At 36.7% G+C, this 267216-nt stretch overlaps 2 protein-coding genes across 4 annotated transcripts; both read right to left on the bottom strand.

Annotated features, from left to right (window-relative positions):
• Nucleotides 1-55117: 55117 nt before the first annotated feature.
• SERPINI2 (serpin family I member 2) lies at nt 55118-91484 on the bottom strand. Its single transcript, XM_037841365.1, has 9 exons — nt 90257-91484; nt 88231-88485; nt 83434-83664; nt 81850-82044; nt 81576-81768; nt 65328-65425; nt 61364-61450; nt 58732-58821; nt 55118-55341 (listed from the first exon to the last, which is right to left on the bottom strand). Exons 2-9 carry the CDS (start codon nt 88475-88477, stop codon nt 55265-55267), a joined length of 1218 nt encoding a protein of 405 aa, XP_037697293.1. The 5' UTR covers nt 88478-88485; nt 90257-91484; the 3' UTR covers nt 55118-55264.
• A 251-nt stretch (nt 91485-91735) lies between these two features.
• WDR49 (WD repeat domain 49) lies at nt 91736-241656 on the bottom strand. Of its 3 annotated transcripts, XM_037841343.1 has the most exons (19): nt 241526-241656; nt 240984-241192; nt 205783-206223; nt 199186-199362; nt 198159-198339; nt 178841-179008; nt 177004-177152; nt 164063-164296; nt 151151-151315; nt 146572-146687; nt 137138-137268; nt 134892-134990; nt 133338-133496; nt 121960-122147; nt 121096-121293; nt 117382-117563; nt 108440-108549; nt 106404-106550; nt 91736-95195 (listed from the first exon to the last, which is right to left on the bottom strand). In XM_037841343.1, the coding sequence occupies exons 2-19, from the start codon at nt 241125-241127 to the stop codon at nt 95065-95067; spliced, it is 3120 nt and encodes a 1039-aa protein (XP_037697271.1). In that variant the 5' UTR covers nt 241128-241192; nt 241526-241656; the 3' UTR covers nt 91736-95064. The 3 variants fall into 3 exon arrangements, with proteins under 3 accessions (XP_037697271.1, XP_037697279.1, XP_037697282.1); XM_037841351.1 differs by lacking the exons at nt 240984-241192; nt 241526-241656 and adding an exon at nt 203845-204017 and having other exon boundaries at nt 205783-205882; XM_037841354.1 differs by lacking the exons at nt 198159-198339; nt 199186-199362; nt 205783-206223; nt 240984-241192; nt 241526-241656 and adding an exon at nt 194775-195446.
• Between the last annotated feature and the right edge of the window lie 25560 nt (nt 241657-267216).

Genomic DNA, 267216 nt, shown 5'->3' with positions numbered 1-267216 from the left:
TTGCCTATACATGATGTGGTAGTTTGAAGCTATGTACCCAAGAAAAGATCATGATCTTTTAATCCATTCCTGTGGGTGCAGACCTATTGTGGGTGGACCCCTTTTGATTAGGTTATTTCAATTGAGATGTGACCCACCTCATTCCAGATGGGTTTGATCCTCTTACTGGAGTCCTTTATAGGAGGATAAAAGACAGAACAAGCCCCAGAGAAGTTTAGAGAAAAGCACCAGAGAAGCTAAGAGAGGACCCACAGAAAACAGAGAGATAAAATTGAGAGAAGCACACAGAAAAAGACACAAATACTGAGAAAGGAAGCCATAGAGAAGCCAGAAACTGAAACCCAGGAAAGAAGGACCAGCAGACGTTGCCATGTGCCTGGCCATGTGACAGAGGAGTCCCAGATGCCAGCAGCCTTTCTTCAGGAAGGAGGTATCATCCTGTTGATGCCTTAATTTGCACATTTTTCATAACCTAAGAACTGTAAGCTTGTAAGTTAATAAACCCCCATTGTAAAATCCAACCCATTACTGGTATATTGCATTTTGTCAACTTTAGCAAACTAGAACACATGGTGTAGTATAGAAGAGTAAATGAATCAATGTATGTTGTCATTTGCACCATGTGAGGCCCACAGGATGTCCATAATAACTGGTAAAGGTTGGTAGTGTCAACATAGCCATGATAGTGGTTATCATAGTGGTCACCAAGTCCTTCCTTTAAATCTAATACAGTAACAAATTTCAAATGGATCTGTAATACTATTGGAGTTTTCCTGTGCAGGAATATGTCTCCAAGATGGGTATACTCTTCAAACTACTAGAAAAGGTATTTTTGGCATCCATCCATTCATCCATCCATTCCTTCATTTTTCAACAAATATTTATTGAAAGTCCATCACTTTAGGTTCCTAAAATAATGCAGTGAAGAAGAAAAAGCTCTTCCTGTGGTCAAATATATTTATTCGGGTAGAAGGACAATAAACAAATACAAATATTTGTCAGCCACCATGAAGAAAAATAAAATGTAATAAGAGAATGGAAAATAAATAAGAGTTTAATTTAGGTAAGGAGGTCAGAGAAGTCTCTGAATGTAGGGAGGGAGAATGACCTGGCACAATCCAGGCAAGGAACATTCCAGATGAAGAAACAGTAAACAAACTTCAAATCTGCCCCAATAGAGAGCAATTATTTTGCCTGAAACCTTTCATCACTTCCATAAGGCACATTTTTACTTCAAAAAAATAATTCTTACAATGAATTTGCAAGTGCAGTAGCAAAACTGAACTCATAAAAATAATGTATGCAATTTTTCTGGCACTTTTCAAAAGCATTAAGTTAACATTATCTTACTTATATTTAGAAAACATCTTAGTTACATGGTTATGTAAAACAAAAAGAAACAAAAGCACAGGCAAAAAAAAAAAAGAAAAGGCCCTGTCAAGTTACATAGCAAAATGAAAAGTATGAAGTGCCTATTTTTCAGAACCATGATTAGTGACAAAATGAAATGAAACATGTAAAAGCAATGACACCTCTAGAGAAATGATATTCTCTCTGCTGAAGCAGAGTGCATTTAACAGACTCACCAGCAGTTCTGCAAATAGTTTACTGTGTCTGTATCAAGAGCAAAGTATTCCCGAGGGTTTTTCCAAAATCGTACTTCAGTGTGCCAATGTGAAGACAAGGTTTGAAGTCTAGTTTTCTGATCTAGGGGTAGTCAATTTAAAGATAAAAATTACCCACAATGCTTAAATTAGGAGCATAGATTTACTGAATTTGGAGGATAACTGCAAGGTCATGCTTAAAAAGACACACACATTTCCATTAAGCAAACACAACTCACTAAGCAACTTTATTCTGCTTCCCATGAACATGTCCTTCAAATGTCCCTTCAAATTTGATGAGACTGCCTGGAGGGAAATTAGGGTAGACCCCATGAAGTTTCTGGTCACACACACACATAATAAAGGTTCTTAGGTAAGCAATAAAAATGATCAGTCCCACACAACTGTCCAAACTTTGCCATCCATTTAGCACTAAGGCTTTTCCCCTTCCCAGTGCCTGAGCCTACTGAATGCAAAGAAGCCTGAAGTCAAGTACCTGTTGAGAAAGGCTTGTGTTTCTATTTTTCATCATCCATTCCTCCTCTAGCCTTATTAGTGACCTACACTGAGATCACAAAAAGAGATAAGAACAAATGCAGCAAAGTTTTCATTTGACTGGCACTGGGCCTGCCAGTTGTTTAAAGCAGTCTATATTCCACAGACCATCCCTTCCCCATTTGCTGGGGCCCTTTTACCTGCATTTCCCTAGATGGCAAGTGATGCATTCTCCTCAGACTCAGTTACTCAGCCCCTAGACATCAGGTCATAATTCTTTCACTTCTCTCTGCTGGGTATTGGTGGCCCTCCTGACAGAACTTAAGATTGTCCTCTGGTTTTCCCTCATGCTGTTGAATGTGTTCCATGTCTGACCTACAGAAAACCCTCTTATACAATTGCCCCTCCATGCTGCAGAAGTGCAGGTCACCCAACACCTCCGCCTGTCTTTGGCTTATACAGTAGCACCTGTTTCTTGCCCTTCTTGCTCCTCAGATGGATGTCAGAAGCCAGTCCACTGTGTCCTCAACTGCAGGGACCCATCAACAGCCATCTTACATGAAATGAGGGCCTCGGGTTGTTAAGCAACATTATCCAAAACTAATATGGCAAAGGAACAATTGCCTGTCCTTGCAATGCCATGCTAGAATGCTGTCTAAAAGCCCACCCAAAGATTATCTTATATTCTAGGGAAATGTACTTTTGTATATTTATTATTAACTATTGATAACGGGACTGATTCTATAACATTATATATATTAATTTGCAGATTCTTTTCATCTGGTAGATATGCAGATAATTTCTGTCCTTTATATAGAATAAAACAATCTCAAACATTTTGGTTTTATTGCCCTGTAGAACGTGCACCAGTTGTGTATCTAACCTAGAAATCTTATACCAACATTTTTTTCTCAACCCTGTAATATAGTCAGTCCATCAAACTCTTTGAAAACTTTACCATTCTGATGCTTCCTGCCTTAATGAATGAAATAAACTTTGACAAATGTGCATTCTATATTTATAGTACATCATGTTTTTAATTATTGAAAATTACATTTTGATGGTACTAAGCCCTCCACCTTTGGAGGCAGATAGGACACATAGCATTCCAGAAGTCTTCCAAAAGTTTTCTTTCAATCTCAACTCCACTTCTTGGCTCTCCAAGCTATTTTATTAGTGAAGTTGGTGGTTAGCTCAGGATTGCTAAACCAGTTTTCTACCATCTCCTTTTACGAGTCCTACAAGGTGGCCTTACTTTCAAATGGAGCATCTATTTTTTTCATGTCTTGGGAAATACTGATTATAAAATCCTATTGCATATGTATGAAGTTTATCAATTTGTCCAGGATAGCTGAGCCTTAGAGACAACATAAAATCCCAAAAAGAATTCTCAAAACCTAAATTAGTATGATATAAATAGATTTATATATATCTGAAGGGCTAAACTTAAAGAAGGAAAAAAAAATTAACCAATAGTTAAGAGATGATATTGTACTTTTATAACTTTTCTCAGCATTGTAATTTCTGGCTGACATCTATGACACAGAATTCTTCAGCAAATAAATTTCCATAACTCAGGCAATTATTATTGATGTTTCAGAAGTCGAGGAAAGTCACCTGGGCATATGATGAATTTCCAATTCCTGCAACGTGTAGTTTCTTCCCAGTTGAAAATTAAATGTATAGTCTTGTTGAATGGGCATAGCTTCATTTAACTGACATTTATTCAACACCTGCTATATTCCAGGCACTGCCTTGGGAAGGATTAAAAAGTGAACAAAGACTTCCTCTCTGCCCTTGAGAATCTCACTATTGAAGGAAAAGGGAATTTACAAATAATTAATATCTGATGTATCAAGTCCTATGTTCAAAAATTGTGAGGAGATGGGATGTTTGTGGCATGACCAGTATTTATCGGAGGTTCAAACATAGTATATAGGGCAGGGAAATAAGGATGGAAAGGTGTTCTGGGATTAAATAAAAAAAGCACCTCACATTTTACCCTTTTGACAATGGTAAACCAAGAATTTTTTTTGAAGCAGAAGAATGATAATCCCAGTATGCTGCAGCAGCATCTTTAAAGGATAATTCTGGTGGCAAGGTGAAGATAGAGCAAAAGGAGAAAATGGAGGTAAAAGGATAGATTAAAAATATGATTCCATTAGTCCAAGATAGAAATCAGTGGAGGGAACACAGGCAGGCCAGGTAGAATGGATTCAATGGAATTTTATAAACTCCAAACAGACCTTGGAGACCAAAGAACTGTAGTTGGTGAGGAACAGGTAGCAGAGATATGGGCTTCTAGATCTGACAGTTTGGATAACTAAGCAGGTAATACCGATAACCAACCCAGAGATAGACACAGGCTAAACAGTTTCATGGGCAGTGGGTGTGGGATGAGAAAGGGGAAACGGAAATGAGTTCAGTTTTGAATTCTTACTTTTGAGATACTTGTGGCATATACAAGTGGAAAGAAGTAGGAAATAAGAAGCAATAAAAATATAGATTTAGTTATTGTAAGAGTGGTGGGGGCTCACCACATATATTAGGGTGTTGTCATCATATAGGTGGTAACAAAAGCTAAAGGAATAGATGAAATTGTCTAGAAAATCTTGACAAAATTATGGAGCAGATGGTTTTGAGAGGGACATTCATCCAACATTCCTAAAATACATTTAACATGAAACCTGTACTTGGCCTTTTTTATCCACCACTGTTTATTGTGGGGTTCTCCATAAATAAGGTTGACAACTTAAATAAATATATTAATGTGATCTCCCAATTGTTCTCTATGTCTTTCACACTTTTACTCTTTTACTACAGACAAGCATGATGCTCCCCCATCTCCGCATCGAGTAGTTAAAAAAAAAAAAAAAAAAAAAAAACTGACACTGGTCCCCTAAAACTTGAGTTACTAATACCAAGACATCATTTAAATTTTTCATGAAATGGGGTCCAGAGAAAGTGAAAATGAACTCATGTGATGAGGTCTTTAGAAAGTCAATTGGAATAAGGGAATAATTTGTTTGAAAAGAAATACGCTGTTTTCTTTCAGTTTCCATCATAGCCTTTAATTTAATATAAGGTTAGCATTTCTTGGTTCCATCCTAGGACTGATAAAGAACCATGGGAATCACCCATAACCTGCCCTTCATCCCCCTAGCTTTGCCTGACAACAATTGCTGAGCCTGGGCAGCCATGTCTTACTGCATGACTCAGCCCACCCTTGCAGTGGTTTTTTGGACAGGAGTCCACACAGGACCAATCAGAATCTCTCTTGTGAAAATGTGGAACTGAGACTGAGAGAGACCCATTTGGTGGGAAGGATATTCTGTCATTTGGGAAAAGAAGGAAGGAGGAAAGAAAAAAAAGAAAAGGAGAAAGGAAGAGGGAAGGCGGTAAGCATAGGTGAGAGAGATTTTCTGAAAGATTTTCTGAAAGCTTTCCCTTTTGAAGATTAAATATCTCAGCCCTTGGGTTCCATGATACACCCTTGTACCATTAAAATGAATAACCTATTGCATTGTTATTTGAATAAGTATGGATTGACTTCTGGTGGGTGGAACAAAGAACTTTGACTGAGATGATTAACAAAAGAATCACAATATTAGGTAACTTTGTTTATAAGGCAGATCTAATATATAGATTCCCAGAGAATGCATTTTAAAACAACAGTAGAGCATTAATCTATGTCTGACATAATTTTATATTAATATTCCTACATAGGCATATGTAAGAAAGTCATTCTGGCATGATCTGAAGTTATTTCCTAAAACATAATAAGCCAAATCTCTTGTTTATTTTTTAATCAGTTTAATTTCTTAGTTTATTTGCTTTAAGTTTAGCTCTGCCAATTTTACTAGCAAACAATTATTTATAATTGATGTAGCTTTAGGGAAAAGTGAATCTTAAAAAGAAAAAAATCTGACATTTCAGAGAAAAAGTCATTCATTTCTGATCCTTGCCAAGTTTTATTAAGTGTATCCTACTGTCTTCTTGAGATTTATGCACTGTTAGCTGTACTTCATTTGGAAAATTTGCATTTTTCTGTTATGCACTCAAGCTGGGAGGCACAAAACAAGAGTTACAAGGTTTGTTTGACATGAGATGTCTAAGAGTAATTTTCTTTCATCAACTTTATTCTCCTACATTTCTGATCCCCAAGGGCAGATTTTTCATCAAGTTTCTGGAAACGTTTTATAATAACAGACTTACCTTTGCAAGAGTTGCTCCAAAAATATTCCACAGGAGCTGTCACAACTCTCTCTACTATAGAAAAAACTACATATACTGTTCTCATGCCCACTGTGAGTTACTATTACCCTTTCACATTAATTCAGAAAACCACAATGCATCGAATGTAGCTAGCTTTGGTGAAGGTAGTGCATCCTTCAGTCATTCACCAAATACTTCTTGAGTACTTGCTATGTTCCAGGTACTCTGATAGCTAATGGTTACAACCATGAGCATGACAGACTTGTGCTCTGTCCTTGTGGGAAAAAAAAATATTCCAGAGGGATGATTCAGGGTAGATGACTAAAACTGTATGACTGCATGATTGTATGGGAACACAGAGGGAGGATACTAACCTAACAGTTGGGACTCAGGAAAGGCTTCCCAGCATATATGATGTCTTATCTAGGTTTGGCCAGGGGAACTCCAGACTGTTTGGTTGAGATTGCAACTTGGAAGTGTTCTGGGTAGGAGAAAAGTATGTACAAACTTCTCTGCAAAGAGTTAGAATATGGTGAGTTTAGAGACTCTAAAGATTTCTAGCATTGTTCAAATATGCATGGGGCTTAAGACAGATGAAGGTAGGAGGGAGAGAAAGAGGTGGGAATCATACAGCTGTGGCAAAGGAGAGACCAATTCAGAGGCTATTGCTATAGTCTAGAAGACACTAGTGTCCTAGGCCATGGTAGAGGAAGCAAGGCTGAAGAAAAGTGAAAGAATCCAATACGTACATTGAAAAATTCATCAGTGGACCTGGAACCAATTAAATAAGAGGTTGAGGAATGAAGGATGACCTCCAGGATTTGGTCTGAAAATAGGTTAAAGTTATAAATTCATTCATTCATTCAACACATATTAACGAGTGCTTCCCATATACCATATTGTACCAGATATTGTTTTGGGGGTAGAACATTGAACAAAACAGACAAGCTCTTTGTCCCCATTGAGCTTGTATTTTATTGGAGAGAAAATATAATATACCCATTAACCTCGTTTGCTTTATTCTATGAAGAGAATAAAACAGGCCAAGGGGAACAACAATTTCCTGGGGTTGAATCCTATTTTAGTTAGCATAGTCGGAGAGAACCTCTCTGAGAAAGTGATATTTGCAATGAGCAAATGATGGTGATAAGGAACTAGCCATGGGAAATGTTTCTGCAATAAGAGTATCAAAGTCCAGGAATGGAAAGAATGAGTGTGTGGTTTAAATATGGTGAATAAGAGGAGAGAGTTAAGATAAGATTACACAGAGAGGTAGGCTGGAAGGTAGAAGATAAAAGTCAAAGTAAAGAGCTTGGATTTTATTCCAATGAATATAGGAAGTCATGAAAGAACTTTAAGCAGGGGCATAGCAAACGATTTACATTTTTAAGAAATTACATTGAATGTCAGAGGAGGTTGGACAGAGGGGCTAAAATGCAAACAGAAAAACCAGTGAGAAGGCTAATGCAATACTCTGGGCAAGACAATCACCAAGTGAATGTATTGAGATGCAGGTTGGCTGTTACAACAATACCCAACTAAATGTAGCTTAAACAAGATAAGTATTGATTTCTTTCTCACTTAACACTTAAGGGTAGGCACCCAAGAATGTAATGGTGTCTAAACAGTAAAAGAGGCCCAGTTTCCTTCTATCGTGTTGCTCTGCCTTGCTCAATACATGACTTTCATTGAATGGTCTAAGCTGATTGTCCCAGCTCCTGCCATCAAGCTGGAATACAAGCCAGTGTATTGATGATGATAAAATAAAGGCACAACTCTTTCTCTTTCTTTTAAGAATTGATAAGTGATAAATCTTATCCTCTTTAAATTTTCACCTTTTTCATAGTGAGCTTGAACATATTTTCTAGTGGCCATTTGAAGTTCTACTTCTAAAAAGTGCCTATTTTCTTGTCTGTTGCTACCCCTTCCTCTAGTTTAATCACTTTCCCGATCTTCAGGGATGTCTGGGCAGTGACCAAGGAAATAACTGTAACTATGGGACTGTAACCCATAACATTCTTGGAAATTTCCTGTATAACTACTTGTTAAATTGTACTTTGAAAATTATCACCTTTTTTGCATATATGTTATACTTCACAATAAGGAAATAACAAACTGTGCAACTGTAACCAATAACAGTCTTTGAAATTTGCTCTCTACTTGTTAAATTGCAATTGGTAAGTTACCACTTCTATGTAAATACATTACATGCCACAATTTTTTTAAAAAAGGTGCCTATTTTCAACGTTTTAAATATAACTGTTACCACTTTATTTCTTGTGCAAAGAAAGCCATATTTTCTTTTAATCAGTTTTGTCAGACAGAATTTACAAACCATAAACCACACCCATTTTAAGTTTACAGTTCAATGAGTTTTACAAATGTACATATTTTTGTATCCACCATTAGAATCAAGATATAGAACATATGCATCATTCAAAAACAGTTTCTGCCTACCCCTTACCCCCATCTACCTGCAGTCCCAGGCAGCTACTGATCTGCTTTCTGCCACTATGGAGTAATTTTGCCTTTTCTAGAATCCTAATAAGTGGCATTATACAGTACATACTCTTTTGTGTAAGGCTTCTTTCACTAAGCCTAATGTTTTTGAGACTTATTCATGTTGATATGCGTATCAACAGTTTGTTCCCTTTTGTTACTGAGGGCTATTCCATTGCATAGATACACACAAATTATTTATACATATACCTGTTAATGGACATTTTACTGTGTCCAGTCTTTGTCTATTATGAATAAAAATGCCATAAACATTTGTGTGCCAGTCTTTGTGTGGACATATTTTTTCCATTTTTCTTAGATAAATATTTTCATTTCTCTGGAGTAAATATCTAGAAATGAGATTGCTGGATTATATGGCAAGTTTATGCTTAACTTCATAAGAAAGTGCCAAACTATTTTTCAAAGTAGTTGTAACATTTTACTTTCCCACCAGCAATGAATGAGAGTTGCAGTTACCACTCTTCTTTTATGGGCATGACTTGGAAGTTGTGTGTATGGCTTCAACCAATATTCTGTTAGGCAGCTTTTAGTCATGCATCAACACCTGCCTGCAAAGGAGGCTGGAAATATAGTCTGTAGCTGAGCTGCCAGGTACCCAGCTAAAACTCAGGGTTTCTATTTAAAAAGGAAGAGAGAGAAAATGGAAATATTGGGAATTGACTCTGCATGAAGGGGAAGAATCAAAGACAGCTTTCCGATTTGGAGTGGATGTTGGTGCCATTAACTAATTGGGGAAGGCTGGAGGAAGAGGGGATATAAGCGAGAATTCTATTTTGATATTTTAAATTTGAGTTGTTACATGTAGACATCTAAGTGGATGGCTGAGTAGCCTGTTCAATATACCGAGCAGGAGTTCAAGACAGGGATCAAGGTAGAAATATAAATTGGGGAATCATCAGCATATGAATAGAATTTAAAGCCAATGGATTGTAATGAGATAAACCAGGGAGTAAAAGTGGGTTCAGTTTCATCCCATTGTGGAATGATTTCAAAAACTGTTTTCAGAGACCAAGCTATAGGTATAATTTATGGCAGAATCAAAACAAAACAAAACAAAAAACCATTTGATCCTCCCAGCCTCTTCTGCATCTAGGTGTGACCATATGACTAAACTCTTACTAATGGAATTTGAGTTTAGACTGCCCACCTCCAGAAAGACTGTTATTTGAAAGGAAAAATTAACTTATTTAAGCCACTGTATTTGGATGTTTCTGGTAACTTAAACCTTACCTGATTCATGAAGCATATCCAATTTCCCATGCTAACCTAAACAAATCTCTATTGTTACTTATTTTATTCATTTTTGTTGATTTTATCCCACTTGTTTATTTTTTAGCATTACTTACTTATTTGACTTTGTTTTTCAAAAAGTATTAGGTTGCTAATATTTCTAAAGTGCTTCAAGAAATAAAAAATAATGATCTTATCTTGCAGAATATTAATGAATATTTTCTTCATGTACTTGCAAGTCTTTCCAGTGATTGCTTCAATTAATTCTTGATGCTAGAGTTAAAAAAAAAAAAGAAAAAGAAAAAGCTAATGTGGTTGTCCTCATTTCACTGAAGATGAAACTGAAATAGAGATATTAAATTATTTTCCTGTAATAACAAACCAAGTTAATGGAAAAGGAGGAAGTAAAATGCAATTATCTCACTTCTGTTTTTATTGAACGATTGGATTACAAGTCACAGCCAATTAAAACCATGATACAAGAGCTAAGCGACATAGCCTTTTTATCATGTAGACAATCCATAAAACTGCCCTTCAGCACTTTATAAAAAAATTTTAATGAAGTTCATTGATCTTTTTCACTATAAATTATATATACATGGAAATATTTTAAGTAGAAAACATTCAAGTTTTCCACACAATATCAAAAGCTGTTTATCTCTGAATGTATTTTTTTCCAGTCCTTTCTCTAACTAAATTGTGATTTAATTTGCACATAATTGTGGTCAACTAAATATAAATTCAGATGATATTAAGTATATCTAGTGTTTCAACATAAGTGAAATTCAACAGAAATCCATTGGGTGGAGTTGTACTATAACTTAACATTTCATAGTGTTTCTCAACATTCCCATTTGTACTTTTCCCCAATCTACAGAGCTAATGGGTAAGCAACATTTACTGTTTGAAGACTTTAAAAATGTTTTATTCCCACTGGAAATTATTTGGAAATTGTTAGGTTAGTTGTTGTTTCCTTTTTTAATTGTATCAAATGCAAATCCAATGCTCACAGACGTAATTTAGGACTTAATAATCTTGTCAGAGAATATAGTTTATTTTTCCAAAAATTTGCAGATTAAAGAGACTGTATAGAAAATAACATTTGATTTATTTTAAAAGTGCTTCTCCATCTTGTAATCCATTCATCTCTCAACCTCATTTTTTTACTGCCATGAAGAAGAAAGGAATGTAACTGATAATCCAATTCCTCCAGGATAAAACATTATTAATTTAGAGCCATTCTTACAGGTGATATAGAAAGCTCCCCACATTTTGACATGTACTTGACGAACTGGCTCCTCACAAAAGGAGGGTATGTATTTGCACACACAATCAGGCTCATCTCTTATTACTAATATTTCTGACTTATGTGTGCATAAATATCAAGGACCCAATCCTAGAAATGCTATTTCATCCTATCTGAAATGGATCTCAAACCTCTGCACATTTTGCAAGCATCTGCAATGGTTCATGCAAGAAACACCATCTTGAAGGAAGGATGAAGAAGATGGGTTTTTTGCCATTGGTTACTTGTCAGTCTCAGTCATGAAAAGAAATAGAAGTATATTAAATCTAACCTCTGATTCAACATTCCCTCTGATTCATCCTCTCAGAGAAGCCCTAAAAATTTCTGCCTTATTACCTAGGGCACATCCTTCAACTCTCAGAAACCCACCAGTTACTTATACCATTTAGAAGAAGGAAGGCCAAAGTTGCAGTGAAAAATGAGATATGTACAGTAACTGATGGGACTAGATGGTAGTTTCTTTGGCTCACCGGAGATTACTAAAGTTCTTTAGAAGACAATGCCCTTAAATGTTCCTTGGTTTTGAACTCAAGTTTCGGATTGAGTAGTTAACATGTTTGGTGCTAGCTGTTTCACCTGCCCTGAGATGCTGGTCTTTTTATGGAGGAATGAGGTAGTGAATTGTCTTCTGCTGAGTGTAAATCTGGAGTACAATAACAACAGACAGGAAGTCCCAGTCTGAGAAAGGCAGCCTGGTACTATGGTGAGATCAAAGAGCAAAGAGTCCCAAGATCTGAATTTGAATCTTACCTCCACATGTAGTAGTTGAGTCAATAGGGACAGATTCTTAACATCTATGAGTTTATCATTTGTAAAATTTCAAACATAGTGCTTTAACACCTTCCTGAGATTGTGATGAGTCTCACAAGAGAACATATAATAAAAATACCTTGTAAACCATGAAAAGTTTTGAAAATCACAATCCCCTTGTTTCTTATGATAACACTCCCAAGTCACTAGAGGGGCTGAAAACTGCATTCTAATTGGAAGTCAAGAGTTTGTCAAAATGCCCACTGTCTTAGTTTACCAGGGTTGCTATAACAAGGTACTTGCAGACCAATTGGCTGAAACAACGAGAATTTATTGTCTCATAGTTTTGGAGGCTAGATGTTCAACATCAAGTTGTCAGCAGGGTTATGCTTTCTCTGAAGTCCACAGGTTCTGGTGGTGGCGTGTCAGAAGTCCCTAACTCAATCTCTATGTCTGTCCAGTGTCCATCTGCCTTCTTCTGTCCTCTGCCCTGTTTCTAAATTTCCTCTGATTATAAGGACTCCAGTCATATTGCATTAAGGCCCACCCTGATTCATTTTGGCCCCATTTTAATTTACAGTATCTTCAAAGATCCTATTTACAAGCAAGTTCAAATCCACAGGCCCAGCAAGGAATAAGACTTAAACCTATCTTTAAGGGGGATATGATTCAATCCGTAACACCCACCATCGATCAATTAAATCAGTATTGGACACCCTTTCTGTTTTTAGTGCAATGCTAACTCATGATACAGCATTAAAGATATGGTCCTTGAAGGACTCCATAGGGGTGGGGCACAGTCGGAGGACTTAGGCACCGGCTCCTGCGGCGGCGGCAGCTACGCGGGAGACAGGGCAAGATGGGTGGGCAAGAGTGCGACACGGCCACCGCGCTGGATCCCCTAGCCTGCGGCTGCCTGGCTGCCTGGAGGGGCATAGTAGTGCCGAACCTGTGATTTTTTTTTTTCCCCACTCCTGTTCAGCACTCAGAAGAAAAATTGTCGCTCTGTATGACGCTTTACTAGTAAATCATTGCAGGAACACATTTTTCCTCCTCTGATGGATGTTTTATTGTTATTATTATATTTATTTATTTATATTCATATTTATATTTATTTATTTATTTATTTATTTTTACAAAGCACCATTCTTGCAAATTTAAAGAAACCGGAGTCAAATATTTATCATACAGTGAACTTCTAGATCAAAATGGAAACTGGGGTGATATTGGGAATTTGGCACACAGTCTCCAGCTGCCGGGATGAAGATGCTAAGGGGAAGGACCATTGCTGGTAAGAAGCACCCTTCACAAAGGCAAACCAATTATTGTTTATCTTCATAGCAATGCAGAGCACAAGGCAGCTCCTCACAGACTTAAGCTGGTGGAGATGCCGAGTAATGGTGGCTTTCATGTCTTGTCCATTGACGACAGAGGGTTTGGGGACTCAATGGGTAAGCCCACGAAGGAGGGACTGACCACAGGTGCTATTTGTGTTTGTGAGTGGACCAAGGCAAGAAGTGGCACTACCCCCATGTGTCTCTCAGGCCACTCACTGGGAACAGGGGTTGCAACAAATGCTGCAAAAGTACTAGAAGAGAAATGATGCCCAGTTGATGCTATTATCCTGGAAGCTCCATTTACCAACATATGGGAAGCAAGTATCATTTATCCCTTGTTAAAGATTTACGGCAAACTTCCAGAATTTTTAGGCCTGCTATGGATGCCTCAAGAAAAGACAAAATAATTTTCCCTAATGATGAAAACGTTTAAAGTCCTTTCTTCTCTCCTTCTCATCATACATGGAGAGGATGACAAAACAGTGCCTTTGGAGTTTGGGAAAAAGCTCTGTGAAAGTGCCTACAATGGATACAAGGGTAAAGAGAAGGTCAAGATGGTTATCTTTCCTCCTGGCTTCCAACACAACTTCCTTTGTAAAAGCACAACATTGCTGATAATGGCAAAAGCTGTCCTGAGCAAGGCAACAGGCATGAGACTATGGTCTGAGAACAGCAGAAATCTTCAACAAAGACTTGATCCAAATTTCACCTATGATGTGTATTTTTTGATGTGAAATTTTATGGGGCTGCTAGGATGAGATGAAGTCACTGACATTTTTACAGGCCACTTGCCATTTTAATAAGAGAAAGCCTAGATGCTGGGCAGGAAGGGAGGTTCTCTTTTAGCCTATCATAGTTTACTTTGTGAAAAAAAGCTGAAATCTCACTGTGAGGAATCAGAATTTGGTAAGATTTGGATCCCACCTAAAACACATCCTGGTGATAACTCTGAATAAGGTGGTCTCTGATTGCATTTAGCATGTAAGAAAGGTGTGCCAATATAGTTAAATCACTTGTATTTTACTTAGTTTAGTTAATTTAAATGACTTTTAAAAGTTTCTAGCTTTCTGATTAGCTTTAGAGGAAGTATTGGTGTGCCACCCAATCTACTATAAAATAATAAGTTTTGGTACTCATGTAGCCCTTGAAAATTGACTCTTTATTTTGAACCCTTAATATAGTCATACATTTTCCCTCCCTTTTCCCAGAGATATTAAGCTAGATTATTAGTTAAGAAAACAAAATCAAGGAATGTCATAAAAATGTTCAATTCCAGTTACAAGCTATTTTTTCCAGAGACATTTTACGATTCAGTTTCCATTGGCTTTGTTCACTTCATTGCTAGATTCATTGGATAGGGAAATCTTTAGATCTGAAGGCTCCATGTTCCAGATGTCCCTGGCATTTTCCTTAATTGTTTGATCACTGGAGAATTTCCCTGAAGCAGCCATATTTTTGAGTATCATTGTGTTCTAGGCCGTTGGTTTCGGTAAAACAATACAATACATGCATGTGAGCTTTATGACAATTATCAAGACAAGCACTTTTCACGGGGTAAACGACAGGAGGAAATTCTAGTGATTTATAAATACTCTTGTTTCGCAGTTGAGAGCTAGGTAAGGCAGATTCTGCTTTTCTCGCATTTGGAGTAGATTTCTCTTAAGAATGAAAAAAGGTATTTTCCACTTTAAGAAAAACCATGGGTGTGAATTTCCTAATTGGTAATTCCCACCATGGTTACAGTGGTAACCATATTAGACCATATTTCCCACACTTCATTACAAATTAAGATACCTCCTTTCTGAACTACAGGAGGAAAGAAGAGACTAACATTCATTGTCTGCCAGGTGCCAGGCTCCATGTCAAGAGCTTTAACCTACAGCTCACAAAGTTTGAAATCGCTCTTCAAAAATGTTAGCTATAATGCAGGCAAACAACTCAATTGACGTTATTGAACTTCTTAGCTTTTCTTTCTTTCTGGAGGTAGATAAGCCAGTAGGTTTACACTGTATCTTAAATACTCTATTGAGGTTTCAAAATAGGCTCAATTAAGGAGTTCCCATAATAAAAAATATCACATTGAAAACTCATGGTTTTACAATCTCATGAATTTGTAAGGAAACTTAAAAGTTTGTTGGAAATGATCAGAACTTTATTCAAAGACTTCAGCGGTAAGCATTTAAAAGAAAAACTCAAAACAACTACCTTCATTCCTTCAGGTACTGCAAAACAAAGTCTGAAAATAGTTTATTCATATTTTGGAAACTTAATAAATTAAGAAGAGAATAAGGGCTTTCTCTCCACTTTCTTCAACTATTTTAATAGATAATGAATAGGCTGGGAATAAAGCACTGGACGTTTTCTACGCCTCAACAATGCAATGATTGTTAAAGAGTAAAACTTGGAATTACACATTAATCCCTTTTGCACCAATAAACAAGAATGACTGATTTTTTTTAAATTAAAAAAAAAGATATGTTCCTTGTGGTCTGGGTTATTTCAATAGAATCATAGAATATTAGAGTTGAAAGATACATTATAGTAGTTTTCCTGATCATAAGACTCATTTGGGGTACTTGTTAAAAACTCCAATTTCTAGCCCCACATCAGATATACTGAGTCAGAGCCTCCAGGAGAGGGGCCTGAGAATCTGTATTCTATAACAAATACTCAGGAGTTTCTTACGATCAGAAAAAATAGGAAATTGCATCTTAGACACTTTTTCCCAAACTCCTACACAGTGTAATACCCTTTAAAGTTGGCCAAGCCCACTTCTTCAAAGGGTAATATATTCCCTTGTTGGTATTCTAGTCAATAAACAGTTGGGAAAACAAGATTGCATACATGAAACAGCAGTAAGTACAGTAATTGATGATTTTTTATAATGATATACATTGATAATAGGTGTGCCACACCTTTAGTTAAGGTAATGTTGACAAATAAATACCTAAAAAATTAAAAGTATCCCATTCCAGGTTGTTATTTGGACTAGATCATGTAACATATGAATGTGCTTTCATAAGAATAAACAATGGTAATTAGAAAATATTATACTTTCTTGCTTTTCATGACAACATCAATTAACCTATGCACAACATTGTTTGAACCATACCACACCCATGCCAGACACTGCCTCAGTTTAAAGAATAACATGTTGGTTTCCTCCATTCACATATGTCCTTGAGCATCCTCAGGGAAGGCACCAGGACTCATGTTTCCTTGTACTCTCTGCACCCCTTTTCCTACTCGTGAGTGTAGGAGACTGACGTAGACCATGTTTTAAGAGTTTTTAAAAGGGTTAGAAAGACAACTCCTTGCTGTGTGTGGTCCCACCTACCCCCTCCTCTTCCCTCAGAGTGAGGGGTGCTTCCTTAAAAATAGCTGTCATCTCTCTCATCTTTCCTTTCCCCACAGCATTAGGAAGCCTAGATACAGTGATCTGATCTCAGACTCATTGAGAAGACAAGTCTAAGCCAGCATAACCATACGAGGGCAAACAATTTTCTACTGCTATCTGTCTCTGAATCCTTTTCCTTTGATTCAGGCTCATTTGGCCTTTTTGCCCAAACATGTAAGTTGCAAATTTGGAGGTGCTAATGATGAGAGTAAGTAATTTAAAGAAAAAACCGTATGACCTGCTTTAATTTGGGAATTTGGCCTACTTCTGCCTGGTTCACCCTAGCATATGGAGTAATACTTTATGATCTGGGCCCAAACCTCAGTTAAAATAAAGTATTCATTCATTTTGCTTTGCATCCTTTGTGTCTTGCTCAAGGATTGCTTGAGTAAGAAGAGTTACTATGACATGATTTTGGAATTCTTGTTCTCTTGGCAAAATTTCTCCTTAATAGAGCCCAGTCTAATACATGCAAAAGCACATCAAAGCTAATGTGCTGATCCTGGGCCTGTTTGCTGTCACATCCATTCTTTGCTCTTCCTCTGTTCCATGCAAGTCTTGCAGTGGAGCTGGCTGTTGCAGGATGCATTTCCCTGGCTCTCTATCAGCTGCTCCCAGCTGGGTTTTGTTGTTGAATGAAAAAAATGAATGATGTTAGAATTGAGGTCTCTCTGCCTGTGTGGGTGATTGAGAGAACTGGAATTGCTATGACACACAACTCCAGGGACAAGATTCACTTTGAAGTCTACATGAAGGGTTCCCAATGGAGTTTTACAGAATGTAGCTTGTGTGGCCATTTTCAATGAAGGAGGCAGAAGGCTGTTGGTACTGGTAGAGACAGAAATATGAGAAGCAAAACTGTTTTAAGGATGATAGTTTATAAGCAGACTGGAGTAGTGGAAAGAACACTGAATAAAAATTAGAACATTGGAATTATTAATATAGAGGTAAGAAGCCATCTCAGAGGATAAAATAACTGAGGAAGAAAGTATATATCAAAATGTAATGGTAATAAGGTTGAACTTGCAGTAAGGCTAATGGCCAGAATTAGCAGGCAAAAAAAAAAAAAGTAAAAGAAATGCAGAATTGGGAAAGAAGAATCACCTGGTGCAAAACTTTAAGTCAAGGAAGGAAGAAAGAAGGTCAAATGCATCTGATGGGCAGACAGAATAGGGGACTCAGATGATGAGAGATGAACATGGTGTCTGTACAGTCAACTATTAGGAAGTTAAAATGACTGGGGGGAAAAGGCCTTCCCCTTTTACAGATCAGATCCCTTTGTTCCATGAAATATTAAAATTGCTAATTAGTTCCATATATTTTTGATTGAGAGAAATGCCAATGTTTAGATTTATCTGAAGGCAATGGTTTTTAAGCTTTAGGGTGCATAAATATACCCAGCCCAGGGATTCTGACTGTTTAGAACCTTCCGAAACCTGCTAATTCAGTACTACTCAAACTGTAGTTTGAGGATAAGTACAAGTCTGTGAACTGTTTGTTACCAATCTAAGAAGATAATTGAGAGTAAGCAATTAGATACTTTCTGAGCAATCTGACATTGCTGCAACATCCAACCCACAATCACTGGGCAGAGTATAGAACAAAAATTTCAGTCCTCCACAGATTTAAGGGATTGGGAACTGGTCTTTCATCACACATAGTTTAAGGAACTTTGATCTAGATAATTCTGATGAACCACATTTCAGAGAAAATGCTATTAAGTTCCATGAAAAGCTTAGTTCTGTCACGTTTGAAACACATTTTATTTGTGTAGCAAATAAATATTATTATATTTTAGATACAATATATTTATTTATATATTAAAGTGCTATCAGAATTTTTTTGGCATTAGAATTTCATGGACTTACATACAACTTAAAATAATATGTGGGTAAATGATTAGGGTTCACAAATCTAAACACTTTTGTTATAATTTTGTGCCCAGATTTGACTTCTTTTTAAGAGGTTTTGCTTTGTTATATTGAAACTAGCCATGAAAGCCTGACGTTATAAATATTTATGCTTTAAAAATGATAGTCTGCAATTAACAAAAGTCTTTTCAAAATAAACACAATGTTTATGATCCACTGAGGTCTTTAAAATGTTGTCAGTTGCGCTGGTTAGAAGCTGTTATGTACCCCAGAAAATGCCATGCTCTTTTAACCCATAGTGGAGGCAGAACTAATATGAGTGGTACCTTTTGATTAGGTTGTTTCAATTCAGATGTGACCCACCCAATTCAAGGTGGGTCTTAATCCTTTTTACTGGAGTTCTTTATGAAAAGATAAAGGACAGAGAAAGCCAGAGAGCTCAGAGAGAAACACCCCTAGAGTTGGAGAGAAAAACCCTGGAGAGGCTAAGAGCTCAGAGAGGAGGCTACTGGAACCAGAAGATGAAAACAGTGAGACCTGGAAGCAAAGGAGCAGCAGACACAGGCCATGTGCTTTGCTATCTGACAGAGGAAACCTGGATGCCAGCAGCCTGTCCTCAGAGTACAGGTATCATCCTGTTGATGCCTTAATTTGGACATTTTCATGGCCTTAGAACGTAAATTCGTAAACTAATAAATCCTTATTGTAAAAGCCAACCCATTTCTGGTATATTACATTCTGGTAGCTTTAGCAAACCAAACACTGATGAACAATTTAATTAGAAAAATTATATTAGTAATTTTTCTTGCCATTTTCTTCCTAAGAGCAAAGGGTGATGACGATGAGATACAGCAAAATTACCTCAGGAAATTTAAACTATAACTGTTTGCCTTGCTTTCCATAGGGCTTAAATTAAATAAAATATTGCTACAATGTCAGTTCTGCTTGTTTTTGTTGGAAAGAAGAGCAGGGAGAGAAGTGTTATGCCTTTGACTGATGATAGGAAGCATGAGACCACATACCTTTTCCCCCTTTCCTAATCATAGAATCCTTGAGTATCTCATTTATAAACATGAAAGACTTGACTACTCACCTGCAGAATTGATAAGATATTAGTTAAGAGCAAGAGATTTGGTGGTAGAAACCCAGCACTTTTCCACAAATGCCATCTCCTACATCTCACTTATCTTTCCAGCTCCAGTTCCTTTACATAGTTCCTCTTTTTTGCTATATCCACCAATTGAATTAACCTTTGGATGTAGAAGACAACCTCCTTAGGTTTGCAAAGGAAAACAGGTCATCTCATACACTGTTTGGTGGGCCAATGGTGCTCTTTAAAATTAAAAAAACAGAACAAGTTATTCACAATTCCATTCAAGCATATGCACACACACAAAAGCACGCTTCTTTTTATTTTCCATGTTATGAGAAAATGATCAGATATGTGTTATTTTCTAACTTTATCTTCTTAGAAAGATTGACTAGCCTCTTATGTTAATATTTCATTCCCAAATGTAACATGTCAAAGTGTAGAGTTGTTCTGACCAGCATGAAGTCAGAGGGTTACAATTTACCTGCTTCTAGGAAAACTGTTGTTAGTACACTAGCCAGTAAATAAAAGAGAAAGGCAGGAGGGAGCTTTTATGTTGAGAGAAATGCAGACTATGACAAAACTTATAAGGCTAAGGAAAAACAAATCATCTTTAGGAGAACTTTCACTTGAAATGGCTTTTACTTTCAGAAAAGAAAAATCCCTTGCTGAATCAGCAGTGTTTGGGGGAAAAAAAATCTAATGTGGTTTTTGAAATACTAAACTTTAACTCTCAGACAATAAAGAAGGTTGTGTTTGCATGTAAAATGAGTTTAAGCTCATCAAAATGATGAGAGTAGGGGATGACACTCAAGCAGCGGGTCTGGGGAAAAAAGAAACAAGCATGTTTGGGCTGGTAGCAACCCGAGATGTAAGAGAAAAATCCACATAGCTGATAGTGTGCCCATTTCAGCTTGGTGCTTTGTTTCATGAATGTGCTAGAAGAAGAAAAAAAAATGAATGAGCACTAATTCTTGTTCTGTTGTAGAACTGTTCAGTCAAGCAAGATAACAGATAATGAATATCTACAACAGAAAATTGATTTGTGGGCTCTCAAATTCTTCATTTTGTTTATGTTTCAGAAATGTGTAGATGTGTCAAGAAGTCTTACTGGTTTTTTTTTTTCCTTTTCAATACTTATTCACATAAAAAGTGATGATGATTCTGTGAAATGCAAATTTATTTTATCTTGAAATGTCAGATATATTACTGTCATTCTACAATGAACATAAAAAGGAATAAAATTCTCTGAAGGACCAGATAACACAGTCAATAATATGCTTTTACTATGGAAGATAAAAAATCCCCAGTTCTTGAAAAATATTCAGTCTGGATTTTTATGAACTTTAGAATTGCAGGCCATAAATTATGATGTGTATGTTCCATTAGCTAGCAAATATTTTCTATACTTAATAAATTTCATCATATTATATGTATAAATCAACTGTATAAAGATTTAATGAACATTTCTCATCACTATTGGTTAGTATTAACCTCAAATTCTTTTTTTTTTTTTTTGTCTAAAGAATTATGATAGTATACAAAAGAAAGTTTAGTTTTTGATATCTGATGTTTACAACTGCTTAGCAAAATTTGTGGAAGTGTGAGTGTGGTAGATTAAATCATGTGCCCCAGTGTAAACATGTTCTTAATCTTAATCCACATTCCTGTAGATGTGAACTCATGGTAAATAGCATTTTGAAAACATTATTCTTAGTTAACATGTAGTCCAACTGAATGAGGTTAGGTGTTAGGATTACTGGAGGCCTTATAAAGAGAAAGAAACCAGAAGCAAGAGTTGAGACAAAGCCACAGTAAGAGCCAGAAGCTGTCAGTCAATGGAACCAGAAGAGAAGGAGAGTACATCACCATGAGAGGTGTGGCAAAGACACCATTCAAGGAAACCCCAATAATCGCAAGCAGCCGGCACCAGAATGTTACAGACTTTGGGGGAAAGTATTGCCTTGCTGGCACCTTGAATTTGGACTTCTAGGCTCAAACCTGCGAGCCAGTTAATTCCCAACCCATTGTGTGGTATTTCTCATAACAGCCTGGAAAACTGAGACAGTGGGATGCCAGAAATAAATTGCTTTAAATAGGCAAGGTATTATCACAGGAAAACTTTGCTTCATTCAAAACCTTGTACAGTAGTAATTAATTGAGAGTCATTGTTAAACTGATGTGAATAAGCAAATCTTAAACACAAAAGAGTAGTTTACAAAGGTGAACCAGGTAAAGGCTAAATCTCTTGAGAGTTTAGTTGAATCACTACAGCTATTTCTCACTCACTCATCCACGCAAATATTTCATGAATATTTTGTAACAACAAATATTTTGTTAATACCATATAGCAGTAATAATAACTGCTATTTAAAGAGTTTCAGTACATTTGTAGTTTCAGAAAAGTTAAGAAACTTGACAAAGATTTCAGAATTATTAAGTATAATCCCAGCCCATCTAAACCCTAGTCAATCTGAAACTGAAGTCCATCTTCTTTCAGCTGCTCTAAGCTGCTTCCCTTCTACTGCCTTCTGCAGCTTGCACTCTAGAACTAGGGATGGGACATAATAAAAGTTACCATACTTTTATTATGAGATACGAGACCTCTTCTCCTGCTCTTTTGGACTTTTGTGCTGTGTAAATAATAAAGTGATCATTTGCTGAAAGTCTTTGCTGTGCCTGAGCCTGTGTTCCCACTAGGCACCACGTAGCAACTTGCTGTACATGTGGTAAGTGCTCTGAAAGACAATGAGGAAAGTCTGGCTAAAAAGAGGTTGACTGGGCCAGATGTTAAAGTAGAAGCAGGAACTTCCCAGGTAAAGGAAGGGAGAGAACGCCGTGCATGTACAAGGTCATGGTGACATGAGAAAATATAGTATGGTTGACAAACATTTATTAAGTATCCCTAGTGAACCAGAATCTACACATTTCATTAGTGTTAAATGGATGAATGAAACTTGGTTTCTGGTCTCAAATATCTTGTCTTATACTAGAACAAATCCTATAAACAGCCAGGTACTCTTAAATATCACAGCAATATTATAAGATTTATACAGGGCCATAATGGAAGAATTAGTTTTGAATGAGTTCAGGAAAGACTTCTAAGAAGTATCATTTGATCTGCATCTCAGAAGTGTATCATAGTCACTGGGAAGACTCTGTTTTCCAGTTAAGACACAGAAAATCTTAGCTGCCAGGGGAAACTAAAAATGTATGAATTTTTAAAATCATACTCATATATGGGAATATCAAAGAACAATGGGGGCATGAAAGCCTTGATGAACTGATTTCCAAAGAAAGGAGCCTTTCATATGTGAGCAGAGAGCCCTGGAAAGTCTAGGTGCAGAAAGAGCAGAATGTGATCCAAGATCCCAAAGCACAGGAGAGTGAGAATAGGACAGAAAAATAAATACCTGAAGAAATAATGCCTGAAAATTTTCATTATTTGGTTAAAAATATATAAATCTACAAATCAAAGAAGCTCAGTGAGTCCCAAGTGTTCTAACTTCACAGAAAATGCACTTAGCATACCATTGTCAAACAACTGAAATCATAAAGATTTTACAAAGAGCCAGAGCAAAAAGTACATCATATATCAGGGAGCAACAATCTCACTAAAAAGAATGCAAGCCAGAATACAATAGACTGGCATCTTTATAGCCCTGAAGAAAACAACCAAAAAATATTATCAACCACACACAAAAAATAGCCTTCAAAAATGAAGGTGAAATAAACTCATTTTTAGGTAAATGAGTACATAAGGAGAGCTGAGAGAATTTATTTTCATCAGGTCTGCACTACAAGAAATGCTAAAAGAAGTTCTTCATTATGAAAAGAAATGAATACAAATTGGAAATTTGGACCTAAAGGAAGAACTGTACAATTCTGAAAATGGTAAATAAAGAGGTAAATATGAAAGTTTTTTATTTCATTTTCCTAATTTTGTTGAAAGACATAACTATTTAAAGCAAAATCAAAAACATTTGTACTGTGTAGTTTATAATGTAGGTACTGGTGAAATACATAAGAATAATTTTTAAAAGACGTAAATGGAGATCAATAGAATTATAATTTGGTAAATTTCCTATATTGTATATCAAGTGTTAATATAACACTTAATTATATTAATTCAAAATAGAATGTGCTAGGTTAAGGAAACATTATAGTCCTTGGAGCAACTATTTGAAAATAAAATGAAAAGATAGAAATAAAAACAGGTTAGATGAAATGGAAACTAAAAAATATCTTATTGATTAAAAAAAAAAAACAGCAATTTCCAAAAGATGGAGGCAACTCCTCAGCAGATGAATGGATAAACAAATTGTGGTATATACACACAATGGAATATTATAAAGCTTTAAAAAGGAATGAAGTTCTGCTACATGCCACAACATGAACTTTGAAGACATAATGTTGAGTGAAATAAGCCAGACACAAAAGAACAAATAGTGTATGTTCTCACTGATTTGAAATAATTAGAGTAAGCAAATTCATAGAGTCAGAAACTAGAGCACGGGTTACCAGGGGCTGGAGTGGGGATAGGAAATGGGGACTTAATGCTTAATTGGTTCAGAGTTTCTGTTCGGGATGATGTAAAGTTTTGGTAATGGATGGCAGTGATGATAGCACAACATTGTGAATGTAATTAACATGACCGAATTATGTATTTGAATGTGGTTAAAAGGGGACATTTTAAGTTGTGTATATGTTACTAGGATAAAATTTTAAAAAAACAAACAAACCCTAAGGCTGTACAACACAAAGAGTGAATGCTAATATAAACTATGGGCTGTACTTAATAGTATAATTATAGTAATAGTGTTTCATCAATTGTAACCAGGGTACCATACTAATGCAAAGTGTAAATGATAGGGAAAACTGAGTGTGTGAGTCGATATTCTGGTTTGCTAATGCTGCTGTTATGCAAAATACCAGAAACGGATTGACTTTTATAAAAGGGATTTATTTGGTTACAAATTTACAGTCCTAAGGCCATGAAAGTATCCAAATTAAGGCATCAACAAGAGGGTACCTTCACTGAAGAAAGGCCAATGGTGTCTGAACACCTCTGTCAATTGGGGAGGCATGTGGCTGGTGTCTGCTGTTCCTTTGCTCCTAGATTGTGTTTCAAAATGCCTTTCTCCAAAATGTCTATGGGCTGTGTCTCTTAGCTCTTCTGGAGCAAACTCTGGGCTAGCATCTCGAAGCATCAGCAAGTGTCAGGGTCTGGAGTGCTCTTAAGTAGTTCAGGGAATTAATCAAAACCTACCCTGCATGGTCAGGGTCAAATCTCCATGGAAACATTAAAATCAAAAGTTATCACCCACAGTTGGGTGAGTCACATCTCCATGGAAACAACCTAATCCACATATCCCATATTAAAACATAGCTTTTGGGGGGACGTAATATAACCAAACTGGCACGAGGGTACATGGGAAATTTCTGTAAACCTACAACATCTCTAATAAAATAAAATAAAATAAGAAAAAAGAAAAAAGAAAGCAGAAAAGTAGGATCAAAGGAACAAAAAACAGAAGTGACAAATGGAATAAAAACAAAATGGTAGACTTCAAGCAAACCGTATCGAAAATTACTTTAAATAAAAATGGACTAAGCACTCCAAAAAGTACAATATTGTCAGTTGGATTAAAAACAAGCCAGAACAAATAGTGTGCTCTCTACATGAGTTGCACTTTAATTGCAACATAGGTCAAAGTAGAAGGAAGAAAAAGATATACCATGCAATCATGAGACTTGGTGTGCCGGTTTGAATGTATTATGTCCCCCAGAAAAAGCCATATTCTTTGATGCAATCTTATGGGGCAGACATAATAGTGGGGATTAAGTTGGAACTTTGGATTAGGTTGTTTGCATGGAGATGTGCCCCACCCAGCTGTGGGTGGTGACTCTGGTGGGATACTCCCATGGAGGTGTGGCCCCACCCATTCAGGGTGGGACTTGATCAGTGGAGCCATATAAATGAGCTGACTTAAAGAGATGGAACAGAGTGCAGCTGTGAGTGATGTTTTGAAGAGGAGCAAGCTTGCTAGAGAGGAACGTCCTGGGAGAAAGCCGTTTTGAGGCCGGAGCTTTGGAGCAGACGCCAGCTGCCTTCCCAGCTAACAGAGGTTTTCCGGACGCCATTGGCCATCCTCCGGTGAAGGTACCCGATTGCTGAGGTGTTATCTTGGACGCTTTGTGGCCTTAAGACTGTAACTGTGTAGTGAAATAAACCCCCGTTTTATAAAAGCCTATCCATCTCTGGTGTTTTGCATTCTGCAGCATTAGCAAACTAGGACACTTGGTATGACTAAATTAGTATTTGACAAAGTAGAATCCAAAACAAGGAGAATTACCAGAGACAAAGAGTGGTATTTCATAGTGATAATTAGGTCAATTCACCAAAAATTCATAATATTTTTAAATGTATATGCTTCTAATAATAGCGGCTTAAAAGTATGTGAAGAGAAATTTACAGAAAAGAAACAAAAAACAAATCCACAGGTGACTTTAACATTCTTGCAAGAATAAATGGGCAAATCTATAATTATGGTAAGAGATTTCAATAACCTTCTCTCAATAATTGGTAGAATAATCTCTTAATATGGAAATAAAATGATCAGATTTGCACTTCAACACTCTGGTGGCATTGTCAAGAAGGTGTTGGAGGAAGGCAAGAGGGAGAGACAGAGAGAGAGAGACTTTCATTTGCAGTAATCCAGTGAGAAATGATGATGGACTATATTGATGTAACAAATGTGAATATAGAGAGAAGATAATAAACTGGAAATATATTTGGTATATAAAATTAATAAGAACTGGTCACTGCTTGGATGTTTGGAGCAGGTGGGAGGTAGCAAGAGGGAGGCATAAGAATCTTCATGGTCTCTTACTAGGAGACTAGATGGATGTTTTTCACCAAACAGTGTGATGAATGAGAATCAAATATGAAAAGAATGCAAACAGGTTCACTTTGGGACAAGTTGAGCTTGTGAGACACTGTTGGAAATATCCTGTAAGCAACTGAATATTTGGATCTGGAGTTCAAGAAAAGGTCAGGTTAGAGATAGTTGCAGTTGGTTGAAGTCATTGGAATGAATGAAATCATACAATGAGAACAGGTAGAAGGCCAAATACAGAACCTAACTCTGACATAGAATAGGCATACAGTGGAAGGGGAAACTGCAATGAAAACAAAGAAGGAAAGTGTTAGATGATAACCAAAATAAAGTGTGTCATCAAGTCAGAGAGTTTCCAACAGAGCTAAATGCTCAGAGAGGTTATATTGGTGAAGACTGAAACATAGCCTTTGAACTTGGTGAATAGAGAGTTGCTTCTGGCTCTGACTGAGTATTTTGGTGATAGTGGTGGGATGCAATCTTGATTGCATTGTATTGAAGACTAAATGAAAGATTTAGCACAGAAAAATTTAGTGTAGATTTTTCCTTCAGGAAGCTTCACTTAAACTGAATAGGAACTTCTGACCTGAAATTTGTAATTGATTGAGGTATTTCTGGTGAGTTGACGTCAACAAAAATTTAAAACCCCAATATAAGGTGTGAGAAAGATGTATTAGGCAGTTTTCTCAACTTAAGCAACTAACAGATTCTTCCCAACTGGAGAGATTATCATAGCTCCTTCAATTTCAGGTTGATTTTCAACCTAAGTGACCAACTTCAGAGATCATTAGCCCTTAATACTATGTTTTTATGAACCCCACTGTCTGTGTGAATGGTCTAGGAAAAGCGTCCATTTATAAAGAATGTAATAAACACTTAAAGGCAATTTGGGCAAGAGCCTACTTATTATTTTTTTTTTTTTCACAACAAACAGTGGTAAGGTTTAACAGGTGTTTCTTAATAATTTATGCAATTGGAAGACACTCTCTAGAGAACTCATGAGATTGAAGGGGTGTGGAAAAGATGTATATTTTAAGGAAATCCGAACCATAGTCACAGAAATAAAATGCTTCTCCTAAGGATAATCCCCGATTTGAGCACTATGGACATAGCTAGGTGAGTGGAATTGTGAACTGGTAAACTTTCTCAGTGCTCCACTGTGATTTCCAGAAATGAAGGTGAAGGGCTTGGGAAGGACCATCGGGAGGGCAAACAAAAAGCTACACCGTGACTCATTTTGGAAAAAGAGGAAGGAATGAAAAGTATTTAAATTTTGTGCCTAGGATTACACATTTGAAAACAATAACCTAACTCAAAAGATCAGTTTTCTACTGGTTCCTGGATGGTCTGACGGCACCACAAAACTAGGGGCAGGTTACTGTTTAGGAACCCTGACTCAGCCCACCCCTGCGATTGCCTTCCTGCTACTTTTCTCCACTCTCAGAGCCCTGTGTTTTACAAGTGGCCAGAGTCGATGTTCCTTCGGTCTGCTGGGTGGCGCCAGATCATCACACAACTACAGGATCCCAGCAGCATCAAGCATTTTAAAAACCTCAAATAAATATAAATATATGCTCATAGTCCTCACTGATAGTTTAATTTTCTCAAATGAAATCCAAATTAGGGCACCAAAAAGAGGAAAAAATAGTCTGAAATCTCTCAAAAGTAAATACATTCATTTAAAATGATTTTTGTGATATTAATACTAAAACATTTTTATATGTAGAAGTATCCAAATGTAATGTCTGTATCTATAAGAGTTTTCCACTTTAGCAAAAATAGGTGCAATATTGCTTGCAAAAACCACATCTGAGTATAATAATAATTGATGTCCTTTCAGAAACCTCTGTGAAGACATTGACCTTGCCATACCACCAGCTCAGTATAGCATTTCCATAGTGCCCCAAGGTGAAACCCTACAGTATCTCCAAGTTTATCTTCAGCTCCAAGCTTATCTTAGGCAACAATAGTCTTGTCTGAAAAGTTCTATCTACACTCTCTCCATTAAAAGTATTCTGTTTCACAACCCATAACTTCAAGATTTTACTAGAGCAATAGCTACCTTACTGAACAAACTCTGCTAAATATGCAGAAGTTTGAATAATTCTGGTGGATGCTTCAGTAGTCTATCAAAACCCATGTTCCTACTATTCCATAGTAATAGAGTTTATGCTGGGCCAGTGGCCACCCAGCTAGAGCCTACATTTTCTAGACTCCTTTGCAGCTATCTCTGGTGATATGACTTTGTTACCACCAAGAGAATATGATTGCAAATATGTGCAATTTATGCCCCATGCATTTAAAAGAAAATTTCTTGCTGTCAACATCTGTCATATTCCCTTGCTCAGAAGCAGAACATGGACATGTCTGAAATTCAGCTTTGATCAAGCAGATAAGGACATTTTCTACAAATGGCAGATCTCTGTAAGCCACTATTTTTGGATTGAATCTATTATGTACTGCAGAACAGCCTACTATGTTCTTTTAATTCAGTCTTCTGGGGGCAGACCTACTGTGTCTGGAACCTTTAGATCAGGTTTGCTTCCATGAAGATGTGACCCCACCCATTCAAGGTTGGTCTTAATCGCCTTGCTGGAGTCCTCTATGAGAGAATAAAAGGCAGAGACATTTTTGGAAAGAGCTCAGAGAAGCTAAGACAGAAGCCTAGAGATATTTTAGAAAAAGCCACAGTAATCAGAAGTTAAACCCAAGAGAGAAGGACCAGCAGACTACAGCCATGTGCCTTCCCATGTGACAGAGGAACCCCAGATGCCATCGGTCTTTCTTCAGAGAAGGTTTTGTCCCATTGATACCTTAATTGGACATTTTCATGGCCTTAGAACTGTGAATGTATAATCTAATAAAATCCCATGAAAGAGCCAACCCATTGCTGGTATGTTGAATCTCTGCAGGTTTAGCAAACAAAAACAGGGACCTACTTTTTTTAAATCAGCTGCTCAGTCTTTACCTAACTAATACAGATGTTAATAGACCGGTGAGTTTCATTTCCCATGCTTGCATCTTTAACACAGGAAGCATGGAGACCTAGTTACTTAACGACAAGGAGGACCTCTACTACCAGCATTCTCTAAATTTTGGCAAACTTGCCATGCCTGCTATTCTCAAAGTGATAATGACCTAGGAAGGCAGACATTCTAGCTCTATCATCAGTGTAGGAGTTAGTGCCATGGTAGGTGCAGAACAGATGTCTGGCAATACTAGGGACAGGAAGGGTTTGGGACCTCTAAAATCATGCCACAGAGGCAGCCACCTAACCTGTTTACACACAGGATGAACCCTGGAAATGTTAAACTTTATGAGCACTAACACTGCTGAATAAACTAGCTCTAATATTAAGTTGAAAACAGACCACACGGCTAATGCTTAAACTCAGCTTCCATTTTGACCTGTCAGAAAAAAATGGTGGCAATTCATCAGAAAATCAGCAGTGAGTAATATCAACATAGTTAGCTTTATTGACACGTGGACTGTGCTTTAATATTAGGTGCCACAAAATTGCACAGAACTATGAGGTATCTAAAGTCTTAATTTAAAAAAAAAATACTGAGACTATTTATCAGATGAAGCATAAATAATTAGAAATTTGAATCTTTAGAATTCATGTTGCCACTTGGATGTTATGTAATACCTACCCTGGCTTTCCCTGTTGTATCATCTAAGGCTGTGTTTGTGGATCTTAGGGCACACCTGGGCAGACACTGACCTCATTTAAGCATCATTTGCTAAAAGGCACCACTGGAGAGTCTTTCTTGACTCACTATGTGCATGATAATCTTAGCTGCAGTAGTCTGTTTGGTCTGCCAAGTCTAGGTATTATCTATAACACTTGAAAGTGATTTTTATTCTGAACTTGATCATCACCACAAATGACTCAAGGGAGAAGGAACTCAAACCACATACAATTATTTACATCCACATCTTTTTTAATGTAATTATATAGATTAGCCTAATATATATCCAAGAAATATAAATAATACCTAGATGGTAATTTTCAATGCCTCTTCACCAAGAAATCATAGCCAACTATAGATAGAGAAAATGTCAGTTGGGAACCAGGAAAGTTCTCAGAGAAAGGAATCTGCTTTTCTTTAAATCTAAAATGAAACTCTTTCTCCTCCACTCTTCTTTGGTGGGCATTTCCTTAGATTTACCCTTCAATGCTTTTGAACACCAAATATATAAAGAGATGAAATGTAGGTCTGGGCTCAGGAGAAACGTGAACAAAGCTGCTCTGTCTAATTTGATTCCAGTTTAAGTTGTCTTGTCTTAACCAGAGAATTTGTTTTGTTTTGTTTTGTTTTGGCTCTTACTGCCCAGCTTAGCCTATGAGGTCAGTGACTGAGTAATATCTACATACTCTAGGGTTAGGGCAAAAAGCTAAATATTAATAAAACATTTGCATTGTTCTGGGTTTTTGGGTTGGATTATGTCCCCCCAAAAGATAGGTTCAAGTTTTAACTCCCAGTACCTGTGAATGTGAACTTATTTAGAAATAAGGTTTGTGCAGATATATAAACACATTAATAAAATGAGGTCATACTGGATTAGGGAGGGCCCTAAACCCAATATGTCTCTGTTTGGTCACAGAGACAAGGAACCAGGGCAAAAGTCATATAAAGACAGAGGGAGAGATTGGAGAGATGCATCTACAAGCCAAGGACTGTCAAGGAATTCAGGCAAACACAAGAAGCTAGAAAAGGCAAGAGCAGTTTCTCCCCTTCGGGTTTTGAGGGAGAATAGCCCCGCTGACACTTTGATTTAAGATGTCTACCTTCCAGAATTGTGAGAGTAAATTTTTATTGTTTTAAGCCTCCCACTTTGTGGTAATCTGATATGGCAGCTCTGGGAAACTAGTACACTGGGCATGTTGACCTCTAAATTTTGTGGATACCTGGGAAAGAGTTCAAATGTAGGCGTATATAACTTATGTCTAAGTATCACAGATCATAAATCAAGATAAAAACAGTTCAAGGAAATATGTCTATTCGCCTATTCTGACACATAAACCTTCATAATAACCTGGAAGTCCAGGTTTGAATTTAGAATTCTTGGATTTCTTGGGTCTCTATATCAAAACATAGCAGAATAAGGAAAACCAATCCCTAGTCCACAGACTGAGACCTACCCCCTTGTCTTCCAACCCTGACTCCATCCCACACTGTGAGGGGCCTGGTGTCCATGCATATCCCAACGTGCAAATCCAAAGTCTGTCTATACCCCTAGCAAACACCTTGATCTCCTCTTGGGTCTAAGGTTGGGTCTTCTAGCAATGCAATATTTCCTATGTAGTTCATACTCCAGGAAGTGTCCTAACACAAAGCCTACAAGCAGGTTGGGGGCCATTGGAGAGAGAATTCTAGAGTTTGGATATGTGAAACATCATCAAAGAAAGGAGGGTCCCAAGCTCCTAATTCACACAACCCCTTGGTTTGGCAGATTTTTTGCTCCTTGGAGAGAAAGCAGGCTAGTGGGGGGCCAGAAGAGGTTTATAACATGGACCCTGAACTCTCTTGCCTGGGTCTAAGGGTGATAGTGAAATTAGGGCAGTAGTTGGAATCCAAGGGAACATTGAGAACTGAGTTCTGGTCCTGTTTCCCAATACCACCACCTGATTTCATCATGAAGTACATTTGGGAAAGTATCATTTTGAGTACACCAATTGTTAGCTAAATCATACAATGGAGTGGAAAGTACTTTAAATCAGGTCCCTAGGATCTGTGAAAAACTAGAAGAAATAATTTCTGGGCACAGCCATGATAAGCAGAGAATGAGTTTTAAGTAGTTTATTTTTAGAAGAACTAACACTGCAGTATATGTCATATTCTGCAGTATATGTCCAAGTTATTGACTTAGTCTGATTAAAGTCTAACTTTCTGGTCACAAGCATGGAGCTATAGAAATTATTATTTTTTCTTTAAGTGAGTGGGTATTTACATAAAAACACATATTAGTAAGACACAGGCAAGCTTTAATGCTACTTCCAATTTCTTCCATGATTTAGGGAGATGAAAGGCATGGTATATGGCTAAAGAAGGGGGTTAGGAGTTATATTTTATCAGCATTAGACAGGATCAAAGGGGAATGGATCACATCCCCCCCAAAAAACAGAACCTTAGCTCCAAGAAAGACCCATCATTGCATGTCAAACCAGGTGGCATATGTCCCATTACCTCAGGCTGTTTAGGAGGGATAGCATTTAGGCATTCCATTTTATGTGTGCAATTGGGTATAGTTCTGACATCACAAGGCATTCCAATAGAGCACTCTGGGCATAGTACTTTAAAATTCGATCGCAACTCTAAAAGAAAACTGCATACTCCACTGCAGACAGGCATACATCCATACTGCTATTTTCTCAGGTTGCATGAGCCCCCATTTATCTATAGGTTTTGATTAATTTAGGTGACAGTCTGGTTCACAAAGAAAGAAATTTCATTACAATGTAGCAATTGCCTAGGGAGCCTCACACTTCATAAGGAGAATTATCCAGGGGACTTCTACCAAAATAGTTACCTACAATGATATGCAGAGACTGTTAACATCAGTCTAAAGCTGCAGGGATTTGGTGCTGAAATCAATACTGGCTGAGACATGATGCAGGGTAACTAAGTTACCCAGAGATAAGTGGAAATTTGTTGTGTATATTTACATATCTCTTGCTTCTGACAGGCATTGTCCAGCTCATAAGTTCCTTCTGAGAAGTAAGTTATATTCCTTCATGAGGATCCTTCCCCAAACACCTTTAGACAATAACTATCTTGATAATGGCTGGATAAATACCCCAAGTTGGGCCAATCAGATTATTTTAAGAATTTGAAATTGGAATTCAAAGATGCTAGCCAGCCTCAGCTGGCTGCTTGGCTTGTAAACTTGGTATGTGACATGGCATTTAGCCATTTGCATGAAGCAGCAAAAGAGCTAATCAATAGAAACAAATTAATTTATCAGGATCCCAGAGAGAAGTCAAGATGAGAAACGATGTCCCATAAAGAAAGAGAATAATTTAATAACAGTCTGGTTCTGATGCCCCCTAAAGCTTGTCTGTACTTTCTCATTTAATAATGAGATATCCCTATATCCTGAAATAAATTCCTCTTTCCTGTTTAAACACAGGTGGGTTTCTGTAGTCAAAGACCCTTGACTAAACATTACTTGAATTTCTAATTTATCCTGTAACAATCTCTGCAAACACTGGAAAAATAAAAAATGAGTCATGCTTATCTCCAAGGCATGTTTTCTGCAAAAACAATTTCTATGATTGTATATTCCTCCAGGAAAATATATATATATATATAAATTTGCATTGATTCTCTGTGGCCCTCCCTGTGGCTATGTTCTGTTCTCCCCCATCTGTCCTGTAGTTATATAAAGGCTTTTATAGCCACTTTGCCTTCTTTTCTGGTGTGAGAAAACAATTTTTGTCACTGTAGCGCCTGAAATAGTCATCCACATTGTTCAGTTATCTTTGACTCCGTGATTTTGCCTATTTTGCAGTGTCATAGACTTCTGTTTTCCCAGACTCATCCTTTCACTTCTCCTACCCACTACCATCAGCTAGATTTAAAAAAAGAAAGTTTATCTGTCTATTATCAATGTGACCTCTATAAATACACACCAGGAGGGTCTCAAACTTTTTGGTCTCAGTATACCTTTCCACTCCTAAAAATTATTGAGCACATCAAAGAGCTAGATAGTTTTCATATTAGAAAATAAAACTGAGAAAATTAAAAAATATTTATATGAATTCATTTAAAATAGCAATAAGAATCATGTTAACATAAGTAATGTATTTTTAAGAGCCTATGTTCTGCAAAACAAAACCAAAAATCACTGAGGAGAATAGCATTGCTTTATATTTTTCATATCTCTTTAATACCTTTTTAAATAGATGTCAGTTTTCTAGGAATGCTGTAACAAATTACCACAAACTGGATGGCTCACAACAATAGAAATTTGTTGTCTCTCAGTTCTGCAGGCTAGAAGTCTGAAATCAAGGTATCAGCTGGGTGGTTCCTCCTGGAAACTCTGAGGGGTAATCTGTTGTATGCCCTTCTCCTAGCTTCTGGTGGTTGTTGACAGTCCTTGGTGTTCCTTGATTTGTAGACATATCAGTCCACTTTCTGCCCTTGTGTTCACAGGGCATTCTCCCTTCTGTGTCTTCTCTGTGTTTCTGTGTGCAAATCTCCCTCTTCTTTCTCTTATAAAAACACAAGTCACTGGACTAGGGCCCACCCTAATCCAGTAAATCTCATTTTAACTTGATTACATCTGCAAAATCCTATTTCCAAATAAGGGCTCAGTCAGGTACCGGGGTTGAGGAATTTAACCTGTCTTCTATGGGGCACACAATTCAGCTTACAACAATAAAAGAAAGCTGGATTCTCCTATCTGTCTCTGCATTTAACCTATTGCAGCCTCACACATCTTGGGGCCCATGGATATTCCACTGTACACCAGTGAGAGAATGAGGGTAAAAAGGACAAATACCTTCTTAACATTATTATGAAAATAGTTTGATCTCAATATCAGGCATCCCTAGAAGTCCTCAAACAATACATTGAGAACTGCTGCTGTACAGTATACAATCACAATGTCAACTAACAGTTAAAATAAAAAACTTAATTTAAAATATATATGTGTATATATATATATATGTTTGTTAAGGTTTTTAACTGAATAGCCAAATTGACAAATTTAATTTATCTTGTACTAATAAACTTGGAAGGGGAAATCACATTCCTATTTTAAATTCACTAATGCATAAAATTCTGTGATGAAATTTAAACTGAATATGAAAAAGTCTATGTATCAATCCATATAGTGGAAGGGTTTGTTAAATTTTCATCACCATGTAGATTCAATGAATAAATTAGTAACTGACTTAAATGTTTTAGATAACTACATTATTTTTCCTTTGAATGCCCCATATAGAATTGGAATATTCTACATTTTTCAATTTAGACCTCTATTTTTTTTTTCTTAAACTATTGGTATAATAACATCAAGGCAAAATCATATTAGAGAAGTCTATAGAAAGTTTTACAAAGTTTTCAGAAGGAGGAATCATAATGTCATATTGGAGAAAGCTCAAACATCCCAACTTCCAAATAATCTTTCCTCAAGAATCCCTAGAAAATTGGATCAAATAAAAATTTCCTCTCTTCCAAGCTTTTGAAAATGCACCAGAGTAGAACTCATATAATAAAATTATATTTGCTCTTGGAAGAGTAGTTCCATGCCAAATTCAATATTTACAATGATATCTAAAGTTATCTCCTAGATTTTCCTTTACTGTGGGTGCTAAGGGTAAGGAAAACAACTAAAAAGGAGGCTATCTGGACTGCAGTGAAGCTTTGCATGGGGTCCTGGGGTCAAATAAGCATCTATCTTGTCCTTATTGAGCTCTAGATTCCTTTTTCCTCCCAGGGAATGATGCCAACATGGAGACAAGGTGAGACATGGTGGATATGAAACTAAATAAGAAACTATTCATATCAACTTTAACAATCATCAGGAAAAACAACAGGTCAGCAGTTTTCAAGACTTAACCCTTATATGTACGAATCATACCCTTCCCTTTCATATTACCATTTTCTCTATATAGCTGAATTTTCTGTCTTTGGCCTTGAAAAAGATCAAGCTAATTTGCATGTAATTTTAATGGCTGCTAAAACAAAACTCAACTCTCTTTAGAGGCAGACAACCAAAGCCAAAATCACAACAACATAAAAATAACAGTAACAATGCCCAGTATCCAATCAAAATTGCTACACAGGTAAAGAAGCAGAACATGCAATCCATAACTGAAAGAAAAACCAGTTAATAGAAATACAGATCTCAAAATGACAGTAATGATGAATTATGCTGACAAGGAATTAAAATAGCTATTATAAATATGCTCAAACATATAAAGTAAAACCTGAACATAATGTAGAGAAATGGAAGATATTTTTAAAAATTAAATTTCTAGAGCTAAAAATGCAATATCTAAAATGAAAATTTCACTGAATGGAATTAAAAGCAGATTAAGCACAACAGAAGAAATAATCAATGAATTTGAAGACATTACAATAGAATCTATTCAAACAGATGCACAGAGAAAAATATGAACAAAGCTACAGTGTCCTATGGAGCAATATCATGCAGTCTACCACATATCTAATTGAAGACTAAATGTGGTAGGTGAAGAAAAATGGTTGAAAAAATAATGGTTAAAAATTTCCAAAGTTGATGTTCACTATTAACCTACAGGTCCAATAAGGACAACAAATCCCAAGCAATACAAACACAGTGAAAATAACACCATGGAACATCATAATCAAATTGCTGAAAAGCAGAGAATAAGGCCACATTAATGAAAGAGGAACAAAAAATAGTACAGTGCAGAAGACAGCACAATAATATCCTTAAAGTGCTGAACTATCAACCAAGAATTCCATATTTAGCAAAAATATCCTTCAAAATTTAAGGCAAAATAAAGATTTTTCAGAAAAACAAAAGCTGAGAGAATGTGTCCCAAGAAGACCTGAAATATAAGGAACAGTTAAAAAAAAATTTCTAATTTTTTGTGGAAGGAAAATGATACCATATGGAAATACAGTTCTAAATGGATCTAAAGAAAGAAATGAAGACCTCTGGAAATGATAAAGATGATGGTTGTACCAGTTTGGATATATTATGTCCCCCAGAAAAAGCCATGTTCTTTGATGCAATCTTATGGGGGCAGACGTATTAGTGTTGATTAAGTTGGAACCCTTGGATTAGCATTGGCAAATGGGTTATCAGGGAAGCTTGTGTTGGTTTGAAGCTGTTATGTACTCCAGAAAAGGCCATGTTCTTTTAATCCATTCCTGTGGGTGCAGACCTGTTGTGGGTGGGACCTTTGGTTAGGTTATTTCAATTGAGATGTGATCCACTTCATTCAAGACGGTTCTTAATCCTTTTTACTGGAGTCTTTCATGAAAGGCTCAAAGACAGGAAAGGTCAAGAAAGCTTAAAGAGAAGAGCCCTTTAGGAGCTAAGAGAGGACCCACAGAGGAAGCCACTGGAACCAGAGCTCAAGGCAATGAAACCTGGGAGAGAAGGACCAGCAGACACTGGCCCTGTGCCTTCCCATGTGACTGACAGAAGTGTCCCAGATGCCAGCAGCCTTTCTTCAGAACCAGGTATCATCCTGTTGATGCCTTAATTTGGACATTTTCTCATGGCCTTAGAACTGTAAATTGTAAACTAATAAATCCCCATTGTAAAAGCCAACCAATTTCTGACATATTTCTTTCTGGCAGCTTTAGCAAACCAAAATAGGACTTTTTAAAAGTCTCCTTAAAAGGAGGGCATATATACTTCTCCCTTTCTGCTTCCATCCTGTTCCTTAGAATGTGGATTTGATGATGATGACTGGAGTTCCAGCAGCCATATCAGACCATAGGGATGAGCAACACTATAGGGATCGAGTTATTGAGGGAGACTGATTCCCTGACAACTGTTTTTGAGTCACTTTTATTCACAGTTGAAATGCACTCTACCTTATGCAATTATCTACAGATTTTGGCCCTTGATACAGACAAATAAGGCAAACATGAACCTGAATTAGTAACTCTAACAACCTCCCTTATTCACTTCAATTCAGTGACCCTTCAATAAGCAGCTACCAGTCCTCATGCAAAAAAAAAAAAGAAAAGAAAAGAAAAAAGTTAATCCTTCATTCTAGAGCAGTTAACAAATACATAATTCATCCTGGGACCCACTGTGATATGAGCAGCAGAAAGAACTATTATGATATGTAGGGGGAAGGGGTAGGACTGAGAGCACCTTGGGATGCTTTTCTAGGGGAGGAGATATTTGAACTAGGTCTTGAAGCCAAAGCAGAGTTTTGACAGACAGATTTTGTAGGAGAAAAGAGAAAGGCATTCCCAAGCAGAAGACGCAGCTTAAAACACTCATTGAAGGTGGGGGATTCGGAGTGGGCTGGATGACCAAGCATAGATGAGTGAAGACTTGTCTAGAAATGAAGTATTAAATTGCGGAGGACTTTGAAAATTAGCAGAAGAGTCTTGCTTTTATTCACGCAATGAGGTGTCATCATTTCCATTCTCTCTCTCTCTCTCTCTCTCTCTCTCGTTTTGTTTTTACCTTTATTTTAACCCTCTTTCATTTGGAATTTTAATGTAATCTTTTCTCATTGCCCTTTTTTTAAATGCAATTTATTGAGATATAATCACATAACATACAGTCATTCAAAGTGTACAATCAGTTGTTCATAGTATCATCATATAGTTGTGCATTCATCCCCACGATCAATTTTTGAACATTTTCATTGCTCTGAAAAATAAAATAAAAATTAAAATAAAAAAGAACATCTAAAACATCCCATTCCCCTCCTCCTCCCATTGTTCATTTGCTTTTTTTTTTTAATACAGTTTGAAATATATTCACACACCCTACAGTCATCCATAGTGTACAATCAGTTGTTCACAGCACCATCATACATTTGTGCATTCATCACCAGAATCAATTTTTGAACCTTTTTCTTACTACAAAATAAAAATAAAAGCAAAAAAGAACACCTAAATCTTTCCATCCCCTCCATTCCACCCTATTCTTCATCTAATTTTTATCCACATTTTTCCACTTATCTGTTCATACACTGGATAAAGGGAGTTCATTGGCCTCTTTTTTCATTGAATCTTGAACTGTGGTGGCTACTGATTCTATGAGGATTATATAAAATAATGCACATGTATTACCAAGTGATATTAAGAGCTCTATAAATATAAGCTATTAATTATAAAATAGCAGTTTTGACTAATGCCAGTAATTTTGCTTTATATATCTTTGTGAATAAAAGAATATGATTACTACCATACAAAGCATGACAAACCAAATAATCCAACTCTAATATGTATATATAATCCAAAAGGAGATCTGTTTTTGTCTCCAGAAACATCTCTTGGGAATTTCCTTGTACTAAACCAGCTTTTCTTCTGTAATTTTCTGTAAAGCAAGCATGATTTTTTATATTACTAAAAAATCTGTTCAAAACAAATCTTTAAAGAAGGTGCCCTTCACTCCGTGCACCTGTACACACACAAACATACACACATGTACACACAACAAATAACTATGAGGTAATGGCAGGTTTTTTTTGGTTGTTGTTGTTATTGTTATAGAAAGGTCTTAACCAATAGAGCTGAGTGATAGCCAGGAAAGTCCCTGACTGGTGGATTCTCTGTGTTCTATGTCCTTTCTTTTAGTGAAGATACATTATTACCATGAGGCTGGCCAATTTTCATGGGGGCATACAGTGGAATGTCATTCCTGAGCTTCTTTCACAGAAGTAGAACAGTTGGAATAGCAATAAAACCTGTGTTTTATCAGGTGAAGCATAAACTACACCCAATTACAATGCAATAATTAAAAACATGGTTGTATTATTTAGGGTAGCACTAGCTGCTGTAATGACTTAAAAAAAAACATAGTTCCAGTGGTCTATCATACAATGCATTTCTTGCTTGCAGAATCCAATGGGGCAATCCCTGTTTAGCGGTGGGAGTATGGAAGATAGGATAGATGTGATCCATACAATCATTCAAGGAGCCAGACTGATGGAACCTCTGCCATCTTCATACAAGCCTTCCATGGACACCCTGAGTGTTGATATCCAGCCAGTGGAGTGGACAAAAGAGAGAGAATAGAAGGCAAAACCTGCTTCCTAACCACCTCAGCACTGAAGTAGCACATATTTCTGCTAACATTCCATTGGTAAGAACTGGTCAAGTAGTCTACCAGATTCAAGGGAGATGTGAAATGTAGTCTCTAGCTGGATACTGGGTTAGTAGGCACATAGTTCACTTTCCAAGTTATCAGAGACAACAATTAAACAAGGCATCCTGTCTGCCAGACTGCTATGACTATTTTCTTGCTGTCCATCTTCAAATTATGCCAGATATTCTGGGTTTTTGTTACAGAAGCATTCCATTTAAGGTACCAAATTAACTCTATTGTCATAAGCAGCATTGCCCAAGTTACAGTCCAACGCAGCTATTCCAGGTTGGCTTAGCCAGGGTTGCAGAGGGACTCTGTTCCCCATAGTCAGAGAGGAACCCAAACTAATAGAGCCTCTGTCATCTTCTAAATATGGCTTCCAGGTTCAACTGCACATTGACATCCAGTTAGTACAAGAGAAGAAAGCAGTTAGAAAGATAACACTAGTTTCTTCATCATTTGGGCTCCCAAGTGATGCACTCACCTGCATTCACTTTCCATTGGTGAGAAAAAAAAAAAATGTTCCACTTGTGTAAATGCTAGGGTGGGTTAAATGTAGTCCTTGGCTAGGCAGCCACTAACCTGAGTTGGGGAAATAACTTTTAAAACAAATCTCCCAACCCAAAAAACTTTCCCACAAAGGTAGAAGAGAAAGAAAAGAAAAACCATTTTAATATTGAGTAAGCGTTAAACCAGAATGTGATGCATAACAGGCAATCCACTAAACAGATTGCAAGGAAAAAAAAAAAAAAGAAAAACCACCCTTTAATGCAGCCAAGCAGATATAATACATTACATACATGTTCTCAAGATAAAGTATAACTAGTCCTCCAGTAAGAGGACCTGACAACATCAATGTCCAACATAATTCATCTTAAATTCACCTGAAAATTGGCATGGTCTTTGTGTCTGCTAATTGCCTCTATCCAAAGGAATAATAAAACTTCTTGTATCTCTACAGCAGATAGATAGTTACAACTGGGAGCCACATACCTAAACTAAACTCCCATAGAAATAGGGAGAAGGGTGCTATATTAGTTAGGGTTCTCTAGGGAAACAGAATCAATGAGAGGTATCTATGACTATAAAATTTATAAAAGTGACTCACGCAACTGTGGGTATGCACGAGTCCAAATTCTGTAGGGCAGTCAGCAAACTGTCAACTCCAAGGAAGATGTCCAATGAACTCCTCAGGAAACGAACCAGCAACTTTGACGAAATCCTCAGGAAACGCTTCACTGGACAGCCGAAGAAGTGAAGGTCCTCTATCTGTCTCGCTTATAAGTCTTCAACTGATTTATTGGATTAAATCCAGCCAATTGCATTCTCTCATTGCAGAAGATACACTCTTTGGTGAGTCATCAGTCACAGCTGCAGCCAATTGACTGATAATTTAATAAACCAGCCTGTTGGTTTATTAGCCAGCCACAAATGTCCTCGCAGCAATTGTTAGGCCAGTTCTTGCTTGACCAGACAGCTGGGTACTATCACCTGGCCAAGTTGACACATGAACCTAACCATCACAGGTGCTAACTTCTTTTATGTTTTCATTTCAAACAGATGGCTTCCAGGTCTTTGAGAATGAAATTTCTGGATTGTAAAGCTGCCAATAAGTTTATTTAGCTTTATAGAAGATTTACATACATCTCAAAGGGGCTGGGAAAGGACTTACAAATATTCTAAAGAATTTTCTAGGAGGAGGGAAGGGTGGGGGCTCTTTTTCTTTTTGCACCAAATTAAATGAATATACACATGTTTTAGTTTGCTAATGCTGCAGAATGCAAAACACCAGAGATGGACTGGCTTTTATAAAAAAAGCAGTTACAGTTACAGTCTTAAGACCATAAAGTGTCCAAGGTAACACATCAGTAATCAAGTACCTTCACTGGAGGATGGCAAATAGCATCCGGAAAACCTCTGTTAGCTGGGAAGGCACGTGGCTGGCATCTGCTCCAAAGTTCTGGTTTCAAAATGGCTTTCTCCCAGGACATTCCTCTCTAGCAAGCTTGCTCTTCTTCAAAATGTCACTCACAGCTGCACTCCGTTCAGTCTCTTTGAGTCAGCACGTTTATATGGCTCCCCAGATCAAGGCCCACCCTGAATGGGCAGGGCCATGCCTCCATGGGAGTATCCCACCAGAGTCACCACCCACAGCTGGGTGGGGCACATTCCAAGCAAATCTAATCAGCACCAAAAGTCTGTCCCACAAGACTACAAAGATAATGGCATTTGGGGGACACAATACATTCAAACCGGCACAACATATTTTTTTATTTTTCACTTTATTTTTACTCTTACACCAGCAACAGCTCTTCGATACAGAAACCATAGTCAAAGTTCTTTATTGGACAGATAGAGGGCTCTCCCATAGTAGTAAAGTAATTTTTCGTATGTTTTTAAAAACAAAATCTCATAGCTACAAGAGAACAACTTTAAATAATCAAGGGTACTTTTCATGGGCCAAGATCATAGTGAGAAATGCATTCTGTAATTTGTTTTCTTTTCTAAAAAGAACACCACTGATACACAGTAATTACTCAAAAGACATTCTTCCTCATCAAGATGTGTCTTTGTTGAGAAATCAAAAGTTTAAAAACAGGACTTTGGAATAGAGGCTTTAAATAGTATTTGTTTAACTCTTCACTGTATAGATGAGGAAATTGAAGCCCCAGAGAATTGAGGAGACCAGCCCCAAATTACAATGCTATATAATGAAAAATATCTCATCTTTCATTTTCTTTACAATGTGCTGTTATGGTGGTCATCGAGGCATCAAAAATAGGGAAAAAAAATGGGTTTTGACCTCTTGAAATTTGGACCTCCAATTTTAAGATTATCACATGAAAAGCAGAAAAAAAGAAGGAGACAGTCAGAAAAAAGTGCTCTGACAAGCAAACAGATTTAAGTGGGCCCACCTTTCCATTGTTAGCATAGAGTCAAGTTGGTCTTAGGCTGATCCATCACCCAGAAATGTCTCCCTTGAGTGTGTTTCAGTAATTTAAGACCATGCTATAAAGATTTACCTTTTTATTTCCAGAGGTTCAAAGCACTGACTTCTTATGAAACCAACCTAAATTTTTAACTGTTATTATTCAAGGTTTTCAGATCTTTATTATCTAATTTGGGAGAATTTTACAAATCTTACTGAAAAAAAAAAAAGAAATTCATTGTCTCAAACTTTTTGTCTTCCCAGTTCCCACCACATTTTAAAGATTTAACAGATGCTTCTGTAGCATCTGCTACAAAGTTAGGTTTTAACAAATGATTATGAGTACTGAATCATTATATAGTTGTTTCTTTTTGCTTTCTAGTATATTAGAATAGTCAGAAGGAAATTCTTGAAATTGCTAGACTGTAGTCCAGTTGCCTTGATCTTTGATAATGATGTTATAACTATATAGCCTTTATCTTGTGATGTAGTGATTGTAAAAACCTTCTGACTGACCTCACTTGTACCCCCTTTATCTGTTTTTTAAAAACTTTAGAGTCTTATAATCACTAAAGACAGCCCCTAATGTTTATTAATAAAGGGCCTTGAGTCAGGCCAGAACTAACGCACCCCACTTCCTAAACTATCTTGATAGATGAAGCTGGATCTAACCAAAATGAGCCCACCTGATATGCACAGTAGCTTAAACAGTAACCTATAACTGACCTATACCTCATTATAATACTAAAAATCATGACCATCATCATATTAAGGCTGCCATTTTCTTACATGGCCACCATTTTCTTACATTCTGTGACTAAGTATGTAATCAATCTGTGCATGCTTAAAAATGAGATCATCTCTATCTTCATCTTGAGCCATTGTGCTCATTATCCAAAAACCTGTCCATCTTTTTTTTAATATTAAGTTTTATTGATAAATATTTACATATGCTACAATCATCCAAAGTATGCAATCAACAGTTCACAGTACCATCATATAGTTGTGCATTCATCACCAAAATGAATTTTTGAATATTTTCATTACTCCAAAAAATAAAATTAAGTAAAATAAATAAAAAATTAACAAAAGAATAAAAATACAAGAACATCCAAAACATCCTATACCCCATCCCCCCTAGTATTCATTTACTTTTTGTTCCCATTTTTCTACAAGGTTCTCACAATCACACAGTTACACCATGTAAGCTAGTTATACAATTGTCTTCAAAAAATTTTGGTCCAAAAATCAAGGCCAGTGGGTTGCAGTTCAACAGTTTCAGGCATTTCCTTCTAGTTATTCCAATACACTAAAAAACTAAAAAGGGATTTCTACATAATGCATAAGAATAACCTCCAGAATGACCTCTTGACTCTATTTGAAACCTCTCAGCCACTGAAACTTTATTTTTTTTCATTTCTCTTCCCCCTTTTGGTCCAAGAAGGCTTTCTCAATCCCACGATACTGGGTCCAGGTTCATCTCTAGGAGTCATGTCCCATGTTGCCAGGGAGATTTACATCCCTGGGAGTCATGTCCCACGTAGGAGGTAGCCTGGCCATCTTTTGATACTATAAAACTAACAGAGTTACAACAGTTCAGGGAGACAGATTTTTAGGCTGATATGCCATCTGATCTCCTGCTTGGTACCTAGCAATAAACACTTTCTCTCATTGAAATCCCAGTATGTCAGGAATTGGTCATTTGACTGCATCAGGCAGTGAACCCACTGCTTTTGATCAGTATCAATTTGGTGACCCCCAGAAAGGACCAATGTTCCTAAGAAGGAGTCCAATGCCTGAAGTTCCGGAGCCCCAATGGGACAGGTAAACTGGTAATTGAGCCTCTGGCAGCTACTAGTCTCTTTTTTCATCTAGAGGCTCAGCCATCAGGTTTTTCTGTGTTTCGGCAGAACTCCAGACCCTCAGTGCCTTAAAAACTTCAAAGAGAGAAACTATTTCCAGTTCCAAGTCTGGATATCAGATTGCATGAGTGGATCATGAAGGTAAAAGTTGGTTGGGAAGTCAGTTTGGAGGTTTGAGTCCCCTAGACCTGGGCTTGAGGCCCTGGGTCCTGCTTTCAGAATGTTCCCCCTTGCTCTGCCCTCTACACCTTCTGGTTTTAGGTACCATTCTGTACATGGTTCCAGGCCCTGACCTAAGTTTGTTTGTTGAATAGAGTCCAGGAACATAAGTAATTCAACTATTAATTGGTATTTAATGAAATTAAGTAAGTGTATGATGTCTAACTGTTGGCTGTTGTGTTACTTAGATATAGTTAAGTGTGTAATGCCTGTTTACTTGTTAATTGGTGTGTTTGGTCTAGTTATTAATTGATGTGTTACTTAAATACAGTAAGTGTTAACTGACTGTTTAAATTTGTTACTTTGTGTGTTATTGCATTTGTATTGTTCAGGTGTTCCTAATTGGAACCGATTGCAAAAAGTCTTTAAAATGGGAAATTCTAATTCCAATAGCATTCCCTTAGGGCTGTATCTTGAAAAATTGGAAAAATTTTAGTTATACATCTATGAAAAGAACAAAAATAGTCTGGTCTCAATATGGTTTAGAATCAGGAGAGAAGTGGCCTGAGAAAGGCTCCATAGAGAAGAACACTACATTAAAGCTGGAGATGTTCTGCAAGAGACAGCAGAAATGGGATAAGATTATATATGTTTAATCCTTTATTTGTCTCTCCCAGCAATCAATGTTGATAAGAAAGTATAAAATTTTACCTGTAAAGATTAGTGGAGAAAAGAAAAGTGTCCTCCCTAATTCAAATCTGGAGGATCTGATAGAACCATTGTTAACTCCTTCATCTGCTTCACCTCCACCCTGTAACCAAAGGGCCAATAGATCAGGAAAGGAGGAAGCTCCCCTAACTTCTCCTCAACCTCCTCAGTACCCCTCTTTATTAGGGGTAAATAACCAGAGATAGAAATGGTCTCCCCCTCCCATACTTCAAGGGTACTCAATTCAGGCAGGGCTGCTTTCTAAAACCAGCAGCAGAGCCACTGGCACAACTTCTACCCCTCCAGCAAGTGTTTATAGGAGCAGATGAACAGGGAGGCCCAAGAAGATTTGTATATGCACATACTTATTCTCCACATCAGATTTTTATAACTGGAAAAATAATACCCCACTCTATAGAAAGGACACAAAGAAAATGGAAAGCTTAATTGCTTTGATCTTTGCAACATATAACCCAAATTGGGCTGATATTCAGGCCATATTAAATGCCCTGATAACAGGAGAATAGAGAATGGTAATAGAAAAGGCAAAGCAGGAAGCAGATAAGAAGCAAGGAGAAAATCCTGACAATCCAATATATGTTGGAGCAAATTTATCAGTACCAGCAAAAGGTCCTGAATGGAATCTGAAGGATGCAGGCAACTGGGCTAAATTAGGGCATTATAGAGTGTATTGTTGTGAGTCTGAGAAAAAGGGACCCAAAGCCCATAAACTTCCAAAAGATAAAGTAAGACGGGACCAAAAGTCCCTCAACTTTCCTTAAAAAAATTTATACTACCTACTGGCAGTACACAGATATAGATCCAGAAAGTCCAGAGAATGCCAGAAATTTAAATATGACTTTTGTTACTCAGAGGTTTCCTAATACAAGGAGAAAGCTACAGAAAATTGATGGAGGACCAGAATTGCCTATCTCCAGATTGGTTGAAACCACTTTTAAAGTTTATAACAACAGGGACCAAGTTAAAGAAGACTGGTACTTCCAAAAGCAAGCTCAGGAATCAATACCTTAAGAGGCAAATGGCACTTCTTGGGGCTCTAATGAACCAAGGACAACTAGGATGAGACAATAGCAGGAAGGTAAGACCCCACAGACCTCCCTCGAGAGATGGGAGGAATTCCTAAGGAATTGCAGAAAGAAGGGCACAGGAATGGATTGCCTGAGTCACTCCCAGGGAAAAACCCTAAGGGAAAATAGATGACCCAAATTCCAGATGCCCCAACAAGATGATGAAACGACAATAACTTGGAATGAAGCGGTCCAGGGGCTCTATTGGAAGAAACACCACTTCTCTCAATCTCCCACCAAGAGCTTCAGATAACAATACAGGTGAGAAAACAATTAAGTGACTTTCTTGTTGATACAGGAGCCACATACTCAGTGCGGAATAAAAACATAATGCAATTTCCAACCAATAAGTCACTATAACAGGAGTATCTGGTAAAAGAGCAAATAAACCATTTTTTGCAGCCACTAGACTGCCTAATTGGGACAAAAAATTTAAAGCATAGTTTACTGTATGCACCAGAATTTCCAGTTCTCTTGCTGTGAAGAGAACTGTTAACCAAGTTAAATACCCAGATAAACTTTTCTCCAGATTGTATGTCAATAGAAGTGTCTCCAGGACAAGTTTATGCATTGCAAGCTGTGCTGCTGTTTGCTGAAGGATATAAGCAGACCATGCCTATCCAAAGAAATCTTGAATGCTATTAAACCAGAGGCATGGGCTGATAGAAAGCTAGATGTGCAAAAACAGTAAGAACAGTTCAAGTGAACCATCATGTTAAAGAATATCCACTTAAACTAGAATCCAGAGAAGGCACTGCTCCATTAATAGAGACATTTTTGAAATGTCAATTAATATGACCCATCAATCTCCATATAACTTTCCAATATTGCCATGTGAAAGCCAGTCACCCTAAATGAATACCGGTTTGTGCAAGATCTCAGGGCTATTCATCAGAATGTAGAAGATATTTATCCTGTAATTTCAAATCCAGAAACTCTGCTTACTACATTATCTGGAGTTCTCTGTCAGTTAACCATTTTAGGTTTGAAAGATGCCTTTTACTGCATATTCCTTGATCCAGAATCTCAAGAACTTTTTGCTTTTGAGTGGGAAGACCCTATTACTAACAAAAATCAACAATATTGTTGGACTGTTCTTCCACAAGGATTTTAAATGCCCCCACGATACTTGGAGAAACTTTAATTAGATTTTAAGAGAATTGCACTTATAAGTACTGTTACAGTATGTAGATGATATCTTAATCACAATTCATACCAGAAAAGCATCAGATAAGAACACTATTCAAACTTTAAATTTCTTAGCAGATGGGGGGGTACAAACTCTCAGAGAGAGAAACCCAAATTTCACAAGAATCAGTAAAATATTTAGGTTTTGAATTATCCAGAGGGCAGAGAAATCTGTTGCCAGACTGGAGAGAAGCTTTAGCCTGAGTAGCTGAGCCATGTACCAGAAGGCAGCTTCAAGGAGTCTTAGGAATGACAGGATTCTATAGACTTTGGATACCTAATTTTGACTCATACCAAAACGCTTGTATAAAGCCTTGACAGGATCTGAGCAAAAAACTTTAAATTGAACTACTGAATGTAAAAATGCCTTCCAGAAAATAAAAAGAGAACTTTTAACAGCCCCAGATCTAGGCCTCCAGACCTAAGAGAACATTTTGACTTTTTCATACATGAAAAACAAGGGATTGGATTAGGAGTGCTTACTCTAAAGTTAGGAAATGCCAGATGTCCTGTGACCTATTTTTGTAAACAGTTGGACAATACTCCCCAAGGATGGCCAGTATGCCTCAGAGCTGTAGCAGTCACCTGTGGCATTCTCAAAGAAGCTGAAAAATTCACTTTAGGACAACCCACCACTGTGTATATGCCACACTATATACAGCCACTTTAGAACAGAAAGGAGGATATTGGCTCACTGCTGGATAGTTAGGTAAATTTCAAGCTATTCTATTAGATAATCCTAATAGCACTCTAAGAGCTTCTTCTAGCTTAAACCCAGCTACCTTACTTCCAAATGGGGAAAAGGAACCTTGCATGACTATATATAGATAATTGATGAAGTCTATCCCAGCTGTCCAGATTTAGTCAGCCAACCTTTAGAACATCCAGATATTGAGAGTACAGTGATGGAAGCAGCTTCATGGATCAATGACTTTGGAAAGCCAGTTATGCAGTGGTAATTCCACAAACAGCACTGGAGAGTGGGGCCTTTTAACCAGGTATGTCCACACAATGGGCAGAACTTATTACACTCACCAGAGCTTTATATCTGGGAAAGGGACAGTGAATAAACATATATACAGACTCTAAGTGTGCTTTTAATACAGTTCATGCTCATGGAGCCATGTGGAAGGAAAGAAGACTCTTAACATCCAGTAAAAAAATAATAATTAAACATGCAGACATGCTCGTATTCTTATTATAAGCAGTAATGTTGCCTAAAGAAGTTGCCACAATACATTGCAACAGTCATCAGAAAGGAGAGATTGATTCTACAAAAGACAATTGAATAGCAGATCTAGAAGCAAGAGCAGCAGCAAAATTAAAACTTCCATCCCCTTGTCATTGGTACTTTCTCTGATACCATATATAAGACCAAAAAATTTTTCTCCTCAGTATTCAGCCCACAATTTGTTGAGAGCAAAAGAGTGGGGCTCTGACTTGAAAGAAACAGATGTTAGTTCTCAATCAAACATTCCAGACAAACAAACAAACAAACAAAAAACAAACAAACAAACAAAAAAAAAAAACAGAAGTAGGATGGATTTATAATAAAGATGGAATAATTCTTATTCCTGGACATTTAATGAAAAGAGTTCTTCCTTATTTATATCAAAGCACTCATTATGGAAGACATTCCATGTATCAGTGGCTGAAAAATTATGTTATAGTACCTAAGATGCAAAATACCATTCAGAAAATAACACTGAACTGTTTACTTTGCACTAAAAACAACCCAAGATCCAAGCCTCCACCCTCGATAAAAGGAATGCAAGCCAGAGAGGCACAACACCAGGAAAGGACTGGAAAATAGTCTATAGACTGCTATGCTAAAAATCTGTGGAAATTATAAATCCCTTCTTGTTTTTATAGATACATTTACAGGATGGGTTGAGGCCTTTCCATGCACAACAGAGTGGGCCTCACAAGTAACTAAGGCTCTCCTGAAGGAAATAATCCCATGGTTTGGACTCCCATTTTCAATACAAGGTGATAACGGGGTAGGGGTGGGGGGCTTTTACATCAAAAATTTCACAGGAACTGTCAGGAACACTGAACATACGTTGGAAATTACATGCATCTTGGAGACCATGATCTATGGGAAAACAGAGAAAATGAATCATACCTTGAAGGAAATGGTAGCTAAACTCTGCCAAGAGACTAATCTCTCATGGGACAAGGTAGTCCCAGTGGTTCTGTTGTTTAGGAATGGTCTCCCATATACCATTTCAAATGGGCTCAAAGGGAGCCTGCTTCTTAAAGTATAACAGTAGAGAAAGCCATTCAACAGGCAAAATGCTAAGACGGAAAGGCTGAACATTTAACTATTAGAGACAATGAGGGGCATTTACAACTTTGGGATGGCATGTTATGGCTAACACCTAGGTATGGTAGATTAAGCCAGACTAGTCCCTCCGTGTTGGAAACAATGGAATTACAACCAACAACATAATCCCTTCAATCAAGGAAAATGGGATGGCAGCCTCCAGAGCAATGTCTCCAAATCTTAATATTACAGGAATGTGACTGGTTTGGGACAGATTGGGTTAATAGACCTGATGTTTGCTGGGAAGCTCTGAATGGAACTCAGTGGTTATGTGGCACCAATTTATGCCCTGGTTACCCCCAGGTTGGATAGGCAGATGCACTTTGGGATTATCCTGGTTTCAAGAAAGTACTCGTAAAACTTTACCATCAGGAGCAAATCTGCCATTGTTAAAAGCTTGGTGGGCCCGATCAGTATTTCATTGGTAGGATCACCTAGTTGCTATATTTCTGCCTTCACCAGGCACAGAAGATGTTATACTTAAGACAGAAGCTTGGAAAAGTTTTACACAACAAAGTTTAAATGATAGCCTCAACAATATAGCTCTTTTAAATACTGAAGTGACTCTAATGTGTAGAGCAGTACTACAAAATTGAATGGCTTTAGATGTCTTGACAGCTTCACAGGGAGGGACATGTGCTATAATAAAAACTGAATGTTGTACCCATATACGCATTGAATGTGATAATATAACTAAAATGTTAGGACATATGAGAAATCAAATTAATGCAACAGATACTGGCCCCCTCTCCTTAAGCATATCTGATTTATTTAGCTGGCTTCCCACAAGAATAACATCTTGGTTTCATTCAGTATTACAAGTAGTATTTATGGTATTACCACTAATTGCAAGCATACTTATTTTTAAAACATATCTCTGTCTCTTATCCCAAACCTGCCATAACCAAATTACTGGAAAAGACTTAAGACTCCAGCCAAAACCTGAAGTTAAATAATATGTACAACTACAATCTAAGAAGTTCCACTCCCCCAACCCCTAGGATTGGCACCCCTTTTCAGCAAGAAGAAATCAGTGGTTGTTGTCCAGATATCCCTCAAGTATGGGGAATGATCAAAAAAAAAGGGAGGAGTTGTAACCGAGAAATTAGAATTTAACAAGTGATTATGACTACTGAATCATTATATAGCTGTTTCTTTTTACTTTCTAGTGTATCAGAATAGCCAGAAGGAAATACCTGAAACTGCTGAACTGTAATCCAGTTGCCTTGACCTTTGATAATGAATGTATAACTATATAGCCTTTATCTGGTGACCCTGTGATTGTACAAACCTTGTGACTGGCCCTCAATTGAACTGCCTTTTTCCATTTTGTTTTTTTTTTTAAACTTTAGAGTCTTATGTTCACTAAAGACAGCACCTAATGTTTATTAATAAAGGTCCTTGAGTCAGCCCAGAACTAACCCCCCCAATTCCTAAACTATCTTGATAAACGGAGCTGGATCTAACCAAAATGGGCCTGCCTGACAGGTGCAGTAGCGTAAGCTTTAACCTGTAAGTGACCTATACCTCATTATAATACTGAAAATTATACCCATCATATTAAAGCTGCTATTTTCTTACATATGTTCTGTGACTAAGCATGTAGTCAAACTGCACATGCTCAATAATTAGATCATCTCTAACCTTGTCACTCCGAGCCTTTGTGCTCATTATCCAAAAACGTGCCATCTTTTGATGTGCTATAAAACTAACAGAATGACTGCAATTTGGAGAGACAGATTTTTAGGCTGATAGGCTGTTTAATCTCCTGCGCCATGCCTAGCAATAAACTCTTTCTCCTTTGAAACCCCAGCATCTCAGTAATTGGTCATGTGAGCACAATGGGCAGAGAACTCACTGCTTTTGCAATCAGTTATCACTTTTAAAATATACCATGAATTAAAGTATGTGAAGTCAATAAAACCCAATTCTAATGTTTCCAAAAGAAATACCACTACTCTAATGACCTTTTTAATTCTAGTAGGAAATACATGTATATATGCATACACACACACACACAATATGTATCTGATATATTAGACTTTTACGTGATATTAATTTGACAATATTTTTATTCCACATAGATTACGTACTGTTGTGAATTCTGAAGATTTCATACAGCTTGGAAAAGGTAATTATCTCATACTTATTTTTTTTCATAAATCAATACATGTTTTATAAATATATTGCAGACATTTGTAACCGTTATGATATGGAACCACTATGTCTCCTGAGTTATCACAAGTGAAGGTGGAGAGGTATAAAGGTTTAATCTTGGAGGTGCATTGGCAACTATATTTCTAGAATAGCGTGAAAGAGGGGTTAAATTTTCAGCTTGAGTTCATGCCAGAAGGCTACTCTCTTGACCACTCTCAAACCTTCTCCTTTTATTAGGCAAATAATGCCAACTGGATGCATCTCATGAAATCAGAGAAAAGAAACAGGCAAAATTCGGTACAATGAAAAGTCAGATCCCATAGTGAGGAGTCCCAGGCAGACATTTAGCAGATCTTATTGAAGAGAAGCAAGGACATTAGGAACACATTTTTAAAGCCTATATTTAAAGTGAAATTTGGGCAGACATCTTATGACATTGTCTCATTTTACTGAAACCCCCAGTATTTCCTTACCCTATTTTATTAATGTCAGTATGCGTTATCTTGACCATATGAAATTCTCTTGTTTTTGTATTTGTTCACTTGATTTACAGTCTTTCTGCCACCAGTAATATGTCAGCTCCATAACGGCAGGGAGTTTTGCTTACTGGCATATCCCCAGTGCCTAGAACAGAGCCAGGTACATTGTGGAAGCTCAGTATTTGTAGAATGAATGAATAAATGAACACCCAGAGTAGATCAACATGGAAGAGGATCAGAAGAATTTAGAAAAATCAAAGGGAAAAAACAAAAACAAAAATAGGAATTTAGATCAGACCAAAACAAAACTATTATCCACTTAACTGAACTTATTATTCTCTTCTTCCTGAATTGAGGAAGCATAATTTTAAGCTAGTTCCAGGATGAGAAAGAACTAAAAGTTTGTGCCACAACCTTGCGGTGTGTCATTTACATATAGATTACCATTACTGTGTTATATTTAAGTAAGCTACAGTTGACAGCATTGGAAAATGTACATTGCTCTCAATTATGTTATGGTTTCAAGCAATCACAATTAATCCTCAAGTTGTCTTCATAAAGTCTTGAATATTGCTCTACGTTTTGATATTGATGGATATCTAGAATTTGGAGACTAGACAGCACAATGTTTCAGAGGAAGACGAGCCCTACTTTAAAGGACTTAAATCTACTTAAGTAGTGTAAAGTAGTGTAACTCATTGATTAATTTCACAGGTTTCAGGCTTGAGTTGAAATACCCAACACCACTGTATTTATTTGTTACATGTTCTTGACTAATTCATATTTAGTTTCAGTTTCTTCATCAGGAATAGGTAGGGATAATTATCTCACAGGATTTTTAGTACATTTAACTGAGATAATGTAAATAAAGTGCTTACTCAATGGCTGCCACATAATTAAGGCTTAAAAACAAATAATTATTTTGGCTATTTAGACCTGACATTTCAGAGTATTCAGAGGAAGGGTTCCACATTTACTCCTCAAAGATTACGATTGTGGCTTCAACACTTTCTTAGCTCAGTGGTAGAGAATTGTGGAAGGTCAGCCTCCAGAATCACACTAACTTGGCTGCAAAAGTTCTCAGCATTTCTACTTTCCTTACAAGTTTAAAGCATAAATCAGAAAAAATAGCACTGATATATCCCAAAAGGTATTGAAACAGGGCAAACATTAAATGCAACACATGGAACGCCAAGTTAATATCAGAGAAATATTCAAAGCTCATTCACTCTCGTAGATATTGAATCTGTGTTTCAAGAGCACCTTGAGTCTGCATCACACTCACCCTCTCTTGACCTTACTTCCCCATGGTCTGGATAATGGTGCCTTACTCTGCTATGCTAGCAAGTGTATGGGCAAAGAAATAAAGATTTCTGCTTCCACACGGCACAGTGATCTTTTTAGAGGTTCTTGTGGAACACAAGTAACATGTTTTCTGCCTAGTAAATAACCCATATATCTGCGAGCCTGATAGACCAGTCTTGAAAACACAACTATATAAACCCAATCCGGAAGACTGCATTTATAACAGTTCACAATAGTGTTGACAATTTCTTTTCAAGGAGTCATTTGGGAATATAGGGAATTTGCTATCTAAGAAAGGATTTTTTATCTAACATGTTACTAGCAATGTTTTATGTAAGCTCACTGCTTTTGATTTGTATGGACTTTATAAAATATACAGAAAGAACACAAACCAATACATGTCTAATTTCATTCATTCTTTAATACATGTCTATATTAATACAGATTAATATGGATGAAGCTTAAAACAGGAAGAAAAAGATATTAGAAAATATTTTCATATATTCTGCTGATTATCAACCATTTTTCAGGAATTGGCTTATACTATGAAGCTGTGCATTTTGTTCACAGTGAATTTAAATCTCTTCCCTTCATCTTCTGTGTTTCAGGAGTTGTCACCCTTCCCATAAACAAAATTGATTCTAGTAAAAGAAAAAACAACATACTTTAGGAATTTCTGGAGACAAAAACTGACAACAATTAGTTTATCTTAATATTTTAATAAATCATTTAATATTTTTTCTTTATAAGATAAATATGCAATGTCTAACAGCAAAGCCCTCTCCTTTGTCTAAAATATATACTTTTATTATTATTAATCATTTTCTGGTAATTTAGGAAGTAAATTAACACCCACAACAGCTTTTCATGGAGAATATATTAGTCCTGTTTTTCATATGTGAAAGCCAAAATAAAGTGACAGAGAGGTCTTCTAAATATAGAGACCCAGCCAGGGAAACATAGCATAATAATATGGTGACGAGCATGGTAAAGTTTTAAATTTAAGGCATTAGCAGTCATTTTTTTATGCAGGTAAGGTAAGCCCTCAGGGTTAAAAGTATAGCTTCCTAGATCTCTTCCTTCAGTTCTGAATAAAGTTTACCACTAAAGGAAATATTGTCTTATAGTTAGTGCTTTCAAATCCTCACACTAGGGGAAAAAGCATACCACATAAATGTGAACACCTGTTCCAGTCATTCTGTGTTTGCAAATGAAAAGAAACCAAGAACTGGAGGACAAAACAGAAATAAATGATGTGTCAAAATCCATTCACCTTTCTTTTCAACTTGGGTAACTGAGGTGACTTGAATGGATCAATGTCAAGTGTTGCTTTGACTTAAAGTTTTCACAATCAGATGAAATAAAGGTTAATTTCAAAAGGGATAAAATTAATTTTACATACATTTTAAACTAATGAAAATTATATTTAAATGTATTTGAAATAACAGTGGGAGAGCTCTTTTTCACTGAGTCTTTACTATTCAGTTCAGTCACAGACACACTCTTGGAAGAGCCAACAATATTGAAATAGACAATCTCCAGTAGATAATTTTTTTTCTTTTTATGAGTAATTATAATCAATAGAACCTTGATTCAAAAGTCTCAAAATTCTGTGAAAATGAAAGAAAAACACAAACCCCTATTTTTCAAATAGACAGGGATGCCTAAATAACTAACTTATCCAGGACAAATACTGCATTCAGTCACAATAGGAATCAGCAGTTATTCTCTTATCTTCATAATGCTATGGCATTAAAATGATTATCAGAATTGTTTGTTATTCAAAATTTTTAAAGTGACATTTAGAGAAAACTAACTTCATAAATGAGGACAACAGTTTAGAATTTTAAATATCCAGAAGTGCAGGACATTAAATAAAAGCCATTTGACCCAGCCTTTTCAATCTGTTTCCTTGACCAAGGAGAACCACATTTTGAATTGAATCCTCATGCCATCACAGATAGTGAAATTTCCTTTGACATAGTAGCAATGGAGTTTAGAAGCAGACTGAAACAGAAATTATTCTTTCCATTTTTCTCTTCATGCCCTTTTCTTAAAGAGGGTGTCCCACATGTTTAATCAATATATTTATACAAAGCCTTGGTCAGATAGAAACAAATTTTTAACTATAGTAGCATACTCAAAGCTAATGGCCTAGAAAAAAGATTACTTGAATACTTTGCAGTTCCTCCTTCTTCCCTCAACTTGATACCTGAAAGAATTCTAAATGCATTTCTTTCATTACGTGTGAAGTATTGTCATTTCAACATTATGATTCGCTGCTTTTTCGTAAATGGCACATTTTATGTAGCATCTTTCACAATTTTCTTTTGAAAGTCTATAAAGCTGGCCTATACCCTCAGCATAAAAAAAGAAAAAAAAAAGTCTTCATTGTCCTGGAAGTTTGACTTAATAGGAATTCAGGTGATTAGACTGCAATATAAAACTTGCCTGAGAGGACAATCAAAGTAATGTATAGACTTTTGCACAAGAGAACTGTTTTGAACAAAAGACAATTTTTAATCTAGATAAAAAGTGGTTAGATTAAACCTAAAATTATTCATCCTCATAACTTCAAAAATGCCAAATATATATATTTTATATAAAACATTAAGCCATTTAATAGTCCACTGTGACTATGCTAAATTACTATGTCTGTTAATCTCAAAGATTTTTTTAGTTCATTTGTGAGAGAAAAAAATAAAACTTTGAATGTGTATTGTCCTAAGATAACAGCCCATTCTACTTTTTATATGGCAACAATTTATAGCCTCTGACAAATGAGTGTCCATTCATTTTAAATAATACTTTTATAGGAGTAACCCTAGTTTAGAAAGTCTCATTACAATAAATATCATAAAACAGTGGAAATTGTCATTAAGATCTGATAGTTAGGCATCATCACAAATAAATAAGCGGATTATTTTGGATTTTGAATTTCCACTGTTTTTTACTGACAGCTATTAGATGGCCTTGGAATATAAGAAGTCATCAACTTGGAAAACAGAAAGTCAAACATAATTATTCCAAATGCCATTCTTTCCTTGTGAATTGATGCCCAATGTGGCTTCATTTCTTTCTGTTCTCCATACCCAATAATCACATACTAATTGTAAGAAATTAGAGTTATCCAAAGGTTAATGATGTATAGATCAAATGACATATTCAAACACTGACCTACCCATTATTGGAATTGAAATTGTGTTAATAAAATCTCAGCAATTCTAAAACTGCTCCATTGTTTCCAAGATAAAACTTTCAGAAAGGTCACCCAGCACTGGTTTCATAGAGCCCAGAAAAAGAGACTGGTATACCTCTCAGGGGGCCAATAATATCAGCATCCCTAGTTAATCTAACAGATTCAGATTCTGTGATTAACAATATCTCTTTTACATGTAAACCAGTTTGTACAGAGAAACTCTCCAATTTTCTTTCCTTCATCTATTGATTCATTCATAATGAACACTTACTATGTGCCAGGCACAGTGTTACGGGCACAGTGTTATAAGCTTTATATATATATATATATATAATGTTTGACCTGTCCCTACCCCGAGACCCTCTACCCAGTCACATCTTCTTGAATCTACTTCTGGAATCTTTCACAAGTCTACAACCTCCAATTTCATTCCCATTGTGACATCATAGAAAGAGAGCTGACTTCAGGGACAAACCTGGGTCTGATTCCCACTCTGCCACTTTCTAGTTGAGTGACCTTGGCAAAGCACAGAACTCTCTCTGAGATTTTATGTATTTATTAGTAAAAGAGCTAACTAGTGGGATGGTGTTAGCTTTAGAGATAGGCAAATAAAATGGCCTGCACATGTAATAGGTATGGGGCAGCTATTATTACCACTGCCCTATTTAGGCCCCTGTCATCTCTTAAAATACAATCTCTGGTACAAAGTAGGCACTCAACAAATATCTGTTGAAAGAATAAATTATTTCAGATATGTAGATCGCAATTAGCAGCTAGGACTAGGAGTGCATTAACTTAAGCAGTTCCCCCAAGGAGTTCCCAATAAAGATACCTGTTGGGTTATTCTTCATAATAAACAGAAACGGATGATTTGCTATAAATTGGTTTTGAGCCAGACTCATGATCACAGGGACTTGTATGCCTATGAAATAGAGACGATAGTTATTTAGATGTTCACATTACAAGATCAGTAAAGAAAATATATTCATAATACTTTGTAGACGGGAAAGGTCATATTGTTTGAGGCGTTAGCGTCTGGAAAAATAACCGTTTTCTAAATTCAGAGAAATATGAAATAAATTTAAAAACCAAAGAGCAGAAGAATAAATATTGGATCATTCATGGAATAATTTTAACTTCACATTTATGCTCAATGAAGAAGAAAGCTAGATACTGTATTCAATTCAGTGGAAGCAATTGAAAATGTTCATCCTTTAAACAATAATTTTATATTCTCTTTTTATTTACAATATGTGATTTATTCTTACAATCTTTTTAACTCTTAACTTCTATCCAGATATGTTTGTATTTTATTTCTGTTCTTCAGGCTTGTAGTAATCACATCTGAGTTCAAATTTATTTTTTACTTACTTTTCCAAAATTATTCTGTGAGCTCAAAGCTTTTAGGATTTGTCCTGTGAATATGCCCAGAATTTTTATTCCCAGATTAGAGATTTGCTACCTTAACAATTATTTACTTTGAAAATTTTATATCATGCTGCTCCACTGTGTCATTTGTCACTGTGTAGAGTGGGAAAATTTAAATGTTTTTTTTTCTTTCTAGATTAAATATTTATATGCCCAATTCAGATATTTTCTTGGCCAATAGTGCGATGATTTTATACAATTTTTAAAGCAAAGAAAAATACTTTAAAAAATGCAACATGTGTGATCCAAAATGAAAAATGATCAAACAACTTTAGTAACATAATATGCATGGAATATCCAGAATATTAGGTCTATGCTACCCAAATTACCAGTGAATATAGCTCATGTCTGAATTAAGATAAATCAGAAAAGCAAAAACAGTATCTTATATACTCAGTCAAGCCTTCTATTCTTATATTTATTGCATACTTGGACTTTTTTGTTGTTTTCAAACAATCCCTAAGCAGATCCCTGAATATCAAAATACACAGGCTGACAATTCTGAGGTGTAGGTAACAGGTAGGTTACATCAGTGTCACTGCGGATTCAGCCTGTCTCCCCTGAATGGTTGTTACATCCCCCTAGAAAACTCGAGACTATCAGGGAGAGGCAATGGGCTACACTGGAAAGAGCTATGAACTTGAAGTCAAGTCAGGGTACACGATGTACATGATTTCAGTTCCAACTCTGCCATCAAATTGTTAAGAACTTAATCAAGTCTCCTCTGGTCCTGTTTCTTCACCAATAAAATGTGAGACTCAGACAATGATCTTTAAGGACTCTTCTAGTTCTATGTAACAGCAGCTGGAAAAAAAAAAAATATCTACATGGGGCAGCAACCTCATCAAATGTAACCTTTTGATTTCTCCCAGGATTGAAATAACGTTTCAACTCCCATCAAAGTTCTTTGAGGCCAGCAATGCATGTCCTTTAGGAGAAGATGGAATGGCAACCAGAGTCAAGAGTGTCCCATCCAGATGTCAAAGGCCATTGGTATTACATAATATTACAAATTAAGAAATTGATAATGTGGATATAAATTTATAGACATTTATTAATAACACATTTTAAATGATGCATTTCTTTTAAATACTGGTTAAAATCCAAATACCTCGAGAAATTTAAATAGACATATTAGGATTAACTAAAGTTGCTTTTCCATTTCTAATTGATTTTAAGACTTTTTTCCAATTATTTTTTGTCTTAAATACTTACATGCAATACAGTTACTATTCAAAATGTCATTAGTTCAAGGAAATGCAGCACAGAAGAGAGGCTCTCAAACCGTGGAGTACATACAAATCAGCTAGGGATCTTGGAAAATGCAGATTCTGATAGGGTAGGTCTGGGGTTGGGCCTGAGATTCTGCCTTTCTAAAATTCCCAAGTGCTGCTGCTGATTTATGCAGTATCAAGGGCAGGCTGCGAGACCCAGTAGAGCACTAGTTCTCAAACTCTCAATACTTAGGGAATCTTAAGAAAATCCTGGAACTTAGGTCTTACCCACAAAGATACAGATTTAATATTTTCGGGATGTGGCCTAGGCAAAGCATTTTTAAAAGCTTCTTAGGTGACTCTAATATTCAGTAAGTTTGAGATACACAGCCCTGGAGATAATAAGAATTCTAATTAGAAAATTGAAGACAAACTTGGAATAATGGAAGAATGAAATTAATGAAATTAATGCAATTGATCAAAAGTGAGCATTCCAAATCAATTATGATTTCTTATCTGAGCCCTAAAGTTTTCTCGACAACTGCTTAGGTCCTGTTGCTAATTGGGAAGTAATCCAGTTTGCAAATGAGCAAGTATCAGTAGATAGATCTCAGTTCCTAATCTCTTCCCTTCCCGTTTGTATTATACTACAGCTACAGAGAAATGGAAAAAGCTTATGCAAACATTTTCTTTTTTCTTCCTGCAGCAAAATAGATTAAAGGAGGGAAAAAGGAGATTAGGGTACTGGAAAACAGCCAACACCCTAATGCTCATTTTCTCCCAATCTTTCCTGCTAGCTTGTTGAGAAATTATTTGTCCTACCAGATGAGGCTGCAGCTTCACTGCCATCTTCATTTATCTCAAAGAAAACCTTTTGCAAGACGTGGGAAACATACACCTCAGATGAATCTGGTAGAAAATATGAAAGTGAATTTAATGGTTAAAATCAAAAGCTATTACCTATTAGGTCACAGATTAATTGCATTCAAATGAACAAAAGAAAAATGAAGGAAAAAAAAAACCCCAAAAACCTCTTTCTAAGATAGTCAGTTAGGCAGAGAAAAAGGTGATTTAGATTTAGCCTTTGCACAGATGAAATAGGTTTAGCTCTGATAAGAAGGTAAAGATGGAAGGGTATAAGGCTCAAATCAGGAACTCCACTAAAGGACAGAAGGCTTTGCCACCTGAGCAATGGCCTACAGACGAGATGAAAGAGGCTTTCCCAGCTGTGAATTAATCCCACCCTGTGTCTTCAACCTCAAGGGCAGCTTGCCTTTTAAATTCTGTATGCAGTTTTATTCTGAGTTTAAACAAAATTTACTTTCTTCAAGACTGGTAAGGTTATGCAAGTCTAAAGAGCTTTTGTGTCATCTGTTACAAAATCACTTCAAAGCTTTGCTTTAAAACCTGTTAAATTTTTCAGTGTAAAACAGTGTTTCACAACATGATGTTCGATGTGGATGCAAGCTGAGAGAGAATGCCCCTCTTCTCTCCTTGGTGGAACTGACATATGTGTAAAGCATTTCTGATTTAGTGACCTACAAGGATAGTCTCCTTGAGAAAGGGGAAGTGAAATCATGAGTTCAGAACCTGTCAGCCATCTCAGCTGTGTCAAGATTAGAATATTCTGATAGTGTTTCTCAGAGAGGAATGTAATCATGATTGTGGGTTCAATGGCAGCAGGAGGGTGGAGAAGAAGAAGATGGGTCTTGAAACGTGAAGCAAAACAAGCTTCAGCACTTGAGAAAGGAAGCTGATGTGATGCAGGCAAGCGCCACCAAAGCCACCTGATTTAGAGCTATCTGTGAAGAAATACCTTAGCAAAGTGGAACAAATTCTGACAGCTTACTGAAAAATAAATCCCCTTTGGGCAAGATATAGAGAAACGAATTGGCACAATCCCTTCTCCTCCAAGTCATCAAAGAGACTTCTGCACAAAAACAATGTCTTCCCATCCTACTAAAAATAAACCTGCAAATTGATTACGATGACATGATCTGGGCCTCTGATTACTTCTTTTCCTCATCTCCTACCCTTCTCTGCCTCAGTTAGAATGTCAAGCCTCAGGGCCTTTACACACATTCACTCTCCCCTCTGTCTGGAATCTATCCATTCAGAATTTTACCTGATTGGTTCCTTTGTCATTTAGGTCACAGCTAAATGTCACTTCCCAAGAGCAGCATTCCCTCACCCTAATTCTGCCCCTATCTGACCTAATCACCATTTATTCCTTTGCTTTATTTAAATCACAGCACTTAGCACCATTTAATTAATTCATTAATTGTCAATTATCTGTCATTTCCAACAGAAGATAAGTTTCAGGAGAAGGACTTTGACAATTTTTTTCACTGTTATATGCCTAGTAAACTGCCTGGCACATAATTGGTACAATAAATTTTTTTTAATTGAAATAAATCAATGGATATGAATATGTCTAGGGAGAGAAACATGTAAGATGGAGAAAAATTGGCATCCATACCGTTAGTGTAGCTTAAATGAAATGCAAGAGAATGGCTTCTGAGGGTCAGGTAAATAAGCACCTTCTTTTCCCAGGGTTGTATGGAATAAGATAGGACAACAAATAAAGGACAGTGTGGGCCCAGAGTAGGTGACCTAAGGGCCAACACCAAGAGTAAAGATTAAAACTCAAGTTGAGGAGAGGGAGAGTTTTACCAAGCTTAGCCATGGCACCACCTCAATGACTCTCAGGCCATTAGATTGACAACTTGGTCTTATATATTACATCTCACTGCAGACAGAGCCCAGTTTTGGGAGAAGAACAGGAGCTGAGAGACAAAAGTTTAGAATAAGGAATCTGGACTCAAAACATTTGTAATCATTCTGCCCTTTAATTTTCTATGAAAATTCCAAAAAGTTTTTGCTGAATTAAGAGGATAAGAAACCTCCATAACTTTGCTAGAATATGTGCAGATAATTATTAATAAGCCCACTTGCTCACTTTCTTTTTTGTATTTAATATTTACTGAGCATATACTATGTGCCAGGTGCTAAATTAGAGTATTTATATATATTCTTTCATTTATTCACCTTGAAGCCACTTGAATAGTTAATCTCAGGTACAGATTAAAAAGTTGAAGCTCAGCAAAGTTAAGTATTTTACTAAAGGTGAAACAAGGCACTCTAACAGAGTTAGAATTCAAATGTTCATTTCAAAGGCTCTAAAATAACTCTCTATGAACATTTCATTCAAAGCTTGAAAACTACATGAGTACACGGTAATGTTTCTTTCATGTAGATATCCTGTGGCAGTAGTGTTGGATGGGTTCACAATAGACTTTAATGAATGTTTGCTACAAAAATGATAAATAGAAGTGAGGGGATTCACTGTAATCATAATGACCAGTTATAGTATCAGCACTGATTGTTCTGTTTCAGGCATTAAGATAGAACCAAAGTAGATAAAGCAACACAAAGAGGGAACCCAGGAGGGAAAGAATAGAATATGCTGGAAAGGAATTTTTTCTGCTTGATTCTTTTATGAGGCATTTTGGAGGCATTTTCTTGATAAATCTGCCTGTACAAGGAGAGTTTAAAGAAGTCACAAATAGCTGGGAATTTGCAGAATGGGTGACTGTTAGAAATATTTAAGAGTATCTAGCAAGCTTCCTAAGACCAGAAAGAAGTGTAAGAGGAAGTGATATTTGAAATTGGTTTGTTTTATTGCAGGTTAGTGAGCTGGCTGAGTTCCACAGCACGCTTAATAGCATCCTGTTATGGGACTTAACATTGACTGTCTCATACCTGATGTTGATGAAATTGTCAAAGTCAGATCTATCTGTCAGTGTTAGGAGAAGTAGCAAAATCATGTGTGAAGGTGAAAATAAACATCTATGATACTGTGTAAACTCACCTACCTCTTCCACCAGGAAAACTCATTTATTGTATCATTTACCCACATAATTGATGATTGAATGAATTAATGAATGTATCTCCAAAGTCCTGTATATTTATATAGGAATACACAAGACATTTCCACAATATTTCCATGTTATGATACAAAAACGCATCAACAGACACACTTGTATTGTTAGGCCCCTTTGTATAAAAAAGAAGACAGTTTAAAAGAGGCTATGTAACTTGAAACAAATTGGCCATCTTCATCCAATTTTTTTTTCTCATTAGTTAGTTGTTGTTGAACTAGTGGGTCCTAGCAAGGTAAGAAGAATTAAAAGACTGTATTTGGCTTTGTTGTGCAAGAATCTTTAACCATGCATGATTTCCCAGGTGCAAGTTAATATATGAGCTATCGCTGTCTTCTCAAATTTGTTGTCAATCCAAAGGATTGTGCTGCTAAATCTGCAAGCTGTAGCATTACAATTTCTAGATCATGTTCATCATCCAACAGCTTATGGATACCTATTGTAAGGGCTTTAATATTACTGAATTAACATTTGCAAATTGGTTTATAAGAGTTTTAATGGCTTTGCTTAGATGAGAGTCTCAAATTTGTATTTTCCATTCTTTAGGAAAGGAAATCCAAACAGGATTATATAATACTTTTACCTGCATAATCTTATTACAAGCATGGTTAGAAGGCTTATGTAACATTCCAAAATGTGCTCTGACTTTCATTAAAGAAAACTACTTAAATGCAAAATAGAGTTCTTGTTTATAGACAGCTCAACATGATCATGGCATTTATTGACTGTGTATGTGTTTATGCGCTTCCTGTGGCCAAATACTTTTAGATTTAAGATCAGACAGTTAATATAGTCACTAAGAAAACATATTAACATGATAATATAAGAATTATTCATCATCCTACCTGTTATTCCAGAAAGGTCACAGCCACCGCTAAATATCTCAGTTACATTCAAAGCATACAAAGCTTTTTTGAAGTCTAATTTTTGGTCTATTTTAAATCTGTTAAAAAGGAAAAGAAGAAATCTTGAAACATTGTACACATTAGCTATCAAAACTTTTTTTTTTTAATAACATGACTGATTTAGAAGAAATTATACTGTGAAATCTTTTGTTTTCATTATCATATTTCCTCACATTTCACACCATCTCCCCCCAGCTCCACCGATCAGTTCTGGGTTGCTAATAACTTGCTTCCGAGGTAAAAGTTGGTGGGATGGGGGAAGAATATATCCTAGTTTTTGATGTTAAAATTACCCAACGAAACAGAGTGAGAGTTCTATCTAAATTTCCAATTGATTGGCTCCTTTCTAAGAAACTTAGAGTTTCCCTCCAGCAACTCTGTCAAGTTCTTTATAACATCAAAGGTGTCTTCTGGCAGATAGCCAAGATATTCTGAGAAGGGAGCAGAAGCCAACAGTTCTTGGAGAAAACTGTGGGCTTACTGAGGTATGGGGAGGCATTAACAACCTATCACCCATTGTTGATATAATGGGGATCACAGTTGCTGTAGCTTCCTTTAGTTTAAGGACACATTAAATCTTAAATCACAGTAGTCCCTGTAAAGGGATTAAAGAGATGTTACCGAATATTGAATAGGAGCTAGAGTTCTTTAGAATTACAGGACAGAAATTATAGGGATTTAAAAAAAGGTACTGGCCAGTGCTTCCTACAGCAGAGTCATAAATGAGGACTCCAGTGTTAGGCTGGCCTCCCCGGGCCTCCATTTGTCTCATTTGTAAAGAGGGAATTTCACCAGAGAATCACAAAGCTTCTCTCAGACACTGATCTTCCGTGATTCCTAGTCAACAGCATTCACTGACAATCACTCTCTCATTTAATTAAAAGAAAAAAAAAAAAGCACCAGCTAGTCTTATTAACTTTATAGATGCTTAATGCATCAATTTGTATTTTAAAACTAGGTTAGAAACTTTGCTTACAAAAGAAAAGTGTAAGATCCTCAGATAGAAAGCTGTATGTATTTTTCACATCAATTCTGGAGCAAATCCTTCCTCAGGGACTCTGGTTATGTCCTGATGGGCATTCACCCCTGTCCTCTGCTCCCACTTTGGATACTTCACTACTGCTCAAGCACATGATTCCTGCATATCCAACAGGTAGGCCTGCACCTGGGACTAGGAATTAGCTTGGGGAATCAGTCTAATTAGATCATTGTTTTAATTGCCAAATACCAAACAAGCTTCTTAATCATGATTCTTCAAAACAAGGAACATGCTGTGGCAGAAATTTCCTGGGTCTAAATGATTTCTTGGCAAAATATTATTTACTTTTAAGAGATGTTAACCATTCAGAACTCTGGCTAACTGGGGATGAGTGCAAAATGAACATTAAAATCTACTGAAAATGAAAATAACATTTTACACCAACTGTTTTCAACTTCCTTCCTTGTAACTTCTTGCAAACATATGCAGCAAAATGACTTTGAGGGCCTTCATTCCTTCATTTCTTCCTCCTTGCATCCTCAGCCAAGACTTGCTTGTGTTACAGCAAGACCTAGGGGGATTCTGCCAAGATTAAGTGCAATTACAGAAATATGTGTTGGGTTCCTATTCTGTACAGAGGCAGGATGAACTAAATAGACTTCTGCCCTTAAAAAAGTTAATGGGCTTCCAGGTAAGATGGTGGAGTAGTGAGCTGCAGCACTCACTCCTCCTCCAAACACAGTGAAGAGGTAGAAATTGTCTGAAAAAACTGTTCTGGGATATCAGAGGCCATGGAAGCATTGTACAGCATCTGGGGAAGAGCAGGATGAAGAGACTGAGACACTGCAGTAAAAACTGTGAGTAAATCACTCAGAGGCGATTGCTGGTGCCCATCCCCCACTCTCAAGGCTCAGTCTGGTTCCTGGCTGGTACCGTGGACAGAGAAGAACATGGAAGCCCTCTTCCCCAAGAACAGGGGGATACATGGCAAGTACTGATCATGGCTTTTGATAGGGAAATTGGGATTGCTGGGCCCTAGCTTTGAGTCACAGTTTTGACCCACCCTGGACAGGGAACACTGGCCATTCATACAACCCTGCCCTCAACAGAGGCAAAGGTGGTGAAATTCAAAGATGCAGGGCCCCCCTAAGGTTGCTGGGAAAAGTTTGCTGAAGAGTGCCACTTGCTGGGCAGGCCAGGAAAGCAGAGCTTTGGGGAGCTGTCAAAAAGGATTTGGGGGCATCTTTCTGGACCCTCTCCACAGAGCTCTTTGCACTCATCTCTGCCCCTTTCGTGGATCCCTTGCCCTGTTTTTTTTTTTTGGGGGGGGGGCATGGTGGAAGAAATACTGACTTGGGAAAGCCATCTCTGGGCTGACCCTCCTCCCAGAATTTGGCCTCTAGGCAAAAGCAACTAGAGGCAATGAAAGGAAAATAAAAAAAAATTCATAGAGGCAAAACAAAAACAGAACAGAGAAAGATTTCTGGGGAAGGGAAAAAGGAAAGGAAGCTTTCCCCTTGGGGTAAAAGAATTGCACAAATAGTGTAATTATAAAAATTGCATCTCATACATAGAGCAAGAATCAGATGATGACTGGCTGAAAAAAAAATCTGATCAGTTAAACACAGGCAATTCTAAAGGTCTAGAATAAGTTGAACCAAGTATCAAAGAGAGCCTCAAAACAAAGCTAAATAACAATAAAACCTTAGGTAAGAGAGATAAACTGATCTTCAGAGTAAACTCATGAAAATAATCAGATGCCTAGACAGCAAAGAATTACAAGCCATACAAAGAAACACACCCAGTCAAGGAAACAAATTAAAACTTCTGATGAGACACAGAATTTGGAAAAACTTATCAAAGAAGTTCAAACAAATCACCAAAATGAATTCAAGGAGATGAAGAAAAATATGGCTAAAGAGATAAGGGATATTGGAAGACATTATGTAAGCATAAAGAAGAATTTGAAAGTAAAAACAGAAAAATAACAGAAATTATGGGGATAAAAGTCACAGTAGAAGAAATTAAAAATATACTACAGGCATACAAAAGCAGATTTGAACAAGTAGAAGAAAAAAAAATAAATGAATTAGGAGATAAGACAAAGTCTTACCAACAGAAGAACAGATAGAGAAATAATGGAAAAAACTGAGCAGAGTCTCAGGGAATTGAATGACAGCATGAAGCATACAAAAATACATGTCATGGGTGTCTCAGAAGGAGAAGAGAAGGGAAAAGGGGAAGAAAGAATACCTAAGGAAATAACGGCCCCAAATTTCCCAACTTTTATCAAATACATGAATATGCATGTCCAAGAAGCACAACGTACTCCAAACAGAATAAATACTAATAGACCCACTCCAAAATATGCATTAATCAGAATATCAAATCCCAAAGATAAACAGAGAATCCTGAAAGCAGCAAGAGAAAAGTAATTTATCACTTACAAGGGATCCTCAATAAGATTAAAAACCAATTTATCACCAGAAACCATGGAGGTGAGAAGGTAATGTATGATATATTTAAGGTACTGAAAGAGAAAAAATGCCAGTCAAGAATTCTTTATCCAGCAAAACTGTCCTTCAAAAATGAGGGACAGTTTAAAATATTCACAGATAAACAGAAATTGAGAGAGTTTGTCAACAAGAGACCAGCCCTACAAGAAATACTAAAGGAGGTTCTGTGGACTAAAGGAAAAAGGAGAGAGACAATTGAAAAAGAGTGTAGAAATGAAGATTATGAATAAGGGTAACTAAAAGGGTAAAAAAAGAGAAAAAAAATAAGGTATGACATATAAAAACCAAAGGATGAGATGGTTGAAGTAAGTACTGTCTTTACAGTAATAACATTGAATGTTAATGGATAAAACACCCCAATCAAAGGACACAGGCTGACAGAATGGCTGAAAACGGACGATCCATCCATATGCTATCTACAAGACACTCACTTTAGACCCAAGGACACAAATAGGTTGAAGGTGAAAGGCTGAAAAAAGATACCCATGCAAACAGTAACCAAAAAAGAGTTGGGGTAGCTATACTAATATCAGACAAAATAAATTTTAAATGCAAAACTATTATAAGAGACAAAGAATGACACTATATGTTAATAAAAGAGGCAATCCACCAAAAAGAAATAACAATAATAAATATCTACACATCTATCCATGGTGCCCCAAAATACATGATGCAAACACCAGCAAAACTAAACAGAGAAATAGACGTCTCTACAATAATAGTTGGAGGCTTCAATACACCACTCTCATCAATAGATAGAACATCTAGACAGAGGATCAATAAGGAAAGACAGAACTTGAATGATAGGATAAATGAACTAGTTCTAATCAACATTTACAGAACATTGCACCCCAAAACAGCAGGATCAAGTGCTCATTGATCATTTTCAAAGATAGACCACATGTTGGGTCACAAAATAGGTCTCAATAAATTTAAAAAGACTGAAATTATACAAAGCACTTAATATGGCCATAATGGAATAAAGCTGGAAATGAATAATAGGTGCATAACTGGAAAATCCACAAATACATGAAGGCTAAACAACAAACTCTTAAAAAATCAGTGGGTCAAAGAAGAAATTGCAAGAGAAATCAGTAAATACCTTGAGATGAAGGAAAATGACAGCACAACATATCAAAACTTATGGGATGCAGTGCAGGGCTGAGAAGAAAATTTATAGCCCTAAAAGCTTACATTAAAAAAGAAGAAAAGCAAAATCAAAGCCCTAACTGCACACCTGGAAGAACTAGAAAAAGAACAGGAAACTACCAAAGCAAGCAGAAGTAAAGAAATATCAAATATTAGAACAGAAATAAATGAAATTGAGAATAAAAATAGAGAAAAATAACAAAGTCCAAAGTTGGTTCTTCAAAAAGATCAATAAAATTGACAAACCTTAGCTAGAATGACAATAAAAAGAGAAACAATGCAAACAAAATAAAAAATGAAAAGGGAGATATTACTACTCACCCCATAGAAATAAAAAGGCACATAGAGGATACTAAGAAAAACTGTATGCCAACAAATTAGACAACCTAGATGAAATGGAAAAATACATAGAAACACATGAATAACCTACACTGACTCTAGAAAAATAGGAAAAGGAGATCTCAAAAGACCAATTACAAGTAGAGATTGAATCAGTTATCAGAAACCTCCCAACAAAGACAATCCCAGGACCAGATGACTTCATGGGTGAATTCTACCAATCATTACAAGGATTGCATTAATACCAATCCTGTTCAAACTCTTCCAAAAATCTGAAGAGGAGGGAACATTACCTAACTCATTCAATAAAGCCAACATCACCCTAATAGCAAAGCCAAACAAAGATACTAGATGAAAAGAAAATTACAGACCGATTTCTCTAATGAATATAGTTGCAAAAATCCTCAACAAAATATTTGCAAATCAAATCCAACAGCATCTTAAAAGAATTATACACCATGATCAAGTGGGTTTATCCCAAGTATATGAGTATAATTCAACACAAGAAAATCAATTAATGTAGCACACCATATTAACAAATTGAAGTTATTTGTTATATGAAACACACCATATAACAAAATGTAAAAAAAACCACACATGATCTCGACCAAAGCAGAAAAGGCATTTGACAAAATCCAGCATCTTTTCTGATAAAAAACTTTGAAAGATAGGAGTAGAAGGAGACTTCTGCAACATGATAAAGGGCATATATGAAAACCCCACAGCTAACATCACACTCAATGGTGAAAGACTGAACACTTTCCCTCTAAGATCTGGAACAAGACAAGGATGCCCACTGTCACCACTGTTATTCAACATTGTGCTGGAAGTTATAACCAGAGCAGTTAGGCAAGAAGAAGAAATAAAAGGTGCCCAAGTTAGAAAGGAAGAAATAAAACCTTCACTATTTGCAGATGACATGATTCTATATATAGAATGTCTTGAAAAATCTACAACAAAGCTACTAGAGCTAATAAGTTCAGCAATATGGTGGGACACAAAATCAACATGCAAAAATCAGTGATGTTTTTATACATTAGTAATGAGCAATCTGAGGAGGAAATCAAGAAAACAAATTCCATTTACTATAGCATATAATAGAATCAAATATCTAGGAGGAATAGATTTAACCAAAGATGTAAAGGACCTGTAGAAAGAAAACTACAAAACATTGCTAAAAGAAATCAAAGAAGACCAATATAAATGAAGGACATTCCATGTTCATGGACTGGAAGACTAAATATCATTAATATGTCAATTCTACCCCCCAAAATTTTACAGATTCGATATAATCCCAATCAAAATTCCAACAGTCTTCTTTGCAGAAATGGAAAAGCCAATTATCAAATTTATTTAGAAGGGTAAGGGGCCCGAATAGCCAAAAATGTCTTGAATAAGAAGAATGAAATTGGAGGACTCAGGCTTCCTGATTTTAAAACTTATTACAAGGCTACATGGTCAAAACAGCATGGCCCTGGCATAAGGATAGATGTATAGACCAATGGGAGTGAATTGAGAGTTCAGAAATAGACTCTCACATCTACTCATTTGGCAAACCGATTTTTGACAAGGTTGCCAAGTCCACTCAGTTGGGAAAGAATAGGCTCTCTAACAAATGGTGCTAGGAGAACTGGATATCTATACGATAAAGAATGAAAGAGGACCCCTGTCTCATACCTTAAACAAAAATTAACTCAAAATAGATCAAAGACCTAAATATAAAAACAGGACCATAAAAATCCTAGAAGAAATTGTAGGAAAGCATCTTCAAGAGCTTGTTGTAGGCAATGGTTTCTTAGACTCTACACACAAAGCACAAGCAACAGAAGAAGGAATAGATAAATGGGACCTTCCCAAAATTAAAATTTTTGTGCTGCAAAAGGCTTTATCAAGAAAGTGGAAAGGAAGCCTACTCAATGGGAGAAAATATTTGGAAGCCATATAAACCAATAGCTGGTTTAATATCCAGAATATATATAGAAATCCTGCAACTGAACAATAGAAAGACAAAAACACAATTTAAAAAATGGGGAAAAGATTTGAATAGATGTTATTCCAAAGAGGAAATATACAAATGGTTTAAAAGCACATGAAAACATGCTCAACATCACTAGTTATCAGGGAATTGCTTATCAAAACCACAATGAGATATCATTTCACACCCAGTAGAAGTAGAAAAAAACAGAAAACTACAAGTGTTGGAGACGATGTGGAGAAATAGGAACACTCATTTACTGCTGGTGGGTATGTTAAATGGTACACCTGCTGATGAACACAGTTTGGTGGTTCCTTAGGAAGCTAAGTATACAATTGTCATTTGATCCAGCCATTCCACTGCTGGGTATATACCCAGAAGCACTGAAAGCAGGGACTCAGACAATTGAGCATTGATGTTCATAGCAGCATTACTCACAAAAGCCAAAAGATGGAAGCAACTAAAAGGTCCATTAACCGATGAATGGATAAACAAAATGTGTATATACCTATGATGGAATATTATTCAGCTATAAAAAGGAATGGAGTCCTGATGCACATGACAACATGGATGAACCCTGAGCACAGTATGTTCAGTGAAACAAACCAGATACAAAAGACAAATATTGTACGATCTCATTGATATGAAATAATTATAATAAGCAAACTCATAGAGTTAGAATCTAGAATGTAGGTTACCAAAAGATAGAATAGGGGCAGAGAAAGGGGAGTGGAAGCTTAATTTGTGCAAATTTTCTAATTAGGTTGATTGTAAATGTTTGAAAATGTATAGTGGTGATAGTAGCACATTATTATGAGTATAATTAACAGTACCTTATTATGTTGGTGAATGTGATTGAAAGGGGAAGTTTTGAGTCATGTATATTACTAGAAAGATAAAAGATAAAACATGGAACTGTATGTGGATGATGGACTGTGGCTAATAGTACAAATATAAGAATGTTCTTTCATGAATTATCAGAAATGCATGACTGTCACAAGGTGTTAATAATTGAGTGGTGCATGTGAAAAATATACCCAATGTAAACTATGGATTAAAAAAAAAATGATTCTGAGGGATTTTTTTCCTGTTTTTATTATCATACCAATGCACTTTTTAAAAACTAAATGGATTACAGAACTTCAAAAGGTGGAGGATAAATGTTCTAATCTCTCTATAAACATTTTTAGTATAATCATTGAATAATTTCAGAACAATGACAAGAACACTGCGAGACATAATATGATCACCTGAACGTAATTTGAGTAACAGTCCACTGAAACTTACAGCAATAGAAATCCATTGTCACGTAATAAAATTGTGATATATATATATATATAATTTCTAATTAGCCATAATTATTGGGGCCGAGAATAGCCAGGTGTGAATTTGCACTTACAGTGTGTATTTTGTATAGATTATATGGCTTTTCATAAACCCTAGAAAGTTGGTGCTATTATTTCCATTTACATTAAGAAAACTGAGGCTTGAGGGGGTTGATTTCCATACTTAAGGTCACAGTGGGTGCCAGAGCTGGGATTTAAACTCAGGTACCTTAGAAGCAAAGCTAGTGTGCTAATTCCAACTGCCTTCTATTCAAAATATAATTCAAAAACATGATCTCAGTCATTAAGCAGTGTAAATTATGTACCAATTCCAAATCTGTAAGTTTTAATATTTATCACAATTGAGGTTCATTTCCACTTTGCCTTGAACCTCCTCTAAAACTGTGAAAAGAAAGGCAGCCAAAGATAAAAGAATGAGCAGTTAAAGGCTGGATAGACAATTAGCAACTAAATAATCATGAAATGAATGTTTTAACACATGCAAACATTATCTATTTGCTTAAAAGATGGCGATTTCCTCCCAAACACAGCCAGTGTGCTTAAATAGGTCTCACACAGGTAAAAGCTGCAGAAAATGAAAAAAAAAAAAACAATTCAGAATTTCTGTTTAAAAGGGACTCTCTCCTGGTCTCGAGGCCCCACTATGGTTTGATATCATTCCTTCTCTCCCCCTTTATATGCAAGGCTCTTGTTTAATGAAAGGTCTTGAGTGGGTCTCCCTCTAAGATCCTATCTTTATTTGAATCCCAGCTTTAATACAGTGGGCTTTAAGTCATCCCTGGAATTTTCAGGGCTGGAACCAACCACACCAAGTCTTGGAGTTTCCCATTAGTATAAAAATATAACTCTATTCTTGACAGTGGTGAACCTGGACTGTTAGGTGAGTACATAGGACCTTTTGGTCTCTTTCCAACCAATTATCTCATGGATTCTGTGCCTGTTTTTTGGGAGGTGGAAGTTTATTTGTGTATAGGTGTATTTTTGTATCTGTGTGTGTGTGTATGAAATGCCCTGTTATACTCATGGGCATTAAAGACTGAATTAAAAAGACTTTGTCACATGCAAAACATCTTGACAGTGTTTAATAAAAACTTGGTATTCCAAGTTTTATTTATAAAATAAAAATTTGTATCAGTGTCCAACAGATTAAGATAAATGAGTATTTTGTAATCATTACTGAAGCTGTTCATGATGTATCTATTCTCATGTCCAATTCCATTTTCTATGACTTCATTTTCTCTCACCCATACATAGTTTGCACTCAGATACTTACCTATCCAAGGCTGGTCAAGACCTGAGGTTGGTTTCCAGCCCAGCAAGAATATGACACTTCCTGCCCTATGGTAGATGCTGCCTCTTTTGAAAATTCTCCTTAGCACTGATGCTCCAGATCTTTTTTCTTGCTGCTCATTCTATCACTGATCTTTTGCTCTGTTCTGTGTTCTCCCTCATGTTGGCTCCACATTGCACCTGTTTGCAAACTTCTGGCTGTTCTCCTGCAATGCTTTCCCCATGTATTTATTAGTTGTGTGACCACAAGCAAGGTAGCCCCTGTATGTACCTGAATGTAAAAATATATCACTATCAAATTTGTTGTGGGAATTAAATGAGATATTATAAGATATTATAAATAGTACAGCATCAGACACGATAATGGGTACTTAAGAATTGTTAGCATTGAATGAGAATAATAATAAAAAGAATAACAAGAGACAACATTAATTGACCACTAAATGTTTTACACACATTGTCTCATGTAATCCTCACAATAGCTCTAAGAGGTATGTATTATCTTTATCCTATTAAAAAATTAAATGATACTCTTAGACACGTAAGGTAATTTGCTTAAAGTTACAAAGTAAGAAAGTTGCAGAGCTCTTGGTCTTAAATATTATGTTCTATTTTCCATGACCTGGTCTTAACAGTTGATAAAAGATACCATACTTTTTGACATTTTAGAAGAATTATACCTCTCAGAAAGATTATGGCTATTATCTAGATAAAATATTACTATACTTTTCTGTAGAACTATAGTATTTAAGAATTTTAAAGACATGGATCTCTGAAAATTCAACAACAAATATAAAGCCTCTCCCAGAGGAAATATATATATAATCATACAACCATAAAACTGCAAGTAATTTCAGGGGCTTCAAGGACTCTCTGAAGTTCACCCCTGAACTCTTCTGAAGTCCTCGGTGCCCAGTTAAGAACTGCTAATAGAGAACAAGAAATCACAATCCTCTCATTTTCCTAGTAAACCAAGGAAAATTGATTTAGAACCTAAAAACAATTAACTAAATCTTTTCCTTCTTAACCCATATCTAGTTAGTCACACTCCAGAAATGTGTTTCTACTCCACCACTTCCTTACCATTCCCAATGAAGCTGCTCCCGTTAAACACTCATTACTTAATGCCTGAATTGTTGCAGTGGTTTCTTAACTGATCTCTTGGGCTTCACTCTTTCCCTCTTTGGCAAATCCTGAACATCACTACTATTCATTGCAAAGCAGCAAACATCCAATGAACAGCAACTATTTTCCAGATGCTTGCTTTGTGCTGGAGTCACAGAGAGAAAACATGCATGACTCCTAACCTCGAGTGGTTTACAGGCTAGTGGAGAACACAAACAAATAATTTTAATACAACTACTCTGCAGAAATAAACACAAGACACCAGGAGAACTGTTCTCAGCAGGGAGAAGGGAAAATGATAGTGGGACTTTGCATGGAGAGATCAGAAATGCTTTCTGAAGCCCAGCCTTGGTTTTAGACTGGCAGGAGTTATCTAGAAAAATAAGGATGGGATTGCATTTCAGACAAGTTATCCAGCATGAATAAAGGCATTGCAACTGATAAACTTATCTTTCTAAACACTGCCTAATCATGCCACTCTCCTATTTGGAAATTTTCAAAAATCCCCTATTGCATGTGGGATTTAACAGTTCTGGTTCTTCTTCTAAAGCCAAGTTCAAGTCCTTCCTCTTCCATGAAGGCTTTGTTTACAATTCCAGTTTATTATGCTCTCTCTCTCCTCTCTCCTCATTACCCCCACCTTCTCCCCTCTGCCTTCTCTTATCCTAGTGCTTATTGATTGTACCATTCATTTGTTATTTCCTGTACACTGCTATATATGGGTAGTACATTTCTTGTGCAAATCTTATACCACACTATCTAGGTGGTAATCATCTTATCAATAGGCATCATCTCTATCACTTTGCCTCTGTCCCAGCTCCTTGCCCAGAGTGGGGTCCCCATCAATCTGTGCTTCTGAACAGGAAATTAATTTGCTAACAAGTAGCAACATAATCAAAACCCAAAGGCTGGGAGCCAATAGGCATGACAGCTAATCCTGTTTCTTCCGTAACTACTTGAATAGCAATCAGTTTCCCTTTTGAGTGCCTCAGTTTCCTTATCTATGAAATGTTGGATATAACCAAGTCATACTGTAGAATCACGGCACTTAGTATTAAAATATAAATATTAGGTGCTTTAAAAATTAAAAGTGCTATACAGATTAAAGTCACTTTTTTTTTTACCTTTTTTGCATGCATTATATAATCACTTTGCTCATAGATAATCAAAGGTATATTCTCAGAATAATTTCTTGCACAGAGAGGAATAGGGTATATAGCAAGTATGTGTTAGACTCTTCACCCTGGAAAATTTTATTAAGATATTTATAGGTTCCTATATTACCTTGAGACAAAGTAGTATGATTATTTTAGCTCATATCTAACTGCAGGATAATGTCCAGAAGTAGATATCCTCTATATTACAGACACTAAACACTAAAAAGTACCCTAGTATTTCTAGAAAATACTCTATCTTACTGGCCTTGATTCTAAACTAGTCACACATCAAAGAAAGAAAAGTGTTTCTTAAATGGTAACTAAGTAAAGTTACTCATATGCTTCTTCCTACGGTGGCTTGTATGCAAGCATTCTTACAATTAATTTCTCTCTCTCTGGGGTTTACTAAATTTTGCTGTCAAAGTGGTTTTTATTTTGTTTTATGATAATCTAGAATTTAGCATACCTGGTTAAACAGTGCCAATTTTACAAAAATCTTCAGGTGTCAGTTTGAAAACCATTATGCATTGATTCAGATATAAAAGAACCACATCATTGAGTAATAATTATATAGAATTATGTAAAACTGTCAAGCTACTCATAAGTACTAATTAAACCCATATAGTTTTCCCTCTTCTGTCCTGAACACAGATGTTTTGTTGTGGAGGAAAATGTATTTCAGAACTTTTCATTCTGATTTTAGTACTCAGGCAACAATTCAATAAATGTGTCCTGTTGGACTAAAAATGCTAAGGAACACAACAAATAAGCAAACATTCCTTAAGAAATCACAAGACTCATCCTTTTTAATGAAGAGGGAATATACTTTTAATGTAATGTTGTATTAATGTGCTTGAATAGTCAATAAAAAAAAAGTTCAGTCCTGTAAATCCAAAACAATTCTCTTTTCTCTCTCTCTTGAGAGTTTTCAAGCAAATTGGTAATGTCCTATTTTTCATTATGCTGCATGTATGGGGAAGAGGGACAATTTTATCAGGAGCCTCACAAGTAATAAATTAGAGTGATGGGTAGTTCAAATCTGGTTTTCCATATATTTAAAATTAGATAATGGGAAATAATATAAAATACTTTTCCAGAAAAAATTTATGTAATTTCATTTAACCATCTTCATTTAGCACATACTATGTATTATGCGATGTGCTATGGACTAAGGAAACAAAAATAAATGAGGCATAAACTCCTGTCTTATTTTAATAGGATAGAAAAGAATGAGAGCAAGAAAAATGAAAATGCAATATAGTAAGTGCTAAAATGTAAATTTGCATGAAGTGCTTTAGAGATAAAGATGAAGAATGGTTAATTCTACCTGCACATGATTGGAAAAGCCACAAAGCAGAGATAATTTTGAACTAGACCTTGAAGGATGAAAGGGAAGTTACTGGTTAGACACCATGGACCTCCTGGACAGAGAGGAAAAGAGTAAAGAAGATTGAAAAATCAGAGAAGATTTAATGTTTCTAGTTTGGTATAGCTGGGCAGAGATCTTCTTAAAGAAAAACAATAGCTATCATTTTTTTAGCACCTCTATTTTCCAGACATTATTCTATGAATAGAAGTATGTAATGAAGTACTATAAATAAGACTGTACCCAAACATTTTTTAAATCTTTGCTGGCTGGAATGTGTTTGGAAGGAAGAGCACAACAGGCAACAAAAGTTTATGTTCTATGTAGTTGAAGATTCAAATTCACTTTTAAGGCAGATTGTTCACTTGTTTGGGAAAAGCTTTTCCATTATGCAAATAGAACAGGTAGGGTGGAGATGGAGAAGTCAGAGATGATGACAGGCTAATCTGTTCTACATGACATAAAAAAATTGTTTTCTCAGAGAGTTGAGATGTACTGCCATGAATTCTTACAAAGACTGGAAAGTTGGCCTTAGAGGTGATGGGAGGAAATCTGAGTTACCGTTACTCTGTGCCTGTGAAAATTTGGAGGACTCTGGAATCTCTGAAGGAGGGAGATAGTGAACAAACTCTTTTACGTGTGGACAAGTCCTTGTGTCTTGGCAATGGCAGGCTAAGGATAACAGCAGCCAAGAGGAGAATCCCTGATGCGGGAAATGGCCTACACTCCAGGAGCAGTCATGCCTGGTACCTGGTTTTAAATTCTTTTCCACCTTATGTCTTTTTAATCAAGCTTTAAACAAGCTTTCATTAGAGTTTGATTAAACACTACAGTTGTTCTTAGTTGTGCTTGGAGGAATTAAGAAAGAAGTCTATGTCCATATTTTGGTAGTTGTATGAAAAATATGACCACAGTCTGGAAAAGGTGATAATAAGGCCAAATGGTTTAGAGACGCTGTCAAGACTAGAGTAACCTGGACAGATCTGTGGGCTTTGTAACTTTCCTGTGACTGCTTCTAAAAGTATTAGAAAGGGAACTCTGGGAAAAGCCTGTGTTTCCTGTTTGGGGCTCAGGCATTATTATTTAGGCATTTGTTATTTAAGCTGAAGAAGCTAGGGACATCTTGGTTACAGGTATCATTACCCCGGTTTATGTTGATAAAAACCACAGCACAGAATGGTCACGTGATCAAATGACTCTCCTAAGACCCTGCTGCTAGTACATCACACAGTTTTCAAACTGAGTATTTGTTGGTTTCAAAATAGTGCTCTTTCCAAAAAGAAGGAGAAGTAAATTTGATGATAAGTTATTTCCAAAAATTATTATTTCCGTTACAAGAAGTTAAGGTTATCTGTACATTCAGCATTATATCACACATGTAGAAACTAAAGAAAAATACTCTTTGAAAGAATGAATAACATCCAGGTAAAGAAAGATACACAGATGACAGGGAATTGGAAGAGAGATTGATCATAAATTTTAGAGACACGAATAACAGGGGCAAAGAAAATTTCTCAGAGAGAGTAAGAAGAGGAAAATGAAACTCTGATAAACATTATTACTTGGGAACAGAAAGAGAAAGAAAAGTAAGTCAAGGAACATGGAAAATGGTCAGAGAGAGAAAAAAATAGAACTATAAATGACATAGTGGCTAAAGGAAGAAAAACTTTCAAGACAAATACGGTTAACAATATTTGAACCAAGAGCCCAGGGTGAGGATAAAAACATTGGCTACCAGGATAGCAAGAAAGGTAGGGGAAGAGATTAGAAAATATTTATAGAAATTTTGAGGTAAAGGTTAGAAAATTCAGAGGGTTTTCTTGATGGCATGTTTTCTTAAAAAAATAGGAGGTTGTGAAATATGTAGAGAATAAGAAAAACTGAATAAAGTAGTGGATTGAGGATAGAAGTAAAGTTTTGGTGTAGTGTGGGTATTAGAAAAGAAACATCTGTAAAGCTCAATAAGGAGTCCCAAGCGTCAGCCTCCAAGAGGCTGGAAACAACTGCTTTCTGTGGTTTTGCTCCAGCAAAATCAGCAGTTGAGGAGCAGAAGTGGCTTTTAGACTACGCTCAGAATTGAAGGTAGTTGGGGAAATCATAATAAAGGGACAAAGCCCAGGAGACAAAAACATTAAAAGTGTTGGTGAGAGTATGACTGAAATGACTGACGACTGGATCCTGGCTAAGCGGAAAAGGAAGTGAAAGCCGAGCAGTAGATGAGACCAAGGATCAGGAACAGAGGAACACAAAACATGTAGCCCTTGACAGGTTTGAAGAGAAAGAGAAAAAGAGAAATCTGTCCCTTTATAAAGTTCATGTGGAGTATGGATTAAGTTCTTTGGGCACACATTACTCTCAAGTTTCTCCTGTCTCCTAGAAGTATGATATTAACAAATCAGCATTTATAATTATTGCTTTCTGTAATATATTTTTGAAATTTCCATTTTGCTCTATATCTAAAATTGACCACAGAACTCTGTAATTCAATAACAGTAGAGCACTATCTGCCAAAGGAGATTTAACATATCTTTTAATCATATAATTAAACAACTATCGTAAGTGTTTGGTGGGTTTCATTTTCCTTAAACATAATGGAAGAAAAATATTTTAAATTCTAATCATTTTTTTAAAAGCTAGAGAAGCTAATTTACTATATAAAAAAAAAAGACAGATATTCCTTTTAATCCCAGAATTCTAGTTTCAAGATTTATATTTCTTCATCCCTTTAAGAAAAACTTAGCACTTCAGTCCAATCCTCCTCGTGACAAATTAATGCTGCCACAGGTTAAATCTGCCTTTGTATCATAAAGTAGAGTAACCCTTCCAAATGAATTTTTCTATTCATTTGTGCCAATTGGCTTCTAAAGCATTTATCTTTCAGTCAGCTATTCAAATGCCTCCATAAGTGGAAACATAGGACCAGAATAAGAAAATGGCATTACCTACCTAGGGAGGCTTATTTCTACTTCCTCTTCTTGCATTTCAGAGAGCCATTTCAGGATTTGATGAGCAGTAATTAATTTTTCCACTTCTTCTATGGGCACGTCTTTGGCAGGAAGTATGATGATTAAACTAAACTCATCACCTTTATAAGGTAATTCCAAAACCTGGTAATTCATAGCGGATCCAGAAAAATAACCTGGAAAAAAGAAAATTAAATATTAAATATTTTGGCAATTCCCAAAGCCATGCTTTAGAGTGTGGTTTCTTGCAATATTACCATATTTCGTTCTCAGCAGAGCCTTCATCATTGGAATCTTGACTGCTGAACCATCTTTCTTAGTAAAATTCATCAACTGTGTGTCTTCCTTTCTGAATTTCTGTTTCCAGTCCCCCTTGAAATAAACAGCATTCACCAGGACAAGTCGAGTCAGGGGGCCAAATTCTTCCCCTGAAAACATGTCTTTAATTTTTCCTGTGAAGTGGGTAGAGGAGGCAGGAAAAAAACGCACAATAGTGGTTCAATGGAACTGCTTTAAATAGAATTTAGAGCAAAAATTTCTTTTGTAGATCAGTTATTGACAGGGTGACTATATAACTCATCACCTAAATTTGGGAATTTTGATAGAAAAGGGAGTGCTATTAAATATTTCACTAGAGAACAGGTGCAAGCCAAAACTGGCAGGCAAATTTGGACATACGGTCATCTTAGTAAAAAGGCACTCTCTTCAGTAAGATTATTTGTGTCAATCATCTGTTCAAAAGAACAAAAACAAAGTATCTCTTCCAGCATATTTAGTGGTTTTATTCACACTTCATTTCAAGTTTCTTCAACAAGACACAATTAGCAAGTCAAGGCTAGACCCAAACTTCCAATTCTCACAGCTATAGCCTTTGACCACTGAAAAGGGACAAGAATGGAGGTTGCCAGTATGATTTCCCTCCTCCAAACCACTGATTTCCTATTTTTGTGCCCAATGAGTATTTCCAAGTTATTAGTGATGAGGTTAACTGGGTGCCATGGAGCCAGCTAGTGATATCCCCGTTTTGTATCCCATTATAAGATTTTCCTGTGAACATAATTCGCCACATCCATCTCACCTTTCCTAATTAGTGCTTCCCATTATGAAGTTTCCCATAAAGAATACAGTAGCTTCTTACACCATCCAAATTTGTTGTAACTGAATAGGTGAACAGAGACTCAAACTACTGTCAATTAAGCGTCTGCAATATGCTTGTCGTCTCTCAAACATTATTAAATCTTCTAATAACCTTGAAATAGTATCCCTATTTAATAGTATCCTCATTTTAATTGAGTAATAGCTTAAAACTTTCTAGGATTTGAACCCAGATCAGTATAGCTTTAAGCTTGTATTCTTTCTACTATGTCACTCAGTAAGCTGTTTGGAATTTTTGCTAGCTTGTATTTGAATAGAAATTTAGATTACCATAGTTATGTCAGGACTATCAATATTAATTATTAAACATCAACACATTCAACTGAAATGTATTAATTATTTACAGTATATGTGGGAAAGGGGCATTTGGAATTGACAGTTCTAATGTTTACCTGGCCAAAGAGATTATTCCTGCCATACTTGCAAAAACTTATGCGTGAATAAAAATTATTATTCAAAATTCTTCCATTAAGAATTCTAGAAGAATCTGTATGCTTTTCAAAGGAGCTTAACAATTTTTCTGTTTTCTGATCTAGTATTAATTTGAATAACAGTAAAATGAAATAGGAGATTTGATCCCTCCGAGCATAGTTTAGTCAGAAAATATTCCTGTTCTTTACTTTAGGATATTAAAAAACCATGAATACAATGGCAAATAATGATTTTATGAAAATGGGAAACTTTACCTTCTGTTTTGCTTTCTACCCAGGTATTTATTGTCTCTGCACAAGCTTTTGCATCCTGAAAATCCACCAGTTTTATAGCACTCTGAAAAAATTCCTCGTTGCCATGGAGATATTGTTCTTTCACAGCGAATCCTTCTTGAAGGTAGAGGGCATTTGCAAGATTAAACGTAAATTTTTGTTTTTTCTCTGAGATGGCAGAGAAAAATGGCTTCAGCACAGAAAATTCCTCTCCTAAAAAATAATTATAATATGTACTGACATACTGAACAACATAAAAACAACAGCTTTTCAGCTTTGCTATCTAAGCACTCTGATTCATATCACCATTTTTTGCACCCTTAGGTATAACTAACAGCCCTTTCTAAGTTAGTATAAATACTTTAAGCATTTCTCTCCTGTAGAAAAAAAATGCATTTTCTGAGAAATCAGCTTCTATATAGGAAGAAGAACGATTTGAAATTTGTCAAAAGAATATGTTTTTATATAGGCTGAGGGAAATTTTCTTTATAGCCAAATTAAGCTCATTTTTAGTTGTTGGAAATTTAACTTCAAGATCTCATTTTTTGCATGAAATGATCATGCAATATTCGTCAAAGGGAAATACTAATAAACGCTGATGGGGGGTTGGCCATGATGAGCAATCTTTTCCAGTATTACTTTTATCTCAGCTTAAGAAGAAATTGTTCTCTTATGAGTAAGAGCAGCTGTCCAGGTTTTGAAATTTACAAGGTAACACCAACAATCATCTCTACAAATGTGTAAGAATCAGAATTGCCTATTTCTTCAGGTTCATGAATCTATATACTTTGGCTGTCTACATGAACAATAAGTCTTCAACCATTGCAACTATAACCACTAGCTAAATGAGTCCTCAGAGTCAACTAAGAGTCACCATAGGCTTATTATTTATTGTTGGATAAAAAGCTGAACATGCCTATAAGAGAATTCTACTCTGATCCTTCACTCAGTGGCTTCCTATTCATTACCAAAGGGTACAGATATTTTTTCATTCCCTTATGTCTTAGTTCTAGAACTCAATCATTAAGTCTGGGAACTCTATTTTAAATAATAGGCTTTACCAAAACCTTTGCTATATTTTCAGTTAAATACTAAAAATGCTAATTTCATAACTTAAAAGTTTATTATTTTGAATTAATCTATATTGAAGAAAACATAAATGTTTCATCATTGGTATATACCCAAAGAGTAGTTTTTTTTAAAAAAAAAAGCATTACTGAGAGGAACTTATAACTAGATATCAATTGGAAAGTGTGTGGGGGGGGGGTAGGTGGGTGGGTGTGAATACATTATTTAACATAGAACTAGCAGGGCCACCACCAGCCCATGTGCAAATAAGTAAAGGTGCCCTCTCCAGAAGGTATAGCCCTATGGCCTCACATCTCACCCAACTGAATGGAGGCACCTTTCTGTCTCGACTTTCCTCCTTGGCCTCTTCTTTTGTGCAGAGTACTACTTGCACAACCTACAGGAGGCTGTGCTAGGTATATTGCATTGTATTTCAAACTCTAGGTTTCTCCATTCACCAGGATATAGACATAGACATAAAAGATTTTAGATACAAAACACAACTTCCATATGACTGGATCTGAAGACTTTCAGCAATTCTTTAGAGCCCTGAAGTTCCTTATATAAGGAAGGGAAGATAATTTATCTATTTTGCTTGTTTATACATTGATTTCACATACAAACATTTATGGTCATTTAAAGTTCCAAAGAAATATCTCCATGGCTAGGAGGCTACAGAAGGAGACTTCCTGACTGAAAGGCACAAAAGCTTCTCCAAAGAATTAATTAAGGTCAGAAGTGAAGTGGTGGAATTTGAAACCAATTTTCTGGAATTTATAATTTATGAACATCTTTAAAGGAATGAGGAAAAAAAAGGAGAGGGGAGAGAAAATAGTTCCAAATCATTTGGGAGAGCAAACAGATTTATGTCATGAACTTAAGTTCTAAGACTATGTGACAGTCAGATGTCCTTTGATAAATCACTAGATTTGGAAGTCAGTGAAAAAAATATCACCAAGTAACACAAGTTTGGAGGAGAATATAAAGTTATCTACCTTATGGATTTGATTTGATTTACAGATTAATGACTTCTTTTAGCACAGATCAAAATGAATACATATGCATGACTCATAATAACCAATAGGAACAAATTTATTTCATTTTCTAAAATAGAGCCATGGAGAAACTACAGGTCACGGGGCAAATGTGATTCTTGGTTTGATTATTTCAGACCCCCAGAAAATGTTCTAAAATTAAGTATATGTTCGTATCTCCTGCTATTAAGATTCCAAAGGCAACTGCTGTATGCAATACAAGGATCCAAAGATGAAAACAAAGGTAGTCATTGAATTATACATTATTATCTTGGCTGAAAGGTCCATATGAATCATTTAATCCAAACTCTTCTTTTTACAGTGAAGAATCTGAAGGCCCAAACAGAGTTAAGTCATTTGAGAGTTGAGGTAACTTGTACCAAATCACAAGGTCATTTAGTGGCAGAACTGAGGCAGGAATTCATGCCGTTTTCTTTCCATCATCTTCTGGGGACAAAGAAGCACCTTTCACTTAGCCTTTTGATTAGTAAGCCACACTATGAGAGGGCAAGAAAGATGTTCATCAAAATGGAGAAGGTAAATTCTGAGTAGGTGTCTTGACAATTGGGAAAAGAAGAACTGAAGACACAAAGCCCCAATGGTGTCTAAGATGCCAGGAGTTGTACAGCCATCCAAAATCCCCATAGGATACTTTAATGTGGAACAGTGAAGCATGGACCCAGGGGATTGGTAGCAGGATAAGTAAAGACTGATTCAACATTGAGTACTTTTGAGAATCAGTGGGGATTGAAGTCAGGGCCAGAACTGGAGGGAGCCAGTGAGACACTTGCCTCCTGCACAAAGTTTAGGGAGGCATCAAAAACAGTAATCAAGATAAAAAATTTTTAATTAAATAGTTTCAAAATTTAAATTAATGTCAAATTTCATGAATAATAACACATAAAAATCTTAAATAAAGACAGGGTCAGTTTTAGTCATTTTTCCTTTTGTTTGGGTTTCTAATATGCTCTGCTGACACTGCCTTCTGATCCCCTTACCTTTTCTACTATCCTTAACTCCTTACAACTCTCCCTTTCTCCAGACCCCCTATGCCTTTTCTCCATCCCCTTCAGTTCATTCTTTTACACTCCTCCCTTCCTTACCTGGGTCTCTCCATTTCCTTTATTCCTTCTTTCCCTCCCCATTTTTTTCTCTCCAGAATTTTTTTCATATAATCTTTCCCTTTTGGGCTGGTCTTTCTCTTCCTTTGGCAGTTATTCTCCATCTGTGTTTTTCTCTTTTCTTTAATGAGTCATAATGCAAAACTCGTTTTTCAGATTTTGTTACATGTATCAAACATTTTAATGGTTAATTGTTTATATACACTCTTCAATAAAATAGAAAAATTTTTTGTAATTGGTCTTATTGTCTATAACCTTCAACATTGCTCACCTATGACAAGAAATAGCCCCAGGCAAGTTATTTAACCTTTTTTCATTTCAGATTCCTCATCTCTAACACAGGGTTATATCTACCTCACAGGGTAACTGTGAGGATTAAATGAGAAAATATATGCCAAGCACATAAAACAGTGGCTGGTACACAAAATATATACATTTGATAATTTCATCATTATTTTTAGTATTATGTTCACAATCTATCTTCTGTGTTTCTCTACAAGCTCTACAAGCTGTATACATTTAACGTAACTTAGATGTCAGAAGCTCTAATTTTGGTAGTTTATTGTGAAATCAACTTTACATGAGTCCATAAATGTTCTATTACTTTCAAAGCAGTATCATGACTTAAATGTTTCTGGGATTGGATAGCAGGATTTTCTGAAATTAATATAGAAAATCAAGACTAAATATTGGCTTCACTTTACATTTACAGTACATTACATTTCACTATTCACAAAGGAGAACTCTTGTAATCACTAACTAAATCTTCTTTTCTATCCAAAATTGCCTTTATTTAAAATGAACCAATTAAAACTGTGTAAATAGCATTGTTTAGTAAAACAAATTCCCAAATATAGCTATTCTGAGCTAAGGCACACATAGTGAAATGAGTTATTAGTTATAGTTATTATATTCCCAAATTTAAAATCTGGGTATCTCTTAAAATTAGGACCATTTTAAACTGAAAGCATAGGATGGCCATGGAGGTGGGCAACCATCCTTTCAAATGGGATGCAACATTATTAGAAACAATCTATCGAAGAAGGGTAAAATAAGCAATGGTATTTCTGTAAGAGGTAATAAAATGCGACAATTGAAAATTATGTTTTGAAGGAGCCACATGACATGGGACAATGATCACAATACAGAAAGTGATAGTGAAAGTATATCTATGTGTATATGCATATGAATGTGTATGTGTGTATGTCTGTATGTATCTATCTACATATATGTACACTTACACGTGTGCACACACACTATATAATCTAAATTAATTAAAACTGGCCAAAATAAATGACTTAAAAGAAAATATACCAAAATATTCACAAATTCACATCCATAGAGACTTTGTAAATTTTTTCATGTATTATTTCTGTAATTACGTTTTCACTAAGAAACAATTTTAAATGAATGAATATTATTTATAATTCTCCATTTTATTACAATTTTTTACTTTTCATGACATTCTTTTCATTTTCTATGAGCCAGAGCTCCTAATATTGAAAAAATAAATTTGGTCATATCTTATCTATTATAAATATATGTAAGAATCTTACCAGTTGAATTTTCCTGAAGTTTTAAAGTTTGTCTTATCTGCTGTTGTGCTTTTCCTTTTGCTCCCAGGTGTATCATTCCAAGAATCAAAGTTGTTCCAAGAGGGGAAAATATAATGTTGTTTTTGTGAGATAAACAAATAGCTTGATAAAGATCCATTGCAAATTCAGCATTTCTTTGAGCCAAGGGTCTTGAGGCTTGACTTCCAGAAAAAGTCAGTAAGAGAGTCCACAACAAGACTTTATCCATTCTGACTTCTGTATAATGTTTAATTTTAAATTTATTGGATTTTAAAATAATCAAAGTTTACCCTACTATGATCAAAAGGAATCTTTATTAGAAGTTTCTATCTTATTAGAACTAACTTCCACAAAAAGTCTATGCTGTTTTCTGACTATACATCATTTATTAGGAGAAACTGGTCATGCTAATGGTAATTTTTATGTTCCTTCAAGAACCAGTAAGAAATATATTTGAAGTTTCTTAAACAAAATAAAAGGAGAAATTGTAATTCTGGAATGTTTTCAGTGGCAAAACTGTCTCTGAATAACTATATGATTCTTTTCCTTATCTTTTCCCATGGTTTTTAAAGGGATATCTTGAATTCTGATATCAAGGGAACCCTTGATCCAGACTACTCTAAAACGGTTAATAGGTCAAGAACAGAAATTGAATAAAAGCTAACATACTCCAGTAGGGGTTTGAACCTATAATGTTAGGAAGCTAATGTATTCTAAACCAATTGAGTAACCTGCCTAACCTTTTCTCACACTTTCTGGAATCCCACTTCTGTAGGGCAAAACACCCCAATCCTACCTTCTACTTTTCCAAAGGGAGGGAAAAAAACAAAACTCCGAGAAAATAGTAAGGAAACAAAATGACGATCAAATATAAACAGTACAATAATAGCAAAAGAGTAATGCAATTAAAAATCAAACAATATATTGAAAAATAAATTAACACAATACGAGAAAAGCAGCAATTGAAAATCATAACCAATTCAAGACAACACTAATGACACATTATTAAAGTGCTCTCCACTAAAACTGCAGGAAATTCAATCATCTGACTACATCTAGAGCAGAATAAGTTTTGCAATATTACCACATACTTGGTAGGAGATTACTGGCTCCAAAGGCTTCATAAATTTTATAACACTAGTTACAAATAATACATTTTAGTAACCCTAAATAATTCATTTAGGAGGTTACTAGGAAGTAGCCCTTAATTGGGGTAAAGATGAAATCCTCCATAATAGTGTGTTGCTAGCCTTAAAGAAATGAAGAACTGCATTTCTAGATCATTTTGCAGACTATCAGGAGAGATTTCATGGTCCATGAATGGGTTATGGGTCATTGAGAGGCACTATTACATACAAAGATTACCAATAGTCAAGTGACCTCCCAAACTAAGCTGTGGAGTCATCATCTAGATATTTCAAAATCTTTTCTAATATATGTAGTCAAATTCTATTTGTTTAGATACACATTTTGCAAAGGAAGAAAATCTCGAAATGCAATTCCAAGCAATTATTAGAGGAACATGTGTTGGGAAATGCAAATGCATATATATACTAGCAAGCAAATGTCTTACTGAGCAATTAATTGTACAGAAAGCTGTAAATGGCAGTGTCTTGATAGTAAAAGCCAGTGGGTCAGAGAAGTGGGACATGCAAAATAAATTTCTGTGCATCACTATATTCTGATATATTGAATTTCTCAGGAGATTTCTGACCAAATTATGTGGAAACATAATTAGCCAAAATGCTTTTAGAACTTTTAAGACATGAAGCATCAGTTCATCTGGTATATCTTTAAAAATGTGGGTTATTTTAGAATAATAAAAAATATTATGAAGGATATAATTTTTCCCTTAATAGAATCTGAGCATTAGAGTTATCTTCTCATTATTATAAACAACGTTAATAATCAGAATTTATATTCTTTGAGCATCCATTTTCTCCAGAAAAATTCTAGGCACTTATAAATTACAACTCACAAAAGTATTTTCTTTTTTAATTTCACTTACCTTATTGGGTTTTGGATCATATCTCAGCAGAAAGCACAAGGTACTGGTAAACTAAACAAATCCAATTAATAGTTCCACAAGAATCTGACTTCTAAATTATAGTAACATCCTCTACTCTACTAAACATCCACAGTCAACATTATTGTATATATACTTCATTCAAAAGCTATTTAAATTTAGGTACTTACCCCAGTTGCCTTCTGATTATTCACTGTAATGTTACAACTAAAATGTGCTCGCTGAGGAACACTAGTACCTGATCAGTCAAGGCCAACTCTATTTATCTTGAATGTTGCGTGATTAATTCCTCTAAAACCAGAGCAGGTGTTCATTACATTTGTGTAAAAAGATTAGCATGGTCAAGTTAATGAATAATTTTGCAATATGCAAGAACAAAGATAGAAAAAATAATAGCATCATTTTAAATCATTACGTTTGTATTATTCCATTCATTATTCCACCTCTTTTACAAGTAGAAACAGAATTTGAAAGAATGTGCCTATGGTTGTAAATTTGCTGGTAATTAGTTCTTTTTGTTTCTCACAGGACTTCCACATCAGATTACCAACATACTCCATCATAAATATTTTAGAATGCCTATGAGAAAAAGAATAAAGCTAAATCAAGTCCAGAATGCAGAGACAAATTACTGCTGTGTTTACAGAGTTCTCAACAATCCATCAAATCATACAATCATCAGAGCAGTTTCCTGAGGATAAAAGGCCCAGTTGAATCCTTAGGAAGAAGAGTGGATATTGAAGAAATACATTCTTTATGTTGAACAAAAAGACCAGTTTAAGATTATTGATTTAGTAAGTTATATCAATATAAAACTATTAAACATAGGCAATTTGATAATAAACATTGGTGTTACTTTTATATGTTGTTAAAATTCTACATGATTTTCTCTCCAAACAAGTTATTATTAAAAATGGATGCATAATTGAGTGGGTTTTGATTTCATTCTTCTATTTCAAATCAATCACTTCAATGACAATTACATATTAAAACACACTGTATTATTCATCAATGGAATCTGAGAAGAGCAGCAGAATATTGGTCTAGTTACAATTAAACAAATTTGCCACTATTGATTACCAAGTGTAATATTACTTCTGATAAAGTCACCAAAAAAATAAAATAAATAAAATGAACATTGTTTTAGTTTCCTAGGCTGCTCTAAACAAATACCATGAAATGGGTTGGCTTAAACAATGGCGATTTATTTGCTTACAGTTCTGAAGCCACGGAAATGTCCAAATCAAGGCATCATCAATGCAATGCTTTCTTCCCAAAGACTGACTGCCAGGGATCCCTGGCTCCTCTGCCACATGACAAGGCACATGGCCGGTCTGCTGGTCTCTCTCTTCTCTCCCAGGTTTCGCTGATTTCAGTTTCTTCCTTCTTTTTTTCTTTCTTTTTCTCTCCCTGTATTCATTCCGTTTATAAAGGACTCCAGTAATAGGATTAAGAGTCATCTTGAGTGAGGTGGGCCACACCTTAACTGAAGTAGCTTCATCTAAAGATCATACTTACAATGGGTTCACACCCATCAGAATGGATCTTACATTAGTAAGAATGTTTTTCTGGAGTACATACAGCCTCCAACCACCACAAGCAAAGACAGCTTAAAAAGTATTCATTTAAAAAACTTTTTCAAGAATTCTGTTAACCTCTCTCAGTGTCCTAATAGAGCTATCAATGGTGACAACAGGCCTGAGAAGCCTGATGATTATTATAGGCCATCATCTCTTAGTTTACTAAAATTCAAATTACCAATCTAGGCATCTCCAGATGTTTCCTAAATCTTGGGGTTTATTCTGTTAAGTTACTGTAGCATGGGCAAATTCCACTTCAGCTTTAACTTAACACTGCTAGAGATAATATTCCAAAAAGAGTTGTGAAACACAAGAACACTTATCATTCTTGTTCCACTCTTTAATACATAAATAATAAGTTGCAATATCCAAGACTATCATTCAGTCAATACTGTTCTGCCCATGTAGTGACACCAGGAAACATCCATTACAGGTAACCTTGACTATCATATTATTATGTCTGTAATCAGATAATAAAGTGATTTTTCTGTGAAAAGGCCATTACTTTTCTGTCCAATGACAGAATTAGTTACTGTCTTATTAAGGCTATTTAATGAAGTTGTTCTGTAAGAACCGTATGTTAGAGCAGTTTAAGTTGAATGTACATTGTTCTGTCTCTTGAGGAATAAAAACAATAACCATGAGTTCCTCCTCCCTGGCTTAAGCTCTTTTAATACACAATAAAGGTACCACAATACCATAAAATATTACTGCACACATTTTAAATATTTTCACAACTCTTTTCCTTCTGCAATTCTATGCCCCTAGAGCATCAGAGAAAAAAAAATTCATTAGTGAGAGCCAAAATATCTTGATATAAATTTCTTGAGCACTATCACCATTCTACTGTAAAAAAGAAAAGTGGGAATGCATACAAAAATACTAGCAAGATGTTACAGTTAGAATTTCATTACCTTTCTTAGCATTTTGTAGTTTTTTTTAAAGTAAAATGTATTTAATTCCAAATACTCTAATTAGTAAAGGACTTAAAAGTTATTTCTTCTATTTGAGCACAGGTTAAGTTCAGGCAATTTTTCTCTGTCAGTTTACCCTATGCATTTTAAGTGATAAAATGAAAAGGATCTGAAAAGAGAACAGGCTAAATTACCTTCAATGTAAATCTACGTATTGCAAAAAAAGGTAGCCTACTGAAAATTATGGCATAAACTATTTTAATGTGACAAGTTCCTTTCACTGTGGAAAAACTGATCTTAAATAACTGAAAATAATTGTAACTTCAGAAGTGGCTTTTGATGTCTTCAGTTCTATTAATAGTTGATGGATGAGACCCTGCTACCTGCCTAAAAGAATTGGATGCTGTAAGTTATAAAAGAAGAGTGATATGTAAGAGCTAAATTCCTTTTAATTTTTTTTTCTTTTTTACATGATTTTGTCCCAAACTATTAGAAGTGGTAACATTAAAAGAAATTCTCATATCTTTAAAAGCTCTATTCTCATTAAATATGCTTGTACATCTTTCACAAAAGAAGTCTTGACATTAAGTAAGCATGAAGCTAAAGTTACACTCAGCACAGTGCCTTGCAAACATAGTAGATGCTTGACAAATACTTTTCCTATAAATGAATAAATTCCACCCACATTGCCCTTTATCCATTACCTCTCTAGGATTATTAGAGAAACTCTGTCTATAAACCAGACAGTTTCTGAGTAATCACTTCAAATGAAGTTATCTCCAGGGGTAAAAATTAAAATATGTCTAGTGAAAGATTTCCAAATTATAAAATCTAGTGGGGCAATTCAATCTTTGTTTAATAAAACAGTGCAGTTTATGTGCCTTTACTCTAGAAGGCTGAGGACAGGAGAAGTATATCCTACTCATATTTGTGTCTCTCTTATCTAAAATAATCCCTTGCATGTGCCAGATGGATGGACGGACGGATGGAAGGATGGATGGATGGATGGATGAGTAGATGGATGGAGTAAAGGGTCTTCAAAAAGCATTTGGTGCTCATCTTACATCTCTTTAACAACTTAATATATATTTTTTTAATTTCTGGGAATGTGGCTCAGATTTCACTCCACTTCTCTGTCACCAATCTAAGATTTATAAATCATAGGCACTGAGTTTGTAATGATGGATTGCCCAATCAAAGTTGCAAGTACAGTACAAAGAACTACCATCCCCCCTTCCATTTTCCCCATCTGTGAACACATACCACATTTGTTCTCTCTATATATGTGTGCGTGTGTTTGTGTGATTGTGTCTGGGTGGGTCTGCCTCTTTTCCACATGTGACTGTCATTCAGTAGGGAGGAAAATCACTACGTATAGAACTCACAATGCCTGACTCAAAGATGGATTTAAATGTAGATGGAATAGCTAATTCTAGAAACCATTCCTTCACCAACCACTCTATCCAACCAAATGCACATTTCCCATGGGTGCTGGAAATTCTAATATTAGAATTCATTCCATTGAATGTACTAATATGTGAATGAACAAAATGGTAAACAACAAAAACTATGGTCTTTGGAGTAAAACAGTCCTTGGCTCCAATACCAGCTCTGTCATGGTTATGGGTCACTCACCTAATGACACCAAATCTTACATTTTAACCTTAAAATAGATATAACAATATTTACCTCATATGGTTATTGTGAAATTTAAACAAGATGAAGCTTCACAGTCTTAGGAGAAAGGAGCCCCCTAATTTTGTAAATTCCTTCATTGATTAGCATATGTTGTTTTAAAATATCTTATTAGAATACAGATATTCTTGAAAACACTCTAAAATTCAAATACATAGCAACCAAAGTTATGCAAATGAACTTATTAACTCTTTTCTACAAGACATAGTAAATAAAATAGCATAAAAATATTGGTTACCTCATGGATAGTCATGTTTATGAAGACAAATGGGTCAAAAAAGCTAGGCAGTGAATTTCAGAGCCCATTGTTTCCTACTTGACCTTCCACTTAGAGTATGTCCTTTTTAGCCTCAGGCCCTTTGGTTATTCCTTCCTCTCAATTTTAAAGCATAGCATATCAAAGAATAGAAGAGGAACATCTCCATAATTTCTCAATAAACCTTAACAGGAAACACTGATATTGGCAAGTCTAATTGCCAATTTTACAATTAAATCATTAAAATTACTAGAAGTATATAAAAAAAGAAAGGGGCAAGATTCTTTATTATTTTGCTTCCTTTTCTGTGCGCACTTTTGTGACAATGAAATATTTTTCTTTCAGTTATAATTGCTTCTTGTTTCTTTTTGTCTTCGCTTCACTACTTGTTTCCTGACACAATTGTTTGGCTCTTCGTTCACGATCCAGAATTTCTTTGGGGAACAGGTTTTTCTCAACAAATACAGCTTTCAAAGCTACAAAATGATTAAGAAAATGGCATAAAAATTATATTTGGTAAGAGACTCAAATAAATAGTGGGAAGCAAATTCTTAAGTTTTACTTTACCTAAAAATCTGTATATTTCTAAAAACAAGTGCGTATTTGGGGAAATTGACTTTAAGCTTCTGTCTTTGCTTTTACTTCAATTTAAATTTAAAAACTAAATTGTATTAGACCACTTTATTAATGCATTTATATCACAAGAGAGATTCACCATCTAAAGGCAGAGGACTAAAAAGCTTGTGTTTCCATTTTTATTCTTTAATCTACTTAACAGCTATCAAGGACTCATAAAAAGCCAAGAACAAATTATTCTGTATTGAAATAAGACAATTAAAATAATCAAAACACAGTTTGACTGTCTGCATGACTAAACAAGTACATCTGCAATCACATCCTTATAAAATACTTTGATCTAGAGGGATCAGTGGTTTCAGGAAAAAAAAAAAAACAAATTATCTCCATGGGTGGTTATATTGTGCATCAGTGAGAGGCAGAAGGAAATTATACTATGCATTCAAGAAGATCATCTTGGCCTTTTGCTTAATTTTAACATTTTGCCAAATGTTTATTGAATGTATATCATGCAAAATGTTCTGGGTTGAGGCAAAAATGGGACATAAATATGACTAAGTCACAGGCTTTCTTCCAGCTGGTAGAAAGTAAGAGAAGTACCCAAGTAACCAAAACACATATTTAGGATGATGCAGTTCTAAAAGAATATGAGCAACGTAAACTGTGCTTAAGCATATAAAAAGATTATATGGATATTCAGGGATCAGAAGAAAAGCTTTAAGAATTGTCACTATTTGATGTAGCCCTTGATGTCCAGATAGGATATTAATTGGTAATAAGGAACTTGGAGGTTGGGAATAGTTGGCAGAGGGAAAAAGAAATGTCAACTAGCAGGAATAAAATAAATAAACGTATAAAGAATCAAGAGCTACAGAAACATAAAATATGTCAAGGAAAATAAAGCAGAATTTGAGACTGGAGCTGAACTGAAGAGGACTGTACATTTCAACCAAAGGAATGTGAAATAAAGAAACTGAAATAAACAGTGAATGATTTCACAGTACAGTGGCATCTTTGTAAATTTTTATTAAAAACAAAACAAAACTCTCCACCTTCAGGACAAATGTGACTGCATAAGTGAACATCTTTCCCCCCTTATCCCTGGAAATTATATAAAAATGACGAGAACACTTTGGGGAAATTACCCTGCAACAAAATCTCACCTTTAGCAGTACCCCAAAATACTTGTAATCTGCTGCCTACAAAACATGAAGAAGGACAGCCAAGCTGCAGAGATTGGGCAGAAGTTATAAGATGAAAAGTAAGTACTAGAGAGTGCTAAGAAGCCCAGCCTCCAGAGCATCTCAGAGAGTGCTAGCAGATTGACACTTACTGAAGGCTTTATAAGTAGCCATGGATACAAAATTGAGGTGAACAGAGCTAGAAGTGCAAGCTGTCCTTGACCTAGTTTGTTTCAGAGAAATATCTGAGGCAGGGCTACATAAATAATTGTAAACACAAACCATTTTTGCAAGAAGCAGTCTGTTCCTGTGTGTTGTACAATATTGAAGGCCACCATGATTCCACATCCCAAGCTCTCACACAGGAATTCATTGCAAATTTCAGATCTAAGAAAACCCAATTCCTTAAAGCTAATTAATTAAAAGAGGAATTAAAGGAACAGGCACTGCATGGACAAAAATATAAGCAAAACAAAAATGAAAACAAAACAATGGATAAGCACAGCAAGACTAATCAAAAGATGGACCATCAACAGAAGAATGTTGCCATTTGGACATAAATATTGTTTACCAAGCATTTTGCTATAAACTAACCAAGAATAACTGTGAAGGACGATCACAAAGCAGAATTAAAAGAACTCAGGGAAGAGATGTAGACACAATAAGAAGTGATAAAATGTGATCTGGCGGAACTCAGGGAAAAAAAATAGAAAAAAAATTTGAAGGGAGAGTAGACTGTGTGGTAGCCCAAGAGGAAACAGTATAGAAATGAAAAAAAAAAAAACAAATACGATAAGATGAAAATTAAAAAGAGAAAGCCTTAGAGAGAAAGGATAGATATTAAAGACAGAAAAAAATAGATCCAAGAAACTCATGATTGGCATGAGTCCTTAAGAAAGAAAATCAAAGCAGAGTAATTATTTAAAGATACCTTCTAATAAAACTCCTCAAATGAAAGACAACTTAATGCATTTTGACAGGACACACTGTGTGCTGGTGATATTTGACTGAAAATAGTCAAAACCAAGGCATATTCCAGCAAAGTTACTAGATTTTAAAGGTAAAGAGAATAATCTGGCAGACAAAATGAACAAGTCACTTAAAAGGAGAAAAATACCTATCTTACATTAGCTATCTTCACAGAAATGATCAATACTAAAAGACAGTAGATTAACACCATGAGATAATCAAGTAAAGAACATTTGTGCTAAGAATACTATATATATTCAAGCTGTCCCTCAAATCTAATATCTACAAATAGTTTAAAATGTGCAGGTAATTCAGGAACCACTGCCCCAAGTATGGTCCTTTGTGAGGAAATTACTAAAAGATAAACTGAGAAATGACCAAGGAAAATTTGGGAAATACCTAGTGGTGCACACTGAAAATATTTAAATATAGAACTAAGATTAAAACAATGTGTTCAGGATAATAGAATAGAAGGAAAACACTATATCACTGACAATGTAGAAATTATACAATTAACAAAAATTGGGAGAAGAGAGAAAGAAGCTTCATTTGTGATGAATCCATTCAAGTGAACAACAAAGAGACAAAGGTCAAATAATAGCAGAAGAGGAAATTTAACAACGTAAAAGTAAGCACAAGATCATATTATTGAGTAAAATTGTGTGGTATAAGAGGAAGGCAGAAATGAGGAAACATTCTAATTTTATCATCATTCATAGCATCAATCTAACAGTCATTGTCTTAAATAAAAGATTTGGGTAATCATATGAACATATATGAACATATAAACTAAACATACAACTACCCCCCCAAAATAAAAAAAAGCAAAAGCAAGGAAACAAAGCAGACCAGACAGTGATAACTTATACACACACACACACACACACACACACAAACACACAGAGAGACAGAGAGAGAGAAATAGCATAAAATATGAAGAATGCAAAACCAGATATGTCTATTGTATCAATAAACTTACATACGCTCAAATTTCCTGATTTAAAAAAATTAGTTTTAATTGGATCAAAAAGCAAAATTCAATGCACATCTATAAAAAATTGATTTGTATAATTTGAAATCAAGTGATGAGAAAAGGATACCGGGCAAATGAAAACCGGAAGAAAGCAGGGGGTCACAATCTAAGGACCTAAATGCCTGCATAAACCTTGAAATGATATGCTAGAGACTAGTAAGACTGGTTACCAGAAATGGTTGAAAGTGGGAACTGGGCAGATAACATTTTATATATAATATTTGACCTTTCTGAATGTTTTCTGTACTTTAGCAATAAGGTAAAAAATGAATAAACCTGGAGCTAGCTTACAAGTGAAGCTACAAATGAAAAATGACTTTCCTTTTCCCTGAAACCAGCTGAACAAGACAATGTGGATTTCTGTATATTAGCAGATGATCCTATCCCACAGGACTGCAGATTAGCATATCAGAATCACAAGGAATTCTGAATGCTTAAAGATCTCCAGAGAGACTGCAGAAGCCAGAATGTTGCTTTTGAAATAAACTCTAGCTGTTCTACTGAGATTTGTTTCTCAACTTGATGAGGAATTTTCATTGTAATTAACTAGGTTTCAGGGCATTTAAACCAATAACTAACTGACAGGTTCTTGTAAGAGCTTGAGAGGGACTATCTCTGGTGGATGGCTGGTTGTTTTTAAGTTAAAACCAGGAATTAAAAAGTTCATATATGCACCAGTGGATCCCTGTTTCCTGGGCCTGAAGCTTACAATTTGGGGCACACTCTTGAAAGAGAACATTGGGTTACAAATATAATGTTAGTTATAAAAGTGACTATTTACTTAGAATGGGGAAATGAATCTCAACAAATAACTGGAGCCAATAGAGTCAGTTCTTTTTCTTCTGAGGTCTTGTTTAGGAAAAGCACCCAAAATGATTCCTGCTTGCAAGCTGGGTCTCCCTCCTCACCTAGAACACTAACTCTTAATAGTCAAAGGAGCCTTTGCAGGTAAGGAGCTGTAAAACTGAACTGTCATTGACTTCATCTCACATCTCAATCTTGTGGAAAAAACTATCATTAACCTAACACCTTCTAAATGGATAATGGTAATCAATCTCTTTTACGATTCATAGTAACCTGTCTTAGATTAATGGCATGAAGTTTTCGTATTATGATAGGACTACATCTGGCATGGATTATTATACACATAAGAAAGCATTAACCATGTATTGAGCTTTGTAAAGATTATATAAGAACATCTGTAACTTTGACAGATGCCGCATTTTTCATGTATTAATTTGGGTAGGTTATGGTTCTCAGTTATTTTAATCAAACGCTAATCTAGGTATTGCAGTTGAAAGGATTGAAGGGATTTTGCAGATGTAAATAAAGCTCCTAATCAGTTGACATTCAGTAGGGAGATTATCCTGGATAATCTTGGTGGGCCAGACTTAATTAGTTGGGAGGTCTTAAAAGCCAGGCTGGGGCTTCCCTCCGAATGAAAAGCAATTCCAACTATGGACAACAGCTTCTGCCTGTGCCTTTATTCTATCTTGCCCATGATCTTCCCTTCCTAACTCCGTCCTATGGATTTTGGACCTCCTCACAGTCGCATAAGCCAATTCCTTATAATAAATCTCTTAATATATGGTCCTGTTTGCCCTCCTTACCTGTTTGAACCTTAACTGAACCACTTGCCATGATGTATACTGTTGACCACAAAACAAACAAGAGTGATGTGTTCTTTTTAGTACAATCAGACTGACCTGACAAGGTTCCCATGGTTTGTGGCTACAGTCTGTTGGATACTCCAATCCTTGTAAAGAAAATGTATGTTTATTTAAATAATAGTTTATCCTAAAGCATCTTCAAGCGCCCACATAAGCACTACCTAGGGAATCTCAAGCCTCAAATTTCTTGCTTTCTGTGCCTCACAATTTACTTGGAATCTTGGAGAGTTGTTCCCACAGGAGGGTTAGCAACAGCCACTGGATATGGATTCATAGGATCACATCTCTTCTTAAAACTCTCCAAAGACTTCCTTTAACACTTAGAATAAACTCAAATTCCTTGCAAGGTGATATGGCCCCATAAGATCTGACCCTTTTTACCCTCCAACCTCACTTCATACCAATCTCTTCTCTGACCCTTGTGTCCCTGGAACACCACAATTTGGCTCCCACTTCAGTGGCTTTACTTTTCTGTTCCCTCTCCCTGGAATAGGCTGCCGTAAAATCTTTGTGGGACTGCTTCTTTCTTTCAGGATTCAGTTCAAATGTCAGAGAGAGCTTCACTGATACAAGCCCTTAGTCATGCCCTATCACATTATCTTTCTTTTTTTTCTTCAGAGCTCTTATTAATATCACTATCAAAATGTATCTTGTTCTTTTACTTATTAATGATTTATTGTCTCTCTCTCCCCCTATGTAATAAATTAACTGAGAGCAAAGACCTCGTCCGCCTTTGCATACCAGGCACCTTGTGTCTGGTACATAAAAGGTGCTGAAAAAATATACTTGTTGAATGAATGAACAAATTAATGAAGGAACTTCTGGGCATGCCAAGGGACAAGCTCACTCCTTAAGCTTTGTAATTCCTGCATTCTAGAAACCTCAGGGCTCTGTAATGGTGATAAAGGGGTGGTTCTCCATGTTCTTTATTGACTACACCTCTAACCCTGATCCCAGCTCTTAAAAATCAAACACCTAGTATTATTGGTAACCATTTACATGCACTATTTTCTACCTGGGAAAGCATGACATTTAAACATTTGTCACTTCACTTTGTGGTTGGTTGCCTGAGAAGATTTGTTATAATGAGAACCACAAAGGTTTGTTTTAAAGGCAATGAAAATGAAAGATGCGGTGGTCATGAAGCAATCCAACATACTTTTACTAAATATAATGACACCGTGATTTTAACATAGCAGAGTTGGTTAATCCTTTGTCTTCTGATCTTTCCCTTGGACCCTGATTGGCAACTAACCATATCGGATGAACAAAGAAGAAATGCTCACAATGACAGCCCAGCAAGAAGGCACTTGGCAGCTATGTAAATACAGCACTGCAATGACCAGCTGTTAGTCTTTGAGTGTACAGTATTCTAAAAACCTTTTCTCTGGTTCCCATCCTCCATTCTATTCTGAGTCCTCTGAATCAGTACTTTTTAAACTTTAATATCCATAAGAATCAGCTGGGAATCTTGTTTAAAATGCAGATATTGACCCAGTAGGTCTGGAAGTGTGGGGTGGGGTAGAGATGTTGCATTTCTAACAAACTCCCAGGTAATGCCCATGGTATTAGCCACTGATTACTTTCTGATGTCAAGATTCTAATTGCTAAATCTAGAGTTTAGACTGGCATTGCCAATCTCTGTCATTAATTTTCAGCTACCAGTCGGGTCACAATCAGGTAATAAAGACAGCAAATTGGTGAGAGAGTGGTGAGGATTGACCAAAATACTTGACCAAAATGATGGTATTTTTGGACCTGTTGAATCTTATAAAAATGTTTTTCATATATTAACTACTTCCCAAATTTGGGGAGGTGCATGCATGCATGTGTGATTTTCAGGATGACTTGGTGCTATCTTGGTAAAAAAAGAAATGGAATAAAAGGAATGATTTCTACTCTTAAATGCCTCTGAGTTTGGTAATTATTCTGGATGTTTATTTATCTTAAAATCTTCTGTTGTATGCCATGTGTAGCAATCTTTCATTTCTTACTTGAAAGGAATATATCTAAAGATGCTTTCTTCCTGTGTTTTAATTATTTGTTCAACTGAGAACTTTTACATAATATGTGATTTTTTTCTTTACTATTACTAGATTTAAGACTATATTCTAAAGCAAAAATACACTAAATTGGATTTTACTAAAAGCCCATATGTATATTTTACATCCGTAGTTTAAGAACTATGGAGAAAAATTTTGTATTTCAATGGAAAATCATGCATTGTCCCTAGCTCATCCTTCTGGATGGTCAGATGCTGGCTGAGCACATTGTTTTTGAACTACATTGTCTCTTTTCATAAATTGCAGGTTACTGATGAATATGTAAACTCTCTTGCCTAGTAGAGTTTGAATTGACTTCCCACCCTTTGTGGAGAAACCTGTTTAGATACCTATCTGTAAATAGAACTGAAACCTGTTACCTTGTACAAATTGCCAACCCTTACCAAATTTTCAATTCTTTCGGTCTCCTTCAATTTCTAGCTACAACCCTCCAAACTAACTTTTCTAGTTTTTCTCCCTCCCTCCTGACACTGTCACCAAGAACTGAAACCTGACTGTCCAGATCCCTAACTGGATGGACTCTACAATTGACCTTTGCCATCACCTCTCAATGCAGGTTTGATTTTGCAACACCAAGAATCCCCCAAAGACTCTGCTTCCTCGAGACCAGGAGGTTTCGAAACAAGTCTGAGTTGTTCAAGATGAAAGACACTCATTTATTTTTAACAAAAAGGGGCTCTAGTAATGTTGAAATTTACCTGAGCCCTGTGCTCCCTGAAAGCAGAGCCAGTTAGGAAATCCCTCCACCCTTTCAGATTCTGGAAACAGCTAATCCCAAAAGACCTGCTCTGTTCTTCCTCAGGAGGCCTATAAGACTTGAAGATGACTTCTTTGTGTACCTGCCTCTTTAAAAGATCAGATCTCCTCCTTTTCTTTGAGAGGTTCCTCATTAGTGATGTTCTCCCTATGAAATAGCCTGAATAGAATCATCTTCTTAATTATCTGGTGCATTTTGTCTTTGAAAGAGAAAAAAAGAAAAAACACAATTCACCCATGTCTCACTATTGCAGCATTTTCTCTAACCTGGAAGTTTTACAGATTTTACAGATATAATGCAAATGAATTCTGAGGAATTTATTGGCAAAACCTGACCCAGAGCCAGTTCTAAGCAGTTTCCAGGTTTTTTAATAAGGCATATCAAAGAGGAGTTTCAAGCTGTTTGAGAACCCATTGGGAACAACTTGGAAGCAAAGAAAAAGATGTTTCAAGTTGTATGGAAAAGAAAGAGAATACAAAAGGACATTAAAAACCCAGTAGGTAAGACTAAAAAGTCACCTAGGGATTATAAAGTGTTTGAAAACTGTCCCAAGTTCCAATGTGATACTTTAGAACCTTGAAAGTAAGTCTGGCAAATTGCCTCTCATTGTACAATTGCCAATAACCTTCTGTATACTTAATTATGGAGATTGTAAGAATGTGTGTAAAAGGCAGTGCAAATTTAAGGTAGATTCTGTAATGATAGCATAGAGGAGGAATATATTGGTAATTGAGTAATATATTGGTAATTGGGTTTACAGAGAAATTGCACATAAAAAACAGGATTCCCATATGCAATCTATTATTAACACTTCCATTGGTGTGGTAAATTTCTCACAATGGGTGAAAGCACATTTTTATAATTGTACTATTAACTATAGTCCACAGTTTAACCTAGGGTTCACTGTGTTATGCAGTTCCACGGATTTTTTTTTTGAAGTTTCATTCTACTACCATATATACAACCTAACATTCCCCCTTTTAATCATATTCAAATTTGTGATTCATTTATTTTTATCTATTAACAACTGACTATGGTGAGTGTTATACACTATAGCATAAGTTAAAGATCAAGTATACACATATATCCAAGACTTGGCTGGAAAAAAAAATTTACTCAAAGTGCACTAGTAAGGATGAATGGTGCTCAACAGTGGTTCTAGGAGGAGAAAAATAGGAAAGAAAGAACAAAGATCTTCTACGAAAGTCTTCAAAGTAATTAACAGCATTGAATAAAAGTGTTCTTTTATAACAATTTTAAATTCAGCAGGATCCTCCTGAAAAGGAGATAACCAATTTAAAATGAAAGTGATAAAAATAGGTAATATTGTAAAATGGCAGGTTTTAGAAATCAGCACAAGAATAGGCTGCAGAGTAAACACAATTTGAACAGGGACGACCTCACCAAACTCCTTAGCATAGTATACAAGGCACTCCCTGTTCTGGCCCCATCTACCCAGCTAGCCTAAATTCTCATCCTGCCCCTTACAGAACCCAGCCATTGGGAACTACAATAGCTCCCTTTGCACACCATGTTACTCATATCACCCTACACTTGCATGTATGTTACACGTTTGCCAGAAATACTATCCCCCTCTTTTCTTGCCTACCTAATATCAACTTGACTTTTAATTTTCTGCTCAGGTATAATCTAGCTTCCCTGAAAAACCATCTCTGAATTTCCATGTGCTCCCACAATACCCAGTGCTAATCTTTATCACAGACCTTAATTTAAAACATTATAATTATTTTTTCTCCTTATCTGTCTATTTCCCCTGTTGTACTACAAGATCTGTGAAGGCTGGGCCTGTCCACTTTATCTCTGAATCCCCAGCATCCAGCACAGGGACTAGCACAGAGCAAGCATTCAACATCTACCTTAGGAAATGCTGCATCCATAAATAAGCAAACATTATTTCAGAATCTGCTAGTCAAAGACTCTATGATATGAAGCAGAATATGCTACAATCCCTTCCCATTCTCCAGAACTTTGCTTCCAAATGGCACACCCACTTTCCATAGGGAACTTTGCACTGGGAAGAAGGCTAAATCTCCATAATCTCCATAAGGAAACACCTCCCAACTGCGAGCGTTACCATTCCTCAAGGGATGGTGTTGAATCTCTTTCTCAGAGGATTTGAAAAGTTTAGAAACTATATATTTCAGATGGCTTGAGTGTATTTCTGATTGTGCCGGTTTGAATGTATTGTGTCCCCCAAATGCCATTATCTTTGTAATCTTGTGGGGCAGATGTTGCTTGGAATGTGCCCCACCCAGCTGTGGGTGATGATTTTGATGAGATGTTCCCATGGAGGCGTGGCCCCGCCCATTCAGGGTGGGCCTTGATCAGTGGAGCCATATAAATGAGCTGACTCGGAGAGCGGGAACTCAGAGAGTGCAGCTGTGAGTGATGTTTTGAAGAGGAGCAAGCTTGCTAGAGAGAAACGTCCTGGGAGAAAGCCGTTTTGAGGCCAGAGCTTTGGAGCAGACGCCGGCTGCCTTCCCAGCTAGCAGAGGTTTTCCAGACGCCATTGGCCATCCTCCGGTGAAGGTACCCGATTGCTGATGTGTTACCTTGGACGCTTTGTGGGCTTAAGACTGTAACTGTGTAGCGAAATAAACCCCCGTTTTATAAAAGCCTATCCATCTCTGGTGTTTTGCATTCTGCAGCAGTAGCAAACTAGAACACTGATCTTCTGTTATAAGCATTGTTCACTGATAATTTTAAATGAGTTCCCCTGCAGTGTCCATATGTTTTCTGAGCGCTTCACCAACAATCAGGTTGTGCTTTGTGTTCCCATAACGCCCCTATTTGCAGGTGGGATTTTTATCCAGAAATTATTCAAATACTTAGAAACTCAGAATCCATAACAGTCTGAAAAATAAAACATACCTTTTGCACATCTTCTTTCCAAAGCCCCAGAGATCATTCACTAATATTTTCTAAGTTAAGCTTTCTTGTCTGTCCTACCATCATATTAGCCTAGCATTGCAGCTGGAAGCCTCCAAGACAATACACTTTAAGTAGCCTCTATTTATAGTATTTCATATGAAAAGAAAAAATTCAGTTTGTCAGAGATTCTGTTCTAAAGCAGTCTTATGATGTTTCTTTCTCTGGCATCGGTTTTGAAAATTAAGGTTATTTGAGGGCAGAGGTTCTCATCCATGGCAGATCCATGATACATGTTCATGACATTCTGATTTCAGAAAAGCTACAGAATAAAAAGACCTTTCATGTGTTCCAGCCCATTGACTGTCCTTTCTGAAAGCACAGAGCTGCAGCTGAGCAATAAATCTTAACAGTCATACCACACTTCATTTCACCACAACCTACGACGCACACACTCACTACTTTCATGCTTTTCTACTTTATTTTTGCAATTAGTTGAGTTTCATGGGGAGAGATGATGGAAGTATATGACGGCTGCAGACTTACTGTCAGAAAGTGATGGAGGCTCTGGAATTGGGGGACATTCCTCCTCTGGCTCTTCTCTAAAGTATCTCTCAGGGTCAAGAAGAAAAGCAGGTTTGTTCACTTCAGGCAGCTTCTTCAGGGCTCTGATGCTTAACAACCTAAATGCACCTTCACAACAGCAGGTTTCAGGGGAGGACAGGAGGAAAATACAATATCATTCATTCCTTGGAAGAAGCTAGCACATTTCCAAGCAAAGTTAACATTTTAAAATTTAACCTTCCTGTTTCTCAGCTGGTACAGCTGCAGTGATCAGCAAACCCTATAAACACAGCTGTTCAAGATAAACCCATGGTCCTTTTTATTCAAAGGGACCAAAAGGAACTCAAGGCTTCCCATTTATTTATTTTTTATCTTATACTCTTCTGCTATTTGAATACTTGAAAATGAGTATTCTGCAGTTTTGGAAAAGCTCCAGTCTCTCTTTTATCTAGAAGAAAATTGTATCCTTTGTGAAATGGAATCTTTTTTTTTTTTTTTAATGTTTAGTTTAACAAAACATCTAAAATTTTGAATTTTCAGGTGCTTTTTCCATCTCACTAAAATGTGAACCAAAGATGTGTTATTGTATTTATGTGCACAATGGGACGCTGGGAAGCTATTTTAATCATGCTCTTAGAGGCAAAGTCCTAGACAATATGAACACGTTTTCATTTTGCTTCATGAGATAAATGGATAATGAAATAGAAATCTACAAAAGCTTACTTCAAGATGTGGATTTATATCTATGTTTGATTGTTGGCTTTGTGAAGGGAGGAACTGTGCTTTTGTCATCTCAGTGGTCTCAGTACGTAGGAAAAGGAAGCATACATATTCAGCACCTGCTACAGAACAATCATCTGCTGTATCAGTGGTTCTCAAACTTCAGCCTGCACCAGAATCCCACACAGAGTTTATGGAAACCTGGATTGCTAGATACCACTCCCAGTTTCTCTCTTAGTTTGACTGGAGAGGGGCACGAGAATGTACATTTCTAACAAGTTCCAGGTGATGCTGATGCTGTTAGATCAAGGACAACACTTCGAGAACCAATCAACGTGCTATGTCATTAAAAAAGAAATCTTCACAACCCGAGGGTGTCATTATACCCATATGACAGATGAGGAAATAGAGGCTCAGAATGCTTTAGTAATCTGCCTGAGTTTATATAGAGGGTAAAGAACAGATTATGGATTTAAACTCAAGTATATTTAACTCCAGGGGTTGTGCTTCAAGGTAAGTAATAATAACAATAATAATAACAATGATATTAATAATAATAATGTCACTTTGTGTTTCTATAATATGGCAGACACTGTTCAAAGTACATCACATATAATATCTCAGGAACACTATGAAACACATGTGTTTATAAATGTGCATTGACTGGCAGCAAATAATTGTGCACATTTTTATAGCAAATTTTTTCAGAAATTCTGAAATCAACATATCTGCTCTATGGGAATGCAGTTTCCCCTTGGATATAAGTTGAAAACAATTTGTAGTGAGTGACATAGTCTCATGATATGATGGAAATTTGAGAATGATTCTCACGTAAGTTTCTAAATGATACACTTCAGTATGATAGCATATCCTTTGTTTCAATTACGTTTTTCATAGTTGTTTTCTGGTCAGTCAAAAACTAAACTGATACATTGTTCTGAGTAGTTTTGGGCTTCTTAAGAACAAATTTAGTTTTTATTCATCCTCTTCTCTTAAACACTTAGGAGAAAGAATTAATATTGTGGTGCCAACTCTATTTTTGGGAACTATAGTTAGCACTTTACACATGCTTTCTGGCTTAGACCTTAAATTTCCACCCTGACAGCCACTTCTGTGCTGTGCAGCCTTGGACAAGTCATTTAATGTATCTGAGCCTAACTTTCCTACTTTGTAAAATGGAAATCATGATCTTAATGCCAGGTTGTTAAAAAATAGTGTAGCATATAAAGTATTTGTCTTAAACATACAAGTTTATACAATAATATCATTATAAAAATGTATCAACAATGATTACTTACTGGATGATTTTTGTATAACTTCAGCATTGTAAAGTTTATGTGTTTTTTTCTTATGGACAGTTCTTTCTTTATAGTTCATATCCAAATGTATATCTTCTGATGGTATGACACTGGAAGACAATAATTCATGATGGAATAAATATTAACTACATAGCTTAAACAGACATTTTCTGGCTATAAGTATGTATCTTTGGCAAAACAAAAAACACTTACTTTCCTGTGTACCTCAGTAGTGAAAGTTTTCACAATAATCAAGCCATATCTTATTGGCCAGGTGATGATATAGAAAAGGGTGAGAAGCTGAGAGGGTACTTAAGCAAAGACCCCATCCCTATAACAACTGGAAGGTCAGAGAAAAACTACATAGAAAAGTTTCACAGAAACACATATACATCATCTTTGCCATGTGTGTGAATTACATGGGCTACTGTGAAGTATGCATCTGTGGTTTGTGTCAAAGGTCTATTATCTAATGTAAGCTTGGATCTTCACTTATGGGATCCAAAAAGCAAAAAAGTTCAGTGCTTCTGAAGTTTGTTATATGGATCTATAAGAAAACTTGACATCAGCCTGATTCCACAGAAAAGGTTTTTGTCAATCAAACGTAAAGAGTAGTCATTATATAGCTGAATATAATTCCAGTCAAAAACCAGAGAATGGTCTTAAATGCATTCAAAGTTCACTGTCACAGACCTTAACCTTGTTAGCTGTAAGGAATGCTGCCAAAAATAACTATTAATCTCTTGAGAGAACTAGGCTAGAAAATACTCCCATTGTCAACAGAATTCTGAGTGCCATGGGGATCTTCGCCTGCCCTCCCCGTTTTGCCTCTGTTCCTTGCATTCTTTACCTGTTTATGGTTACCACACACCATCCTCTAATTTTTATCCCCAATTCTGCTACATATTTATTAATTGTGGGATCTTGAGATGTTTCGCAAACTCTCAGCCTCAGTTTCCTCCTCTATAAAATGGATTTTTGGTATTTTAAAGGATATAACAGTTGAAAGTTCCATGAGGTGCCTAATAAATAATAGTTTTCAATAAATGTTAATTTACCAAATTTACCATTTTCCTTTTCCTCCATTCCATTTTGACAGAATTTTCCAAACTCAAAAAATATATAAAATATCAATACAGAAGATGTTACATGATGGATCTCTCTTAAAGTCAATATTGGGTATTATTTGTATACCTTTAAGTAGCATTTTATTTATTGCTTTTTTATATTTAAATAAACTTTCTATTTTAGACAGAAAAGTAATGGGCATAGTACAAAGTTCTCACACATCACCCACTCAATTTTCCCTATTGTTAACATCCTTTACTAATTTTTCTCATAACTTACAAACCAAATTTGTAAATAATTATTCACTAAACTCTGTATTTTATTCATATTTTATTAGTTTTTCCTAAAGTCCTTTTTCTGTCCCAGGATCCCCCTCCAGAATATCACATTACATTTAGTCACTATGTCTCCTCATCCTCCTCTGAATATGACAATTGCTTGGAATTTTCCTCGTTTTCCATGACTATGACAGTTTTGGGGAATACTGGGCAGATTTTATAGAATATCCATCAATTTGGGTTTGTCTGATGTTTTTCTCATGATTAGCCTGAGGTGATGGGTTATTGGAGGAAAGACAGAAGAGGTAAATTGCAATTCTCATCACATCCTATCAAAGGTAACTGCTATCAAACTGACTTATCACTGTTGATACTAACCTTATCACCTGGCGAAGGTTGTGTTCGCCAGTGTTCTAGTTTGCTAACACTGCCAGAATGCAAAACACCAGAAATGGATCAGCTTTTATAAAGGGGGTTTATTTGGTTACACAGTTACAGTCTTAAGGCCATAAAGTGTCCAAGGTAACTCATCAACAATCGAGTACCTTCAATGGAGGATGGCCAATGTTGTCCAGAAAACCTCTGTTAGCTGGGAAGGCATGTGGCTGGCATCTGCTCCAAGTTCTGATTTCAAAATGACTTTCTCCCAGGAGGTTCCTCTCTAGGATGCAGCTCCTCTTCAAAATGTCATTCTCAGTTGCTCTTGGGGCGTTTTTCCTCCCTTAGCTTCTCTGGAGCAAGAGTCTGCTTTCAAAGGCAGTCTTCAAATTGTCTCTCATCTGCAGCTCCTCTCTCAGCTCCTGGGTGTCCTTCAGAGTGTACCTCCTGGCTGTAGTAGCTCTCTCCTTCTCTCTGAGCTTATATAGTGCTCCAGTAAACTCATCAAGGCCCATGCTGAATGGGCAGGGCCACACCTCCATGGAAACTATCCAATCAGAGTCATCACCCACAGTTGGATGGAGCGCATTTCCATGGAAACAACCTAATCCAAACTTTCCAACTTAATCCCCACTAATATGTCTGCCCCTACAAGACTGCATCAAAGAACATGGCTTTTTCTGGGGGTCATCTGGTACAGCCAGGTTTCTCCACCATGGGTTAATTTCCCCCCTTCCTTTCCATACTCTGGTCTCTGGAAGCAAGTAATGAAGAGCTTTCCATGCTTAAGTTAAGCTGCTTCTCCTTGAGGGTGGGAGTATTATATAAACTATTTGGAATTACAGATTGCTTTTTTTTGGGGGGGGGGCGCTTTGCCGTCCAAAAGACTTAGGGCAGGTGGGCAGTTTTTCTTCACATTATGCTTGAATGGCCTCCCTCACAATACCCCATCTTCTTTGTTAAGAATATAGTATTTAGTCACTAATTGGCTTTGAAGATAAAAATGATGGCATCTTAGAAAGACCTTAATGATAGTAAGGGAATCCGGGCATCTGTAACCATAACAGGTTTCTGGTGGTACTGGAAGAGTAGAGTCTGGTGAGGTTAATTCTTGTAGCTATTAGGTTAAAAATATATTTTTCCCCCAAGAAAGTATTGTTGATATAAACTGAAGTGAAAAGGTTGAGAGAGGCCTAGAAGAAGAGAGGTTCCTTTCTTAGCTGGTTATCAACAGACCCTGATTTTTCCTGAAATGCCCTGAACTCTGGTTCATGGGGCCCTGTCTTGGGGAGACTGTCACTGCTTCTGGACCATTTGCTTTCTGGCTATCTCATCCAATGGTATTTAAATCAAGTATCACTTGTATAGAACAAAAGACGTCACCCATCCCCACTAAAGAATTATGGTTATGAAAGGAGCAACTTAGGTAGAAGGTAGGAGATGATCTTTTGGGAACTGTAACAAATTGCCCCACTCAGATGGCTGCCTATGAAACATGGTTACATTGATAATGCTCCAAGGCAGGGAGAAGTTCTATGTACAGCTAGACTGTAGAATCAACCTCATGTTCAAAGGCCAACCAATTGCTTCCTTTCCATGGATGTCTGTGACTATGAAAATGTAGAGGGAACTGGAAAAAGGGAATATTCCTAAAAGGAGAAGCTATGGAAGAAGATATGGAAGAAAAAGAATGTAATGAAAAGCTTAAATGGTGTTTAACAACAATTTACAAGATGTCTCATATCGTGATGCAGGAAGTAGGTTTTCTATGGGCTCCAGCAACTTCAGCCTCAATTCTATGAGAAGGAAAGGCTCTAAGTAGTCTCCTATCCCTCAGCTCTGGCTGTAGAAGGGAGGACTGGTGACTGTCTTTAGCAATCTTCTAGGCATGAAAGGAAAGTGAAAGTGCCTAGTGTAGTGGCTTACATATAGTAAGTACTTGACAAATATCTGACAACTTAATTCAGGGACCAGTTACAGGTTTGTTTGGGTTTTTATATTTTCACATGTCACTTGCTAATTGGGCAGGCAGCACAGAGTAATGGTAAAGTGTACTGACTCTGGTACCAGACTGCCTGGATCCCAGGTTCAGAACTCTTGCTGCTTGGTTGACCTTGGGTGAATCACTTAACTACTCTCTGTCTCAGTTCCCCAGCTGTGAAATGGAGATGATAATTGTAGCTATCTCTTAGAGTCGCAATGAGAATTTAGTAAGTCAGTTCACAGACAGCTTTTAGAATTGTGCCTGGAATATAGTAAAAGCTCCATAAGTGTTGGCTACTAACTCTTTAAGCAAGAAAAACTTTTCACTCAAAGCAGGGAGTTTCAACATCCTACTAGAGCCATTTCTAATACTGGGAACTATCAGAATGATGAAACAAAAAAAAAAAAGATGTGGCACTCTCAAAAACATTAATTTGCTGCACAAGTATTTTAAGACTTAAATTTTAAAAATTGAATGTGACTTCATTTGTCATATATGATTTCATTGGTCATAAATTGCCACAGATTCTTGGTGAAAGTAGACTGTTAATCCTTCAAGTAATTTGCATCATATAAGTCCTGATTTAAAATGGAATTTTAATGTTTTGTGTATTTTTTCTCACAGCTGACCATCAATTTTCTAATTTAATTTCTCACATGAGATCTGCTAGTAGAATCATCATGTAATTAATGTCATAAAAATAATGTTAAATATCAGTTCCCTTCTAACAATTAGAGCATTGTAATTATTTCATATATCTTAAGGAGCATTAACTTGAAGTTACCTTCTGCCTTATGTAAACTAACTGTGAAACTAATGGAAATTTCAGTTTCATTCTCACCTGACTATTTTATTCTGGTTTCTAATAATGAACTCTTCTCCCCATAAACAATTATTTTTAATGGTAGTTAATGAGAAATGTCAGGTTAAATGAGAATAGATGTGCTCTTTGTTGCCCTAGAATAAGAATGAAGATCAACGGATGAGGATTTTACAAATGGATAGATTTTGACTTAATGTTAGAACCCATCTGAAATAAAAAGTGGTTCAATAATGGAGAAGCTACATATAAGACATTAAGGGTATTGTCACATAGGAATTATTCAAGAACAGGTTAGAATTTGTTTCTCTTAAGGCTGCTGTAGGAGCTTAGTCAAATTGACCTCTAATACCTCTTTCAACTTCATTATTCTGATTATGTAGCTCCCTGGAAATGTTAAACATTAATAAACATGAAAAAAATATTCACCCTTCCAAATAATCAAAAAATTGGATATTTTGAGGAGTTATCATGGGAACACTTCTAAAATAATGATAACATCTGTCATTGGTTCGGGGATCGGGAAGCAGCCATTTTCATATAGTGGGAGAGGCCACTTGGGGGACCTCAACTTAGCAAGACAGCCCAAACGCCTTTAAGCCATTTGACTCAACAATTGCACATCAAATAATTAATTCTAATGTTGAATTGCACCAGGTACTCTAACATGTGCACATAAAGATATTTAAAGAAATATTTTCCAGGTTAAAATTTGTAAATAGTCTAAATGTTCAAAAAGAACATTCCTAGGGAATTCATTATAAATGTTGATGTCCCTGGACATTCATATTGATTAAAGTGGAAATGCACTTACTGTATATTTTTGGGTGAAAAAAAAACAAGTCATAAATTGTGTATTCTAAGTCCCCATTTGAATAAAATGGATATATATGTATTTGTGTAAGCATTTCCAGAACAAGACTGGGAGAGTGAAATGCCTAGATGTTAGTAATGGTTTTGCTACAGGTGATTTCATTTCATATTTTTCCTCTTGCTTCTTTGTACTTCCAAAATTTCCCATAATGAACATGTATTATTTTTGCAGTAAGGAAATATTCTAAGATTATACTGTCCAAATTATTCCTCTTACCTATGATTTTTCTAGCTTAGCATAATTTTGTATGTGTCCAGAGGCCAATATTGATATATATTAAGAAAAATCCATATCCATTCTGGTTTTTGTTCCTTATTTTGTCCTTTCATTTATTGCTTCAGTTTTTTTGTTTGTTTGTTTTTTAATAGTAGTGTAATTTTTGCAGAATCTAAAGAAAAGAAAATTCTATTTCTCTGTTTCAATTGTTAACTTAGCATTTTGAATTCCTATTAGTTTCTTAAATTCTATTTTAACCTTCATTTTCTCAGTACTCGAAATGAAGATAACTTTACCACCTACATACTTCTCACACATAATACTATAAAATACATTAAACATTATGGAAACCAGGAGTTTGTGCATAAGCCAAAAGGCTATATTCACCAAGATTGTTATCTAGAAAAGAGAATCTTGGGGACTAAAAAGAGAACATAGTTATAAATCATTTAATTTGTTTCTTTCTCACTCCTGCTTCTTCTATTTTCTATTGCCTTTTTCTTTCTGCTTTTCCATCTTTCTTAATGTGCTTTCACCTTCCATGAAAACATACCCCACCTACATACACACACCCAAACTTGCTTTTTCCCCTTTAGTCTCTATAAATTCTTCCACACATTTACTTTTCTTTCATATTATTCATATGGACAAAAATTGTATGATTCTTTACTTGTATTTACTAATCTGATTAACTAAAGGGCACATTTTTCAGAACCATATTTTCTTAGGCAGAAATGATCTTTAATCTCCTCAGCATTGGAGGAAAGCCATGAAGGACATTTACAGCTGAAATTTTATTGAGCTTATGTGTTTTCCACATAGAATTCCTGGTCACGTTCCTGAGAGAAGTGACAGATGCACCTGACAAGCCAATTCCGAGGATATATTTTTAGCCATTTTCTTTCAATTAGTTCAATAATTCTTAAGCAACATTATTCTACACTATCCTGTTACTACAAATCTTAAAATTATTTTAATCCAGGCATCTCTATTTGATAAAAGCAAGCATTTTAAAGATCACAGATACTTTTTGATGTGTTATTTTGTCATTTGAAAATGCCGTAAAGGAGAGATAACTGTGTGTTTTTCTACCCCTGGAAATCTCCCAAGGCCCACTGAAACTTATATTCAAGGTGAGATCACTCTGCTATACTTCTATTTAATTTAGTATAATGCAAGGCTCCAGTTTTAAGAGAAATATTTGAAAGTAAAAGCCCTACATATCAGCACTTATTTAGTAACAAAAACTGTCAAGTAACAATAGGAAATGAAATAAGATAGAAGTCAGGAACAATGTAAAACTAAGTTCAAATTGTCAGGTTTTTAAGTCTAAGGAAAGGCTGATAAAAGAACCCAAGGAAAAATAACCAAGTTTGTCATAAGGAACAGTAGTCATTGGCTGAACTAGTCTGAAACAGAAATCTGTAACACTTGTCTTCACTCTTCTAGGAGTGTGACAGGAAGAACAGCCCTAATTCATCTATATTACCCTTGGGAATGTGAACACTCCAGACATTATTTCCTCACCTGTAAAACTGAGTTGGGTAGGGGTGAGGTTTATTTTGTCATATGTAAAGTCTTTCCATTCTCAGCATTCTCTGATTGTACCGTAATGGTCATGCTATATGTCTTAAACCAGAAAGATCCTTCTGCCTGAAAGTAAAATGCCACTTGACATTTCAGCAAACCATAATTCCAGGAAACAGAAGAGCAAATACCAAGGCGTTATGTAGTATAATAGGATGTTTAAAGGGGATTTTTTTCTATCTCCCTGTCAGCAGGGGTCTGAAAAATCTGAAAGCAAATTAATTAATTAGGAATTGAAAACTATTCCCATATTCCAAAATGAGGAGCTAGACTCCTTTTTCAGGTCTGCTTTGCCAAGATGGTAGCTCCAAAGCTGATCTTGTGATTTTTAGGTCAATGCCCACACTCAAGGGTATAAAGGGAATAAGAATGCAGAAATCAGAAGAGAGGACTGTATTAGAGAGAGTTATAGGTATGTACTGAGTCCCACTCTTGTGGGAGAAAAAGGAAGCTTCCCTCTCATTTTAAGCCTAGATTCACAGAGACTAGTCAAACACCTTAATTAGAGGGACACAGTGGACCAGTGTCTCATTAATACCTGAAAAGGTCTACAAGCAGAAAGCTGTGGTTAGGGTGCTACCAAATAGGGGAGAAAGAAAAGGTATAACAGTGGAGCAGTTGGTGTGACAAGGACCTGTGAGTTTCCAGGGGCAAAGCAGAAGTTAATTCAGAGGGAGTTGTCCACAGGGGGATGCCTCCCAGTTTCAGAAAAATACCGTGGGGGGTATTGTCAGAGGCACAAGTTGGTGGGGTGAACCACAAGAGATTAGCCAAAGAGTGCATTCCCCCAGTCTGAAGAGTCTACAAAAGCCACGGGAACTAAGTTTCCATGAAAAGGGTAGAGGATGTCAGTTCCACAGGGTGAGTTTTAAAGGCCATTGAGAATGGAGCAAGAAGTTGGTGTATGATTGCCCTCTATATAGTCCCACCAATTCAACACAAAAGGTTAAAGTAACATTGAATTTAGGCATGATGGGAATTAAATAAAACTATTTTCTTGTCAGTTCTCAGTAAGCCTTATTTCTTTCCTTACTTGGAATAGAAAATAAATCAAAAGTACTAAAATAATTTTCCTATTCTCTAAGTTGTAGATTAAAATATGTCTATAAGAAATCCTACTTTATAATGGTGTGTGCATATTGGGAGGAGTGAATCATTTTAAAAACATTTAAAAGTTATTTAGGATGAAAGGTGAGATTATGAGAGCAGGAGTAAAGGAAACAAAAGAAAGTAATTTCCTAGTGTTAGGGAGGTAAGAGGAACATAAGAGGGGACCTGGCGAATTGCTGTGTAGAGAAGAAATGGCTGAACACCATAGAGGAATGGCTAGAAGCCTTAAAGGAGAGTGCCATCTAACATTCAATTAAATTCTTTGAATTTCTGTGATAAAAATCCCTGTCCACCTTACCAAAACCAGAAGTAAAATCTTCCACACATGTATTTTCAGGAAGGAGCTAATTTCCAAAATTAGGTTGATGATGGAGCAGAAATCAAAGACTAGAAGACACTGAATAGAAATCAAGAATTCAGTGGAGGCAAGAAATAAGAACCAGATAAGACCTTGAGAACATAAGCCCCGGTCTCCAACACACACTCACCAATACTAACAATTTGATAGAAATAGGCAGTCACTGGACATTCCAGAAAGCACAGAAGGGAGTCCAGGCCAATCTGAGGGAGATCTCACAGACCAGGAAGACTCCTGTTGACATCTGGGTAACACTTAAAATGACTTACTTGTATATTAAGTCTTCTTTGCTTTTCTCACCAAGTGGAGAATGTTCTGCTGCATCTAAGCATGATTCTTCCTTAGAAAATATAGGCATCGCCCTTACACATTCCTCTTGAATTTCATTTTCCACAAAATTAGCATTTCTTTTAGGAAGGGAAACCCCGTTTTCAATTTGCCAATGCTTTGCCTTAAAAAAAATAGAGATCTTTTTATTTTTATAAAATTTATCACTATCAAATGTTTATTGTCTACCATGTACTAGAGTACTAACAAATTCTAGGAACACAAAAAAATGTTTATAACATGGTTCCTGTCCTCAAGGACATAATTCTCTGAAAGGGTAATAATGAACTACTAAATAAACAGATAAGCAAATAAATTGCCTTTCCCACTTAAAATTTCTAAATAGCAAGATTTTTATTTACTAAAAACAGAAATTAAACTTTCATTGAAAAATTACCAGGATTAATTTTTCCTACAGCTACTTTCTTTGCATCTTAACTCCTAAAATTCAAAGGGAAAATTCATTCTTCAAAACTCAGGCCAGATATTGAGTATTTTTTCTCAGAAAATATATATGCTATATGATTGTTTTCACAGTTCTTGGCTACAATTCTTAACATGCATCCATCTAGCAAAAGCTCACCAATGACAATCAATTGTATATTTTAAATACAGAGCCCATTCCCCTGCCTTATATCAATTCACACCATCCATATAGAAATGCACTAGAGAAGGCAGCCTGTGTGATATGAGGGTACATTAGGCACCCCAAGGATAACTGATGACAGTGATCAGCATTTTTTATCAGGGTTTGCAAAGTAAAATGCCCACAAAGACCAGGCAGATGGTGTAAATGAATGAATTGAGTCATAGAAGATGACAAAAAGCAAATGAAATTCAGCTTCAGGTGTTGCTAGGTAAAAGGAAAAGATGACTTCAGTGAATTAGAGAGAACCTATTTTACATAAAGGCAGCCATAGTTACTCTCAGGAAATGACATATATTCTTTTTCAAGAGAAGCCAGAAATCTGGATCTTTATATGAAATCTCTCAATGTTTAAATGTGGAAAACTAAATCAAATTTTAAAAATCGGGTGGATAGGCATAATCAAAGGCACCAACCGGAAAATCAACCTGATAAATGGGGGGTGGCAGGTACACAAACTCTGCCAGCACAGTGATTAGTACTCGAAGAGGGGTCAGATAGCACAGGCTTCGTCTAATTTCTTTTTAATCCTACAACAGTCTGATTGTTTCCTGGAATAAATGTGTATCAAAGGATAATCAACGCCACCTCTATTTCCCCAACTCTAGAGATAAATATGCTACGCCCCTTACATTTAAAAATCTAACTTGAAACCCAACTAAGATCAATAGCTATATTGTAAAAGTGATTCACAGTTCTTTAAAAAAGTAACACTTCTTTCAAGAAGTATATAGAATCACATTGCACTAAATTTTAAGTACTTTCAACAGACTGCAGGCAATTTCTAAGGAAATTAATATACATTGATGCTATTTCTCCTGTTTTTTCCCGTTTTTATAACTGCTAGACCAGTATTATTTTAACCAAAAGACACATACAACATTGAAATGTAGGGAAGAGTCATTACTCTGTACAAATCGAATTTGTTCAGTAAAACTTGCTCTGATCCTAGTTATATTTACTAATAGGGCCCCTTCTCCTCCTTATCTATGTGTTTCCTTCTACTTCCCATAACTTCCTGTTCATTCTATAAAAGTGTCTTCTTAAACACCATGAAAAGGGCATTCACTTCCCCTCTATTTTCCAATGTCTTCTAATTTATCTCCCTCCCCTTCCTTTCCCTTCCCTTCTTCTCTCTCTTTCCTAATACTGATTAGAACTGGCAGCACCAATTTCAAGACAGCTTGATAAAAGTGAATGCTAAAATAAAAGCTCGACCAGAAGAGACTACACATTCCAGCTGTCTCCAGCTTTACCCAGACTTTCTTTTCCAAACTGCCCCACCTCTGAAGACTCTTTTCCTTTTTTGAGCAGAAATAACAAAAACACAAAAGCCTATTTTCGTACAGACTTATTGGGGTTAAAGTTCTTCAAAAAATGAAGATTTAAAAAAAACAAATATAAAATAACAAAAGCATAAAAATGAAAAACTTTACTATCACACACTTCTTAGTTAAACTTTAGCCACAGTTTGTGTTTTGTGGGCACAGTTAATATGGCACCCACTCCTAGAACGGCTGTATTTCTTTCTTCAACCTCATCAAAGAGACTTTTATTGCAGACATCACCTGCATGATGATGCTTTCTTTCTGTACCTGTGATCCAAACCTCCTCTTCATCTCTCCAGAGGTCCCTGGCCTTATAACACTGTTAGCATTGCATCGGCTTCTTCAACTGCCAGGCACAGGCTTTCAAGTCTTTTTCTGTTGAGAATGCCCGCCCTATCCCAGCCTGTCTCATGCACTCACATTTACCCACACATCCACTTGAGTTCCCACTCAGCTGCTGTTCCTCTGACTGAGAAAAGTCTAGCAGTTGAGTTATTTACAGGCTAGAAGTGACTGATATAGCTCTTTTGAATGTTATATGGAGATCTGAGGGTTGACTAGTTAAACATGGGCCCACCTCCCCAGATTTTTTTCTGAGTTACCAGCACCCTCTAAGTCCTGAAAGGATGCACAGAATTCTTCCAGCTCAGGTTGACATCATCTGACTTCACAAATACAGCAACGGACCTTGTCTTCCAACACTCAGGAAAGAGTTGTGTTCTCACAGGATGAGAGGGGCACCTGAGGCTACTAAGTAGAACCAAGTCAGGAGCCAGAGAGAAACTGATCCAGCCTTAACCTCACACCACCATGTTTGGACAAGTCCTAAAAGTGATGGGACATATTTTGTCTCCATAGTACAAAGGGCGCAGGGGCAGTGTTCCCATGAAAGCAAAGGGAAAAAAGAATAGAGATGTGAGACAATGACTATTTCTTTATTCCAGTGCCCCTCACTTCCATTTCATGTATCTATGTGTAAATCAAGCTTAGTTTCATAGGAGGGAGAGGTTAAAAGTATGAGATCTAAAGTGAGTCACCCTGAGTTAAAAGCCTAACACTACCATGTGTTATCCTCTATGAGCTCAGGCAATTTGCCCTCTCTGTGCTCTGTTTCCTCATTTGTAAAATGAGAATAATGAGAGTTCTTCCCTCATGGGGCAATTATGAAGATTAAATGACATAATTCATATAAAGACCCAACAGGCCCACAAGAACAAGTCAGCAAATGTTAGCTATTATTATTTCAGCAGAAGTGAACCAGACGATGAATAAATAGTAAGGCTTGTTCTGCAATTTTTTATATTTGATTACTACCATGATTATTACAGTCATACTCATCTTTTTGTTTAATGATAACATGGTAATTTCATCAACACCATATTTTTACTAAAATTTGAAATGGAAGTAATTCACTTATTTTAGAGGAGGAATTTTTCTCAGAAACCCTGGGATATTTTGAGCTGCACAGAGCCACCATCCTGCCCTTCTCCAGTCCTGCTCTTGATGGAACTGCCATGGCCAGCAGTCAACAGGACAGGATGACTGGAGCTACAGCTTCAGAAATGCACGTCAGTTCTTTCATGACTAATGAACATTAAACAGCCAAGTTCAAGTGGAAACCAGCCCATGTTCTCACTAAATGTCAAGTAAATATGAGAATAATAAGGAAGCAATATTTCTACCTGACCAAAGATCCAGATGGAAGCACTGCAGATATCAGACAGAGAAATACTGCAGTCTGCAGAGGACGAGATAATCAGCAAACGGCCACCCAGCTCACACATCTCCAGGGAGCTGATTCGGTCCTCATGGGGTTGGAATGATCTTATCAGTGTTGGGGGCTGTGTGACTTTACTCTTAATGGAATCAAGACAGTACTCCTGAATGAAAAGAAATACCAGAATTATAAAAAATCACAGATAATAAACAATCATGGTGACATATGCTTAAAAAAAAATCTGTTATGGAAATGAAAAAAAGCTAAAATTGGAAACAATATTTTGAGATCCAAATGCAAAAGAAAAGTTCATGATAACAGAGGTAAAAACAGTATCAACAAAAACTTTTTTGAAACTTTTTTAACTGATTTGGCTGACATGAGAAGTGAAAAGAGAAGGGGAAGGAGAGAAGGAAAATGGAGAGGAAAAAAATGAATAGTCAGTTATTTGATAGAGATAAACTTTACCATGTACAGATAGTCACATATTGAACAATTTTATAATATTAGAAAATTGAGCTGGTAATCAGTGATTCAAAAAATTCTGAATTCTCATTTCAGATCAGGTATATCCTAATGATTTATGCTCAAATAATGCTGCAGCACCTTACTGACAATATTGCATTTCTAAATTGGATGGTTGACTTAACTAAATGTATAAGAAGTTTCTTCTCATTTGTATGTTAATATACTTTTTTAAAACATTTAGACTGAACATTTCATCTAGGAAATATTTGATCTAGGAAACTGACAAGACCTGATTCATAGCTATCTGCAACAAAATGCAATCAAAAATAATAAATACAATGGAAGAAAATTTTCTATTTACCTCTATATTCCAGATTTTCAACCATCCATTAATATCTCCTGTGACAAGGTATTGATTCAGCTTATCGGTAGACATGATAATGGATCCAACTCCACTATGAGCTAAAAATTCAGCCAAAAGTTCCTTCTTAATCGTATCCCAGAATCTGACATAACCAGATCCTCCACATGATACCAGGTTAGCTCCTCCTGACATGTAAGGAAAAACCTAATTAGAAAACTGTAACAACAAATACCAGAAACAACTTCTTTGAGGGTTTGCCCTATGGAAAACAAAGGGACATTGGAGAGATGGGAAGAACTGGGGTCACTTCCCAGCATAGCCATTTCAATTCTCTCACAAGTCAAATGGAGATAACCCTATGATGACCTCACTGGGTTGTGTTGAGTATTAAATGAGACAGAATATGTAAGATGTTCCATTAAATTGAGCTTCTTTCCCTTTCCTTCATTCATTACTTTGATATCATTTGGGCTTTTAAAGTTAGATAGAATTAATTTGTTACTTTAAATAAATGTTTAAAATATTAATTTTGACATTATGATAATATTCCAGTTACATAAAACCCATCTTCCTTAAAAACCCATTAGACACATACACCAAAGAAGTAAAACTCCTTCCTAATGCTTAAATTTGGATACATATATGTAGTTTTAGCAGCATAGCTAGCAATTTCTCTATATAGCAGTATGCTTAGAATTGTATTTATGAGACTGTTTTAAAAGTTTTCATCAAGAATTCATTGTAAGTCCTTGTGGAACTTGTTTTTTGTTGTTGTTGTTGTTCACAGGCCTAAAATTATCATTTTCATTTTAAATTTTTACATGCTTTGTGGAAGCACTTTACCTAAATTATTCTTTTCCTTAATTTTTTGTTAACAGAGAAGTTGTAGGTTTACAGAAAAAGCGTACAGAAAATACAGTTCCCATATATCCCCCCTATTTAAACTTTGCATTAGTGTGGTATCTTTGTTATAATTGATGGGAAGATATTATTATATATTATAATATATAATAATAATACAATAATAAATAATATAATATTAATATATATTATACAATAATAATATATTATTATTATTGTCCTATTAACTATGGTCAAGAGTTTACATTAGGGTTTACTGTTTGGGATGTACAAATTTATGCTGGTTTTCTAAAAAACTATTTTATTCCAGTAACATACATAAAACCTAAAATTTCCCCCTTTTAACCACTTTCAAATATATAATTCAATGGTGTTAATTACATTCACAATGTTGTGCTACCATCACCACTGTCCATTACCAAAACTTACCCATTACCAAAAACAGAAATTATGTACCCATTAGTATTAATTCCCCATTCCTTACCCAAACCCCAATACTTGGTAACCTGTATTCTGGTTTCTGAATCTATGAGTTTGCTTATTCTAATTATTTCATATGAGTGAGATCATACAGTATTTGTCCTTTTGTACCTGGTTTATTTCACTAATCTTGGTGTCTGCAAGGTTCATTAATAGTGTTGCATGTATCAGAACTTCATTCCTGTACATAACGAAGTAATATTACATTGTATGTATATACCATATTTTATTTATCCATTCAGTCATTGATGGACACTTGAATTGCTTCCATCTTATGGTAATTTTGGATAATGCTGCTATAATCATCAGTGTTCAAACAGCTATTCCAATATTTGCTTTCAATTCTATTGGGTATACACCTAGAAGCGGGATTGCTGAATCATATGGTAATTCTATTCTTATTATACTTTGGAACCACCAAACCATTTTCCACAAAGCTGCATCATTTTACATTCCCAGAAACAATGAACTAGTGTTCCTATTTCTCTGCATCATTTGCAAAACTTGTTATTTTCTACTTTTTAAAAAATACTAGCCATTCTCATGGATATGAAATGCTATCTCATTGTAATTTTGATTTACATTGACCTAATGGCTAATGATGTTGAGCATCTTTTCATGTGTTTTTTGTCCATTTGTATACCCTCTTTGTAGAAACACCTATTCAAATCTTTTGTCCATTTTTTAATTGGGTTGTTTGTCTTTTTGTTGTTGAGTTGTAGGATTTCTTAAACCCATATCAGATGTGGTTTACAATTATTTTCTCCTATCATTAGGTAGTCTTTATTTTCATGATGAAGCCCTCTGATGTGCAACTTGTTTTAATTTTGATGAAATTACATTTATCTATTTTTTTCTTTTGTTACTTATGCTTTTGGTGTGAAGTCTAAGGAAATTTTTTTGCCTAATGCAAGGTCCTGAAGATCCTTCCCTACTTTCTTCTGGGAGTTTTACAGTCTGGTTCTTATATTTAGGCCTTTGATACATTTTTGAATTGATTTTTCTATATTGTGTGTGAGAGAGGTCAATCTTCATTCTTTTACATATGGAAATCCAGTTTTCCCAACACTATTTGTTGAAGAGATTATTCCTTCCCAATTGAATGAACTTGGCACCCTTGAAAAGAATCAATTGGTCATAGATATGAGGCTTTATTTCTTAAATCTAGTTTTGTTCATTGTTCTAGATATCTGTCCTTGTGCCGGTACCATGCTTATTTAATTGCTTGAACTTTGCTTTGTAATAAGTTTTAAAATTGGGAAGCATGAGCCCTCCAACTTTGATCTTTTTTAAGATGATTCTGTCTATTCAAGTACCCTTGCACTTCCATATAAATTTGATTATTGACTTTTCCATTTCTGCAAAAAGACTGTTGGAATTTTTATTGGGATTGCATTGAATGTGTAAATTGCTTTGGGTAGAATTGACAGCTTAACAAACAATATGTAGTCTTCCAATCTGTGAACATGGAATTTCCTTCCAATTACTTAGATCTTCTTTGATGTCTTTTAGCAATATATTGTAGTGTTCTGTGCATAAGTCCTTTACATCCTTGAATACATTTTTACTAGGCATTTGATTCTTCTAGTTTCTGCTGTAAATGTTTTTTTTTTTCTTGATTTCTTCTTCAGATTGTTCATTACTGTAAGTGTACAGAAACACTACTGGTTTTTGCATGTTGATCTTGTAACCTGCCATTCTGCTGAATTTGCATATTAGTTCTAGTAGCTTTTTGAGGGTTTTTCAGGATTTTCTATTTGTAGGATTATATCATCTGCAAATATGGATTTGAATTCCTTTTATTTCTTTTTCTTGCCTAATTGCTCTGGCTATAACAGCTAGCACAATACTGAATAACAGCAGTGACAGTAGCAACCTTGTCTTCTTCCTGACTTTAGAGGGAAATCATTTAGCCCTTCACCATTGAGTATGCTAGCTGTGGATTTTAGTATATGCCCTTTATCATGTTGAGGAAGTTTCTTTCTATCTCTAGTTTTCTATGTGTTTGTTTTTTTTTAAATCAAGAATGGGTGCTGGCTGAACAAAGATGTCTGTGAGTAAAGCTGAAAGAGGTGGGATAGGAGAATGTATGACACCACAGGTAAAGATAGATGATAAAGACTGGGACTGTATAATGTGGCAAAAACTGGAGTGGCCAATGACTGTTACTAAATATACAAATATAAAAATGATTTTGCATGTGGGAAAGCAAATGAATGTCAACCATGTAGGAATTTGAAAAGGGGATGGTATTCAGGAAAAAACATAATCAAAGCCAACTGGAGTCTATGGTCAACAGTAACATTGTAATATACCTCCATTAAATGTAGCAAAGGCAATGTGCCAATGCTAAATGTATATGGGAGGCAGATTTAGGGGAGGAATATGGGATTCTTGGTAGCGGTGTTATTTGCTGTTCTTACTAGTATATTGTATTGTATGACATGTTATTTTTCTTTTTATCATTTTTTTCTTATTGCTAAAAAAAAAATTTTTTTCTTGTAGTAATCAGAATGTTCAAGTGCTGATTGTGGTGATAAATGTACAACTTTATGATGATACCATAAAAAACTGATTGTACACTGTGGATAAATGTATGGTATGTGAATATAACTCTATAAAATTGTAGGAAAAAATATATATAGGAGTAAAAGTGTTGGAGAAAACATGGTGAGAGGGATGATGCCTCACCAATATAGACTAACTACAATGTGTAAACTCAGAATTGAATCTTAGAACATAGCCTAACGTGGACATAATAATTGTAATAGTCCCTAGATTGTAAGCTCTTACAGCAGTTAACTCTATCCTTGAATTGTAATGCCTACCTCTAAACTTTGAGATGCTGATCCCCTAGCGTATAACCTGATTGGTCTCGGGACAATGCATATCTCTGAGACACCTGAAACTCAGAGCTAGAGCTAGGCAGATATGAATGTCAGTATTAGTGCATACAGCCACTGTCAAAAAAAAAAAAAAAAAAAGCTGAAAAAGAGCCCAGACTTCAATTAGTGATATGAATGAAGCAGGTCTGGTTAAGACCAGGGCAAGCCAGGCCAAAGGGTAAAGGTTGAAACTGATTGTGTTTTAAAACTTCAACTTCCATATGAGACCAAGGGAATAGATATCTATTTGGTACAGGATCTAAATTTTCTAAATGCTACAACTCTACAGTCGATTTGTTCAAACACCACAATTGCATGGAAGTTTGAATAGGAAGTGAGACACAGTAGGTTAGTATAGGCTGGAGTGAAATAGTGACACATCCCAGAGTAATTTGGGCAGATAATAAAAAATATATTTACAGCCTCCCCCTCCCCAGCCCCGAGGATCTGGGGGAAGGTGCGGATGTGTTGGACATCCTCACCTGGACTGGTGTTAATGTTGTCACAAACATTGGGACTGGTGGTTTGATGTGCTGAGCCCTCGAGCATGGGACTTGCCCTTATGAAGCTCATTACCACAAAGGAGAGTCTAAAATTGCATATAATGGTGCCTAAGAGTCTCCCCCTGAGTACCTCTTTGTTGCTCAAATGTGGCCCTCTCTCTCTCTAACTGAGCCATCTCAACAGGTGAACTCGCTGCCCTCCCCCCTACGTGGGACCCGACTCCCAGGGGTGTAAATCTCCCTGGCAATGCAGAATATGACTCCCAGGGATGAACGTGGACCTGGCATTGTGGGACTGAGAGTCTCTTCTTGACCAAAAGGGGGATGCAAAATGAGACGAAATAGTTTCAGTGGCTGAGAGATTTCAAATGGAGTCGAGAGGTCACTCTGGTGGACATTCTTATGCATTATATAGATAACATCTCTTAGGTTTTAATGTGCTGGAATAGCTAGAAGTAAATACCTGAAACTACCAAACCCCAACCCAGCAGTCTGGACTCCTGAAGACAATTATATAATAATGTAGATTACAAGGGGTGACAGTGTGATTGTGAAGACCTTGTGGATCACACCCCCTTTATCTAGTATATGGATGAGTAGAAAAATGGGGATAAAAACTAAAGGACAAATGGGGTGGGATGGGGGGATGATTTGGGTGTTCTTTTTTCACTTTTATTTTTCATTCTTCTTCTGGTTCTTTCTGATGTAAGGAAAATGTTCAGAGATAGATTGTGGTGATGAACACATAACTATGTTATCATACTGTGGACAGTGGATTGTATACCATGGATGATTGTATGGTATGTGAATGTATTTCAATAAAACTGAATTTAATAATTAAAAAAAAAAAGAATGGGTGCTGGATTTTGTCACATGCCTTTTCTGCATCAATTGAGATGATATTGTTTTTCCTTTCTTCTGTTAATGTGCTGTGTTACATTAATTAATTTTCTTATGTTGCATACATGCATACTCTTGCATACATGGAATAAATCCCACTTGATCATGGTGTATACTTCTTTTAATGTTTTGTTGTATTCATTTTGCTAGTATTTTAATGAGGATTTTTTGCATCTATATGTATAAGAGATATTGTTCCGTAATTTTCTTTTCCTGTGGAATCTATCTGGCTTTGTTATCAGGGTGATGCTGATCTCATAGAATGAACTGGAGAATGTTCCCTCCTCTTCAATTTTTTGGAAGATTTTGAACAGGTTCTTTCTAATTCTACTAGGAATGTTTGGTAAAATTTATCAGTGAAGCCATGTGGTCCTGGGACTTTGGTATTTTTTTTTTTTTTTTGGAATGGTTTTTATTACATATTTAATCTCTTTACTTGTTATCTGTTGAGATCTTCTATTTTTCCCTTAATTAGGTAGTTTTTTTGTTTCTAGGAATTTTCATTTCATCTAAATTACCTAATATGTTGATATACAGTTGTTCATAGTATCCTCCTATAATCCTTTTTTCCCCTGTAAGGTCAGTAGTAATGCCCCCCTTCATTTCTGATTTTAGCTGTTTGTGTCCTCTCTCTCTCTCTCTCTCTCTCTCTCTCTCTCTCTCTCTCTCTCTCTCTCTCTCTCTGTCAGTCTAGCTAAGGGTTTGCTGATTTCTTGACTTTTTCAAAGAACCAAATTTTGTTTTTGTCGATTCTATTGTTCCTTATACTATATTTCATTTATCTCTGCTTCCTTCCTTCTGCTATCTTTGGGTTTAGTTTGCTCTTCTTTTTCCAGATTCACCAGGTATGAGGTTAGAACTCTTATTCAAGATCTTTCTTCTTTTTGTAATGTAAGCATTTAGAGCTATAAATTTCCCTCTCAGCACTGTCTTTGCTGCATATTACAAGTTTTGGTATGTTGTGCTTTCATTTTCATTTGCCTCAAAATATTTCCTCATTTCTCTTCTGATTTCTTCCTTATCCCATTTGTTGTTTGAGTTCCCTGTTTAATTTTCCACTTCTCCCTCTGTCATTGGTTTCTAGCTTCATTCCATTGTAGTCAGAGAAGACATATTGAATGATTTCTACATTCTTTAAATTTATTGAGTTTTGTTTTTTAACCCAACATATTGTCTATCCTGGAGAATGGGAGAATGATCCATTTGCACCAGAAAGAATGTGTGTTCTGCTGCTGTTAGGTGAAGTCTGCTGTATATAACTGTAGGTCTATTTGGTTTATAGGATCATTCAAGTCTTCTATCTCCCTATTGATCTTCTGTCTAGATAATTCTGTCCATTATTGAAACTGACACATTAAAATCTCTTACTTTTAACATAGAACCATGTATTTCTCCATTCAAATTTGTCAATATTTGCTTTATATATTTTGAGGCTTTGCTGTTAGGTGCATATATATTTATAACTATGTCTTTATCAGTAAAATAGTAACCTTCTTTGCCTATTGTAACAGTTTTTGACTTAAAGTCTATTTTATCTAATATTAATATAGCTACCCCAGACTTTCGGTTACTATGTGCATGGTATACTTTTTCCATCCTTTCACTTTCAACCAACTTGTGTCTGAATTGAATGTGAGTCTCTTGCAAAGAGTGTACTGTTGGGTCATGCTTTTTCATCCATTCTGCCAATCTCTGCCTCCTGAATGGAGCGTTTAAGCCATCTACATTTAAAGTAACTACTGATAATGTAAGAATTTCTTCTATCATTTTACTACTTGGTCTTTATAAGTCTTATGCCTTCTTTGTCCATCAGTTCTTCCATTACTGCCTATTTGTTCCTCAATTCTTCCACTAATGCCTGTAATGCAGATTTATTTGATTTTTATTGTGTCATTTTGTGTCCTTTATCATTTCTTTCTATATATATTTTTCATAAATTTTCCCTGTGGTTACCATGGGCTTAAATTTAGCACCCTAAATCTATCATGATTGCATTTTTCTAACAACTTAACTTCAAAAATATCCATGTACACTGTTTCTATACCCCTTCATCTTCCCACTTTTTTACTGTAGTTGTTACAAATTGTGTCTTTATCCTGTATTTCTAAGCCCACAGATTTATCATTACTTTTTCTGCATTTGTATTTTGGAACCTCTATGAAGTAAATTGTGGAGTTGCATACCAAAATATACCATACAATATACCTGACATTTATAAGTACTAATTTGGTTACCTTTACCAGAGGTCTTTATTTCTTTATGCTGCTTCAATTCACTGTTTAGTGTCCTATCCTTTCATTCTGAAAAACTCCCTTTAGCATTGCTTGTATGGCAGGTCTAGTGGTTGTCATTCCCTTGGCTTTTTTTTTAATCCAGGAATGTCTTTATCTCTCCCTCTTTTTAAAGACAGCCTCACTGGTCAGAAAATTCTTTTGTTGGCAATTGCTTTCTTTCAGCACTTTTAATATTCCAATCCTCTGCCTTTTTGCTTCTAAGGTTTTTTGATGAGAAATCAGCAGTTAATCTTATTGTGACTCCCTTGTAAATACATGCTGCTTTTCTCTTGCAGCTTTCAGAACTCTGTACTTGTCCTTGGCAGTTTATGTGTCTGGGCGTGGTTCTTTTCCAGTTTATTCTGTTTGTGGTTTGTTGGGCTGCTTAAATGTGCCTATTCATATCTTTTGTTAAATTTAGGACAATTTCTGCCATTGTTTCTTTGAATATTCCTTCTGCCCTTTTCTCTCTTTCTTCTCTGGATCTCCCATAGTATATACACTGGTATATTTGATGCTGTTCCAGAGGTCTCTTAGGCTCTATTCTCTTTTTCAAATTCTTTTATCTTTCTGCTTCTCAGTCTGAATCACTTAAATTATCTTGTCTTTGACTTCATTAATTATTTCTTTTGCCAGCTCCAATCTGCTGTTGAAATCCTCTAGGGAATTTTTCATTTCAGTTATATTGGTCTTCTACTCCAGCATTTCTCTTCACTTCCTTTTTAAAATTTCTCTTTATTAAGATTCTCATATTGTTCATTCATTATCTTCCTGATATACTTTAATTCTTTCTTTATGTTTTCCTTTATCTCCTTAAGCATATCACAGATCTTTTTTTTTTTTTAAGCCTTTGTCCAGTATGTCCAAAATCTGGTCTTCTTCATTGTTGGTTTCTGGATTTTTATCTTGTTCCTTTGTGTTGGCCATCATTTCACGAGTCTTTGTTTGCTTTGTAATTTTTCAGTTGCATACTATATATTTTAATATTTTAAAATGTTAACTCTGGAATTTAGTCCCTAAGCTGTCAATTCCTTAAGTTTGTATCCAGATAGTGCTATGACAGAGAGTTCCTTGAATGCCAGGAGCTTACAAAAACAAACACATCAATGCAAAAAACACCTTTCATAATCTTTGCAAATTGTCTCTGCTTTGGCTGGTGCGCTCCTTCAGAGTTTAGCCCTTGTATCAAGATCAGCCTGAGGCAAATGTGAAGTGAAGGGTTCTCTCTGTCTTTTTTGAGCTTGAGTCTTGTCCTGGGCTTGTGCTTCCTCATGGCCTTAGTAGAACTCACTGACATGATTGTTCTTTATAGTGCTTTAACTGTCCTCTAGCTGCTTCTTCTGCATGGCTAGTTCTGGAAGAGGTGGCCCAAGATGAATTTCCTGGTTCAGTTTTTCAGGCTGCCACCTGATAGTCTGGCACTTATATACAAGCACCCTACTATGCTCATAGGGATTAAATTGTTCCTTCCAGAGTAGGACTGGGGACCCACAAGGGGAATGTAGGCTGTCTCCAGACCATGCCCAGGAGGGATGGTAGAGGGGGCAACAAGTGCACCATGAGCCCCTCCCACTATCTTTAAATATGTGTTTCTTGTTTTGGCACTTGCGCAGTTACTGAAACCCTTTAACTGTTTTTCATAGTTTTGAGGACGATGGCTCTGCCAGGTTTTGCTAGTTCTTCAAAGATACTGTGGAACAGTTCTCTGGAGCATCTTACACTGCTATTGCAGTTGACTGGAAGCCTAAATTATTCCTCTGTGACAAAGTTCCTACTATTATTTGATAAAACTGTAGATGTCTTCCAATTTGCTTCTCAAATGTACTGCCAGTTAACGATCGTATCTGTATAAAGTAGAAATAATGGCATATAGTTGCTTTATTGGAAACAGTACAGGAATACTGATAATAGTAAAAAGAATTAGTGAGGAGAAAATAAGAGAATTTCAGAATAATAGTTCACATCATAAGTATAAGTGAGTTCTAAAAAACAAAGTTGTAGAATCTGTTTCAGTTTATTCTACATATCTACAATGTTGCAATGTTTCTAAAACTCTATAGAAGTTTATATTTATTGATTCTTAATGTTGAGAACTTTTATATGCAAACTATGCAAATTTTCCATCTACAAAATAAATAAGGGAAAGTGTTCATAGAAAGCACAGTTTAGGATGTTTATTTCCTTTTTCAAACATGTATATGTGACTAGATTCCAAATCCTAGTAATAGATGAAAGGTAAAAAAAATATGCATTATTCTGAAAAGCAAATTTTTATTTTGGCAGAATGCAGACTGCATCAACACAATGCTAGCAGAACCATCAAAACCAGAGGTGAAATTAAGCAACCAGTTATTTTTTTACATAATATCACATAACTACTTTAAATCAAATGGTATCACTAATATTAGCATACACTTCAGGAGAAGATCTAACCAGGACCCTGGCCTATTCTGCAAAGGATGTACAGCTGGGAAAGATATCCAAAGCATTAGCAAAAAAAAAAAAAAAAAAAAAAAATCAAGATAGAGGGCAGCTTTTGTCCTGGGACTAGCAATTGTCTCAAATACATGGTGGCTTAAAACAAGGGAAATTTATTCTCTCACAGTTCTGCAGGCTAGGAGTTTGAAATCAAGGTGGCAGCAGGGCCAGGATCTCTCTGATGGCTCTAGGGAAGACTATTCCCATGCCTTTTCCTAGTTTCTGGTGGTGGCTGGCAATGAGTGGCATTCCATGGCTTGTAGGCATTACTCCAGTGTCTGCTTTTGTCTTCACGTAGTCTTCTCCCATGTATGTGTCTCTCTGTTTCTCTTCCTTCTCTTCTTATTAGGACACCACTCAGAATGGATTACCACCCACTCTATTCCAGTATAGTATGACCTCATCTTAACTAATTATATCTGCAATGACTCTGTTTCCAAATAAGATCATATTGGAGGTTAAGGACTTCAACATATCTTTTTGGGAGATATAATTCAACCCATAACATCCCCAATCTCCAAGGTCTTCACTATTTTCTCCCAGCTATTTTGATACCTGGTACCTGTACAGTCAGTCTCAGACTCTCCTTTTCTGCCTGATGTGAATCTAAGCTTTGATTCACATCATTCAAATGGAACACATTTCTAGTCGTATCTTTCACCTAATGAAACCTCTTTATACCACAGCTAGCTCACCAATGCCAATTGTTGTCTGTATCAAACACTTTGCCAGAATTTTTTTCACCCTCATCTTCATGTATACAGCAGTGTGTGATATGCTGGTGCAGTTCAGTCTGGCTTCCTTCCCTGGACCCTTCCTCCTCAACCTCACTCACGTTTGCTCCCTGTTGGCCTCCCAGGACCCAGTGCTACTGTTGGGTAGATTCAGTCAAACTACAAGGACTAGATAAGAATAGTTTGAACTTTATTGCTCTATTTTCAACATTTTACAATGTATATAATGTGGTCTAGTCAAAATATAAGTATATATTTTACCTGTTGCTGCAGTGTCTTTTCTCGCCTCAAGGAAACAAAGCCTCAGAACAGCATTACCACCCTCAGTGTCAATCTCAGAGGAGCGGACTTCCAGGGTGGCCTGGTCTGCCCTGGGGGTGGTAGAGCTGCCTCTCCCGGCACTGACAGACATTGGAAGCTCTGTATTAGTGAGGGAGACAAAGCCAAGCGTCTTATTTTGCAGCCATTGCTAACATCGCAGAAATCCTGATATACTGGAGACAGATTTGATTCTCACGACATTTTCAGCTTATTAATCATTAATATTGATCCTATGAATATTTTTGTGACTATGAGACATATGACTATTGAAATATATTTAAATGATTATTTTTTAGCAATAGTATTAGATAGTGACTCATCCTGAAAGGGGCATCCCTATCTGAACCTCAAATATCTACAGACATCATCTACAGGCCACACTAATGAAAACTGGGGATATTCATCTCAGAAATCTGTGAGTAATCTTTACATAGTTATAAAAAATCTATACAGAGGTATCTTCAAAATTCCAAAGCAAGAAATCTGTAACAATGCCTTCCTGTGTCACTTAAATTTTGATATTATCTACTTTTCTTTCTCCATGTAGTTAGTAGTAGCCATGGCTAGGTTTGCTGTAAAAGCAAGATGGCACTCTTCTGAAGGCCAAATTAGAGGAAGAGGCAGAAAACACCCTCTCTGTGGAAGGTTCAGATGAGCCCTAATGGTTGGCTGTCTGTTCTTTAAGTAGGTCAGAGCTTTGTGTTTGCAGCCAAGCAAGCTCTAAATCTCTTAAGTTGGTTATTTTATTCTTAATAAATTACTTCCTCAGCTTTTCAGGAGATACTGTGTCTGATAGCCAGCCCTTTTCCTAAGAGCCAATTCAGCCTTTGTAAGTTTATACAATTGAGACAACAGAATGTCGCTGGGCCATGAGAAATGATATATTCATTACACAAATAAATTAGTCTAAGGGAAAAACTTTCTAAAACTAAAACATAATGTGAAAAGCAATTGTCAAGACATTTTACTTAAGTATAAAATATTCATGTGCTCTGCTAAACTCCCATAAAATACAATAAACTTCTGCCTAATGCTCCTCACAGGTTTCTAAAGTGAGGAATAATTTAAGATTTCCAGGTGGCATAATATTTAATACAAGCTCTAGATTGAGCTTGAGCAGCCTATCAAGTGGCTATGAGTTCCCATTTTTCTACTAAGGAGCACCCAAGGTTCAATCAAAGACAAGTTGGCAAGGTTTATGGGCAAAAACTAAACTGGATAAAAATGAGAGGCCTGTGCCCTGCTGTCAGTAATTCAGCAACACTGCTGTGGCATAAAGAGAAGCAGCAGCATGCCTTGGAGAATTTGCTAAGCCAAGTAAATCTCAAGGATCTTTTTTAGTCATTTTGACAATACAGTGATATCACCAATCCTATGCACTTACAGCCAATCATCTATAATTTAGGAGCAAGCTGCATCAGGTACATGCATAAACAACAAGGCCTACGGTGATTTAACTCAGCTACATTATTTTAGTTTCAAACCTACACTCACCCAATTTTGATTTTAGCAGCCTCTGGTAATCAGGATGAAGGACACAGTGAGCATTTTCTGTGCTATTGTTCCACACAACAATTTCTCCATCATAACTTCCTAAATAAGCCAACACAGAGAACACAAATTTCCAGCAAGTTAGATAGAAAATATGAGCAACAGCAATTAGATGAAGGAGTTGTCATGATATCTTACACAGAATCTGGCACATACTAGACTATATTTTGGAGGCAGGAATTACTAATAATAACTAGCCTTTTTATTAAACTTTAGAGTTTACAATGACTTTCACATGGACTATCTCATTTGATTCTCACAACATAACTGTGCAGTAGGTTTGATAGAAATTGCTGATATATCCTTTTATTTTATAATAATAAAATATTCAGAATAAGGGCTTTGGAGTTAACCAGAGTTTGAGTCCTGGTTCTGCCACCTACAAACTGTGTTCCCTTGGGCAAGTTATTTAACTCTACTTGATGCCTCAATTTCCTCATCTACAAAACTGAGTTAATAATTGTATTTATCTCATGGGATTGTTATGAGGATTGAAAAGTACTTAGAATAGTGTCTATAAATAAAAGAGTTTATTATCATTATCAATACTATTTTGTTGTTGAGAAAGGACAAGAAAATCAAGTCTCCCTAGGTCAAATCAAATGTTTCTGTTCCCCATATTTCTTCATGTGTCTGTGTGTATGTGTGTGTGTTTTCTCTTCATTCCCTCCCTTCTATATTCTTTATTGAATATCTCTTTGTCTAATTATAGAATTTTCTCTACAGAAAGTCCTTCTCTGCTGCTCTTCACAAAAACTGAGAGAAAGCCCAAATAGTGAGGCTAAGGCTGACCAAGTCTGTCCTGGGAACGACAGTTCCCTACGAGCAGAGAGTCACTGTCAATCAGACAGCAGAAGAGAAGAGCTCAGTATAGGGGGCTGGGGGTGGATGCACAGGTGGTGTCTTTCTTCAGCTCTGAAGAGAGGACTGATAAATGCATACTACAATCTGTAGCTTTATGGATAATCCTGGAAAATACAATCTTTGTAACTAAGATATTGGCTGAGGGGGATGGATTTCAGCTGTTCATGGGAGTGTTCATTTTCTCCTATGACACTGAAATGCTTTACTTGCAAGGTAGGTGACCAAAAATTTCCACATAAGACTGATGGGATGATAATGAATGAAGGGACAGTTTATTCACCAACTGGAAGGATGGTTAGGATGCAGTAATTTCTGCAACCAAAATACTGCAATGATATTTTATGATACTTTCACAAGAACAACACTGTCTCCATCACATTCCAGTATGTGATAATCTCTTCAGGGGTGGACTTGCAGCAGCTATAAAGATATAAAAGCAACCACAAAGTTAGCCCTACCAATAGGTAATCATGTAAGTCTCTGCTGACAGTGAAATCTTAAATGTAAGTAGATCAGTAAACCTCACATTGTAACACTTCATAGATATCTTGTTTCTTTTCCTGTAAGTTGTTATTCCTCTTAATTGATGGCATTTTTTGAGTCTATATAATTGCAATCTCTCCTTATAAATTGCTTTCTTTGGTGGGAAATGATACAACAATTTCTGATCCTCTTTAATTTGTCACATCAAAGCACAACCATGGACCCTCTTAAGACCTTGGATTTGTAGGCATTTTATGAGGTGAGATTTTAGCCAACATTAATTGGGCTCAATTGTGCCAAAGTGTTGATATGTTCCCCGTACAAAACATTTTGAGTGCCACAGAAGTGTGATTCCTACCTAACAGCCCTAATGCTGCACCTGAGAAAAGGACAATAAAATTTTTTTAAAAATCTATTATATGTTGATGAGCTTATTGTGTGTCAAGCACTGTGTCCTTACACAGACTATCTTGTTTAATCTTCACTATAAATCAAGATAGAGAGGTGGAGAGGTAGAGAAACAAAGAGAGACTGAGAGACATTGAGAGAGAATTAGCCAGCTGTGATTTAGAATTGAAATAACTTGCTCAATATCATGCAGTGGCAGATGAAGAAACTAGGATCTGAAGCCAGGTAACCAGCCTCTAGAATTGGTCATAACCACTAATGTATTACCTAGAAATAAGTACCAACAGTAGCTCCAAGAGCAAGGACTGGTTTTCAGAAAATTGATTCATTTTGCAGTTGACAAAAGTTTTGTTTTGTTTTTTAATTGAATGAAGTGAGTGACCCAAAAGAATCCAACCCTTAAGCACTGATCATCAAGTGAATGTTCAGTTAACCTGTAACAAGAGTTTGTGGAGGTAAAAATGCAGCACACAAGATGTCGTCATAATGCTGTACTCCTCCTTTCCATTCTTCAGGGTGGATGAAAAATTGATTGAAGCTCTGGGATCGAAACACAGTAATGGCCCTAGCAAAAAGGACACAGGGAATAGCTGTGAATCTAAGAGTGATACGGATATTGAATAGCCATCATTCACTTGGGTGGTGTGATTTGATAGGTCTGAAAGATGATACTGTCCAAACGTTTATCCCCGCTTGCCATTTATAATACCTGAGATTCTCACACTGAAATTTCCTTTGGATTTGCTCCTTGAATTCTGGTAAATAATGCATACTTAATATCAGAAGGCTAATTATCCTTTCAAAACTATTAACACCAAACATACATTCATTTATCAGATGAATTATCCATCACCAAGATCCTAAAATTAAAGTTCTCCATACGGATGCCATGGAATCACTAAGAGTTTCATGACTAAAAGGGGGTTTCTATAAGCCAAAGAATGTTTGATAATTTAAACAAAGTTAATAAAGTTTCTTATCATCAGAGCTTCTCAGGATATTTAACATTCCCAGAATTACTTGACCAGAGTCCTTTCTCACATATCATCTTGTAAAACTGCTGTTTAGTGGAACACACTTGGAAAATGCCATCTCAAAGGAAAGGGACACAGGACAGATAAGTTTTGAAAAGAATGATTTTAAAGAGGTCAGTATCCTGGGGGCACTGCTGGTGAATTTGGACATGGACCAGGAAGGGCAGAGAACTACATGCGAGGTCTCTGACACAGAAGGGAGGAGCCTAAAAGGAAATTGTGTGGGCATCAATACCACCCTGTTTCCACTTGATGTTCAAGCTCTGGCTGCCAGCCTGTGTTAAGTCCCTCCTTCCTTCTAAAGCCACATCTCAAATGTGCAATTTGTAATCACAAGTTTCTCATTTTCACTGTCATTTTCTCCTTCTTTCCATGTTGTCTTGCTTCTCATCCCTTCATTCTAAGGGTGTCCTAACTGCCCTTCCAATGTGACTCCTTCTCAGCCTCTGATGGGTGGCCTGTCCCTTCCTCCTTGAAACCCTTCTTTTGTTTCCAGGGTATCTTGGTTCTCTTCCTGCCTCCCAAATCTCTCATTCCCCATTCTCTGTCTTCCCTGTCCCCTTATCTCTTCACTCCCTTTAATACGATCATTCCTTGTTGTCACTGTTCCTCTTTCTCCTCAAATTGGCTCACTGAAAGCTCCCATATACCACCCTGAGTTCTAATCTCACTTCCATACAAGTGGCTCTTGAATTTCTTCTTTCATAACCTTTTCCAGTATTGGATAGTTTCTACTGGCTAATTGATGTTTCCACATAATGCCTGCATCAGCAATCAATCTTATATCCAAAACCAAAATTGCCATCTTCCGTCTACAACAACCCTCCATTCTGAATTCCCTAATTTGTTAATAGACCAATATTCCAGCTCCCCAGATGTCTTTCTTTTCCCCAAACCACAAAAACATGGGTTCTACCTCTGCAATATGTTATACATTCATTCTTCCCTTTATCTGTGGCAACGTCCTCATTCAGAGGTTAATATCTCGTGGTTGAATAATTATGATAGTCTCCTAACCAATTTTGCTGTCTCTAATCTAACCCCTACTGGTACACCCTTCATCCTACCACTAAAGTAATTATTCTCTCTGGGATCTGATCTTTCATTCATGCTAAAAGCATTCTTGTTTTCTATTTTGAAGTTCCTGTTCCCACTGCTACAGGGATTGAGCCATGAGTACCGCATGACTAAAATGCAATGTAAAAAAGTGACTGGGCCAAGGAAGAACCGGTCAACTGCTACAGAAGTCCAGGTATAGAAATCACAGGAGGCTGAGGTGAAAGGATGATATTTGAACTAGATTGTGCCAGTTTGGATATATTATGTTCCACAGAAAAGCCATGTCCTTTAATGCAATCTTGTGGGGGCAGACTTATTAGTCTTTTGATTAGGTGGAACCTTTTCATTGAGTGTTTCTATGGAGATATGACTCACTCAGCCATGGGCAAGACATTTCGATTGAATTATTTCCATGGACGTGTGGTCCCATCCATTCAAGGTGGGTCTTAATTAGATCACTGGAGTCCTTTAAGAGGCTCAGGAAGAGAGACAGGAGCGGGTGCTAACAGAGATGCTTAGAGATGTTTGGAGATGTGGACAGAAGGACTTTTGGAGATGCTAAGCTAAGAAATGAAGCCCAGAGTTTGCCCCAGAGAAGCTAAGAGAGGACTCCCAGATGCTTAGAGAGAAACGTTCTGGGAGAAAGAAGCAAGGATGCACAGGAACTATGACAGAGGCGTGAAGACAGAAGCCCAGAGACATTTTGGAGAAAGCCATTTTGAAACACAACCCAGGAGCAAAGGACCAGCAGTCGCCGGCCATGTGCCTTCTCAGCTGACAGAGGTGTTCCAGACATCATTGGCCTTCCTTCAGGGAAGGTATCCTTGTGCTGATGCCTGAGCTTGGACAGTTTTACGGCCTTATAATTTAGGTTATTTTTAACCTAATAAGTACCCTTTATAAAGGCCAATCCATTTCTGGTATTTTGCCTAACAGCAGCATTAGCAAACTGGAACATGGACCATAAAAGATAAGTAGAATTTGGAATAGAAAAGCACTCTAGGCAGAGGAAACAGCAGGACCAAAGATAAGGTTAATGCTTTATTAAAAAAAAATTACTGGTTTTCCTATTCCTACATGACAAAATGCTTGGGCCTGTTATTCAAAACCAATAATACATGAGTCCAACCTACTTTTTCAGATTTATTTCTTGCTCTTCTTCCACCCTTGCCTTTCAAACCAAGATACGCATGTCCAACTAAATACATGGCAGGAGTTCTTGAAGCCACAGGGTAAATATGACATACCTTCCTAAGTGTGAATTTTGATCAAAGAGCTTGAGGGGAGTATTGTTACATTAAAGTAAAGGCAGATGAATTAACGCAAAAGTGAAGAATTCACCTGAATTTTAAATGGAGCATATAAGGCTTTATCTAAATTTCTTGCTTGCAAGAGTTGTTTTGAGCTGTTAGGGATATTCAGAGGCTGTTTCAGAAGCACACCTTCTCATCCAACCCAAATCTACCTATTCACATACCCTTTCTGCAAGGTGCATCTTGTTCTGTAGATTTTAATAACTAGAGTAGAAAGAAATGTTTCCCACTTCTGACCTCTTACATCATTCATGTTTTGTTTATAACATATAATATTATATTGCCTTTGCTATTCTACTACGTTGTGCATCTTCAGAAACCAGGATCTTTTCTTATTCTGTAACTCCTCAGTAGCAAACAGTGATCACATATTGGACACCCATAAATATTTGTCAAATGAACAAATGCAAAATTCTCTATTCAAATAGCACCTCATCAAATACCACCTTACCTAAAAAGAGTCTCCCTTCAATCTCTCATCACTCACCCTACTTTATTTTTCTTTATAATACTTATTGTTACATAACATTGTGTTCTATATTATTTGTTTTTGATCTGTCTCTCCTACCATAAAGTAAATTCTAGGAGAAAAGGAACTTTATTTTCTTCCCTTCTGCATATGTAGTGCCTAAATTAATACTCAATACATAAAAGGCATATAAGAAATATTTACTGAATCAATGTGTGAATTATTCAATTTTTAAAAATTAATCATTAATTTTAATATTAGTTATTTTAATAATACTATTAATATGAGGCTGACACCAATAAGATAACATAAATATGCAAAATTGCAGTTCTCAAATGGCAGTTAAATCTCATGATAGCTTTATATGTATATATTTTTTAACTTTCTTTTTATCATTGATAAATTTGGTTGAAGAGATTATACTTTGCGGATGGAGAGTGTAGAGTGGGAATGAATGGTTGGGAAGCGGTCAATCCTACATCTCTCCTTTCATTTCTTAGCCAAAATTCAATGTCAAATGTCTTTTTGCCAAGGTGCCAATATTAACTAGATATATTCAGGTAGTGCTCTCTAAAGGCACACAAAATGGTGTAAAAAGTAGCCTTTCTGATATCTGACCTTGGGTGTCAAATGCTGAGAAACTAATTAGCTGCCACTCTCCCCTTAAAACCTAACCTGCAACTTTCATTTGAAATGACAGTTGTCCTTAAAATACCTTAAGAATCCGCACTGTATTTCTTATTTTATCCATTTCAAAGACAACTTTTCTTAAGTTTGCTCTTCTGCCAAGAGGAAAAATTAAAGCACAGAATGAACAATTTTAAGGCTGTTGTAGGAGTCTGAGAGACTTGTTCTCTCTGACATTGAATGAGTTTACTGGACCGTTGTTCCATTCTGCACCTCACATTTGAAATCCTGAGAAAACTGCTATTAAGCTCCATTGTGTCATCTTGTGAAGCTGATCACTTCTCTCATTCAGAATTTAGATATCATAACCAATTCTGTGAGAGCAAAATTAATTTACCTATCAAGTGGAAAAACATAGGGGAGGGGGACTATTTTCTAGGTGAAGTAGGAAAATAATTTTTACTTAAACTTACCATGGAGAAATTGTCATGGAGAGAACACAACTAGTTGTCCCCTCAGGGATTAACTGTTCCTGTTATTAACCTAATCATTATAAGTTTTATTAATACCTGTCCTTGCTCAAGATGTTGTTTTTGAGGCCTATAAGGAGCATTCCAAGGGCAGAAAATAAGTTAGATAGAAATAAGTTCATTTTGATTCATTTTCATATCTTCTTTTTCCTAAAATTAGTGGAATCAAATCTTGGGCCATCACAAAATTAGGTTTGAGGATTATTTGTGAATTTCAAACACACCTGTTCTCTTCTGACCTCCAACATGGTTATTCGAGAATAAGTCAAAATTTTGAACATTCACATTCTAATTCCTACCCTAATAATGGAAAACAGTTGAGTTATGTAGGATTATTAACCCTTAGTAAGGCAACTATTAAGAATTTAATATCTTATGATGGATAGGTTTTATTCTTGAGAAAGTCCAAATCCCTAATATCAGTTCCAAAAAAAATTTTTTTTTAATTAAATTAAATCAACAATTGTTTATTGAATACCTTCTTTTTACAGAGCACTGTGAAGGATGTTACTGCCAAAAATATTTTCAGAATTATTTCAAATTATATGAAAGATTCTTTTTTTCATATTTTGTATACGTTTAGATTTTTTTTCAGGCATGGAACCTTCATAAACAGATGAGAATCAAACAGACAGAAATAAAGTGGGAGTGACCAAGAGTCCGAGTCTATTTATATAGAGAGTTAGAAGTCTAGAATCATAGAATTTTAAGGCAGGACAGAATCTCAAACAAAACTTTGCGAATATTCACTTTAATTTGTCAGAACGATACATAATTTATGCCTACTTTGAACAAACGCAAAGTGATCATCTATGCACTTAACTTTACCCATGTAAATATGACCAAAGATTTGCCTCATCTTTGAAGGGTTTTTTTTTCAATTCAGTTGTATTGAAACATAATCATATACCCTACAGTCATTCACAGTGTACAATCAATCGTTCACGGTACCATCATATAGTTTGTATATTCACACCAAAATCAATTTTTGAAAATTTTCATTACTCCAAAAAAATTAAAATAAGATTAAAAATACAAGTAAAGAAGAACACCCAAAACATCCCATCACCCTATTATTCATTTAATTTTTGTTCCCATTTTTCTACCCACCTGTCAATACACTTCAAGCAGATATTTTTGAATTGAGTCTGTGTCAATTCCCAACTTTTCCCCTAAGTATATTTTGCTTAAAATAATAAGAAACATGTTTCTAATGGTTCTGAATTTTAGACTTCTTTTTACCGACAGAAGGAGTCTCTAGATATGAATGATCATATTACTAAACAGCCAACACGGTTTCTCAAATTCCTAATTGCTTAGGACCATTTTACAGAGGTATTCAGCAGATCCCACTTTATATGTGTTGACCTTCCCAATTAGAATGTGATGGCTTTGAGAGCAAGAATCATGATTATACACCTTCAGTCTGCCATACTCTCTAACTCATTGCTTTCCATATAGTTGCATTTTAAAAATATTTGTGGAAGGAAAAGTGGAAAAGTGGTAAGCTAAAATTTTGAGGCACTGTTAACTTGAAAATGCAGACTTTGTGTGTGTCTTCAAATGCATAAAACTGGTTCAATAATTCTGATTGAAATACAATCCACTCAATCCAATTACCGGTGTAAAAAATATAATTGTTCTCCCATGATTTAACGACTCCATTGGTAACTAGTCAACTCAGGAGTGGTGGAAAGAGCATAGACTTTGGCATAAACTCCTAACTCAGCTACCTACCAACTCTGTCAACTTGGCCAGGCTACCCAATGTTTTCAAGCCTTGGTTTCCTCAGTCCTAAACAGGACTCTTAATACTTACCTTTCTGATAAGAAAAAAAATAGATTTGAATAGCCACTCTGCCTTGCTTCCTACTGGGAGTCCCAGCATGGATAATTAATCTCTCTAATCCTGTTTCTTTGTCTATTCAACAAACATTAATTAACACAATCAATAAATATCATAATAAGCACTAGGCTTATTATAATAGTAATATAAATATTAATAAGCACTAGGCTAAGTCAAATATAAGGGCAGGGTGCTAGGACAGTGCAAAGACAAAAGGGGGCATATTTCCACCCTGGGTGTTAAGAGACACTGAATCGGTCTTGAAATTGGAATAAATATTAGCCACATTAAAAAAAGGTTTGGAGAAGGATTTCGAGTTAAGGAGATCACATGAAGAAAGCGCGGTGATGTGAAACAGTACAGCTTGTAAACACCCTGTCAGCAGGTTGCTAATAATAAAGTTTAGAATTCTATACAAGAATGTGTGAAAATGAGATGAGACTATAGGTCCAGGTCAGAGGAAGCTTAGATTTATTTTGTAGACACTCTTGAAAAGTTCTACACAAGGAAGTGACATAGACAGGCTCTTTAGAAAGAAATCATTGTAGCTAGAGTGTGCAGAATCTATTTAAAGGTCAAGGGACAGGCATTATTACAGGAAAGAACAAATTAGAAGGCCATGGCATTGGTACAGGTAGAATTTATGCTCTGAATAGTACAGTTATAGTAGCAATTGGAACAGGTTTGAGAAATATCTAGGAAATAAAATAGATAGGTCTTAGCGGCTAGTTGTTTGTTAAGTCGAGTGAGAAGGGAGCCCCTAGATGGATGTTCAGGTCTTTGGATGTTACCTTAGGCTCTGAATCTAAGGAAAGAAGCAGGCTTTATGGATGAGTGTAGAAAATGAATTCTGTTCGGAACATGTGGAGTTTGATATTGCAGTCAGACACATCCAGCAAGCAAATGGATAGTGAGCTTAGCAGAGACATAAGAGCTGAAGATAGAGATTTGACATATCTGTAAAATACTTCCTACCTTCCAAGATGAAGGTAAGGATTAAGTTAGATAAAGTATGTAAAGCCCTTAACAGTACACAGGACTATAAATGCCAGTTCTTCCTAATAAAATATAACTCAGATGGTATATTGAGGCATCCCACACAATAAATGTAATATCTATTCTATCCTGGGCAAAATTATCGAACCAATCTTCATGTAGATAGAGCCTGAAGTTAAAGCTACAGATAAACTTAGCAAAAGCAACAGCCTCCCTCTGGGTTTTAAAGAAAGCTTAAGAAGCTGACCATCAATCTTCCAGCTATGTCTTCCCTAATCACTAAACTACTAAGGAGTTGGCTTAATGCTTCTTCTTTCCCCAATGATAAGCAAAAGTTGATTTGCCTCTTGCCCTTTTTGTTAAATAACTCCTGGTAGAAGGAATCCTGTTTTAAATCCTGCCAAGCCTATCTTTACTCAAACTTCTGACTTAGGAAATACAATTTTTAAATGCACCATTATAAAAGTGAAATAATATAACTGAGAATGTATTAATTCAACTTTCAGTTCCAACAAAGGAATCCACATCCTGACAATCTTGTGGAAGATGGAAACGGTGGAGGAGGATGGAGGAGTGATAACTTTTCCTACACTCATTCCAGTCTTTCCAGAGCTTCTTTCCCAAGACTTAAAGAAAATGATTACCCACCAATAGAGATGAGAAAATCTGGTTTGTTGTTCCCGTAAAGCCTTTTTAGATTACTCTATTCATCTACTCTTTCAAAGTTTTCCTCTTAAATAATCAAAAAAGCTTATATTTCATACTAAGTTCTAATCATGGATATCTAAAAAATACTTTTAAAAAAATGGTATTGCCACCTTTTGACTTACACGGAATAATTTTAAAATTTTTTCTCTGTTTTGCCCCAAATTTAAATTGGATCAGCTGGATACTGCACATCTTCCCTGCTATGATATTTGAGAATTAAACTTATTCGTTGCCACAGCCTAATTATAGAACTCATTAGGCCATAGACTATTGAAGCGGTTATGAGTTGTTAATGAATCACGATTGCTCCCAGGGATGTGAAGAAGTCTTGTCTTTCAAAGGTGAGGGTGATAGAATTAGTTCTTAATATCAAGTAGAATAATTTGGACTGTCTTTTTTTTCCTTTTGTTTAAACTATCCCTGAAAACTAAACTGTAAGCACTATGTTTGCTAGTCTGTATATGCATATTTGCACTTGAAAAAAAAAGTCTTTTTTTTATGATTGATAAAATTCTCCCAAAATATACTGCCAGTTTTCTAGGTATAAAATCTGATTTAATCCTAGCTTCAAACCATTAAGATCATAATTCTGTAATGACTAATGTTGGGACAATTACCTATTAGAGCAACATTTTGTTAACTGTTGAATTTATGGACAATATATTTTCCAAACATATAACACTTTAATTTTCCTAGCTTATACAATGTCATAGAAAAAGACCCTGTTTATGATTCCTTAGTTCTCTCAGGAAAAAGGAAAGACAAAGTAAGTCTCTTTATAATGAAATGGAAGAATTGCTCCTTGAGAACAGTTATGTGGGCTGTGAAAGGCTCTTCTCTGCACTGATATGAAGGAGGTACAAACACAGAATTCACTGGACTATTTCTCTCCTGTGTTGCAGTTTAAAATAAGAAACAAGAAAAGAAGGAATGAGTTTCCTTTACAGTTGGAGAAATGAAATTCATACATTATTAACTTTAAAATTTGGGAATGTTTTGGAGTTAATACTCAGGAAGTGGTAGTTTGTCCCCATCTGGAATGGTTAAAGAAAAAGACAAGCGAATTTCCAAAGTTAGGAGAAAGTCCTACAACACTTTGCAAAGGCCCTTATGATATGTGACCTTATAATATTTTATTTGGTCAATTCCAACTAAAATTTCATTCACCTATGTCACCAGTAGGTTAATGACTCAGAATCAGTCAAGATTTCTATGATCTTTTAGATTTTGATTCAAATAAAAAATTTCTTTTTTTACCTTCCAAGTTTTACATGAAACATATCATACCTCTCCCAGCCAATGACCAGTATGGTCTTCTTAAGAACCAATATCTGTGAAATATCCACAGCTCCTTCTTGCCCAATATTAAGTGTGTGGTGACAATATCCATTGAAGTCCCATACCTTGAAGAAAAAAATTAAAATTACCTTTGAGATGGGAAAAAAAGTCTCTTCAATAAGTAGAACAACACTCTTCAATAGGATTATTTTAAACCTTTGTATTTACATTCTGAGCTGGGGTTAATTCATGTAGGATATATAATAATTAGACAAAATCCTCTTTACATTTAAATTTAAGCACTATTTGTTTGTTACTCTACTTGTAACTCTGTCCATCTATTCTAACAATAGTTGATTCAAGGCTACAAATTTGTGCACATTTTTAAGGGAAAGGCAATATAAAATCAATTTGGAGTGTGTTGAAATCCTATTTCTTTCTTTGTGTGGCACTAGATTATTTACTTAATCTCTCTAAATTTCCATTCCCTCATTTATGGCACAGGATCCTTACTTTTCAGCCTTATGTCTCAATCTTACTACTCCAATCCTATGCTTAGAAGATTAAGCATCTAATACAAAGCCCCAGACACAGATATCATGAACTAGGTTTCTCATCTTCTCCCTATATAATCTGCTGTTGTTAGTGGGTGCCAGACCCAGTTCCATGAGGGCACAAGAAGTTCTATTTTACATATTCAGGCAGTGGGATGAGTAGCTAGGCCCAATGGATCCACTTTGAGAGAGAGCATCATTAGAAATAAGCCCTATTATGAAGCACTGCAACACATCATGCGTGGAGAGAGAGCTGGCATTATCAATTAAATTAAAAATGCACATACCTTTTGACTCAAAAAATCAATTTCTAGCAAACCTTTCCACATGTATAAAATGACACATATTAAAGGATGTTCTTGTAGCATTGTTTACAAAGCTGAATGCTTGAATCAACCTAAATGTTCATTTATAAGGGGCTGAACAAGCTGAATACAGAATATCTATAAAGCAGAATGTAATGTAGCCATTAAAAAGAATGAGTCATCTCCATATTTTTAGACTCTGCCAAAATTCAATCAGCTATGGAATATTGAGACAGTTGCTAGTTGCTTTACTTCTTTAGGCTTCAGTTTCCTTATCTGTAAAACTGTGATAATAAGAGTGTCAACCTTATAGACGTGTGTGTGTGTGTGTGTGTGTGTGTGTGTGTGTATCAGGTACTTATAACAATTCCTGATTCTCAGTAAGCATACAATGAAAGTTAGCTAACATTATTATTACTGTATGCATTGACATGAATCAAAGTCCAAGATAGAAAAATGCAATCAGAATAGCATGTTAGATAGACTGCTGTTCAAAAACAAATGGTGCTCCATTCTCTGACCACAATGGAATACAAAACGAAGTCAATAATTTTTGAATTGTAACTCCGCTATTTACTTCCTACATGATATAAAATACACAAACTCTAATGACAAATCAGTGGTTTTGGACTCAATGTAAAATATGTAATTTTTGACAAGAACTATATAAAGGTGGGGGAATGGAGGAGTATAGGAACATAGTTTATGTGTCCTATTGAAGTTAAGTTGGTATCAAAGAGAAACAAGATTGTTATGGATTTAAGAGGTTAATTTTGAGCCCCATAGTAAACATAAAGAAATTATCCGAGAATATGACCATAGAGATGAAAAGTAGAGTGTGGGTTAAGAGAAATGGGGGAAGAGGCAATGGGGAGTTAAGAAATGAGTGTAGGGCTGCTGTTTGAGGTGAAGGGAAATTTCTAGTAATGGATGGTGGGAAAGAGATAGCATTACAACATTCTAAATGTAATTAATCCCACTAATGGAATGCAAAGGAGGGGTTGGAGAGTGAAGATTTAGGCTGTATACATGTTTCCACAATTGAGAAAAAAAAAAAAACAAGACAGTCTAAATAGATGACAATTGAATGCCAAGGATGACCCTGGATGGGATCTGAGGATGGAGGACAGAAGGCTCAAAGGGACACAGTTGAGACGTAAGGAAAAAAAAAAAAAAAAGGAAATATAGAATGTAAACTTTGTATCAATGTTGAATCTCTTGCACTTCTTAGCTGCATTTAATGGGATTGCATAAAAGAATGTTCTTGTTCATGGGAATTGTATATGTGAATTATAGTGTTTGTTCAAGGATGTGTGCAGCTAGCTCTCATATGTTCAGAAGACAGAGCAATAGATGATGGATGATAGATAGGGAGGGAGGGAAGGAAAGAAATAGCAGTGTGACAGCATGTTAAAGGTGGTGGATTGGGGTATCAGGAGAGGGGGGTCAGGGTATGCTGGAGTTCTGTGTATGGGGTTTGTATTGTTTTTGCAACTGTTCCTATAACTTTGAATTTATTTCAAAATAAAATAAGAAAAAAAAACAAAAACAAAAACAAACAAACAAAAAAAAAACAATGCTCATAGACAACTCTAGAATGATCCACCAGTAACAGTGACCAGAAACCAGTAACAGTGACAGTCTCTGGGAGAGGAACTAGGAATAGGGTCAGTAAAAAGAATTTTTTCACTGTCTTTTTTATCTTTCAGAATTTGTACTGGATGCAAATATTCTAGTGCATGCATTAATTATTCAAAACTAATTTTAAAACAGATCCTTCAAAACCATGAAAAATAGGGCAATAATTTTAAATCTTTGATTACATAGGTACTAATCTTGTATTCTAAATTATAAAAGAGATGGAAAATGTCATTCATTCTTGTTTTTTTCATAGAGTATGGTCACAGCAGCTCAACACTAATTTATGTGTTCCAGGCAGAGGTTGCTAGATTTCAGAATCCTGTTGGACTATTATGATAAAGATAAATGCACCCTCAAAAGTAGTGATTATACTACTAAAGTCACATTAATTTCTAAGATGTCAATGCCTGAGCTGAGGTGTTGAGAGGCACATCTTCTTCACCCATGTCACTTTATTTTCCAAATGTGGATCTTAACAAGTCCACCTAAAACAATACTCACAAACAGATATTGTAAAGACCTTCCTGTCCCCAGATCCCACTAATTCCCTTAGCTGGGATCGATTTAGTAACTACCCACAGGTTCTGCCCTACCCTGAACTCAATAATCAGTTATTTTCCAAGATGGAGTAAAGGGAACCTAACCCACTTGCTCCATCATTCAGTTCAGTCTCAGACCCCAGACCTATTAAGTAGATACTGGTTGTTGTTTTTGCCTAAACCACTGTCTAATACTCCATTTCCAGTTATTCCTGTTTTATTCTGCTTTGACTATTGGGATTAGGATTTCCAAGTAACTTCATACATCTTGCCAGTTCTCCCGTGGACTACATTTACACCCAATATCCCTATTCCAGTTCATGTGTACACAGTTAACCTTCTTAAAGGAAATCAGAAGTCTGTTGATTTTCAGAGATTCTCACTGCATCGCCCTGTAGCACTCCCTCACACTGACCACACCCAGGCTGGAACCCCCCTAAATACTTGCCTCCAACTTCCAGGATATTCTAACAACCTGTCCAGATAGGCTTTCCATTATCCTCCCTTGCAGCCTACCTGATCACATCATACACCTCACCATGGAATGTACATCTAATACCTTTCCGACTCCAGTATAACTGGAGTTTGATAACCATTCAAAACTTATTCAGGAAGCTGCTTTATATTGCCTCAAACTGTCACAAGCCATCTCCAATCAAAGACTCTCTTTACTCTTGAAGCTGAGGGTAGCAGAGGGGATTCACTGGTAGGTATGATTTCAGATACTAAGTCTCTAGCTTTGCATGAAATTTTCATCATTTTTGCCAACTAAAATAACACCTTCATCCAAGAAGAAATTAATAATAATAACAAAATAAGAAAACTGAAAACATAAAATTGTTTTAGTTTAGTAGGGAAAACTGTGTGAGAGAGGATATAGGGGGACCCTATACTTTCTACGTTACTTTTCTATAAACCTATAACTGCTCTAATAATAAAAAAGGACCCTAGGGGAAAGCTAGTGAAATCCAAATAAACTATGGACTTAAAAAATGGTCTTAGTTTAGGATGGATAATAAATAAAATTATTATTGTTTCTCTTACTTTCCTTCTTCATTGTCTCCCTTACCTTCACGTAATTGCAAAGCACAAAATAGGTTGATTATAAAATATTCATTTTTTGAGAAACTTGTATCTCTGACATTTTTCAAAGTTTACTTAGTTGACCTGACTTCTCATTTTATAAACGGAGAAAAAGAAAAATAGAGACATTAGCTGAAGTAGATGAAAAACACTCAGACCTCTTATTCCCTAAAGTACTCCTCTATCTAGTACACTGGAAAAGCTTTCTGAAATAAGTATGCCAAATTGTGCTTTTAGTCTAAATAATTTATTCAGTAAAATCATTTACTCACTTTTTCCACAGACGTTTCTTTTCCTAACAGCTTTGTTACTAGACCATTTGGGTTATTTAGGACTTTTTATCTTGTCTCATTTCTCTTTTGCAAGGCCAAAAATGGCAAAAACAAGTAAAGCTAAAGCTGTGTCTCTGACACACAATATTTTAGCCCCCTCATCTCTGGATAGAAAAGCTTCACTGTGTTCGCACCTTTACATTTCCATCTGTGCTGCCAGTCAAAAGCCGTGTCTCATTTGCATCTAGAGCCATGGTGCTGATTTCTGCATTGCCATGACAACCAGTAAACTGTTTGATTTTCTGCCCGGTGTCTATCATCCAGAAGGAAACTGTAGACCCAATATCAGAGCTGATTACCTAAGAGAAAATAACGTTTTAGAGAAATTAAATATAGTCCCAGAACCAACCGTTTTTATTTCCATAAAAATACTTAGCCTGTGCATTTTCACTACGGAGGCCCCTCAACAGTTAAGAAAGACTTTAATAATGTATTTTCTTTCTTTTTGTTAAGCCGATAACATTTCAATCTCTAGGCCAGAACTGAGGTAATGAAGTCATAATTCTTTTTCTCAGAGAAAATAGGAATCTGCTTCCCTACAGCTTAGTGTCTAGAGGCCATCCTGAAATCAAATCCCACTGAAAATAAACTGATAACGCTTTCTTGTTTAGATGAGAAAGCTGATTCTACCAGTCATGGTGCTCTGACACTATTTACTATATGAAAATAAACATTTTATGTATATATAAGCTTCCTTAGAATTCTGTCCGGCGCTTCTCCGCCCCGCCTCGAGTCCTCGGTCGGCCGGCGATGGGGACCAGAGAGATAAGGGGAGAGAGGGTGCGGACAACGTCTTACCCGGAGCACTTGTGATCACTCAGGACTCGCGGTGGTAAAGCAGATAAACTTTTAATGGGACTAGGCAATCATCATCTTTACAGGTTCCACCCGGGGCGAGACACCTCGGGGGAGAACAACCTCGATGCGGCCGTCAGGTACGGCTCCTTGTGGGCTGTCTCCCCGAGCTTTGCCCGGGAACTTTCTTATAAACCTTGCGTGTATCCAATGGGCTAACGCCACGCACACAAGCATGATTGGTGAATACAGCGGGTGGTTACATACATCAGAAGCCGGAAGCAGGATGTGGGTGCCATCTTGGCACCACTCGATGGGCGGGGGGGAACTCAAGGGCAGGCTGCAGCTTGTCTACTAGGCCAAATCCGGAAGGTGGCTGCTCACAGAATTCCAAAAAGAAGCAATATCAGCTATTATGGGAAAAAATGATTTCAACAAATTGCTAGAGCTATTGCTTTTAATGCCATTAGTCCTGTGGTCTCTCCTCTCTAGAGGTGCTGTGTATATTTTTTACAACTAAACACAATTATTGATGGGTCACTAAAAAAAAAAACACAGAAAGTTAAATATTAATCTGCATTGGTATGTCAAGAGGTAGGAGACAAAATAAATGCTAGAAGGGATAGGAGTCCAACAAAGAAATTTTAAGTGTCAAGAAGATTGCTAATTTCAGCTTTAGTTATTTAGGCAACCTTTCAGAGATTTATAGCTTAAAACCACATGGCTAAAATGACTTTGGGACCCAACAAATGAAAGGAAAAAGCAACTCAACACATAAGTATGTAGATAGGAGGTCACCTGAAGCAACATCTAGATTTTGAGAAAACTTAGAGCATTTCTTTATCTGCTTAGCTATTGATTATCACTGTGCAAATTTAAGAATATTTTAACTTTGAATGTTATATTTTTATAATCAAATGGTTTGAAGTTTATTAAATGACTATTCAGAAGGCCTGGATTCTGGATTGCCAATGATGGTGCTATTTGTTCATTCTACAGGCACTTATTGCACATCCACTCCGTGCAGTCTCCACAGTAGCAAATACTGAACAATGCTACAAGTTTAGAGGTATGGTTCCTGGGTGTGGTGGGAAGCCAGAGAGGAAAACCTGTAGTTCTCTACTTGGGTTGGGAGGTGGTGGTGGATGGAAAGTGGGATGTCAAGTCAGGATTCACAGAAAAGGTGATAAATGATCTGGAGCTAAAAATGAAAATACGTGTTTATTGAGTGCCGAGCCCTTTGTACTCATCATCTCATTTGACCTTTACAAAAACTCTGTAAAATGAGTAATGTTACCACCCTCATTTTATCAGTGATGAAATTGAAATTCTAATCAGCTAAGGAGCATTCCCAAGCTTATATAACTAGGTTTGAATCCTGGGCTACCTATACCAGTATGGTCGTCCTCTATCCCAGCATAATACAGCAAATGATTAAGGTTTGCTGAAAAGAGAAGAGGATCTGGAGAATATTCCAAGCATGAGAAACAATAAATTTAATGGAGATAGGGTGCAGTGCATTTGATGAGATAAATTGTGGGATATCAGATAAGGAGACAAACTGAAGACAGATTATTTTAAAACCTTTGTAAGCAATGACAGAGAATACATAGTAATGTGTGTAAAGCATATTTTGCTAGAAGGTCCCTAGCTTTCCCTGAATTATCAGTGGAGTCTATGGCCCCAAATAAGATTAAGAATAATCTTAATGTTTTTAATGAGGGGAAGAATGACACAGTGTGATTTTGTTTGTGAAGATACCTCTGGCAGCAGTGAGGCAGACAAACTGGGGTTATGTAAAGAACATTTGGAGACTGCTGTAGTAGTCCAGGTGAGAGAGGCTCACCTAAGACAGTAGTTAAGGAGGTAAAAAGAAGAGGAGGGATTGAAAAAAGGGCCACCATTCAGCAACGTTTATGTCTCAGCAAAGAACTGCTTACGATCATGTGGTTTCTTTTAGCCCTTTTTTCCTGAAGTTATAATCCTGCATCACACAATTTCTTAAATGATGCACAACTATATTTACTCAACACATTTACTCTCAGTGAAATCATAAGTAACTTAAACTTTAATTATCATTGTTAAACTGTAGTCTATTTTCTAGGACAAATGACTTGTGTCTTTGAAATAATGTAACCTAATGCTTTAATTCTACACCACGTAGCTGACTCATGTTTCTTTTGATTTTGTTTGGGAAATATGCAAAGTGATTAAGGGCATTGGGTCTGGAGCTGGATGCCTGAGTTTGAATGTCAACTGCCCAGAACCAGTTGTGTGACCCTGGACACAATACTTAACTCTCTGTCTTTGGTTACCAGAGCTGCTATGTCAAATACCACATGTGGATTGGCGTAAACAACAACCATTCATGACAAATCAATATGTCGGCAAGGCCATGGTTTCTCCCAGAGTTGGTAGCATTCCGGTGATGGCAGTTCTGTGTCACATGGTGATCTCTCTGTCTTCTCTGGCTTCTTCTGACTTCTGGTTTCTTCCTCTTCTGACTTCTGACTTCTTGCTTCTACAGATTGCTTCTGAATGTCCTCTCTTTATAAGGCCTCCATTCACATGGATCAAGACTACTCTGATTCAGTTTGCCCACATCTTAACTAATAAGAACATCTTCAAAGGTCCTATTTACATATAACCCACAGGAACGCAGATTAAAGTTTGAACATGTAAGGGACATAATTTAATCCCCGACACTCTGTAAGCCTCAGTTTCCTTACCTGTAAACCAGAGAAAATCATAGTAACTACCTCAAACTATTGTTATGAGTTTTAAATAAACTAATATTTGTAAAGCCCTTTGCACAGTCCATAACATAGAATAAATACGACATAAAAGTTAGCTGGTATTACTAGTCTATCTAAGCTTTATTTGCCTAACCTCTTTAGCTGAGCTCATATCACTTTGCATATCCAAAGCAATTTAAGAAATGATTTAATATCTTGCTTTCATCCAACCCTGATGGTGAATGTAGACAATTACAATTTTAGAAACCAGATTTTTAGATGCACATTGAAATTTCAAATTAAATATTTGTGAATCTCTCATATAATTGCTTAGGAATTTAGGTTGTTTTCATTAAAGACAAAACCATGAAAACATAATTTTCTAAGCATGAGTGAAAATTCTGACAGTGGTCCTTCATGAAAAGGTTAAAGCTTTTTATGGATTTTAAAGGATTTTACTGTTTCAATTCAAAAAAGCATTTATTGAGCATGTATTATATGCCATGCATTTTCCATACTAAAAGATGAGCATTCCCTAATAGAAATAAAAGGAGAAAAATAACATAAGACCATGTTTAAAAGAAAAGTCTTGCTTACTTGATCAAAGCCTGGCATCGCCCACATTACAGAGCATCTAATTATCTGCCTGCCACTTTTATCTAAAGCACACATTCGATCAGGAATTAGTAACAGTCACTTGGGGTTGCTTTGCACTCTCCCTTTTCTGCACACCTGACTGTGCCCTAAAATACCTATTCATCAGTTTTCACCACCTTTCTCTGTTCATTTAACAATTTCTCAGGTAATGTGAATCAGTAATGACAACAGTGTATAGCTAGCCTGATTTCATTTTGTGGTAATATGCCTTAGGGTGCAGTCTTCAGGAAAACAGTATATTGAAAATACAAGGACAGACCATGTTATAAACACACAAACAGGATTAAGCACCATTTATTCTCAATATGAAAATATCAGAATATAAGAATAACATGCAGGTTAAAAGACTTTTCAGAGTTTAATAAGACAGAAGTGCATTTAACATTATTTGGCAGGAGAAGGAAGTGGCTGGACTAGAAGACTGCAGAACTTTATTTTTAGCAAGCTGTTTTCATCAGTGATAGAGCCCAGGAATAAGTTTGGCATTGCATTTATATGCCAATTTTGATGGTACCAAATCCCTTTAGGTTTGCAGTTTATTCCTGGCTTGTCTCCTATCAAACTAGCCTTCCACTATCGAGGACAGGGCCCTGACAGGCTGCAGAGTATAAACGGCACTGTCCTAATAACTGCACTCCAGTGCAAATGGGCCTTGTAAGGGAGCATGCTCCACCTTATGTTTCTGAGTTAACAACTGCTTAGGAATATATGCGCCCATTTTGTTTTCCTCATCTGAAAGTGTCACAGCCAATGAGACAATTCTAAGAGATGTGAGGTTGTGTCTGCATCACTTAATTGTCTTTTTGCTACTCCAACAGTGGTATGGTAGGCATTTTAGTTGTTTATATGCATCCGTAGTCCTACGTCTGAGTAAGAACAGGAATCAAAAATAGCAACAATGTCACTGGCTAGGTATTTGATTTAATCACTGTTTATAAAGTTATTTATTTATTTATTTATTTATTTATTTATTGTCAGTGCTGTTTATAGCCCATAATATAAAGCAGGTTACTGCCTTTGTTTCCATTTTTTATCAAATCTTTAGAAGTTACATCTCAGTAAGCAGTGAGATGAAAAGAATGATATCTCAGAGTCTGAGTACAAAGGATTCAAATGTTTTGTTAGCCATTCTCCATTGACAAATTTCCTTACCAGAGGCCACCTTTTCTTAGATTAATTTGTAATCAATTCCTTCAAATTCTTTCTTTGTATTCATTCAACAAATATTTAGGTACCATTATAGGTACTGGTGATACAACAGTGAAAAATTCCTGCCCTTACTTTTTTTTTTTTTTTCTTTTTTGGCAGGAGGAGTGATGTGACCAGATAAGCAAAAATTTTTTAAACACATTCACACACAGCGCACACACATAGATATGCTTTATGTTGTGTATCTTGAAGATGGCATCCTTTGTCCATTTAAAAAATTTTACAAGGTAGGTATTACATCCCATTTTATGGACAAGAAAGCTAAAGCTTAGAGAAATTCAATGACTCACTCAAACTAAAACATTGAGAACTCTCCCTAACTCCAGAACCTCACCATTTGCCCAGTTCTACAAAATCAGCTAAGAAAAATCTGCTTCTCAAAACAGTAGCTATTGGGACACTGAGAAAAACTGGGGAAAGGACCTTCTCCTAGTCTGTTGATGGATTTAGTGAGCTTTTATGGAGACCATTTGGCATTGTCTATCAGAATTATAGATGTAAATTCTCTCTGACCTAGCAATTCCAATTTTGGAATTTATCCTACAGATACTTTCTCACTAGTGCTAAAAGGCCTGTGTGCAGGGTTAAAAACTACTATATTATTTGCAATAGAAAAATACTGGAGTCAATCTAAAAGTCCATAAGAAGCTGGTAAATGAAGCTATATTACCATAGAATGGAAGACTATGCAATGAGACTACTCTTCAGTCAATGAGATAAAATTATCTTTAGCTGTAATGTTAGATATAAAATCAATGTACAGAACAATATATCCATGCATATAATATGCTACCATTTGTTTAAAATTGTATATAAATATAACTATAAAATCACTTGTATAAGAATACAACGGCCATTAAATGGTCCTTATGGAACTCAAAACTGATTGCCTACCAAGAAGGATACTGAATTAGTATAGATAGGAGTAAGAGAAAATTTTCACTGTATATACTTTTGTACTTTTGAATTTTGTAACATGTGAATGCGTTATCCCTTCCAAATTAAACACATTTAAATAAATAAGTACATGTGTGTATATGTGTGTGTTGTATTGGTGTAACCTATAAAGGCATTTCCCATGTCTCTGTCGAATGACCAGAGCACACAGCCTCAAGATTGACTTGTAAATAATTAGAGTTTTAGGCTGGCCAGTGAAGAAAAGCCACATTAACAGAAAAGAGGAGGTTGCTTGAAGTCAAGCAATAGGACAGGCAAAGAGAAAGTTTTCATTAGTGTCATCCAGTTTTGTTCAAAACAGAAACCAATTGATTTTTGTCTAAATGCAAGGACTAAAGAGGTATACTCTCTGGTAAGGTAGAGATAAATTTCCCTCCAGCCTGTCTACTTGTCTTTGCTCAGATTCTACAATTACCAAGGGAACTGTCAATTGCATTGTTCGGATTCTTAAATACCTCAATTCTAAAAAACACACAAACAAAAACGGTGTGCAGAAAAGAAGACAGGAGATGAACTGTGACTAGAAAATTGTGCTCCAGCCCCCATTTTTTATTCAGTTTTATGGAGATATATTCACATACCACACAATCATCCAAAGTGTGCAATCAGTTGTTCACAGTACCATCATTCAGTTGTGCATTCATCACCCCAATCTATTTTTTTAACATTTTCCTTGTACCAGAAAAAGCAAAAATAAGAACAAAAAATAAAAGTAAAGAAGAACATCCAAAACATCCCCCCTCCCACCCTATTTTTCATTTAGTTTTTTTTTTTTCTCCCCAGTTTTCTACTCATCCATCCATACATTGGATAAAGGGAGTGTGATCCATAAGGCTTTCACAGTCACACTGTCACCCCTTATAAGCTACATTGCTATACAATCGTCTTCAAGAGTCAAGGCTACTGGGTTGTAGTCTGATAGTTTCAGGTGTTTACTTCTAGCAGTTCCAATGCATTAAAACCTAAAAAGTGTTATCTATATGGTGCATAAGAATGCCCACCCAAGTGACCTCTCGACTCTATTTGCAATCTCTCAAGCACTGAAACTTCATTTTGTTTCATTTCACATTCCCCTTTTGGTCAAGAAGATGTTCTCAATCCCACAATACAGGGTCCAGATTCATCCCCTGGAGTCATATCTGGCATTGACAGGGAGATTTACACCCCTGGGAGTCAGATCCCACTTGGGGGGATAGGGCAAAGTTCACTCACAGAGTTGGCTTAGCTAGAAAGAGAGGGCCACATCTGAGCAACAAAGAGGTACTCACGGGGAGACTCTTAGGCACAATTACAAGCAGGTTTAGCCTGTCCTTTGCAGTGACGGGCTCTGTAAGGGAAAGTCCCACAATAGAGGGCTCAGCACATCAAACCGCCAGTCCTCAATGTTTTTGAGAACGTCAGCAACAATCCAGGTAAGGAAGCCCAACACCTCTACATTTTCCCCAGCTCCTCAGGGAGGCCCTGCATATATATTTTTATTCTCTGTCCAAATTATTTTGGGATGTGTGGTGCTATTTCACACTAACCCATGCAAACCTACCAGGTCTCATTTCTTATTAAAAGTTCCATGTAATTATGGTATTTGAACAAACTGTTCAAGTTAAATTGTTTAGGAAATATAGATCTTGCACCAACTAAACATCTCTTGCCTTGGTCTCACATGGAATTTGAAGTTTTAAATCGCAGTCAGTATTGTCCTTTACCCTTTCCAGCCCTCATTTTTAACAAATAATTTGGTGTTAACTTTCCTGTAATAGTTTAAGTGGGTCCTCAAGAAACAGCACCACTCTGAGTAAAGTAAAGAAGATCCAGTCTTCAAATTTGCAAAGCCATCCACACTTGGTAGATTATGAGAACCCCACCAAGTATCCCAGAAGTCCGGCCAGAGAAAACCAGGCAGCCACTTCCTACAAACCTCTTTATGTAATTGCTATAGTTTCCGCCTGCCAAAACAAATGCCATACAATGGGTTGACTTAGCAACAGGAATTTATTGGCACATGATTTCAGAGGCTAGAAGATTTACTTTCTTCCAGGGTCAGTATCTTCCTTCTGGCCAGCAATCTTTGGCTTTCCTTGACTTTTCAGTCACATGGCAATGCACATGGTGGTTTCTTTTCCTTTCTCTTCTCGGTTCTGTTGATTTCCAGTTTCTAACTGCTCCCTGTGACATCTCTCTTTCTGTGTCCAGTTCCTTTCGCTTATAAGGACTTCAGCCAGATTGGACTGAAGCCCACCCTCATTAAGTTTGGACTCACCTTAACTAACAACATCTTCAAAGTCCTATTTACAAATGGGATCACACTCACATGTGTTTTGGGGAGGACATGATTCAATCCTCACCAGTAACCACCTATGTGATCAATATGTTTATTCTTAGAGGTTGGGTAAAATGGAAAGATTCTGGGAGATAATTTGGAAATGTATGTTAAATTATCTATTATGCATACCTTTAACCTAGAAATCCATTCTTTAGAATTTACCCTAAAGAGATGAATTTGTGAGTATGAATATATTCATGCACACAGAAATATTTATAATAGCAAAATATCCATCAAGAGAAATAGATCAGTAAATTATGATACACACATACAATGGGATACTGTGCAGCCTTTTGTAAATGATAAAGTAGATCTACATTTAGGTACAAGGAAATACATTTCAATATATTATTGAATAAAAAAGTAGGTTAGAAAACCATATTTACGTGAAATAGTCTAAGCACAGAAAGATGTTTAGGATATGATATTTAAGCATTATTTAGTTCTCAGTTTAAGCTTTTTTGCATTGTTTTAATTTCTTACAATAAGTATGTAATATTTTACAGGTAACAGTTTACTGAAATAATAAAACTATTTCAACAATAAAAATAGTAAACACCATTTAGTCTGTCAAAATTTGATGACTCTTAAATAACTAGCAAGACTATAAATATGCCCAAGATGTAAGACAAACTGAAAAATTACCCATCTTACAAAAACACATAAACCTGTATCATTAGAATGAAGGCTGTGGTGATAATTCAGAAATTTTATCTCTTCCAGTTTATATGCAATCTAGAAATAGATTTTAAAGTTTCCTAACATTCATTGGTTATTAAGAAAAGCTTCATTTAAAAATTCAGTGCAAAGACATTTCATTAGAACTGTTTCTAGCATACTTGAGTTACTTTAATTCTTTCAAAATTGTGCATTCCAGGGACTCCCTCATTTGGCCCCAACTTGTTCTGCCACTAGCTGTGAGGGCAAGCTTTGCCAGATGAAATAAAGCATGTGGTTCCTTTTAAAAGGCTTTACGTGGCTTAACACTGCCTTCTTAGATTAGAATGTGACTGTACCAAAAGGCAGGATGATTTTTAAAAAAAGGCACAGAAATTTGTTCAATTGCTTTTATGGGGGGATTTGTTAGGTCTCCACTGAAGTTCAAACAGAATGAAATAATAATGAAGGGTAGGCAACATGTGCAAATGACAACAACAGAAGTGAAGATGTTCATTAAATTCAGACAAAGGCAAAGTCTTTATGAAAGATACCAAACCAGATAACCAAAGAACAAGAACGAGCCAATGCAGAAAGCATGGGTTGCTATTGAGCTTGGAATGGGAAATGACATAATGGCAATCAAAGAGCCATTTTTGAGGAGCTGTGGGAAGATACAGAAGTAAAAATAAGGATCTTTTCCTTAGTGGGAAGATAAGTAAAAATAAGGATCTTTTCCTTATGCCAAAAACATAGGAGGAGAGAAAAATAAGACTTTAGTTAAATGATAACTGGGAAAACAACTAGAAATTTGACTGATACGCAGAGAGGGAGAAACCAGTGTGGCTGGAGAGGTCCCTGGAGACTTCAAGGAGCTGAAAGAACCAGAGCTGACCTTGGAACAGAATCTTTGTGAGAAGGAACTGCACAGGCATAGGAGAGAAGGAGGCAGATAAACATCATCTCCAGCTCAAGGTGCATCCTAGGAGGAGGCCGTCTAGTGACAAACCCAGTTCAGGCTACCCTCTCTCTAATTCTTCCTCACATGTTTCAACATGACACCTGGTTAAAACAAAGACTAGGGAATACCAAGAAGTTGATAAGAAAAGTAGCTGTCATGAAGCAACAAATTCAGCCCAAGAGATATGGGGTTGCTGAGGGAGACGTGCCAGGGCTGGCTGCTTAAGAGGCAGGAGAGATGCCTTCAAGACACCAGCCCTAGCAAGGCGATGCTGGCGAGGTACTTGTTAGCGTTATTGTTCCTACCCATCCTCCCCGCCACCCCCACAGGCACACGCATTTTTAGCATCAGTAAACCGAAACCCAGAATGATCAAGTAATCTGCCCAACATTTGAACCCTGGTTTCTCTAACCCATCGGTTCTCAAAACTTTTGGTATCAAGATCCTTTTACACTCTTAAAAATTATTGAGAAACCGAGATAGCTTTTATTTATGTTGTGTATACACATGCACACCACATTGGAAATTAAAACTGAGAAATTAATAAAACACAACAGTACACAAACACATGTTCCATTAGCAGTCAGAAAAATGATGTCATCACACATCACTTAGCCTCTAGAAAACTCCATGGTACACTTGTGAGAGAATGAAAGGGAAAAAGGCAAACAAGATGTCAATTTTATGAGGAAAATAGTGTTGACCTCGAAGGCCCCTTGATAGGTTCTGAATGTCCTAGGGGTTCCAAATTATACTTTGAAACTGTTGTTTTAGCCCCAAATCTATGCTTTATTTTTCCAAGATCAGACTGTTGCACGTTCAGTGAATGACCTTTACAATCTGGCTTTAACCTTCATTAACTGACTCAACTCCCACAATGTTTGCTAAGTTCTCCACAAACTAGCTATACCAAAATAAATGCTCTCCCCTTAAAGGCCCCTTTGCATTTACTCTTGTTGTATCTTCTGCCTCCAACTACTTTCTTCTCCCTTTTAGAGATCCCCATTCTAGTTCTCAGGACTCTGCTGAAATGTTGGGACAGCCCAGCCCCAGTCAGAGTTAATCACTTCCCATAGATAGCCTCATTCTTGATACCTCCTAATTTTTCAAAACTGTTTTATTTGCTTTTGCTAATTAGTTTGAAATGATAAAAGTTATCTCCGGCTGATGGGAATGTGAATGTTAATATTTTTCTTTGTACTTTTCTGCATTATATTTTTGTAATTAGAAATGTAATATAATGTTATAAAGTGTTTCTCTATAGCTTAGCAGCTAATACTTAGGACACACTTATGTGTGGGATGGACAACTCTATGCTTTTATATATAAATATATATAAACACTTTATGCTATTATCAACAACAAAAATTAGAGACATGAATACCCAGCTCAATTGTACAGTGATTCTTCCTACATCATACACCATATGTGCGTATTCTGTTGTTACTTAAAATTTGCATAGTTTTCCATTACCTTGGCTTTATTGTCACATCCCAATGGAAGACTCCAGATCTTTGTTTATGTCACATTTCCTAAATTCCTCTTCGGCTATTCCTTATCTCATGCCTAGGCAATATAGGATCTTAGCATCTAAGTACAAGCCTAACTTTTTAACTCTGCAGATCTCAATTAGCAAAATGTTCTCCTGAAAACATATACATCTCTCAATGGCCACCAGGGAGCCAAATTAACTGGTTGCCTTCATAAAGTTCAGTAAAACATTTACAAGGGAATGTTTCTCCACAGATGGAATGCAAAATGGATTGTTTTGTAAAGGATTTTTATCTCCTAGAATAACCAGAAAACAGAGCATTTGAAGTGTGACATGACACACTACTCATTACTAACAAAGGGCTTTCCACCCCTTGCACAAAGTCTGAACTGCTCATTTCTGCATGAATACAAGAGCTTCTGCAGAAGGGGAAAGAAAGAATGGGCTGGAATTATTGTTTAATTGGCCGCAAGCTGGATACTTGCTTTCCACTGGGCTCCTGCTGTGCTGTTACTAAGGCCTGAGGTGATCATCACAGCTGAGTAAACCCCACAGGCTGCCCCACACCCTGCTCTTGCTGCCTCCCTTGCTGGACCGCCCTGTCCTCTAAGAAAGACATGGTGTGTGCGACATCTCTGCTCCAGAGGAGCAGTGCTTCTTCATTGAGATGCAGGTAGTGCTCCCATAAGCAAAGGCTGCAGAGCATCATTAAAGTGGTAGGGAGACAAACAACACTTGCGCTGCATACCAAGTGGCATCGCATTTAACTGAATCATTTTATTATGAGTACATTCTGTGCTGCCACGGTGAGCCACTGGTGTAAAATATGCTGGCAAAATGGATCTCTGCTAATTATGTCTCATGCATATTTCAGGACTTTCCATGGAGATAGAGGAGGACAGTGCTCATAAAAGGGAGTTTTACAACCAGGTTCACTTGCATTTGGCATTGAGACCTCAACTAGCTGTTAACAAAGATAAGTTCAGTTCCATGACATGTGTTTGTTTTAGGTAGAATACCGTAGTTCCTTACAGCTCCATCAGTGCTGCTGAGGGTGGCACTGTTTAAAATGAAATCACTCCTCAAACCCACCTGAACATACATTATTGCAGAAAAACACATGGCTATTAAACCATTTCTTTCTCACATTTGTTTTTCTCTATATGTGTCTTCAGTTTTACCTTAGATTGAATTAAAGCAGTGAGCCTCTGGTGACAAAGGGCTTGGGGACGAGTTAGGAGACTGGCAGAACGGCATCATTACCTGCTTCAAGATGGAAGCATAAAGAACGCAAGTGACTGCTTTCTCGTGGCTTTTCACCCTCTTGCCTGCTTCGCTTTTCATCTCCAGCAATGCTAACTGGTTATTAAATGAGATGAAAAGTCGTCCATGGGCTTCGTCAAAGTGGAAAAGACATCTGAAGTCCTGACTTTTGGGGAAAGAACAAGCTATCCTCTGGATGGACAGCTGGTGTTGAATATCCCAGAGTCTCAAAACCTGGATGAAAAGAAAGTCATAGATCATGTCAAGAATAATTCTAATTTTTTAACCAAAAATTTTTCCAGCTCATCCTTAGCCCAAGCAGAGAGCTGTTTCCTCCATAATGCTATACTTGGTCTATACTTCTATCACAGTGTTATCATTTTACATATCATTTTGTATTTCAATTATCTATTTAAATATCTCTTAAATTATAAACTCCCCTAGGAAAGGGATTGTGCTTTATCACAGAGTCTGGAATAGTGTCTGATATTTAGTAGGTGCTTGCGGTCAGCAGAAAAATGGACACTTAAAGACTTCTGTGTCCTAATCCATGGAATTTGTGAACATGTTATGTTACATAACAAAAGGGATTCTGCAGATGTGGTCAAGTTAGGATCTTTTTTCTTTTAATTTAATTTCCATTTTATTTTCTTTCCATAGACTGGTTTGTGTTCAGTCTTTATGGGTTATGGGATCAGCTCCTTACATGGGCGTTGGTAGAGGTCGTGGGACAGCATCTCAGGTCTAAATCAGAGTGAGCTGTCCTGTCCTTCTGGGCCTCGGTTCCTGCCTACCTTGCTGTGAATGGCACAACTCATGCAGTAATGCAGTTTCACTTACAGCTCAGGAAGCACATAGGCGTCGAAGGCACTTGCATCAGAAATGTCCCTGATGGCTGCAGCCTCTACTATGTTTCAAATGACAAACTTCTTAATGGCCTTGTCCTTGGGCACACAGTGGGTGCAGTTTGTGCAGTGAATAGGCTGCACATGGCTGTGGCCCTTTGTGGCACGCCCTTGTTCCGTCTTTTTTTGTCATCTTAGAAGCGAACACCCAAGAGAGGAGGTGTTAAAGACCTTGAGATGAAGACATTATTCTGTATTTTTTGCGTGGGTCCAATGTAAACACAGGAGTCTTTAAAAGTGGAAGAGGGAGGCAGAAAAGATCAAAGCAAAAGAACTCCACCCTGTTGCAGGCTTTGAAGATAGAAGGAGGCCACCAGCCAAGTAATTCAGGCAGCCTCCAGAAAGTAGAAAAGGTCTGTGTACACGTGTGGTTGTGTGCATGTGCATGTGTGTGTGTAAAAAAGAAGTTGTGTTAAATGTAATCAATTTCAAATTGACTGCAAGAAAATAGATTCTTATTCAAACAGCCTGTCAAGACACACAAATGACATGCATTTATCAGTGGATAGTACAAGGCAAACATTGACTCCTTACTCAACAGAAAGTTGTTTTAGGTTCAATAGATGTTAAAAGATTGTGTTTCCTATCCCTCCATTCCCTTATAACTCTCTTCATTCCAATGTGAGCCACAGTAAGTTTCCTGGGAAGAAAAGAGAGAGCACTTTTGCAGGTGCAAGCGTTGCTGCTATCAGGAGCGTGGTATCAATACAGGCTAGTGGGCAAGAAAGAGTCAAAGTAAAACAGTGAAAACCCTCTCCAAAGGACTAGCGGGCAAGCTCTAGGGCTGGACTTCCTGGGTTCTAATGTTGGCTCTATTCCCTTACCAGTAGGATGACTTCTGGCAAGTTCCTTTGTCTCTCCAAGTTCTTAATGTAGTACCTACCCCATCCAGATGTCATGAAGATTAAATGAGAGAATCAATGTCAAACATTTAGCATGATGACCAGCATGTAATAAATGTTCTTTTATTATTATTTTATTATTTTTTCATTATACAAATATTAGAACCTAAAAGCATAGTTTTTTTCTTTTTCAAATAAACTACTCTATCCTATGAAATGTGAGAATTACTCTAAATTGTTTTTAAGAGATGGTCACTGTTTAAATGAGTGCTATTTTGCCTCATAAGGGAGGTGGCCTGTAGTTGAATAGTTCTTAACCTCGTTCTTAACCTATTTTAAATCATAAACCCCTTTGGGAAAAAAAAAAATCTGTTGAAAATGGTGGCTCTACCCCACCCCCAATGCATAAACCTACAAAGGCAAACAATTTTACATGTAATTTCTTTAGGTTCATAGACACACACTCTCCACTCCCATGCATATCAGCAAGATGGGAATTCCTACAGTTCAGCCAAAGACATCTCTCCTATGTTTTGATTCTACCCTACCCTTTTTTCCCAAATTTAAAGAAACCTCTTCTTAAATTTCTCCTCTTCAAGATGAATGATCCCATTTCCTACAACCATCATGATCCCAGTGTTCGATCCCACTCTACACTGTAGCCTCCTGATACCCTGTCACTTGGTCATTGTTTCCACTTTCTCTCCAGGGGAGAGTAATCATCCAGACTTCATTTTACTTTTTAAAAATCACAGTAGTATGCATACATGGTATAAAATAGAATAGCACTGAAGGGCTTTTTTTCCCAACACATTTCTCTCAACCTCAGTCCCACTCCTAGGAGATGGTGTCCTTTAGTCCTTCCTGGGTTATTAGGGTTTTCTCCATAGCACTAAATAATAACATTATATATTCCTGTACACATTAGCGGTACATCTATTGACTCTCTCCTCTGATAGAAGAGGAGTTAGTTTTACTGCTATTCTTCATTTCTCTACCCATTCCTCCCAATCTAATCATTTTATTTTCAGGCCTATTGCTTACTGTAATTTTAAATAATATATTTGCACATTAATTGTACCATCAATTTAAGAGAGTATCTTTTGACTCACCATTATGTAAAATGAGTATCTCAGGGCACTCAAGGACTGGTTTTCAGCAAAGTGCCCAGAATTGAGCCAATGCTTCAGGCAGGTGTGTTCTGACTACTGTTACAGGTGCTATTATTTCTTTAAAACAGACTATTAAGCCAGTTCACCATACTTTCACTCATCTTGAGTCCTGAACAAGCAAAACCCTAAGTCTTACTCCCAAGAACAATTGATCAAGCCAGAACCTGTGTCTATCAACTTGTTTCTGTATCCAGCTCATAGACGAAAAGATTAGATAAGACAGGTACCACAACAAAGAAACTGACTTACTTCTTCTATAGGGTTATTCACCCAGCTACAAATCTCACCCAGTCCACAATAATATTTCATGAGACTTCTTTCAAATGTCCTATAGAAATAACTATGCTTGATATACAGAGTAACCTCACCATCTACCAACCCTTATAATAAGCCTGAACGGACCTAGTCAATCCCTACCAGATAAACAGCATTGTCAATCCCTCTAAATACAAGAATACTTAATTAAGTGAATTGAGTTTTCTTGGGAAGAATATTTTTATCAAAAAATTTTCTTATTTTTTATCAAAATAACTCATCTCATTCAAATTCTTAATGATTACAAAATTATTTTAATTTTAAAAATCTCCAGGAAATGTTTATCCTCAGAAATATAAATTCTATAAGAACCAAGATATGCAAATACATTTCAATGTGTCCTAAATATAACTAGAATCAATAATTTGTTTTTCTGAGTGTTAAGCCATGTAATTAGACACATCTAGATCATTCTCAACCATGGCTTCATTGTTTAAAACGCTGTCTTGTTCAGTATTGACCTCCTTCTAAGAAGCAGAAACTAACTTCATGTCAGAATCACAGTCTGGGACATAGTTGAGTATAAATTAACAAGAACTCAACAGCATTAAGGGACTACAATTTCACCCACTGTGTTGCTCAAGCATCTTAGGTTGGCTTTACTATTTCACTAATATTTAGTCATTATAAATTAAATGAAGAATTAAAAATAGATAAGCCATAACCTCCCTAGACTTCAACAGGTTACTTCATGCTATTAGCAAGTAAAACTAGAATTTTTAATTATCAGAATGTGTACATTCGTTAATTTTCCTTAAAATTAATTTTTGTGTTCTACTTTCAATTCATTATCTGATTAAACCCCTAAACGTCCACAATTAGTAATCCCAGTAAATCTACCTTCTAGATTTAATTCTCTAACTTTTCTCTCTGTTAGGAATAAAAGCAATGACATTGATATACTGCCATCAGTGCATTAAAATAGTGTTTCAGCATGCTTCTAGAAATTATATGATGGTGTGTGACCTGCTGTAAGATTTTCAATTTTCTCCATGCTACTACTTCGTATACCAAGGGTTTGAAACTTGGCATTAGAAATATCTATGGTGCTTTCAGAAATTACCTATGCATGGCTCATTTTCCAAGGCCAATTCAATCAGAATCTCTGAATATGGGGCTTGGATATTAGTGACATTACTTTTGCTGGTTTTTTTTTTTTTTTTTTTTTTTTGTCTTCCCAGGTATTTCCTTTTACTTTACCGTAACTTCTCAACGTCTCATGGTTTTAAAGTTAATGATAATGTCCTTGAACTAGAAATCTTTCTCTCAGCTTAATCAGAAATACCATGACTTGGCTTTAGAACAGAAAAGCCTACTCCCCTTCTTTCCTAATTAGTCTATATCCTTTTAATCTTAAAAAATACCTCACATGAATTCAGTTTTATTAACCAAGTCCTTTGACTAGGTGTCACTTAAATATCTAGTTATTACTTAAGGATCTATCTTGGGTTATGCCCCTCTCTTACATTCAAATTTACTCCTAGAATAGAATTAGGCCACAGTGCAGAAAGGGGTCTTTAATATCAACTTTCATTCCAGAGAATGTGGAAAAACTAAATACATTGAATCAACTAAACCTGATAATTACAATTGAATACTTGATGCTATTTTCTTTATATTTTCTACACATTTTCAATTTCCATCCAAACTGTTGTGTTTTCTATTTACATCTTGATAACTGAGTACTCTGTCTGTCCAAACTCAGACTTACTAAGTCAAGTTCTCAAAATGACAGGGGGAGGGGGAGGGTGCTCTCTATTCCATCTCCATTTTATATTAGCAGAAGTAAGTACATAAGGTTATGATTTTATAGCAAGGCAAAATTTTGCTTTTCACATGATGGAGTTGACTTTTTTCCTGCTTAATTCTTTATCTTATTTCAACTGCTAATCTTTTAATAATGCAAGATTTTAAGCAAACACTGTATTATTCTTATACATTTTAACTAGAAACAAGAAGATTGCAGTTCCAGACACCTAAGTTCTAGTTTTAATACTACTCAGTTTTTCAGCTTAGGCATATAATTTTTCTCTTCATTTCTTCCCTTTTCTGCAGACAGGTTCCCTCCCAGATCTGAAATTTTGTCTATTTTATCTATTTTGTCTAGAGTGCAGTGAAATTGCCCAATCCAATATCTAAAGATTCAAAATAATAACAATTCAAACTAATCCAAAAAGGTATATTGCAAGGATTGAATAGAAATGTAGGACATCACCATGCTTTCAATCTCACTTTGCTAAAGAATTTCTTCCTAACAGAGAGGGACAGAATCATTCCCATAGATATAATAAAACTACAGATTCATTCATTGCATTTGTACCACAGATATTATGTTTAAAAATTAGTAACTTTTTAGATAGGTAGGTGCATGGATAGATGGATGGATGGATAATCTGTTTTCAATGCACTTGTTAAAATCCAATCAGCATTATTTACTTATTGGCTGCGTTTAATTCAAAGTAATTAGGGGGAAAATAAATATGTCCACAATTTCCTAATAATGGTATAAATGTGAGGGAGAAGTATAAAACAGTCTCAGAGATAACTCTAATTATTGATTTCATCAAACTTTTATTACTAAGCCCTGCCACCCTGTAGGGGTTAGATATAACAATAAGAAAGAGGGAGTCTACAGGTATACCAGAGCATTTTGAGGAAAGCAGTGCAACAACCCAGCTTTCCATGGGTAATTCACTCAAAAAATGGATATTTTACTTAGAGATAATAGGATAACAGGAAGCTGAATTCTAAATAAATTTAAATTTATTTAGAATTTAAGCCTTTCTATAATCCACAAACAATCAGTAGGTGCTTAGCATCAACTAGGTTTGTCATAATATATGCTGCGGGAAGTATTTTACTGAATACCTTGGCTAATGTTTTTATCTTAAAGTCATAGATCTGTTATTCCTTTAAGAAATACTTTTACCATTTGTCCCCAGGATTGAAATCAAACTTAAAATACTGATCTGAAACTAAAACCCTCTCTTGTGCTATTCATCAAATTGTTACTATAACCATTATCTCCTTTTTATTTTCAGTTCTTTTCAACAGAAATGAGAGAGGAATACAGCTCTTAGACTCAGATTTCTACTAAGCATCTGTTTGTGTCCTCTCTGTCGTTGAAAGTTGAAATGTTTCCAAACACTATGAATTGTTCTGCAGAAATCTCATTGATTTCCCACTTCAAATTTGACAATAACTTTAACTAATGTTACCATTTTATTCCGGGTGCTTTCTTTTTTCTTGACAAAAGTTCATTCTTAGGAACTTTTAAATTTCAATTAAATTGATCCTCTGCCATTACCGTTATTCATATAACATTGAAAGTCATAACAGAATTTCCTCCAGTCTTTAAAAAAGTTTTCTAACTTTCAGAAGTTACCTTCTTCTATTAATATACAAAGTAAATTTAAACACCTTAAATTTCTTCAATTTTTTTCTCACTGAATATTTGCACTAACAGCATAGCTTTGAATGAAATAAATTAAAACACTGATAAAACAAGGGAACTTTGGTTCAAGTATCACTGCAGACTAGGTTTTTGTAGGAGGCCCTCCTGTTGCAGAGAAACACAACTCTGAATGAAACATAATTTCTGGAGCCCTGCTAGAACATCAAGGAGGGGGAACAAACTGCAAAGGTCCAAAAGAAAAAAAGAGGTAAAAAAAACAAACATAATCTCAAATGTGGGCAGTGAACAGTAGACATAGATGAAGGAAGTCCCACTAGGAGCCTAAGCTTTAATCCAGCAGTGAGTTCTGTACTCATGGAAGACATTTAAATTAAACTAGACAAATGGGAAGGAAAATAGAGTAGCCCCAGGACAGTAGTTTTCCTCATCCCCACTCTGCAAAAATGAATACAAATCTTTTCTGGAGGAAAGCACCTTCAATTTAGTTTCTCAAAATGCATATAGATTAGCAGCAACAAAATATGAGGTAACAATATCAGATAACCAAACATGAAAGGAAAATAAGTCACCATGAGGGAGAATCAGCAGAATAGCAAATATCAGATTTAGATCATCAAGACTCCAGCTATTGTAATTATCAGACAAGAATGTTATATAATTAAGTATAAAATTATTAAAGAGCTAGAAGGTAGAATCCAAAAATGAGCAGGCAATGAAAAAGAAAAGCAACTAATGTTATTAAACTTAAAAACTCAATGTATGGCTCATATAAAAAGTGGGCATACCCTCATTAGAAACACCATCAGAAATATGAGTGCCTCTTAAATTATGGGGAAAAACCTGAACAAGGAATGTGAAAGAAGTTTATGAATAAATTTTTCTCAAAGACAATTGCAAGAATGAGTAAATACAAAAATACTGGGCATGGTTTCTCAATATTTTAATGATGTCAAATATTCTCAAATTCAACTTGGAAGGATAAAAATGCCAGAGGATAGTAAGATATATAAAAACAACATGTAGGAATTTCCCTACCAGGTATCAAAATATACTATAAAACTATAGTGGTTGTGATGGTATGAATATTTCTTCCTTGTTTTGTTATAAGTATGTTTGTGTATAAAGCAAATATCTTTGTTTTCTTCTCTATCTTATCCCCTTATCATATGACATAAGTTGCATTGTTCATATCATAGTATTTAAGTTATAGGATATCAAGTTTAAGAGTGGAATGTTACCCAAGGACTTGTACCCTATTCTGGAGAGATTTAGTGCATTTCCAGTTGTATGCAGGACAGCTAAGTATTGTTAGGTGTAACATGTCTGTTATTATATTCTATTTAGAGATTAAGTATGGTTTAAGTTGATGTGTATAGCTGCCAAGTTGACAAGGAGTAAATTGTGATGGTTGGGTTCACATGTGAACTTGTCCAGATGATGGTGCCCAGCTGTCTGGTCAGGCATACACTGGCTTAACCTTTACTGCAAGGACATTTCATGGCTGGTTAATAAACCAGAAGATTGGTTTATCAAATCATCAGTCAATTGATTCCATCTGTGGCTGATTGCATCTACAATCAACTACAGGAGTGTCTTCTGCAATGAGCAAATACAATCAGTTGGATTTAATCCAAACAGTTAAAGACTTCTAAGGGAGAAGAGAGAACTTTCACTTTTTTCTTCAGCCAGTCAGCCTCTCCTGGGAAGTTATGGAAGACCTTAATCATAGTTGCCAGCTCGCAACCTGCCCTACAAAATTTGGACTCATGCATCCTGCCCTACAGAATTTGGACTCATGAGTCTCCTCAGTTGCATGAGACACTCTTATAAATCTCATATTTACAGATATCCCCTGTTGGTTCTGTTTCCCTAGAGAACCCTGACTAATACAGTGGTTAAACAGTGGTATATCAGTATAGAAAAATCTAAGTAGAGTATAGAAAGAATAAAGCCTACAGAAATAAATTCTTATCTATAAAGTATTTCAGATTATGATAACAACAGTACTTCAAACCAATGGGGAGACTGAATATTCAGAAAAGGAACTTGATTATCCATTTGTAGAAAAACAAAACAACTTTACATAAAAATGAATTGCAAAGGTAAATCCAATAACATAAAACTCAACAACAGAAAAAGGCATAGCAAAAAATAAGGAGAATATTTGTATAAAACTTGAGGTATGGAAGACATTCCTAAACTAGACACAAAAAACTAGATGCCAAAAGAAAATCATTTTATAGGCTCAAGCTTCATAAACATTAAAAACTTTTGAATGAGAAAAATAACATAAAATTAAAAGAAGTATGTTGGAAAGGGGAAAATATTTACTAAATATATGATAAACAAAAGATATCCAGAATGTTTTCAAACTACAAATCATTAAGAAAAAGAGAGACTCCAGTAAAAAAAAAAAAAAGTTTAAGGGTTAGATAATGCACAAAACAAGGAGTATAACTGGACAACAAATGTTTGGAAAAGAAGTTTCACACTAATTTTTTGTCCATCACATTCACAAAAGAATGAAAACACTGAAGGTACCAAAGTTGACAAGAGTGTAGGGAAATAGGCACACTTATACACCTCTGATAAGTGTGCCACTTAGTATATCATTTCTGGATAGAAATAGGCAATATTTATGAAAATCCTTTAAGAAAGGCATGCCTATTGACCAAAGAGCATCACTTTTAAGAAATTATTGTAAAGAAACTACCCTATGAGGATTCAAGATTGTGTGTATGTGTGCATATAATAGTTCATAATTGTAAAAAATGATAAAGAATATCTCTTTCCATCAATAGGTGATTGAATAAATAAATTATGACCAACCATACCACATATAATGAATTATTTTGAAGCAGGTTAAAAGAGCAGGTCTATGTACACACAGAGAGAAAGATCTCCAGGAGCTATTGTTCAGGCAAAAGAAAGTTGCAGAAAAATATGTAGCATGTAATTTCACTTACATAAAACTAATAATGAATACTACCATGTATTTGTACATCCATATAGGATAATAAATATAGTAACGTGAGAATTTACAACATACAATATAACATATGTTATAGTAATATATTAAAATATAATAAAGCAATGTGATAACATTTACATAAAATATTTATAATTGTTATTTTTTGGTAGAGGAAGGTGATTTAAGGAAGAATGACATAGAGAAATACTCACCTTTTCCTCTACGTGCTTCCCCATCATTTTAAATTTTCATGGGAGTGCATTAACCCATTATTTGTGTAATTTAAACAAAATGAAAATACTTTGCATCTGGGTGGGTAACAGAAGTTGAGGATTGTAGGTGTGGAGAAGGGAGACGGAAGACAAACAGGTAATAGGTAGTCTCCAACATGAAAAACTAACTTTGGATTGTTTTTACCAACCATAGTTCTACAATTTAGAAGCCAGCTCTTGGGAAAAATCAGAATCTCAAACAAATAAAAAGTTAAGAGACACTGATCTGATGCTGGCAGCCAAATCAGAATTAGTAACCCAGGAGAGAAGAGTTAGGAGCAACAGAAAAGCCGATTCAAGTTCCTTGGTTGGAATATCAACCCCAGCAAAGAGATTTCCCCTAGGCTTTGAAAATCATGTTACTTCCCTTGGTAGTTCCGCCTCCAAATGACCAAGTCACTGGCTCTCAGTTGGATTTTGCCACCAGTTACTGAGAAATAGTTTAGAAGTCCAAAGGAAAACACAATTGGAATATTCTTTAGTATGATACCAAATTCTATAGGAATAAATTTCTTGTTTAATTATCACTGAAAAGTGGCAACAGAACAATGGTGATAGAAATGAAATGTCAGATCATTTTTGGAGGTAGTTCTTTTAGATGTAAATTGCTTCTGTTGGAAAATCCTCTAACTTAGCAACTCATTGACCAAACAATGTTCAATCAAAGGCCCTCTGAAAAAGGAATGCTTTTATGTATTTTCTCTGTTCCCTATCTTAACCCCAGTCAAGAAAAAAAAAAAGGAATTTTATGGCAATAAACCAGAGGCTTAAACTGGTAGCAGAGAGCTCTGTTGTTTGTTGTGAACATAAAAATAAATGGATTTAGACTAATGTGGAAGACAGCATGCAAACTTTCTTATAATAAAATGGTTTAGAATTCAAAGCACAAATAGAATAATAAAACTGATTTTGGAAGAGGTTAGGTAGTCTTAACATTGGTAATAGCTGTACACAATTCTGGCTCTTAAGGACTTTTCTTTCACTTGCTTTTAAAGTTACAAAACTTTTCAGGAGAACGCATGATAAATATTTGTTATTTGTTCTATATTTAAATTTGATAAATATTCATTAATTAATTTAACTCATTCATTTAATGATGGGCATGGCACTATCCAAGAAAGACATAATTCTTAACCTCATGAATCCTATCATTTAGTTGATAGCTATACAATTTCATATATGATACTAAATATGTGTTTAACATACATTGATATGTCTTGGGTCCTGGGAGACTCAGAGATGAATTACACAACTAATCCTTGCCTTTAAGTAGTCAAAATGTAGCAAAATATACAACGTATGTATACAACTCTCTACTATATAAGTCAGATTGTGATAAATTCAATAGAGGAAGTTAGAATAATATGCTAAGAAATCTCAAAAAAAAAAAACAGAACAAGATCTGAGTAGGGTGTCATAAAAGGTTTTGCTCTGAGTTTATTTGGTACTTTATTTTATCCACATTTAAAACTGTCATTTTCTGGACTACCAAAGACCTGCTAAAGATCACAGTAATGTGCATTCACTTGAATAAGTGCTATGAGGCACCAAGTACTGTGAGAGACACCTAGAATATAAGCTGAAAAGACAAACCAACAATTCTAGTACAACATGGTACTTGCTCTAATGAGGGACACACGAGCACAACAGGGGTACAGAGGAAGAAACACCTAGGTCTGCTTGACAAGTCCCAAAAGGCTGAGACCTGGAGGGTAAATAGGCATTGGCCAATTGACTATGGCAGAAAGGGAATTGAAGGCAGAAGGAAGAGCATGTTGTAAAGCCTTGAGACAGCATGGTGAGAAACATGCCAAGAGTTTGACGTGGATGGAGCATTAAATGAATGGATGAGAAAAGCAGGATGTAAAGAGGGACTGGTAGATAGGGAGAAGGCTTTGAATAAAAGTTCAAGGATATTTTAAACCAAGGGCAGAGATCAGGGATTAAAGAATTTTTTCTAACAGGCCGCTTTATTAGTAGAATGGAGGGCAGATTGGGAGATGTGTTAGGAAAACTTGCAGTATTTTGGGCAAACGAAGAGATGTTTTAATCAGGGCAGTGACAGCTGAGATGAAAGGTGAGGATGATAAACATATTTTGATGATATAATTGATTGATGAAGTTGGCAGTTGATTGATGAAGTTTAAGGGAAAGGGAGAAGGTTTATGTATTATGTAGTATAGTATATCATATCACTTAGAGTAAAATAAAAAGTCAGGTTCACTGAAAGAGTCTCAGGTACTGACCCCAATAAGCTTATTCTCTGCCCTTCTCTTCACAAGGAAACCTCCTGAAATCCATTATCACATGTTAATTACTTCTATGAGTCTGTATTATGTAAGTTGCTGTTTATGAATCATCTTATCAGTCTTCACAACAGTCCTTAAAACAGTCTTTGATCTGAGGTATCTTTGAGTTTCAAAAAAAGTCTTGTTCCTTTGTAAAATGAAAGCGTCCATGCTTATTTACGTAAGTAGTAAATAGCGTGGTCAGGATTCAAGCTGATCTATCTGCTCTAGGGCCATGTTCTTTCCACCATATTTAGCATATCTTATCAACACCATCAAATAGAAATAGACTGATATACTTAATTACAAGTTCTCAGTGTACTTGGTACTCTTCAGATTAACTACTGATTTCAAATTAACTGAGTCTCTTCAATATCAAAGCAATAATAGCTAATTGGCTGTGCCTATTCAATATCTTTCCAAAGCTGTAGTTCCTCATCCCTATCTCTGTTCCTTTTATTGAATTAGTGAGAGCTTTAGAAACTGTCAAGATTCTAATCCAATATTAAGGATTAAATTCAAGAATGCATGATTTGATAAAAACTTTTTTTTAATGAAATACTTTGGCCAGTTGCCCAGGACTACTATTAAGTAACAATCAAACAATACCTTTCCCAAATATAGATTTCCAAATAAATAACAATTACCCAGAATATTTTTAAGATCTACATCTCCTCTCACAAAAATTCAGGACCAAGAGTTGATTTGTGAAGGAACTGAAGAGACAGAACTAAATAAATAAAGTGCATAATGTTACTTACTTTATCTTTGGAGAAGCTGAAAAGCTGTTTTCTGTCAGCAAAGAATTGGACAGCTATTACACTGGCAGAATGACCCCAAAGGACACCAACTGGCTTAGAGGCAACATAGGGATTCCAAAGGCAAACTTTATTGTTAATGCCAGCAGTTGCTAATCAGAATTAGAAAGAAAAAAAAATGTATTTTAATGACATGAAAGACCCACGGCATTTTCCTTTTGAAATTAGTTTATCACATATCTGTAGATTGATAAATGCCTTCTGATGAGCACTAATGCACCGTCTATATAATGGAAAGTCTTGCCATGGCCCACCTAGCCTAGGATAATAGGGCATGGGTCTGTCAATGGAAATAGTTGAAATGGAGGGAAAAGGGAAGAAGGGGCAGGAGCCAACCAGCAGCCCAGCCAGGAGGGGACAGATGCCTCCTTCTGGTCCCTATATTTCCCCCTCTCTAACCAGCACAGCCTAGGAAGGTAGACAGTTTTAAAGTTATCCCAGGAAGAAGAAAGAACTAACACAATAATTAAAGTTCCTGAATAAATAAAAACATATAGAGAAACAAACGATTTTCACTGCCACATGAATAACCAAGTATTTACAATCAAACAGCGTGAATACCATTTTGACCTGCTTTATTTAAAGAATAAAGTATTTTTGGAACACAAATTGGTTTTATCCAGGCAGTGCCTCAAAAGCAGGTAATACAGGGTTTATCTGGGTCTCAGTATAGTCTTTGTGTTCCCTGAGTTGGGGCAGACTGTGGAGCTGAGCCTATTCACCCTTATTTTTCCAGCATTTTGGCAAACACAAGGTACGCAGGGATTGAATGAACTCATCAACCAATGGATGAAATGGTTTACATCTGGGTCCTTGGCAGCTTGGTTCTCCAAACTCTATAGCATTCTCTAATAAATTGACAATACTCATTGAAAGTCTGATGTTGGTATATTCCTGAGTCCATATTCAAGACGTCTTTTACCAGGTGTCATTGTTGGAAATTTTAGAGACTCAGTCCCTACCTGATATTCAGTACTGTTTTTCCAAATGACAGCTATTGAATGGGAGTTAATATGTCCCATTCTGTAGGCTACCCATGTTCTCTATATTAAGTTTTCAATGATATTCATCTGTGCCTCATATTGTTTCATAATATTGGAAACAATATCCTATGTATCAACCTATCAGTTTTCCAAATGTCTAAATATTTTATTTAAATAGTTAATGCTTGCAAACCTTTATATTCCTTCAACTAAAATATACCCTTTTACAACAAAAAGAAAAATTCTCATTTAGTAAACTAAAGCTAGGGTTTTCTGAAATTTTCCAAAAAGCATTAGAGGGTACATTCTGAGAGGTGAGCAAAAAACATTCTACATTTTGCAGTTCTTGTGTGTGTGCATGTTTGTATGTGTATAAGTACATACATCTGTGTGTGTCTCTATATGTATATATATGCATATATATATATATATATATACGTAACGAAAATGATGTATTTGTTTGCGTCGAGCATTTGGTGGTGTTAGGAAGATGGCAGAATGGCAGATGCTGCATAAACTATTTTCCTTCTCTATATCATTTTATACCTCCCACCAATTCTAATAAAAAGACTCATTAAAGCTTTGGGGCACTTTCTCATATTTTCACCCCAATGTAGTTCATATACGCCACACATCATAATGCACCATTATCAGACATTCTCAGGCAATAAAGTATTAACTGCCCAAGTTGCTCCCTCTGGCAATAAAGAAACAAGGTGAAGAGGCTCCATGCATACAAATATACATCCCAGACTATTTATGAGGCCCTCTAAGTTATCATGATTTATTTTACATACCAATTAAATTGAGCTGAGAGTGGTAATCAAAAGCATGAATGCCCTGGACAATGTTGAAGGATGTCATTTTAAGATGTTTTTTTGATTTCTCTCTCCAAGCCAGCACCATAGTATTTATATTGCTGGTCGTACTGGAAATGATAGCATCTAAAGATGCATTGTAAGTAACTACAAAAAATTAAAAAGAAGAAAACAATCTTTAGTTGATTTCTCACAAGATATTAGCAAAATTGAACTGTTTCAATGTTTAAAGTTAAAAATTAAATCAGATTATGATGACACAACCCAACACTTTGAAAATACCTCTCTATCCCCTCCCCCACTTCACACCAAAGAACCTATAGAGAAAAGTTACAGGAAAATCTGCATTCAGACTTTTCTTCCACTATAGGGATATTGTTAATTTTTTTAATTGGAACACATGGCAGGAAACAATATTAATCATAATAATCATTTGGGATCTAGGATGAAAATGAGAAATTGGCCAGATTCCCGAGTTCTTCCTCTTGGGGTTGGTACAGGCAAGCAGGAGCTTAACACCCATCTGCTGTTCCCCAAAGGTCCAGCTCATGCCCAAAATACAGTTTATTAAAATCTCGATTGGTCTAGAATGTTTATGAATGTCCCTGCCAAGATTCACAAAAGCACTGCAAAGCTCAGATCGTAATGCCTGTTCCTGCATTCCCAATGGCCAAGTGCCAGGTGCTGTGGAGCAAAATCCCTCTTCCCAAGCAAAGATAATGCATCTGCTACATTTTTTTTTTCAGGAAGAACTTTGGATTGCTGTCAGATTCATAGGCTCCAAAAGGCAAATAATCCTAACTGCTGTTTTCACCAGCTTCAAACAACTCTGTTCTCCATGGTTAGGTGGAAGCTCTCTTTTACATTTTGCTCAGACAAGGATTTGTGCCCCAAAGTTGAAAGATTTCTGATTTGACCTCAGGCTCAAATTTCTGCTCCACACAAAAAGGGATGTTGTAACTTCATATAACTTAAGGAAAGTTGTTTTAAGAGAAGAGCTCTTAGAAGTACTTTTGACCTGCTTATTAAATAAACTCAAAGGTGGCAGCCTGGGAAGACAATTCTCAGTGGATCTTGAGTCTGTCTTCACTTCTCATGAAGCTTATCACTGACCGCCCTTTGCTCCAGACTATCTTGTCAAGAATGTTTGCCTAATGCCGTAGGTTGAATTATGTACCCCAATTTAGAAAGGGTCTTGATTTTAATCTGCATTACTGTAGGTATTAGGACCTCCTGAAGATGTTGTTTTTAGTTATGTTGTGGCCCAGCTGAATGAGGGTGGGTCTTAATCCAGATTACTGAAACTCTTATAAATAGAAAGGCACAGGGAGAAGCCAGAAACAGAAAGCTGGTGGGACCTCAGAAGAGAAAAAGGATATAACCATGTGCAAGAAACAGGGATTCAAGCCAAGGAAACCCAAGGATTGTGGCAAGCTAGCACTGGGATGCTACTAACCTCAGGAGGAAGCAAGCTTTCTAGACTACAAAACCATGAGACAATAAATTCCCATTGTTTAAGCCAACCCGTTGTGAGATATTTTTCATAGGAGCCTGGTAAACTATTCACATAGTGGATGGCCTTGGAATATAGAGATAGACAGTGTTTCCCTCTGAAGCAAAATGCAGGCATGCTTACTGCTAAAATAATGAAGATCGTATTTTCCTGTGGAGCAAAGAGCAGGAATGCTTCCTGCCTACCAAAAAGGATTCAGATTCTCTAAGCTCAGGGTTCCTCTCCTGTAACACAACCCACTGTGTGGGCAGGCATCAATCTGGGCCCAACCACACTGCCCTCAGGGAACTTGGAGGAGAGGAGAACTGACATGAATATGCTGATGCTCATGTGGCTTGCTGTGCTGTGAGTAACAAATAAAGACAAATGAAGTCCTTTGTCTCTGACACAGGAGACTCATGTCTTCTGTCATTTTAAGAAGCTTTTCAACTTCTCTCTCTTGAACTCATCCCCAGAGTATTTGTATTCCTAGAATGTTTATGAGTGTGTTAGAAACGGTAAACTAACTTGTTAATAGCATAAAATATCAGACCCCTCACAGTTCTTAACAGGCACCTATGTTGAAAAGTACTTGTAAATTCTTTTTTTTTAAGAAAGCAGAAAGTGTACCCAGTGAAAAATAAAGTATTCCTCAGTTCAGAGTCAAATACAGTTTTCCTATTTTGATAAAGAATTTGATTTGCTCTATTTTTTTAATAATTCCAAATAAGTACCAAAGGCAAGGAAATTTTGCAAGGCAGAGGGATAGCTCAATATATGCCTTTTCCACTGGCCTATTAGATTGGGTTAGATGCACTAAAACAACTAGGATTTATTCATTTAAGGGCTGATATGGGTATTATGTGATATGGACATTATAGGTTAAGGAAGCAGATGGTTTTCCACAAAAGAGCACCATTTGGTGACTGCCTGAGCCACTGGTGAGGACACAAAAACAGCCACATTGGGATTCAACCAAGACTGGGTCAATGACTATGGTAGTGACTAAGGATGGTTCTAAAACATTCTACCCACATGTCACTCCCTACTAGTTTTGCTTTTAGTTTTGGTTTCAGAAAGTGATAGAACCATCACAAACAGACACATTCTCCTCTGTTTTCCAATCTATCAAATTCAACCCTTTTTGCTATTTCATGAATATCTTTTGCAAATAGTGGAAGGATCCTGATACTTAATGAAACTTACATTGGGGAACTTAAATCTTCCATGTCAATAAATGACTATGTATTATCTAGATTAGCCACACTTAGAGATGTCAATGCTGCTACAAGCTGTAGCCACAAGATGAGGCAGGTACTGGGAAACTCAATAATGGTCTCTTCTCTCTTCCCCAACCCCACCCTGCCCCCCCACCAGCACATTTGCCAGCAGATCAGCTATGCTGGAGCAGTGAACACTCACAACTCTAGGCCCACCTGCTCCATGAAAATTTTGACCTGTCATCTGAATAAGAATAAGCCAGTTACCTAACAACTTTGGTCAAGAACAAGTCAGAATAGAAACGTTCTTTGTATTACCAAGAAATATGGGACTGGTCACCAATTAACTGCATGCCGAGTTCCAGGGGATCATGCCTCCACTACCCTCACCCTGTCCCATCTTGTGACTAAGGAGCCTTGAGGCACTGGGCTGTCTACCTTTTCTCAACAACCAGGGATCTTGGGAAACTTGAAGGGACATAACACAATCAGGCTAGCCCATTTTTACATGTAGATGTGCCTGGATTTTGTAGCCAAAGATGGTTTTGTTGTCAAGCAATTGACCAAAGTCTGTGGGGCACTGACTGTGAAAGTACCAAAATGAAAGTTCCACAGACTGTGTGGGAGCAAGGCGGTTTGCTTCATGTAACAAACCAGTGTCCCTTAAAAATGAAAAGATTTCTCAGAGAGGCTAAAGTAGAAAATATAAGCACTTAATTGTTTCTTGTTTAACATTTCTTCCTATGGATGTGAACTGTGCTGTGGATAAATCATAATTTTATTTCTTGAATGGTCTCTATGACTAACAGTTATTAAGTCGATTGTGTGTATGTGTAGCTAATGTAACTGCCTTTTAAAATTTCATTACAACAAAAACAACTTTGCTCTGAACAAGAAAAAAAAAAAAAGAAGAAAGGAAGAAAAGGGATTCAAGTCAAACAATTAGAGAAAATCCAGTATGTAAGTGATAAATGAGTGGAACGAGAAGTTTGATAGAAATTCAAAGAAGAAAGAAACCAAGAAACCAGTGTGGGATTCAGAGGTTAGAAGATAGGAGGTAAGTCTTGACAAAAAGATGGGATTTCAGTGGTTGGGAAGTGGTGACAAATCACCTGTATGGGGAACTGAAGGTAAACACCAACATTTAGAGCTGAAACAGGAATCTATTCCTTTATCCTACAGATGAAGAAACAGAGACTCATGGAGATTTTGCCAAAGTTAGTAATTGATTCTTTCCAAACCCGGCACTGGAGGCCAAGCATTCAGACTCAGAGTTCAGTGTAGTTTAATGTTACATAGGATGCAATATTAGAATTCCAAATATTGCAAAAGAGCTTTCTTATATGTTTATGCTTTTAGTGGATTTAACCATTTAAATAGTACTAATAGTCTCAAATCAGTTCCTGGCAGTGAAGGAGGTGAGTAAGGTGCAAGTAAGGAAACTGAAGCATATAAATGTTTACTGACTCACACAGGTCTCTTATTAATATTGTATGAGCCCCAAAACTTGAATCTTATTTGGCCTAAATCCTTCTTGAATAGTTAGGGCAGAGAAAAATACTGTACAAAGAAGAAATATCATATGTCATCAGGCTATTTTATGATAGGACCTGAAAGGATCTCCTAGGAACCCTACCTTCACTTGAGGCTTTAACTGAGGAACTCCTTGCACAGCTTGCTAGGATATCAATCCAAATTAAAAGATTAATTAAGAATTGTATGTGGAAAGGATGAGTTGGGTGAACCACATCCCCACCTCTTCACATGAGCATCAGTGTGTTCCAAGCAAACTCTGAGCATCTGGAGGATTATTTTTGCCCTCTCCCCCTTGGCCAAACAAGTGTGGTTCCTGGATTATCTCTCCGTTTCCCTTTTCCCCTTCTCTCTCCAAGCTTTAGCAGTGACAATCATAAGAAGAACAACTAACATGCACTGAGAACTTACTCTGTAAGAGACACTTTTCTAAGCCCTTCACATTTAGTTACTCATTAGTCAGTACGGTAACCCCAAGAGGTAGGTATTATGATTATCCCCATTTTAAGGCACAGAAACATTTAGTAATTTTATTCAAACACAGGACACTAGTATACTAGTATTTGGCAGAGTCAGTGTACAAATTCAGAATACAAGATCTGAGCCCTTGACTACCAGGACAGAGCTTTTCAAATTTAATATGCACATAGATCAAATGGGGACATTTAGAATTCAGATTCTGATTCATTAGGCCTGTGGTTGGGCCTGAGATTCTGAAATCCTAACACGCACTCTGTTGATGCTGTCCAGGGACCACACTCTCTGTAGCAAGGCACTAGAATATGCTTTCTATAGAGAGCTTGCAGTGAATTAAAATATAGTGAGGAAGCATTATGGGAAGGTGGTGGAGTAGGAAGCTCCAGAATCAGAAGAAGTTCCAGAGCAACTACTAAACAAGTATGAAATGTCTAAATTGACTATTCAAAACTCTGGAGTCCAGTAGGACACTGTGCAGCATCCAGGGACAATTAGGAAGAAGAGGCTGGTAAGTTGTGGTAAATATCAGTTTATTGCATTCTCTGGACCACAAGTACCATTGCCCATCCTCCAGTCTCGGCAGGCAGCAGTAGGGTCCGGCTCCCGGTGTAGGTTGCTGGTGCCAGAGTGAGACATAAAGACATAGTTCCCCAAGATCCAGGGGTGCATGGGTGGATTGCTGATCACTTCTATTGATGACAGTGATGTATTAAAATCATCAACTATTTTTATAGCGACATCTATATATCCCTTCTGTTTTGCCAGTGTTTACCTCATGTATTTTGGGGCACTGTGGATAGGTGTATAAAAATGTATGATTGTTATTTCTTCTTAGGGAATTGTCCGTTTTATAAATACATAATATTCATCTTTGTTTCTTATAACAGTTTTTCATTTAAAGTCTATTTTGTCCAATATTAGTATAGCTACATCAGTTCTTTTTTGGTTCCTGTTTGGGTAGAATATCTTTTTCAAACCTTTTATCTTCAAACTATTTATGTCCTTGTGTCTAGGGTGAGTGTCTTAAAGATACTCAGCATAAAGATGGATCATTCTAATCCATTCTGCCAATATGTGTCCTTTGACTAGGGAGTTTAATCCATTAATATCCAATGCCATTACTGTAAAGGTAGTACTTATTTCAACCATTTTATCCTTTGGTTCTAAAATGTCATGTCTTATTTTTGTCTCTCTTTTTTACCCTTTTAGTTACACTAACTCATAATCTTCATTTCTAAACTCTCTTTCAAGCCTCCCTCTCCCATCTTTTCCTTTCAGCCTGTAGCACTCCCTCTAATATTCTTGTATGGCAGATCTCTTATTAACAAACTCTCTCAGTTTCCATTTATCTGTGAATATTTTAAACTACCTCTCATTTTTGAAGGACGGTTTTTCCAGATACAGAATTTTTGGCTGGCAATGTTTCTCTTTCAGTACCTTAAATATAACCATGGATTCTCATCTCCATGGTTTATGATGAGAAATCGACAGTCTTATGTGATCAATCACTTTTCTCTTTCTGCTTTTAGGATGCTCTTTATCTTTGGCATTTGACATTCTGATTAGTATGTGTCTTGGAGTAGGTCCATTAGGATTTATTCTGTTTGGAATATGTTGCTATTTTGGAAAAATATATTTATGTCTTTCATGAGAGTTGGGAAATTTTCAGCCATTATTTCCTCAAATATTCTTTCTGCACCTTTTCCCTTCTCTCCTCTTTCCGGCACACCCAAGACATGTATGTTTGTTTGCTTCATGCTGTCATACAATTCTCTGAGACCCTGCTCAATTTTTTTCCCATTCTTTACTCTGTCTGTTCTTCTGTCTGTAGATTTTGATTGTCCTATCTTCTAATTCACTGATTCTTTCTTCTGCCTGTTCAAATTTGCTGTTATATGCCTGTAGTGTCTTTTTAATCTCTTCTATTGTGCCTTTCATTACCACTAGTTCTGTTATTTTTCTACTCATACTTTCAAATTCTTTTTTATGCTTAGTCAATGTCTTCTTAATATCCTTTATCTCTTTAGCTATAGTTTCCTTCATCTCCTTGAGTTGATTTAGGAGAGTTGTTTGAACATCTTTGATTAGTTATTCCAAATTCAGTGTCTCCCCTGAAGTTTTGATTTGTTCCTTTGACTGGGCCATAGCTTCCTGTTTCTTAGTATGGCTTGTAAGTTTTTTTGCTGATGTCTAGGCATCTAATTATCTTAGAAAGTTTACTCTAAGTGTCAGCTTCTCTTTTGTGCCTAGGGTTTTATTGTTGATTGGCTTTATGTTGAGGCTCTTCTTTTACACTTGGTTCAACTTATTCTAGACTTTTAGAATTGCCCAATGTGCCAGATTGAATGTATTATGTTCCCTAAAATGCCATTATCTTTGATGCAGTGTTGATTAGATTGTAATTCTTTGACTGTTTCCATGGAGATGTGACCCATTCAACTGTAGCTGATAACACTGATTAGATAATTTCCATGGAGGCATAGCCCTGCCCGTTCAGTGTGGGCCTTGATTAGTTTACTAGATCCCTATATAAGAGTTCAGACAGAAGAAGCTTGCTGCTGCAGCTGAGACAGACATTTTGAAGATGGCCATTGGAAGCTGACACTGACATTTTGGAGAACATCATTTAGAAACACAACCTGGGAGCAAGCAGATATCAGCCATGTGCCTTCTGGGCTAAAAGAGGTTTTCTGATGCCAATAGCCTTTCTTCAGTGAAGGTACCTGATTGTTGATGTCTTACTCTGGACACTTTATGGCCTTATGACTGTAACTTTGTATCCAAATAAGCCCCTTTTATAAAAGCCAATCCATTTCTGGTGTTTTGCAAAAGAGCAGCATTAGCAAACCAGAACACCCATGTTTGACTTATCAGATTTTTTTAGCTCTTCTTCATCTGATTCTTGCCTTGATTATGTAGTACAACTTTTAAGATAGCACTGTTGTGCAATTGTTTCATCCCCAGGGGAAAGCTTCCTTTCCTTTGTTCCTTCTCTGGGAATCTTGATCTGTTCTGTTTGTGTTTGTTTTGCCTCTCTCTATATATATTTTATTTTATTCTCCTTTCATTGCCTCTATCTGTGTTTACCTGGAGGGCACATTCTGGGAGGAGGGTCATCCAGAGATGACTTTCCCAAGTCAGTACTTCCAGCTAAAACAGGACCAAGGATCCACAAAGGGGGTGCAGAGCAGTTCCAAAGGGAAAGGGTCAGGAAAGAAGCCAAAAAGCCTTATTGACAGCTCCCTGAAGTTGCCCTTTCCTGACCTGCCCAGCAGATGGCATTCTTCAGCAGACTTTTCCCCACAGCCTTATGTAGGCCCCACTTCTTTGAACCTCCACAACTTTGTCCCTGTCAGGGGCATGGTTGAAACAATGGTGCAGCCATCTCTGTCCAGGTGGGAAGAGCAGCTCAGAGCTGGGACCTAGTCATCTAAACTCTGTGATCAAAAGTCACAATCAGTACTTGATCTTGCCCCCTGCTGTTCTTGGAGAAGAGGGCGTCTACATCCTTCTCCATCCAGAGAAGCCACCTTGGAACCAGAGCCCAGATGACTAGCCTCAAGAGTGGGGGATGGGCACCAGCTGTTGCCACCAAACAATTTACTCACAGTTTTTTACCACAGTGTTTCAGCCTTTTCATCCCACTGTTCCCTGGTTGCTGTACAATGCTCCCCTGGTGTCCTAGCCCCGGAATAGTTGTTTCAGACAGTTTCTTCCTGTTCACTAGCTGTTTTTGAAGGAGTGAGCACTGCAGGCCTCTACTCTGCCATCCTCTGCAGAAGTCAGATCATTGTTTTTGGTTAGCTACTTCAGATCACTGACTGCCCTATTGGCTCTTAGGGCAGTCATTGTTTCAACCCACCCTGGCAAAGGCAGCAGAGGAAAATTAAAAACGTATGCTTCCTCAGAGTTCTGGAGGACAGTTGAAGGCCTGCATTTGTTGGGCAGGTGCTGAGTCAAGAAAGTACAGCTTTGTGGAGCCATAGAAGAAGCTCCTAACTTCCATCCTGCCCCCTTCTCATTCCCTCCCCAGGGCAATTTGCTGGCACTCTCTTTGTGGGACCCTGACCTTGTTTTTACTGGGAAAGACTGACTTGGAGAACTCCTCTCCTGCAAGCCTCCTCTCCCAGAATTTGCCCTCCAGGCAAAAGAGCTTAAGACAGTGAAAGCAGAGTAGGAACAACTGGGCAAGGTGATCTGAGACAAAAGGCTTACCTGCTTTAAGTCTGGCAGCTGAACAACCAGGGTAGGGAAAAGGTCTATTTCCTGGGGAGTAGAGGGGATATTCAAATTCTTGAAAACAGGAGAACTCCTAAGGCCACTAGCAGGCATGAGCCTAGGCCAAAAAGTACATGAAAAGATGCTCAACATCATTAGTAATCAGGGAAATGCAAATCAAAATCACAACGAGATACCATTTCTCACCCACTAGAACAGCTACTGCTAATTGAAAAAAAACAGAAAATTAAATGTGTTGGAGAGGATGTGGAGAAATAGGAACATTCATTCATTTTTGATTGGAATGTAAAATGGTGCAAACATTGTGGAAGACAGTTTGGCAGGCCCCCACAAAGTTAAATAGAGAATTACATATCATCTGACAATCCCACTTCTAGGTATATACCCAAAAGAATTTAAAACAGGGTCTCAAAGAGGTATTTGCACAGAAGCAGCCCAAGTATCCATCAACCAATGAATGGATAAGCAAAATGTGGCATATACACACAAAGGATTATTATTCAACCATAAAAACAAATGCAGTTCTGATACATGTGATAGCATAGATGAACCCTGAAGGCATTATGTTGAGTAAAATAAGCCATATACAAAAGGATAAATATTGTATGACTTCACTGACATGAAATAATTAGAATAAAGAAACTCATAGAATCAGAATGTAGCATGTAGGTTACCAGCAGACAGGGTAGGGATAGGAAGTAGGGAGTTAATACTTATAAAAAACAGAGTTTCTATCTGGAATGATGGAAAAGTTTTATTAGTGGATTGGGGGTGATGATAGCACAACAGTGTGACTGTAATTAACAGTACTGAATTATATATTTGAATGTGGTTAAAAGGGAAACTTTAGGTTGTATAGATATATACTAGAATAAAAATTTTTAAAAAGTCCTTTGGACTGTACAACACAATGAACCCTAAGGTAAATCATGGACTATAGGTAATAGAACAACAATAAAAATGTGCTTTCACCAATTGTAACAAATGTACCACACCAAATCAAGGTGTTAATAACAGGGTGGATATGGGAAACCTGTATTTTGTGCATGATTTTTCTGAAAACTCACAACTGCTCTAATAAAAATAGTATCTATTAGGGACTTTTGTTACTTCATCAAACTGTCTTCACATCTCTATGGTGCATAGTAACATAAGAGGCTTTGCACTGTCTTAACACCTCAGCATCTTAGGCTCTATCACTAGGTCACTCAGTGACCATCCCTGACACCTGCTTAAACAACATAAACAGATTCTTCATCTCCTCCTCATGTCCTACCTGGGTTCACAATCCTGTGAAATCCCTAATCCCCACTCTTGCTTCAACAACTGCTACAGCTACACCCAAGTAACATTATAAAGGCCTAGTCTCCAGGTTCACTGGACCTTTTTGCTGCACACCTGCTTGGCTGAGCCCACACTCCTGTGTTTCCCTGTGTGACTCTGTGAGGTGTGCCACTCCTCTCTGTTTGGGGACGTGTGAGTACTAACAAACTTTTCTTTCATACATCTCTGGTGTCACTCACCCTTGCTGCACCTGACTATCTATCTAAAGCATCTTACAAAACAGTGCTGTCATCGTTTCAGACTCTAGAGAATTAATCAGTAGTTCTTAAATTCGGGAGACCAAACACCACTTAGAGAATCTGATGAAATCTAGAGATTCATGTCTTCACATATATTTGTATAAACTCTAGGGATTTTCAGAATTTCCCCACCTCTACTCAGAAGGCCTATGACAGATCTGAGGAAATGAACTTCAGGCTCCAAGGTGATTAGGTTTTGAGAAACCCTTCTCCCATGCTGCTCTTCCTGCTTTCCCAAGTGATTCTTAAAATTTCTATTACTTTGTGTTAATTAATGCCCACTTTGAGTCTCTCTTTCTAGTCTCTAATTCCTCAATGTGAATGAGTTTAACTGGCCTTTCATGTTGAGTTTCTTCTAAACAATGCTAGAATACCAGTTTACACAGAGGGCGAGGGATGGAGTAAAAGGAGGGCTTGGAATACCAAGGAGATTTTCAGAAAGAAATCAAAGCAAAGTTTCTTCACAGAGAACCAGGTGCACAGAATAACTCACAACGAATCCTGTCTGCAACAAAGAAGTGCTGCCAAAGACCAAAATGAAGTACTTCTCTGCTCTGCCTAGAATTTGTCTGGGAGGTGTATTTCTTGCTTTTCACCCATTTTGCAATCCATCCTTAACCTACTGATTACTTGTAAAATTTATTCAGTCCCTCTCATGTGTCTGGCATCATACTGGTGCTTGGATCCTACAATAATCTTCAGTGGATAGTTTATCACAGGTTTGCTGGCAAAAAAGTGGACAGAAAGCCAACTTGCTTAGAGGCATGCAGCTAATTAGAGGTGGAGATAAGATTTAACTGAGTTCTGTTTGGCTGGGAACTATCCCATTTTGTACTACTGCATCTCTCTTCCACTAAGCAACACTGCCGCGTGTACGCCAGGACCAATTATGGAGTTCTTTCTATTACCAATTACATTTCTGTCCCCCTACCTTACTTCCTCTTGAGTCTTCCCTTTCCTGATATCTTCACTTTCCTTTTGCCACTTATTCCCACAGGGACAGTATTCCTAGGTTTTCTTTGCTTTGTCTCTGTCTTTTTCTCTCATTTACTGTCTTTCCCTCTTTTTAAAAACAAACAAATAAATTAAAAAAAAGGCAGGGACCTAAGCAGTCAATTCCTTTAAACGGGAGTCCTTTGTACCTCATTAGGGAGCAAATAATTCAGGCAAAGACGCCCCTTATTACCTGCTACACTGCTTGCTACTGCTACTTTACTAGAAGTACCAACAGCATACAATCTGATAAGTGTTCTCAGTCAGGAAGCAACCTTACTGAAAATATTCCCTTTGTTTACAGAAAATGCCAAGGGTTATTATAACTCAACTCAGCGATGCAATATTAAAAGATCTAAAGTGTACAACATAGCACTATAATTATATCTTCAAATCCATTGACATTCCATAATATAATTACAGTACAATCAAAATAAAGTATTTATACCCACAAAATCACCTTGTCATGTGTTTGCAGATTGTATCCAAATGTCATGTGTAGTTTTGAGGCTCTAAAGAAAGACAAAAGAAGTGCATTCTGCTCCGATCTTCAAAGTATTGCTTTAAATGAGACTCTGCAGGTTACCAAGTAACATTTATGGGTCTGCAATGTCACATTTTTGGAGGCTCAATAATTCACACTTTATTTTTAAACCAAGATATAAATTGTTTCTGATTAAATTGTAGAATGCCAAAGCTCCAGAGAATGCATGAGAAAAAGGTGAGAGTAAAGCCATTTCCTTAAAATCAAATTATCTGATAAATAAAAATGTTTTCCTCACTTCTTGAACAGAGGAAAGGAAATGACAGGTTATGATTGAAACCTTTTTAAATTATCAAGCTAGGGAATAAAATGAGCTGGCAAAATAAATGATTTGTTTTTAATATTCTCAGTGAATTTGGGGGTTTGTACAGGAAAATAAAGTTGAAATTACTTTTGGATAATATTTTGTGGGGGAAAAAGACAATTTGATCATGTCAGCCCATTAAGATGCTAACTTTCAACTCTTCCACTCTCTTGTCACATAGTTGTAAAAAAAAAGAAATTGAGGGAATCTGCAATCGATCCCTGTCTTTTTGCGTGCTGTCAGAATGACTCAGTTTAATAGCAATTAGTTAATGTGGGAAAAGTAATTTGCAAATGAAAAGTGTTACCTAAAAGCTAAGTAAGTAACGCTATCAAGTGCACTTAGAGTGAGATAGAATAAGGCCACTCTACATCATTTGCCAACAGATAGAGGCTTTATTGGGTTAGAAAATTAGGCCATTTCAAACCAGGGATTCTTATTATCAGGCTTTTTCTTTAGGATCATGTGACTCAGAAAAACACAGTACCTTGCACTTTCTTTGATGTTCTCCTATTGCAGGGAGTTTATTTTCACCTGCATTTCTTACTCTGAAGTTGGAGAGCCATTCTATTAGACCACCAAAGGACTCCCTATACTCTGAGCAACCACCATTGCAAGGAAGAAAGATGAAAGATAAGAAAGAATAACCATACCTATTCCATTTAAAAAAAAATTAAAATGCACTTAATTCAGTACTGCTAACCACATTTCAGAATAATAATACAACTTAATGACTTTTCAAAACACCTATTGCCCCATATCCATGATAAAGTGAATCTTACTGTCCACCATGTTGTGGAACAAGCTGCAGAAAAAGACCTTTGAGGCTAGGCTGTTATTTCAATTGCTTTAAACACAGTGAGAGAACTGGCAGGAAGGCGACATGGTCTAGCTAACTCAGTGGTACACCGTCATTTGTTTAGAAGACTAATTCAGATGTGGGGAACCAGAGTAACACACAAGCAAGACACTAAATCTAGCTTCTCTTCCAAATCTGTCCCCATCAATTATGAAGCCACCCCAAGGAAACAGAACCTGGTGTCTATATTCTAAATTCTCCAAAATCTCTCCATTAATTAGCACAGCAACTAGTGACTTTATTATCTGCCAAAATTGTTTTGTACCTGCTCCTAGCTATGTTCAAACAAAGGACAAAAAACACCTTTCAACAAAAAAAGTAATGGTTTTTATGGTTGACATTTAGGGATCACTGTTTTAATAGCTGCATTTCCAGTCTACAGTTTCCAGAGTTTTCAATGATATTTTCTAGATGAGGAGGCAATTATTTGGGACTTGTGCCGGTTTGAGTGTATTGTGTCCCCCAAATGCCATTATCTTTGTGGTCTTGTGTGGGGCAGAAGTTTTGGTGCTGGTTGGATTTGCTTGGAATGTGCCCCACCCAGCTGTGGGAGATGATTCTGATGAGATGTTCCCATGGAGGCGTGGCCCCGCCCATTTGGGGTGGGCCTTGATCAGTGGAGCCATATAAATGTGCTGACTCAGACTGGAGGGAGTGCAGCTGTGAGTGACGTTTTGAAGAGGAGCAAGCTTGCTAGAGAGGAACGTCCTGGGAGAAAGTCATTTTAAAATCAGAACTTTGGAGCAGACACCAGCCACATGCCTTCCAGCTAACAGAGGTTTTCCGGACGCCATTTGCCATCCTCCAGTGAAGGTACCTGATTACTGATGTGTTACCTTGGACACTTTATGGCCTTAAGACTGTAACTGTATAGCCAAATAAGCCCCCTTTTTATAAAAGCCAATCCATCTCTGGTGTTTTGCATTTCACAGCATTAGCAAACTAGGGGACAGGACTCAAAAAGGAAAATTCTCTGAGATTCAAGACATTTATGTCTTGCCACTATTGCCTAAAAGCTCCACACTTATTTTATATGCATTTCAGAATCTAATTATTTTTTTCCATTAAAATATGACACAGAACCACTCAAACAAAATGAAAATATTTTCTCCTTCCAAGTTTTAAATAAGAAGTATGAAACTTTTCTTAAAGCTGTAAGCTAAGACTCTTATGTCTGGAACTTGATTTTACTTTTGACATTTCAGGTTTTACAGATACTTTATCCTTAGCTTCAGTGAAAAATTACCATACTTATTCATGTATTTCTTTCCTTCCTCAGTTGAACATTCCCTTCTCACACTGAGAAGGAAATTAGCAAAATATTTCTTGAGGAATTCTAAGAATATCAATGCATATTGCTGGAGTAAAAATAGTGTTGAATTAAAGCAGCCATTGTTTGCTTGCTGCTGATAAAGTGAGTCTTAAAGATCATGGATAATGATCATTATGATCCTCTATCCTATGTATGTCTACATCCTACCTTCCTCTCTAACCCTTCCTCCTTATTTCAGTCTTCCTCATAATGAAATTATATAGCTTCAAAAAGAAAAAAAAAAGGTGTATTTACATCTCCAATTTCTATTGCTAAATCCTGGATAAGGCAATCATGTATTGATTAGAAGTAATGTAAATCTCCTTTTCAGAGGTGTTTAAACTTTTAAACTAAAACTTAAAATTATAGACGATTTTATAAAAATTCTTTACATTTCAATACTGTTTTACATTTTCCTTTTCTATTAATCTTCTCTTCTACTGCATTCCTCAGTATCTACCAATACAGCATTGAACATTGAACCCTATACATTATTTGTAAATATATTTTTCTTACCCCAACCATCTTTTTTTAATCATTAAGAACCCTCTATTTTAAAAAAGAAATTCTAAAAATATTTAGCAATCTTTCTCTTGGTATTTCTCTTTTCTTTTGCAATAGTTTTCAATAACATTCACCTAATAACTTACCTAAGAAAGACCTTCAAAGCTAAATTGAAACTTTTTTTCACAATCAAAGCCTAAAATCTCATAGAGGAAATTCATGGGAGTTATTAATTGTAGACACAAATACAATTTTTAAAATAATAAAAAGGAAACAGAAAAGGAAAACTAATTTAACTCTGTTTACATGAGTTCCGGTAGTTCACTATTTTGACATTTCCCAATGATAAAACACAGCTCAGTTTCTCAGAACAAATAGTTAAGCTGCCCATTCTTCTCTTCCCTAAACCATTCTCAACAGGACACTCACTCATTCAGCACCTTTTGGCAAATTAATTGCTCATTGCTCCACACAACAATCATCACAAAATTCCTGCTGCATAATGATCTGTGCAGAGGGACACTCAGTAAGTGTTGCTGATGGCTGCTGTGTTTTGAGTGCTTCAGAGTGAACATGATAATAAGTAAACATTGAAGCAATAATAAAAAAAAAAATCCTTAGTCAGCATATTAAAAGTTAAGTTTTTTAGGCCTTATCTAGAAAACAGAATTCAATAGAACTATGTAATTCCTTAGTTCTATGCCTACTATATAATAGGTGCTTAAACATTTGCTGGGTTAATGACATATAGGGGTTTTTATAATAATATTAGGTAAAGGATTGTTAAAGTGACTAAAAGAAATCAACAGAGGAAAGAGGCTAAATGATTAACAAATATTTATTGCATACTCACTGTTAAAAAAACATTTTACTGGATTTCTTCTTCCATGCATGATGAAGTAACAGGGACTGAATTTAACCTCCCACTGTAAAGAACTAGAAAACTGGACAAATATTAGCAATAGTATTTCCAGATTTTAACAGTAGGCAATGAAAAATTGTGAACCCTGAGAGAAAAAATGAGGTGAGCTCTACCGTCACTCCAGTTTTCTTCATGGGGGCAATTTCCAAATTGTGGGGCATAGGAAAGAGGAACTAACACAAAACCTGGCAGCCTCACTGCATTGAGGAGATGGAAATTGGAGTTTGGAGAGACTGAAGCAGCTAGAATTATTGGACAGAGTTCTGAAAAAGAGGAAAAAGAGTTCCAGAAATCAGCATATGGGTCCCCTTGAGTCATTGCTGAGTACTTACCATGCAGGCATAAAATAAAACTCCTCAAGACCAGGCAAAGAGCAATCAGGAAGATGTAAACTGAAAAATTCCCAGAGCTCTCATGGGGCAGAGAAATACTAAAGCTATGACCATCTGCAGTGAAGTGTCAATGGAGATCACATGGGCATTTAATGCAGACATCAGAGAGGTCAGGCCTTAGTAGTAGACTACTAGACAACAACATCCAGACACTCAACAATGTGCATTCAAAGTGTCTACCATCCAATAAAAAATTACTAGACATGACAAGAACCAGGAAAAATGTGACCCATAATCAAGAAAAATTAGTCAATAGAAACTCAAAAATGACAGAAAACAGTGGAATTAGAATGCTATAACAACTTTATAGTTATGAAAATTATATTCAAGTATATAAAGCAAAACATGAGTATGGTGAGGAGAAAAATAGAAAATATGAAAAAAAAAAAAAACAAATGGAGTTTCTAGGAATAAAAAAGGCAATATCTGATATGAAAATTCCATCAGCTGGTGTAACAGCAGATAAACAGCTCAGAAGAAAAGATCCATGAACTTGAAGACAAAAAAAGAAAACTAAGCAAACTGAAACATAGAAATAAAGAAGACTGAATAAAAATGAAAAGAACTTCCATGACAGGTAAGACAATACCAAGCATCTAACATAAGCATAGAGTCTCAGAACAAAAAGGGAACAGAAACCTTTGAAAAGTAACAAAAATTTCCAAATTTAATTAAAATCGTAGACACACAAATTCAAGAATCTCAATGAATTCTAAGCACAATAATTCCCCACACACACACCAAGCAAACTAAGACACAGCATAATCAAATTGCTAAAAATCAAGAAAATTCTATAAATAATTGAACCAGACTTAACACTAAGGAGAATAAGATCATATTGACTGTCCCCAAAAGGTTGTTTTAGTTTAGGGTTTATGTATAAATGTGAGTGTGAGGCATCCAAATTTCTTTCTTGGATTGGGAGGGTAATAACAGGCAAGACTTAGGTGTTAATGTGATTTCAGCAATTGGTAGGACTGGTTCACAGTTTAAGCGGTATCTGAAAGCAAGATCTTAAAGAACAACAAAACAGAAACAAAGCCAGAATTAAGAACCTTGCAAATCATGCAACAAAGAGTCCATCTGAAGTAGATGGATGAAGAGGAAACATGAGAATCTTGATAAGAGGTAAAGTGGCAAGAGATGAGGGAAGTGCCAGGAACAAAGATGACAAGAGAAGCTTTTCTTTGTGGAAGCATTTGGAGTATCTCAGAATAAAGAATCCTCTATAGATGGTATAAGTTGAGGTCAGCTGGGAAGAGTCTCAACATTGAGATTCAGAGTAGATTTGTCAGTTGCAAATAGAACCTTCCTCACCTGGAAACTGAAATTTTTGTAGGGCATTCTAAGATGGTTCATTCATTCCCCATTTTCAGTCATGGGAAGTCCTGAAGATTCTTGCTTCAAACAGTTACTTGTTTTCTCCTTTCTTGATCGTTTAAATTTTCACATGATCAAAAACCTTCTAACTGGCCAGATAAGGATGACATAGAGACCAATGGAATAGAACTGAAAGTCCAGAAATAAACCCATGTATTTTTGCTAAATTGATTTTTGACAAGGGTATGAATACCATTTGTATTAGTTTGCCCAACATCACAAATATTACACATTGGGTTGACTTAACCTGGTTTCAGAGGCCAGAAGTCCAACATCAAGATACAGGCAAGACTTGTTTTCTCCCCAAAGCCTGTAGCATTCTGGTGCTGGCTGCCAGTTCCTTGGCTTTCCATATGGCAATGTCCCCTCCTTTCCTCTGCTCTTCCATTTTGCTTTTGTTTTTGTTTTGGTCTTTTAGCTTCTGGCTCTTTATAAGGCCTCCAATAATCACAATAAGATCCATCCTCATTCAGTTAGCCACACCTTAATTAAAAATAACATCCTCAAGAGGTCTTCTTATTATGAGTTCCTGTTATACCCATTATAATGGATTCATACACAAAGGCATGCAGATTAAGATTAAGAACATGATAGAAGGTACCAAAGCATGGTATGATTTATATTGAAGAAGAAAATGCAGAGCTTATAGTTCCTCATGTAGGATATTATTATTGTGGGTTATGCATTAAAGAATTGGTCCCAACCTCTTGAAACCCAAAGAGGGTAAAACTACCGTGGAAACCAACAGTTACATCTATTTTGACTGTCCCTTCTTCAGATTTTTTAGGAGTCAATGTCATTATTCATTCCTATTCTCTTCAGTGGCCATTACTTAATATAGCAATTTAGAAGTGAGAAAAATTACTATAGTCCTTAGTGCCTGGACCAAAGGAAATATCAATGCAGACATTGCTCATTGGATCTTAAACAAACAGATAAGTCTTTTGTAAAAATCAGGCATGAAATGAAACTAACTCATTGGTGACTAGGTTTTCCAGAAAGTCCTGGCTTTCTATAGATGCTGTTAAATGACATAATCCTATCACACAGAATATTGCCCTTTCAAGTACTCTAGAGAAACTCAATCAATATGTCAAAAAAAGAAAAAAAAAAGAAGATAATTCTGTTTTGAAGGCCATTCAAACTAACATATTTCCCCTGAGAACATAAAGAAAACAAAGGAATGGTTTGAGAAGAACTTTTTAAATGCTTTCATTAAGTAGCCCTGAATGTGACTTGATGAGATTAGTTAGATCAGAGTGGTTTGAAGTTAAATGGATTTAGTGACAATTTGCTTCCTTCTCTTGAGATTTCTTGAGTGCACAGTTCACCTGAATCAATTGTATAATGAATAAATTTTGGAAAGAAAGAAATAATTCCTGCCAGTGTTCAGGGGATAGCAGAGAGTCCAGGGCAAAATCCCCAGAGAACCAATTAACACTGGTTTCTAGACTTAAACCTTTTGGGTGAAACATTTTCATCAAAAAATGTAAATGTAGAAGCCAAGAGACCTTTTTCTTTCATCATTATTCAAATGCAGTACCTTGCCTGACCCAGTCTCTGTGATGAAGTTTGTGCTCTAATAAAAGGCAACATTTGTGATATCCAGATAGCAGTTCTGCCCAGTTAATGATCATAGTAGCGGTAGCATCTCCATCTTCACAAGCACTAGCAGGCCGCTCAAACAGGGAAATCAAGGCCGTTGTGAAAGAAATTGCTTGAACCTGCGACAGAGATGTCATTGAAAGAAAAACAAACACGGGCAAGGTAATTTTGGCAAGAAGATTGTTGTTTAACATTATTGTGAATAGATAATAAATAAATAGGATTATTTTCAATATTATTTAAAGAATGCAGGCAGTTAACACATTAAAAGTTTGAAAAAGCTATGAGGTTGGTAAAGCAGTTACCAAGAGCAGTGTATTATTTTCTTTGAAGATACATTTGTCTTTAAAAATCATGAAAGTGAAAAGCTCTCACAAATATGAAAGGAAATAGTTCAAATTAGACTACTTCAGAGGTCACAGGTATATTCTAATTACTTTCCACAGGTCTGGGTAGAATTTGACTGGAAGACACTTATCACTGTATTCAGTGTCTACATATCAGAGCTGCCCTCTCTAATTCATTTATCCCTCTGTTACATGAGATATAGGACATGTTCAATCCCTAGGAGACTGGTTCTGAGAAGACTGCAGGCTTATAAATGAAAATCAGACCAATTAATATGAAAAAGTTACGAGAGATAAATTTAAACATTTAATATTAAAAGTTTATTAATATTGGGATTCAGTTAGTTAAGCACCTTGTGGTGAAAAAGGTTGGCAAAATCTTTTTTCTAAGTGAGGAAAATGATAGTATACAAACATGAGAAAACTACAGTGAGCAATGATTTTTATAAGCAACAAGAGGAGCTGTGACCTCATCTCCTCCATGTCCAAAATGTAAGACTCTATAATCTATAATGTAGTTCAAAGAAGAGGCCATACTCATTGCATTTTAATTTCTATTTTGAGCTACAGTTTGATGATTAAATCCATAGTGTTCGATGCTGTCCTTCCCTCACTTACCTTTCCAGTTATGTCTCCAAAAGAAAGAATTGATTCGTTGGCATCAAGAGGGTCATACCAATAATCCATGCAAATCGGGGTTGCTTTCAGGCCTTGGAGTTTATATTGACAAAGAAATTCTTCTTTGGACAGCAGATCATAAAAACAAATCTCTTTACATGTGAAAGCCACAGCTATCTAAAGTAGCAGAGTAGAAAATTAGAAAGCACTTCTGATGATTTAGTGAAATCAAAATGCAAAGTGGACATGCAAATCTTATCCCCAAGTCAGACATTGTTGCAGGCGTAGCTGTTTCTTCCCTGGGAGGAGCGGAGATAGAGGGCACATAATACAGGACATGAAAGCCATCGGAAGCTCTGTTTCCTGAATGTCCTTAACATTATTACAGAAATGTAACAGGGTAGCACAAATGTACTCTAATTTTGGAAACCTTTCCCATTAAAGGCATTTTCTTCTTATCCCCACTCCACACACCCACCAACCTCCTCCATCCATTGGAGACTAGAAGACTAATCACATAAGAAAGTAAAAACACAGAGAACTACAGAATTACACAGTCACAACAGAAACTTTCAAAAATATGTGCTGAAACAAGCAGAGGCATTCACAGAAATCAATAAATAAAAATTCTGTAAGTAGTGTTCCTAAGAAAGATACTAATCTTAGAAGCTACTAATGGGCAAATTATATGAAACGCATATATGACAAGGAGATTCATTTCATCAATGTCAATAATAGCAAGAAAAAAGCTAATAACCAAAATGTTAATGCATCAAAAAATTATTAAATGCATAACAAGCCTTACTATAGAATACTTGGCTATGATTAAATTTTATAAAGTTAAAAAATATAAAAGGTAAAAAAGAATGAAACTGACATATATATATACATAAAATATATGTAAGACTATTAGATGAAAAAGCATGTAACTGAGATATATGTATATAGGATGACATTATTTACATACAAACTATATATCTTTATATATATATATATATATATATATATATATATATATATATAGCATGCAAATATAAAGAAAAAGAAATGGAAGAATACTAAAATAAACACCCCAATACAATGGTTATATCTAGGGTAGGAGTGGTAGTGGGAGGATGGTGATAAAGGGGAAATTTATTATTTTATATAGGTTGGCAATGTTTGAATCTTTGGCACATGACACATTCATATATTTCTAGTTTACAAAAAATAATAAAATAAAAACTAATTTTAAAAAGACACCATAAAATGTCTCAGCAAACTTAAAAAGTCATATCTCTGCCTACAATATAATTAATTAGAAATCAATGTTATCTAGAAAAGTGTCAAATATTTGGAAACTAAATAATACACTTTTAAGTAACCCAGGAGTCAAAGTAGAAATCAAAAAGGAAATTAGAAAGTGTTTGGAAATTAGTGAAAAAGAAAACACAAGATTACAATAGATAAAATTTGCAGGATGCCACTAAAGTAGTATATAGAGGTAATTTTATAGAACTAAATGCTTATATTAGAAAACAAGAAGAAAAACCAAAAGAAACAGAAATAAAACATAGAGACGGGAGGAATCTGATTTCCACAGTTGCCACATTTTATTATTTTAAATGTTCAGTATTTAACAAAATATTATGATTTTGTAAAAAAAAAAACAGGAAATGCCCCATACACAGGGGAAAAAATGCAGTCAACAGAAACTGTCCAGAGGAAACTTAGACATTAGATTTACCATGTAAGGACTTTAACTTAGCTATTATAAATATATTAAAAGAACTAAAGAAAACCATGCCTAAATAATTAAAGGAAAGTATAAGAATCATATCTCTCACCAAGAAGAGAATATCATTAAAAATATAGAAATTATTTTTAAAAAAAGAATATTTCTGCAAATCTGTATTTTTTGAGTTGAATGTTTAAACCGTTTACATTTAATACTAATTAGGCAGGATTCACATCTGCCACTTTTCTAACAACAGAGCCCAAAAATATATGAAGTTAAAATTGGTAAGATTTGAAGGGAGAAAAAGACAATTCAACAATAACAATTGGAGATTTCAACATTTCACCTTCAATCATGGATAGAACAACTAGGCTGATGATCATTCGGGAAATGGAAGACTTGGAAAATATCGTAAATCAACTAACAGACATCTCTAACAGACATCTATAGTATACTTCACCCAACAACAGAGGAGTTCACACTCTTACGGGATACAGTGAAAGCAGTGTTCAGATGGAAATCTGTAGTGTAAACACCAATAAAAAGGAAGAAAGATCTCAAATCAATATCCTAAACTTCCACCTTAAGAAATTAGAAAAACAAGAGAAGACTAAACACAAAGCAAGCAGAAGGGAGGAAATACTGAAGATCAGAGCAAAAATAAACGAAATAGAGAGTAGAAAGACAACAGAGAAAATCAACAAAACCAAACTTGGCTATTTGTAAAGATCAACAAAATTGACCAACATTAGATAGATTGACCTAACAAAAAGAGAGAGGACACAAATTATTAAAATCAGGAATGAAAGAGTGGATATTGCTACCAATCTTTCAGAAATAAAAAAAAAAAAAGATTATAAGGGAAATCTATGAACAACTGTATGCCAACAAAGTTGATAACTTGGAAGAAATGGACTAATTCCTAGAAACATACAAACTACTGAAATTGACGCAAGAAGAAATAGAAATTATGAACAGACATATAACAAATATATTGAATTAGTAATCAGCTACTTCTCAGAAAAAAAAATGCCCAGGTCCAGATGGCTTCTACCAAGTGTTGAAAGAAATAACACCAATTCTACATAAACACTTCTAAAAATTAGAAATCAAAGGAGCACTTTCCAATGCATTTTACTAGGTCAGCATTACCCTGATACGAAAACAAGCAAAGGTATCACAAGGAAAGAAAACTACAGACCAATATCCTTTATTAAACAGATGTAAAATTAAACAAAATACTAGCAAACTGAATCCAAGCAACATGTAGAAAGAATTATACACTATGACCAAGTGAGATTCATAACAGGAATGCAATGTTGGTAAAACATATGAAAATCAATAAATATAATATACTACAGTAAGAGAATAAAGGGAAAAACAAATCATCTCAAAAGACACAGGGAAAAAAAGCACATTTGACAAAATCCAACACTCTTTTAAGACAAAAACAAACTAGGAATAGGAAGAAACTTCCTCAACTTGCTGAAGAACATGTACAAAATGCCCAAAGGTGGCATCACACTTAATAGCAAAAGATGATAATTCTTTCCCCTTAAGATTAGAAATCAGACAAGGATGTTTGTTTGCTCTCACACTTCTAGTAATGGGGTTTCTATCCAGGAAAATTAGGCAAGAAAAAGAAATAAAAGCCATCCAAAATAGAAAAGAAGACATAAAGCTACCTTTATTCACAGATGATATGTATGAATTTGTACATAGAAAATGCTAAAGAATCCACACCAAAAAAAAAAAACAAAAAAAAAAACTGATCACACCACGTGTTGATGAGGCTGTGCTATATCCACATAATGGAATACTACACAGGAATTTTAAAAAATGAACTACTGATATGCCCAACATGGATAAATCTTAAAATAATTATGTTAAGTGAAAGAAGCCAGGTGAAAAAAGAATATGTACTATAGGATGCCACTTACAGAAAACTCTAGAAAATTCTAACTAATGTATAGTGGCAGGAAACATATCAGTAGTTGCTTGAGAAGGGGGATGAGGAGCAGCGGTGGGAGGGAGGAATTACAAAAGCACACAAGGGAACTTTTGAAGGTGATGAATATGTTCATTACCTTGATTGTGTTGACGGGCTTTCACAGGTACATATACATGTACTGAAATCTATCAAATTGGAATATTTTAATTTGTACAGTTTATTTTGTGTAAATTATACCTTAATAAAGCTATTTAAAAAGAAAATGAAGGCAACATTCTTTAAAATCCTAAGTTGAGTAAGTGCAAAGGAAAAACTAAGACTTACTTATCAGACCTGGAAAGAAGAAACACAACACAAACATCATAAAATAACAGCAACACAAATATCACATGATAGTAACAGCATAGCGTACACATAAATAAAAAAACTATACAATTTCTTTAATTGTCCATACAAGTAATGTATTAGCACCAGTTCTCTAGCAAGGAGGAATCAGTGTGATGTCAGCAGCTACTGTGGAGGCAGCAAAGGCTCTAAAGCACATATTCAGAGATCAGGCTTCCACAGTTTAGAGATTTTTGCACCACTGACTACATCCTCCTTGCCCAATCTCCTCATTCGTAAAGCAGGAATGATATCTACCTCATGGCCATGTTCTTTATGGTCCTAAGCAGTAGAGCACACCATCCCCTACCCCACCCCCACCCACCAAATAAACTGGCTTTTTGGGAAAACGGTAGAGTCTAGATGTGGCATAGAAAATACACAAGATGATCCTGGAACATCCTGTCATACAAGATACTTTCAGAAAAGCTTTCTAAGACTGTTTGGGTTGTGTCAAAAAAAATTCAGAAGCTAACATAAGTAATTTCCCTCAGGCCAAAGATGGCACATCTCTTGGGATGGGATAATAACTCAGTGGATTAAAACAAATCAAATATGTTTAAATACATGGGTTTGCAATGATGATAATAATGATAATAATACTCACTGTGCACACTGTTCATCCTTAGATATTAGATGATATTACAGCACCAGCTCATTATTTTGAAAACTGGTAAAGTAAAGATTTTAAAACTTATCTTGTCTTTGTTGTATAATTTGTACCTCAAGATAATTAAATAATTGGTCAAAGGGAAGTTAGTTTTTCTAGAGGTACTCCAGCTGATAAAGGAAGAAAGAATGATGAAATTAGATGTTATAATCTTTCATCCCTTAATAAATTAATGGATTTAGGATTAATAAACAATAATCATTAACATCTCAAAAAGAGAGAAACAAGCATTTTGTACATCCTGATAAAAGAACACATAGCAACCTATTCAAAAACATATTTTTCAAAAAAGAAATCAAACTGGAATCTGATCAAGGCTTTAGATTTGACTAACAGTTGACTGGAAATACAGGGAATGAATAGGCATGTTAACCCCATGTACATGCAATGTGTACAGCCTTGACTGTGGAAATATTATAGGGCAAACACCTAGTTTCTGCAACAACATCAACAGCAACAAGAAAATTCACAAATAAAGAAGAAATAGTAGAAAACATGTTGCTCAAAAGAGACTTATTGGCTGGTCTACATGCCCCATACAGAAACCCAGCCCTGTTTTGGCTGAGAAATATGGAAGACCCAACTGTTAAAGCGGGGCTCCAAAACAAACCCAGGTCTTGCTGGCCAGTGGAAAACAGAGCACCACTGGAAGCCAGCAGATCTAGATTCCCACACACAGTGAACTTGCTGGGGTGCCCAGTGCCTACCTCCCATCCCTGTGGCAGGTGGTGGACACCTGATTTTGGGGGGACGACTGGGGGGCAGAGCCAATCTGACAACTGGCCAGGGAGAGAAACAAAGAAAAGATAGAGTTCAAAGACAACCAACAAGAAAATCTTAGGCAAAAGAGAGAAAACAACCTCCAGAATAAACCAATCAAGAAAATCAGATGCCTAGACAGCAAAAAAATCACAAGGCACAACAGGAAACAGGAAGATATGGCCCAGTCAAAGGAAGAAACTAACACCTCAACTGAGATTCAGGACTTGAAACAAGTAATTATAGATGTTCAAACAAATCCTTCAAATCAAATCAATGGGTTGAGAGAGAATGTGACAAAAGAGATGAAGGATATAAAGAAGACACTGGGTATTGTGATTATGTAAAAAGAGAGGCTTCTTTTGGAAATATTGAAATATTTATAGCTGAAGTGATTTGATATTTTGTATTTTAACAGGGGGGAAGTATAGGTGAAACAAGATTGGCCATGATTTGAAAATGGTTACAGGTGGACATTGGATAAATCTGATTCTTAGTACAATTATCTCTACTTTTGTATGCATTTGAAATTTTTCATAATAAATTTTACCATTTTCTTAATATGAAAATTTAACAATGTAGATTCTTTAAGCTGCAACCTTCACCCAAAAAATTATTTTCCTTTTAGTATGTTATTTCCTTCATAAGTATAGTCATGTGAAGATATTTGACCCTAGTGGGTCCTATTATTAGAATTAAGAACCTGACCATCACAGTGTTCAAAATCAAATAAGCAGATCCCCTTAACTGCATTGAACTGAGCCATGCACTGTATAACAGCCTCTCAACTCTTCATAAGATGCATGATCACGCTGGAAACTGTAGAGAGATAAAGATCTTAATAACTGGCAATGCAGCATGGTCACATTTGAGACAGAGCCAAAAATCTGAATCATTTTCAAAGGTGTCATTTAAATACACCCAAGAGAACACATTGGGAAATCAGTTAGCTCATTTTGCTCTATTTGCTTTTCCTCTGAGTCAGATGAGAGGCAACAAAAAAGTAACACAGCTTTCTATTACTGCTAGTATTATATGTGGGTATTGATCATGAGTCCTGTCCCACTATGTTATCCCCTTTTACAAGCAGTAAATTTATTTGTAAAGACTTTGTACCTTGTTTACATTTTCCAGAGAAACCAGACTTGTGACCCAGAGGTGTTTGAGTTTGGTGGCATCTGAAGTGATAGGAAGTGTTTCTTGCAGCTTTAAATTCTCTCCCCAGATTCCCAATAAACCTTCTTTACTGATAGTCAGATAATGACTTGAACTTTTTAAGAAAATTACTTTTTGAATAGTGTCCTTGTGTTTTGCTGGGAGGAATTCAAGGTTCTTCCACTGGGGAACCACGGCTGCTCTAGCCCGTTCATCTTTCTCGTAGAGTGCTAACAGTATAAATGAGGTCAGCTTGTCCCAATTAATGAAGCCATCTTGGGTCACATCCACTTTGTCAAAGAGCTCTTGATATTCTTCCTTCATGCCCCATCCAACAATGTCTGTCATCCTCAGCACAAACTCTTCTCTGGACATAGAGATGGTTTGCCTTGGCTCTGGGGACTTCAAACAAGAATTAAAAATTAGACAACAGTGAAAGAGTCACATGCACAAGAGAATTGCACTACTCCCAAAGATGGCTTTAATCAGCAATTCATCCAGATGCAAAGAAAACCATCTTTTGCTTCAAACAGTATTATACTTACATGAATTTGGGTTGGGCCACAAATAAAATTGACAGGGCTAGAAGGCAACATCTTCAGTTTTTGTCATTTGTAAACAGAATAATTCTCAAAGTATGGCATAAAATTCAACCTTTTAATTAGGTTGTTTCCATAGAGATGTGACCTACCCAATTGTGGGTGGGATCTTTGATTAGATTAGTTCCATGGAGATGTGACCCCACCCATTCAGGGTAGGTCTTGATTAGTCCTTTAAGAGAGCTCACAGAGAGAAGGAGCTCAGAGAAGCTTAGAGAGACATTTTGGAGAGAAGCCAAGATATGTAATCCAGAGTTTTCCCTGGGAGAAGCTAAAAACCAACACAAATCCAGACACTTGGAGAGGCAGACAGGAAGACATTTACAGATGCTAGGCTAAGAGATGAAGCCCAGAGTTTGTCCTGGAGAAGCTAAGTGAGAACCCACAGACACTTAAAGAGAAGGCCACTGGAATCAGAAGCTGAAAGCAACGCAACCTGGGAGTAAAGGAACAGCAGACACCAGCCACGTATCTTCACAGCTGACAGAGGAGTTCCAGATACCGTTGGCCTTTCTTCAGTGAAGGTATCCTCTTGTTGATGCCTTAGTTTGGACATTTTATGACCTTAGAACTATAAACTTGTAACTTAATAAATCCCCTTTATAAAAGCCAATCCATTTCTGGTATTTTGCGTAACAGCAGCTTTAGCAAACCATACACATATGCTCAGAACCTGTGGATATGTTACCTTACATGGCAAAAGAGATGGGGCTGATGTGATTAATGATCTGGAGGTGGGGAGATTATCTTGGATCATCAAGAGGGCCAATGTCATCACAAGGATCTTTATAAATAAAAGAGGGAGGCAGGGGCAATAGAGAAAAGATATAATGATGGAAGCAAAGGACCAAGTGATATAGGATTATGAACAGGTAGCCTCTAGAAATTGGAGAAGGCCAGAAAACAGATATCCCCCTAGGGCCTCCAAAAGGAGCACAATCCTGCCAACATCTTGATTTTAGCCCTTACAGATTTCAGACATCTTATCTCCAGAAATGTAAAATAATAAATTTTAAGCCACTAAGTTTATGATAATATGTGAGAGCAGCCTTAGGAAACCAATACAGTGGTAGAATTTTACCCTCTGTGCAAACTGAAAATGGGTGAAAGCCTGAAGAGGGTTTGCACAGAGGGTAAAATTCTACCACACTAAACATTAATTGAAGGGCAAGAAGTCCAATTCTGTAAATACACCATTATAGAGAATATTGAACAACATATTTCAAATAAGTCTATAGCTTAATGGTGATAGGCTGAGATTCATGATGAGACAATCAAGTTTTTCCACAATCTCAGAGCCAAAGACTCAGGAATTCAGGGTTGACACTACACACCAGGAGACAGCAAATTGTAGAGGAAGGAACAGGTCAGAGAATAGATTTAATCTGGGTTCCACCAGTTGCTGTGGGAACTATTGGCAAGTTATTTCACCTCTGAGGCTTATTTTCCCTAACTGTATAGTGGGTATATTAATATCAGTCATAGGAATCTTGTAATGATGATTAATGGAGCTTTCATGTACACAAGAACTCAGTAACCAGATGTTTTAATAGAGTTTAGTTCCCACTTTTAACTGATTAGATTAACTTTGTGAGAAATAATTGATATCTAGCCCTTTGACCTACTCAGAAATTTCATCACTCTTATTTTTGTTAAATTATTTTCAGTCTAAAAGTTTAGATAAATGGAATTTTTTAAGTGACCTATATTTTAAGTATAGGGAAAGAAATGAAATATTTTCCTAAAATCATTCCATCTGAGCCAAACTTGCAGTGTTTCTGATAATTAAATCAATACTGATATTTTATTTAAACTATTACACATATGACATTCCTCAACTTTTTATAACTATATTACTACCGCATTAATAAAACAATATTTTAAAGTAGAGCCTCGGAGTATTTTCTTCATTTGTCCTAATAATATATTTTTTTATTTCTGAGAACAAGAAACTGTTCTGACAAATATAAAAAAAAAATTATTTTTTACATCCAAGAATTCAGGATTGTGAATAGACTGTAAATAACAAAATATTTCTTCTCTCGAAGTAGCATAAACAATCAACTACAAAGAGTTTTTCTGCATGTTAATAACTCCAATATACACTGGCAGAATCCATTCAATTCACAGAATTAGATAAAAAAGTACAATTGCATAATATTCCTGACATTTCTATTACATATTGATCATCCATTAACTTTTCTTGTTTTAAGTTTAAATACAAAACCATGTTTTTGCCATATCTTCTATTAAAATACATGAGTCTGGATTATTAGGGAAGGATTAAAATACATGAGTCTGGATTATTAGGGAAGGAGGGAAGAAGATGGTGGCATAGAGAGGAGTGAAAGTTAGTTAGTCCCCCCAGAGCAACTAATAAGCAACCAGGAACAACTAATATATGATCCGGAATAACTGCTGGGGGATGACTGTGACTGTCCGCACATTATGCATCAACCTGAACTGGGAAAAATGCCTGAGATCACAGTGTGGAATCTGTGAGTAGAAATCGTGGATGCGAGATGGGAGCCCCCTTCCACCACAGCAACCCAAATGGCAAAGCCTCGCTGTGATAGACAGCAGCACTCTCTGAACAAGTGAATATACCTCAGTCCAGTTCCAACTGGGGTTTTAATTGGCAAAAATGGACTGCTCAATGCAAGCTGAAAATCCCCAACAAGCAGACAGAGGCTCTTAGCACCAACTCACCTTAAAGAGCCAGGAGACTTCTCTGTCTCAGGAGGGGGAGCCCAGAGGACTGGGTGCTATCTCTGGCTAACAGGTGAAAGTGGGGGGCTGTGGACTGACCCTGAAATGGGGCTTTCTATCCCTTTTTCTCTCTTTCAACCTGAGAGGCTCAGTGGAGAAAGCCTCAGCCATTTTCAGCTTGCAGTGCTCTGACCCAGACAAGGGTGGAGATAGCAGAGTCAGAGAAACAAATAACCTATTTAAATGAAAATGAAATCTCCATAGGGGGAGTATCTTCCCTAAGAGGAAAGAGGAGGGGCCCAGCTCTACTACCCACCTTCCATTCAGAACCAGACCCCAGAGCCTGGGGAAAAACAGCCACAGGCCACACCTCCTTACACCAGTCAGGAGCTACAGGCTGACAGGCCCCACCTGCTGGGTAGGTTAGAAAAAGCACAGTGACTTGAGGCCTCATAGGGTGTGTCAATCTTCTAAGATACACCCCCAGGGAAATCAGATATTGAATATTTCCTCCTTCTGGGACCTCAGCCTGTTCTCGTCTAGGAAAATCTGATTGGGGTAACCAAGGAAACTAGATGCCTAGACAACAGAAAACTACAACCTACACTAAGAAAAAGAGTTGTTCTTAGGAACAAATTTACACTTCAACTGAGATACAGGAATTGAAACAACTAATGCTAAATCAATTCAGAAAGTTTAGGGAAGATATGGCAAAAGAGATGAAGGCTATAAAGAAAACACTGGGTGTGTATAAGGTAGAAATCGAAAGTTCCAAAAAACAACTGGCAGAATCTATGGAAATGAAAGGCACAACACACAAGATGAAAAACACAATGGAGACATACAATAGCAGATCTCAAGAGGCAGAAGAAAACACTCAAGAACTGGAGAACAAGACACCTGAAAACCTACACACAAAAGACAGATAGGGAAAAGAATGGAAAAATATGAGCAATGTCTCAGGGAATTCAATGACAACATGAAATGCATGAATATATATGCCATTGGTGTCCCAGAAGGAGAAGAGAAGGGAAAAGGGGCAGAAGCAATAATAGAGGAAATAATAAATGAAAATTTCCCATCTCTCGTGAAAGAGATAAAATTACAGATCCAAGAAGCACAGCATACCCCAAACAGAATAGACCTGAATAGGTCTACACCAAGACACTTAATAATCAGATTATCAAACATCAAAGACAAAGAGAGAATCCTGAAAGCAGTAAGTGAAAAGCGATCCACCACATACAAAGGAAGCTTGATGAGATTATGTGTGGATTTCTCAATAGAAACCATGGAGACAAGAAGGAAGTGGGGTGATATATTTAAGATACTGAAAGAGAAAAACCACCAACCAAGAATCCTATATCTGGCAAAACTGTCCTTCAAATATGAGGGAGAGTTTTAAATACTCTCTGACAAACAGACAATGACAGAATTGGTGAACAAGAAACCTGCTCTCTGGGAAATACTAAAGGGAGCACTACAGACAGATAGGAAGAGACAGGAGTGAGAGGTTTGGAACACAATTTTGGGAGATAACAGCACAGCAATGCAAGTACACTGAACAAAGATGACTGTGAGTATGGTTGAAAGAGGAAGGTTAGGAGTATGTGGGACACCAGAAGGAAAGAGGAAAGATAAAGACTGGAACTGTATAACTCAGTGCTCAACAATTGTGATAATAGGTAAAAATATGTTTTTTCATTATGGAGAACAAATGAATGTCAACCTTGCAAGGTGTTAAAAATAGGGAGGTATTGGGGGGAAAATACAATCAATGCAAACTAGAGACTATAATTAACAGAAACATTGTATTATGCTTCCTTTAATGTAACAAAGGCAATATACCAAAGCTAAATGCATGTAAGAGGGGCCATAAGGGAGGGCTATGGGACTCTTGGCATTGGTAATGTTGTCTGACTCTTTATTCTACTTTAGTTTAATGCTATCTTTCCTTTTAGTGCTTCCTAGAGGTCATGTTTGGGTTTTTTTGTTTGTTTGCTTGTTTGTTTGTTTGTTTTGCTTTTTGCTCTTTGTTTTTGTTTTTGTTTGTTTTTTTTTTCCTCTTTCTCTTTTCTTTCTTTGGTCTCTCTACCTTCTTTGACTCTTCCTCCTCCTTTGTGGAATAAATGGAGATGTCCTTAAATAGATAGTGGTGAGGGTGATGAATACATAAATATGTGACTATACAGGGAACTATCAAGTGTTTACTTAGGACAAAATGTATGGTATGTGAACAAAATCCTCTTAAAAAATGGGTTGATGAAGAAACCTTGAGGGCACTATATTGAGTGAAATAAGTTAGACACATAAGGACAAATATTGCAGGGTCTCACTGATATGAACTAATTATAATATGTAAACTCATAGACATGAAATATAAGTTACCAGGATATAGAACGAGACAAAAGAATGGGGAGCAGTTTCTTATTGTGAGCACACTGTTCAACTAGGTTGAACTTAAATGTTTGGAAATGAACAGATGTGACAGCAGCACATTGTGAGAATAACTAACAGTGCTGAATGGTGTGTGAATGTGGTGGAAAGGGGAAGCTCAGAGTCATGTATGTCACCAGAAGGTAAGTTGGAGGTTAAAAGATGGGAATGTATAAAACAGTGAATCTTGTAGTGGGCAATTTCCATGATTAACTGTACTAATAATAGAAATCTCTTTCATGAACTAGAACAAATGTATGACTCTATAAATAGAAGTTAATAATAGAGGGGCATATAGAGAAAAAATATACCTATTGCAAACTATGTACTACACTTAGTAGTATTTTAACATTCTTTCATCAACAGTAACAAATGTTCTATACCAATACTATGAGTCAACAATGGGGGGGGGTTAGGAGTATGGGAGGGTTTGAGTTTCCTTTTTCTTGTCTTTATTTCTTGTCTGGAATAATGGAAATGTTCTAAAAATTGAAAAAAATTAATTGTGGTGATGGATACACAGCTGTATGATGATGGTACTGTGGGGAACTGATTGTACACTTTGGATCTTTGGATAATTGTATGGTATGCGAACAATCTCAGTAAAAAAAATACATGAGTCTGGCTTCTACTAAAAAATTCTCCCTCATTTCAAGAAGTACTGCGCCTTGATCAATGTATGGCTTATGTTTATTAATTCTATTATATGCCAGCTTGAATAAACTGGTTACATATACAAAGTATATGATCTTGTAAACAAACTTAAAAGCACAAGTACATTAACTTTTACCACACAATTCTCTTTTTATCTGGAGTTCCCATTTGCTTTCTGGAACTAAAATTAGTTCATTTGCTCCATCCTACTCTACACGTCACACACTGTTGTGAGGAGATTGTGTAGTACTATAGTATAGATGGAGCTCTAAGCCTCAACTTTAGTTTTTCACTTCTAAATAGGAATAATAATACCTAACTTTTAGTTAAAGATTAATTGATAATTTAATGTGTGTATAATATACATTTCTACTCAGTAAAGATTAATTCCCTGCTAAAGAGTTAAAAGACTAGAAGGACTATAAATTTAGTCAACAGGCAATGACTGTTCTCTGAGGACTTAGCTAAATTCATTTGCACTTGTGGCATGTGGTGACGGGGGCTTTGGAGGTTTACAGAATTACTAATTTTAGTAAATTGATCTTCCTATCCTGGATGGCTAGTTGCTATTTAGATAGTTTTGTGTTTTAGAAACTTCTCAGAAAGTCAGAAAAATATGCGTAGGGGACTCTTCTAACAGGATTATCTAAAGCACCTCGGTTTCTATGACCATGACTATTGTGGTAGAAATACTAGTTTTCATTTAAATGAAATAGTAACTGTACACACTGTTTCAGCTATTCTTGATCAGAGGCACAAATAGAAAACTGTTTTGAGACTGGTGAAGGCAAAGTTTACCTATTCCCAGAAAAAAAGACTATTTCATATATTCAAGACTCACGTGACATCAATGTAATTATACCTTCTGTCTTGTTGTGAGCCACTTGTAGGACTACTCTGTGACTATCAGTTGAAACTGAAATCTCCATTCTGGATTTCTAAGCAGATGGTAACTCCATAGAAAGGAAGTGTGCCAGTTTGAACGTATTGTGTCCCCCAAACGCCATTATCTTTGATGTAGTCTTGTGGGGCAGACGTTTTGGTGCTGATTAGATTTTCTTGGAATGTGCCCCACCCAGCTGGGTGATGACTCTGATGAGATATTCCCATGGAGGTGTGGCCCCACCCATTCACAGTGGGCCTTGATCAGTGGAGTCATATAAATGAGCTGACTCAAAGAGAAGAAACTCAGTGCAGCTGTGAGTGACATTTTGAAGAGGAGCAAGCTTGCTAGAGAAGAACGTCCTGGGAAAAAGCCATTTTGAAATCAGAACTTTGGAGCAGACGCCAGCCACATGCCTTCCCAGCTAACAGAGGTTTTCCGGACGCCATTGGCCCTCCTCCAGTGAAGGTACCTGATTACTGATGTGTTACCTTGGACACTTTATGGCCTTAAGACGGTAACTGTGTAACCAAATAAACCCCTTTTATAAAAGCCAATCCATCTCTGGTGTTTTGCATTCCAGCAGCATTAGCAAACTAGAACAGGAAGCTAAGATAATTCTTCAATCTAATAATGAACTTGCATATACCATGAATTGAATTAGTTATTACAAACTCAGTCTGTATTAGCTTTAGTACTAAATGGCAAAATAATTTATCTTTGAGCCATCTTTGCAGAGATGATAGATAAATTAGATGAAAGAAAGAAAGAAAGAAAGAAAGAAAGAAAGAAAGAAAGAGAGGCGGGGCAAGATGGCAGACTGGTGAGCTGTATGTTTTAGTTACTCCTCCAGGAAAGTAGGTAAAAAGCCAGGAACTGCGTGGACTGGACACCACAGAGCAATCTGTCTTTGGGCATACTTCATACAACACTCATGAAAACGTGGAACTGCTGAGATCACCGAAATCTGTAAGTTTTTGCGGCCAGGGGACCCGCGCCCCTCCCTGCCAGGCTCAGTCCCGGGGGAGGAGGGGCTGTCAGCTCCAGGAAGGAGAAGGGAGAATTGCAGTGGCTGCTCTCATCGGAAACTCATTCTACTGATTCAAACTCCAACCATAGATAGACTGAGGCCAGACACCAGAGACTCTGAGAGCAGCCAGCCCAGCAGAGAGGAGACGGGCATAGAAGGAAAACAACACGAGAAGCTCCAAAGTAAAAGCAGAGGATTTTTGGAGTTCTGGTGAACACAGAAAGGGGAAGGGCGGAGATCAGGCCTTGAGGCGCATATGCAAACCCCGAAGCAAGGCTGATCTCTCTGCCCAGGGCACCTTTCCTTAATGGCCCTGGTTGCTTTGTCTATTAGCATTTCAATAACCCATTAGATCTCTGAGGAGGGCCGTTTTTTTTTTTTGTTTTTTTTTTTTTTTTTTTAAATCCTTTTTGCTTTTTCTAAAACAATTACTCTAAGAAGCTCAATACAGAAAGCTTCAAAGAATTGAAATTTGGGCACGTCAAGTCAAGAGCAGAAATAAGAGAGCTCTGAGACAAAAGGCAATAATCCAGTGGCTGAGAAAATTCACTAAACAACACAACTTCCCAAGAAAAGGGGGGTGTCCGCTCACAGCCACCATCCTGGTGGACAGGAAACACTCCTGCCCATCGCCAGCCCCATAGCCCAGAGCTGCCCCAGACAACCCAGTGTGACGGAAGTGCTTCAAATAACAGGCACACACCACAAAACTGGGCGTGGACATTAGCCTTCCCTGCAACCTCAGCTGAATGTCCCAGAGCTGGGAAGGGGGAGCAGTGTGAATTAACAGAGCCCCATTCAGCCATCATTTGAGCAGACTGGGAGCCTCCCAACACAGCCCAGCAGCCCAGAACTGCCCTGGGGGGACGGCACTCACCTGTGACATAGCACAGTCATCCCTCAACAGAGGACCCGGGGTGCACAGCCTGGAAGAGGGGCCCACTTGCAAGTCTCAGGAGCCATACGCCAATACCAAAGACTTGTGGGTCAGTGGCAGAGACAAACTGTGGCAGGACTGAACTGAAGGATTAGACTATTGCAGTAGCTTTAAAACTCTAGGATCATCAGGGAGATTTGATTGTTAGGGCCACCCCCCCTCCCCGACTGCCCAGAAACACGCCCCACATACAGGGCAGGCAACACCAACTACACACGCAAGCTTGGGACACCAATTGGGCCCCACAAGACTCACTCCCCCACTCACCAAAAAGGCTAAGCAGGGGAGATCTGGCTTGTGGAGAACAGGTGGCTCGTGGACGCCACCTGCTGGTTAGTTAGAGAAAGTGTACTCCACGAAGCTGTAGATCTGATAAATTAGAGATAAGGACTTCAACTGGTCTACAAACCCTAAAAGAACCCTATCAAGGACAGCAAATGCCACGAGGCCAAAAACAACAGAAAATTATAAAGCATATGAAAAAACCAGACGATATGGATAACCCAAGCCCAAGCACCCAAATCAAAAGACCAGAAGAGACACACCTAGAGCAGCTACTCAAAGAACTAAAGATGAACAATGAGACCCTAGTACGGGATATGAAGGAAATCAAGAAGACCCTAGAAGAGCATAAAGAAGACATTGCAAGACTAAATAAAAAAATGGATGATCTTATGGAAATTAAAGAAACTGTTGACCAAATTAAAAAGATTCTGGACACTCATAGTACAAGACTAGAGGAAGTTGAACAACGAATCAGTGACCTGGAAGATGACAGAATGGAAAATGAAAGCATAAAAGAAAGAATGGGGAAAAAAATTGAAAAACTCGAAATGGACCTCAGGGATATGATAGATAATATGAAGCGTCCGAATATAAGACTCATTGGTGTCCCAGAAGGGGAAGAAAAGGGTAAAGGTCTAGGAAGAGTATTCAAAGAAATTGTTGGGGAAAACTTCCCAAATCTTCTAAACAACATAAATACACAAATCATAAATGCTCAGCGAACTCCAAATAGAATAAATCCAAAAAAACCCACTCCGAGACATATACTGATCACACTGTCAAACATAGAAGAGAAGGAGCAAGTTCTGAAAGCAGCAAGAGAAAAGCAATTCACCACATACAAAGGAAACAGCATAAGACTAAGTAGTGACTACTCAGCAGCCACCATGGAGGCGAGAAGGCAATGGCACGATATATTTAAAATTCTGAGAGAGAGGAATTTCCAGCCAAGAATACTTTATCCAGCAAAGCTCTCCTTCAAATTTGAGGGAGAGCTTAAATTTTTCACAGACAAAGAAATGCTGAGAGAATTTGCTAACAAGAGACCTGCCCTACTGGAGATACTAAAGGGAGCCCTACAGACAGAGAAACAAAGACAGGACAGAGAGACTTGGAGAAAGGTTCAGTACTAAAGAGATTCGGTATGGGTACAATAAAGGATATTAATAGAGAGAGGGAAAAATATGGCAAACATAATCCAAAGGATAAGATGGCCGATTCAAGAAATGCCTTCACGGTTTTAACGTTGAATGTAAATGGATTAAACTCCCCAATTAAAAGATATAGATTCGCAGAATGGATCAAAAAAAATGAACCATCAATATGTTGCATACAAGAGACTCATCTTAGACACAGGGACACAAAGAAATTGAAAGTGAAAGGATGGAAAAAAATATTTCATGCAAGCTACAGCCAAAAGAAAGCAGGTGTAGCAATATTAATCTCAGATAAAATAGACTTCAAATGCAGGGATGTTTTGAGAGACAAAGAAGGCCACTACATACTAATAAAAGGGGCAATTCAGCAAGAAGAAATAACAATCGTAAATGTCTATGCACCCAATCAAGGTGCCACAAAATACATGAGAGAAACATTGGCAAAACTAAAGGAAGCAATTGATGTTTCCACAATAATTGTGGGAGACTTCAACACATCACTCTCTCCTATAGATAGATCAACCAGACAGAAGACCAATAAGGAAATTGGAAACCTAAACAATCTGATAAATGAATTAGATTTAACAGACATCTACAGGACATTACATCCCAAATCACCAGGATACACATACTTTTCTAGTGCTCACGGAACTTTCTCCAGAATAGATCATATGCTGGGACATAAAACAAGCCTCAATAAATTTAAAAAGATTGAAATCATTCAAAGCACATTCTCTGACCACAACGGAATACAATTAGAAGTCAATAACCATCAGAGACTTAGAAAATTCACAAATACCTGGAGGTTAAACAACACACTCCTAAACAATCAGTGGGTTAAAGAAGAAATAGCAAGAGAAATTGCTAAATATATAGAGACGAATGAAAATGAGAACACAACATACCAAAACCTATGGGATGCAGCAAAAGCAGTGCTAAGGGGGAAATTTATAGCACTAAACGCATATATTAAAAAGGAAGAAAGAGCCAAAATCAAAGAACTAATGGATCAACTGAAGAAGCTAGAAAATGAACAGCAAACCAATCCTAAACCAAGTAGAAGAAAAGAAATAACAAGGATTAAAGCAGAAATAAATGACATAGAGAACAAAAAAACAATAGAAAGGATAAATATCACCAAAAGTTGGTTCTTTGAGAAGATCAACAAGATTGACAAGCCCCTAGCTAGACTGACAAAATCAAAAAGAGAGAAGACCCATATAAACAAAATAATGAATGAAAAAGGTGACATAACTGCAGATCCTGAAGAAATTAAAAAAATTATAAGAGGATATTATGAACAACTGTATGGCAACAAACTGGATAATGTAGAAGAAATGGACAATTTCCTGGAAACATATGAACAACCTAGACTGACCAGAGAAGAAATAGAAGACCTCAACCAACCCATCACAAGCAAAGAGATCCAATCAGTCATCAAAAATCTTCCCACAAATAAATGCCCAGGGCCAGATGGCTTCACAGGGGAATTCTACCAAACTTTCCAGAAAGAACTGACACCAATCTTACTCAAACTCTTTCAAAACATTGAAAAAAATGGAACACTACCTAACTCATTTTATGAAGCTAACATCAATCTAATACCAAAACCAGGCAAAGATGCTACAAAAAAGGAAAACTACCGGCCAATCTCCCTAATGAATATAGATGCAAAAATCCTCAACAAAATACTTGCAAATCGAATCCAAAGACACATTAAAAAAATCATACACCATGACCAAGTGGGGTTCATTCCAGGCATGCAAGGATGGTTCAACATCAGAAAAACAATCAATGTATTACAACACATTAAAAACTCGAAAGGGAAAAATCAATTGATCATCTCAATAGATGCTGAAAAAGCATTTGACAAAATCCAACATCCCTTTTTGATAAAAACACTTCAAAAGGTAGGAATTGAAGGAAACTTCCTCAACATGATAAAGAGCATATATGAAAAACCCACAGCCAGCATAGTACTCAATGGTGAGAGACTGAAAGCCTTCCCTCTAAGATCAGGAACAAGACAAGGATGCCCGCTGTCACCACTGTTATTCAACATTGTGCTGGAAGTGCTAGCCAGGGCAATCCGGCAAGACAAAGAAATAAAAGGCATCCAAATTGGAAAAGAAGAAGTAAAACTGTCATTGTTTGCAGATGATATGATCTTATATCTAGAAAACCCTGAGAAATCAACGATACACCTACTAGAGCTAATAAACAAATTTAGCAAAGTAGCGGGATACAAGATTAATGCACATAAGTCAGTAATGTTTCTATATGCTAGAAATGAACAAACTGAAGAGACACTCAAGAAAAAGATACCATTTTCAATAGCAACTAAAAAAATCAAGTACCTAGGAATCAACTTAACCAAAGATGTAAAAGACCTATACAAAGAAAACTACATAACTCTACTAAAAGAAATAGAAGGGGACCTTAAAAGATGGAAAAATATTCCATGTTCATGGATAGGAAGGCTAAATGTCATTAAGATGTCAATTCTACCCAAACTCATCTACAGATTCAATGCAATCCCAATCAAAATTCCAACAACCTACTTTGCAGACTTGGAAAAGCTAGTTATCAAATTTATTTGGAAAGGGAAGATGCCTCGAATTGCTAAAGACACTCTAAAAAAGAAAAACGAAGTGGGAGGACTTACACTCCCTGACTTTGAAGCTTATTATAAAGCCACAGTTGCCAAGACAGCATGGTACTGGCACAAAGATAGACATATAGATCAATGGAATCGAATTGAGAATTCAGAGATAGACCCTCAGATCTATGGCCGACTGATCTTTGATAAGGCCCCCAAAGTCACCGAACTGAGCCATAATGGTCTTTTCAACAAATGGGGCTGGGAGAGTTGGATATCCATATCCAAAAGAATGAAAGAGGACCCCTACCTCACCCCCTACACAAAAATTAACTCAAAATGGACCAAAGATCTCAATATAAAAGAAAGTACCATAAAACTCCTAGAAGATAATGTAGGAAAACATCTTCAAGACCTTGTATTAGGAGGCCACTTCCTAGACTTTACACCCAAAGCACAAGCAACAAAAGAGAAAATAGATAAATGGGAACTCCTCAAGCTTAGAAGTTTCTGCACCTCAAAGGAATTTCTCAAAAAGGTAAAGAGGCAGCCAACTCAATGGGAAAAAATTTTTGGAAACCATGTATCTGACAAAAGACTGATATCTTGCATATACAAAGAAATCCTACAACTCAATGACAATAGTACAGACAGCCCAATTATAAAATGGGCAAAAGATATGAAAAGACAGTTCTCTGAAGAGGAAATACAAATGACCAAGAAACACATGAAAAAATGTTCAGCTTCACTAGCTATTAGAGAGATGCAAATTAAGACCACAATGAGATACCATCTAACACCGGTTAGAATGGCTGCCATTAAACAAACAGGAAACTACAAATGCTGGAGGGGATGTGGAGAAATTGGAACTCTTATTCATTGTTGGTGGGACTGTATAATGGTTCAGCCACTCTGGAAGTCAGTCTGGCAGTTCCTTAGAAAACTAGATATAGAGCTACCATTCGATCCAGCGATTGCACTCCTCGGTATATACCCGGAAGATCGGAAAGCAGTGACACGAACAGATATCTGCACGCCAATGTTCATAGCAGCATTATTCACAATTGCCAAGAGATGGAAACAACCCAAATGTCCTTCAACAGATGAGTGGATAAATAAAATGTGGTATATACACACGATGGAATACTACGCGGCAGTAAGAAGGAACGATCTGGTGAAACATATGACAACATGGATGAACCTTGAAGACATAATGCTGAGCGAAATAAGCCAGGCACAAAAAGAGAAATATTATATGCTACCACTAATGTGAACTTTGAAAAATGTAAAACAAATGGTTTATAATGTAGAATGTAGGGGAACTAGCAGTAGAGAGCAATTAAGGAAGGGGGAACAATAATCCAGGAAGAACAGATAAGCTATTTAACGTTCTGGGGATGCCCAGAAATGACTATGGTCTGTTAATTTCTGATGGTTGTAGTAGGAACAAGTTCACTGAAATGTTGCTATATTATGTAACTTTCTTGGGGTAAAGTAGGAACATGTTGGAAGTTAAGCAGTTATCTTAGGTTAGTTGTCTTTTTCTTACTCCCTTGCTATGGTCTCTTTGAAATGCTCTTTTATTGTATGTTTGTTTTCTTTTTAACTTTTTTTTTCATACAGGTGATTTGAAAAAAGAAGGGAAAGTTAAAAAAAAAAAAAAAAAAAAAAAAAAAAAAAAAGAAAAAAGACAAACAAGGGGAAAAAAAAAAAAAAAAGATGTAGTGCCCCCTTGAGGAGCCTGTGGAGAATGCAGGGGTATTCGCCTACCCCACCTCCATGGTTGCTAACATGACCACAGACATAGGGGACTGGTGGTTTGATGGGTTGAGCCCTCTACCATAAGTTTTACCCTTGGGAAGACGGTTGCTGCAAAGGAGAGGCTAGGCCTCCCTGTATTTGTGCCTAAGAGTCTCCTCCTGAATGCCTCTTTGTTGCTCAGATGTGGCCCTCTCTCTCTGGCTAAGCCAACTTGAAAGGTGAAATCACTGCCCTCCCCACTACGTGGGATCAGACACCCAGGGAAGTGAATCTCCCTGGCAACGTGGAATATGACTCCCAGGGAGGAATGTAGACCTGGCACCGTGGGACGGAGAACATCTTCTTGACCAAAAGGGGGATGTGAAAGGAAATGAAATAAGCTTCAGTGGCAGAGAGATTCCAAAAGGAGCCGAGAGGTCACTCTGGTGGGCACTCTTATGCACACTTTAGACAACCCTTTTTAGGTTCTAAAGAATTGGGGTAGCTGGTGGTGGATACCTGAAACTATCAAACTACAACCCAGAACCCATGAATCTCGAAGACAGTTGTATAAAAATGTAGCTTATGAGGGGTGACAATGGGATTGGGAAAGCCATAAGGACCAAACACCACTTTGTCTAGTTTATGGATGGATGTGTAGAAAAGTAGGGGAGGGAAACAGACAGACAAAGGTACCCAGTGTTCTTTTTTACTTCAATTGCTCTTTTTCACTCTAATTATTATTCTTGTTATTTTTGTGTGTGTGCTAATGAAGGTGTCAGGGATTGATTTAGGTGATGAATGTACAACTATGTAATGGTACTGTAAACAATCGAAAGTACAATTTGTTTTGTATGACTGCGTGGTATGTGAATATATCTCAATAAAATGATGATTTAAAAAAAAAAAAAAAAAAAAAAAAAGAAAGAAAGAAAGAAAGAAGGAAAGAGAAAGAAAGAAAGAAGGAAAGAATTTAAGTTAGTACTAACTCAGCATCTGAGTTTTATGCCTGATTTTGCCACATGATATTTGCTTGACCTTAGTTCTAGTCATATACCCTCTCTCAGGGGTTGTGTGAGACTCAGTAAGACAATTTGTATAAAAGGCCATCTCTACACTAAATGACTGTATCCACACATTAGTTAATTGCTGTTGAGGACACATTCACATCAAGCTAAATTCACAAGCATGTTTTTAGTATCAATAGGGAAATATTAGGAAGTCTGATTCCATTGTAAAACATAGAGCATAAAATAATCCTCAGTTACTTCAAATGAAAGTTTAATTATCATAATTTGGAAAAAGCCTTTGCCTCAATAGACAATTTGTTCCAATTTGAATACAGACCTTCCATATAAAAACCATCTAATATTGTTTTTCAAAGGTGCATCCTTTTACTCCTGTTAGTCAAGATTCTGTCTGAACTTATTGAAGTAAGAAAAGTATTTGCTTTCCTAGACCTCCTCTTATAATAAAAGTGAAAAGTATATAGACTATTAGAAACCATGTCATTAAACCCTTCCTAAGATAATGCTTGTAAATTTATTTTGCTATTTCTTTTTGAACTGTTGAGAAAGAAAACTACCAATTCTCACCTCCAACTGTTCTTGCAAGAATCAGAAAGCTAATGTCTTTCTGATTGTCTGGTTGATTATCTCTGTATACACAACTTTAGGCTTTTATAAAATCTTTCTGTCTTCCTGAATCCCCTTCAAAGAATATTCTAAAAATCACTTCCTTTAACCTAGAAAGCCTTTTTCTGAAGTACAGTCAATTTTAGTGAGCACCTGTCTTCTTAAAAAAAGCATGTACTCTGTAAAAGTCCCTTCAACCTCTGAACATTTTCATATTCAGATTTAGCTGTAATTTATATGAAAACCGAGAGCTAAAGCTAAGTGAAAAACTCCTAAAATATACCCTCTGTAAGAAACTTGATAGCCTTTGTAGTCATTAAGAAGAAGGGATAATGGACTGTCTACTGGCAAGGTGTAAGTGTTTCAACACTTTAAAAATTATCTTTTTTTTGTTCAAAATAATCCATATTTATTATAGAAAAAAAAATAAAGTGTAGATAAGCCAAAATTAAAATCCTCCATAATGTCAGCTTTTCATATTTTTTTCTAGGCAGAAATAGATATAACTGTGTATTAATTACCACATGGTATCATAACATAGGTCTTTTGTATGCTGCTTTTTGTGTTTCACATCATATCATGAAGATATGCCTATTACAATATACAATGGCTGCACAATATTCTATGGAGAGGATACACCATTATTTATAATCCCCTGTTATTAAAAATTTCAGTTGTTCCCAAAGATTTGCAGTTTTATATAAACAACCCTGTAACAAATATCCCTTCACTTTTATCCTTGTTCATTTGTCCAGTTATTTCCTATGAGAAATTTCCTAGAAGCAGAATTGCTGAGTCAAAGAATTTGCACATCCTTAAAGTTTTTTTAACATGTTTTGTCAAATCCTCCTCCAGAAGGTTGTGCCAATTTACTGCTCATCAGCCAAAGTAGGATACTTCCCCTACTTCAGACTCTCATTAAGCTGAGGATTCTCATTCTTAAGAGTTACCAATTGCTTGCTAAAAAATAATTCTAGAAAGCCTAGACATTTACATATTTTCTAGCAAAAAAAAAAAAAAAGGAGCAATACATTCCTCACAGCAGACATTTAATTCTTTCTTTCAAAATCTGCCAACCCTTAGAAGTGTTGTTTATGTTGTTTTCTTCCCTCTTTCTTATAGCTATATTTAATAACGAAATAAGGGAAGAAAAACTTTCTTCTTTTCTCCTATTCTGTAAATAGGATTTTCCCAACTCAAGAATATATGTCCCACTTTACAACCATGGAGAGAAGGTAATCCGACTTGATCACAAATTCAGGAATTGTCTCCTGTCAAAGCCAGGCATTAGTATAGAATGTCTCTGACCCAAGGTTCACTGTTCTCATCCACTGGCGAGTATTTACTTCCAGATCCTTAAGATTAATGTCAAATGGTGAGTTGTAAGTCACAGAAATATTTTCATCCATCCATCCATCCATCCATCCATCCATCCATCCATCTATTCATTAATAAATATATATTGAGCATGTGCACCATACAAGGTAGCATGAGGCAGGTGCTAGGTTTATTTATTCTTTCATTCTACAAATGTTTAAGTTCCTGCTTCATGCCAAATGCTAAGCACTCAGCATCACCTTTGAACAAAACTGACAAGGTCTTTGTTCTTCAAATACCAACACTTTGTTTGGGAGACTAGATGTGTTGGTCACAGTAAATGACACACAGTCCTATGTTACCAAAAGTAAAAAGGTCTCAACCATCACAATAATAATTGTTTTTCCTAATTCTAAACAGAATTAGCCTTTAGGCATATCAAAACATTTCATAAACAGAAATTTTGTGGGCCATAAGCCTTTCCTTAGTTTGAAAGCCTTCTTTTTGCTTTTACCTCAGATCATTAGAATTCTTCAGTGCTTCTTCTTCTCTACCTGAAAAATAGTTTCTAATAGGATCTCAGAATCTTGTTTTCTCCAGAACCTGCTGGTTTTATCAAGCACTACACCAAAAATAATATTTCTTCTGTCAAATATTCAGCATGATTTTTGGGTAATGTTCTGTGACAGATGAATGAGTATACACTATGAAAATTCATCCTTTTCCCCTATCTCTATAATTAAATTTAAAATTAACATGCTGCTTTCTCATGCTTCATTCTGTTGTACTTGCCTCAATTTCCCTTGGTTACAAAGTGTATTGGTTATGAATATGTATAAGGGTTTGCTGTCAAACCCTGTGAATATCTTCTGGAGCAGAAGATTAGATGTTATTTCAAAACAGATGCATCTGTTTATTTCACCCTTGCAATTTTCACCTACCAATGAACATTCATGAGAGATTGAACAACAGAACAGAAGAGACCAGTCTGCTAGCCAAGGCTCATACGACTCTTTTTTTTTTCCTGCTTCATGGGATTTTATTGGATGTCAGCTGTTCAAAAGGTCACCAATTTGAATGGAGTTGAAGTTTTGTGACTAACCAAGATACAGGCCTGAAATCCTTATACTGAATTTAAGTTTGGGAGACAAACTCTCCTAAACCAACTATTCAGCAGTTAAATTGCCTACACAGCTGGTAAATCAGAAGTGAATTGGAGCTGCAGGAGAAAAAAAATCAATCTTTCTCTTTTAATAAAAATCATAAACCCCAAGAAATGTAATTGTCCATATCATTTTTCCCTATGTCTCCAATTCTCTGCTATAAACCAAAGAAGATGTGTATCACTCTTACCTGTTTTGCCTAAGCTAGACATTTGGGGGACAAGCCTGACCAATGAGATGGTATAGTCAATAGACAACTAAACTTAATTGGTCTTCTTCCAGAAATCTCAATATAATGTGGATTAAAATGTACTTTAAAAATCACTGTTGTCCCTTCATTGGAAACCATGAGATACAGTAAAAAAAAAAAAAAATGTCATGTATCTATGGGGTCACGGATTAATGGCATGTTAGAGTTTAAGGAAGTTTAGAGAATCTAAACAAAACCCTTTATTTCAAAGGAAGAAATGGAGGCCTAGAGAGTTAAAAAAGAAAAAAAAAAAAATCTTCTCTGAGGTCACATAGTTCACTGCTGGCAAAGATAAGCCTGGAACCAAGGATTTTGGATTCCTGATCTCTTTTAACCACACCACACCACTTCAGCAAAGTCTGATTCTCCCTAGGAGAGCATATTCATCAACAAACCTGAAAAATATGAAAGTGGTATATGGATACCCAAAAGATCTTGTACTGTTTTGATAAAAACTATTTATTTATAATCTTAACTCTTTATAATGATATATATTGCATATGAACTTTGAATGAATAAAGTAAGCCAGAAATGATTAAAAAAATCAGAAAAGACCAATGATAATAGTTTCTAGGGGAAATTCCTTTACCAAATTGTCAGCTCCTTCCTGCTCTTGCATCCTTCTCAAACCATGATCCAATATTTGAACTAATCTCTGGCCATCATCCATTCCTTTGATCTACCATACCAGGTATCTGGCAAAATACCAGCACTGGAAAAGATCTTTTCCATGCCACACCTAGGTTCCTAAACACTGATGGAAAAGATCGCTCAAATTGGCAGAATCATGCAACTGTGATAGCATCCCTGTTCCCCAACTTCCAAAGGCTCCTCTCTAGTACCAGGAGCTCTTCCATATTTCCTTGCTGAACGCTTCTTATTCTGTACTTTCTTCAAACTCCTGCCTCATCATTTCCCTGTCCATTCCTAATAGAGAAAAATGACTCCTAATTCACAGTAAAAAAAAGAAAGAGATAAAGAAGGAAGAGGACATGGAGGAGGAGATATCAATCAGAAGGGAACTTCCTCAACTTTCCACCACCCTCCCTATAGACTGACATATATCAAAGTCATCATTTTCCCTCCTATGACAACAGATGTCTCCTGTGTTCTGGATCTATTCTCCCATCACCTCAGAGAATGTCTTCTATCATCACCCTCTTGCTCTATATTGACACCTTTTCATTGGCATTTAAATATAATCAAGTCACTTGAGCCATTAAAAATATTCCCTTAGCATTACCAACCGCTTTTAGCTACTTCCCTGTGGTGGATTGGATTATGTACCCAAGTAAAACATGCTCTTAATCTGAATCCACTCCTATGGATGTAAAACCCATTATAAATAAGACCTTTTGAAGATGTTATTTTTAGTTAGGGTATGACCAACTGAATCAGGTTGGGCTTTAACCTGGATTACTGGGGTCCTTTATAAGCAGACTGTTAATTCAGCCACAGAGAAAGAAAGCCTCGGGATGAAACTGGAAGTCAGTAGAACCTGGAAGAGAAAGCAGAAGACATCAACATATGCTTTGCCACATGATAGAAAAGCCAAGGACCCAATGATTGCTGGCAGTCATCCCCATACACCACAGTATTCAGAGAAAAAGCATTGCTTTGCTGACACCCCAATTTTGGATATCTCCTAGCCTCAAAACTGTAAGCCAATAAATTTCCATTGTTTAAGCCAAACCATTTCATGGTATTTGTGATTGCAGCTGGGAAACCAAGACATGCCCCATCCTTCCTATCAAATTCAAATAGCCAATTTGATGGAATCTTGTTCATACATTGCCTCAATTTCCTTACTTCCAATTGACTCAATCTATTAAAATTCAGCTCCTTTCCCTTCCACTCCAATGAAGCTGCTCTTATCAAGAAGACTAAAAACTGTGTGGCTAAATATTTAATGGAGCCTTTCCAGTTCTTACCTGATAAAAAGAAAAAACGTACCAAGTTAATATTTGGTGCCAGAATATATTTGTTCGGGAAAATGCCTTGAGGTCTCCATTTATTGGGAAATGAAACATGATGGTTTAGATATTTTCAAGATACCAATCAAAAAAGAACAAGGGTCAAGCTGCTCTGGAGGAAAGGAGAAGAATTTGGTATATGTTGTTATTGATATGGTTTATTGTTTGATTAAACAGAGGGGAGAGAAGAGAATAGCTGCATAAAGGCTGGTGGAGGGGATGGGAGACAGCAACATGGCAGAGGGTGACATGTACTAAAAGGCCATTGAGAAAACCCCACAGGTAATACAGCTAAAAGGAATCTTAATATTAGAAGTTTCTGTGTGTTACAGAAATGTAAACCTTTACTACATTTCCCCCACCCCATCTCACCCCCATCCCCTATAAAACTTCAGTGGCATCTATTAAATGTGTAAATGTTTTCTGAGTGGGAATTCTTGGACAACTAAATAAGGATCTGATTCTCCTCATGTACTAAGGTGATAGGGACTGAGACAGCAACTGCAGTGGAGGGAGTGCAGAAGTGTCTTTGAATTTGCAGAAATTTAGGAAGGCTCTGGATTTCCAGGGACAAGGTCACAGGGCATCTGAACCAATATTTCCACATCTCTAAGTTTTGAAGTCCCCAGCCCATGAGTTATAAGTTGTTGTGTGTTTTTAAATATACCTCTCTGCAGAATTTGCCTCTGTTTAGTCTTCCTTCTTCTTAGAATGCCCGCTTTCTTGGTTTCCATTACTACTGTTTCCTGGTTTTCCTCTAACATTTATTGATCACCCCTTTTCAGTCCCCTTTGTGAATACTATTTTTTCTGTGGGTCCCTTAAATGTTGGTGTTCCTTAGCTTTCTCTATCATGACCTCTTCTCTTCTTACTTCACATGCCCTTCTGGTTTATATGTTCTGCTCTCATGGCCTCTACCAGAGTCTAACAGCTGAAGATGCTCAAATAGGATACCTTTATCTAGTTCTCCCTTCAGAGCACCAGGCATCTATATACAATTGCCTACTAGACATTTCAACTTGGATATTCTACTCTAAGCAATTCAAATCAAAATATCTAAACCTCAATTTATCTTTTCTCAAAAAAATTTTAATAAAGATCATTCAGCTTTTCTTCAGATTTTGAGCTTTTCAGAATAAAATTTGGAGGAAAAACAGAAGTGTGCAAGTCCATGCATAGAGCAAGGCAGTATTATACAGCTGTAAAATGAATGAAGAAACCCTCCATTAACTGACATGGAGATATATTGATAAGGGAATAAAAGTAGGTTGCAAGAGAAAATAAAAGGTTTTGGCAACCATCACCCTGAATAGTCAGTAGCTATCAATAAAAATATTATGACTCGCTAAAGGCTCAGATAATGACTACCATTTTTTTTTAGCTAGAAAATATTTTTAATTAAGGTTAAAAAAGAGAGAGAGAGAATAAAAGTATGCTGCCTTATATGTGAGAAATAAGAGGAAGTTAAAAAACACACAATAAACGTGTAATATATACTTCAAAAAGAAATTTACAGGAAAGAAAATTCAGAAAATGGAAATGGTTATTGGGATGGGATGGGGCAGGGAATGAAGTAAAAAGCGTAAGGATAGAGTACAACTTTTCTGAGCATACCTCTTCTTAGAGTTTTGACTTTTGAACATAGTCAAGAAAATGGAATTAAAATAAGGATTTTGAAAAAATAACTAAAATGTAATAATACTAACCTAACTGTTAGCAAGCTGGTAACAAAACCACACAATAAAAGGAATTAATTCCAGTAACCTTTAAACACAGTTCTCTGACCATGTACCCTTAGTGAAATAAAATGAAAGGATAAAAAATTGCAAAGAAATTCTGAATTTGACTTTTTTCTTTAGAGTTGTATTGGTAAAGTAAATATAAAACTATTTTGTATGCATTTTAGAATACGGCATATGAGTCAATATATTGATGTTACAGGAACAAGAGGTCAAAATGTGAGTGAATGGAGATGCAAATGATTGCAAGTATGGAATGGCAGCACTTGGGGAAGAATGTTGTGATGCTGGATTTGAATTGGAGATATTAATATAAATTCATGAATTAAAAATTACATATTGGTAGATACAACTATAGATAAATAAAGATATATTCTAGCTCTGCCAACTGAAAAGGCCTAGAAGCAATGACTTTCCAATAGCAATAAGAACACTACTACCCAAATCCTGTTTTTCTAAATAACATTCTCCAATAAAAGGAAGTGGGATCCTTGCATAAAAGCCTGATTCCTGGTCTGGGCAGAAACATCATGTAGTTCCCAAAAGCAAAGAGGTGATAAAAGACTAATTGGGTGAACATGTCAAAAGGAAACAGGAGCTGGTTTGAAGAGGATTGCACTGGCCACATGACAGTAATAGATAATAACATATTAAAGAAAATAAATGAATCCTCAAGCCTGTACTAACACTCGAGAGATAGAGACAGGAAAAAAAAAAGTGTTTGTGTGTGTGTGTGTGTGAGAAAGAGAGAGAGGGAGAGAGAGAGAGAGAAGGGGAAAGGAAGAAGAAGCCTTTTTTTTACAGAGGCCACCTTAATAACAAAGGATCACCATTTCCCACTCCTCGGTGTAATAATTGTTTCAGCCAAGGATCATCAGTCAATTGTCAAACCAATGGGTGAAAATTTGTTGGTGAATTCTCATAAATTAGTATCAAAGTATCACCCCACAGGTACCTTTACAATGGTGGAGAACTCTAGCAGACCTACTTCAGTCAAGAATTCAAATTATAGCATCACCAATAATAGGATAAAATGACATTGTGTCCCTCCTGGTGTCATATAAAAAGAAAAATGTAGCATCTCTTATTCTTACTAAAAATGGTAAACCTGAATCTAAGAGTGAAGAAGCAATCAGAAAATCCACATTATGGGACATTTTAAATTGACATAGACTTTTAAATAATGTCCACGTAATGAAAGATAAGAAAAGGTGGAGGAATACCTTTAGATTAAAGGAAACTGTGTCAGTTTGGCTACATTATGTCCCCCAGAAAAAGCCATGTTCTTTGATGCAATTTTGTGAGGCCAGACGTACTGGTGCTGATTAGGTTGGAACCTTTGGATTAGGTTGTTTCCATGGAGATGTGACCCACCCAACTGTGAGTGACACCTTTGGTTAGGGTGTCACCTCTTGATTGAATGTTTCCATGGACATGTGGCCCCACCCATTCAGCGTGGGCCTTGATTTGTTCATTGGAGCCCTATAAAAGCTCAGACAGAGGAGCTCATAGCTAGCTGCAGCCGAGAGACACATTTTGAAGATGGCCGTCGGAAGCTGACACTGACATTTTGGAGAATGCCATTTTGAAACAGAACCTGGGAGCAAGCAGGTGCCAGCCACGTGTCTTCCCAGCTAACAGAGGTTTTCAGATGCCATCAGCCATCATTCAGTGAAGGTACCCTGTTGTTGATGCCCTACCTTGAATACTTTATGGCCTTAAGACTGTAATTTTGTAACCAAATAAACCCCCTTTATAAAAGCCAATCCATTTTTGATGTTTTACAAAATGGCAGCATTAGCAAACTGGAACAGAAACTAAAGAGACATATCAGTTAAGGTCAATGTGTGACCATAGATCAGATCCGCTTTAAAAAAAAAAACGCTGTGGAACATATCATAGGGACATTTTAACACGGACCTTTTTATTAGATAACATATTGTATCATGTATAAAGAAGTTAAATTTCTTGGTGTGACAATGGCAATATGGTCATATAGCAGAATGCCCTTATTCCTAGGAGATATTTGTATAGCTATTCAGGGGTGAAATACCATGAAACCTGCAACTTACTAAGTTACTATGATAAAACATGTATATATGCAAAGAGAAAGATAAAACAAATACAGCAAATACAATTCTTGAATCTAGGTGGATGATTCCATCTTTAAATATTTCATTGTAATGTTCCTTCCACTTTCAACTTTTCTGAAGCTTTGAAATTTTTTAAAATAAAATGTTCATGTTTTTTTATTTGATAAAAGTAATTTAAAAAATAATAAGTGTCCCTGTGAGGGCCATATGCAACAAGTGTGGGGACTGAAGTGGAAGTTCATGCAGCTTGAGTAGCCTTGGAGACTGTACAGAAGCTCCCAGCTTCAACCCAAAGGCCCTTCTGCCCTGGGAGGCCTGCCCAGGCCCTGCCAGCTTTAATCTCTGGCTTCCCTCCTCCTGCCTGACCATTCTTGGGCCTCACCACTGCAGGGTCCTTGTGTGCATAGCCCTTTACATTTTCCAAATGACCCTCCCTATACCATTTCTGTTTGGATTCTCCTGACAAAATGAGTGGTCAACAGGCCAGGGCTGTTCCCCACCTAAGGCTTGGAGAAGTGAGGCCCTAGTGAAGGTCTGTACTCCTCGGGCATCCTGGCTGCTGTTCTCTGGGTCCACGCACATGGCAGCCTCTGCCCTGCCATTGGCTCCCTAGCCAGTGAGCATTGTTTACCAGTGTGGAAAAGCCCATCACCTTCAGGCTGAGAAGCAGGGATTCTGTCACCCCAGAGGTACTCGGGGACAGTACTTTGAAGGCTTGTGAGAGATGAAGTGGAGGTTCAGGTGGCTCTCTTCCTATGACAGAGCCATTGGTTGATGTCTTGGTATACCCAATGGCCATGTGGCAGCATATGGTTAACTTGCACATGCTGCCCACCTGCCCACCAAGATCAGCCCACCATAATAGAAGATATGTCTCTGCAACTGAATGCTGCAAAGGTGGTGGAAACACACAAGTAGCCCAGGAGGAAGGCTGCCACCTGGTTTACCATGGTCACCAGATCCATGAGGTTCCATAGCCCCACATCAAGGCAGAAAATCTAGTCCCTCTCCTGGGGCACCCTCTTCCCAAAGTATTGGTGATGGGCGCCAAGAGATATGTTAGGCTTCCTTCCCACAGGAATGACCCTGGATGGGTGATTCTGAGAAGCTTATCAGGAGCTAGCAGTGACTGAGAGGACATTCGGGAAGATGGAGTAATTCTTCTGGCGACCCTTGTCAACGTGGGGTTCAAGAGGGAGAGATGAGAGGAGAGGGTAAGTCCAGTGAGCACAACAAGCCCATGATTGGGGTGCAGAGATATGGTCCTAAGCCTGCACCACCTCCTCTGGTCTCAGACCTCCTCCTTCTTATGCTTTTAAATTTAAGGTGTGTTATAAAACCCAGAATGTGTTCTATCTTGGTGAATGTTCCATGGGACCTTGAGAAGAATGAGTCTTCTGTTCTTGTTGGATGAAGTCTTCCACAAATGTTACTTTAAAATATAAAAGTTCATAGGGGAAAAATAAAACATATTCCTCCTCCCATTTTCCCTAACTCAATATATGTTACTTCCTTACTCCATATACTCATTGGTCAACAATTTCTGTGCATTATAGCTCTTGAATATCACTTGACTCTCCCCACTAATTTTTTTCTGCACTGATGGACCACTGTGCCAGCCTTCTAAGGAGCCTCTCAGTTTCCTTTCTGCCCTGCTTCCATTGCCATCTATCTCCACTCACATACTATTCTCAAAAACTATGGCCTTCATGATCATTTCCAAAATACCAATCTCTTTATGTCACTTTCATGATTAAAACATTTCAATGGCTCTCCACTGCCCCCCAAATAAATATCAGTTTCTTTCACATGGCTCTGTAAGCCCTCTCTTGATATGGTTTTGGCTTAAAGGTCCTACCAAAAAAATGGGGCCAGAAGTAAGGAAGCAGAACAAGTCAGTAGAAAACTGTGAAGAGGATTTAAGGGAGCACTGCTCAGTACAAGCTTCTGCCATGATGAAAATGTTCTCTAATTTGTGTTGTACAGTCTGGTAGTCACTAGCCAAATGTGGATACTGAGTACATTAAGTGTGACTGGTGTTTGGAGGAACTGAATTTTTTATAAATTTAAATTTAAAATAGACACATGTGGTTTGCGACCACCATATTGGACATTGCAGGGCCGGAGCCAGAACATTGTGACAGCCTTGCCTCAGGTGTGTTGACAGAATTAGGGAAGGACGTGTGCACATGTGGGAGGTAAAGGTGAGGAGGAAAACAGTGTCCCTGGTTGTCCTCAACAGAGAATGTTGGTGCCCAGAGAGCCAGGATTTCACCAGAGTCATATCCATAAAATGGTGGTAAGACATGAGGAGACGGAAGACCCCGAGGAAATTTGTGCCAGAGGAAGTGTGAAGCAGAGCCTTGGAATAAGCTCAGAAATCATGCAGGGACAATTCCAAAGGCTTCCTATTTCTAGCAACAGAGCTAGAGATCTAATGTCATCATTGGGAGCATTATACTTGTTTAAAAAACATGTGATAAATGGGAAGTTAAGTGACAAAATTGCAGTTCTTTCCTTACCAATTTTCTTCATTTTTCTTTTTTAAGTCTCATAAAATTTTAAGTTGTCTATGCCCTTGGCCTGCAGGTCTGACTAAGTTGCTGCACTATAAATGGCTAGTAATAGTCATCTTTGCTTCTTTCAAAGTCTACCACCTTTATAAATCGGCTTGTTTTTTATTGCTTTCTTTGCTCCAGGCCTGGCCAAAGCTCCAAGTTAGAATGTTTGTTCACCAAAAACACTCTTCATCACTCCCTCTGATTCAGATTTTTATAAATACCTTTTACAAAAGCACACAGAGAAACTGGAAAAGGTCTGAAGCTGTTACTATTATTCACAAAATTCAGCACAGAGACAGCAGCAAAAGTAACACACAACTTCAATTCCTTGTGTTTTGGTGATTACATCGTTTGCTAACATTACCCATGAATTCTAGTAAGTCGACAAAAACTGTGTCAGATATAGTAGTATTAGATTTGCCTTCCTGCTATTATCTTAAGGTTGAAGAGGGGGACATGCACAGCTTCACTGATTTTCCACTGCCATTGAAAACAGGTTTTTTGAGTCCACTAAAGGAGCTGGGGTGAGAAATGCTCTGACCTGCTGCCTTTGATCAGCAGATGATGAATTGACTGAGGCTGCTGAATGCATTTACTATATAATAAAGTTACATAGTAAGTTTACCGTTTACATACTCATAAACCTCCATTGTGATGTTGTTAGAAAGAAAAAAATACTAAATAAAAAAACAAGGGGTTATTCTCATCTTTTCCTTTCATTCTTCAGCACTATTTCTACATTGCTTTTATTGTAGAAGTTGTTGATATTGGCTGACTGTGCATTAACTCCCTGTTTCCAGGGCTCAGAATCTGTGTGCTATTACCATAACATGTTGTTTTGTTAATGAAGTCTTTATCTTATTGGATTGCCCTTACTTAGCACAACATCCCAAAGGGGGTTTCTTTGCCTTGTGGCCTGTGGGAGCCAGGTCCTACTATATGCTCTAGGAAATTATGCGCTAGGAAGTTGACAATCTATCCCTGAGCTCTGGCTCTGCCCAATTGGGAACTCAATTAAATATTCTGAACCTCATTCTCTTTATGTGTAAGTGGGAAATAAAAGTGTCTGCCTGCCCATGTTTCAAGTCGGAGACAGGATCAAATAACATAAGGCCTACAGAAATGCTTTATGGAACTTTACCACACTTCAAAGTTATTAAATTTTTATTCTTCATTCTTACCTCTACTGATTTCCAGAAAGAGTTTTTGCTCAGTTACAACAGTAGGTATATAAGCATAGGACCATTAAAGCAAAGATAAAAGAACAAGAATCACATAGTGAAAATAGTAGATCATTGTTCCAGAAAACCAAAACTAAAAATAGTTGTATTAGTTGAAAGCTAAACTTAGCTTTGAACTTCCTGAGTTAAAGCAAAACACAAAACATGATTTGGTACATGTCTAGTGCTAATTTACACAATGAAGCATTCCGGTTCATTTGAAGACAGAAGCTTCCCTACCATCATCCTAAGAGGATCATGGGTGAGATTGATTTCCTGGGCACACAGCTGATTTACACTTCCACAGTCTCTTGCAGTTAGTTATTGCCATGTGACTGAGTTTTAGACCAAAGGTGTGAGCCTGGCCCATAAAAACCTTCCTCACATGCTCCTATATGCTCTTTCCCCTACTACTAGTTTGATACATGGCAATACTGGAAGACAGAAGATGGAAGGATCCTGGGTATCTGAATCCCTATTTGGAGCTGCCAGCCAATTACAAACACTTTATGGACAAGAAATAAATCTCTATCATATTTGTGCTAGGGTAGAGTTTGCCCCCCTATAAAAAATAAAGATTTTTTAATTTGGAAACTTACTGGGTGACATAATATACAACAGAGTTTTAACAGTTGGTTTTACCTAAGAAAAAATTTAAAAATGTTCTCCACAGACTGTCTCATATTTTATAAGAGATGAGCAAAATCCAAAGGTTCTGGGAGAAGGGAATGGTTTCATCAGTGTGGTTGGGATGGGGGAGCTGGGGTAGAAAGGAAACAAACAAGAGAAAAGAATAGTTCTGGAGCATGAGGCATGCCCATTTCCTGTCCATTTGGGCACCTTAATAGAGAGAGCACAATCATCAGTGAGAAGGCTGAGAGAAGACTGGGTCTTCTGAATTGAAAGGAAGCCTGGCAATTGGGAAAGAACAAATAAAGGAAAGATAAGAAAGGTCCATATGAGACTTTCTGGATTCCCTTAAGTCCCAGCCTGACTGGCAGGTATGATAACCCTCAGCTTTGTCCTGTCGGAGCAAGGAAGGATTGTCCCTTGGCTTTGCTGTGGAATCTGCCTACAGGTGTTTTGGGGGGGATTTTATGAAGGTAATCAAATGTGAGGATATCATGAATTCTGTGGATTTAATTATTTTATTATACCTTAGGCACAATTTTAGGACCTGCAAATTGCCTCCTGAATTTGTCAGATCTCTTGAGATTAAGTTAGTACAAGTGCATTGTGTTCAGATTCCATTCACCCCCAATCAGTTTTATTCCAAAAACCCTCACTGTACAGTCCCTGAGGACTTCCTACTAGAATTTTTACTAGTCTTTTCTCACTCTAAATCTGTTTCAGCCTTTCTTCTCTGAGCCTAACTACCTTATGTTTTACACAGGGTTTAGGAGATTTCATTTTTAGTTACAGTTGCATCTACTGATTTATCAGGGCTTCGACAAATGAGTATGGCTCTGGGTCTCCAACCTGGCCTGGCCTGATGCTCCAGGAGGAGACACGGATGCAGTTGCTGACAGAGGCAGTTCAGGACCCAGCCCAGGGAGTCCTGGAGCATAGAGCAAACTACAGTCCCAGTCCAAATAGGCAGTAGGGAATCCAGGATCAAAGAAAAGGTGTCCTAAGATGCAGAAGTCAACAATGGATAATTTGAAAAAGGAAATACTCTGACACCAGTTCCAGCAGGGCTTTCTCAAAATTCCATTTCCCTTGGGCCATAATTTCTACTTTTAACCATTCCCAAGAAATTAGCAAACCACAAATAATAGATGACTTATAAAGTCTTTAAGAAAATGTAAAATATGGTTGGCATCAAAATAATATGAATATCCAGAGACTCTGTCATTTCTCTAAACACTACAAGTGCTAAAGGAAAAAGTTTGACTGACAGCCACTTTACAATTCTATGAATAATACAAGTTTCACCTCTCATTCCACTCACCTCAGGCTGATATATGGCTTGTTTTTTTTTTTTACACCATTACTTGAAAGAAAATGAACTTCACAAGTTGCTTTTCTAGCCCTTCTAAACAGGTAACTTCTTTATTCCAAAGAAGAGGATCAAAACATCAATTGAAATATTTTGCATATTGATAAAATGAAATAAGAGATGGAAAGATCATGCTTTTTGACTCTCCTATGTGAATTCATGCCTTTGCAACTCTTGTTACTACCACTTCCTACCACAAGTGAAAGGAATACAGAAACACAGCAATGCTATTGAAAGTTTAATTTCTTTTAGGAAATGCTTGAATTAGTATCAAGGGAATGTTGGAAGTCATGGTGGCTCAACCCCTACTCACTGACTATAAATAATACCTAATGTTAATTGAGCAATTACTCTGTGCCAGGCATTCCTCCAAGTGCTTTCTAAATAATACCTCATTTAATCCTTATAACAACCCTTTGAGGTAGGTACTATTTCCTTGTTAGAAATAAGGAAACTCAGGCCTAGAGCATTTAACTGATTTGCTCAAAGCCACATAGTAAGTGGCAAAGCTGAGACTCAAATCCAGGAATTCTGAATTCTGGCTCTCAAACACTAATTGATTCTTGCTCACTTATGCCATTGTATAGTGAATGGAAGTATCACTTGCTTTATTCCTAAGTGTTATGACTAAGCTTTATGTGGTATTTAATATTTCATTCAGAAATATATGTGAAACAATCACTACCCAATTCAGTGATCCAACTTGCTGCTATTCAAGTAAGCATTGCCACTGCTATTTAAGGAGATGAATTTTACGTAATGTCTGACAAGTCTTCAGCCCCAAATAAGCAATCTTTGTAAAAAGCCAAAACAAAAGAGAAAGGAATCTAGTACTAGAACCCTGACATTTCCAAGAATACGTATTTAACGATTGGACCACAAACCACTACCTTTAGAGTTCTGTGTTGCAAGATGGCTGCTGAGGGCCATTTTTCCTTTCAGAACAATCTGCACCTATGGCCTCTAGGCCTAACATTCAAGACAGATGGACTGGGCTCCACTGGAATCGTGGCATGCATCATTCTTCTCTAGGTGTCCATGCTATATTTGGAAATAGTGTTGAATCAAGAGACTAATTTTTAGTACTTATTGTACATTTGCCTTTGGATTGTGCAGTGCAGTGTCTGTTGAGTCTGTTAAAAGGGGATGAAACTTTGACAAATGTAAAACAAATGGTTTATAATGTAGAATGTAGGGGAACTAGCGATAGAGAGCAATTAAGGAAGGGGGAACGATAAACCAAGAAGAACAGATTAGCTATCGTGGGTAAATTTAATGTTCTGGGAATGCCCAGGAATGATTATGGTCTGTTAATTTCTGATGGGTATAGCAGGAACAAGTTCACAGAAATGTTGCTATATTAGGTTACTTTCTTGGGGTAGAGTAGGAACATGTTGGAAGTAAAGTGGTTATCTTGGGTTGGTTGTCTTTTTCTTACTCCCTTGCTATGGTATCTTTGAAATGTTCTTTTATTGTATGTTTTTTTTTATATTTTTTTTTTATTTTTTATTTTTCATACAGTTGATTTAGGGAAAAAAAAAAAACAAGGAAAAAAATATGCAGAGTCCCCTTGAAGGGCTGGTGGAGAATGCAGGGGTGTTGGCCTACCCTACCTTGATGGTTGCTGGCATGCCCACAGACATAGGGGACTGGTGGTTTGATGGATTGAGCCCTATACCATGGGATTTGCCCTTGGGAGGGCTGTGGCTGCAGAGGAGAGGCTAGGCCTCCCTGTAGTTGTGCCTAGGAGCCTCCTCCCAGGTGCCTCTTTGTTGCTCAGATGTGGCCCTCTCTCTCTGGCTAAGCCAACTTGAGGGGTGGTATCACTGCCCTCCCCTCTATGTGGGATCAGACGCCCAGGAGAGTGAATCTCCCTGGCAACGTGGAATATGACTCCCGGGGAGGAATGTAGACCCGGCATCGTGGGATGGAGAACATCTTCTTGACCAAAAGGGGGATGTGAAAGGAAATGAAATAAGCTTCAGTGGCAGAGAGATTCCAAAGGGAGCTGAGAGGTCACTCTGGTGGGCACTCTTATGCACAATATAGACAACCCTTTTTAGGTTCTGGTGAATTGGGGTAGCTGGTGGTGGATGCCTGGAACTATCAAACTACAACCCAGAACCCATGAATCTTGAAGACAGTTGTATAAGGATGTGGCTTATGAGGGGGGATAGTGGGATTGGGGGGACCATGGGGATCACACTCCCCTTTGTCTAGTTTGTGGATGGATGAGTGGAAAGGTGGGGGAAGGAAACAAACAAACAGACAGACAAGGGCGCCCAGTGTTCTTTTTTACTTTAGTTGCTCTTTTTCACTTTAATTATTATTCTGCTTATTTTTGTGTGTGTGGTAATGAGGGTGTCGGGGACTGATTTTGGTGATGAATGTACGGCTATGTAATGGTACTGTGAACAATCGAATGTACGATTTGTCTTGTATCACTGCGTGGTATGTGAATATATCTCAATAAAATGAATATTAAAAAAAAGGGGGGGATGGGGGGATGGACTTCATTTTCTTGAAAGGAAACCTGCAAAGCCCAAATTCTTTTTTCAAAACTGTCATCAGATAGATTCTCTTTGTGCGTACAGGCTCTAAATTTCAATCTCTTCTTCCTTTTGGCCCATCGGTACCTGATTTTCTAACTGGTAATTTCAAATACGTGGCCTGGTTTTTGAAATGTTTAAAGTTAAAAAAAAAAAAAAAAGAAAAAAAAATCTTGAGACTGATTAGTCCAGTTTTACTTGAGTTCAGTCAAGACTAGTCTGTAGCTTAAAGAGAACAGCTACCCTTACTCTCACCTTCTGTATCACTTTTATTCTCTAACTTTATAATGCTGACTCTCCTGATAGAACCTAGCATTCAATTTCTTAGTGTTCATTGCACCAGGAAAAAACTGCCACATTTCTGTTCATTCTAAAATCAAAGCTGTCATAATCTGCTGTTACGTTGTTCTGAATGTCCTCAAGCTGTCAAAATATTTGCTATGTCTATCAAAATAGGCCAAACTCATTTGGGGCATTGAGCATGAATGGTGCTGAAATTTTTGAGATAAATGGAGTTTGATGAAGAACAAATATTTAAATATTAAAATAAGAAAAGTATAGGACAGAGCATGACTTTGCTATTATCAAAATGATCACTGTTATTAGTATATTAATTTATCAATACAAGAACATTCTAACTTGTTCTACAAAACAGGGCATAGCAGTTTTTTAGTGATTAGCAACTCTATTTTGGATAGCTGGAGATTAAATTTTATGCCAATTACAGGCCAATAAGCTTTTTTAATTTCAAGGTGGTATTCCAAAATATTATGTCTCTTTTAAATTAATACTGATACTCCCAAGCACCCCGGAGAACCTTCTGAAGCCTGAGAGCATATTTTAGCAAAAATAATGAAATAGAAAGGATGAAGGCTCATGTCTAGCTAAACTCTACAGCACTGAAGAGCACTTCTTCCTATCCCCATACGAAATGAAAAATCATTTTGGTGTATGCTGGTCGTTATGCACAGATGCAGAATTCCAAGTTAATTAACTTTAAAAGAGAAGGAAAGTATTTGTTAATAGCTATATTCCGCAGCTTTTATTTTCTATGTAGAATCAAAATGAAAACTTCTAATTTTGTTTTTATTGGCATTGCTCCAATATTTACAAAAAGAGTGTGAGAATGATCCCCCACATAGGATACACAGAAGTGCGAAAATCCACTTTGAGGAGGAGCTGTTCCACTGAGGGGGAGGCAGAAAGGAGTTTTCACAAACCGGATGTGCCTATCTGAATGTCCAGAGTTCTAAGTCCTTATTACAGGCAAGGATGCTACGACAGGAGCCACCCTAGAGATCTGGCTTTCCCCACTCACAAAAGTAATTTTTGGTTTCACCGAAATTTGCTGATTTCTACGAAAAATGTTGTCCAAGAACATATTTTCCTTCCTTAATAGTAATACTATTCAAGTGCAGCATTTTTAAACTATGTAATACAGTTTGATCCAAAGAATTGAGGAATAAAGTTTTACCAAGCTCGTGGAATTAGATAAAGGCCTGACCAATGCTTTTCAATTCCCTGCTGTGGCCATTTAATACATGGAAATGCTTAAAAGAAAAAGCTCTCTTTGTTTCATGATAGTCTCCTTCATTAAACAACTCAAACTCTCCAGTCGATAAAATTAACGCTTACCTCAAAGGCGCTCTGTATTTTCACAAAGTCGCCCACAGTGAAGCGCTCTTCCAGCGGTCCAGCGGCGTTGTCTTCACCCGCAGGCCTTTCCGACCCAGGCTTCCACCCCACATGGAACTCAAGCGCAGCATTCTGGTAACTCATGATTGCTTCACCTTTTATCAGCAGTCTTCAACTCTTTCTATGTGGGATTTTTCCCCCCAAAGGTGCTTTTGGAAAGAAACCCAATTTAGCAATAGAATTCCAAAATGAATGTCCAAACATTTCAAGGCATACAATTAGGAAGCAAAATGTTCAAGCTGAGAGGGAGGAAATGAAAATCCTCAACTCCCACACTTCTTTAATTCCACAGTTTATTTTCAAAATCCACAATCGAATACTTTTAAGATTATACCCCGCCACCCTAATACTCTGTTTAAACTGGCTTGATTAAAAATGTGTAAAGCTTCCCCCTTGTTTATAGTAACTGATACAGAATGCAGCTTCTAATCCTCATTTTAAATGCATTAGGAGAGCAATTTCTCAAAATCTCTTTGGCTAACCTTGCTTCCATTAACATGTCGTTATAATAAACTCCATTTTCTTGTCTGGAGATGTTAGATGAGGCAGTTTCCCTCTTAATAAAATGCTGTCTTCTGAAGGCACCTTCCCGGCATTGTGGTGTTTGTTTCATCTGTTCTGATGCTTTTGTATGTTTCCTGGCAACCAACATAAAGCCAACTAAAACTTTTCCTTTTCCTGCCCTCTCTCCAACTAATGACTGAACTAAAGGTTTGAATATATAATATAAACGCTGTTGTTAATGTTTTTAAAAAAAGACAATTCAGCACATTCATTTTTTAATTAAACATCATCTTTGTAATATTTAAAGACAACTTTTATAAATATACTTTCTATGAAATATGTTTTATATTATGAAACAATATGGTTAGTCAAAGAAAAGAGAATGGCAACCTGGAATTTTATGTTTTCTCTAAAGGAAATATTTTATTCCTTTTAAAAAAATATTTTAATTACAGAAGATGTAAGTTTACAGAAAAATTATGCAGTACATACAAAGTTCCCATATACTACCCCCACCATTATTAACACTTTGCATTGTTGTGGTAACTTTGTCACAATTGATGAAAAAATATTATAATTGTACTATGAACTATAGTCCATAGATTACATTAGGGTATATACAGTTTTTGCGTATACCACTTTATTACCCTATTATTAACACCTTGTATTAGTGTGGTATATTTGCTATAATTCATGAAAGAACATTTTTGTAATTGTACTATTCACTATAGTCCATCATTTACAGTAGGGTTCACTGTGTTCAACAATCATATTTTTCCTTCTAAATTAAATTCTAGTAACATTTATCAACCTAACATTTCCAATTTTAACCACATTCACATATATAATTCAGTGCTAATTACATTCACAATGTTGTGCTACCATCACCACCACTGATTTCCAAAATTTACAAACAATTCAAATAGAAATTCTGTAAAATTTTAGTATTACCTACCCCCAACCTGGCCCCTGGTAGCTCATACTCTAGATTCTGACTCTATGAGTTTCCTTATTCTAATTAGTTCATATCGGTGATATCATACAGTATTTGCCCTTTTGCATCTGGCTTATTTTACTCAACATGATGTCTTCAAGGCTCATTCATGTTGTCACATAATCAGAACTTCATTCCTTTTTTTTTAATTAAATTCAGTTTTATTGAAATATATTCACATACTATACAGTCTTCCACAGTGCACAATCAACTGCTCACAGTACCATCACATAATTATGCATTCATCACCCCAATCTATTTTTGAACATTTTCCTTACATCAGAAAAAATCAGAATAAGAATAAAAAATAAAAGGAAAAAAAGAACACCCAAACCATCCCCCCCATCCCACCCTATTTTTCATTTAGTTTTTGTCCCCATTTTTCCGCTCATCCATCCACACACTAGACAAAGGGAGTGCAATCCACAAGTTTCCCACAATCACACTGTCACCCCTTGTAATCTACATTGTTATACAATTGTCTTCAGGAGTCCAGACCACTGGGTTGGAGTCTGACAGTTTCAGTTTTTACCTCTAGCCACTCCAACACATCAAAACCCAAGAGATGTTATCTATACAGTGCATAAGAATGTCCACCAGGGTGACCTTTCAACTCCATCCAAAATCCCTCAGCCACCGAAACCTTATTTTGCTCCATTTTGCATCCCCCTTTTGAATCAAGAAGATATCTCTAATCCCACGATGCCGGGCCCAGACTCATCCCTGGGAGCCATATCCTGCACTGCCAGGGAGATCTACACCCCCGGGAGCCAGGCCCCACATAGAGGGGAGGGCAGTGAGCCCACCCGCCTAGATGGCTTAGTTAGAGAGAGAGAGGGCCACATCCAAGCAACAAAGGGGCACCCAGGGGGAGACTCCTAGGCACAACCATATAAAAGCCTAGCCTCTCCCCTGCAGCAATGAGCTTCACAAGGGCAAGTCCCATGACAGAGGGCCCGGCACATCAGACCACCAGTCCTCAATGCTTGTGACAACATCAGCATCAGTCCAAGAGAGGAAGTCCAACACTTCTGCATTTTCCCCCAGCTCTCCAGGGGTCCCTGCAAATATATCTTGATTGTCTGCCCAAATCACTCCAAGATGTGTCACTATTTCACTCTAACCTATACCAACCCACCACATCCCACTTCCTATTCAAAGCTCCATGTAATTGTGGGATCCAAACAAACCAACTGTAGAGTTATACTGTTTAGAAAATATAGATCCTGTACCAAATAGCCATCTCTTCCCTTGGTCCCACAGGGAAGTTGAAGTTTTATAACACAGTCAGTTTTGACCTCTACCCTTTGGCCTGGCTTGCCCCAGTCCTAACCAGATCTGCTTCATTCATGTCATTAATTGAAGTCTGGGCTTCTCTTCAGCTTTTTTTTTTTAACACTTGCTATATGCGCTAACACTGACACCCATATCTGCCAAGCCTTAGCTCCAAGTCCCAAGTGTCACAGAGACACCCAATGTTCCAGAGACCAGTCAGGCCACACACCAAAGGGTCAGCATCTCAAAGCTCAGAAACAGCCACCACAACTCAGGAACAGATCCAACTGCTGCAAGAACTCACAATCTAGGGACCACCACAATAATTGTTCCCCTCTTAGATTGTGTTCTAAGATTCAATTCTGAGTTTACGCATTGTAGTTAGTCCACATTGGTGAGGCATCACAGTGTCTGCCTTTATTTCTGGCATACCTCACCCAAAATGCTGTGTACAGGATCCATTCACCTCATTGCATGTCTCATACTTACTCCTTCTCATAGTTCCTCAATATTCCATTATATGCGTACACCACAGTTCACCATTCTGTCCCTCAGTCCATGCACCCCCAGGCCATCTCCACCTACTGCAAACCATGAACACTGCCTCCACAAACACCAGTGTGCAAACATCCACTCATGTCTCTGCTCTCAGATCTTCCAATTACATACCCCATAATGAAGTTGCAGGACCTTATGGCCCCCACATACTTAACTTTTTGTGGAACCACCACACTGACCTCCAGAAAGGCTACACCATTCTGCCTGTTCATCAACAGTAGATAGGTACATACCTCTCTCCATGTTTTCTCCAACACTTTTACCCCTATTTATATTTTTTCCTACAATTTTATAGAGTTATATTCACATACTATACATTTATCCACAGTGTACAGTCATTCACAGTATCATCATAAAGTTGTACATTTATCACCACAATCAGCACTTGAACATACTGATTACTACAAAAAAAGTTTTTTTTTCAGCAAATAATTAAAAAAGATGATAAAAAGAAAAATAACATGTCGTACAATACAATATAATAGTAAGGACAGAAAACACCACCACTACCAAGAATCTCATATCAATCCCTTGTAGTCCCCTCTCATACACACTTAGCCTTGGTATATTGCCTCTGCCACATTTAATGGAAGCATTTTACAATGTTACCTGTTGACTAGACTTGAGTTTGCTTTGATTATGTTTTTTTTCCCAAATGCCATCCCTTTTTCAACACTCTGCCTGGTTGACATTCATTTGCTCTCCCACATGTAAAAACATTTTTATATTTGTACATTTAGTAACAGTCATTGGCCACTCCAATTTTTGCCAAGTTATACAGTCCCAATCTTTATCATCTATCTTTACCTCTGGTGTCATACATTCTCCTATCGCACCTCTTTCAGCTTTACTCACAGACATCTTTGCTCAGTGCACCCATAATTCCATGCCACCACCAAACAGCGTTATGCTATCTATTTCTGGATCTACACAATCAATCCTGCTAAACATTCTGTAGTCCTTAAGCATCAAATGCCTGATCTCTAGCCTCTTTCTATCTCTTGTTGTCAGCTTTTAACTTTCAAAGTTTGTTCATTAATTTTGTTCATATTAGTGAAACCATAGAGTATCTGTCCTTTTGTTTCTGGTTAACTTCACTCAATAATAATGTCTTCAGGTTCATCCATGTTATTATATGTTCCATGTCTTTGTTCTGTCTTACAGCTGCATAATATTCCATCATGTGTATATATCACAGTTTGTTTATCCACTTGTCCATTGATGGACACTTGGGCTGTTTCCATCTCTTAGCAATCGTAAATAATGCTGCAATAAACATCGTAAACATTGGTTTACAAATTTCAGTTCCTCTGAGTATATACCTAGCAATGGAATAGCTGGGTCATATGGCAAATCTATACTTAGCTTCCTGAGGAATCTCCACACTGTCTTCCAGAGTGGTTGCACCATTCCACATTCCTACCAACAATGAGTAAGTGTGCCTCTTTCTCCACATCCTCTCCAGCACTTGTAACTTTCTGTTTTTTGGATAATGACTATCCTGGCAAGGGTGAGATGATATCTCATTGTGGTTTTGATTTGCATTTCCCTAATAGCCAGTGAAGTTGAGCATTTGTTCATATATTTTTGAACCATTTGTATTTCCTCTTCAGAAAAGTGTCTCTCCATGTCTTTTGCTCATTTTTCTTTGGGTTGTTTGTCTTTATGTTGTTGAATTGTAGGATCCCTTTATATATTCAGGATATTAAACCCTTATCTCATATGTGGCTTCCAAATGTCATGTCCCATTGCATAGGTTGCCTTTTTACTTTTCTGACAAAGTCCTTTGATGTACAAAAGTGTTTAATTTTGAGGAGATCCCATTTGTCTATTTGTTATTTGGTTGCTCGTGCCTTGGGTGTGAGGTCTAGGAAACCACCTCCTATCACAAGATCTTTAAGATATTGCCCTACATTTTCTTCTAAGAATCTTAGGATCTTGGTGCTAATGTTTAGGTCTTTGATCCATTTCGAGTTAATTTTCGTATAAGATGTGAGATAGGGGTCCGCTTTCATTCTTTTGGAAACGGAGATCCAGTTCTCCAAACACTATTTATTGAAGAGGCTGCTCTGTCCCAGTTGTTTTGGCTTGACTGCCTTATCAAAGATCAGTTGTCTGTAGATGCAAGGATCTACTTCTGAACACTTACTTCGATTCCATTGGTTGGTATATCTGTCCTTATGCCAGTACCATGCTGTTTTGAGCACTGTAGCTTTGTAATATGTTTCAAAGTCAGGTAGTGTGAGACCTCCCACTTCATTCCTCTTTCTCAAGATATTTTTGGCTATTTGGGGCACCTTGCCCTTCCAAATAAATTTGGTTATTGGTTTTTCTATTTCTGTAAAGTAAGTTGTTGGGATTTTAATTGATATTGCATTGAATCTATGAATAAATTTAGGTAAAATTGCCATCTTAACTATATTGAGTCTTCCAATCCACAAACATAGTATGTTCTTCCATTATTTTAGGTCTTGTTTGATTTCTTTTAGCAGTTTCTAATAGTTTTCTGTGTAAAGGTCTCTTGTGTCCTTGGTTAAGTTAATTCCTAAATACTTAATTGTTTTGGTTGCTATTGTAAATGGAATTTTTTTCTTGATTTCCTCCTCTTGTTGCACATTACTTGTATATAGGAACACTACAGATTTTTGCTTGTTGATCTTGTAGCCTGCCACTTTGCTGTATTCATTGACTGATTCTAGTAGCTTTGCTGTAGATTTTTCTGGATTTTCTACATATAGAATCATGTCATCTGCAAATAGTGTAAGTTTTACTCCTTCCTCTCCAATTTGGATGTGTTTTAATTCTTTTTCTTGCCTAATTGCTCTAGCTAGCACTTCCAGCACACTGTTGAATAGCAATGGTGACAGTGGGCATCCCTGTCTTGTTCCGGATCTTAGAGGGAAAGCTTTCAGTCTCTCCCCATTGAGTATGATGTTAGCTGTAGGTTTTTCATATATTGCCTTTATCATATTGAAAAAGTTCCCTACTATTCCTATCCTTTGAAGTGTTTTCATCAGAAAGGATGTTGAATTTTGTCAGATGTCTTTTCTGCATTGATCAAGATGATCATGTGGTTCTTCTGCTTTGATTTATTATTGTGGTATATTACCTTAATTGATTTTCTTGTGTTGAACCAGCATTGCATGCATAGAATAAATCACACCTGGTCATGGTGTATAATTCTTTTAATGTGCTGCTGGATTTGATTTGCAAGTATTTTGTTGAGAATTTTTGCATCTATATTCAGTAAAGGGATTGGTCCATTATTTTCTTTTTTTGTAGTATCTTTGTCTGATTTTGGTATTAGGGTGATGTTGGTTTCATAGAATGTTAGGTAGCTTTCCCTCATCTTAAATTTTTTTGAAGAGTTTGAGCAGGATTGGTACTAATTCTTTCTTGGGTGCTTGGTAGAATTCCCATATGAAGCCATCTGGTCCTGGGCTTTTCCTTTTTACTAGCTTTTTAATAACTGACTCAATCTCTTTACTTGTGATTGGTTTGCTGAGGTCATCTATTTCTTCTTGAGTCAGTGTTGGTTTTTTATGCTTTTCTAGGAAGTTGTCCATTTTGACTAAGTTGTCTAGTTTATTAGCATATAGTTGCTCATAGTATCTTCTCATTAGTGCCTTAATTTCTGCAGAGTCAGTAGTTATGTTTCCTTTCCCATTTCTGATTGCATTTATTTGCATCTCCTCTCTCTCTCTCTCTCTCTTTCTCTGTCTCTTTTTTTTTTTTTTTTGTTAGCCTAGCCAGAGGTCCATCAGTTCTATTGATTTTCTCAAAGAACCAACTTCTGGCTTTATTGATTCTCTCTATTGTTTTCCTGTTCTCAATTTCATTTATTTCTGCTCTAATCTTTGTTATTTCTTCCCTTCTGTTTGCTTTGGGATTAGTTTACTGTTCTTTCTCTAATTCCTCCAGGTGAAGAGTTAATTCTTCAATTTTTGCTCTCTCTTCTCTTTTGATATAAGCATTTAGGGCAATAAATTTCCCTCTCAGCACCGCCTTTGCTGCATCCCATAAGTTTTGATATGTTGTGTTTTCATTGTCATTTGCCTAATTTCACTTGTGTTTTCCTTCTTTACCCACTGGTTTTCTAAGAAGGTGTTGTTTAGCCTCCATACATTTGTGAATTTTAGGAACTTCTGCCTGTTATTTATTCCCAACTTCATTCCATTTTGGTCCAAGAAAGTGTTTTGTATAATATCAATAATTTTAAATTTATTGAGACTTATTTTGTGACCCACATGTGGTCTATCCTAGAGAATGTTCCATGAGCACTTAAGAAAAAGTGCATCCTGCTGTTGTTGGATGTAGTGTTCTATAAATGTCCATCAAGTGTAATTCATTTATCGTACAATTTAACATCTCTGTTTCTTTATTGATCCTCTGTCTACATGTTCTATCCATTGATGAGAGCAGTGTATTGAAGTCTCCAACTATTATTGTAGAGGTGTCTACCTCTCCTTTCAGTCATCTCAGTGTTTGCCTCATGAATTTTGGGGCATTCTGGGTTGGTGCATAAATATTTATGATTGTTATGTTTTCTTCATGAATTGATCCTTTTATTAATATATAGTGCCCTTCTTTGTCTCTTTGTTTTACTTTTGAAGTCTAATTTGTCTGATATTAATGTAGCTACTCCCAATTTTTTATGGTTGTTTTCATGAAATATCTTTTTCCAACCTTTCACTTTCAGTCTATTTTTGTCCTTGCATCTAAAGTGAGTTTCTTGTAGACAGCATATAGATGGGACCTGTGTTTTAATACATTCTGAGGAGTTTAAACCATTTACATTTAGTGTTATTACTGTAAGGGCAGTACTTTCTTCTACCATTTTGTCTTTCAGTTTTTATGTCGTATCTTATTTTTTCCTCTCTTTCCTTTTACCTTTCCTGATAATCTTCATTTCTGCACTCTTCTCCAACTCTCTCTCTCTCCCGTCTTTTCCTATCAGCCTGTAACACTCCCTTTAGTATTTCTTGTAGTGCTGGTCTCTTATTCACAAACTCTCTAAGTGCCTTTTTGTCTGAAAATATTTTAATCTCTCTCTCATTTTTGAAGGACAATTTTGCTGGATATAGAATTCTTGTTTGGCAGTTTTTCTCTTTCAGTATCTTAAATATATCATGCCACTGTCTTCTCACCTCCATGGTTTCTGTGGAGAAATCAGTACATAGTCTTATGGAGTGTCCCTTGTATATGATGGATTGGTTTTCTCTTTCTGCCTTCAGAATCCTCTCCTTGTCTTTTATGTTGGACGATCTGATCAGTAAGTGTCTTGGAGGAGGTCTATTGGGATCTATTCTGTTTGGGGTATGCTGTACTTCTTGAATCTCTAATTTTATGTCTTTCATAAGAGTTGGGAAATCTTCAGTGAATATTTCTTCTACTATTCTTTCTGCCCCCTTTTCCTTCTCTTCTCCTTCCAGGATACCCATAACACATATATTCACTCAGCTTGTATTTTTTCAATTTTTTCACTGTCTGTTCTTTTGTGTGTATGAATTCAAATATCTTATCTTCCAGTTCACTGATTCTGCCTGTTCAGATCTACTGTTGTGTCCCTCCATTGTGTTTTCCTCCATTGTGGCCTTCATTCCCATAAGTTCTGCCACTTGTTTTTTCAGGTTTACAAATTCTTCTTTATGATCATCCAGTGTCTTCTTTATATCTTTCATCTCTTTTGCTATATCTTCATTCAGTTCATTGAACTGATAAAGCATTAGTTGCCTCAACTCCTGTATCTTGGTAGAACTATTAGTTTGTTCCTTTGGCTGGTCCATGTTTTCATGTTTCCTAGTATGGCTTGTTATCTTAAGTTGTCTAGGCATCCTATTTTCTTGATTAGTTTATTCTTAAGCTCATTTTCTCTCTTTTACCTAGAGGTTTCTTGTTGGTTGGCTTTGTTCTCTGATCTCTGTTGTTCAGTTCAACTTATTCTAGACCTCTAACTTAGGTTCTATTTAGTTGATCAGAATTTTTCACCTCTTGTTTTTCTGTTTCTTGCCCTGCCTCTATGTAGCCTTTCTATGAGAGGGTCTCCTCAGATATGGTTGACCCTAGTCAGATTTTCCCAGTCTAGAGAGGCCCAGGTCTCATTGAGAGAGTATGGAGTTTCCCTGAGAATGAGACCCTCCTATAAGGGCTCTAGAATCAGTGCTTTTCCTCTCCTGTCCAGCAGGTGGTGCTTGCTGGCCTGCAGCTCCCCCACCAGTGTAAGGAGGTATGGAGACTTTAGTTCTCTTGGTGACCCTGACCCTGTCAGGGGCATGGCTGACTGAAGCTGGAATCTGAATTCCAACTCCTGGAGTCTGAGTTCCCAGAAGGAGGACTGCCAGTTGAGCTGGACCTCCCTCTACTCTCCCAATCCTAGGAACTCCAGTTGTCTCCAGGGGCATTATTCCCTTCTCCCCTCTCCTCTTCGGGGCAACTCCAGCTTAATTCCTTGGTCAGCCTGAGTTGCCAATTAAAGATGGGGGTGGAGACCTTCTTCAGAAGTGAATCTGGAATTCAAAGACATTCTGGGTACTCTGTCTCCTCCCAAGCCTAGCCTAGTCCTTCAACTTAGGCTTTCTGATAGAAAATAACCATATATTTTACCTTTAGATTTAAAAAATAGAAAAGAAAAAAAAAAAAAAAGGAGTCCCTTTTAAAAGACTTTCCCCAGCCTAGGCGTTTTGTCAGTGTCAGAATAGAGTATTCAAAGATGTACTTTGGGTTATTGTCTGATCGTTCCAACAGCAACAGCTCCAATTCTGCCCCTGCCAGGTGCTATTGAAATGCAAAAAGATAAGGAGTCAGTGAGAAGGGAGAAGGGACAAAATGTAGGGGTAAAAAAGGCTTTTTTGGAGCCTGGGAATGGGTGCCTGCTTTTATGTGCCCCCCCCCCCTTCTCAGAGCCCAGCCCTTCTTTAGCACCCCCAGCTCCAAAAATTACTTAATTAATTTGTTAATGAATTCTGCAGTTGAGGCTGGGTTGAGTCCCCCTTCTTGCCCTCAGCAGATTGTTTTTTATGTTTTTTTTTCCCCTTTCAGGAAGCCAGCAGCAAGACAGTCTGTGGGGTCTGGGTGGGGAGGGGCGCCAGACCCCTGGTCGGGGAAACTTACAATGTTCGCTGCGATCTCAGCTTTTCTTCCGATTCCAAACTTGTGTCCCATGTGTAACTGGTTACTGGAGACGCCAAAAACACTGTTTCGTATAGTTCTTGGGTAATTACCAGCTGCTCTAGAGGTGAGACGAAATTCCATGCCTCACCACTCTGCCATCTTGCCCTGCTCCCCCTCCATTCCTTATTAATTCTGAATAATATTCCATTGCATGTATTTACCATGTTTTGCTTATTTATACTTCAGTTGATGGACACTTGGGTTGCTTCCATTCTTTGACAATTGTGAATAATTCTGCTATGAATGTAGATGTGCAAATATCTGTTCAAGTCCATGTTTTCAATTCTTTTAGGTATATACCTACTAGTGAGATTGCTTGTTCATATGCTGATAGTTCACATAGCTTTCTAAGGAACTGCCAAACTGTCTTCCACAGCAGCAGCACCATTTTACATTCCCACCAGCAACAAATAGTGTCCTATTTCTACACATCCTCTCCAACACTGAAAATATGGGATACAAACTACACATAACCATTCTAACTTATATTAAAACTGCTTACAGTGTCATCACTGGTTCAGCTAATAATAATGGAAAGGAGAAGGAGAAAAGCTAAAACCTTTTTAGTATTTATCATGTGACAGGCACCACACTGAGCACTTTACATTCCTTATCTTGCTTAAGCTTCACAACACTCTTACTATGCAGTTACTATCATTATCCCCATTCACAGATAAAGAAGGCGAAGAAATTGTCAAAGGCCACAGTTTGTAAGTACGGCAGAATGGCTGGCAAGCTCTGGAGCCTGCACTGTAGCCCTTCTCTGCCCCTTATTTTCATCTCTGTAAATTGAAAAGTTTGTACTAGATATTCTCTAAGCTCTCTTCTAGCTCTTACATTCTATGAGCAGATGTTAATTTACCAAGAACACGGTGATATGCAGTGTGTTCCCTGCAGGCATTCCTAAACCATTTTAGAGTAAAATGAAATTTCATTTATGCATCCATTCTTTCATCCATCTACCTGACCATCCATCATTCCAGAAAAAACATTTAGCAAGAACCTACTCTTTGTCAAGTTCCAAATTGATCCTGATGTCTTTCCTCAAGAGGGTAAAAACCTAGTAGTAGCAACTACCTCTCTAGTTCATCTTTTACGTTAAATTCAACCCCTGTTGCTGAGAGTACAGTGTTGAGAAGGATTCTGAGATATATCTGGGTTCAGTGCAAAAGAGTGGCATTATAGATTATATATATATGTATCATGGGCACAGAGGGCAGATGGCAGCATATTTACCACAATTTTGCAATTCCTGTTATAGCCCTTCATGTAAGTTAGGAAAATATTTTTAAGCCCTAATATTATAAAGTCCCCAATGATATGTCACATGGGACAAAATTGTCTTCGTACCATCCTAGTCAGACAATTAATAGTTTAGACCAGCTGAAACAGCCCCATAAGTGTTTGTAAAATGTTTTATAAGTGATATTCTGGAGAGTCAGGCTAGTTCAGTAAGAGACACTAATGAAAGAAGGAAAGGGAAGTAGGAAAAACCTTCCATTCCATGAAGCTGCATCAGATGAGGTAGGTGTCCCACTGACTGATGATGCAAAATTCTCTACTTATTCTAAGACAGTCAAGCTTCCTGGCCTACTTAGCTTCCACAAAGATGCACCTCTAAACATTTTCCTTAGTCAAAACAGGCAAGTATAATGAGAAGCTAACAAATTACTGTAGAAGTTAATCAACTGACACAATTTTTTTTCTGTAAACTTTTAGCATTAGAAATAGTTCTTGATTATAAAGTCTTAAATGGCTTTAATCTTCTTTGTTACTGCATGTTTAATTTTCAGGTTGAACTTCTGCAGCACTGTAAAATCCATAGCTAACCTCTTGACACTGCTGAAAAGTTATGATTTCTTAACTACCTTCCACATACCCAGTTCAATACTGAGCTCTATGTGGAATGTATCAGTGATGAAGCCAGTCTTTGCTGTCAAGAGGTTGTTAGTTTAGTCAATAGAGATGGTGAAGAAACCAACTGACACTTGTTACCCTCTCCTGTAGGGACAGGCTTCCTGTGGACTCTTGGGGCTGGACAAATGTCCACATTGAACAGACACGCACATGTGTCCTTATCACAGTTCACCGTCCACATCCAGATTCCTGCTCTCTTCCTCTCCCATATTAATACTCACAACCTAAAGGCAGGCCTACACTTTCCTCTAAATCCTCTTCCCCTTCCCACTGAACCATATTCTAACATTCTCATCTCTGCTTAGAATTATGCCTCCACCTCCTCACTTGAACTGAAAACATCTTTCTCTTACCAACCTGATTTCCCACCAAACCATCTCAAGTAGAGGCTGCTTCATGTCCCAGCCCCCTTCCCTTGGAGCCAGAGGAAGGGCATCTTGCAATGGTCTCCTAACACTTTCAACCCATGCCTTCCAAACATGGCCCCAGTGATCAGATTATTGCTCAGTTTAAATGCAACTTCCTCTCAGTGTCTGGGCGAAAGCCCTGGCCCTGCCCTCAGCACATTGTATGCCCTCAGTAAATATTCGTTTCTTTTCCTCCTTGTTCCTCATCCTCCCAGTTAGAATTAATTACTCATTCCACTCTGCAAGCACAGAGCAGTTTTTGTTTACACTGTAAGCACAGCACTTTTTCTTTCTGCCTAGAAATATAATTAGTTGTCTGCTTATCTCTTTCCCACTAGATTAATTTAGGAAGAATGGCGATGATACCTCACTAATGCTTGTAGTCTCACATTGCCAACACAGAGCTTTGCATAAGCTACACAACGATAGAGTAATGTGCTCATTGCTAAGATAGGATGAGAAGAAAGGAAATTCACCTGTAGCTTTGTGTTGTCAGGGAACAGTTCTGGGAATAGGTGGTATTGAGTTAGAAAGAGAGGTTAAATCCCATAAGGGGAAAAATGTAATGAAGAAAACAAAATTTGAGATTGTATCTTCAAACCAGTTGACAGACTAAACTATTCAACATCTGTTAAACAAAGCATATCTATATGTATATATACACTTTCTATTTAACTTGTAAACCTGTGTTGAAGCTCTACTCTGTTCCCGTGAAAGCAGAAATGAATGAGATACATCTCAGCCCACCATTTCTTAGGCACTAATGAGAAGGGACACATATAACAGTAAATGTTGGTTTTAAATTGTTCCTATCTTTTGAGAAAGCTGCCCCCTCTAAACTCTCAGGGAACACAATAGCATTTTTTTTTAATCTGCTGAACAATGTTCAAAGTAACAAAACCATATTTTTATAAACAGCATTATTCAAGCTATTCAAGTATTTGAACACTGTCAGTTCAGGAAATAATGATGGCTTAAAATAACTAAACATATAATTTTGTAATAAATTGCATACCATCCTAGGTTAAATTCTAGCCTAAGCAAGCTGAAATGGAAAATGAAAAAAAAAAATGAAAAATGAAAAATGGAAAATGAAAAAAAAAAAATGTGTGGGAGGAGAATGTAAAATTTGGAAAATCCTAATTATTGACTTAAACATTCCAACCCATTTGAAAAAGGCCACCCTGGCTTTATTTTATCAGTAGACACTTAGGAACCACTGACCTGAATATTGAGAACCACTACATAAAAATATTCTCAAATTTAATCTTTTAATAAAAATTCAATGGGCTTTCCCAACAGCTAATCACTTCTGAGCCCTTATTTGCATTAACAAATTCTTCTCCTTGAAATCCAGTGTCTGTGTTCCAAGTCAGACACGGGTTTGCTGGTTGTCAACAGGGCTTTCACTAGGGAACCAATTTCTGAGCAATTACTCTGAACTAGATTACCAAATTCCTTTATGCTGCTCTTTGAGTGGACACTACATTCTATTCTACTTGGAGCTTTAGAATAGTTTGTCAAAGTCACCTTGTTATTGAACACTAGCATCCATGTATAAAACCACTAAAAAATAGTCATAAAATCATTGAACGAAAGGAGTCACTAAGAATCCAGTAAGCATTTATTGATTGCCTGCTTGAAGAAAGAAGGAAAGCAGTGGGTTAGAAATTAACAATTATTGAGTTCCTAGTATATACCAAACACTATTTTAGGTACTTTTACAATATCCCTGCAAGATACTTAATATTTTCTTAATTTTTTTTTAACAGTGGAAGAATTCAAGCAAGATTAACTATCTTGTCAAAGTTCACACATAATATATATTTTATAATTATAATCATGCCGCAGAATAATGTTATGTACTCTGCATAGATTATTTCCTTTAATTCCCCTTAGTCTGGGCACTTTTATTATCACCTTTTCATAGTTGAGGAAACTGAGGCTTTGAAAGATTAATTTGTGTAAGATCATTCAGCAAAGAAGCAAAGCTGGGATTCAAAACCTGGGTCTTACTATATATTTCACTGGGTAAAGCCCTGTGTAGGGTAATCTCCTAGACACTGCAGTAAATCCTAATCCAGCTGGGAGCCAAGATGTATGAAAAGTAAGGAAACAAGAAAGCATGTACTAGGCAATAAAGTCAAAGGAGATTAGAATTTGGAAACAGAGATCCAGGCTCAAGTCTTGGTTCTCTCATGTTCAGCCCTATACTTTCGGGCAGGTGAGTCACTTCTCAAAATGAAGATGGTAATATTGTTTATCTCAACAAATGGTTTGAAGGTTAAAATGAGGCAATATAGTGAAAGCTCTAAGTAAATTGTAAAAATGTTATGAACATGAATTAATGTTAATATTAGTGTAGGGTCAGAGGAAGGAAAATTCCCTACAGCCTGGAGAAGATCAAGTAAGAGTTCGCAGAAGGACTGGGGTATTGTGGTTGTAAAGGAAAATGAAGCCAAGTTATCCATGTCATGATGCTTCACATCGAAGTTGAGATTCTGTAATCATTTTCGTGGCTTCTACAAAGGTCTTATGTCTAAATCCATCCTGGAGAGAAAATTCATATCAATATTTTCAAGGTTAGTTATTAATGCAATGATTTTTTCTGTTTTTTTTTTAGTCACTTTTAAAAAATGTTTTATACCTTAGGATTAGTCAGAACTAATAGCAAATATACAAGTCTTCCTTAAGAAGATCAGCTTTGTTTGTCACTGTTTGGATTTATTTTAGCAATAGCAACAAAAATGACTCTCCCATAACCAGGGCAGTGTAACCACTATCTGTCATAAACATGGCCTTCTTAGACTGTTCAGGTGTCTGAATCCCCAGAACCAGAAGTTTTGTTTAAAAAGCTTTAAAAACTATTCTAGAAGGGAAATGGATTCTAATTCAATGTAGACTCTCCAAATTGCTTAGCCCCAAGGGAGGAGAGAGTTGGAAAGAGCTGGGGAGCAGGGGATAGAGAAAGAGAGACAGAGACAGAGACAGAGAGAGAGCAGGGAGACTCTAACAGTGCAAGTGTGGGGAGATTCTCTGATAGGTTGCTTTATAAAGGAAGACTGTGACAGCCACAGTGCTTTGGTTGGCCACTGACCACAAACTGGATGGCAAGGGTGAGATTTGGAGATCAAATGTCTCTGAACGGGATTAAATACCATGGGGCAAGAGCTCTAAGGTCAGAGCCAGGAGAATTGGATTTCGGTGCTATCTTCACCACTTCCCATGAGAGATCCTGGGCATTTAACCTCTTTGGGCTTCAGATTCTATGATCATAAGTGGAAATAATTCCTAAACTGTCTACTTAAATACTTGTTTTGAGGCTCACAATGACATTATGATGTGAAACATTTGCCCACTAGAAAGGATTGAATAAAGATTTGTCATTTGGTTCATGTATTTGTTTTAAATTTTTACGTGACTCACCATGTGCAGGACGCCACCCTGGTAATATCATGTGTCATGGATCTTAACGGTATGGGGCATAGAATCTAGAAAATGAACTAAGCCCCCTCTCTCTACATTAATAACTATACAGTCATTTATACTAAAAATAATAGCATGGGTGTAAATGACATAAATGAAGTACTATGTGAGTTCATTAAGGACCTCATTATACACAGTTGAGGGGCTTGGTGGATGGATCAAACATGGCTTTGGAAGAGGTGGGATTTGAGTTGGTTATATGCAAATACAGGAAAGAATTATGTACAGATGTCTATTAATATGTTGTTTATTATTAATATATTACATATTTGATCTTATATATTTCTAAAATCTGCTGTGTATTGTTTTTATTTTCTGGGTCAATCCTATGCTTACCACAAATAATCAGAAAAGTCGACACTCCTGTGAAAAATGCTGCCACTTCACCTTTGTTTACTCTAAGAAATTCTGTCTAGGAAAGCAAAGACATTTTTTTTTTTAAAAAAAAAGGAGCAATAAAAAGGTATTCAAAACTTGTAAAAATCAAAGTTCTGAAACAAACTGCACTTTAAAAGATTGAAAGCTGCAATCTTGACAGAAAACACTGCCACAATAAATATTTTCACAGAACATAGTGCTCCCAGACACCGTGCCACTGATTAAAAGCCCTGAAGACCAAAGGCTTCTATTTCTCTGTGGGCAGGAGCAGCAGTCGTCAAATTAATATCAAAAGTATACTCCTAAATCAAAGTGTTGCAAGTGTACTCATAGAGAAGGCATCTTACGAAATGCAAATGGAGCTCTTGCCCTCGTCGCCTAGACCAAATGCTGTTAGAGAAAATGGCTTTTAATTTACTCAACAAATTTTGGTTTTGTAATTTTTGAGATTAACTTTTGCCAGTGTCTGAAAACATTTGAGGTCCTTTAACAGCAAGCTTTAAAATGCACTCTCCAATGAGTTAGGGAGTTTGCATGTTCAGAGCAGATGGCAGGAGTGCTAATTATTGTGGTCATGTCTACCACAGATATGTGTGTGTGTGTGTGTGTGTGTGGAGGGGGGGTTGGAGGGGGTGGGTAGGGGAAAAAGAGTTCATCTAACTATAGGGGAAACATACTGGTGGTAACGGTCCTGCTCACAACTTTACAAGTAGGATGCTAAATTTAGGGAAGTCAGTCAAGTTTTCAATTAAGAAGAAAATGAGAGATCTATGGCAATAACCAGTTGCATGCCTTTGGGGAAGTTACTGAACTTCTCTGGCTTCAAAATATTCTTCTGTAAAATTAAGAGATTAAATCACATGATCTTTAAAGTCTCTTCCAGTACTTAATTTTTTTAAAAGAAAAAAGGGGGGAGAGGGTGGAGAGAAGTGCCATTCTTTAAGAATGTGAGGTCTCAGGTGCAATGAGCCCTTCAAGCACAAGTCCCACCTCAAAGCCCACGAGAGGTGGCACAGAGGGGAAAGCCTTTTGTGTGCGGCTCCTGCACCAAGGCCTTTGCCAAGGGATGGGATCTGAAAAGGCCCGAGAACAATACGCACAGCGAAAGGAAGCAGGTGACCCCCAGGGCCATGCAGAGCGAGACAGAGCAGTTGCAGGCGGCCACCATGGCGGCCGAGGCCGAGCAGCTGTTGGAGACAAAAGCCTGTAGCTAAGGTTCAGAATGTGGGACACAGTCCGAGAAGTGGAGAATGAGGTTACGTGCGTCCCAGCGAATGAATGCCAGTCACTGTACTTTTGTGGAAACTAAAGGAACATTGTTCTCGCTGGACTCGAGATAGTGCTTGGTTAGACATTTTTAAAAACTTTGAGAGGAAATATGTTCCTAGATTCTGACTAAACAGTTCCACTATCCTGTCTGAGGCCTAGTATTAATGTTGCGAGGAAGGTTTTTTGTTGTGTGTGTTTTTTTAAAAAAATAATAATTTTGAGAATTCCTGTGCCCAGTTTAGAAGTGAGGAACTTTGATTCCATTTTTGATACTCTACACCTGCTGCCCTGGTGAGTGCAGTGTGCAGAGTGATAATTGAGTAAATCGATTTCTTAATCATCACACTTATATATGTGACTTGTCAAAATAGCAGTTTCAATAACTTAACAAAGATGCTTCAAATAGACGCAGAAAATATTGGTAGGTGGTTGACCAAGAAAACTGCAGATACAAAAACCAGTTCTGAACATGCACTGAGATAATAAATTTATATTTGGTTTAATTTTGTATCACTATTTTTCACTGTTTGTGAGGACAACTGATGTTTGCTTTGCTTAAGTGTTGCTTCATCCATTTTGATTGCCTTGTACCTATCCCAAGACAGGTAGTCCCACAAGTCACGTGGGCTGAGGAAGCCCACCAAGCTGTTGGGTGGTCTCACAGCTGAATGTTGTGTTCCTCTAACATTCGGGCATTGCCACTCCTGCAATGGAATGAGGTTTGTGGAGTGGAGCAGTGATGAGAGAAGTAGCAAAGGTCAAATAGAAACCTGGTTCTTAGAGGTAAGGTTTTCACATGTGCAACAATTCCAAGATTTTGTCAATCAAAATAAATCTTAATTCATTTTGAAATTACATTTTTATTTAGGATCAAAATTAGGACAAGTACAGGTTTGCTTCTTCAGATATGTTTGTCTAACTTAAGAGAATGGCCATCAAGTTTTAGGATTTCTGCAGCACGTGAGTTATCCACAAAGGAGAGGCAGATGCTTAATTAAGTTACTAAATTTAAGATCTTTTATATATGTAAATAGCATAGAATTGTTGGTCTTACGTATTTCACATAAAAGTAGGCAGCTGCACTTTTTTTGCACATTGAATTCAAAGAATTTCCAGCAACAACAAACATCAGACTGTTTTAACCAGTATTAAAGATCGTCAGATCAAATGTTTATGTTTTTGAAGTATCTTTCATCACTGGTTACAATTTTAAATAGAAGTTGATTTCCTTTTCATAGCCATAAATCAGAATCATAAATTCTGTTCCAATTTTGGTGTACATAATATTCTTTTAGCCAATTATGTTCTGTAATTAAGTATTAATCCATTATTTTAGAAAATGTAGAAATTTAGAAAAATGTCCATTTTTAATTCATTTTCTGTTCCTAGGATTTTTTTTTAAAGATAAATTAAAGTAATTTCATTTTAAAAGAAATGTGAGCTCATCAGAAAAAGAAAAGATGGTATGTCCTAGGTAATATTATTGCATTCTTATTTGAGGTACCCAGAACATGATGCAGACATTATAAACACTTTTTTTAATGATGACGAATGAAAATTATGGATCAACTAATAGATCTGTCAGTCAAGCATCTGAACACCTGCCACATGCTTAGCCTTACACTACCTGCTTTTTTTTGTCAGATTACCAGTGAGGATTGAGCACTAGGTTGCAGCAAATGGATTCCCTCAAAAGAATGTGATTTAAATGTGCTTATTTAGTTGCCCAATCATTCATTTCCTCATATACTGATTGTGCAGTTAAATCTGATGTTAGGCACTGGTGACATAAAGTGACAAGACAGACCGGATCCTGCTCTCATGAAGCTTACCATCCAGTGGATAAGACAGCTAAAAAGCACAGGATTACTATATGGTGTTATAAGGACAGTTGTGGTGAAGAGGGGATGGACGGGATGGGAGGAGAGTTAAGGAAGAACATGGCAGTGGCTGCAAACCCAGAGTTGAAGGATCAGAAAAGGAAGATGTGATTGAAGGAAGTCACATCTATGATGATACCCAAATGATGATAGATATTAGCCAAATAAAGACTAGAAAGAACAGTCGTTAAGCAGCGAAACATTACGTGTAAAGGTCTGGTGATGACCGAGTTCATGATATATTCTTGGGGATAAAAGTAGTTTAGTCTGGATGGCTCATATAGCATAGCGCAGGAGGGATGGAGGAAGGGGCAGGAGTCAGGCTGGAGAAGCAAGCTGGACCAGAGCATGGCAGACACGTTGAGAAGCTCTGTCTTCCTGCTGGGGTCACTGTGGAGCAAATGAAATTTTTAAAAGGGAATGTAAAACGACGAGATGTGCATTTATGAAAGATCACTGATAACTCAGTGTTTCTTGGCTAGTTGGTTTTTAAAATGTTCTAGGCAGCTTTTAAAACTCCAATGCCCATCTCTACTGCAGAACAATTATGTTAAATTTCTGGAAATGGAATTCAGGCACTAATATTTTTTAAAGCTTCTTAAATGGTTCCATTGTGCAGTCAAGATTCAAAACTACTGGACTCAAAAGGAGGCAAGACCAGCTAGGAGGCAACTGAGGTAATAATGCTGACAGGTGAAACATATCCCAGAAAAACAGAATATATCTGAGAGAGTATTTAATGGATATAGAGGAGAGAAGAATCCAGCATGAACCTTAGCATACCTCTGAAATACCTTTTCTGTATAGTTTTGACCTTAGAAACCATGTTAACATTTAAAATATTTAAAAAAACAAAAATAATTCAAAAAGTATGGAGGAACCAAAACCTAAAATTGAATACAAACAGAAACATGAACTTAACCAAATAACCACAAGGGAAAAAAAAAAAAAAAAAAAAACAACTATTCCAAGGAACTTTTGAGAAGAGTACCTTGATTATATAACTTCAATCTAATGACAAAAAGACTACAGAGAACTTCAATAGTTTGTTGATTGTGGTGGTATGGGTATAGTTATTTTCAAATTATTTTGTGCATATTGTAGGACTGCACAAATGAATAAACATATCAACTTTCATAGGAATCAGGGTTTTCATTGTGGGAGAAGGGAGATACAGATATGTAATGGGAGAAGGCAAGGAAGATTCCTGTGCTGTTAGAATGGAATTAAAGTTATCAGAATAAACTCTCTCTTTCTCTCCCTCTCACTCTCTCTGTCACACACACATTTATTTCCTAGCTCTTACTGTTAAAACAACAATGAATACACTGAGAGCCCAGACTTTCACTCCTAAATACCACTTTACACTATAAGGCACCAGGGCTCCTTAGAGAAATACCTGATTCTAGGATTAGAGCAGGGCAGAGTTGGTATATGATGAACCTGGGTATCTTATTATGCTAGAAAGTAGGAAAATGCTTTTAAATGATAGACATGTCAAAAGGAAATAGGAAAAAGCATAAAAGGGCTCCCATGGGCCAAATTGGTGTCAATTTTAGCATCTAAATGAATAATGATAGTAACGGTAATCAAGAATTTTTAAAAGGATCCACAATCAGTATATAGGATATCAGTATATAGTCTCAGTATACTGATACTAAAAAATATAAAAGAAGAGAAAGGAAGGAAGAAATGAAGGGAGGGAAGAAAAAAGAGAGGAAAGGAGGAAAGGAAGGGAGTGAAGGAAGGAGGTAAATCTTGATAGCATTAGAAAATCACCATTTTACAGCCAACTTTAGTTAATACTTGGCTCAGCCAAGAAGCATCAATGGATGAAAGTCTCTTAGAAAATAAAATATTCACACAATCTCAGAGTATCTTCTCCACAGATAAATTATAATTACAAAAGGAAAAGGGTATTTTGCAGTGGAGAAAGTCATCAAAGTTAAGATCACTAATAATGGGACAAACTGACACATGCATCCTAATGTGATGAACTAAGAACTCAACATTACTTCTCCAATATTCCTGCCAAAATGCAAAATCTGGATCTAATCATGAGAGAAAAATTAGAGAAACCCAAATTGATGGACTTCTATAAAACAGTGTTCTAGTTTGCTAATGCTGCAGAATGCAAAACACCAGAGATGCATAGGCTTTTATAAAACGGGGGTTTATTTCGCTACACAGTTACAGTCTTAAGGCCACAAAGCGTCCAAGGTAACACCCCAGCAATCGGGTACCTTCACCGTTGAATGGCCAATGGCGTCCGGAAAACCTCTGCTAGCTAGGAAGGCAACTGGCGTCTGCTCCAAAGCTCCGGCCTCAAAACGGCTTTCTCCCAGGATGTTCCTCTCTAGCAAGTTTGCTCCTCTTCAAAACATTACTCCCAGCTGCACACCCTTCCCTCTCTCTGAGTCAGCTCATTTATATAGCTCCACTGATCAAGACCCACCCTGAATGGGCGGGGCCACACCTCTATGGGAACATCTCATCAGAATTATCTCCCACAGCTGGGTGGGGCACATTCCAAGCAAATCTAACCACCACCGAAACTTCTGCCCCACACAAGACTACAAAGATAATGGCATTTGGGGGACACAATACATTCAAACCGGCACAAACAGCTAGCTGTACTCTTCAAAAATGTCAATCTCATAACAAGATAAAGGAAGGTTGAGACTGAAGACGCATGGCACCTAAATGCAATAGCAGCTAAATGCAACTGGGATGAGAAACAGAATTGGGGATATAGGCAGAATTTGTATGTGGACTGTATATTACCTAATAGCATTGAATCAATATTAAATTTTCTGAATTTGATAATTGTCCTGTTATTATGTAAGAGAATATATTTGTTCTTAAGGTCATCATGCCCAAGGTTTGCAAACGGTTCAACAACAGTGTTAATATATTATGTAACAACTATAAACATAAAACACACCCCACCCTACCCATATACATATACAGAGAGAGAGACAGACAGAGACAAGGAGAAAGACAGGGAGAGAGAAAGATATTGTACTATTCCTGTAGCTTTTCTGTAACTTAAAAATTTTTCAAACTAAACTTTTTTAAAAAAGGTACTACTTTTAGGGTTTGGGCTTGAACAGTTGAAGTGCTCATTGATGCTCAGCTGCATTTGTGAGGACAACTTCACAACACACTATGAATGGAAGCCATTGGCTCTGGAATCATTTCAGATTTTATACATGGGCAGTCACATTGCACACACACACACACACACACACACACACACATACATATACATACTCTCCACCCTAGTGTCCATAACTAGTGCCCATTCTCCAGGGCATGTGTCTCATTAATACTGGTTATTCATTTCTCCATAAACATTTGTGAGAGAGCTAATCATGCTTGAACCATTACAGTCCTTAACCAAATTCTTATTTACCTTGGACCCAGTCTATGTAAACTCTTTATAATTCCTTGAGTTAATGTTGCAAGAGCAGCTCTACCAAAGGTCAACTGCCCAAGCATCTCTGAGGTAATGCTTCTTTATGAGCTGTTGATATACTGTTAACACATTCCTTCCGGCTATCTTGCAAGTAGTTTGGTTTGACTACCTGTTTTAGTTTCCTGGGCTGTTCAAGCAAATACCATGAAATGGTTCAGGTTAAACAATGGGTATTTATTCGTTCATGGTTTTGAGGCTGAAAGAAAGTCCAAATCAAGGCATCATCAAGATGATGCTTTCTCCCTGAAGACTGAGGCATTCTGGGGCTGGCTGCCAGGGATCCCATGTGAAAGGCATATGGGGGCATTTCCTGGTCTCTCCTTTCCCTCTGGGTTCCACTGATGTTCAGCTTCTGGCTGCTTCCTCTAGCTTCTCTATATAACTGTCTGAATTTTATTGTTTTATAAAGAACTCCAATAATAGGATTAAGACCTATCCTAGGCCACACCTTAACTGAAGTAATCTCATCAAAAGGTCCTACTTACAATGGGTCCACACTCACAGGAATGGATTATGTTTAAGAACATGTTTTTCTGGGTTACATACCTCCAAACCACCACACCACACATCTTTTTCCTTGCCTCTTCCTTACTAACAGAACCTCAATTGGATACAGAAGAAAACTGTGCCCAATGCCAGGTAAGATATTTACATTCCCAGATTCCATGTGACACAATTCTGGCCAATAAATCCCAAGGGAGCAGGTTGTTGGGGGCCCTGGGAAGGCTTTTGCTCCCTATTCCCCTCATCCTACCTTGAATATGGACAAGGTGACTGGTGTAGCTGAGGGAAAGATGACAAGTCTCAGAGATTGATACTGGAGCCATTTAACAATCACATCAGCAATTGCCTTTCTCTGATTTTATGTTAAAAAAAAGAATACAATCTATTTGTTTCAACTATTACTTAGTGTTTTGTACCTACAATTAGGAAGATGACAGCAATACTTGTCTTGTTAGAAAACACTAGAGAATTTGCGAGGTTAAAGGCAATTTTAGTTTAACATTTGTTGGACTTAGGGATCTGAGAACCAGCTAAATGGGGTGTCCAATCAAGAACTGGCTATGCAAGTTGGAATGTGTTTTCTTAGGTGTTCTGTATTTTGGAAGGATGGAGGGAGGAGGCAGAACGAGGGAGACTAGTGCAGATGAGGATCCTGTCCACTATTCATAGCAAAGTTATACTTGAAACCATTTTCCTACATTTCTCTGCTTTTTGTATTTCAACACACAAGGAGGCAAAGGAACAGGTAAGGATTGTTCCTCTGTGCTTTTTCCATGACCTGGGAAATATCTATTGTGTATGGATTTTTTCTCTTACATAGAAAAGTAAAAGTGGAAAACAAAACAAATAAACAGAAACACCCTAGTTGTCTTTTATTAGTTAGGTACAAGTAGAAATTTTAGTGATCATTATTTTCTAAATAACTAAATAACTACCTGCTGTACTCCTTGCAATTATGATTAGTCAGGGGAATTCTGTAGCTCATGACTATAGATCAGCAGAAAGAAAAGCAATGCATAATCACTGCGTCCATCCCTTTTTTACCCTCCTCCTCCATTGTATTAGTATTTAGAAATCTGGTAGTAAAATATCAGCCAACAACAACAACAAAAAAGGTGAAAATATCTATTGGAGGAAATTAAGGGAATAAGTGTAGTATTTTGGAATTAAGAAAATAAATTTGAGTGCCTAAATATCAGTTAGGCAAGGTATTCAGGTTATACTGGTTATAAAGAACATGCTCACTCAGGTAATCAAATAATGAGAATCTGTTATATAGTGGCCATATGCGTCATTTAAAAAAGAATGCGAGCTCTCAGAAGAAATAAGGAATTACAGGACAGCCAAGTTTGATGCAGTCTGGAACTGGCAGGCCATTCTGGAATCAAGCCAAGGCTAGGGATTGGATTATTTTATCTCAATAGCCATCATTTGAATTTTCATCTAAATGTAATGTGAGCAACAATCCAGCTGCTTCTTTGTTTCTTTACTTTTTCACTAACAACTGACAACGTACCCTCTAATCAATTTTTTCTCCCTCATCCTTAATCATGATTTCTGCTTTCTCTTAACGTTGGCTCATGCATGCCCTTTCCGTTTTACAGCCTCATTGTGAGTACTCTTTCAATTACTTCTGGCACTACCAATCAATTCTCTTAGAATTGCCCAGCTCAGAATTTGGAGTGAGAATCTGAAGGGCCCAGCTCATCATGGTTGAGCAGATATATGGATCTGCTAAACCAAAGGCCACTGGCCAGGAATTTCTGTCTTTGGATAAGATTTCCACCATGATTTTCATCTGATGTAGCTGGGAAAGTCACATAGGGATAACCGAGGTCCCTTCCCCTCAGCAATGTCCTTGCATAGGGCAACTTCCTTCAGAAAGGAAGTCTGGAGTTACCAAGGTAACTCATCTAACACATCACAGACACACACACAAAAGGGAAAGATAAGAGATATGTTAGTGAGTCTATAAACATGTTAGCAGAGCATGCTAGGATGCATAGAGTAATTTTCAATCCATACTCATAAAGCCAAACATACACTAGGATTATTACAAAGTAAAATGCAGTATTAAATACATTTGTGAATAGCTGATTTGATTTAGAAAGACAGCGTTTATTTCCCTGTGGTTGTATCAAATGACTAGGTTTATTTTCTCTAAGACCTTAGTAACACACGCTTCAAAAAGTTTAGCACTTTTGCTTGGAATATAAATGTCAAACTGCCAGAATTATAAAAACTCCCTACAATAATTTTTGGAAAAAGCTTAACAGAAAAGAGAAATGCATAAACATTATAAAGAGGTAAATTATAAATGCCAATCAAGAAAGTAGGTGAAATAAATGAGTAT

Source organism: Choloepus didactylus, chromosome 1 (assembly GCF_015220235.1).
Source record: "Choloepus didactylus isolate mChoDid1 chromosome 1, mChoDid1.pri, whole genome shotgun sequence".
NCBI lineage: Eukaryota > Metazoa > Chordata > Mammalia > Pilosa > Megalonychidae > Choloepus > Choloepus didactylus.
Note: the sequence above shows the minus strand (reverse complement) of the source record. Positions and strands in the feature narration are given on the sequence as shown.

Coding starts and splice junctions, on each gene's coding strand:
- SERPINI2 (XM_037841365.1), bottom strand. CDS start 88,477: ATGGATAAAGTCTTGTTGTGGACTCTCTTACTGACTTTTTCTGGAAGT. Junction 65,426..81,575: donor GTAGAAATAAGCCTCCCTAG/GTAGGTAATGCC, acceptor CCTTTTTAACAG/ATTTAAAATAGACCAAAAAT. Junction 55,342..58,731: donor TATGAAGAATAACCCAACAG/GTATCTTTATTG, acceptor TTCTTTTACTAG/AATCAATTTTGTTTATGGGA.
- WDR49 (XM_037841343.1), bottom strand. CDS start 241,127: ATGAGTTACCAGAATGCTGCGCTTGAGTTCCATGTGGGGTGGAAGCCT. Junction 134,991..137,137: donor TCCACAAACTCTTGTTACAG/GTTAACTGAACA, acceptor TGGCTTATTTAG/GAAGTTATGATGGAGAAATT. Junction 122,148..133,337: donor AAAAGACACTGCAGCAACAG/GTAAAATATATA, acceptor CTTACATGTCAG/GAGGAGCTAACCTGGTATCA.